Below are 288,358 nucleotides of genomic sequence, written 5' to 3' on the forward strand. Positions count from 1 at the left end.
TTGGATTTTCCAAATGGCAAAACCTCACAAACACAAAAAGTAAGCTTGTCCCCACTCTGTGCTTCGTGGCACACTTACGTTGCTTCTTATTCCTGCTCCCCTGGGAGTAAATCAATTGTAATGCTGAGTTGTTTTTTGTGTAGAGTCTATTCATAAATTCCTGGGTATAGATCAAGCCTAATGCTGACTTGGTTTTCATGCAGCTATATTTCGTAGCTATTTACAATAGGAATTTTTTTACCTTACTCAACTAATGCTGTTGAAAATAGCTTAATTCTCTGAATATAATTGTGCAATACACTCACTATTGCACAGTTTTCTCCCAAAAAAGCCAAAACCACCCTACGGTTGAATTACATCATTTTTTTAACGGAAAGAAAATGGTTTTGACGCCTTTTGTCACACAGTTTTATTTTTGTTATTTATAACGGCCCCTAGAAAAATAAGAGTAACATTGGGCAAGCTCTACACAAGAACATAACTAGAAAACAGCATCTTCCCCACATACTTATAATAAAAACAATGTAGTCAGCTTTTGATCATCTAGAATTACTAAATCAAGCAATGGTTGATTTGTTAGACAGGATTCAAATAATGTCACTTGAGTTGCAGGATTAGCTCACGTGGCATTCTGCTTCCACTACTACTGTTTTCTTAAAATAGGGATGTTCAAGTAGCACTCAAAATTGCATCCACTTACCCTTAATACGTCATATTGTTAAGCTACTGCAAAAAATATTTCATGACAAAAAATGTAGCAGATACAGCAATAAAAGATACAATCTATTCTTCTGAAATGTTAAGTTTGCTCAAAACAGAATCTCACTTAAGCAATGACTACAGCCTTAATTTGACCCCAGATGGTATTATGACTTGCTGATTTGTCAAAAGTTTAAACAATATTCTCATTTTGAGTAAAATCAAGATTTCTTTTTAATTTCTTTGTAAATACCACGATATTGACAAATGTAATTTTTTACAGTTTTCCTGCAGATTAGTTAAACTGTTGCAGATCAGTTAAACTGTTACAAGTTCACAAATTTTGCAGGATAAAAACCCTTCTTTGTTTCATTGGTCTATTCCTGGGGGAAGTTCATGGATTTTTCTTCCTGCACTTCAGATTCAGAGGGTAAGGTAATAATTACCCGGTGCCACCACACTTGTGTTAACATGAAATAAAAAACTAGCTCTACAAAAAATAGGATCCCATAGTATTTTTGTCACGTATTTTTCATTAAGAGATGTTCTGCCACTAACAAATGGACCCGTTCATTGATTATTAATTTGGACTGTGATTTTAGCTAGATATGTTATTTGAAATACGGTTTTCATCAAATCTGAAAGCAGTCATTTGAAAACCCTTTGACAGCCATAAGATTTTTCTTTATGTATTTAATCTCCTCAGGGCAGGGGGGGAATCTTTTCTACTAGAACAGGAAAGAGAAAGAAAGGTAGGGAGGGAAGTGGGAATAAAGAAGAGAAGAGAAAAAGATCTCCCTGTAGTAGTTTTCATAGCCAAAGCTGATGGTGGTTTTTTAATATATTTTATATTTGATCCTCTCTCATTATTAGCCTGTCAGATACTGTTTGTAACAGGAAACACTTCAGCCCTTAAGAGTCTGAAGGGATTGCTGTTTCTCAGATGCGTGGTAGCTTAGATTGTGCGGTGACTTACATGTGCTCCTCAGGGAAGCGTTCAGGGAATACACTTTGCAGCATCCACTTTCTCAAACTCTAGGTATGTTAGATAAGGGGAGGGTCCCTCTAGGTACCCCATAGCCAGTAGAAAAAGAGAGAGATGCCCTTCCACAAAGTAGTTCAGAGCAGAAGCCTAACTTGGGCATTCCTGGGGACTGAGTCTCTTTAGAGGAAACTAATATAAGGCTTTCATCCAAGATTAATATTAATGGAGGTATTCCACAGTTCTCCTTCCATAGGTCAAACATGTATGTTGACAGAAGTAGGCTGGTGTTGATATGTTCTACATAGATACCAACAGAATTTTCTATTTAATCCTAGAGATTTGATGACCTTCCTGTTTTCATGAGGTGGTTATTTTTTAGGGCAAATACTAGTGCTCTGATGACTGCGACTTTTGCTGGAAGACCTACAAGAAAGTTTCATCCCTATAAGACTTGATTCTGCCCCATTTGAGGGTTGTGACTCAGAAATCTTTAGCTACAGCATTTTGCACTCCCAGAAATTGAGTCAACTAATTTCCCCCTACGCATAGCTTGCAGTTCTTGGCCTTGAGCACACACAGTTTCCCTCACAGGAAAGCTTTTGGTTCCTGTTATGATTTCATTTTTCTTTAGTTCTTCTTTTTCAAAATGCCAGCACTCAGAATAATGAGTCTCCAAGGGGTAGATCACATAGAGGGTTTATGTGTTCGATTCATTTAATCAGTATAGCCAATGGCATACAGGATCCAATTGGTCTAATGTTAAAATAAAAACACAAGAAAAAATCAGGAAAAAAAAGACACTTAAGCATGTCTGCTTTTCTTCTTTCATTACAAATAAAGCTATGGCATGAGAAGCTCAGCTGTACGTATCTACAACATAAAAGCTTAAAGAAGGTGAGAAGAACCTCATACTTTCTAGGATCAGGGACAAATTCATCACCTAGGAATGGTGGCTGAATATATATCAGAGTTCTGTCTTTGTATTTATTGCTATTTAGATATTTTGCATTATTTTTCTAATAACCGGTCGTTAAAAAAAGTCAATGTGTTTACATGCTACAATCTTGTTCTGTGTGTAATTCTTAGCTAATCAAAAGGTAATCAATTCTTAGCTAATCATCCTCCTAGATGGCTCTTCTTTACGCTGTCCTATGACTATGAAGAAATTGGCCAACTCATCAAACTCGTACATAAGGTGTTTGTGTCACACCTATGTATCACCTTCCTTACATTGTTCCTCCCAGAAGTGATGCTTCTTCTAGACATTAAAAACTTTTGTGAATATATTTGCACTCTTATCATCTCCTGAAAACACATGGGTGTGTTTGTCTGAGTTAGTTGGCTGAGTAGTAGCAGCACACACATTTGCTGTAATGCTTACTGTGTTCCTCTCGCTTCATCCACAGGCTTTGAAGGATGTAGTAATTCTGCATCTAGTTCGGTCTCTATTGACTCTTTGCCCTCACTTCTAACAGTGTCAGGTTAGGAAGGCATTTTCTTCAGAGAAGGGCTATCTGCATGGCATGAAAACAAGATAATAAGGAGGGCCAGGAATAGACAGAAGCATTGGTGTATTCGTGGCATCTATGTTGTTTCATTGTTAGCATATTACCCGGCATGGTTTGGCCTAGCACTCTTCTTGATCATGTCTGGGCACAGCTCAGGTGATAGCACAGTCCAGAGACTGTTTCTAATGGATGGTGAGGATGAGGCTGGGCTCTTTCTGGGGGAAAGAGAAGCTGGCCATATGGACAGGAACTGTCTCTAACACTTGCTCTTGCAGCCACAGAATGGGCCCTTGCCCATTTTGATTTGCTAGAGCAGACGTAAGCTTTGGACCTGATCCAACTCTCAGAAAGCCCTTCCCATGGGTTTGGGGTTTGGTTTGAACTGAGCACGATATGATATTTCCACAAAGCTGAGGGACTAGGAAGAGACACTAAGAAGATCATGTTGAATGACAGGAAGAACTGGAACACATCAAGAACTTTGTTGTTTAGAAAAATTAGTGGTGGAAAGACAGTCTTCTATTCATTGTTCAGAGAAAAGTTTGTCTCTCGGTGTATATCCATGACAGAGCTGACCACATTTCCTTACATTTAATGTGAAGAGTAACACAGGAAGGCACAGCAACAACTATTCTACCATAATTTTTGACAGCAGAGCACTCTGGCTTGCCACTGCCAGAAATGTTGTGTAGATCCCACAGATCTCCTGACACAGCTCTTGTGACAGATCTGCCCTCCTTATCATCTGCCCTTCCAAAGCTTGTTTCAAATAGCCTTAATGTATTGTGCTAGCACTGGGATCATTAGAAGTATGCAGTAATATCTCCCATTGAAAGAACGGAAATGAATGACACCAACAACACTTATTCAACCACTAGTGTTTCTATTAACATCCATCTCTAAAATCTCCACAGAAACTGCATCCTATTATGAGTGGGTATTTTACCACATCTAGGAAGCTGAAGAAGAAAATGAACTTTGGGACCCTTTACGTGTTCTCAGCTCTTTAGTGAAGGGACTAGCACTGTGCTCATAAAGTCATGGACATCATCCCTTTCTTATTGGGAGTCCAACTGTGAATAGTACAAAATTTAGTTATGTAGTTCCCTGTAATATGCAGAAATACAACACGCAAGAAACAAAAATCTAATTATAATGTCCCCTCAGCAAAAGAGCATATATATTTTTTAGGTGAGATTGAAGGGACTGCTTTAAATAAAGGAACTGAAATCATCGATGAAGCGTAGTATAACCAGATAATGCAAGAATGCAAGAAGCTTAGCGTCCTAAGGAGAAACAGTTTGTGATGGTGTGAAAAACAGGTTTGGGTAAAGGAGTGCAGCTAGGCCTTGTTGTAATTGAAAGCGTCTTTGAGAAACACATAGCATGGGATTCATCTTACCGAAGATGAATGTTAAAAGTCAACCATTTAGGTTGACTAGCCAAATGTCTAGTCTGGCTGGGATTTATTTATTTGATTTCAGGGCTTGATTCATTTGCTCGCACACAGGAATCTAGGTACATTTACACAGGTAGCCTCAACCTGCCGTGCCTTCTGTGCCCATGTTTCATATCTGCCAGCCTCCTGTGAATGTTAAATATACTAAGGCATCTCAGTTGCCACTAGTCACCTATTATTGGACAACTTAATTGAGCCCTGAAGTGTATAAAGTTATATGGGATCTTAGCCAATACAGTCAATGGAGTGTAAAGAACCATTCAACAGGCTACATGAAGGTCCCATTTTAGATGATTATTGACCCCAATGGAAGCTTAAACATCCAACCTGCATCTAGACACCTACATGTTGATATCTAAATTTCTCAATGTCTTTAACAAACTCCACCTCTCATCTCCCTTTGAAGTCACTTAAAAGAGGCAGAATGGCTTAGGACTCTGTACGTCCCACCACTATATAGTACAAATGAGTTTCTAACAGGAACTTTCTATGTTGTTCCCATAACTGTAAAGGAAGCCTAGCTAATTAGTTTAGACTGGCTATTAACCACAGCAGGAGCTCACTTTTCCACCTTACCCACCCAGATAGATGCCTACATTAGGTATCCATACCAGTGTGTGGAATTTCACGCCTAAAGTAAACATCTACATCTGAGTGATCATCCTATCCTCTTTTTAGAGATGGTGGAGAGGAGTGCACCCTGAGGAACTGATTATCTTGTCCTCTGCAAACACCTAAATTATGTCAAGCAAATTGCATTCAAAGGTGTCTGTGACTGTGAAAACAACCTGGAATAATCAGTTCACATTTACACTCTTAATGTCTGAAATGAGATGAGACAAGTACTACTACAAAGGTGTGAGATAAGCTACCTGTCTGAGCCCCCTCTATAGTCAGTGGTGAAATCAGAATAATCAAAGAGAAAAGTCTGGACAAAAGATGCCCTTCTCTCTGTTAAACATAAAAGAAGCAGACACCAGTATACACCAGTAATTGATCTTCTATGATGTTTTTAAAAATAAGTTACTCATGTTTACTTATCTTCTATTTGTAGGCTCAACCTATGCCTAGGAGAAACATGGATCTTTTCTTGGCCCTTAGAAGGGAAGCAAGCTTAGTCTTAAAACCGCATTTTAGCAAATAAAAAAATCAGTGTTCTACTTACCTTGAAAAACAAACAGAAATTAGTCTGAATTGAAATGGCCAGAGGAAAGCAAGAAAACAAATGAATAATATAATGCATAAAACTATTTCTGAGGACAGGAACAGCTGGTTTGTCAACTCTTTAGAGACTATTAATAGGAATGAAGATTGCATTGTGTGTCACTGGAAAAAGTAACTTCCCTTAGGTTTCAAAAAATGACTTTCTTATTCAACAAATAAGATACAATAGAAATAGAGAAGGGATCACTGACAGACTTTTTTTTTTTAAGTAGAAATACTGAAAAGATTAAGGGAGTTTATTTTTAGAAGGATCTAAATAGTATGTTTGTGGTAGATAAGTACAGACAAGATATATTTTTCAAATTCAGAAAGCATCTTACATGCTTGGGTGGAATTAAGTTGACAGATGAAAACATGTGGGACAGAATCCACACGAGTCAAGTGTCCATGATTGCATGGCAAAAATCTGCCTGTATTTCTGTGGTGTTCCTGGAGTCAGGCCAGGTAGCAGTAACAGAATATGGGTACTTACGGAGTCAGAACCCCAGGACAGAGCAGAAGCCAATTCTACCCAAGAAAAAACAGTAAGTAGATAACACAGCTAGTGTATACAAAGAAAATGAATTGGACAAATTATACTCATGCAGGTCTAAGTACTTGTTTTCTGACATTTAGTGCCTTACCACTTTAGTATCTCAACAACAACCCATTTCTTCAGTTGTTTTATCTTCCTGCTTTCACCCCCCTCCCTCAAACATCACACAGAGGTCACTCTCGAGAATAAAACTTCCATCCTTTTTATATACCCTCCATTTTTTAGATACAGTGAAGCTTTGTTTTTAATTATATTTGCAATATGTTACTCAGTAATGTCATGTTCTCTCTAACCACTGGATTATGTGCTTTCTGTAATTAAAGCCTTCTTCCCATACTTCCAGGGCTTTTTGTTTTGCATCTTTGGTCAGATTTATCAAAAGATTGTTTAAAAATGTCAATAGATTCACCTTTATTCTCTGGCTGATGGCTCATATCGTAATGTGGTGCTGGTGCACTATACTTTTGTTGTCTAAGGAGGTGCTTGTACATGCACACAGAGGAAATGCAGTTGCATTTCAGAAAGAATTTTGTTATGGAAAAGCCTTACTCGGGTAGCATATGGTATCGAAAAAACATTCTCCAGCTTCTACAAAGGTTCTAAGCAGCTCAGTAAATGTCAAGTCATTTTCATTAAATGGCATCAATTGATTCAGAATATCCATGATGGGGATTAGGAAGAATCTCAGGTCTATTGCTTCATTGATTAAGTTTCATGCCAACCTGATGGCTAGGTTGCTTGTTGATGCCAACAAGAGGACATTTTTATGCACACCAGAGTAATATTCTGAGCCCAGCTTGGTGGTGTAGAGCAGTAGGAAAACAGAGCTGGTCCTTAGCTTAGCTTAGTTATCCTATAATTGCTGAAGAGAAAAAGAAAATTGCTTAGTTATAGCCAGCTTATCTGGCAAGGAACTATTCTGTGATAAGAAGCAGCAAAATGCATCAGAGCATACAAGAGATTATGAGAAGTATGGTTACTTTCCTGCATTATTTCATTATTGGATCTTCTTTGGGTACATGCAGAGAAATAACAAAGGGTAGAATGAATGAAGTGAATGAATATGATAAACAGAAATTAGATTTTAGCCTAAATAAGTTTTTAGCCTATAAAAGATCTGTTTAAAGTAATGAAGGAATATAAGTAGACTAAGGAATTCAGAGACTTTAATGTAGGTGAGATTTATAACATTAACTACACTGAGATGTTACAAAAACCCAACAAGAGCAGGTTTTGTTTTCTTTATTAGCATGAACAAAAACTCTTACAAGAGGAGTTTCCAGCTAATTAATTTAAAGCTTAAGGATTGGAATGTGGCCTGGTTTTTAGATCAGCTGGAGATCAGATAGGAAAAGCAGATGGAGGAGAGAAAATACATAAGGAAGAAAGCACTGAGAGACCACTTCTGCTCGAGGAAGCAATGCCTTCTCCTAAGGACTGCTTATGACCCCCATATCAAGAAACTACCCAAAAAACTACCCAAAAAAAATGGTTCTCACTCGGTTTTGCTCCAAACTAGGAGACTGGTTATGATGACCTAAAAGACTTCATCAAAGTTACCTGAGAGGTCTTAAATAATGGAATCCAGTTAAAATATTTTAGACTGCAATGTCATGTGGATATTCATTTAATTGCATCTTTGTGTTTACAGTCTGACTCCTGAGAGCAATTTTTTTTTTCTTTTTGAAACACAGCAACCAAATCCCTGAGCAACATGACCTGACTTTGGAATTTGACCTATTTTGAGGGGAGGAGATGGTTGGGGCCAGATCTCCATAGGTCTCTTCTGACCTAAATTATTCTGTTATTCTGTGATCTTGTACACTCAATTTGGTTGAATACTGTTCAGCAGGAATTATAATCTGTTCTTATCCTGGGGGTATTTGATAGGCCTCTACTTTGCATTCTCCTTTGCATTAAAATCAGGAACTGCCTGATACCGTGTGGTGCCTGCCTTGTGGTGGGATCCTAAAAATTACTTACAGTGTGACAAGAATGACCTTATTGACTAGTGAGAGTTGGCCACAGCTTTAACTCATCCATTATAGATGGGGGAAAACAGTCAAAATCAGACTTCAAATGATTTTTTTAGGTTTTAATCTATTTATTTTATAACAAACTTGATTTTTGGAGTAGCATTTGAGGCTTATCTGTGCAGGTAAGTGATCAGATGCCATTATGCACTAATGAAAGACAAACATATAGGAAAGAGAATGTAAATAAGAATTAGGTTACAAATGTTATCCCACAAATCTATCCCTTTGCCTCTCTCTTTATTCTGCACAGGTTGTAGAACCGACTGTCTCTCTAGCATGAGCCTGGGGATGATATTTGATTTTAGACCCAGATTCCTTTGATTTGCAAGACTAAGGCGGGGTACATCCTGATACAAAACACTCACATTTCAGCTTTTTAATGCAGCTGTCCACACATATGTAGGTTGTTTAGATTCCCATTACAACAGAGTGATTTGGTCAGGACTATCAGGGTTCAAAGAGAGAAATTAAGGGATACCACTGACATGACTCAGTTTCTTAACCATAACTAAGGAATGCCACTCAAGGTGCCCTTGTATATCTGAAATATCTAGGTGGAGCTGTCAAACATGATATAAGACTTATAGGAGGGCTATACACTTATGAAAAAAAGCTGCAAAAATATATATTTCCTCAAATGGCATTAGATGCCTATTTTGAGGTAACTTAGGTGAGCCTTGGATCTCCTCTGATTATACAGAACTCTTGTGTTTAACACCATTGGGAAATAATGAATGATAAAGAGGAGATGAAATACCACTTAAATCTTATCAAGAAAAAAATGCTTTTGTCATGTCCACAGTTCCTGCTCTCTCAGGCCCTGAAAATAGCTTGGTGCAATATTGACTGTGGCAAAACCCAGTACTGGTGTCTAGGTCCTATGAACCCTGACATTTAAAAAATCACTATTTTTTTTTCTTTTTTTTTTCCCCCACAAAATCCAAGCCATAGGCAAGAAGGGCTTTAGCTTCTACCTATTGCACCAAGAAATAAAGCTACATTTGAGGCATCTTTGTAACACAAGGGCCAGAAAGACGTTATGTAGCTTGTGGAGGAAATCCTTTGCCACTGCTCAAAATTTTCCACCTGAGAAGAGGGGGATGCCAAACCCCAGAAACTCCATCTCTGAGAGTCCCTAGGGAACACCACGCTGTCAGACCCACTGAAACCCCAGACCCTTTGAAAACCTGCTGCCACCGGCCACAAGCATGGGCCCATCAGCAGCAGGAGGGTTAAATCCAGCATCTCTTCTTGCACGGAGAGCATCTGCCTCCAAACACACCCTGAGAGACCAGCCTGCGCTCCAGCTCCCCGCAGTTTTGCAGGTGGGCGACCAGAGGAGAGGTTCACAGAGGTGAGTCCAAAATCCCAGGGGGATGCTGGAGAATCTCCTTCCCTCCCCTGCAAGCCTGGTCCTGCGGGGCTCGAAGGAGCCGGGCTCCCCCAGGAGGGACCCGGGTGTCCGGGAAGGGAGGTGCAAGGCTCTCCGGGGCGGGTCTTGGGTAGGTGGGGGCGGGCTGAGCCTCGGCTTTTGGCAGCTTCACCACAGGCGGAGGGAGCGGGGAGGACCCGGCGGCTGCTGCGGAGGATGCTAAGTTTGGGCTGGCTGCTGCTCCCGCTGGTGAGTGCCCGGCGGTGGTGCCTCTGGGTTCGGGGGGGTGGGGGGGGGGGGCACCGCACATCTGGCTCCTGACACTGTTGGCCACAGCTGGATGGCTCTGCCGCTGCCCCGCTGGATCCGGGGGGGATGTCCACAGAGGTAGGGTAACTTTTCTCGTAACAGGTAGAAAGAAAGAAAAATAAGGAAAGGAATAAAAAAAGGGGACAGGGATGTAGGGGGGGGAGACAAGGAAAAATATTCCTGAGTTAGAGGTTTGACCCAGCTCTTTTCTTTAAAATTTTCCAGCCCTAAGATGCTATTAATAAATGTCTTTTCATTTCCATTCATTAGAATTGCAGTTTCCAAAGGACAGAAAAGCATCCCTAAATCAGAATAGCTGTAGTATGGCTTCAGAGGGACAGAAGGGAACAGCTTGCTGTCCCAGTTGTCCTGAGAAAGGCAACTTTGCTGAAGAAGGAAGATAACTAAAAACGAATAATTCCTCCTGATGGATTTGGGACATTTACTTCTTTGAGAGGGCACTGATGTTTTTACTGCTGAAGGCATCTGCTTATAACATCACCAAACAGGAGCGTGAACCGTCTTATGCCTGCTACACACTGGAGGCAGCAGGTGAGATTGTAATGTTAAACATCAGAGAAGATATATGAGCACAGAGACACAATTCAAGCACGCATATCCCTCCCTAAGACCCTGCTCTACTGCTGGTGTTGCCTGGGCTGGTTAGCAAAAGCTAGTGTAAGTACAAGCACGGTCATATATCCTCTTTCCCCTCAATCTTCAGCCTCACAGAAGTATTTGGAAACCTTCCTATGGGCGTGAGTCCCAGGGACTCATTAATTCTAACTTTACCATTTCATAGTTAAATGTTTAGCGTAGGCTGGGATTCAGACTCTTGCTGTAGTCAAGAGGGAGACAGCCGCCTTACAGGGAAGCATTTCATCTTGTCCTGAGAAAGACAGATGGGGTGAGTGTTCCTCTAGGGCTTGTTTTCTTCCACTGATAATAGTGAGAACCTAGATGGTTACAGACTGGTCTTGACCCTTCAGTTTTAAAAGATGAAAGACGGCATGTAAATTTGCACACCTGTACCTTACATCCTCTGGAACTCGTTTTTTCCTCTGTATTTACACACCTTTATGTCCAAGTGATAGGATATAGGTCCTTGCTATATAAACCTTGTCACGTATAGTTCTTATCACATGTAATACCCTTCTTTCAGGGAAAACGAGTCAGTCTGAAGTGTTAAACTGCTATAGGTAGAGTGACTTTGGCATCTGGACTAGCCTTTTTATGCATAATAGAGGCAGAACTTATTCTTGCAGCTGTCAGCAGAGTGGAGCTAACCTGAAGTGATGTATCGTGCACATCTGTGGGCTGCCATGAATCATTTTAATGTTTTAGCATATTGCAGCAGACTGTGCCCATAATAAAAAAAAAATCTACAAACTGCACGCTCTGCGTAGCTTTTGGGCTCAAACTATTGCTCATATATGAACTCCAACTACATGTCTGGTAAAAGACAGTGCTCTAAATATCAGTGGGTTTTGTGTCTCAAACTAGGTCTTGTGGGAAGCTTTGCACCCTAAGTTAAACAGTCAGGGAAGGCCAGAGACCCATAGGATGTATTGAGTAAAGAGTCCTCTCATACTTCAAAGGATCATGTCAGAGCAGAGAAATAATTCTAGTGTGGATTCTGCAAATAATTCACTATTCAGATATGAAAATTAACCAGAAGGGTAATCCTGAAAACTTCCTTTGTGAAACTGGGTACTTTTACCTCCTATCAGCTCCACTGGGAGCTGTATGTTGCAGGATGTACTTTGTGCCTCGCAGAACAGAGTCCTTGACATTAAAAATTGCCTTTTGCTTGTAAGTGACAAGGAACAGAGAGCAGTGGGTGCTGAAATGTATAAAAATTACTTTTCCTGTCTTTAAGAGCTCAGAGTCTCAGGAAAGAGAGGATGTGGAACAGAAAAGACTGCATTCTCTGTCCTTCTTGCTGAGCTAAACTGTTCTCTTCTTCAAACACGTAACAGCTTTTCACATTTCTGGGGAAGGGGTTCAGTCTGATCTAATGAATGGAGCTGAGAATGGAAACATAGATGAGTTATCGTCGAGCTGTACATTTGCATTAACAAAGCGTTTCTTGTGGTAATAGGCACACGGATCCAAATCCGTGGCAAGATGCTGAGCTCCCAACAAAACAGAGCTGGGTGCCTAAACTTCTGATATAGCTATTATTGGCTAATTTGTGTTGGAGGGACATACACGCTTCTTCTTGGGATCCGGTCCTTGCAGACCTTAAATTCCCCTCCACAGGGCACTGGAGGTATGGAAGAATCAGACTGTTTAAGCGTTTCGTTAACCTGGAGGGAGTTAATGGAGGGAGACAGGCTCCTGTACAGTGAGTCACTCTGTCCTCAAATAGGTGTCTGAGAGAGGTGGGAGGAATCCTTCCCTGGAACTGCTTGTCTGCCTTCATTGATCGTTAAAGGAGGCTTGATGGGGGTGTTTAGATTAATCGCCTAAAATTATCTATCTAAAATTAGGAATCTTGTCATTTAGCCTCCTTCAATACTACAGGGAAGAGATGGGAACACTCCAACTACAATGGCTATGGTTTCAGTTGAGTGAACTTGCTGATGGACTTTGACATTCAGGTTTCAGTTCTTTGGGATTAGGTGACATGAACCCCACCTTTAGGCAAACATGCTACACATGCAGAAAGGGAGAAATTTCTTTTTAATTTGGAGGAATACTTGCAATAGCAGAAAAATGAGGATCCTCAGTTATTAGCGTTCTGTTATTCTTTAAGTGTTAGTGGTAATTAAACGCTCTACAAAATTTCTTTACTGAGAGAGTGGTGAGACACTGGAATAAGCTGCCCAGGGAAGTGGTGGAGTCACCCTCACTGGAGGTGTTCAAGGAACGTGTGGACGAAGCATTGTGGGACATGGTTTAGTGGGCATGGTGGTGTTGGTTGATGGTTGGACTTGATGATCTTACAGGTCTTTTCCAACCTTAGGGATTCTGTGATTCTGTGTGATTCTGTGATTTAGCATAGAGGTCATAAATTAATTTTCATTTTTCTCAAGATAATACTAATTACGTAGGGTTTATAATCAAAATAAATTAGTATGGCTGCATTGTCACATATAGAATACCTATGAGTAAATATATATATTGATATATATGGACATGTATGTATAGCAAGTACTGTTCTGTATAAGGCTATGCAGTTAAATACAATCAGATAACTACAATCCAATACACAGAGGAGCATTCAAGCATTACTCCAATGTCTTAAAAACAATCTTGAAACGATATTCCTCTAAATGACTGTAAGGCAATCAGTGTCTCAGCTTCTCTTGTTCCATAGGTAATCGAGTTAGAAAGAGAAAACAAACACTGAAAATGTCCTCTAGGTAGTCATTTTCAGTGAAAAAGACTCCTGAAATAATCTATTTAACTGGCTGAAGAGAAAGATTGGAAATAGGTCCTTACATTTGGGGTTGAAAGCTTCTGGGATCAAGACCGTGTCAGAGCTTGCAAATTGAGAGCAGGACTTTCTATGATAACTAAATATGTTGCTGGTGACTGGAGTCATGTCACTGCTGTGGTGACCTCATGCTTTCCAGTCAGTCAAAATCAAGAGTGGTAAACATGGCTTGGATATGGTAGAAACAAAGTGGATTCTCTTCTATATTTACAAGCGCATTTAAGCAGTGGACTTTTTTGCTATGTAATAAATCTTTGGTTATTTTTTATAGTTTCTTGTAGTTTTCTGACAGAACATGATGCTACATATATTACATTACAAATATCCCAGAACTACTTACAGGCCACAGTGGATAGGAAGATCCTTAGCGTGGTGATTGTGAATATAGTTGCACTGAAATGGAGAAGGGCTTGTGGAGCTCGAGGCTGGTCCCGGCTCCTTTCAAAGCACATGTGAAAACTGGCCCTGCCTTCAGGGACCTGTACTTCCCAGTCTCGAAGCTTTCTAAATAGCGTTTGGCTTTTTGAGAAAGGGGTTAAACAGATGGAAAGAGACAGATCTTACGGAAGACTTCGATGAAATACATTCAACAGTCTGGGAAGTTTATGAAAAAGGCTGAGGATTTCTTTGTCTTCTTCAGTTATTTGACTTGTTCAACATTTTTCTTGAGCCTCCTTCCATCCTATAAGACTTTCCTGTTCATCAAAATTTCAGTTGAAAAAAATGTATGCATTTCAGAACACATCCTGGTTCTCCAGACTGTGTCTTTGGCATCATTGGCCAACTTTCAGGACTGACTGAACACTTCATTGCACAGTTAAAGATGGGCAGAGGATGGAGGAGTTTTGAATGTCTTTGCTGTGCCTTTCTGTACCCTAAAATACCAGGTGAGTTTTAATACTCCAAGCTGGGAGTCAGTGTGTGTGACGCAAATGGCAGACAACTCTGGCTTTGCATAAGGGAAAGCTAAAATATTTAAGAATCAGGAGAAGCAGAGACAGGGAGAAGAGGGAGTACAGAGATGATTTCAGAGGAGATCTGAGATGAGATCTGAGACATGAATGCAAGCTATAGAGACAGAGGCAAAAAGAACAGTGATGAATATTCTTAGTAAATGATTTATGCACTTGACGCAGAACCTATTCGTGAAGGTTTCAGGATTGCACTGCATTGGAAACTAAACCAGATCACTGGAAAGACCCTTCAAGTTCTTGAAACCTTCCCATCTTGCCAATGAATTCAGCCATTTCTTTGATTTTTTATTAATTTTTGAAAAGACTAATTTATTTCTGGCTGTTTGATCCCATTGAATTGCTTTTTCAAAAGTGACTAATGTATTTGGTGCCCAGCTTTGAAGCACTTCCCTTGTTTTCAGAGAGCGTAGAAAATGTCCCTACTTTCCCCAAGTGTGCTAATGGACTTCTTAATGAGTGAAGATCTGTCTTTTATGTGACATCTAAATTACCATTTTTCTACCACCACAACAGCCTAGGGGCACCATCTTTGGATGGGCTCTCAGGAAAGATTGCTTTTAACTAAGTTGCACTAAGTATGGCATGAAGATCTTGCTAGAAAAACTCTCTTCCCAGTGCTTGCTAAGTCTGATGTCCAACATGAACAAATCAAAGCCCAAAGTGCCATTAGATTGATTTTTCTGTTCAGATTTGGGCAAATAAATAAACTGTCATGTCACAGAGGAAATACAAAACAATGTTATACTTACTATCAGTGAGTACGTCGCTTAAGGTTTCAATGCAATAACCTTACAGATGTTAAGAAAAGGAAGTCCAAAAGTAAGTGCAAGCCCAAAGTCTGGCTCTCCAAACTGTCTCAGGTTTTCAGCATGCCCACGCCTGTCATAGGTAGCTTTTTAATGTTCACTATGTGATTGCTTTGTTCCAGGCAAGATTGTTTCAGTGGTTAGGACTTAAGAGTTAAGATGCCCCTGTGAATTTTGGCTGGTCACTAATGTTCAAGCCAGCAAAAAGGTCTTTGTGTTGTGATTCTCAGCAATGCAAAACCCTGTTCCTTGAGTGCTGTCTACAACACTGCATGAAACCTCTAAGTTTTCTGTATAAGCCTTGGGGTGAAGGCACCCCACTGTGATTTTCAGTAAGGTTCATGCCAGGTTACTGCCTAGCTACTAGGAAATGTTGATCCAAGAAGTAGCATCTTAAATCAGCCTCTTAGTTATTACTGTGGCATGGAAGACTGTGTCAGATTGGACACCCCTGACTCAGATACCTCAGTTTTGTTTTGTCTTTTCCTACAAGAGCTCAGTCATTACAGCAGATGCCTCCCAAATTGCACTATGTCCCTGCAACAAATGCAGAGCCCCTGCTTTCTAGAAAGCCCCATCAGCTAACCATTGTAGGCAGATTAGAGCAACAACATGCACTTTTCTCTCAAGGCACTGTGAGATTAATAACAAAAAATAAGTAAGCCATACCCAAGAAATCACAAGTAATGTTCTGCCCAGAAGGCTTTTCTTTAACTATAAAATGGTTTAATGTCTTTCTTTTTCTTAAAGCCTGAGGAAAACCAACAAATTGAAGCATCATCACTGTTCTGAATTTCTTGTATATGTGTCATCTTTTCTTTTTTTTTTTTTCTTTTTTTTTTTTGTCACAGTGGGATTATTTCCAGTAAGTCTACAAGATTATTAGTTAACACCAGCCTCATTTTTGCTTCTTACGGGATCATCTGTAGGTTACATCTGCAGTTGCACTTGATGTTGATTTTTGAACACTGAAGTGTCAGTAATATTTAACCTATGCACTGGCCTATAACAAAAACTCTGGGCTCTGGTGCCTATAGCCACCCCCAGCCCAAATCCAGTAACCCAGAAGAAAACAAAATGTGAGCACGCTGATTAATTGCTTCGCTATCGGTGGTAGTGTGGTTGACTACAATCTCACCATTGGTGAGTATCACCAGCAGTAGGTCAGGATTCCTAGAAGAAATTGTAAAATCATGTTTTCTGTTGAGTCATCACTGCTTTCAGAGGCAGGAGTCTGGAGTACATGATCTAGGGATCTGATCTGTTACGGCAACTCCTCTGTCATGTGTAAAACCAACGCAGAACAACTTCCCTGCGGGTAGGGTATGGGCTTCCCCAGCCACTGTAAAGGAAGAGCACTCCACTGATTTCAGTGCAGTTCTGCTGAATTATGGTGACTGAGGGTCTGGTTCAACAGGTGGAGATTTACCAAAGGAGAGAAAAAAAGGACATGCAGCCTGCTTCGAGCAGCAGGCAGTCTGGCACACATATTCAATGTTCAACGTACCATTTGGGAGAGCTCAGCTGCTTAGTCTCTCATTTATGTTCCACCTGCATCTGCTGCATGTGTTGCTTAAGTTGGCTTTTGGATAAAGATAACCCTTCCTTCTCTGAAACTTTTCATAACTAAGTACGTGTCTGTTTCCACCATTCCCAGCACCTCTGGCATGAGGAGGGAGTTGAGTTAACTCAACTCTCCCAAGTGCTTGTTTCTCAAAGACATTTCAAATCTCCTTTCATGGTTTTGATTTACTTTTGGGTTATGACTAGCCATTGCTTTCAAGCCTTTTGCCAGAGGACACAGTATAGATGGTAAGTTGTATAGCATCATGTCAAGTTGTCTTGACTTTTAAACTTGAAGCCGAAGAATATTCCAAATACAAAGTTTCTCAGCAATAACAGAGTCCAGAAATTCCAGAAAGTGAAGAAATTACTTCTTTCCTATCCAGCTGAATTCATCTTTATAAACTGAAAAAGTGAGAGATTTATGTAGCAATCATTTTGTTACTACTACTCAAATAATTTTTTTGTTATGTAGGCCAAATGCAAAGTGAAATGTATGTTAAAAGATAAAGCGATGAGGAGGGAACCTATTAATACCTGAAAAATTGCATTTCGGAATTGTGTTACTATAGTTGAACAGCAAGAAGTACTATTTTAAGAGTCACTCATGCTGATTTATAAAATGCATTTTGAATTACCCACTGGAGGAATATAATGCATGAAAAAAGCCGTGTCTTAATTTTCTTTTCAAACAGTGTCCTTAATCCTTTTTCTGTTCTAATATTAGGATGCATGAACCATCTCTAGGGCCTCATAATTAAAAGCAGCCTGTCTATGCTACTTTAAAACCCAAATGTAGGCAGAATTTTTAAAGGTTTTTAAAGATAAAATTGTGTTCTATTTTTTTTTCCCCTAGGCAAATATCATTGCTAAGATGTAATAGTCTACATGACTTCCAGTAAAGTTTCTATGGAGGCTAAAAGAAGTCCTGGTTGCACCGCTCACTGAAAACATTCTGAAGGCCAATAAATCAACTTCCTGAGACTGAAAAGGCAATATAGCAGTGATGCTTTCATCTGTACTGTGTTTTCAAAGTCATTAGAGGTTTAGCATGGCCTACAGTCTTCCTCAGAAATGTCTCAGAAAGCCTTCAATCCATCATTTCCGTTAAAATCACTACCCCCTGAGCCTCTGGCTTTGCCTTGAATAGCATAGCTTGCAAAGGAGCAAACCCTCTGCTCTATTCCATGTAGGACTCCCTATGTCTTGGAGATCCAAATATCCCAATGGAGGCTTTGGTGCAGTATTCAGTTGTCTGAATACAGTTCAGTCGCTTTCTACACTATTTTGACTCTGTTGACTCTATTGATTCTGGGTTTAACTCAGTTACCTGAACATGGGTGAGTAGAATTATTTGAGACATCAAATAATGTGCTTAAGATTTTTACATAGGGCTGGAAAAATTAATGCAGAATCTACACAAGAGGGCTGAGATATCCTATAGCATCCCAAACAGCACTAACCATTCCTGGGTGAGTGAAGTATCCTTTAAATTTTCATAGACTGCAAAAGAAGCTCAGATAACAAGGTCACATGTAGGCACTGTCATTGTAGATACTTTCTCAGAATTTAGTTGCCTCTCCAGAAGCGATCATTTTGGGATGTTCTAGGGTATTAAGAACATCTTCACAGTCACAGCAGATGTGATGCAGGACTACAGGGGACATGAAACTTTCTGGAGTGGGAGATGGAGGCCAAGCAAAATACATGACAGCATCTAAATGACACTAATTATCTGTGCTTAAGAAGGTGAATCTAGACCATATTCAACAACTGATGTCTAGAAATCCATTTAGCTGTTTAAATGTAGGTGTCTTAACCTGTGAGATAAATATCATTCCTTAAGCTCTCAAAACAAGTAATTATTTTTTTTTTATTTCTTCATCTGGTAAAATGGAAACAGTGCCTCTGTCTAACAAGTGTGGAGCATCCTCAGATAATATGTTGATAAAATTTTGTAATCAGATTAAACTATAGCCAAGACTAACATTTTTCTAATTTCTGTAAATTCTTGGGCTTCAGTATTTCTTATTTAAGCCCAAATGGACATAAAACTTCTGCTCCTATTTATTGCTTCTATTTTTATAATTATACCAACTGCATTCAGAAGGGAAGAGCTTACACTGTGCTCTCTCAATAGGGTGATTTGTATGGCACTATAATCTCAAGATCCCAAAGAAGACCAGGAGCCCATTCTGTTAGTATCAGCATCAAAGCGGAGTAAGCACGCCCTCCTGAAGAGTAATTAAGACTTTGTTGTCACACTTAGGGCTAATTCCTCCAATAAAGAAGACTTGATTCTTGGGAGCTCCCAAGAATCAAAATGTGAATATTGTGCCAATAGGTACTTCTGAATGCCTGAAATAATTAACTAAAAAAACCCCCCAACATGTATATTTAAATAAATTTATTCATTCTTATTTGTTTCAAGGGGAAGAAATATGTATATGGTCAAACTGCATGTATGTGGGGGGGACTCAGTCTGAATATTCCCATAGCTGATGGATTCATCCAATTTTGGTCAGTTGACAAAGAGGTGGAGATCCAAAAATTGTGAAATCCATTCAAGTTTTGTGAAAAACATAGGTGTCAAGGAGAGGTGGTATAAATGTCCAGATTGGAGAAGAGGTGCTACATGTGCTTGACTATTATGACGCACAGAAGAATCCGTATGAGTATGCATATCCAGATGTGTACACAAATTGGTAAACATATGAAATCACAGCCTGCTTTTATCTTTGTCCTTCTGCCATTTACATGTCTTACTTGCAGAAAAATCTTCAGCTGGAATTTTCACATTCTTGGACCCAAAAAGTATCAGCCATGAGGTACAAACTGGAAAGAAACCTGGATGTTCTCATTCCTATAATCACAAAACTTCCTGGTTTGTTTTGTCTTTCTCTCACCAAGGTTGAGGGAATCCATCCAGAATGCAAGATATTCCAGCAGGTGGTGAAAGAAGAGGCTCTCTGCTTAGAGAAGAATGAATCTGTTTCAGCTGATCTTAAAGGTAATGATCGTGATTGTCAAGCTCTGATATGAATACCTCTTGTATTACTTCAGGGGCACATCATGAAGACACCATTCTTTCTCCTGAATCAAGATTTGATTCCTATTTTTATTTAGTTTCATAATAGCTTGAAGTGCTTCGCCTTTTATAGGCTGGGGCTTTACATCATCTGATTTTAGACATCTTTAAAATCTCAATATCTAAGCCAGGACTTGTCTTCTTAGATTCCCTTAAAGTAAATGGAGAAAGATGGGTGTCCCTAGAATACATTCCATAGTCTCTGGTTTAGGTGCTTACTTTAGGATGAGATGAATCATTCTCTGGAGTTGTATTTCTCTTTACTAACTACAAATGAGACTAAGATGATTAGTTCAGACCCTGACAAGTTTAGATGTTTACTTAGGGCAGGAAAACCCGACTTGGAATGTCTTACATTGCTAAAGTATTTGGTGTGTTCTTAACTTATATCCAAAACTCCAAAGAATCACAGAATCACTAAGGTTGGAAAAGACCTGTAAGATCACCAAGTCCAACCATCAACCCAACACCACCATGCCCACTAAACCATGTCCCACAATGCCATGTCTAGACATTTTTTGAACACCTCCAGTGATGGTGACTCCACCACTTCCTTGGGCAGCCTGTTCCAGTGCTTCACCACTCTCTCTGTAAAGAAAATTTTTCCTAATATCCAGCCTGAACCTCCCCTGGTGCAACTTGAGGCCATTTCCTCTTGTCCTGTCGCTAGTCACTTGGGAGAAGAGACCAACACCCACCTCTCTGCAACCCCCTTTCAGGTAATTGTAGAGAGCGATGAGGTCTCCCCTCAGCCTCCTCTTCTCCAGACTGAACAACCCCAGTTCCCTCAGCCGCTCCTCATAAGACTTGTGCTCCAGACCCCTCACCAGCTTCGTCGCCCTTCTCTGGACACATTCCAGCACCTCAATGTCCTTCTTGGAGTGAGGGGCCCAAACCTGAACACAGCATTCGAGGTGCGGCCTCACCAGCGCTGAGTACAGGGGCACGATCACCTCCCTGCTCCTGCTGCCTCTACACTCAGCGGTTTCTCTGATATAAACTGTAGAAGTCACTGGAAATGAAGCCAGATCTAAGATTTAAAACATACCGGTTCCACTCCCACATAAGGTCACCTGATTCTTGTTTTTAACCCCACATTGCTAAATATGATAGATTTTTAGACCGAGCTCCTCAAAGGTACTATAGTCCTTCTAAGGGGGACCCTTTAAGTCCCTAAGTCTAAGTGTGTGGGCCACTGCATGTCATATTACCTGACTTTATTAATTTGAAAATTAGCAGCCTAGTTTAGGCTATAATCATCAGAGAGACCTAGGTATTTGCAGCGAGTGATTCATTCTGTCCTCAGAAAGGAGCCACCAATATATGGGATGAATCATGCACTGGAAGTCCCTGTCTCTTTCTACTGATTACAGAGGGAACATAGCTAAGATTAGGTAACATATTTCAGATAATTAAAATTAGAGATAATGAATGAGGGCTTCTATTTTGCCATCTGGCAAACTGGGGATACCAGGAATTTCATCCTCCCAAGGGTGACATGAGGATGATGCTGCGGGAGATTCTCAGGACTATCCTTTCGGAAACCGGAGAGTAACTTCTCTCAGCTACAGGCAAGTAATATTGCTTCCACATTTCAGCTCTTGACAATTTTAGATTTGCCTTGTCATCAGTCACAGAGGAAACAGAAAAGAATCAGTGAAAGAAAATAACACCTCCCAAATGAAACTCATGCACTGCTTTATATCCACCTTACGACTACCTAGAGATTAGTTTCAGTTACAGCCCCGTGCTTTTTTTATTGGTTCAGGCACCTTTACAAGCTGATAATTTTTCTGTGCTGCACCCACACCTACTTGCCAACAGACGCTGCGTGACCACAGGTTGAGACTCAATGTGATGCATCCATGACAAAGCTCTGATTAAGTGTAACTCCTGAAAACCGTTTTTATTGGACTCATAACTAGTAACATGCCCTGTGTCATAAGCTAGCAACTTCTGGTTTAAGGAACCTTGTGAATGACAATCAGTCAGACCTACTCCTGGTGATGGTTATTGGATATGATGCTGAGAGATGTTCTTCTAGCTTGGGATTAATCTAATCCTTGTTCAATTTGATTGTAAAAATGCCATTGATTGCCTAAGACCAGGACTTCAGCCCTTATTTCCTTTAAGTCAGGTGAAATTGGGAGACTTTCAGCATGGAATCAAGAGACTAAAGCTCTTAAGTCTGCTGTTGTTCAGTTAGACTCTGAAACCAGTAATGAGAAATCTCAAGTGCTAGTAATTATTCAATATTTTGATTTTTGGTGACTTTTTTTTTGACAATACAAAGAGCTCTAATTGATTTGACTTTCAGATTGTGTCTGCTTGAATTTCAGGTACATTCTCTCATGAGGTAAGGTGGGGGAAGGTCCAGCTGGAATGTCAAGTGCATGTGTGAGCGACCATGCATTCAAGGAGAAGAGGAAAACAATACAATCCTTCATTTGCAGGGCTGCATGTCCTGTTGTGGCTTTTCCTCACACATGTGAATTAGTGGGAAAGCCACAGACAATCTCATTACGGAAGAACAACTGTGTGATGTTCTCTGTGTGTTTCTTTATTTAGAGGCACTTCTTTTTCAGGATGTGCCAGAGATTGGGATGGCCTGACCTGCTGGCCCAGAGCCACTTTTGGGGAAGTCGTTAAAGTTCCCTGTCCAAGATTTTTTGAAGAAATCACCAATATCCATGGCAAGACTTTTTTCCTATTCTTTTTCTCCCTGGATATTTTGAAAATAAATTCTAATAGTTAAAGACTCAGTAACTTTCATATCTTCCTGATTCACAATGCTGTTTTATGTCAGCCGGCATAAGAGTAATTATCCAGATACACATCTTGGCTTATGGTCAATATCTGCCACTATTCTGTTTTGTGTTATTCTGCACTAATTGTCTAGTCTCTATGGTGCGCTAAAAAAATTGGGTAATTGCACTACGTTGCTAAGGTTATAAAGGAATATAAGCATGTCATAGAATCACTGATTTATAAAGTCATAGAATAATTAATGTTAGAAAGATCATCTTGTCCAATCCTGCAGTCAGAGCAGGACCAAGTTCAAAAATTGTATCTAACTTCAAAGCTACATGAGGTGGCTCAGGACTTTGTCCACAAGCACGATTTATGTTGTAAAAGCAGGATAGACTGCATAATTTGATTTCCCCTGTGCAAAGATTGAATTTGCAGAATGAATTTTCTATATGAAATGTAGACGTTCCACTGCATCTTGAAATGAATGGGAACATCTGTCTCAACTTTTCAAATGGTAGATATATAGAATATTATGACTTTATAGATAATCTTGCTGAACATGACTAGACCTGTAAGTGCCTAACTTAAGAATCGAAGTAGGAAGAAAAATTTGCTGTTTCTTGTCAAAACTTAAAGAACACCCCACCCCCCCACCCCCATTAATTCTCTGTTATATTTTACCATTAAAGGCTTCCTTCAGAGAAACTGTACACAAGAGGCATATTGGTCAGAACCATTCCCACCATACACCATTGCCTGTGGATTTGATGAAGGTTCCAGTAAAGGGCCTGAGGATCAGGTGAGTTTTTGATTTCTTGTTTGTGGACATGTTCAGAGCATCCTCTTTTAAGTGCGCTGAGTAGTTGGATGCTCCCACACATCTGAGCCTTGTCAGAACTCAGTAATTACCCATTTTGGGTGCTAAGCTGAAACCTTTTAGGTATATTTAGAGCCTGTTTAACAAATTCGGCTTAATATAAAGCAAAGGAGTAGCAGGTAGCACTTTCCTCTCCATCTAATTGTCTCCTCTTGGTGTTAATGAGTAGACTCATGATTAGTTCACTTGTCCTGTCTATCAAAGACTTTGGTTCTCTGACAGAGGTGATTTGAATCCTCATCATGCACCCGTCTCCCAGGGAAGCCCTACCAACCTGTCTGGGGGAATTTTTCAGGGAAAATTCCTTTGGATACTTTCTGTTGATTTTTTCCAGATTTTCTTTGAGTCAGAGAAAAAGATTCCATAACTTTATAGCATGGTGATCAATGCACATCTTTAGGAGGGAACACCTGGATGCCATTGAGTATTTCCACACTTTATCTTAGGTATTCAGTGGAGTAGGAAATGAACTTCTAGTTTTCCTATCTGATAATCATCCATGTTACTGAATTAGGCTCCAGCAGTATTTCTTTTCCACCCACATCTTCATATGATTTAAATTTCCATGTTCCTCACCATTGTACTTGGCCCCGGGACAGGAATGCCTCACACTTCATTGGTGGTGATAGTCCTCAGTGGTGAAGTTTGCCTTGTGACTGAATGCTGTTGATTACCATAGACGTGCTCCCTGCCTCTGCCTTTGGGTTTTGACCTTTGCTAAATGGGACAGTTCCAGCAAGAGAGAATAGGGGTGCCTCCATCCTCTCATCTCCAGTCTGTATTGGACAAGACTCATAAGTCTTGCACAAACGCAAGATGGGGTACATCACTGCCTCCTCCTCCTATTGTGGTATTTTGATAGAAGCAATGGACTCCCTCAAATCTGCGAAAGAAAAGACTAACTCATATAGCTCATTGTGAGTGTGTAGTCATGACTCAACAGTGGAAGAAGGTCATGTGTCACAAGCCAAAGCAAGGCACAGAAAGGTGAGAAGGATTCTCATCACTAACACTCTGGGTGTTATATGGAGTAAACCATCTGGTTCTCCAGGCATGCAAGCTCAAGCACAGGAGTACTAGTTCAGGTATCTGAATCTTCAGGAAGTGTAGACACTATTGGCTTCAGTCATTTGGCTCCAGGAACTTAGAAATTCAAGCATAGCTGTAACAGGCAGTATAGATATCTGGAGCTCAATTCCCCACCTGTAAACTAAGAAATTTTGTACTTCTTTACACTGTGGGGAAGCTAGAAAGATAAATGCTTAAAAAACTTCTGGAAGGATGCTAGACACCATGCAAACAGTTCAGAAGGGATGTAAAACTCATAAGGTGGCATGTATTCTGGAGCACAGTTCTCCAGCCCTGGGGCCAGCTGCCATGGCATGGCTCTCACCCACAGAGCTAAAATCTCTTACTCTCCAGGGTCGCTTTCTCCAAACAGTCCCTGGCTTGTGTTAAGCCAGGCATAGTTTGTAGCTGGCCTAGGCTGAAATCAAGCAAGGGACTACATTTACATTTTAATATTATGGAAGATGTCAGGGCAGAGCTCATGTCCGTGCTGCGGCTGTGTTTAGTTTGTTATTCCAGTCAAACCCACAAAGTCTGTAAAAGGAAGATGAGATCAGTAAGCTCTACTCCATTGTAAACATAGGGAATTAAGTAAGAAGAATCCCACTTCTAAGAGAAACATTTGTTTTGTGTTTTGTATCTGCAGTGAGGTCTTACGATGAAGTATTTCAATGCTTTTTATTTGGTTTTGTAGGGTGGCTAAAACCCTTACCAAATAAAAAGCATTGAAATACTTCTTTGTTCAATTGAAGAACTTATTTTCTAATTTTCACTTGTGTTTTGAAAATACTGTATAAAAGAGTAGGACTATTTCAGAAACACCAGTATGATTCCTAGGTTGTCAGTGTTGCATGATTTATTTATGGTTCTACTTAAAATTGCTAATCGGTTGTCTCAACCTAGAACTGTTGCCTTTTGGATAAACAGAGTTTGGATCAATTAGAGAACAAAGTGTCCATTGCATTTGCAAGGAGGAAATTTGCCTTGATTCAGAGAATTTAGTTTCTTGGGATTTTGAATAATTAGGTGATCTTGTAGTGAATCAGAATAAAATTAGCATAGCTAAAAGGAAGTAAACATGCTTTATTTTTCTTGGGACATAGGATATTTGAATGCAAAACAAAGAAAGAAGTGAATTATAAAGAATTTACAGTGTTACAGTGTATGGCAACTGAATGAACTCTTTGTCCAAAGAATTAAAGACTGAGAGGTTATTTTCTTGGCTTTAACTTTCTTACCTCCACAATACGATGTGACTGTTTCACAGTGTTTCAGTTTCCTCACCTGCAAAATGCAAGTGTTATGTCTCTTTTAGCTATAGCTGTTTATGAAAAGCAATACTTATCAACTCTGGCCCAGGTCTAAAGTGACGGATTCACAAATCGCCCATCAGCAGGTTTCAGTGCCCCAGAGTCTTTATGTACCTATAGGAAAAATGTAGTTACTTAACCAAGTTAACATTTTCCTGTTGAACATGCTCAAAGGGGTCACTGTTGCAGGTAAGCCTGTGGGCTGTGAAACCTGTCTCATGTAAGGTTAAATAAGATTCAAAAGAAAAAAATGTGGTTTAGCAATGGAGGGAAAAACCTGAAGGAGATCTAAAGCACGCAAAGCAATGCATAGGTGATGGGGCAGACTAGTAAGGGAAAATGTATCTCAGTGAAATAAGCACACCAGCATGCATGCTGCATAACCACCAGCATTGGTCTGTGTTCTCTTTTTCTCATAGAAATCATATTATTCTGCATTTTGGCGTGTCTACACTGCTGGCTATGCAGCATCAGTGACTTCACTCATTACAGCTCTAATTGTCTTTGCTGCCTTCAGGTAAAAAAAAAAAATGGTCTCTTTTTCAGGATGTCTTAAGACAGTCTCATCCTAATTCCTCTCAAACCCTCTGTGTTTTTGTTTTGTGGGATTTTTTTATTATTATTATTTTCAAATCCTTCGCAAACATAGCACTGTTGATGGCAATGGGTCCTTCTCTATTAATGTTGTAGCATTTCCCAGCAGATGTTAAAACAATAAAGCTGGCTGGGCAGTCTGTCTGAATCTCTTTAATGACACCATGCAGTGGAAAAGCTCCAACCTGTTCTCACTATTAACATAAGATAACTATTCCTCCAGTGCATAGCAGAACATACTCTGCAGAAACTGAGTGTCTCATGCCCCTGAACAGGCAGTAATTCTCCACTGTCCATTCCCTCTGTGAATGACCATTGCTTCCATAATTGGGAGCTATAAAAAGAGATCTAAAGAAATTTAAATGCCATGTTTGAAGATGTTGGATATGAGGAAATGGATCCCAGTTTTGATTGGTTCCAATGCACTTGGACAAAAGCCTTAACTTACCCTGCAGACAGGAGTGCAGAGCACAGAAGCAGTTTCCTAACCGGAATGGATTGGCAGTCTCAAAGGTCACATCACTTTTAATGGGAGCCAGGACCAAAAGGCTGCTTTGTCCCAACCTTGAAGGACATTCCTTCAGGTCAAGGTAAAACTGTGGTCAGGGCAATCTAGGGAAACAGAATTATAGAATAATTTAGGTTGGAAAAGACCTTTAAGATCATCGAGGCCAACCGTTAACCTAACACTGCCAAGTCCACCACTAAACAGTGTCCCTAAGTGCCACATCCACATGTCTTTTAAATACTTCCAGGGGTGGTGACTCAACCACCTCCCTGGGCAGCCCCTTCCAATGCTTGACAACCCTTTCGGTGAAGAAATTTTTCCTAATATCCAACTTAAACCTCCCCCGGCACAACTTGAGGCCATTTCCTCTCATCCTATTGCTTGTTACTTGGGAAAAGAGACGGACACCCACCTCTCTACAGCTTCCTTTCAGGTAGCTGTAGAGAGTGATAAGGTCTCCCCTCAGCCTTCTCTTTTCCAGGCTAAAGAACCCCAGTTCCCTCAGCTGCTCCTCATCAGACTAATGGAGTCTAGGGTAAGGCAGCTATTTCTCTGGCAGCCATCCCACAGTATGCGACTGACACCCATTCAATACTCTCTTCTCCTCTGGCCAGAAAGGGGCTGAAGAGCCTTTTGCAAGCTTGTTCAACAAAAAATGCTACTTAGAATAATTAAAAGGCATTATTGTAATACAGCCCGAGTCCCAGAGTTACTCTCTGCTTCTGGCATCCCTTTTAAAAGTGCGGTGAATCAAGACAATTATACTAGCACTTTTATTAGCTTAAACAGATTATAACTGCTCTGCTCCCTTATGTCTAGCTCCCTTTCAAATAGTGACAGATCATTTGTTTGGTTTGGAAGTTGTCTGCAGTCACCCTGTATTCCTGTTTGAGTTTTGATGAGACCATGAGAAATTTCTCTTGAAGAACAATTTTCTTTTTCTCTTTCCATGTCAGAAAATTCCACTGTACAAGGAATTACATCCATATGCACCTATTTGTCTCCTTTATCCTGAGAGCAATTGCTGTTTTCACCAAAGATGCTGTTTTGTTTGCAGATGAAACTATGGACCACTGCCTAATGTCAACGGTATTAAAATTCCCCTCTCTCTTATCCTTGATTTAACATTTAATTCTTTGCCTGAAGAGAACATGGAGATTTCTTAATCCCATTTCTCTTTAGTTTGCTGCAACTGAAATCTTAAAACAAACAGTACTACGCAAACCCAAAGACCAAGTGCTATGGCTACATTCAACTTTGATATATAAGGTACGGGTCTGTTGACTCTAATGAAGCTGTAACCATTTCTGTCAATAAAGAATTTCATCTATAAGAGAGGGCCAATGTTTCCCTCTCAAAAAACTGAAGCAAAGTCAGTTGAAATGATGGAAACCCAAACCTACTGAAATCTTGTAACAATTTCTTCATTCTTGTGTGGTAACATTGAATTTTGCCTATACTTGTAGAGAAACCAGACACAATGGAGAGTAGACCTAATAGTTTTTTCTTCTTCTGCATTTCCAGGTTGCTTGTAAGGCTGCTGTGGCATTCTTCCAGTTCAGTATTTTAGCCAATTTCTTCTGGCTTCTTATAGAAGGGATATACTTGCAAACACTGCTTTTGCTGACCTTTGTTTCGGACAAGCAGTATGTATGGTGGTTCATATTTATTGGCTGGGGTTAGTACTCTTTTCCTCTTTTTGTTATTTAGTATCTCCATTTGCTTTCAGAAGTAGATAAAATACTTGTTCTGAGATAAAAAGTGCCTATCAAAAGTGTCACCTTTCTGATGAAAGTTGCCCCTTCATCCAGCACTACTACATCAAAACCGTACCATTATATTGTCTTTCTTCTTATTTCTTGTTAGATATTTATACTGTTCAAAACTTTGAAGGAGAGGATAGGATGGATTACTAGAAGCACTACGATACGCCTACTCGAAAGACTGCAGCACTCATCTTTATGATTGGAATTAATTATTTCATGCAACTACAGTAATTTAAAATTTGGCCATCTAATCTAAACTATCTCTCCAGGTTTCTCACGCAGTCAGTAGAGTGAGGTATGCATGCTGTGGTGGTGATTAATTCAGTCCTCAAGAAGATGAGTAATGTGGCTGGATAACACCCTGGAACATGTTGCCTTTCTCCACTGACTAAAGAAGTTTGGGTGCTAACTTTAAGTTGACAGTTTGCTTTTAGTAAGCAGACTTAGATAGATTAATCTTAAATCATGTGAGTTTAGGCCTAGGAATCAAAGAATTCTATTTTTTTTCAGACCTTCTGGTTTTAAGGAATCTTTTGAGTTTATACAGCAATTAAAATTATCTCTGATTGGCAGAATATGTGCCCGTAATACATAAAATTTCTTTCACTGCAGAGAATTGTTTATTGAGACTCTCAGATATTCTCGTACCTTGTCTTGGCTATTCTAAAATAGAGGCACCCAAATTGAGTGGTTACATTGGCATTTTCTGCTCAGGAGTGAAATAAAAATTCTCCTGAATTAAATAGTAATTTATCCTTCATCTTGAGATTCTCAGGGTTTTTTTTCTGTCATTAATTTAAAAAGTCTGAATTTTATAAAGTGGGTGTTGATTTGGAGCTATTCCAATTATGATTGTCTGAAACTAGATGCTTAGACCTTGATTAATCACAGCTAAATTGAAATAACAAAGGACAAATCTCAGTTAATAATGTAGTAATCCTCATCTCTTCCTATAATCAATGGAAAGCGAGAGACATCTCGGGGCAACTCAGATCTTAGGTGATAGGGATGTAAATTTTTCTCTTCATTAATGAAAGAGACAACTTGAACTGAATATAGTCCCAGCTTAAAGGCCTTCAACAAACATCTAAAATTAGGAAAGACAGCTTCTGGGCCTTTCCTACAGATCTCAAATGATATTTAGAAAGATATTACCTGTATTTCTACATATTGATCAGTGAAAATGCCACCTGCTTCAGATTAGAGTCCCTTTTATGGCAGCTTTGAAAGTCATCTAGTCTTTGGAAATTCAATTCCACAGAAGGAGAGCAAAAGCAATTGTTAGTTTATAGGTCTGCTTAAAAAAAAAAAAAGAAATAATTATTCAGTCATAAATGTAGAAGAATAAGCAGTGACAAAGTGAGGCTAGAAATCACCATTTCCTGGATTTAGCTGAATTTTCATGGAATGCTAATCAGTTGATGGTTCCTCAGGACAAAAACGTGAACTCTTCCAGCTAGTGTACAAAGTGTTGTATGCTGGCCACAATTCACAAGATAAAAGAGCTCTAGCTAAATAAGTGATTCCTCCAGCTTCACAAGTGCTCGTAATTCATATCCAAACCTTCAAGTAATTCTTAGCTGTTATTTTTGAAAACGTAGTTCCACAGCACCCCCTATTCTCCTCTGTTTTGATTTCCTTCTCCTATCTTTTTTTTTCCTTTTTTTTCTTTCCCTGAACTGCAAGCTACTTTCTTTCATAAAGTTACTTAAAATTGTCTGGCCCATTGTCTGAACTTTAATGTGCATCCAGCCTGCTGCACTGTGAACCTTCTTGTAATAAAGTTTCCATGGGGCATAGTATTCAAAACAATTATATTGTGTTCCATGTTGATTTTTCCAGGAGCTCCCACTGCTGTGATGTTTGCTTGGATCCTCACAAGAATCCATCGACAAAATACCGGGTAAGTCAGAGCTTGGGTAAGGAAATCAAGGACATCCTATTTTGTATTATATTTTGATTTGCTGTCAGGGAAAAAAATAGATATTAAAAACACATCAGAAAAAAAATTTGTTCCAAAGTTGTGCTTCCAACCTTTAAACTTCATATGCAAGTAAGTGAGAAAATAATTTTTAGTCTTCCGATTTTGATGGAGTAATAAAAACTGGAAATGTCATACTAAGTATTGAAATTTAATTTAGTTTCCTAATGCCCAGTCCTTGAAATAATTATATTTTAAGAAAATCACTGTTTCTGTTTAAAATCAGCCATAAATTACTAACTCTAATCTCTTCAAATAAGTACTTCCCAAACAAACACATTGTTATGTCCTGATAAGTAGTTTCTTGTTTCACTCCCATTCAGTTCTTTGATTCTTTTTTTAAATTTTATTTTATTTTTTTCTTTTAATATAGGAGCCTGGTATAAAGTAGATGATTGATTACTAAAAGCTGCCCCGAAGACCTTCAGGTCATTTCACGTGGGTGATAGATATTATTTTACACCTACCTGCTCAGGACTCAGATTAATGATGTAGAAGCAGTAAGTTCTATAGTCCACCACATTTGGCACATCCTCTTTTCCTTTCTCCTTCTTTCAGGAAGAGGGAACATGATATAACCTAGCATGTATAACACTTGGCTGGAAGGAGCTAAAACTAGACTCTTTTTGATGTTAAATACACACAGAGCCTCAAAATAAGGATTAAAAGCCCACTCTGTTCTCTCCCTTCAGGGTACCTTTACGAGGGGTCTGGATTTTTCTTGCCTACTTTCCTCATGACCCCAAAGTGATTACATTTCTGGATGCACTGTAGTTTAGTGTCTGATCTGTACCTTGTAAACCAGTCACTTTTTCAACAGAAGAGCAGGAAAGAAGCCTGTAAATATAAATGTACATTTCTTGACTTCACTTTGGTTCTTCAAGCCTTGCTTCTTACCAAACAAACTTCCTTTAGATTGGGCTGCACAGAAACTTTTAGGGAGGTATCAGTACTGGCAGAGGCCTTTGAATAAAACTTAGCATCCATCACTTTCCTATTCTCTGACAGAAATACTTTCATGTGTTGTGAAAAGCTCACATAGGACTGTGGTGAGACACTGGAATAAGCTGCCCAGGGAAGTGGTGGAGTCACCATCACTGGAGGTGTTCAAGGAACGTGTGGACAAGGCATTGTGGGACATGGTTTAGTGGGCATGGTGGTGTTGGGTTGATGGTTGGACTTGATGATCTTACAGGTCTTTTCCAACCTTAGTGATTCTGTGATTCTGTGACAGATAACATGACTGGTTTTGTTTTCAGGTGTTGGGATGATGATGAAAATGGAGTGGTGCTATGGATCATCAAAGGCCCCATTGTGCTAACTGTATTAGTATGTTTTTTTCATTTTGTCCTGAGTATCTTTTAAAATGCGAAAGCTAAGTTAGTGTCTCCTTTCAGTAAGCTGGGAGGAAAGCAATAACACATGCTATGGTATTGAATCTCAAATAGCTGGAAATTATGCACACATTTATTCCGTCTAAATTTAGGTAGGAAACAGTATGTTGTTTAGGACTGTATCTGTTATAACCCCTGTCATAAACAATGAAGGGAACAAGGGGGGCCATTTAGACCATGTAAGATCTGATAAGTGCTGACAAGTACAAGGAGACATAAAACGATGCTGAGATATGTAGGTTTATATTAATTCAACATAACTTTCAGCATACCTTTATGTATAACTATATATTGGTGGGAAAAATGAATGCTATTTCTAATGCTATTACTGTGATCTGAGAGCAGATCTACGCTGGTTTATAGTAGTGCAATTCCTATGACTGGGGATTTTTAGTTAGTTTGTATCAACTGAAGATATGTTCTGATTTGTACTAAGTTTAAAGATTTTGTCTTGTCTTTTCAGATTAACTTTATTATATTTATTAATGTGATCAGAATTCTAATCCATAAATTGAAATCTCAAGAGGGAGGAGGGAGCCATTCAAGCCATTTTGTGTAAGTATTTCTGGGTCACTTAATATCGGCCTGTTCTAGCTGCTATAAGAGACATTTTATCAGCAGGAGCACAAAATGTTCTACTTCTTACTAATAGAAAGACAAATCCCCAGAAGAAATAACAAGGTAAACTTTCCTTTTCATCCCAAATACTTTTTCTTCAGGGGGAGGAGGGTGGGGTGGATGTGTTAGGCACAACAAGAAAAGGAAAATATAAAGTATTACAACTCCAACAGGACCTAGCTTGAAAGTGTAAATATTAAATGTTAAGTAATGCACCCGTCTTGCTTCCAGTCCTTTCCACACAAATGGCCACACACAGAAAGATGCAGATAATTTACTTTGAATTATTTCTTTGAACAGTAACATGTTGCTGATGTTCTGGTAACTGAACGTAGTCCTTCTGTTTATGATCCCCTTCACAATCAATGGGGATCTCATCAGTGCAGTCAGAAGACTCTAGCGAGCTATTTGACTCATCCTAAGATATGTAGGTATGGCTGTTAGTTATGGCGCAGGACCTAGCGTAAACCTGTGCCCTTCTGAAGTGATCTGAAGGCCAAATAGAATACCCTAGGACATCACCAGTGGCTCTCACACCACTGTTTAATCAACTGAATCAAGTCCCATGGACAGTGATGATTAGATCTCCACTGACAGTTTTGGAAATTGTGACACTTACATGGGGGATACCTACATATGATGGAGATTAGTCTCAGAAGAGTAGATCAGAGTACTTAGTTTGGTGCCCCTGTTTTTGCATGTATAGCAGGGAGAAGAACCCTTAAAGGTCAATCCAGAAAACTTGTATTGTTCTTTAATTCTTGGTTTTGACAGGAGACTTGCTAAATCCACGTTACTCTTGATTCCCCTCTTTGGAGTGCACTACATTGTATTTGCATTCTTCCCAGAAACCACTGGTCTGGAAGCTCGCCTTTATATTGAGTTGGGTTTGGGTTCTTTTCAGGTAAGCTGGACACAATGTTTATCAGTCCTAAGAGGCTTGGGCTGAAACACCACATTCTCAGGAGTTTTATATTTTAGGTTGGTTATCAGAGCAGGTGTTAATAATGTGTCTAAATTCAACACACACATTCCATCTTACTCTTTCACAAGCTCTTTCTGTTGTTTGTTCCCTTATCTTATTACTTGAAATCTCACACTAGTTTTGAGTTCTGACTCAGGCTTCATATTAATAATCACAAAAAAAAAATAGATCTACCTTTATTGAATAACAATCACTGAGTACCATGTACACCAGTCTATGGATTAAGGTGAACTGATTGAAACTAATTCCACGTATAATAAAGGTGATGATAAGAGGATTGAAAAAGTAAGGATAATGTATAACAACCTGTTCTGCCCTTACTCTTTAGCAGTAATGAATCCATCATATTAATACCTCTTCGTTTCTTTTGTTTTGCTATACCACTGTTCAGAACCATATCTTGGATTTGAGAGGGCCAGGGCCTGGGTATGGTGCACATTGTAATAAATAGTGGAGGTCTTTTTCCTTCCCCTTTCCCCTGTAGCCCACAACAGCTTGTCGACGTTGACATGTGTTGAGAATGATCCCTCTTCCACACTGACCTCTTAACCATGGCCAGACTGTGGGAAAATACTTGCTGGCCTAAGCCAAAGCAGTGTCATGGACCCTGTTGACATTTTAACAACATAGAGAAGCAAAGGGCAGCATTCAGGGCTGTGCTTTGTTCAGTTTACTAATACAGATGTAGTCTAGCACTGCCCAGGGTTTGCCTGTGCTAGCACAGCCTGTGAAATGGCTTGGCTCCCGGCTGACTAACCTCCCCCAAACAATGCCTGACTGTAGTTCTGGGTGAATATGAACCCAAGACCTTTCCCAATAGGTTGTACACAGCCATCATCTTGTGAGAGAAAGAAGATAGTTTAGTAATAAAGATGTAAAGCAAGAACAGGGTCTCACCCAGTTTATTCACGACTGTAAATATAGACTAGAACAAGACAGAGGTCCCTACTACCTTATCTGAGGAAGAACTTGTAGGATACAGTAAACAGCAAGTTAGTCCTTAGTGTCTCCATACAATGGCAATAATATACACACAGCGTTGCCAGTCCATTTAGGAATTTAATCCTGTTATGAAAAACCCAATAAATAATGCTATATCAGTCAAATTCCAATGGAACAATGGAAAATACGTATTTTTGCTGTCTTACTCAAATTTTGAATGAAACTTGATGTCTTTGATTCTATGCTTTAAATCCTAATGGTTGACTTTTCTCCCTACCCTCCCTGTCCTAGGGTTTTGTTGTCGCTCTTCTATATTGCTTCTCAAATGCAGAGGTAAGGCAAGTACATAAGATTATCAGAACCTTTTAAACTCATGGCCCTCTCTTGTTTTTAATTTTTTCCCTATTTCCAGCACAGATCTGTGCTTTGATCTGTTCCTGAAAGCATGAAATACCCCTATATTTTTTTTCCCTTTGTACTTTTGTTGATTTATTTGTATTCATACAGTTCTTACAGAAGGGCACAAAATAAGCTTTGAAGCATTAACCCTTTACAAATGGCTGGTGACTTTTCTGTCAGGGGACTTTTTTTCTGCTTTATGTCTGATAGCTATCATGATGATGTCTCAATGGAAAGCTTGTAACACTCCTTACTTTCTTTAGGTTTATTTTCTCCTAGTGAGTTTCTTCCCTTTCCCTTTCCCTTTCCCTTTCCCTTTCCCTTTCCCTTTCCCTTTCCCTTTCCCTTTCCCTTTCCCTTTCCCTTTCCCTTTCCCTTTCCCTTTCCCTTTCCCTCTCCCTCTCCCTCTCCCTCTCCCTCTCCCTTTCCCTCTCCCTCTCCCTCTCCCTCTCCCTCTCCCTCTCCCTCTCCCTTTCCCTTTCCCTTTCCCTCTCCCTCTCCCTCTCCCTCTCCCTCTCCCTCTCCCTTTCCCTTTCCATTTCCCTTTCCCTTTCCCTTTCCCTTTTACAGGCAAGCCTGTGCCTTTTAAGTTCATTTTGTTCGAACACTTTCTTTCCTGTTTTTATAACTGTTAGAATTTGGATAAATTCCCTGGAGTACATTTTAGAGAGCCTATCATTTTAAAACCTAACTAAATTTGCTTGCACTTTCCCCAAAAGAGCAGAATGAAACAAAAGCCATGAGAAAATGTAAAAACACATCTCATGCTCAGAAAATTGTGTAGGTTGAAGAAGGACCCAGTAACAGTGACTCAGTCTCCTCACCAGCTTAGACTGGACACTTCTCATAGACATGGCTAAACATGGGCGAAATTAATCCTACCCAAGGATGAATGATGCCTAAAATACATTTGTTACTTAGGAAAACAATTTATAATGGCCATTCTAGTGCTGTTCTGAGAGAGTGCCTTCAGGACTAACTGTAAATACAGAGTGCTCTACTGTCTGCCTTCTGTCTGCATAGACTCCTTGCCAAGAGCCTTTAAATAGCTTGCATATTCTATCTCCCACCACACAAGTCTACTAGGTGTTAAAAAAGGCAGAGGCAGAGAGTGATCTCTGGCCCCAAGATTAAGTGGTATGGGTTGGCTTGCGTCCATGCTGCTTAGGGATAACTGCTTCTGGAGCAGATTGTCCACTCGTTACAGCTTGGCAGTGGATCCTTCCTGCATCCATTATGGTTCCCTGCAATCATAAAAAATAATTAGGATTTTCTGTGTGTGTGTGTTTCTTCAGTTTTAAGTATCTGCAACAACATGAGAGACTGTGCTGCTGTCAAAGAGGGTGGTATCTGTATGGGATGAAACTGAGGGCTGGTATTGTATGTCTTGTTTTTTGGAATAAGGTACACAGGAGTGTTGAAGGGCCTCGAGCTTGCTGGGATAGTACTGGAGTACTGGGTTGGTGGAGGAAGCCCCCTTTTATTTACTAGAGTCTTGAAAGCTCCAGAGGGCATGTTCTGTCCATACTTGAAGTTGCACACAGGGTCTGGCATGTCTGTGTAGTTAACAGAGAGAATAAAGGCAGAAGAGGGGCCACCTCAATGATAAATATTGCCAGTGACTTTCAGGGAATCCTGATGTTCAAGGTGTATTTTTGCATGCCCTACCCTCCTTTCTGTACGTCACTGTAGAGCCTATACCTAGTAGAGGATTAGATAACAGAATTGCTAGATGAATTCCTAAGTTCAAAGTACTTAAATCATATTTTTCCGTACATTCATCCCCTGTAAGAATTGATAGTTTCATTTAATATTTTATTTCTGCATTTAATTTGGAGTGGTTTCATGCTAATGGTGCTACAACTATAACACTGTCATAGCTTTTCAGTACTAATGACAGCCAAAGAAGATGCAGCTATGTGGTTAGAAGCATTTGACACATCTTCTTAGTTTAGGATGGCACTTGTAAATTACTTTGTAGACATTCAGGAGAGCCACCCCTCTTGCAGGAGAACCAGATGGAGATGAAGCTGAACGTGAACAGATGTAACAGGGCACAGCGAGCAATTAATCCGCAGGAGCAGACTGCTCACGTGAACAGTGGCAAGGACTGGGTGTTTCCTGCTCTCCCTCTGCTACGGCTTGAGCTGCTTTACGTAGGGCAACAGAGCCTACTTTCCCGCTATCCCGTCACCCTGGACCCAGTAATGTCAATAGCAGGCCGTGATCTCCAGCATTGTTCAAGCTACATGTTAGTTGTCCGTCAGATGGTTAAAAAAGTCAGTTTTGCCTATTGCTTTTGAGGATGCCTGAGACCTCTCTCAAATGTAATTTGTATTCAAGTTGATTCAGTATCTTTCAGAGTCAGTAAGGGATCTTTGTGAGGGATTTCAATCTGGGTGAACTGAAAGCCTGGAGAAAGACCCTTATTGTACGTAGCAGGTCACAGCAAGGAGGCACAGAAGATTCAGTGTGAGGAAAAATAGAAATTATCCAAAAAGTTAGAAATATTTATGAAACAGACCTACAGCAATAAACAAAGAAACTGCAGTCAAAAACTTCCCTGTCATGCTCTGAATTTTGGAAATTAAGTCTGGTTATATTGAAAAGTGAATAGGGACATATTTTAAGTTCTAAAAATATGTTAAGGCTTAATCCTGATTGATTTGGGTGCCTTTGTGCCTCTGGGCTAAGTAGTAAGGCAGATATTTTGGCATATGTTACCTTCAATTCTCACTAAGTCTTAATTTTCTGATTCTTTGTTTTGAAATTCCTTTTCTATAGGTTCAAAGTGAACTGAAGAAACAACTGTGCAAATGGCAGTATCAAGAATACCTGAACTTCACACACAAACACGGGACTTTGTCCAGAGAAAACAGCCCAGTCAACTATGTCACTCAGTTATCACTACTTGAAAAAATCAGTCCAAACAGGAAAACATCTGTGTACCAGAATGGTGTAACCTCGGTCTGAGCTTTTCTAGCAGGATGAGTTGCTGTGACATTGTAACATACTACTTAAAAGATGGCCAGTTTGGTACCTTCATGGTTTTCCATAGTGTCAAGGGCCTTCTGCAAATTTCTTGCCCTGAATGTGAGCTGCTTTTCTTACGAGGTACCGATCAGTCTCACAACCCTGGTTTTCGCCCTCCTTAAGTATATAAATTCCACTTGGTTTCCTGTGAAAAGCCAGACCTTGAGGTTTTTTTTTTTACCCCCCAAAAAAAAAGGAACTACATTTATTTCTCCCAGGCCCAGCATGTTAGTCACATCTTTATTAGTGTTTCCCAAAATTTATGGTTTTCAGGAACACTACTCCTAATCTTCATTTGAAAGAGTTATGTGGTGGCAAAGGTTTGCCATAATGATTAATGATGTTTTACTAGTTGTTTTGAGACAACTTGAGCCCACGTAATGGGAATTACACACAGAAACCTCATAAGCAACTACCTATGGAGCAGCAACCTCCTTTAAAAGGAATCTCAAGCTGTCTCAAGAGTGACACAAAAAAAGAACGAGTTACATTATCAGCTTGGGTTTTTTCTTCCCTGCCTGTTGAACAGAGAGGTTAAATTAGGCCAGAGGACCCCAAGCCCTTTCCTGTCTGTGGGAAAATATGGAATGGCTAAACATTAGGTAGATTATGTGTGTATGAAGGAAGAATGTAGAGCAAACCCAATGCAATATGTCAGCTGGGCTACCTTGAGCTACCTTGAGCTCCGAATAACTTACAGACCTAGTCATAGTGCCCAGATGTTGGTCCTCGTGTAGGCGGAACAGACCTTCTGCCACCATAACCTTGAAGGCTGGCTGGATCTGTCAATGAAATACACAATGAAACTTTACTTTTGTGCTTTTTTTGGGACCTCCCTTTGAGGACTAATCTGCTGTAATTGCTGTGATTATCTCAGTCCTGCCCATCATTTCCCATCTCGTTATCACTCCTCTCAGTGATGTTTCTGGGGTCAGAATTATCAACACAGCAGTGTGGTCTAGTGAAGCATATGGTCTAGTAAAACAGGGCGAACCAATGTTGTACTTGCATCACTTCTTTTGGTGGCCTTCCTCTTTTTTCAGGACTGAGTTGGACTCTACCTCAAACTCTCAAAAGTAAAGAAAGGGCACACAAGATGCACCAGACACAGCTATAGTTCCTTTCAAGATATGACCATTCCCAGGAGAACCTGCTTTCAGACTTGAAAGCACTGCTAGAGACCATGGCGATTCAAGCACATACTGGCTTTCTATGAACTGCAGTATCAGTTCAGCTTTAAAAAGTAGTGCTCCAGTCCCTTATTCTGCTTTACTCTTGGTTAATTATTTAGGCCAGGAGACATTTGACTTCATGGAAACCTCTTTGTTGATTTTAGGTGCTTCATTTCTAGTTCCACTATTAGAGCAGAGATTAATTGTCCAGATCTCTATAAATATGATTCAGATCAGTCCTTTATTAATTAGGCATTTAGCCCATCTGTCCCAATGAATCAGATGTCCTCTGTAAGATGTCATTTTGTCTATTCTGGCCTCCTTATCAGTTTTCCTTGTAAAAGTAACCTTTGCTCCTGTGTTGTTGAAGTTTGTTGCCTAGCATAGTGATATGAACACAATTGTATGATGTACATCTATAAACTGCAAGTCATAATTAAAGCTGTTGTGAGTTTGTAAATTTTAATTGTTTCAGTTTGGATATTTCATTTGAGACTTTATAAAAATAGGACAGTCTTATAATTGTGCTTACTATGGATACAGTTTTGAAGCCGATGAATATGTACAATTTTGACCTTTTCATCCAAGAAAAGATTTACTTTACATGATTCTGCAGCCTGAGTTAATGCCCCACGCCTCTTCCAAGACACTGTCACTAAGACATAGGTCTGTGGTACACTGCTTCTACCCATTTTTGAGAGAAGACCATTAGTTCAGGTATCTGACTACTTCTGAATGTTTTCTTGAGGAAGTAGTTGTGGTAAATATTAGTGAGTTGTTTGTATGAAGGAATTGACCCATATCTCTTCATCCGCCTTTGGGGAGGAATGAAGTTGGAGTGAATTATGCTTCTGCTTTTGGCTGACCTGGGAACATTTCTTCCGAAAAAACCTGGCCTGAGGCTTTATGTTATGGAGACTTCTCCCAGTACAATCTCCCCTTTACTTTCTCTCCCACCTAACTTCATCGTTTCTTTGGTACATGTATCAGCCATCTTGTATCACACAGCAATTCCCACTTCCCAGCTGAGCTCCCAGGATGGCCTGCATTTGACTTTAAGACCACCCGTCTCACTATATGTCCTCTTCCTTTATTACTGGGAAGCTTCTTTACTGGACCAAGGATGCAGAGGAAGCAGAAATGATAATAAAGAAAGGTGGTAGGTCCCAGTACACCTTGAAGGATCATCAGTTATTCAGTGTTCAGTTTCTTTCCCCATAAAAATTTAACAGCTCTAGCAACCCCACCAAACCTACCAGACCTCGCAACCTAGTTTGTACCTGTATACCATCACCATGCACATTCAGCTTGCATTAACTCACCAGATATCTCCTGTTGCCTCAAGCTCTTTCCAGTCACCCTTACAACTCATCTCACAGAGATCCAACCCAATGCCTCAGAAGTTCTCCAGCAACCTCAGCAATATGCTGGACACCTGCTCTGCCTGTCCTTTGTCCAAAATGTCCCTGTGTCCCTCCCAATGCTATTAACATTTCCAAGCCTTTTACTTTTCAAACATTTTGGATCAGGATGTGTAAGCCATAAGCTGGAATTGAGGGCTGTATGAAGATATTCTGCATATATACAAAGCCACTATTTACATAATTTGTGTAAAGGGCACACTCGGAAGTACCTGGTGATGGTTGGGCTTGATGATCTTACAGGTCTTTTCCAACCTTAGTGATTCTGTGTGTTTCTGTGTATGAGGTTAGTCATGCTGGGGAGTGCAAAAGTTTCTTGGATAAAGGTTTTTCTTGGCTATGAAAAGGCTGCTGAACCCTTCTCGATGGCACAGCTGGGGACATGCTGTAGCGTGTCGGGGTGGGGAACGCTTCAGGGATGTATTGCTTCACAGCAGGCCTGCGAAGGCAGCGAAGGGGTTGTCACCAGCAGCGTCTAGAAGTGCCGTGCGGTCTGCGTGGAGGCACTGCCATCTCGTGGTGCGTGGGGTGTGCTGGGCACGCTGCTGGCCTGGCTGGATGTGTGCAGTCCGGCAAGCCAGGCAGTGCACCGAAACATTGCCCCTGCTCGCAGCCATTACGAACCTGAGCTATACCCTCTCCCAAGTGAGATTTACAGGATTCCCAAAGAGCAGCTGCAATATATCGTTAAGTTATATCAGCTAGGAAAAGCTGCTTTCTCCTCCTGTAATCCCCCGGCATCTTTTACACAGTTTAGCTCCTCAAGCATTATTTTTAAATCCCTTTACAAACTACATGGCAACCTGGAAAGATTAAAAACAACTGTTTCAGCTGTTTTTCCTGGTGTTGCAGCGAAGATAGGTTGTTAAGGTAACTGAAATTTCTTGCCAAGAATAGATTTTTAACTCTTACAGTGTCAGCATATTTTTTCAGAAAGCTTGATTGTGTGGACTCCAGATTAAAAGACATCCTTCCAGCAGGCAGCTTTACCTGCTTTGCCAATGCTGAGCTTCCCCAGTGTTGCCTAATCCACCCAGAGCTGGATTTTCAGAGCAGTGCAGAGGGATGGTAGGAGCTGAACAACATGAAAGCTTTCAGTGCATCTCAAACTAAGGAAAGAAATAATTAATCAATTTAAAAGTGCATTGCATGACCGAGAATGATCTTCAGCAAAAATTAAATGCTGTGATAAGAAACACCCAATGCGATACTTTCTGTAAAGCAAAGGTGGTGTTCAGCTCACGGGTTATAATAGCTAAATTAAGGCATCTATATGTTGCAGCCTATATATTATTTGGGTGTCTAAGCCAGTGGAAGTATCAGCAATACAGTTAGTGAAATCCATGAGTCACTCAGCTCTCCCTAAAGTAAACAACTACATTTGGCCAACTGTATAGCTGTCTAGACATGACTGGCTATTGTTCTGCAGTTGGGTTCTGTTGCATAAACATAGCTACCAAATGCCATTTGAGATGTCTTGGGCATCCAAGACATTTGCGCTGTCCTGGAGATATGATTCAGATTTTTGGACACTTACACTTTTCTGGAAGAGCAGCTGGAGGCCAGGCAGGACACCACACAGCTCCCAAAATCACATAGCTACTTGCATTTAAGCATCCAATTCCTGCTCTTGGTGTCTATTATCTGTAATGAAAGCTTGTGCACCTAGTCCACATGTACATGCCTTCCTGTTCCCTCAGTCCTACTCCGTGAGATAAACTCCACTCTATAACTAAAGCTTATTAAAGGACAGTCATAACTTGATTTCTTTGTATTCAGTCTACCTGTGTGGTTGCATCACAAGCACGTTATGACTTTCTTGTCGTCTACTAAACTGCTGTGCAAAAATGATTCCTCTCCAGCAAACTCAATCTCAAGTCAAGTTGTATTGAGTGGGCAAAGTTGATTGAATCCACACCCAGGATTAAAAACAGGCATTAAAAGAGCCTAGCTGAACAATGGATGAGTGACTAAATCATGCAATGCAGAGATGGGTCCAACTTTTTTGGAAATCCAATGGTTACTGATTGCTCAGCTACTGGAATAGGCTACAGAAACTGCCAGATACAGCTTGATGGCTATGCCCCACTAGATAGAAGTTGCCAGAAATAGCTTTTGGTAAAGTCAGAGACCAGCCTACAAGAAAGATGGAGAGGGACTTTTTTTTACAAGGGTATGTAGTGAAGGACAAGGGGTAATGGCTTTAAGCTGAAAGAGAATAGATTTAAATTAGATATAAGGAAGAAATTCTTCACCATGAGGGTGGTGAAGCACTGGAACAGGTTGCCCAGAGAAGTTGTGGATGCCCCAGTGCTGGAAGTGTTCAAGGCCAGGTTGGACGGGGCTTTGAGCAACCTGGTCTAGTGGAAGGTGTCCCTGCCCATGGCAGGGGGGTTGGAACTAGATGATCTTTAAGGTCCCTTCCAACCCAAACCATTCTATGACTGTATGATTTCAGCCCAGGCCCTGCCTCAGCAAGGCTGTAGGATGCTGATCTCCAGCTTTGCAACAGCCCTGTCCCACCAAGGACTCCGCTGATCTGGGACGGATCCATAGGCTGATGTCCTGTCCTGGCCGCGGATATGTCTTGGACCTGCCTTGCCACCATGAACTTGCATGATGATCTGGACTCTTGGTTGAACCGGATGTCTGTCTCCAGGCCTTCCTTGCTTCCTCACTGGGGCTGTGAGTGCCCCTACTGCCCTTGTCTCCCAGCCCCCATCCCTCAGGATCGGCTGTCCCTGGCTGGTCCCTAACACATCTCTAACCTCAGTTTCAATAGATATATGTCCACTTCTCCATGAAAGGACAAGGCTCCAAATACCTGTAGTTTGGCTAAACAATGAGGGAGAATAGCAACTGAAAGATGTGGCCTTTGTGGAGGATTCACAGATCCATGAGGGCTGGACAAAGACTTATGGTAGCTGAAGCTGAGGAGAAAGACAGAAGAAATATCAGAAATAGGTCATCTACTGTGGAGTCCTCTGCTTCAGTAGGGTGAATGCACCTGATCTTTTGAAAATGAACCTGATGATAACACTCTTGAGGTTTGCTTTGACTAGAAAAGAAATGAAGCCTTGAAGCACATCAGATGTTATAGAGACCTATCTTTTTCCACCTTTGCCAACTGGCAGTGCCTTTGTTTGAGGGCAACAAACTTTCTTTTCCTGTTTAGACACCTTAGAAATAATATGTAGGGCCCAAAGGACCTGTGGATCAAAGCTCAGAGCCACAGGGGCTATTAGTTGCGATGGAGAGTGTGTTGCATTTGTATTGGCGGTATTGGACCATAGTCATGCTTGATACTGATGCAGTGTGCTAAACACCTTCCTCATGTAACTCCTCTGATTGGTGGTGAAGGAAGAGTGTGCATGGCCCACTAATGACAAAGACTTCATGCCTGATTGGTCCAGGACTGACTTTGCCCAGAAGAATCCCGGGGCTCTTTCCCATGAGGAGGGAAGCTAACTCTTTTAGCCCAAACAACTTCATCCCGCTGCTCCAGGAAGAAATACACTACCCTGTAACTTCACAGACAAAATTTCTCTTTGGTGCAATTTTATATCAGAACAGACTTATACAAAATGATAATACATTTATTGTGTCATCTACAGCAGTATACATGTTAAAAACAATTCCTCAAAACACAAAAAAGGTTAGAAAGCAGCAATTGATATCTGTGTTTCCACCTCATAACAAAGCTGAATAACCTCAGATCCCATTACCAATTAAACCAATTTTGACCAAAAAAGGTCAGTATTAGACCCAACAGGCCAGTAAGTTTGTACCTTGACACAGTCAAAAGCCAAAATACAGCTTTCCATCCAATAACTTGGTACTTCTCAGAGCTATAGCATGTTACATTGCCACTAAATTGACAAGAAGAAGGGAAGGAGAATGAACACACCAAATATTTGTTTTACAGATTATACCGGTACACAAAGGCCCCTTGAGACTTCTCTGCAAGCACAAAGTCCATTGGAAAAGGCATATCCAGCAGCCTAAGTCATTTCAGACACTGAAGAGTGTCATATCACACAGTGTCATATCACACAGTAATTCCTTACATGGATGAATTCCCCAAAAGAAAGCCGACGGGAAATTGCAATTTTAATCATAAGAAGGTGAAAGACCACGAGGTTCAAAACATTGTTCAAGCTCTGCTGGTGTGTTTTCATACACAAAGTACAATGTGTATATTTAGCTGAACTTAGCCTTTTAGTACAGATACGCATGGAGCTTAACATCAGAGCATCATTAGCTACTACTGCATACTCCATATCTTCCTGATGTTACTCTTAAATGCAATTCTGAACTGGTTGCATGTGCCTGACTGCTAAAAGCAGAGGGTAAATCCTAACTTTTTTTCACTGCATGTGCACTATATACCATGATTTGTTTATGGACACAGAAGTGCTGGTCATATGGACACAATCTGACAGAGAGAACAAGACTTCCTGAAAACTACTCTCGGTGAGAGCCACTAAGCCTTTATCAAGCATGCACCTCCCCCAAATCTGGTTGGTAATACCCAACAGAAGCCACCCCCAAGCTTTTCAAGACCATTATTTCCCAGCATGCATAAAACAGAACAATAGTGACTGGGCAAAGCTGCCAGAGGAAAAGTCATCTACATGTAGACTTCCACAGTGTCAACATCTGTCTCTCATCTGGTCAGCTGGACTTCCTGGTGGAGAGAAACAGATACCTGCAAAGTATAAATCATCTCACCCTTGAGTAGACATCAAAAATATGTTTGACACTTATACTCTAAATTCGCTCATTTCTCTCTTGTGACTACAAAGGCAAAGTGGAGAAACTAGATCAAAGGAAGATATCTTCACTGGTGATGTCTAAAGTTAAGTGTTGTGGATATCTCCTTAGCTGCCTGCTCAGTGACACGGGATGTTTCCCAAGACTTTGCCTATGAGCCAGAATGCCTAATGCTGAAAGTGCCGGATGTTGAAAGGGACACGTATTTAATATAGCCCTTGATATTTAACTCTCTAAGAAAGAATCAGGTAAAACCAGATATTTGGTTGTATCTTTGCATTATGTACATTTCTACAGTTGTAGACTCCGGAGTCTGACAGACGCTGCCTTCACATAGGTATCGAAGTCTGCTATCCGAGTTTGGAGCTGAATTCCATTCAGTGAGTTTATCTCTGTTGCCTAGATATCCACACAGAGCTCATATGATGTAGGAACTGTAGGAGACATTAATTTTGTCTGGATTACCTTTGGCATTTGGATCCCATACTTTGTCATGTAAGAAGGCTTCACATATCTTCACGGCAGCTGTGAAATCACAGCTTGCATGTTTCTACAGGTGTTGAGAACACAGAGGGGTAAGTACAGTAGCTTCATCCAGGGTGCAACGTCTTTTCTACCTGTATCTTCTCAAACCAGTCACTCACTGTGAAAAGTCTACAAAGAGACTTGGTCACACTGCTCTTTCATCCTGGCCCTTCTGTAATATTGTGGTTATAGCTCGCTAACAGTGATCATGCTTTCCTCACCATCTGCTCTCTATCTTTATTTGTCAAAGTGGATATTGGATGGGAGGGAGGCATTGAGATGTTCATCAGAAACTGGAGGACACTATGTGCAGAAATTTGAAAAACCAGACAGTCGTCTAGATTGTCCTGGGCAAATAACTTGTAGTAACTCATCCTCAGCTGTTTGCAACTCTACTTTTCAACCTTTTTTTGATCTGTGAGAGCCTTCACATAATTACAGGCAAGACAAAAGCCCTTCAGGAGCCTTACAAGCATATATTTCCATATACAATCTTCCATGGGCACTTCAGAAGTAGTCTATGGGCTCTGAAGTCTCCACAGACCACAGGTTGAAAACCTCTGCCATGAGCAATTGTTTCTGAAACACTATTGAAAAATATTTTCAAATTACAAAGCAAATAAAGCCAATGAAATGAATGTTTTTTGTATTTCTTTTATTGCCACTCTTTACTAAAGTCACTCTGGACTTTTTTGCCTTTTTTTTTTTGCTATTCCCTCTGAAATTTTTGTATCTAATTTCTGGCAGGGCTGGGCTGGAAGGATAATGTGAAATTAGGTATCTGCATGGTTCACAGGCCAGATTTAGTAGGGATTTAGTAGCAGTGTCAGACACATGAACACTGAAAACTCACAAGCTGACACAATCAGTATATTTTTGCCCATTTGAATGTTGATTTCCTGCAGTACGTTGACTGAATGAGTGTCCTATCCCTTTGATTGAAAACAGCAGCAATACAGTTTATTGCAAGATTATAACTGAAACCAGAAAAGGAGAAGATTGCGATAATTTCCTCCTTTAGATCTGACTGAATGAAAGCTGCTCAAAACCCAAATCTCATTTACACACTTGCAAGAACTGGAAATCTTTCTCTTAATTTTTATTGTTACTTTTTTTTCCAGGGTGCTTGGCATGCTGTTCTCAGTGGCTATGCTTGTATTTGCTTCTTTGCATTCTTTTTGCTGCCCAAATTGTGATTACAGCTGAAACAAATGCAGCTTAATAGCATGATTATTTTTAGTCTTATCTTTCAGCTGCATGATCAAAGATAAACTGTAGACTTTGTCTGAAATAAAGCTGTTCATATTTCAGGAAGGGAGAAAGGAACTGGAGGCAAGATTAGTATGACAAGGAGCATAAGCAAGCCAGGAGTTATTTTAATTTGGAATTCAGAAAAAGGTTTCTAACTGCCAGAAGAGTAAAGTTTTACAATAACTTTCCAGTGGGAAGAGAAGATGAGAAAAAGAAAAGCCTACTGAATTTTAAAAAGGGAGTTGATCAGTTTAAGAGTGGGAGTAATATGCTGTGAAAATAATGGCAATTACAGAGTTTCCTTCAGATTAAGTGTCCTTACGGCAGTATGCTGCCCTGGAACACCTGAGGATCAGAGACTAACAGCTCTAGCTCTGCTAAATATGTTTTGTTCTTGATCATTTTGGCTTTGCATATTTTTAGTTACTGATTTCTTTTGTCCATTGGATTTATGGAAAAAAACCTGAATCTTTGAGCTAACCAGAGGTCCAGCATAGCCCTTCATATGCAAGCACAGAAGCTATCATGCTATGCAGGAGCAGAGTATCATCCATCATCGATATGACAATATTGTGAAAGCAACAATTTTACAAAATGACATGGACAAGGCAAATTATGGCAACTAATCCTTTTATCACTGCTGAAGAAGATCAGATTCTCCCAGGCCAGGTTTTGAGCAGGAGTCTAACAAACTCTATATCGTGTCCAGTTCTGGTCCCCACAATTCAAGAAAGTTGCAGACAAACTAGAGAGGGTCAAAAGGAGAGCTTTGAAGGTGATAAAATGGATGGACAACCTGCTCAATGAGGAAAGACTGAAGGATTTAGGTCTTTTCTTCCTGGAGAAGAGAAGGCTCAAGGGGGACCTCATCACAGTATTCCAGTACTAAAAGCGTGACTATAAAGAGGATGGAGGCTGTCTCTTCACAAGGACCCACATGGAGAAGACAAGGGTAACAGGTACAAGTTGTACCAGGAGAAGTTTCATCTCAGTATAAGAAAGAAATTTTTTACAGTGGGAGGAATCATTCACTGGAACTATGTCCCCAGGGATGTGGTAGAGTACTGGAGTTTTTCAAGATGCGATTGGACAGAGTGCTAGATAAGCTGATCTAGGCTCCCTTTCTCATGAAAGGTTGGACCAGATGACTGAGGTCCCTTCCAACCTGGGCTATTGAGTCTATGATTCTATGAACTGCTCTGCATTCCCTTCTGGAAAGTATCTCAAAGTCGCCATTGACGATGGAGAGAGTCTAGGGACAGTCATCTTTGCAAATGTAATCTCAAATTATCAGCAGACTCAGTTCCTGCCCACTTCTGGTCGTTATTTAGCCTTATAGTTGCAAGATACAGTTCTTTAATCACAATGATGGACAGCTGCTGAAAAGGAAGAGCTAGACACCGAATACAGCATCTGAATTTAACTTCCAAACTGTACCTTTTTTGCATTTCACTCTGGACTCGCCCACCTTCTCTCTCCCTTCTCCCACGAGCCCATTTCACCACCTGGTTTTCAAATACAAATACTTAAATAAGGCAGAGGAACTTGGGTATTTTTCCTCTATGAAATAATCACTCCCACAACTAAGCATTTAAGTTTCATTACCTGGGCTCTGAGTTCCAGATATACTAAATGCAGGTGAAGGTAAAAGGAGGTGAGGTCACCACGCAGCGATGAAACAAGCCTTGTCCTTTGAAATACAGGTTGAAGTTTTCAATTGGGGATGTTAATTGTCCTGTACTACCAGCACTCCACATCAAAAAGTCAATAATCAAACAGCGGTTAGATACAGTAAATAGTCACAAAAGCTGCAGCACAGAAACTTTTTGTACAATTTACAAAAGCAAAATAAGAATATTAGACACTAAATACATTATGGACATGGTAGAAAAAATGGCTCAAGGAGCACTGCACGCTTGTTTTTAATTATGTATTGTTTTTAATAAGATAGCCTTTCTAGCTCCAAAATATATTTCACAGTGAAAAATCAAACAAAGCACTGTTACACTCAATTGATATTTACACACGCTTAGAAGCAAACCACCTGTTGGTTTCTTCTATCCTGAAACAAATAGAAATGACAGCCACTGTGAATGGTGGCCATGCATGTCCAGCATCTTCAGCTTACATTCAACATAAAGATTTCTTGAGAGCCAATTTGTGCGATGGCATCAGAGTCTGGTTTAGGTAACTGTATACACCTGAAGTATGATCTTTCCAGTAACACTGAGAAAGTTCGAGTGACTAAGGAAAGCCACATTTGCAAGTGCATCAACATCGCCAATAAAAAAATCGTAATAGAAGGGCGTTGCTTGGATAATATATTGTGAATTAAATACGTCAAGAGATACCATTTCTTCTAGTAAATTCAGTGCTGGTGAAAGGTACTGAAGACTTCAATTTGTCCACTGAAGAAGAAACACAGGGACTGCAACAGCAGAAATTTCCCCTCCACTGCTCTCCAATTTGTCTTGCTCCTGAGCATTGGCTCTAGGAATCTAAGGGGCAAGTCCAAATTTTCATGACTAGTCAGTCCTTGGCCTCTCTTGTGAGACCACAAAAAAGTAATAATAATAGTAATGTGCTGAGGCCAAATCCCAAGCCAAAAAGTGAAGTGGCTTTGTTCTAACAGTAACAACAGTTTTCTCTACTGATTTTAATTTAGCTGAGGACCTGGTATCCAGCGTGCATGATTGGAGGGTGGTTTTGGTGATGTGGACATTTGCCCACGAGGCACTGGACTGAGATCCACCAACTCAAATTGCAGAGCACTGTAGGACAGCCAGGAAAACAACAGAATCCAAAAGTAAGCTCAGAAAAAGCCTCAACAACAACAACAAAAATAAAAAAAATATTTAAAAAAGATCCAAACACCTTCTTGCTCTGGACTGAAACATGACAAAAAGTCTCCAGCTAGAGGCAGTTACTCAACACCTTCTTCTCAAAAGTTCTAATTTATTAATGCTTGAAAATTGGCTACTAGCCATTCATGCAAAATATACTTTTTGATTTTTTAAATAATAAACTTACAGTATTGTCAATATAATACCTTGTGAAAGCCCATACTACCGAAAATACAAAACTAAATGTTATCTGTTCATCTAACATTAGATAGTCTCATTTAAAAAATGTCTAAGAATGCATTTACCTGATAGATCTGACTTTCCCCATCTTCCATGACTTTCTGGACTGCAAAATGCATGGTTCCTTAGGAAACTTTCTAAAATGGCTATTCGCATCGTCTAATGAGAGGGGAAGCTCCAATCTATCAGTTAAAAATACTTTAGTGACTTTTGCTGAGAGTCTGGTAGAGGGGGACAAATTCTGCTCTCGGAGCAGCAAGCCAGTGCTGAAGACTTGGAAAAAAGGTGTCTGGATCATTTAACTCCCACTTAAGATACTGGAGCATAATGTAAGTGATTTAAACCTTTTGCTGGTCCCCTTTGCAAGGATAAATTTCACCTGAGAGGGGTGTAAGCATCTCATAAGAGCATGATCCTGTACAGATATGAAGTCAACCTCAACATTTCTGTCTGTTTCAAATTATTTTTACATTCATTTACACTGCTACAAGTGAGAGCAGATTATGTCCCATAAAGCACTATATAAGTGTTAAGTATTATAATTAATATTTCTTTCACAACTTTCTGAGATCTCTTTTTTCTCCTTTTAAAAATAAGGAAACTAGCATTATTTTTAAAAACCTATGCTTAAAATGACATTAAAACTTTTTTTTACCTAAACTAACAAGAACCAGTGAAATTGAAAGCTCACACTCAGCTGACACTAAAATTCTGAGTCTTTCACTTTTTTTTTAGTTCATGATCATATCAACAAACACCAAAGAACAAGTCTGAATTTTGAATTTCCTGGTTACTATTAGTTTCAGTTCAAAACTTCACATTTAAAATGTCATTTTCATTTTTGTTTTTTAATATATGCATACACATACACACACATATATATATATTTTTATATATATATATATATCAGTTCATAAATCCAAAATGAAGTGAGCGCTAGGACGGTCCTCAAAGCCTTTATGCAATGTATAAAGACTTTTAAGTATTGACATCATCAACATTTGATTGAAGTAGATATGTACCAGTCGTGGCTTTAACTACAAGGCAAAGGTTGAAAGAACATTTTAGTTCCTCTCAAAGAAAAGCAGTAAGACCATTGGTGGTTAAACAAACAGAATATCCAAAGAGAGAAAAAACTGCCAGGTGTGGGAAGTCATCCAAAGTCTTTATCTTTTCCTTGCATACCATTTTATTGTTCAGTTTAGTTGCTCACCAAATGCAGATGAGTTTTACCTTCCAAGATGATCATGCCAGATCCCTCTTGTGCCTCTTGCTCTGGCAGGGAAGAGTCAACACACAGAAGTCAACCAGGTTGCAAAGGCACCACACTCTGTGTGACAGCACTACCCAAAAACATGCCATGTTTGGACATGGATGCAGAGGGTTCAAGGTTCTGGAGGGAAAGGCCATCCTGGAATTGACTTTTGCTCTTAAGGTGGGAGGGAGGGGACAGTTATTTTTATTATTCAAAGAATCCAATCAATCAATCTATCAATCAGTCAATGCCAAAAATATAGCTATTTCTCAACTGCATGGCCCTTTTAGAAAATTCACAGCTTAGCTAGAACATAAAGCATTCTCAGAAGTGTCCCTGGGTACAGAAAAAGACAGCTGATCCCATCTCTCTTGCCTGGAGTCCCCCCACTGATTGATGGTAGCTATGCAGCTTCACATTGGCACAGCAGTTTCTTTAAGTCCACTGGGAACATCTGACTAAATCCAGCCATGAGCATAATTTTCTGGAGTTCTTCCTCAATAGGCTGGTTTGATTAACCCAAGCATGTTAGCTCCATCCTAAGACTCAAAAGAGAAACACTGCAGAAATTCACATGCCAAAAGACAAGGACAGGCTAAGATATGTTTGACTAGGGAGAAAAAAAAGGCAAATCCAAACCGAAATGGAAACCAATTTAAAAAATAACAATGGTCATGTCCATTCACAGATTAGTATCAGTTTGGCAACCAAGGATCACAACTGCACAGCAATCACTTGTTACTTTTGACTGACAACGGATTACTTGCAGATGCTCTGAAATGTAAATCACTGAGTGGGTGGGCTTGGCCTGTTTTTTATCTTTTAAACATTTTTCCATTAATGGCCTTGAGTACAGTTGGGTATATACAGTGATTGTTAAAAAGATATATATACACATTTCCTTTGCTTTTTCACCTCTACAAACGTGAAGGAAATATTGGGGAGGAGAGGAGAGGAGAGGAGAGGAGAGGAGAGGAGAGGAGAGGAGAGGAGAGGAGAGGAGAGGAGAGGAGAGGAGAGGAGAGGAGAGGAGAGGAGAGGAGAGGAGAGGAAAAAGAAGGGAAAGGAAAGGAAAGGAAAGGAAAGGAAAGGAAAGGAAAGGAAAGGAAAGGAAAGGAAAGGAAAGGAAAGGAAAGGAAAGGAAAGGAAAGGAAAGGAAAGGAAAGGAAAGGAAAGGAAAGGAAAGGAAAGGAAAGGAAAGGAAAGGAAAGGAAAGGAGAAAGGAAAGGAAAGGAGAAAGGAAAGGAAAGGAAAAAGGAAAGGAAAAGAAAGGAAAGGAAAGGCCTACACCACCACCAAAACAATGATTTTTTTTTTTCTTTTTAAAGGGATGGTTTTTGGTTTGCTTGTGGATTGCTTTGTTTTCCTTAGCTGCTCATGTCGCTAGGTTCTCCGCATTTATGCTGGACATCCGAATCTGAGAGCTGCTCTTGCTCAGAATGGAGAGTTGTGTCCCCCCGTTCACTCCGCTGCTCGCTAGAGAAGGATGACGATGTTTGAAATCCACAGCAAAATACCGGTTGACTTTCCAGCTCCTCCATTTTCTCTTTATTTCTGATTGCACCTTTAGGGAGAAACTTCAAAAGGTCATTTTTTTATGTACTTAGCCGCTCGAGGACATGCTGACAAATTATCAAATTTAGAAAAAAACCCCACAATATGACAGAACAATACTTAAGACTATTATTAAACTCCTCACTTCAGCAAAATCTGAAGTAACTTCATGTCTGACAGGTCCAGGGATGCAGTGGGAACAGCCTGGGTTCTGTGTCTCTGACTTCAGATAATTTAGGATCAGCCCAGAGGTGCATAGAAGACCTGTTCAACACTAACTCCAACATGGTTCTTTAGCTAGCTTCTTGGAAAAAATATCCTATTTTCATCAATGGCCAGTACCAAATACATAACAAGAAGTCAAAGAAACCAGCAACCAAAAGGTACTAGACCGTAATGAAATAACCTGTCCACAAAGGCAGCTTGTCTCTCACCTGCCATTAATGGATGAACGTCTACTGAAAATTTTGCCTCCTGCTTTCAGATCACCTCTAAGCAGATGACAGCACTTGGATTCATATAGATCTATAAGAGCCTCCTTTCCCTTGAGCTTTTTTCATGGGCATCCACAGTAAATCACCAACAGTAAAACAATCCATGGTCAGAAGTCCAATTAGAAAGTAAGCAAATAATTCTATAGCTTTTCTACTTTTCATTCATCACCAATTTCCTGGCAATCTTGCTAGGTGTACATGTGTACATAAGATAGTAAGGATTTAATATGAGATCACATTTACTCAGTCTCTTACCCATTCCTGACAGTAGCATATTTCTGAATGAAATAGCATAAGAACAAGGAAATTTGTAGAGATATTTTCTCAATATATTTTTCCAGTCTCCAATGAATTGCTGCATCAAAGGTGTTCTTAATAGTCATTGCTAGATTTTCCTAGACTAGTACAATTGTCAAAATGGATCAGCAAATGCCAAAATGCTAAAGAAGTGCTTCAACTGTATGGACACTAACTACAGGGAGGACAAGTCCAACTGGAAATCTTACATTCTCCTTCTAGTACCTCTAAATTTCTGTTTTGGCTAGAGTATAGATAGGTATAGATTAGATAGAGCATGGAGGTATATTACCTCTGTAAAAGGAAAATAGCATTTGCATCTGTAACAGTGTAATATACCAAAGGTGACCCTTTTTTTACTGTAAGTAGTCTAGTGGAAGCACAAGTCATTCTCTAATGTCTTGAGAGGTAAAATGGTTTTAATTAAACTGGTTGTGTCAGTTTGGCTAAGAACAGTCCCCCCTCCCTTTAAGGGATTACAGGAAATCTGACACACTGTGCATGTTACCTTGGAAGGTGCTTATCTCCATGTTAGTTTTAGACGAGACCTTCTGGCTATTCTTTTTGCACTCATGGAAGATAATAGATGAAGCAACAATTGTAGGTGGGAGAGCTGGATATCCAGTAACGCCAGCTGGTGAAGTATGAACGCAGTCACTAATTCCAGCAAGGCATGATCCAGAATTCACCTTCTGAGCTACATGGGACTGAGCCACAAATAATGCTTTAACATTTACCTCTGAGCTCTTTAACAGTCACCTTGACTAAGCTCGTCAACAAAGATCACCTATAAGATTGTTTAATGAACTTGAAGAGATTGTTATCGTTATCTGAGAAGGAATCACTTGGATCAAGGAGTTAGAGACCTTTTGTACTAGAGACCAGCTATAGCATGCTGTATGTGAACAAGCATAGGACACCTACTACACTAAAACTGGTAGAAATAAATGGTCTCAGACTCCTTGAAAAGAAAAAAAGAAGGTGTCTTTAGGAGAAGTCTTCTCCTGTTGGACTGCACAATAGATGTATATCAGTGGAGGAGAAAAAGGATGAACTCTATATATTTTCTTAAGGCAGCCTTGAGGAGGCAGTCTTTTTCCATTAATTCAGAAAACAATTTTCTCAAGTATTCAGTCTGATAAACAAAGGCCAGGGAATTTCAATTTGCTGATCAGAACGTGTGAATCAGAAAAAAAAACATATGTGAGAATCTGACACCGGCTGCAGCAGCAGCAGTTGCCATGTGCTGAGAGGAGTGTGAAGCTTGCAAAGTACCCGGGGGGTGTCTGAGGGGGTTTCTGGGCATCCAACACCCTTGGGCTGTGTGTGTGGAGGGACTGACCTGCAGGAATCAGGTCTTACGAGAGGAGTGGGCAACAGTTGGGTGGTGCCAGCTGTCCCCATGGCCAGGTCAAACCTTGGGAAGCTGCATATAACCAGCTCCTGGGGAGTGCCAGACCGGGAGTGCAAACAGGGCACAGCATCTGTTGGGAGCAGCATCAGCAGTTTGTGCGACAGTTCATGCAGGAAGGGCTGCCTGCTCTGCCAGCTTTTGGGCTGCTACCTGCTCTGCTCACTTGCAGGCTTAGGCTGCAGCCCCGATGGTCACCCAGGCTAGCCTGGGAAGAGTGGAGACAGCCACCCAGAGTTTTCTATTAGGTTAGATGCTGTCCAGGTGGAGGGATGCAAAGACTGCAACCACACCTCCTGGGTGGAGGAGGGAGTAAGCTCCACCTGCTCAAGGTGGGCTCTGGTGGAGTCATTCAGGCAGCAGATCCAGGAGCTGCAGGAAGTTAGCAGGCTATGCTGTGTTAGGGAGGGTGAACAAGAAATAGATAATTACTTGAGACTTTGCAAGAAGAAATATTAGGACCCTGTGGCACTGACCTCCAAGCACTACCAGACAAAGAGTTGCAACAAAGAACAGACAGCACCTTGGAGAAGGAGGTGCCATGGTCTCTGGTGATCCCATGGAACAGCTTATCACTTCACTCCCCTTCTTCTTATGTACCACCCAGCAACAGATATTAAGCCTTGTCTGCAGACAAAACCAGTGAGCAATAGTCAAGGGAGAAACTGTACCAGCAGCACATAGTAAAAGCTGCAAAAGGAAGTGACAAGTGCTAGTAGTGTGTGACTCTCCACTGAGAGGCACTGAGGCACTCGTCTGTCTGCCTGATACACAGTCAAGTGAAGTTTGCTGCTTGTGAGGAGCCAAGATCCAGGATGTCACAGGGAGATTGCCGCAACTAGTTAAAAGCACAGAATACTACCCCCTATTTCTTTTCCATGTGGGCACCAATGACATAGTAAAGCAAAGCCTGGGCAAGGTCAAGCAGGACTTCAGAGCCCTGGAGGGCAAGTGAAAGGGACAGATGCCCAAGTGATCTTCTCCTCTGTCTTGCCAGTCAGAGATAGGGGTGCAGGCAGAATTCAAAGCATCACACAGATCTATACCTGGCTTCGTGGCTGGTGTCATTGCCAGGGTTTTGTTTTCTACAGTCGTAGGACATTCTTCAACGAATACAGCTTATTGGAGAGAGATGAGATACACCTACCAAGAAGAGGCAGGAGAATCTTCACTAGCGGGTTGGCTGACTTTGTGAATTGTGCTTTAAACTAATGAACTTGGGGAGTAGTGTCCAAAGCTGTGACATCTGCATATTCATAAGCAGCAAGTTGGATGTGTTCACCTACGAGAGTAGTAAGGAATGTTTCCCCAACCCACTCCAAAGGCAAGAACCCTAAGTCCAGTCACCTCAAATTTCTGTATACCAATACAAGTCTGGGCAGCAAACAGGAGAAACTGGAGCTTCGTGCCCAGTCAGAGAGTTATATTATAGAAAACACAGAAATTTGTGGCAAGAACTGTATGAAATTTAACGAAGACAAGTGCAAAGTTCTGCACCTGGGATGACATAACCAAAGAGCCCAGTATAGTCCCTACCTCTGTTAGGGTGTGTTAATCTGAGCCATCATCTCTGGCAAGGCCAATGTTTTGGTTTAATAAAGACATCACACATCCTCTTTTTTTTTGCTGAGACAATGTGAGATTCAGCCTAAGGTATTAGGGAATATGGTAAATGATGAGTTACAGTGAAGGATTAGAATAGCAGTTACTCCCATGAGGAAATGGGATGGGGATGGTGGGTGGGGGAGGTTAAATATTAAAAGTCTTACCTCCCCATTCAAGAAACAATAGAGAACAGCAACAACAAAACCCTAGGTAAATGGAAGAGAAAAAAATTATGTAATTCAAATCCTTCAGTAAATGCTAGAAAATAGCTGGAGTTAAAACAAACGAACAAACCAACCCCAAATCCTAGTATACAAAACATATACATAAATAAACACACAGTCTGAGAACTGTGCATGCAAAGTAGTTATAATGAATAGAGTTTTCTCTTTAACAAAAGCAGAATTCACTGTATAATCACCTGGAAAGATCCCAGTCCCAATTCAAACACTAGTCTCTCCCGCTTACTGACATTTTCAGGAGAAAAAGCAAACACCGTGTAGTGAATTCCAAACAAGGGGATAAGCAGTAGTGTAGAGCGAGCCAGTCTCCTGTTATAATAGAGTGAAAGAACTTTAATGCAGCCTTGTAATAAACAACTTGTGCTTTAATTAAAGAAGAAAACACAGAAAATATTTTGTTGCCTCCCTTTTGGGAAATACATACACTGTATAATTATACAAACAAATATACAACATTCCCATTTGTTCCCAAACAGTGATTTCACACACACTGTAGTTTGCTCCCACTTCTTCACACTGCTACAATAATAGCACATTAGTAATGCTTAATACTCTGTACTATTATTTTAATTTGCATTATTATAAGCAGGGATTTTTTCTACCGTGCCAGACATGAGGAGGGTAATCTTGCTAAGGGATTCAGACTGCTACCATAACACAATAATAAACCTCTCACCCAATTGCTTAATCCCAGTGGAGTGTTTGAAATCACTTTTTTGTGTGTGTGTGTGTGAATTTATTTCTGCATAGCAAAAAATTCCAAACCAGCAATACAAATAAAGCTAAAAAATCCCTGTATGTTCTTATACTCATGACTATTCCTCAAGGCCTTGATTTGGGTCTCGTTTATACTGTTGGAAACCTAAGTGTAATTCCATGGTGTAACTAATTTCCATTGCATCAGAATACAGAGGTTTTAGAAAGAAATTAAACTCGGTAGGTATAAACAAAATGGCTGGAAATGAATATGTGTGTACCTGTAAGCACTTAACTGAGTATGGATGAAATTCCCCGAAAGCAGGGGTCCAACCAAGACTTATGCATCAGTTTTGGTCAGTGTCATTTGCTGATTGAGCAGCAAAAAAGACCCAAGAGAAAGCAAATGTTGACCTGAAAGTAAGGCAAGTGCTTTATTATAAACAAAGTGGCCTAAAGTAACTTCCAGGACATTTTCAAAGGGGAAAAAATATGGTTGATTTCCTTCAAGTAAGTTAAGGAGGTAGATGGAGGACAAAAGAAGCTAAAAAGCAGTAAAGATTTTTGGAAAGGCTGCATACTTTTTCAGATTAAAATGTTCACTCTGTTTATATCTATATGGCATACTGCAGACACGTTTGAATTTGCTAATACTTGCTCAACAATATCCCCAAAATGATGTGTTTGTCTTACTGAAAGTGATGACTTAATACATCTCCAAGAACTCTGTGAACATACGCTGTTATATCCAGTACTAAACTGGAAACGGGACATTGGTTCATTGCTGGTGTAATAGACTAAAAGACCTTTCAAGGTCCCTTCTAGTCCGTTTTCTCTATGGCATGTAATCAGATTAATGAAAAGGAACAGAAACATTGTGGAAAAGATTGTAGAATAATGCTACCTCCATAAACAAAAAAGGATGTAAAGAACATAAGTGTCATAAACTAGACATGGAATAAAATAAATCAAACAAAGACAGTAAACTGGACAAAGAAGTATCATCTCTCAAAATCTGTTACCTTTTATACTCAGAATTAATGACTACAACAACAAAAGGATAAATGTTATTTTGATTTGAAAGTCAGACTAGAATTGTCTATTAGTATGTTGCATCTCACCACAGTCATAGGAGATTAATTTTGGGAAAGATGTGAAGGAAGACTTTTTTTATTGTCAGTTTTCTGGCATTAATTATATCTGATTAATCATACAATTAGTTTATAGGATCTTGAAATATAATGTCATCATCAACTTATTTGAGATACTGTCTTCAGTATTGTCATAAAAGTCAGGAAGAAAATATATGAAATGTGAAAAGTAACACATTCTGAAGTTTATAGATGATTAAGATCTATAAAGAGGAAAAGAAGATTTTAATTATAAGAAAAACTTGAGAGATTACTAATGACTGTGTGGATGATGATGAATTGTGTTTTTTCAAGAGCATTAGGAAGACAGAAGACTTAAAGCAGCACCTGTGAGACATGTAAGTTTATGTGCAATGATGAAATGAAGATGTTACAGTGAAATTCTCAGGATTGTAACAGCCAAAGTTATTAATCCTCTATTCTTCCCACACTCTTTCAGACAAGCAAAAAACTCAGGGGATGGATCCCAAAGTTTTGAGGACAATAATCACTCAGTTGTGCTTAAACTGGCTGTTTAGAAGAGATATGTTCTCGAAAACCTTGTTTACATTCCAACAGGTAGAGGAGTGTCTTAAGGTTACTTTATAAAAAAGCAAGTTGTATTTCAATTTTTCTGGAGGCTGATATTCTATTTGCAGCTGTTATTTTCCTTAAAACCAGTTTAAACATAAGATTTTCTCCAATAGCATGGTGATGAATGTGGCTTTTCCATAAAGTGTTAGTACAAAAAGACACAGGTAATGGTGTCCTCTGTTTTTCCTCACTCTTCTATTGAATTTTAGAAAGACATCTTTATAGTAAAGGAATAGCAAGTAGAAAGGTTGTCTAGCTTTGAGCAGTATCTGAAGGACCCATGTCTTTATTTTTCCATTGCACATCCACACTTATTAAGGAGAGTGCTGAAGTGTCTATGGATATTGCATAGGACATAACTGGGCAAGAACTGGAAATTAAAATGCATATCATTTTGCATTGCTAAGTAGAATTTCCAGTGATTTCTACTGAATGTTCCAGAGTGTTCCTACTCCGCATTTTAAAACAGGTTTCTAGAAGACAAAATAATGCTGTGATCTAAAGAAACACAGTAACTGTACATCAGATAAAAAAAAAATATTTTGAGCAACTGTGCAATAGAGAAGGACCAATGGGTTCTAAAAAGTCTAAAAGGGTTCTTCCAACTTCTGTGAATGGGATGTGACAAAGATATATCTCTAGCTTCAGAACCTGCAGATAGAACTGTAAGAACTGCTGAGCTGGATATGTAATGATGCCATTTGGAATGAATGAAGGAGGCCATCAGAAAACATGGGTCCTCTACATAGGGGACCTGCAGCTCCAGAAGCAATTGTGTAAGGAAATTTGTGGTTGTCATTCTTTTTTTCTGTCTCTGAGAGGTGAAAACTGTAGCTTAAAGCTTACTCTCCCATCAGTTCCAGGTATCTCCACTGCACTGAAGATGTGTCTTGTGCCATTTCTGCTGGGCCTGTAGCTGCTTCTGTTGGACTAATTGCAAAGTTGTGTAGCCCAAAAAAGCCGTTGTAACTAATCCGTAAGGTAAGGATAAAATACAGAATAACTTTTACTCTGGCAAAGAGTTTGTTGCCTTGGTCTTAGAAGTTCTCACCACCCAACTTCTTTGAGACAAAATATCACAGACTGTCAAAAGAAGCAAAGGATCTTCATACCATAGCCTTTGAAGAAAGACTATGTAGTTGTTTTGCTATTTAGGCCTGCCTCTTCAAAGTAAGAGAATTGTTCAGTTTAGATGCTGAGTCTTAAGTGAAATTAAATTAATCAAATATAAACTTTTACAGTGAAGACATCAAGGTCTGTGGTAGTCATGTAGAACAACATTTACCTCACCAAGGTTTGGACATACATACTGTAGATATTTGTATTGAAAGTAACAGAATGTCTCTAAAGCGGATGCAGAGAAAAATGCACTTTTAAGGCATAGTTCTTGCCTGATATAGATGCCTCTTTAAGAAGAGGTGAGTCCTGTTGTAAACCTTATGGGTATGTACTGAATACATCAGTTGATGTATATATATTGACTGGCTTAAAGTTATGAGATATCTGTAATGATGACATCTACTTTTAGTTAAATTAATTCCACACCTACATTCCCTTTATTTACTCAATAAAGAGTAACAGGCACTTACAGACAAGAATCACCTGTCCCTAAGGAAGGCCTTAGCACATCCCAAGTTTCTCCATTGACTACAAAAGCAATCTGGACTGAGTCTGTCATATAAATTGCTGCACTGTAGGCTTGTAAAGTTTAGATTAGAGGCATCCCATCTCTTTGGCTGTAACTCAGTGATGAATATGTACAAAAAATAATCATGACAATATTTCAAATAGAAGGCTAAAGAGCAAATCATGAAGATACAGGATGTCATTAGTGATGAAATGCTTAATATAGCTCATTTTTAATAAACCAAAGTATCTATTTTATCAAAAGGATGCTAAACATAGTTAACATGTCACTTTCAGGAACCTCAGTAACCTCCCCGACAGATACATGTCTTTTCCAAAAGCTTAATTAGGTCTGTAGGATCACTTTCAAAGACCTGAGGTAACACCTAAACACAGTAATTAATCACAGCTTTTTAATTTTCCCACGCATAAATCACATCTTCAGACCAAGGACTTGAAAAGCAGTGGAAGCTTACTGAGACTTTCATATTTTAACACAAAAAATAAGGTCCAATTATGTTTATTGGAAGTTTTTCTGGGCTCCTGTTTAGGCTGAACTCTTGCCATTGACCAGGTAGAGGATTTCACCTTAGAGAGTGTCAGTCTGCCATCTTTCTGAAACACTGCAGAAATTTGTTTCTCTGCAAAGGCCCAACATGAAGTCTATGGTGCATGAGGTTGTAGATTAAGTAGCGAACTTTATATTTAAACTATCTTCTCCTAAATGTAGGTCCTAGTTTTACCTAACTGTTCTTAGACTTCAAGCTTCTCTCAGTGTAGAATATGGACCTGCTGACCCTTCTTCTATTCTCTATTTCTTCTATCTGCTTTTGCAAACTGTCAGTTTGTTGACTGAATCTTTTGAGCATCTTCATTGGTCTATTTCTTAAATATCTTGAGGAGAAGTAAAATCACAGAGATAATTTATTTTCATGTTTTAAATGGGTTTTGTGTAGCTAACAAACATAACAAAACACAGAGCTATAAGTTACAAAACAATCTTTTTTCCTGAATGACGTCAAAGATAACTACTAAATATTCTTCAGCAAAATGCTGGACTGTTGGATCTGTGTGGCAGGACATCTCTGAGAGTGTTGATTTGCACTCATAAGACTGCTGTGAAATTCAGGGGAAAGTTCATCAGGAAACATATTGTGTAATAGATTTCTGAAAGGTATGCCTCATCTAAATGAATCCTGTGGGCTTCTTGTACAAGTAAGAGAGAGTGGGGTGCGCTATGAGAAAGTGATTAATTCACATGTCTCTAGAAATGTATTCACTTTTCTAGATGCCTCACTCTCCATAGGCAGATCTGTGACAAAGACTTCTGACTAGACACATAGTATTTTGATATTAGGTTAACCTTAGCCTTTCCTCACCCCGGGGTGTATACTAACACAACTTCACTCAGTTCAGTGGACTTAAGTTGTTTTACACCAGCTGAAAGTCTGATTCATTCAGTCCTGCCCTGCCCCTGTTGTTCTAAGGAACTTTCAGGTGAAACATTTACTGTCGGTATGACCAGCGCTCACCTCTTTGCTGTATAATAAAGAGTAACTATTAGTAGTTTCTATACAGACACTACCCAAAACCATAAATAGCATCAGTGATAATTACAATTTTTTTTAAAAAAATCACCTTAAAATCCTTGATCGTGCTGCATCAGCAAAAGCACAGAACAACAACAAAAAATTCTACATGCAACAAGAACTGAAGGAATGCTTGCTCTCTGGTTACTACCCCTCTGCTAATATCCATTCATTTACTTGCAACATGCGTCATACAAACACAGTAATGTCACAGGATTGCGTACACTTACAGGGTAATGGTTGATAGTTCTGACATCTTGCAAGAGTGCTGGTTAGCCCTCTTAGGCTTACAGTAGCATTTCTGAACGCAGCTGCTAAATATGACAAGATTAGCATTTTTTTCAGCATATTGTGAACAGGCCAAGGTAGGTCACTTTCAACACATTTCATGAGACACGGCACAAAGATGGAAAGCGGACATGACAGAATGAAATTACAGCACAAACCAGCTGCTTGACTGAAGCAAAACTAAACAAAAAAAATTAAAATGCACTGGCTGTCGCTGGCAATTGCGGTGTGTTGATTCACAGACAAACCGAAGATTGAACAACCTGGAGGCAGGCGGGCAGCGTTACGCATCCAAAATACACATGACCTTTGCAGTCTGGTATTGTACAGAGGGTAACAGAACAATATATTAAATGAAAGCTGACTGCACGCTTGCGGAGAACGATTAGATAGTAACACAAAATTGTAGGATGGAGATTAATCTAAGATGAAGTCGGACCAGATGTTCCTCATTTTCATGTGTAAGTGCCCGCGGTAGTGTGGATCCCTTCTTTTTAGTGAAGAGTACTAGTAAGGACACCAAAGCGGTTTTTGCCCAGGTTCCTTGATGCATGGGGAGGGAAGTTCAGTATGGAAACGACATGTCTGACTGGTAATTCAGGGGTACCGCTTATTTTTTGTCAGACACACTAAAACAGGTGTGGTCATGAAAGCAGCAGGAATATATACTATAGAGCAGCACTATGATCTCTACACGTTGTATTCTAGAAAAAGCTGCTATGGAGAATAGGTTGTTTACATTTATGACTAGCTAGAGAGGGGCTAATTCAAACCAGCTGTCCAGAAGGGTAATCTGAAACAACATGGGAAGGCATTTTGAGGGATCTGAGGGATAGGGATTTTGTATTGTTATGGTAGGCTGAAAAACATGAGAACTGAAAATAGTAATTTCTTGTCGACTTTCGAGGGGAGATTTTTTTCTTTGTTTTGTTTTGTTTTCAACACATGGTTGTTTTGGTGGGATTCAACTCAGGGAAGGTTGAATATTTACAGTATATAAGTCTAAGTAAACTGGACATCCTTGGTCCCTTCAGAATCAACAGAGAGAATAAGTAGCCAAGAGAGAAATACACACTTACTGGTCAGGGTATATCTGACCTATCTTAATGTCCACTTTAGGATGGGATGAACAGCACACCAAACTCCAGTGCCTACCCTGACTAAATCTCTGTTGACTGTAAAGGACAATATGGTGATTTTTTAAAGCAATTGTCTACAAGATAAACATCTAAATTTATTCAAAGAAATCAAGCTCTGTTTCTGTTGCTCTGCTAATACACACAGTCTATGATTTGTGTTCACTTAGCCATAGATAGAAGATGCAGTTTATAAGCTGAACAGTAAAATAGAATAAATATTTCTCCCTACTGTAAACTCCTTTAAGCCAGTCCCATTTACTAGAGTTTTGTTGTTTTGTTTTGTTTCTTTTTGGGTAATTAATATCTGACACCCGCATTGTTATTAAAGCTCTTATATTATTATATTATATTATATTATATTATATTATATTATATTATATTATATTATAGTATATTATATTATATCATATCATATCATATCATATCATATCATATCATATCATTTATATATTATTTATATATTTATAATTTATATATTCATTTTTATATATTTATATTATTATTACATTACATTACATTACATTACATTGCATTGCATTGCATTGCATTGCATTGCATTATATTATATTATATTATATTATATTATATTATATTATATTATTTCCAGCTCTTATAGCGTAAGAGCTGGAAAGAATACAGTACTGTGACATGCACACATCCAGCAAATAGAAATAGTAATCATGTTTCAACTTGCAAAATCAATCTCATTTCTTGGGTCATGCTAAGGAAGTAAATATGAAAATAACTGTTCCTTTTACGGTATCATTTTTGTGATAAAATTTTGCACCGCCTCTGCTCTTCACAGGGCTGAGTTGTGCATTAATTGTCAGCTAAGACTGATCAAAAACAAGTAGGGAAGTTTTAGAGATAGTTCCTTTTTACTACGGCTGAGACTTTCAGAAGTGACTATGGATTTTGAGTGTCTCCCTCATTTTTTCATTGCCTGATCTGAGACACATTTGATCAGACCCATTTTTACCACAAGAGGGCTGCTCAGCATGTGTTGTAAAGCAGTGCTTATGAAGGCGTTTTAAGGTACATAACCTGGAAATGAAACATCTAAAAACCAATAATCACTTGGAAAACTCATGGGGTTTTGTAAGGGATTGTGTCCTTCAATGACATGCTTAATGTTGCCGTAGTAATCTGGAAAAAAAAATCCCCTCCTGTGTTTCTTTTACTGCTTACGCCCTGTTTTATCTGGCAGGGATTGATTTTCATTAGAGGTTTTTTTCTAGTGAGTAGAACTAACATGACAGCACTTTGATATTTGCTAGAATTATCAAAAAGGACAGATGCAATTTTGAAAATATTATCTAAGAACTAACTACCACTCCCCACCCAATGAGGGAGTGTTTACACATGGGCTTGTGATGGAAAACTTTGTTAGCACTTTTTAGGAAAACATTAATATTTCAGTGCTGTCAGCATTTTTTCTGCCATCCTGCCTAATTTAGGTAGAATCATCTCTCTGATGTTAGATATTGTAAAGTGACCCAAAATCTTTAGAGTACCGAATTGGTAGTTTTCTTCTCTTTTTTCCTCCACTTTTTTTTTTTTTTAACTTTCTTTCTTTCTTTATTATCAAAATAGAAGCATTGGTGGAAGGAAAGGGAGAAAGAGAGAAGAGACAGAGGAGGCGGGAACCAGAAAGAAATGGGAAGGAGGAAAAAATAGCTAAATAAGAGAAAATGAATATAAATGAGATTATGGATATCAAAACATTACATTAATTAGAGCAGGATCCTCAGATCTCTGTAGGCACACACAGAATGGAATTGGTGACATCTAACTATATGTATCTAAGACAAACTTAAACTGAACTATCACCTTTAGCTCAGTCAATCATGGAAAGAAACAGGCACTTCCAGAGGCTGAGCTGACCTGTGTAACAGAGGCATCTAAGACATACGGGATGCATTGTCTTACGGAGGTGCCCTGGTCTCTCAGTTTGACCATAGACGATGACTAGACTGCTTAGATTAAATACGAGACTTTAGACAGCTAAAGGCAAACAAGCTGAGTCTCACCGCATGTGTCCTGTGCATGGACTGCAGCTGCATCTGGGAGGAAGAGGGAGGGTGCTAGGGTGGAAGGGGAAAGAAAAAGTTAAACATTCCCAGGATTAAATGAGTGATGTACAATGTGGCTGAAGACCATCTTGACATCTGGCAAGTTAATGCAAATGAGAGAGTACACAAATTTGAGGCAAAGGTAGTTGAAATTCAATTCTAAAGACTTTATAGATTTCTCAGAGGTGCTTAAGAGAAGTAAAATGAGCAAGCTGATTCAGGGGAATGAAGTTATGCTCTATTACCAAGGCCATGTAGATCCATAATGAAAAAGATCAGGGTTCTGGGTTTAGGTCACTAATAGCACACAGGGAATGACAGAGGTTGTGTGTTGTCTCTAAATATGCTGAAGGGGAATCCCTTGGGAAACACAATAAAGGTAGAATTTTATTCATGCAAATTAAAACTGTGCCTCATTAAGAATCTTTGTGCACCCTGCTCAAGTAATTCTATGTCACCTCACTACAAATAGGATTGACAATCATGTAGTAGTAGGAGAAGGAATGTAGAAGCAAATCAATGAAATAAAGTACTGAAAATGCAGTAAAAAGTTAACCAAAGTGAGAGTAGAAAGATTGTATGGGAGAGAGAGAAAAAAATTGAAAAACTGAGCCATACCAGCTATTATTTATGCTACATGCCTACTTAACTACAGCTGATATTGTTATAGGTTGGGGAATTTCTTTTCCTTGCTACTTGATAGCTAAGAATTTCCAGAAGCACGACTTGTTTCCTGGCCAAAACACCAACTACATTTACAAAAACCCTGGACTTACAGATCAGATGTAAACAGTTTGGAAAACTGAACTTGTTCTGTGAGCAGAAAACAGGCTATACAATCCCATCCTGCTGCAGTGACTGCAGGCCCTGATCCGCTGCGTGCAAGTAGACTCATTCACCCCTCTCATCCAGACGCAGAATAAGCATGGGTGCTTCTCAGCAAAGCTGTTATTTAATTCCATGTCATCTAATTTTCAAAGTTTACAATATAGGTGTATGCCTTTCACCTTGTCGACCCATGCTAGCTTTGCAATCAGTGGTGAGAAACAGGCCATAAAGTGAGATTTATCTTGTTTAGAAAGAAATAAGTTGTACCAAGAATTTTATTCTCTGGACTGGGTAGATCTCTGCTGACTGTGGAGGAGCCCAGCATGATTATCTTATTAAATCAGGTGGATCCCATCCCGTCTTGCTGTAAGTATAACCACTGTTGTGCTCTTCATAAAAAAAGGCAACTCTGTTCCTTTACTCTTCAACTGAGAACAACTCCAAAAGTCTTAGTCTAGTCACCTTTTGTCAAAGTCTTAGTCTTGTTACCTACAGCTCTACTTTTTACTGCTAACACCAAACCACTTTCCTCTGACCTCTCTAAGGGGTCTGAGGTATTCCAGGATCATCTTCTGATACCTGGGAATAATCCGAAAACAAGTTGGAAAAAAAAGAGAAAGTGTGAGGACTCTTTTACAGTCCTTGTCCAAAACACATTAAAATCAGTTGACTTTAATGGGTGGTAGTAGTAGTCTTTCATCTGACTTTTTGGTCTCTACCTGTTAGGGCTCCTGCATTGGTTTAAAATGTGAAAAGTCAGCTTTGTTTCTCTTTGCTGTTTTGAGTGGATGTGTCTTAACACAGCTCAGTGGATTGCTTTTCTTTTTCCAGTGATTTGGAGGAACATAAAGAAGTTTTGCATTTTTTGTGTCTATGTACCTGTAAAGTCAATGAACTTCAAGCTAAAAACTAGAATGTATGTAGGAAACCTCACGAGGGTCTTCTAAGGATTTCAAAATTCCCGCATTATAGAGAGCATTCAATGTCCTCTATACACTTTACATGAGTGTACTTTTAATTCCACCAAAGTTAGATTTAATCTACTGTAACTGAAGGCTAGCATGGTAATTACAACAATAATTTGACACAGAAACAGTATGTCTGTGAGGAAACCACTATCACCTCTCCATAGGCTGAAGTTGGATTACTGCTTGCAGGCTATAGCTGAGACTGAAAATGAATATTTAACAAATATGAATTTGAACTGGAACTTTTTGTCTAGAAATTCTGACCTTAGCACAGAACTGAGGCTTGAAGATGAAATAGAATGGTCAAAGAGAGCCAAAAATCATCTCTACACTGTTCATTCTTGGCTTTGCTAACTTCTATAAGGTGGACAGGCAAGGATGGAGAAAGCCATCAGAGATTAAATAATGAAGAGTAAAACTTAATATTTAACTGTGCTCTAGAGAAGAAAGTTGGTAGTAGAAAGCAGAATACTTCCATCAAAAACAGTCTTTAAATTCAGTGTAGCTTCAAGGTTACATGTCCTGATCCTTCCTCTGTATTAACTCTGGAGATCCTTTTTTATCAAGCTAGATTATTCTCACTGGCTCCAGAGCATTGACTAATGTCATGCATTATGGAATAATTCTGATGGAGGTGCAGTAACATAACTGTAGTGTAGAAGACAATAGCATGTTTAGTGAGAAAAACATACCACACCAAATGAGATTCTTAAATGGTTCTGAATATAGGTTTAGTGTTTGAAATGAAGGATATGTATGTCCAAATCCAGACATAAAATACCCGAGAATGTGATCCGCTCATTGTCCTTAAAAAAACAAATGAGAAAAACCCACAGAGTATTTATTGTTACAGCCTGCCACAAGAAGTGGATTTTCAAGCATTATAGACAGGTCTTAGTCCTGGCAGCTGGCAGAGCTCAGCACCGGTATAGCTACACTGAGTTTATATAGTTGGCAGCACTGAAGCTTCAGTTACATTGTTTTGTCTCACTTGCTTTACATGTTATACAACATCCCTGCAGACAACGATCCAAGTTTCATCCCATCTCTATAACCCTCCTTAATGAAAAAAGAGAACTCTGCCTTTCTTGAAAAGGCCTGGGCTTGCAGACATTTAATCAGCTGAACAACGCCAGTGTTTTCACTGGAAATATATAAGAGGTATTACAGTTTGGAAATCTCTCAGTAATGATACAGGTGCACAGCAAATGAGGTACAAAGACTATAACGTGAACCATATGCACAACTTTGGATTGGTCCAATCTTGAGGTAGTATACGTTTGTTTAAACCACCTTCACTGAGACTTAATTCAATATTAAGCCATTGTAACCTGGTGGCCTTTGAGTGTGTACTTGTACTCTCCAAGGCAGGAAGAATTTGTTCCTGGGCAATTAATCCATTACCCAGTTTGCACCACACAGTTCCTTTTATGCACAGTGTTAGTTACAAGACCTCATAAGAAGTTCACCCTTCCAGATCAAAAAACCTTCTGCAATGTGACAACACCATCTCTCCTGCCCCTTCCATATCTCAGGCTTTAAGGACTATATGCTTGCTTGGAGTACATCCTAATAATTCTTCAGACGTAAAACTAAAACCACTGGATGTGAAGCATGTTAGTTGCTGAAGTGAGACACAAGAAATCAATGGCAAGGAAAAGCAGAGACACTGAGGGGAAATTAAACTCCTTTTGTTCTCATGTGGTAGAGGAAAAATGTGAATGGTAGCAAAAAGTAAATGGAAGACCATGGATGTTGGTGTGCATCAAGCTTTGATGAAGTTGAAAGCACGTTCAGGATCAGAGATGTCAGAATTATTCCCCATTGTCTGCAGTCTTGCAATAACTGCTGCATGACCAGTTGCTTCAACTTCACGTTTATCTTTACACTAAGTAACCGATGCAAAGAAACAAAGGTGCAAACTGATTTCGGGACAAATAAAATTCCAGATCTATCCCTTTCAGCCTAACAATGCATTCAAAACAACATAGCTACGAGCAATGCGGGAGGAAAAAACCAGCCAGAATGGTCTAATTTGGATGCTCCCAAGTTCGCTCTCAGTTTGAGGTTTCTGAAAAATTATCTGAATCTCCAAAACCATTATCTTTCCCGGTAAGTAAGCTACCCTGATAAAAGATACAACCCTGCACCCAAATCCATGGGTAATTCGTAAAGATGCATGGCCTGAGGCACTGGACGTTCTCTATCCTGCTGACCTCCATGACAACTGAAGTTTATCAATACAGATCAAAATTAGGTTATTCACTTTGATGAAGTGCAGTGAGTTTGGAAACACATTTGAGGTCTGTACCCCATTTTCTTTAGGAAGGCTACCTTATTTTTGCTAATCAGTAAATTTGAATGTGTGGCAAAAGTTATAATATTGCAGAGAATTTAGTTAAGTGTAGTCAGTTCACATTAAAGTAAGAAGCTTTATATTGTGCACATTGCTAAAGTATTTATTATCTTTTAAAAAGTAAAGCTGGAACAATTTTAGATATATATAGCATTTCAGACAGTACATGTGTAGGCAAAGACCTACAGGTATACAAGCACAGACATGAACAGTTACATATAAATCACGCTGGCTTGAGTCTTCAGCTGTTATGAGTGCTGTTCCATACCAGCTATGCCAATCAAGTCACGATATTTTAGGTACTGGCTTTGAAAGACACTTAGGTCGGAAATATCCAGATATATGCTACTAACATTTCAATGGAATTCATAAGACACTATTTAGCCTTTTTTGTGTCTCAAACTTCTCTGAAAGAGGGCTGTTGTTAGGGTTAATCCAACCCTTGATAGAACTGTTGAGAGTGCATCAAGCTTTGCAGTACTGTTTCTTCTTAAAAAAAAGGAAGGAACATTTCTATAAAGAGAACGACACTGTTGAATATAACATGGCATTGCTCTCTCCTTCACTAATCTGCACACCTCCTTGATCTTTCTAGAGAAGGACCATCTATTAGTGGCTTCTCTTTTAATGCTAACACGCTCTTTTCCAGTTCGCGGCTTGCTCTTGTAACAGATGAGGAAAAAAGTCTGTGCTTTGCTCATTTAGGACACAATCTCATTCTCTAAGGCTGCCACAGAGCATGGAGTCAAGTGGAAATTGTTAAGCATGAAACTTAGGCAGTTTTAAAAAAAACCAGCTAGTTCATCAAACATATAAATCAGTGTTGTATCCTTTCCTCTGTCCATATGCCCACTAAAACCATCAAATTACCCATAAAAATACCTTACGGCAATGTGCACAAATAGTGTTTAAAGACAAAGTCATCCTATTTTTCATTACTACTTCAAAACAGAAAATATCAGGAGCCAACCTCCATCATACAGACATCACCTGTGCAGGCTAATGCACAATGGACTTGCACTCTAACCACCTTCTCAGGATTTCAAAATAACGGAAGCAGAGCACTTTTTAACATTGCTTTCATCACATATGATCTTCTAACCACAAGAAACAAGTTTTGTGGTCAATGACTTCAAAATCAGAGCCTGTCAAAGCTCCAGTAAAGCGCTTGTACATCATTGGAAATCGATGGAATTTCCTTTAAAAATATTGATTTGCTCTTCTAGAATATCCCTCTGGCAAGTGGCCCATGAAATAACAAAACCACTTTCAAGGTGGACATAGTTTTAGGTCTGATCCCACCATCACTGTAAGAATGTAAAAGATGCATACCAGATGAAAAGACAGCGTTTAGGTTAGGGAGCCAGATTTGACAACCAAAGATGTATGTTCACGTTCCTCTACCTGCCACAGGCACCAGGGGGGATTTGGAGTAGCCCCCTTTGTGCATCACACCCTCAGCTGTTCAACAGGAATAATGGCTCACAGGAACAATATAAACACACTAAATATTCTGTGCTCTTTGATTTCACAGTAGTTGAGATCACAGCAAATCTATAGACAGATAATCAAAGCAGAATAGGGTTTTCAATAACTTTATCTGAAAATAAATAAATCCCTGCGTAATTATATTCTTGCTAATTATGGTACATAGCCTACATGCATTCCTAAGGAGTACACTCAATTTTTTTCCAATCCCTACCTGAAAAGATCTGGCACAAATTAACAACACACTCCCCCCCCAAAAAAAAAAAAAAAAAACAGAACCCAAAAATTCCTCAAACCAACAACCAAAATAATAATTTGTCTTGGGAAATGTAAATGAAAATTATAGTAGTTGTGAATGAGAATATTTTCGCTAGAGCATTAAATAAATCCGTCAAGAATTAGTGTCAATCAAAGTAGCAAACATCTACTCTACTAACGTTTCTTAGAAATGAGAACTACGTCCTTGCTGATCATGCACTGACACCAAATGACCATCGTCTATGTTTTCCATTGTATTTTCTTGTGGTAGATAAGGATTAGCCCAGGGACACAAGTTCCTTTCATTGCTGGGTTAGTGGGCATTCCAGCACTCAACTGATAGTACCTGGGGTTAAGAAATTAAAGTGCCATGCTAAAGAATATACCGTTCATCAAACATCTGCCATTTTCTTGTCAAAAATGAGACTTTTGGCATGAAGACCCTGTCCATAGTTATTAATGCTGGCAGTCTGAGCACTTGCAGCAAGACAAAGCGGTAGCAGAATGAATCATTGAGTGTCCAGTGACTTTGTAGGTGAACTGTAGAGGAGTGTTGTTTACCAAAACATTTGTTTTACAACATTGCTTCTCCTGCCCTAACCCTCTAGGTTGCACCATATGTAAAATCATACCTACCTATGATACATGCCATGTTTCTCCTTTCTTTCCAGCAAGATGCTGATTGGAGGAATGACGTAGACCTGAATTAGCTAGATATATGTGGGGTTTATTTTCTTTTCATTGAATTTTCAACATGTGATACAAAATTTATGAAGAATCTGTTAAAGCAAAAGCAGAAACAAGCTTCCCCCTCCCAAATTATACTGTTCATGATGAACTGGAAATAAAATTAAAAAAAAAGAAGCTTTATCAGTTAAATGTGTTTGATCCTTGAAAATGAATGAATAAGCAAAGACTTGATGGAAATGTGTGGGCCTTTTTAACCTTAAGGGTTATTCCAGCATCCATCTATATCATGCATACTTATTTAATTACCGTAGTGATTTATGGTAGTGATACTGTTTGATGATCTTCTGTCTATAATGACTCTTTCAGCAATGCAACAATGCTCATGAAAATAATAGCGTGGATTTAACTGTGTGTAGGCATTTCTATAGGAATATGGCTTTTCTTGGAGGGTGAAGCTACTCTCCTTACAACAACTTGACCAAAACCAGGATGCCTCAAAGCAGATGCTGACATACCATGTTACACATTATTGTCTGGATTTCTCATGGGAAAAACAATGAAGCTTTGCCAGATCAATTCATTACCTATTTCCTAAAATTCCTGACATGGGACTGATGTATGAAAATCCATTAAAATAACGTGGGCCTGATGTGACACACTATGTGTTGAACCAGCCATAGTAGGGTTGTGAATACGTGTTTCCAGTCCCCAGAACTGTGAGTGCACATTGGATTCATGGACTTTTGATGTGGTGCTACTTGGTTTTCAGCAACAGTGCCCCTAAATAATCTACTACTTCAGAATATTTACAAACTGTGCAATCGGAGATAGCTAAAAATCAGGCAGTGCTTTCTGTTTGGAAGCACGTTAAGTAAAATCTAACTGGGTTGAATATACAGGTAGAAATAGAAGACACTGTCATTTGTACTGCAGGATTAAGTATGTCATGTCCATGACCATGGCACATTACAATTGTTTATGCAATTCGTTCACCAGATGGGGCAAGAAATCTGTCTGAACTATGCAGATAGTGGTCTTAATTACACTAGGAATACAATCAATATTATTTTATGCTTCCCCAGCACCTGAGGATCTCAGAACTTCTCACTCAAATAAAAATCTATAGCATTTGCATTACTGGACTTGCTTGGGTTTGATGCTTAATTTAGTGGAATTATTCAGGACTGACACAAGGTTAATGAAATCGAACACGATTCAAGAAAAAAAGTTATGTCTTTTTTATGCCTTCGGCAGTTCAGTCCTAACGCTAAAAAGTAAATAATGATTGTGATGAATACTGGGACAAAGTATGAAAGCTGCTTAAGGTTCTCAGAAAAAAAACAAAAAGAATCATAAAATTAAAATTAATATTAAAAAGGGTGGCTTCTATTTCCTTTTTAATTCCTACCTCAGCTGCTTAGATAGTTTTGATGAAACTAGCCCCCAATCATTTCAGCCATAGGGAGGAGTTTCTATCTAAAACGTCAGTAAAAGAAGGATGGAGTTATTGTTCTCGTAGAATCTGACGTGTTTTGAGCCATTCAGTCTGAAATGGGATCAGCAGCATGCAGGCAGCTTTGAGGGGGAACCAAACGTGTGAAGAAAGATTGAATAGGCATGAGGCTGGTAATGAATGACTGAACACACAAGTTGCTAAAATGGAAGTTTACAATCACTAAAGCATTTGGCTGCTGCAGAAAATTGTTAGGAATCAGCTACATGTTTCCAAGTTTTTGTCAGCCTAAAGGCAAAGGCTATTACATGTAATGATCTCAGGTTATTTAGAGAGCAAGTCTGATTTTTTATGGGAGGAAAGCACTCATTGTTGTGCTGTAAATTATACAAATTTTTGTTTGGATTTTTTAAAGCAAGTCGTACAATTTCTGGTGGCTACACTGTATTAATTAAGCATCAGTTCCCCAGTAGTGCACTCTTCTGTTGTGTTCCTGTCATAGCTCGCAGCTACCTTCAGTAGTGGGAATTTTTAATGATGAGTGCACAGTGGTAACAATATATAATTAATCTTTGAATTTAAGCACACCCCAAGGCTTTTGAAGCCAAATACAGGCTTAAGTGATTTGCAGAACCATGACCATACTATATATAAAATCGAACTGGAGGTAGATTTTCCTAACAAAAAAAATTATTAAAAGGGCCTGAATATAAACATGTATCATGCATATAAGAAGAAAATCATAACTAAATTTTTGTGGGGTCTTTTATTTTCTTTTTTGATGATGGAAGTCCTGGCTAAAGGGTTATTCCAAAAACTGGAAGATTGGTACCAGAGTAAACCTCAATCACTACTGTAGATACCGTGTGATATTACCTTCAGAAACAGGCTGAACATCCTTCCTCGACCTCAACTGATCTATCTCATGTACTAAAGGCAAAGTACTTAAATATGTTGTGGAATAAAGATCTGGACAGAGAATTTGGGCTGATGGGATGACGCTTAATAGTTGGAAACAGCAAAATAGGATATGGAAAATGTTTAATATGGACTACAGTCTAAATGCCACAGAGATTTCAATATGGTGACATAACCATAATACGATCTATCTTTTTTCTTTGCTATAGCAGCTCTCTTTTTACAGGATATGTGTGCACAAATATTGAATATGCCTGGTGTATATCTGCATAGACTTATTAATTTCATTTCTTTTTGTCATTTCTGTGTGACTTTTCTGTTGTCGAAACTGTTTGGATAAACAACACTCCACTTCATAACACATACATAAATGCAAGATCAATTAATACACACCCATTTATAAAGTTGCAAAAAAATATGAAAAATAATGGCAGCGAATGAAACAGAAAATATGATGTTTTCTCTTGGTTTTGGTGGCTAACTATACACATAGGAAAAACATCAGTAGAACCCAGTCACCATATTGATCAAAAATGACAAGGATGTTTTATAGTCTAGTTAAATCACTGGAGTCTATGGCATGCTTTGCTTCATATGTGAAATATGTGCAGCAGACACCAAACATGCACTTAGCAGGTCATAATCAGAACTAGCTCTGCACATCTTGGGTGTTAATTACGATCTAAGATTCAGTGGGTGACTTCCCAGCAGCACATACATGGGAAGTCTTCATGCAAACCCTAGGCAAACCGTGCATACAGTTAACCTATTCACTACACTGTCTTCTGAGTTTTTATTCTGAGAAATATCCACCTGCAGAATGAATTTAAAGCATTATTTTTGTCTGTGGAAACACAGTTCAGAGCAAGCTTCAAGGGCAGTACTTTCAGTAAGTGGATGTCTGACTACAGACATGAAAAAGTGATGCACAAAATATTATCATTTCATGTAAATGTAAACAAGACAATAGGAAAGAAGGGAAGAAAAATAGGCAGCTGGAGGACATATTTTTCCCTGGAAATTGTCGTTTAGATGGATGACATCATTATACTACGAGTGTGGTTACTTAGGGTGAAACTGATCACTGGATAATTTAAAAAAAAGTACTACAAGATAAGAATCTCCTAGTTTACCCGGACAGCTTTTATTTTTATTTAAGGTTTGTATGACTTGCCTTTTTTCACCAGGAATCCAGTGCTAAATCAAATAGTCTTAGTTATGTTTATGAGTGCTAGAAATCACTAGAGCTCAGACAAAATTGCAAAGCCAAAGTGCCTGATATTTAAGCTGAAAAGCCAAGAAAATACCAAATGTGCTGCCACATATCCTAGTTATTCAAAACGATTATATAATTTTTATATGAAGAATGACTGCATGCACTCAAAATGGGAATGATGACCATCTCACATGGCCAATCTCTGTCCTCTAATGAGGCGGAAACTAACAAAAAGGATGTTGGCTTTAAAAAAATGTAAAGCACAAACAAAGTTTCAAAACTTCTAAAGGAAAATTTGAGGATTTGTTGTGCATTTTTAGGCAATTCTAGGTGTGTGGATGAATTGTTTGGCTTAAGTGGAATGCATTCAAGGTTACAAGAAACAAAAACATAAGCAGCTTTAGGACATCTTCCTAAATTACAATTCAGTCCAAACTCAATGAAATCTTTTCACCAAATCTCATTGCTTTCAATGAACTTTGGACCATGCCCTTGAACGTATGAAGCACAGCAGACTTTCCCGCAGGTATAGTAATCTTTATGCCTGGTCAGTATGTTAATTTCCAGATAACTGACCTGTAAAGAAGTTTTTTGATTTTTTTTTAATCTTGTATTTATGCTTATTTCTAGGCCTTTTATAGAAAGGTGAAAGCTGGCATTAAAATTCACTTTAGTGGCTTTTGGATTTAAAAAAAAGTAAAAATTAACCAAAGCAATTTAATAGAACCTGTGACTCTTTTTGAAAATCAAATTAATTCAGCTGAGGTGTCTTTTTGACTTTGCTTTTTTCCTATGTGTATATTAGAAATCTAAATGGATTACTGCTTTATTTGTACTTACAAGTAAATGCTGGATTCATTGCCCCCGATATCAGGTGACTGGAGTTTCTGCACAAGTATCACAATTATGCCAATAAAAAGCACAAAGTTTATCTAGGGGGAAAAAGAAAGGAAAAAATTATGACAATGATACATTTTTTCAAGTATGAGAATGAGACATTCCCAGTGACTTGCTGGCTCTGTTGCCTTATTCTTCAATCTGCAGTCTAGAAGTTTTATAGGGTCAGGAGTAATAGCATAAGTTTACAAGGGTCTTATTGTCCCTTTTCCAGGCAAAAATATCCCCTCTTGCAGCAGCTAAAGTAAGGCAGAATTTCTTCAGTCCCAAGCACCAAATAAGACAAACATAAGTGAAAAGGTTTCAACATTTTTCATTATCAACCAGGTGCAAAGAATAAAAAGAAAGATCCCTGCACATCAAAACCATATAGCAAAGATCTCAACAGTAAAAACATCTTTAATGCCCATTCTCTGAACTAAGGCACTTACTCAGTTTAGCAATATCCATCAGTCACAATTTAGTGTCTCCCCTTTCCCGAAAATCCCAAGTTGTGTCACTTCCCTTCTGCTTGGCTGAATCTGGCCTAAGATGAGATGACCTCTAATGTTTTTGGGAGGGGAGATGTGTGTGCATGTGTGGGGGTGGGTGTTAATGTTAATCTTCATGTCTTTTAATTTTATGTGATTCTGGGTATCTTCTCTTTCATAGAACCATGTAATTACAGATACAGTTTTAAAAATTTGGAGATGAATAAAATCAGTTTATTTCGATGCTTTGGCTTCAGATTTGGCTGTCACCAATTCCATAGCTTCTTAACGCCAGAATAAAACAGTGGGAAATTTAAGTTGGTCCCTTATGCAACCTTTTACTCCTGTAAGGAGACCAAGAACTTAAACTAGATGTGAGCATCTCTTTCAGAAGAATTTGATATCTGATCTGAGGGCTACAAATGAATGGCGAAGTCTAGTCAACCCTTGCTAGTTGCTTGAATCTTTACTGCCTTCAATAGAAGTTAGGTATAACTGATTCCCCAAAGTGAGAATGTGATCCTTCATAGACTATGTCTGTAAAGCATGGAAATTCGCATACATCGATATCACAAAACCCCCAGACCATTGGACCCTCTCCGTCTCGATACCCTTCAGTGTTATTAACTTAATTACCTTTAATGTGTCTGAAGGTTACTGTACTTCAGAGAGCTGTCCAAATACTTAAAAAGAGAAGCACCAAACCTGATGAAAACACCTAAATGTAGGTAGTTACCTGTGAGCTGGATGTCTAAATCCCCACAACAGTCAATGAAGACCTGGCCAATGCTGTCACTGGAGTATGGAGTGCAACTTAGCATGCCCAGAATTAGACACCTACACGTGGTAAGTCACACAGCTTTCCAGGTGCCACTAACCGTATTGTCTAGGGACTCAATTTAATTTCCTAACTGGAGAAGCCCAACACCATTTTAAAATTCCCATATTTTTGGGGGCAGCAGCTGGAGCCCCAACAGGGTACTTTAGAACCTCTCAGTGATCCATACATAGGTATCTAGCATCATTTGAGTCAAATCCAAGACCTCCATCAACTAAAGAGAGCTTAGATACCTTGTTGACAATTGAGCATCTTGCACTATGTCCATAATACTATTATAAAGCTAATATTAGATAAATAAATGTAGCTGTGAAATTAATTCCATTCAACAGACACAGTCCATTTTCCTAGTCACTGGCATCTAGTATTGTTTTAGATGCCCTGGGTTGTCCCACTTGGCCTTCAGCTGCCACCCCAAATGGCATAGGATTCCCATACATCCTGTGTCGTATCTGTCAGCCCCCGGCAAATGCTCCATATGCTCTAGGGTCTTACTTATGGCACCTGGTATCTTTGTTTAAGAAACTGAATACCTCCTTGTCTACATAGTCTTTGCTTGCAGGCAGTGCACCGTCATTCAACTTGTACTAAACCTTCTTTATAACAACGGAATTACTTAGCATTCTGGATGGCAAACGGTGGACATTCAGACAAACTGTCCAGTAGTCCAGCACAGCTGCTGCAGCATGGTTTGTAAAGTCATTTGAAGCTATTTGCATCAGTTATTTGCCCTCAGCAATGTTAAGGAAGCGCCTTCTCCAAGTACTACATACCATGATTGATCCAACCACAGGACCCTTGATCACCCACCACAAGGCAGTGTTGTCATTCATGTCCCAGCAGCTGCAGTCATTAATGAAGGAATGGGGTTGGGAGAGAGAAGGAAAGAGAAAGATAAAAATGTAACAAGGAAGTTAATAAACTTAAAACCACTTTTAAGGGGTCAGAGAGTGGAAGATTTGTCTTGTAGCTAAATTATTTTCTTTGGGTTCCAAGGTACTAGTTCTTCACTCTGTCCCTGTTGTAGCTTTCTTTTACAGCCTTTATCCAACTTATCTGAAAGTAGAAGTATTTTTGTGGCAATTTCAATGGTACTTCTTACTAAACAGTTTAGCCATTTTGGAAAATGCCTTCATGTGTGTTTATCTGTGTACAGACAGTACAACTGTAAAATTGTCCCTTTAAGCTAACATCTCAGTAGAAGGGAAAAAAAGACAGGGATACCTTGAAGGGTAAGAGATGGTTATTCCAAAGTTTGATGTCTCAGTTACTTTTCCAGGGTAAACAGATATGAATGCCAGTTCCTGACCCTGACATGAGGATTGTTACACATATCTAGTACACGAGCTTGTACCAGAGACTGGTTGTATTCACATATAGGAATGATTTTCCAGTCATTGGGTTGCAAGTCCTACCACGGAGCAAGGATTCATCTAAGAAGGTTCAAGTACTGGACAAGAGTTGGGGTCAGCTCCTTTTTTAAGATGTTGTGAGTGAGTGATTATAAATAAAAAGGCATTTCTACCTCAGCATTTAAAATCTTCCTCCAGATTCACCATAGGATTCTGCTGAGGTTTATTCCATACAGATGCATTTGGACATTCATTTGTAGAGAAAGATAATTACAGGACCCATATATATACTCGTTTTTAACTTTAACATATATTTTTAAAGCTAGAAAAACAATAATAATGAAAAAAAATCTTATTTCCCCTGCCACACCACCCCCGCTACACTATTTCAAGTCATTAAGAAATTGATTGTCAGTTAAAAAATGTCTTTTATTTGTCTCCGCTTTCTTCCCTTCATGCTTCCTCTGGAAAATACAAAATCACAGAAAAATACCTACTTGGTACCTGCAGTTCTGAAAAGGAGGGTTTCCCTCCCACTGGGACAACAGCCAAAAGTCCCAGCAGTGGTTGTCATGGTGCATTTGTCAGATGCCAAGAAACAATTTGAAAGAGCATACAGGAATAAAACACTGCTGATCTTATTAGAGCTTAATGCAACTTCTGTGTCATTTAAATGGTAGTCTGGTAGCGTCTGGGGGAAGAGTGAAAATCTTTACTTAACAAAACTATATACATGTGTAAGTGGGAGGAGACAGAGCTAAAATTCCATCTTCAAAGTGCATGTGAGAGAAATCCCAAGCAGCTGAGTGATGTCTGGTTTAGCAATTTTGGTTGAACTTGTTCATGCAATATTTTACTGGTTTCCCATAAAACCAACAATAAGGGTGTGTGGAGCAGAGCTGGTGAGAAGAGAGAAAATTTAGAGCTGGGATGTCAAATTTGCACAAAACTACATATTTTTGCTTCTGTCTACAAAGCCTAGAAACTTAAAATCCCCTAAAATCTATGTGACTGATGGCTGAGATTTTCAAATATGAAGTAACATTTCTGAGTTACCTCACTTTGGATGCACAACTTAAAATATTTGAATGGGGACAAACGTTCAGAGGGAACTCCTTCTCACCCACAGTCTGAAAATCAGGCTCTTTTCAGTTATCAACAATTGTATACCATAAAACAAAAGCACTAATATCACCAATTATCTTTTTAATTCTTTGTATGCAGTTATAAATTAGATGCCCTCTTCTGAAAATTACTGACTGTTTGCAGAGCTCAGCCTCTCTAAGATGCACATTAAATCTACCCTGAAAGTTGTTAGTGAGTTGGCCAATGCTGGAAGAATCTGGGCAAATTCTAGTATTAATCTATCGGTACAAACAGGCATTGATGTATGGCAATTTGTCTGTGTAGAAATGAGAAATTACAGGGGACGGAATCTACCTGCCCTAGTTCCAGTCTTCTATATTGAAGATATCTACAACCCAGCTAATTATCCTGGACTCTAGTTGGGACAAATAGACCCTTGGAGGTTGTTGGGTATTTTGTTCCTCACTGATGTATTTTAAACGTGTACTCCGGGGTGATACATCATCCCCTACAAATGCCTATTCTTCTTAGACCTATTCCTCTCCTTTTACAGGATGTGTCCCCAGCAAGCTCAGTTGCCAACGTCTACCTTGTAGATGTCAACAATGAATCAGATCAAGCTCACACAAAGGTTTTTTCAAGGACTTTTTTGGTCCAGTTCCTGTGACATCTATAGGATGGATGTGGTGGAAGAAACACCATCTTCTCTTCAGGCGAACATGACCAGAAGGAAAAAAAAGAAACGCACAACAGAACAGCCTGTGATATCGGTCAACAAGCTGTACTACATAAACAGGGTCCCTAATTTCTTTCAAATGCATTGCTACAGTGGAGGTCAGACACACAGGACTCTTTTTCAGGATGGATGAAGGGAAAGGAGCCAGTAGGATGGGGGAGGGATGTGATTTCCATTTGAAAAGGCCATAGTCTGATCTCCGTTACATCTCTGGTGTATGTCTGGAATAACTCCATTTAATTCAGTAGCACAGCTCTGGATAAACAGACAGTTGCATTTATCTCCACAAACCTGTCACTTACAGTGATGTGAATCAGGAGCCGAAGTCAAGGGAGCTCTGCCAGTCTTGTAAGGAGCAAGGAGGAGGAGACTCAGACTCAGAGTCTGTATTTTAGTCCATGCCTTTGCGATTGTGGTTTCCCAGTTCAGTAATTTCTGCAATATTTTCAGGCTCATGCTGGCTTCTCCCCCACCCCCAGAACAATGCTTGCTGATTTTTAAAAAGTAACCACTGAGACGCTCAGCTAGAATCTGTCTAAATGTGTTGCATGCTAAAAAGCTTCTCTAACTAAAAGAAAGGAAAGGAAAGGGTTTTTTTTTTTTTGTTTTTGTTTTTTTTCTTCTTTTTCCTTCTGTGAGACATTCCCCCTACCCGCAAAATGCAAGGACTGTTTGGACTCCTAAGAGAAATTAATGCATTTAAGACCAATGTTGTGATCGTAATAATGACACAACAGGGGTTTCTGGCTTGTTTTGCATGGAAATAAATGATTTAATTTGTCTTAATGTCAAAATAGAACATTGGGTTAAAGCACTGGCATCCCCAGTGGAGGAAGAGCTTTATGTGCTTTCCAAAAAGAGCATGAAAGAACAAGGATGAAGAAAACCTGACAGAACAGTGTCTTGTGCAAATTTTGGATCCAGGTATCTCTAGTGTAAGGCAAAATTAAAACATAAGCCTAAGTCTCTCAGAAATGGGACTTGAGTACATAATGACACCTTTCACTCAGCTCAAGGTTTTCAAAGGACCACTGCTGGATTTTCCGAATTTTTGAATAGAACAGAGCATAACAGGATAGAACAGAATAAAATATTTCAGTTGGAAGGGACCTACAACGATCATCTAGTCCAACTTCAGTCTCCTTCATTCCTAGGATTTTTCATAACATTTCACCAATTTCAAACATAGCTGTCACAAAAAAACACATTCCTAAGTTTGTATTTTCAAGGTGTATATTCATGTCCATTCCTACCAGCTATGTCTGCTGCTCTATCAGACCAGTCAATCTACTGACTACCAAGCTGTGCAGGGTCATCTCTGGGAGCAGCCATTCCTTCTGGTCCTTTAGAAAAGGATACAGGACCTTTGCAGATTTTTTTTCCCCTACTGAAATAGACCATATGGGTGCAATCTACCCTCTTGAATTCTTTCTGAAATTATTCCATTTCCTCATTTTTTTTCACACAGAAGACAAGATGTGGATTTTTGTCTCACCTCTACTCATGTCCCCCACTAGATTTGTGGAAAAAATTCTCCAAGGGGAAGTTAAACTCCTAATTGCCTTTGTAAATCAAAGCTCAGCAACGCTTTGTGCAGATTTCACTCATCGCATCAGAGGTATCTGCAATAATTTCTACAGCTGAGCTCATCACCTTCATCTTCCTTCATAATCAGTCGGAGAGGAGAAGACAATCACAGGTGTGATTCACCTGACAGCTCTTTTAAGATGAGATAAACCGTATCCTGGACTCCACTAATTTAACTGAGCAGGGGATGGAGGGCCACTGGCGGAGCTGCATGTTTACAGGGTAGATGCTTACACCTTCTTTTATGAACTTACCAGAGCGATAGGGACATAAACATTGTACTATGGCTATTTATGCAGCTGAACAGGAAAGCGTTCTAGGTTAAACACCAGACCTAAACTACTTCCATACACAAATCAATGTCAGAAATGGAAGGACAAATCAGTCATGTCCTCTGATAATTATATTTCTGTTTCATCCTTGCCATCATGCTGAATGCATGTGAAATGATTTCCCGTGCGGTGATACCTACCCAGTATCATCAAAGTGAAGTCTTAGCACTGCCCAGACAGTGACACAAATTGTTGGGGTACCTGCAGAAGATAAGACGGCGATATCATTAGCAGTCCAGACACATTTAGTACTCAGCTATCAGCGCTTTTTGCAACCTTTCCACTGAGGTTTTCTTTCCTAATAGCACTTGTGCATGAAAAAATGCAACTCATTAAATTAATTCAGAGCTCTAGAAACACCTAGCTCAGTCAGAGGATGGGTTAGTCTTGGTGGGATTGCAGAAGAAAAACTGTTAACAGGAAAGAATGATGTTGTTTCAGGTCATTATTGCTCAAAGTTGTTGTACTGCATCTTGTTGCATGAACATTAAAACTTAGTCTGCACAAAATAAAAGCAGTGACATCGGCTTCCATGTCTAGAGCTACTGTAATTATGCAATAACTGGAGAGAGGCAGATGTTGAGCTGTAATGGCATTATTGTATTCTTTGTATTCTTATGTGGTTTTGTTGTAAATGATTTGCATATATTTTATTTTCTCTCTTACTGTGAAAATAATTGATTTTGCTTTACTTATTCAACCAAAAGAAATCAGTAAAGGATAGTATTCCATTACTCACAGGAATGTTCCTTTTTTTTCATGAAAAAACCCCCCAAAACAACCCCCTCAAAGAGAATACTGGGAGCAAGAATTTAATTTCTATTTCTTTACTGTTTAAAAATGTGTGTAAAATACAAATTAAATGAAAACAGTAAGAATCCACTGAGAAACCTGGATTTATTTTCCTTTCTGAAAGCACTAAAAGTGCGGTTTTTCAGTGGAAATATGTTTATAAAATAACACAGTCTTGCAAGAAAACTCTGGGTAAGTTGGATCTACATTTTATGGCAAATAAAATCTTTGACTAGGAAACTGCCTACATCTATTCAGGCACCACTGGAAAGATAAAGTGCTAAAAATCAAAAAAACCCAAGGACCTTGATAACCCCAGCTTGCAGCGGTGAACAAGACTGTCATAAGTTGACAGGAACAATTATGTTTCATACATTTTGCAAGGCCGTGTTGATGTCACATTAATTAGTCATTCGACCGAATCCACTTAAGTGAGTCTCTGTCAAATCTCATATTCCTCTTATCAGAAAGAAAAATATCCCTGTTAGACCTAGATGACTGATGAAGCCCTCCTCCTTTAAAAAAGCACACACAGAAATATTTGAAAAGAAAATGACAAAAAAGAAATAAAATGACAGGCTTAGGGGAGAAGAAATCATGCATATTTAATTTAAATTGAAGTCTGCTTTTCTCACATAAGAAAACCTAGAAAACATTGAGATCTTTGTGCGCTTAACAGATGCACAATAATAGAAGTAATCTTTAAATATCAATCATGGGTCTGACGTGCTATCTAGCTTGCGCTGATTTGCACTATATAAATTTTGATGGTATGAACAGAGTTCCAAGTCTGAAACACGGGCAGGAAGGCAGAATTAGACTAAATGTCTCATAAAAATATAGTTCACAAAGCACGTTTCAGATCAGCTTGGAGTTTTGAACCATCTGCTATATGAATATACATATACTCCCATTACTTTTCTTTACATCAAAAGATACATACATCTTCATCACCTTCTTTACAGCTTTTGAGTAACGTTAGAAAACAGATAGGCCTCAAAGGCTGAGAAGAGAGCTCTTCTTGCTGGCTGTATTTCTGCCCTGAGTAAGGAGCAGGCGTTAGGAGAGATCTCAGGAAGACAGCAGTCTAGCTGGAGAACTTACCAGCATATTGCATATCCAAGAGAAAAAAATTGTCTGGATAGACACAGCCATATGCAGTTCTCATTAATCAGATGAGGACACTGATGTGCTCAGCACATTTTAAGAAACAGATACAACATCCAGATGCTGCAAAATGCTGAGCTCTTGCTTACTGCTGCTTCAATGCAACTCTTTCCCTGTCAGCTCTGAGCTGAGGGGCTGCTTTTGCCCTACACGACTTGCATCTAGAAGTGCTCCTATTCTTGCAAAGTGCCAACTGCTCCTACCAGGTCAGGGGAACTGCTATTCAAGTTGAAATATGAAGGAGCTGAAAAAATATTGTATTTAAAAAACAAAAGAAAACCAAAACCATCCACATTGAGAGATTCTCTTAGTGTTATTAGTGGACCTTATTGATACTGCTTTGAATATGAAGTGATATCTATAAACTGAACAGCTAGGTATTATTTATGGTGTTCAACTCGAGACCAAATATTTTGAGGTTGCATTACAGAATGAATCCATCTGGGTAGCTCTTTCATCACAGAGACTGATTTAAAAAAAAAAAAAACAGTTAATATGCAGTGTTGGAATATTCTCACATTCAGACAAACCTAAAGACACGAAATTTGTGCAAACTTAATTAAAGGAACCCAACCTCTGATTTATGTTCAGATTGCAAAGATTTACACATTGTTTTCTTTTATAATTGTCACACTTTCATGTACATAACCCCCAAGTTATCTTTTAAAAGAGCCTTATATCTCAGCTATAATGTGATTATACATCTGTGGATAGTACAAGGGGAACTTTGAATATCCTTTTCCAATAGTGTCTCTTCCAATAGTCTTTTCCAATAGCCATCCTTTTCCAACAGCCTTTATATGCCACAGGTTATTTTTGATCACTTGTTCTCTTCTTTCTTCTCTATACCTTTGCTCCTATTGTAGGGAGTCTTTGCCAGGAGATGAGAATTTTTGTGTATATACAGCTGCTTCAAGAGGGTAAAACCAAAACCAGCTGTGGATTACTTGAAGGTCTAGGTTACATGAGGATAGTATTTTTTTAAAGGAGAATAATTTAAGGCATGTGGTTTGTATGTAGACTTTACATATAAATATACAGGATTATTTCCAGATTATTTTAGAAGTATGTTTGTTTAAGTATAAAAATCGAGTTTAATCTTCTTAGGCTACATTTAAAATTTCTGTATTCTTCCGCATTCACCATCTGACTTGTGCACAAAAACGTCAGCAAAGAAGTGTTTGAATCAACATGTTGCAGGAATCAATTTATCTTCAGAAGGCCAGAATGAAAAATAATTGTACTGGTTATCATCATACAACTGGCCTTTCTGAAACAAATCTTGTTTCTTCCCATTGCAAGTTACCATTTCCCATCCAGGCAGGATGAGCATATGTGGATACCCTTTGGATACATTTTCAATTTAGCTATTATCTGGAAGAAAAGTGCAAATGAACTCTTAGAAAATGGTCTAGACTTAGCATTGCAGATTTGATTAAGCTGAAGAGCTTGGCATTAAGATCATATCTCGTAGAAGACAATTCTCAGTTACGGACTACATCTCTGCAAGAGATGCGGTGTCCTCCAGATTTCAGTTCAACTCTATTCAGACAAAAAACCACAACAGAGTTCGGTCTGCAGTGGTACTTCTATACAAAGACTTAAACTATATTCTGAAACTGTATGTGGAAATATTAGACTGTTCGTGGATTCGTGTTGCACACTGAGACACATTTTAGGCAAGAAATGTCACGTACCCCAGCCAATAATAGTGTACCAGTAGAAGTATCTCCTCTCTGGGAAAAAGGTTTCTACCAATAACGTGAAAAGGTACAATCCCTCAATGAAAAGCCAGAAGTAGTTGGACATGACACAGTAGTGAAAAAACACCATCACTGCTTTGCATTCCACCTGCAGAAAATCAAGAAAAACAAAATTATTTCCATGTTGTTTCGGCCTAAGAGAGAGAGAAAATGCTTTCAACTTCTCCAAATCTCTTAGTGGAAAGGAACACAGCTGGGACTGGTATTACACAATTTTAATAGTAAAGTTTTAAAAGCATGAAAGGAATGTGAGGTGCCACTTAGAGAGCGAAGCTTGAAAGGGCAAGTAGCCAATTTTACCAGTGGGAGGTGGTCGACAAGCGTCTGCAGACAGCTTGAAAACGTCTTGAATTAGTGGGAGTTCACATCGTCAATGGACGCTAATTGCTAGATTTAAGCCCCCTTCCATGGATTAAGTGCAGGCAAGAAAAGAATCCATTTATGTATTGAGAAACCTAAGGAAGGATGTGAAATGGCAGGATGATTGAGGAAAGCCCTGAGAGTGGGATCAGAAAGGATGCACCCTCCTGTGTGCAGTTGAGAACTGTACTTCCTTGCCATTTGCGGGTGGTGTCACTCAGGAACAGAAAATGAAATTAAGCGTAAGTGTAAAGAAAGAATGATTTACTGCAAAAAATGATAGAATGTTTCATTCATTTACTGAGGTGAAAAGCAATGAACAAAAGAAAAAATTAAAAAAAGGAGGAACTGGAGTTGCTTAGTCTGGAGAAGAGGAGGGTGAGGGGAGACCCTATTGCTCTCTACAGCTACCTGAAAGGAGGTTGTAGCAAGGGTGGGTGTCTGACTCTTTTCCAGGTAACAAGTGACAGGGTGAAAGGAAACGGCCTCAAGTTGTGCCAGGGGAGGTTTAGATTAGAAATTAGGAAAACTTTCTTCACCGAAACGGTTGTCAGGCGTTGGAACGGACTGCCCAGGGAAGCGGTTAAGTCCCCATCCCTGGAGGTAGTTAAAAGACGTGTAGACGTGGTGCTTAGGGACACGGTTTAGTGGTGGACTCGGCACTGTTAGGTTAATGGTTGGACTCGATGATCTTAAAGATCTTTTCCTACCTAAATGATTCTATGATTCTATGATGAAAGCCTTAGGTGGAAACTGAGCTCTACACTGACTCTGTGAGAGTAGGACACACTTGTATTTCCAGTGTTGCATCCCAGTGAGACATCATTAGTCCTACAAAAGTAGGACTTTTCAAAAAATCCGAGCAGAATCACTGTATAAACTGGAAGCTTCTGCATGGGTCAGTGGGAGGCTAACAATTTTGACTGGTTCCCACTTGCACTCCATCCTCTGGGACAAATCTACAACCAGTATGTTTAAACCATCAGATCTTGAGTTTCTTCATGGAAACTCTACCAGCGCTAAAGATCTGGTCATTAGATGGCTGATTTTAACGTTTTGTGCTTCAAGTGTTTCAAAATAAAGAGGCAGATGCCACTATTAGAAGAGTGGTGTAAACAAACTACAGATCTAACATGGTTTCAGCTTTATCATGGAGAAGAATTAAAAGCAAAAACTAGTTTCAATGATAAAGAAAATGCTGACTAAGAAACTACACAGCTGCACTTTCCTTGTGGAAGTGACTCATAGCGAATTTAGCTCATAACTGGATGGATAAAGGAGATCTCAGTTTGGGAACTCACTGTAATTCCATCATAATTACACCTGGTGAGCTGATTTCTCAAATCAAAGACTAGCCTTAAATGTGAAAGGAATTGTGATTTACATGTAATATATAGCTAAGTGCATCTGTGAAAGAGAGTGCCTTCCATGAAACCACACACTTCAGAGACAAACACGTGGGTAATAGTAATGATTTTTTGAAAGTGTGACCATCAGGGATATTTTCTATGCCTGAATGGTCACCCTCTTTACACATGACTCTGCCTGTCATCCAGAACAAATAAGGCTCTGGAGAAAAACCAGACCTTCAGATGAAGGAAATTGCTTGTGTCTGCTCTCATGCCACTTATCAGTATGCAGATCTGTGAAATGGAGAAGCAAACTGAGTAGAGTCAGAAAGTGAAACTTGTGGGTTTGTCCTAAAGGACGGACCGCTGGCCACTGATGACATTGTGTGACAATACCATCCACAGTTTTGTTCTGAACCTGGAGGGAAGTTTACCACCAATTACCTTCTCTCCCAATAGCTTCTCAGCCTATGATACCCAACAGACTGCTGCCTGCCTTACTATTTTTTGTAATCTCATGCTTAAAAAAATAAAGAAAAAGGCTTTGGCTTTGGTTTTACTTACCGTTGAGATAAAACAGTGGTTGCCATCCTGTTCAGCATAAAGAACCCCATCTTTAATGAATACAGATATTGCACGTAGGATGAATGAAACAAAGAGATTCATGTGGATAAAATTTCGAGTGCAGTGAAGCTTCCTAGAGAGGAAAGAGCAAGGGAGAGGAAAAGAAGAAAAAGGAAAAAAAAAGACTTTTCTTTCATGGAAATAGCACACTAGGCCTATCTGCACACATGGCCAGAGCTCCTGGTGCCTTGGTGATAAGAATAGCAACATCTGAAAGTCAAGAGTGTGGATAATACTGACCCTAAACCTGAGCAAGAGGAGGATTTGGGGATTTTCCTCTAAAAGCATGCAGGGTAGCGTAAAATAGACCCAGTCCAATGCAGCTACTGCAGTTGCATAAAATAGACCCACAGCTTCTGCAGTTGCATCTACAGTCTACCAAAATGTGACTACTGGAGTGTGTCCAAGCTGGGGGAACAACTCCATTAAAGGGTTGTCTCCCTTTTATTCTACATCTGGTCAGAGAAAAGCTTAGACATTGTTTTGGGCCGATGAGGTCCAGCCTTTTTCCTCCAGTGACTGAACAGCTCACTGCTCATGTCCTGACTCACCTGAAACGACACAGGATAACCATGGCGGTGGTGAGGGAAACAAGAGAAGTGCTGTATCCCACCGTGTACAGAGCCTTCACAGACAGATAGTAATAATCCTTGGGAGAAAAACAACACACGGTTAAATGGTTCATCTGCAGTCACATCTTCTTTACCCTGTCAACGTGCAGGGACAACCATAGGCAGGATTTGTTTCTTGAACAGCCTGGTTGTTTTCTCCTCTTGGTTCCCCTGAGATCTCACTGTATATTAGAGCAATGCTCTATGTCTGGTGTACCCTTGGGTCTGAATACTGTGAAGCTTATTTGTCAGTGAGCTAGCAAAGGCTGTCTATATTTCTTTGACCACTATGCATATATCTGTAGACAACAAGTCATTGGCTAAGGTATTCTTTAGTCAATAGGGGAAGAATTGGGGGTTAACCCATGCTTCTCGAAGTTACAAGCCTTATCAACAGTAAACATTCATATTCTGGAAATATTCAGTACTGGGCTAGGAAGGATTTAAATCTTGCTTCTCACATTTTTATGCTCATAAATATCTGATTGTTTCATTCTAATCACCATCAAATCAGAACATGACCAGAGGCTGGACAAAAAGCAGCCTGCTGCTCCCCCCCTCCCTTTGTTTTTAATTATAAGATTAATTCCCACCTGGTTATCGGACTCTGTTTCATTTTCATCAAAGCCGCAGGCATCATAATAATGAGGAAAAGGTTCAGACCAGCCATCTTCAGTGCAATTTCTGCTGATGTCCCCTATGTCAAGTACAGTTGAGAATGTGACATTGCTGAAGCAAACCCCAGGACATACCCTTCCTCCCCTTGGTACATGACCAAAGAAAACCTCATAGTACCACTGGGGCTACTATTTATCTGGCTCTCCATAGAAGACTTTAATGGCATCTTGAAAGTTTAATGACATCTTTAATGACCCAATTCTACAGTAGGCATCTATGGATGTCTACTACTACAGCTGGTAACCAGAGAGCAAAAAAGATTTAACCAGTATAGTCCGTGCCTCCAGGCCACGGAAGATCTCATTCCCAAGTGGGTGCCTAAACCAGGAGTCAGCTAAATATCCGTTTCTCTCCATTGACTCTGAAAGGCATCTAGGGAACACAGCTTTGATGTAGACATCCACGCTTCAGAGGGCTAAAGGTTAAGTCCAGGGCTTAAATATAGGTAAGCAGTTTGTGGTATTTAAGATGATGTATCTCTGAGGCATCTGCATGGCACTGGCAAGAAAACACAAGGCTAACATGATTTTTTGAACCAGCTGTTGGAAGCCAGGCAGAATAATGTAGGATATGTAAAATAACCATTATATGTCTATGGTGAGGCAGCTGGATAGTTCTCCTACAGTCAGATAACGTGTATCCCACTCTTTTATCTTCAAGGCTCTAGATTTCCTAGTCTCTGATCTGAGAATGACTTTGTGAGAAGGGTCTGTAGGAAAACAAAGGAAAGATGGAGTGGGAATCTCTTCCCTGTCCCTGTCTTCATAGCAATATGTTCAACATGTCCAGATACCCAGTGTGGCTCCAGTCGACAATTTCAAACCTGTTTCAGAGCTTCGCACATTCCTCTGCCTATTATTTGTTCCAATCCCAGTCTATAACCTTACTGTAAAGCAAGTGTTTGCAAGAAGACTCAAAACTGGCTCAGAGAAAACCTCTTTCTCTTTTTCTCTCTTTTTACTCTAATTGCTTGTTTAATCTCATATATAAGGACTAGCTCCTAAATGGCTTTCATTGACACAATCAAAGGGCTTAAAACTTTTTTTGGAAACAAGAGCTGGGGGTAGAAGAGGAAAGTGTGTCTTGACACTCACTTTGTTACGGAGGCTGCCTAAGGTGGGATGGCCCCTGTGGTGCCCTTTTTAAGCACCATTACTCTTGCCAGAGCTCAGTGACCTGCTTGAAAAATCAAAGCTGGGCTGCTGGCTGCACTTATTCCTCTTCGGCACAATACAACAGTTTCCATTTATCGAACTATTACAGTTTTTGGAGTTTGAGCTGTACCTTGACCAAAATTGATGGAAATTTCCAAGTGATTCTTTTTTTTTTTTTATTAAGGCTGTGCTTCTTCGCATTCTTAGAGCAGTTTATCCAAGCAGCTCATAACACCAGCAGTGACCTTGTTTTTAGAGAATCTGTTTGCCATCCATGCGGCAGAATGTATCTATTTAATCACAGCATTCATTTAAGAACATTGCATTACTTCGAAAATTTTGGTAAATTACTCTTGCACATTCATCCCTAGTTTTCTGTGGAAAATAACCACTGAATCATGGTGTTGACTTTCCTTAACACCATTTAGTAATTAATGTTAAGCAGGTAGATATAATTTATAACAACATACTTGCTAGAGTGCAAGGCTCAATAGTGGAGGAATACATTTTCATAATACTGCTAAAAGTAATGCACCAGAAAATGTGTCACCATAATTAGAACTGATTAGAAAATAATACCTAAATGTCAGGAGAAAAAGCTTGGAGCTTCCTCTTTAACAGAGTTAAAATAAAAAGAGAAACATTCCATGGTTCTGTTTCTTACCTAGGGGAGACTGGGCTGTGCTTTCCAGCAGGTCATAATCACCTATGAAAGTGGAAATTTGGTATGAAATTATTTTGATTGTGTTTCCTATTAGGATCCAAACTGGTCTCTGTGGAAATCAGTGAATAGAATCCAATTGATTTTTATTTGTTTGGATCAGGCCCAAGGGCAATAAATACTTGATTCTATCTTTTCAGGAAGTAAACTTAGTTTTACTTGTGAGTTTAAATCAAAGCTGAACCTATAAAATTAAAAAATAGCTACTGCAAGCAGTGAGTACATAGCTAAAAACACATACAATCAAATTAGGACCAATTTGATTGTAAAAATATAAAAGTCAGTTATTATACCTTTAGAAATTTACATTTATAATCCATAGATATTTAAATATGGTCAGTTTTCACAGAATACATGAAAAATTATTTCCATCCATCAATGACAAAAAGCAATAAGTAATTGGTTTTAAGTGAGACAGTTCATTTTTGTGGTTTTAGGTTAGACCACATTGATTTCTAGAAAGTTATCAGGTTTGTACTTTCACTTTTTATCCCAGTGTTACAACGAACTACATGTATTCATTATTACAATGGTTGATACTCAAACAACTTTTCAATAATCTGATATTATCATGTGCTTTACATACAGTTTTTGAGAACAGAGGTAGGAGGTAGTGAACACAACTGGTTCTTACCTGCATGGGTTTGCCCCAAGTTATCTACTTCCCAACCTGAAATTAAAAGAATAAAAATAATCAATTTGATCTTGATAATAGCTTGCTTCCCATAAGAGGAGTGGATGTAGCAGTGCCCAGAGAAGAACTGCAAGAAAATTTTGTTTAAATCTTTTTTTTCAAGATCAGTACTATATATTTATGGGTGGAAAGTGCTTTTCAGAAGATGCTTGATTGCATTGTATTGTTAAATCTCTGGTTATCATGGAGTTTCATCAAACCCTAGGAAGGATATGAAAAAGAGATGAGGGAGATTTTTCGTCAGTTGTTGTTTTTCTTTTTTTCTTTTTTTTAGAGGGGGCATGATTCTGAAGTAAAAAAGACCCACACATTTCCAAATGCCCACACATTTCCTGTGCTGAAATCCATGCTGATTTGTATACTAAAAATACAAATTGTTACAGTGGGAAATGATAAAAGTTTCGATTTGCCTTAAAATTTTTCCTTTTCCTTTCTTTTGTCCTTCCAAAATAAAATGTTGGGATTATCTCAAACTAATCTCCCACTCACCCTACTAAATACTTAACCCAAATCGCGCTGAAGTCAGGCTTTCCCAAATCCTGAGTGGATTTTGGCTCAAGCTGGGTGTTGGGGGATGCATAAAGAGGAGCTGCCTTAAGCCGCCGAGCGGTGCTGCTGCATCGTGCACAGAGAGACACAGGGGAGCTGGCAAAGCTGTCTGCAAATAGCTCTGCCAGTGGCCCACCCACCAGTGAAAAAATGTTTCCACTGTTCCCTTGACCGCTACGGCAGGTTAAATGTTTAGATTAGCTGAGTTCTGTATCCCCTGGAGTAACCACAGGGCTTCAGGTTGTTCTTCTTTAACCCTGAACATACGGTCAACTCTTAACTAGGGATTGGAAAAGCCATTCACCAATTTGTATGAGAGGGTTTTTATTAAAAGTGAACTCCAAACAAAGACTGATTTTGATTCTGTGGGAAAGAAGAAAGCATCTAAGAAAACAAAATAGTAAAGGGAGTCTTTCCAGCACAGCAAGAAATGCATTTTACATTTCATAATTTTTCAAATTCCACACCACATAATAATTTTAAATTCATTGATCTCTCCTCTAAAATAAATCAGATGTGCCTTTTGTTCATCTAAGATAGAAAACAGAGGCTTTAGTGTGAAGATGATGGTCGGAATCTAAAAAACTAAGCTGAAATATCAGGTAGGCTGTACTGTGCCTTTGAAAGGATGTATTCAACACCAAACCTACACATTCAAACCACCAGTTACTCTGAAGGGTTAATCCTGAAAGCCACAATAAGAACACCCTTGGTCTCCTGGTTTCCCTGCCCAATTCCAGCTGCTTTCAGGATTTCATATATAAGAATTCTTGGATGTTTGCAAATATTGTCTAGGTGTACTAATTGTGAAGAGAATTCACCAATGCTCTGAGCAAGTATTTTCCAGCAAAGATCATTCAACCTGCTGCATCTGACTAAATTACCAGATACTGCAGAAGTGGCTGTGGTCCAGATTCTTGGCAGAATAACAGGGATGCCTCTGCAGAACATTTTGGACAGATCTGTTTCCCTCCTGAGTCTACCGAAACCCAGGTTTATGAACAGCGATATAGGTCAGATATAGATGACTATGTGGCTAAAAATCGGAATTCAGTATACCAACTTTAGGATATCCTGTGGGAATTTTTACCTGTGGTTTTATTAGCCAGAGGATCAAAGAGCAAGCCGCTGTTTCCTGACCACTGTCTTTCATAGTGTCTTTCATAGCCTCCTGCCAAATCAGTAGCTCATAATGGAGTTGGTTCCATACATGGTGTCACCTCACTCAATAGCCTCTGTCTGGCTAGGCACTTGCTTACAGTGACCCACAGAAGCAGGGTGAGAAGAAGCTGCAAAAAACCCCTCCAAAAAACTCCTTGACTCACAAAAGAAAAGTTTTTGTTTATTCATTGTATAGAGTGGCTTAAATCCTGAAATGTGATATATAAACTTTCCAGAATTCTTGTTGAAGAAAGACTGGGCCAATATTAAGTAGATTTAAGCCTGCTGTTCCCGGCATCCTGGCATGTTACACTGATTGATCAGAAAAATACCTTTTTTGAAACTCACATGTTTTAAATTTAGCTATGTTTCCATAATATATAAAGGAAGAAACTAAAATTACCATTATTTCACTCTAAATATGGGTGGTAGTTGGTCACATTGATGTCAAAATATTAGATTTTAGTTCATTTTGAATTTCGTGACATCAGTAATAACAGTTAAAATATTCTATTAATGTAGGTTTGTAAAATGAAGAGGATTTTTATATTAATAATTTTTTTTATTACCCAAACTCTTATTGCATTTTACTTGTGTTTGGACATTATGAAGGGCTTCACATTTTCAACAGTGTTAACTTTCTGATTGTTGTAGGAGCAAACTTGCTTTTTATAAACATATTTTTCTACATCTGAGTCCTTGCTGATGTACCGAAGAAAGTTCCAGTACAACCTTTTACTCTACAGGCTTTTAGGCTTGATCCATCAACATAATTTTCACTAATAAGTTAAGCTACTGGAAAGTCAATTATATTTACACTGAACTTTATGCCCTGAATTACAACTGAAAGTCAAAGTTTGTTTAATGAGTATTGGGATAACATACACACATATACAATTATATTTGAGTGTGTATGCATATATATATATTTTATATATATATAAAAAACCACACAATGAGGGAACACACAGCTACCATCTGACTTTAAATTCCTGCATGCTGCCTCTGCCCTTCTCTCTGACATCATATGTTTATGCATCCTGCACCAGAATCTGGATGTTTACATGAGAGATGACTGTGCCAATGGCTATGTTTACTCACATGCATGAGAGCGCGATGGAGTTCATTTGGATTATTTCTGTCTTTAACATTTAATCTGTCCACATATATAGGGACAATGCCTGAAGTTGCGTTTGAGCTGGGATTGTAGGAAGACCAGACATAGGGCAGTCCCTCTCATTTTTCAGACTATTACCCTGAAACCATATTTTTGTGGGTTTTTTTCACTTGAGTGCCTTTCTGACCTCAGCAAATTTTCTCTGGTGTCAGTGATGTAATGGGCAAAATTGTAGGGCACCTCGCTGCATGGGCTTTCACACGAGTCCTCTTGTTGCCTTACGCTTAGGACATAAACAATGGTGCATTAGACTTCACTGATGAAGCAGAGAAAGCCCATCAAGATGATTATACAACTGGCTAGATGAAATACATTCCACTCCCAGAAATGAAGAATAAAAAAAATATGCTTTTCATCTGCATTTTGACTGGAAACACATTTTTCAGGGGTTTAATTCAAGGATTACATTCATGACTTACATGAATGACACCTGTGCTCCACACTGTTAAATAACAGCACAGCCCAAACTACGGAAAGATGGAGTGAACTGTGACTATTAAACAGTGTCTTAGAACACCATTTATTAAATCAATAATTGCTCACATTAGTCAATAAACTCCTGAGGAAGCTAATGTTATTCTTGACAAAGGATGGTTTATCCAGTATATTGACAGTGTTATTCACTATTTGACCAGACGGAATAGGTAAGTGTCACTTTTTGGGAAGTAAAGCAAATCTTCCATTAGTGCTTTAACTGGCATTGTTAATTAGAAGTTGTTTGCAGTACTACTTAGAGACCCTAGAGAAGATCCTTTGGAATGCTGAATTGTCAGTTCCACAGACCAAACAGAGAAATCAAACACAGAAAATATTACTTATTTCTATATTCTACATGAAGAGGTGAAAGGGGCGGGGGGGGGGGGGGGGGGAGAAAGTCAAAGGACTTGCCAATGGCTTCCCATAGAGTTAGTGGCAGAGACCCAGATCTTTCATGTGCTTTTCTTGCACATTTATCAGACTTTCTTCCTTGGTTTTCATTTGCTGAGTCCCAGAAAACATAACTACCTCCTCACTACCCTCCAACAGATGAGAAAATTGATGCAAGCAACTGTTGCTTCTGATTTAAAGGGAGCAGGACTGGCAAAGCTAAAGCCAAGAAACAGCCTGTGTACGATGAGCCTTGGAGCTCAGTGCAGCCTTTTCGATTGTCTCCTTCATGCCAAATTTGTGCTGGCTGCTTTCGGTGTCAGCTGGCATGGCAACTGCTTGATCTCCCATAGATTTGTTTATCTGAACAAAACTTGCATTTAACCCTTTTGTTCCAGCATTTGTCCCTTATTAGTGGCGGGGGAGGAATGAAAGGCTTCCAGAACTATTCTGTCCTGAAATGGTTTGCTCACACTTTACCCTTATTCCTGTTGTTCCTCTCCCAGTATTATGGGTTGGAGGACTGGTCCACATGGGTAATCCTCCAAAAGGTTGGGTTTCGACAGCATTGAGATGAACATGCAAAGCTCGGGCTGTTTTTACTGCACGTTAATTCGGTCCCTTCAGAAAGTGCAAAGACTGGGGCAGAGAGAGGTTATGGAAAACGTTTCCTACAATCACTTGTTATCGTGCTGTCCGGTTATGTGGATAATGAGCTGGTTAGGCAGGAATTCCATTTTTCCCTGTTTTATACAGCACTGATTAGAAGCTTAACATTTAATTTATAGATACGAAATAAATCAGTGAGCTCTCACGCCCGACTCCCCAGCATCCACCACACTCTGCCTTTTCGCTCCCTTCCCTATTGCTGCATGCTGCTCTTATGCACCATCAATCTGTTCAGCCGGCTGGCAAAGCCGCAGTCGGGATCAGCAGCCTACTTAGCGGCTTTGCTGGGGCTTTCTGCGCTCCCCACACAGATACCGCTTGCACACTCTGCCCGCTGCTTCCAACGGCCGCTGCCCAGCCCTGTACCTGGGCACAAACGATCCCACAGGGTTCCTTTTTTACAGCTCTATTTTGTGGGGGGAAAAAGATCCAGAATCAGTTGCTAGGTCTTTACAATCTCATTAGAAATCTCTGTAGGAAGTGGCAGCCAGGCAAGGTTACAGAGTACATGGCTTTACAGATTCCCACACCTTTCCGTATGCTACGTGCTTCTCTCCACTGTTTCGAGGGGTTTGGTCTCTCCAGCCTCATGCCCCATAGGCAATACTTTAAACTACAGATCGTTAGCTCACTTAGCATTTACTGTATATTGCTGTTTGCCTGGTCAAAGGGATTTGCAAGCGTAGTGTTTGCACAGAGACAGTACAAAATTAAGCGGTATTGTTCATTGTATTCAGAAAACAGGGAAACTGAGGCAGAGGAAAAGTAAGAGTAAAATTAGGAAGCCTGGTTCATATTTGGATGTTTGAATAAGAACTGGTGCCTAAAGGACAGCTGAGGAACTGATCCTGTGGGGCAAATTCCTCCCATCCAATTCACCCGCCCGAAGATAAGTTCAGCTGGTTTTTAAGCCTCCTCCCATAAAGGGCAAAGAGACTGGCACTTCCAGAGGGTGATGCATTTTAGACAGCTACCATAGGGTGAGATGAACTAGCTTCTGCAACTTCTTTGTTACCCAGTGGTTTGTGCAAAACATTGCAGTAAAGGCACTGATGGAACTGATATACAAGTCCTTTCTTCCTATATCCCATACTAATTTCAGGGCACGTGGTTTCATGACATAGAGATAAGAAGACCGAGTGAATCACGCCTTGAGATCACAGGAGAATACCAGTGAGGTCCTATATGGAGAACATAAAAGCCATAGTACATAGGGCTGGCTGAGCAGGACTGATGTCCAGATATGGTCAATAACATGTAAGGGAAATTATGACTTTCTTCTCTTCTTCCTCTTTCCTATCAAAGGCTATGAAACTAGCAGTGGACTGAGGTCACCATAGCAACTGCTAGGCATCATCAAAACATTATGTGTATCATTCCTGTGAGGCTGGCTGTCACAGGAACATCCATCAGAGTGCAAGATCAACACAAATACTATTGAAGGTTCCCCTAGCTCTGAAGAGGGCAGGGGTCATATTTCAGAGAAAAGCAAATGTTTTTCAAACAAGAAACACAGAAAATAAGAAACATTGTCCAATGGAGTTTATCGGTTATGAAATAAGTCCCAGAGAAGAAAGCCTATTAACTCACTTGCTTAAAGGCAAGAATGAATGTGCGCCCACCACACCTAAAACCTTGCAATCAACTGGAACTCCTTCTCAGTTATTTGAGTCAAGAGGAGAAATAAGAATAGAGCGAAGACTGCTAGTAAGGTTTGAAGCATCTGCCCATGTTGCACCTATAGTGATAAGTCAACGTACTACCTTTGTTGTCCAAGTGTTCTCCGAACTGCTCAGCAGCTCTCAGCATGTTCCACTCCTGCATGCTTCCCAGAGGAGCATGATTTTTTTGTTTTCCAAGGCCAAATTAGCTTTGAGATCATATTGACAAAGGTCTTAAGCTGCGTTACAGCTTTTCCCTGGCCACTGCAGGATGTCATCTTGCAAAGGACCAAGTACTTGGTCTCTAGCTGAAATGCTCTTGGTCATATTGTATGTTTGAGTATCAGAGTCTCAGAGTCTTATGTCCCTGTAATTTGGTGGCAAAGGCCATAAAATGATGTTTTCCTGTAAAAAAACATCTATAAGGCCTTAAGTACTTGATTGGAAATGTAGATACTGTTGCTATTCTTTGATGGCAATATTTTCCTCCCATTTCCCTCTGCACTGCAGATAGACTTTGTGATGCTGTGACCGAGGAGGCGTGCTTAATTATAGCTTGTCCTCCTCGCATTGGAAAAGCTGAAGTAATCCCATGCCTTTACTGCCTGTGGAAAGCCTAAGGATGAAAAACAGCACGAAAAGACTTGTTATCTAGTAAGGACTATTATCTTGGTTATTGGCAAGGCTTATTATTTGTAACATCGACACTTGCTAGGTCTCTTGTACCCCTTCTTTATGTCATGATTCTTTCTAGGACTTGCTGAACACTAAACAACAATAAGACATACACAATCTGCAGACAACTTTGAAAGCTGTCCAAAATCTTTAGCTGTGGTTTTGGGGAAGGGAAGATACCCTTCCATTGAACTTGCTTCTGAATGCTAAATAGGAGCTCATATAAAGTGAAGGATGAAACTAAGGTCTTCACAGAGTCCCGGTTGCTTCAAAGACTAATTAAGTTCCGATGGCTCATTATTACTCCCATGATGGAAATGTTATGGGATGGATCATGTCTGTTTTTCAGCGACTATTCCTTGGTTCCGGTGTTTTTCTTCCCTTGGTTTTCATGCAGGATGTTGAAATACCCACCAGGAGTGAGATTTACTTGAATAGAAATATAAACCTTTGCATTGATCTTTTGCCTTGCCTATTTGACAGGCAAATGCAATTTCCAATTTCAGTCTGCTGTAATTCTGACCTTAATTTCAGCCTGCTGTAATGCTGACCTTAATTTCAGCTGGTAGCAAAGAAATCCTGCATCTTCTACTTCAGCAGAAAATAAGTGCACAATCTACCAGATATATTTTGCTGTTTAGAAGGTCCCTGATCTTTAAGAGTCACCTTTCCTTTCTGTCTCCATCAAAAAATATCAATACATAACCCAAAATAATAGAAACTGTAACTTGCAAATATTTTCAACAGCTTTCACCTTGGGAGGACAATGACTTTTATTGTCTTTTCACTCAGTTTGGGAGTTACGTACCGTTTTCAGAGTGGTACGTAGTCAGCACTTGAAGACTTTACCAGGATTATTTCCCCAGAAATGACACAGAAGGCCTTTCCGCATATTAACATGTAGTATCACTTCCCCTCTCATTAACTCTTCTGTTATTATCCTATTCTGTCTGATTAGGGATAACATCTAAACTCAGGCAGGAGAAAAAAGCCACAGATGGCTTCCCAAATCCAATTAACCCTGCATTCACAAACCCCTTTGTCCACTCATGATCTCTCTAGTGCAGTGTATATGAGGCTTGGTGTTCTTGCAACAAAGTACTTGTGTGTCTCCCAGTTTTTTAGTGGGATCAGTAATAGACTATTTTCAATCTCTTGTTCTTGGGGACAATAAAGCTTGTTGGCTGAGCACTGAAGTCATAGAATTTCCAGAGTAGCAGCAAGCCAAACATGTGAGCATAGGATATAATTCCCTCTAAAACTCTACAATACCTGGATACATTCTTTATTCTACTGGATTTTAATTAGGAGCCCTTAATTGTGGTATCAACACAGGATGCGTTTTATGTGTTTGGTAAAAATTATGTACATAATCTCTGTCTTACATAGTAAACCATGCTTTGTAGTAATGCTCTTTTGGGTGTAGTGGGCAGCATCCTAGACTGAGCACTAGATAAACATTCTGAATTGCTGGAAGATTCAGTAAAAGCTAATCATATTTATTATTTGGATTTGTGAATGAAAGTATTTTCTCAATATGGAGCATATGGCAATGCTCAGAAATTCGTATTAGTTTTTACTGCAAATGAAAGATCTAAAAATATGCTCATTTCTGATTTGGCTATTGGGTTTCTTTCAGTGGTCCATTTGAGTAATGTGGCTTTATAGGTTCCAGAATATCTCAGCTGAGCAGGACAAAGAAAGAGAAGCACAGACTTGGCTTCTGTAGATTTCCACTGCCAGGCAGTATCACCTCTGTCTGGAAAAAAAAAGGGAAAAAGAAGAAAACAGAGAAAATTTTCCAGCTGGGAGTGCAGATCACTATGTTGAGGCCATCTCTAGGTCTTGCTATGTCATACTGAAATGCAACATCACAGCTTGACACACTTTTTTTCTTCCTTTGCAAAGATACCGTAGAATGTTTGAAATATATTCCATTCTAGAGTGGTTTTGTCTGGAGTTGGTACTGGGAAGGCACTGGAGAAAGCATAATATACAACAGCAACAGCATGGAAGTTATAGCTCCCAGTGAAAATAAAATTGTGAATTGATGACTATCAATCAAAGAAATGAACGTTGAAGAGGAAAAGAATTACTGTTTAGGAACCCTCCAGAAGGAAAGCCACTGTAAATCCTTAACCTACTAGATTAGAAAAGACTCAGGAGTGAATATGGTTTTTTCATGTGGAGAGATTTTGAGAACGATCTTTTTTTCACAGTCTGCATCTGAAAGGAAATGAAAAATCCTGGTGATTTTGGAGGAGCAGAGAGGTGAAATGAAATTTTACAAGGAAGGGTCACCAATCACAGAGCATGGGTTTTAACATTAGGCTTTCTTTATGATGTTGATAGCAGTTCAAATGTTACTCCTTAGTTCAGTTGCAGTGAAGGTTAGAGCAGAGGATATTTTCAAATTAAAAACAGCAACAGCTGGTATTTTTAGCTAAATCCATAGATAATTTTTCAACAAAGCATCTCTCCAAATGACAGCTTAGTTGGTTAATTTTTATTTTGTAGTCTCTTTTTTTTTCCCCTTCATTTTACTGCATATGAAAATCAGAGATCCAAGTCAAGGCAGCCAAATTCCTTTCTGAAATTCATAAAACAAACAGCCCCCTCCAGTGACTTCATTCATCTCAAGAAAAGCATTTGAGATAGGTCGGAGGAAATGTCTTCTACAAGCACCCATTGCTTTCCATTTACTGAACCAGAAATCCATGTGGTCAGTTCAGACTTACACATGTAACTTTTAGCTATCCAAAGCCAAGAGAGATAACTCCTACCCCCTCTTTAAGATTAACACATCATATGGTTTGCCTGTTGTTACACAAGCAGCTCTACTTACAGGTGCTTCAGCACTTCATAGGACAAACTTTTTAAAAGTATAATTTAAAGTTATTGCTACTGTTTGTAAAAATTATTTATGAGAATATAAAAATTTTGCTGTATTAAGAATAAATATGCTATTAATAAATATTAGCGTCAGTGCCTAGCCTAGTTGCATATTCTATAAACATAGCAGCAGCCAGAGGATACTATAACAATCGATAAAATGTGATTAGCTGTGTCTTAGAAACATTTTAGTTATCTAATAACCCCTTATTTAAGGAACCGTCATAAAATGTGACTTTTTTCATTAAGCCTTCATTGAAACAAATATACTTGGCTAATTAAAATTAGCAGCAATGATAGTGAAACCTCATGCTGATTCACCCAGGAGAGTGATTATGGCTGTAGATATTTCCACCTTGGGGTCACTAGTGCAAATCCAGCCGGATCTGTAGAGAATTCAAACTACTCCAGATTAAATGTTTACTTGTTTATCTAATGAATTAGAATCTTGGGTTTGTTCCTACTGAACAGATGTCCAAAAACCCCTCAAACCCAGCACGGCAAGAGGTAACAGCTGTCACTTTTGTTAGTGATCCTTTAAGGAGATATAGCAAGCAGAACATATGTTTACACTGGACCGACTACTCCTCCCCTAGGGTCATACTATCACCCTGCTACAGGTCAAATGTGAAGTACAGTATGCGAACATCTCTGGAAATCCTAGGCAAATAATGTAAAAATGTTATTTCAGGCCTTTATTTTACATAGCTCTAGTTGTAATGGAGCTTTTCATTTTACATACTTTTTTAAAATTATTTTTCTAAAATGTATATTACTTTTTATTTAAAAAAATAAAATAGTCTTTCCCATTAATAGGTAACAGGTTAGTTAAGCACTGGAATAGATCGTATTGAGCTAACCTTGTCTTTGAGGAGGGAGATTGGTTAGATGATTTCTCAAGAGCCCTCCTAGCCTATTACTTCAGAAATGATAGCACCATGGAAAAGAAATTTCATCAGTAAAAGTGAAAAGGCACTGTATTTGTGTGGGATATAAATAGAAGCATCAGAGACATCCCTTGAAATAAAGAATAGTTAAAAGGTCCGTGGCAGAGGTGTGTGGACAGGTTGGCAGTGGGGAAGATTTCCCGTGCTGTAGATGCACATGGCACCACTCTCCAGAGTATCAAACGAACAGTATCTCTGAGCATTGCATCCAAACCAGGCAGGGAGAGAGAGGAAAGTGTTGTGTTATGTTACCATGTGTTAGCACGCTGTAGCTTGAGGGTATGTAGGGGGTGTAGATTACAAGGAGGGGTCCTAATGGAAATTCAGACAGGAGCTGTCTTGAGCAACAGCCCTCCTGCAGTTATATCAGGAGATAACAATATATCAGCCATCTGCTGATGCACAATAAATAACATAAAAGTATTTTGCCTGTAGGCTGCAAGCATCACTGTTAACTGAATAGCGAAAACTTTTGGTTGAGTGTATATCCTGTGCAAAGGATGACTAGAATTGGTTTGACAACCAGGCTGAATGATGAGTAGGCAACAAAAATTGGTTACAAAGTGATGGAGAATTAAAAAAAAAAAAAACAACCAAAAACACAACACCAAAAAAGCCTGAAAGAGGGAAGAATATTTGCTTCCATGTGCTGGATGCAAACCCTACTGGATGCTGATGTGTTGGCTTTTCTATTACCACTAAACGTGGATGGCTCGGTAAGTGCCATTGTACCCACTGAGCCAATACTGAACCAATATTACAGCAGTAAAGATTATGTTTAATTATACTGTCTATAATTAAAGCACATAGAATTACAGTAGTAATTATATTTTCATACCTGATAATTTAAAGAGGGACTTATCTTTTCCCTTTCAAAAATTAGGTGCCTAGTTTAAGTGAATTGGCCTTAGTACTTGCTGTATAAAGAGAGGTATCTCCAAGGTATGATTCAACTCATGTCTCTTGGAATAACACAAATTGCCTTCTGTGGGTCTCTTTCTCTCCACCGACTACAGATGGAGTCTAGAGGACTCATATAGAGAAAAATCTCGAGTTTCATATGGGTAAATTTAGGTGAGGTAATGATCACCCTTAAATTCCTTTCCATTTCAGAAGAGCATTGGCACTTGCTTCAGCGCCTGGATGAGTTCAAATGGATGTATTTAAAGGTGAGGATTTCAGCATTCCTGGAGCTGTGTATGAAACACTTACTGTCTCCCACAAATGGTGCTCCGCATGTGGCAACACAGAGGAGGTGGATTTTGAACTCAAGACTGTAAATGAATAATTCATTGGTAAAATAATCTTTGGGATAAAGGACCGTAGGGGACAATGATGAACTTTTTCCTCAATGGACAGTGCTAATTAAGTGATCTGCAGTAGCCTAGATGGGAGCTGGGAGGAGATGGACAAAACTCTGTTAATTATCAGCAAAGGCTTGTTGTTAGCTGACATTGATGGTATGACTTAGCCTCTCTCAGTCGTTCAGCTGGGAAGATAATTTCATGGAATCATGAAAGAAATAAAAAAGGAATTTCAAGAGAATGTCTAATCAATCTATACCTCTGCTGTGAACAACTTAATAGTTATTTCCTCCTGTTCCACATACTCTCATTTTTACATGGCAAATTTTCATGCATTTCAAAGGTTAAAAAAAATCAAGAAAGGACAAGGGTTTTTTTGTATCATGCAAACATTAGTTTGCACAAAGACTCTTCCCATTAAAAAGCACTGGGTAATACTAATAACTAGGTCAAATTGTTAGCATTACCGCTGCTAAGGTAGGTTCTCCTTGTAATAGCAACTCATTTGGGAGAAGCGGCTGGGTCATATAAGGATTGAAGCTGGGGTCTAACAGGATTTGGTTACCAAGCATGGTGAGTGCTTGGGACTTTTGGTCCAAGTTTAAAGTGGTAGCAGAAAGACAGAAAAGAGAAAATGCACCAGCCTCGCTGAGCATTTGCAGTATTTGTTGCAAGACAAGGGACAACTCTGTTAGGCAGCAAGGCATGCTGGAAGCAGAAACAGCCCAAATTTCTAATCTTTGATTTGCTTGCTTGGTTGGTGGTGCCAGCTGCAAGGGGCAGAAGGATGGTGTTGTCTCATTTCTACAGACCACAAAAAGGCACGATGGAGCTTCTGCATCTCTCCAAGAATTTTTAATTCCCACTGACTCTTCCCTGGACTCCCAACACGGGAGCTCCTCACATTGGTCATCTCATGCCTATGTTCTCCTTAGACATAAGCAGAACCCAGCTCTGAGATTTAATTATTTTCTAAAATAGGTTTGAATTGTGATGATTAGTTATCCAAGACCCAAGCACAGTTTCAGGTCTCATTGATTTCAGTGGGCATATCATCCCCTTTAGTAATTAAAGTGGGTGATATTTTCATGTTGTATAGTCTGTGAAGGCTTTTTTCACACACTCCTTCCCACCCTTGCACGCACACACACACACATATCTACACACAAACATCCCAGTTTTCTACAGTAGTTTTTTAAACTGAAGCCCAACTCCAGATCTCTCTGGAGTTTTTGATTTCCCTTTATACTGAGCATCTAAGTGAGGTTTTACACTCATGCTGGCCATGCAGTTTTACCAGAGGCAAAAAAAAAAAAGAGAAAATACTTTACCGTCTTCAGAAATGATAAATCTGAACAGTGCAGGACACTTGACAAAGACAATTTCACCCACACTTGCAGGTTTCCAGCATGTAATATTGTCCCACATTCCTGGGCAACCTACAGAAGAGAAGGAAGGATAAAATACATTATGGTGGTGGAAATCCATTCCTTTCTTCAAGCTGGTACTGGATTTTATAGTTAGTTCTTTCTTCTAGCCACAAAAATGCACTTGTTTAGAATAATAAACAGTATAATTTTCTAATAAGCTTTCCCTGGGATTAAATAATTGTCATTCACAGGAACAGCACAAAATATGTAATTGCAGGGCACAATAATGACCAGATTCTACCCTAGCAGAAGATGACATTTCTTAGTCCCAGTTAAATCACTCCAACATACACCAGAAAAAAAACTCCCTTCAGCATGAAATCTTCTGCCATGTACCTATCTTTCAGTATCATTTAGTTATCTTTCAGTATGGCCAAGTTAAATCTTTAGGCATCTTTGATTTAAATTCTATAAATTTCTGTTGGCTCTAATCCTTGTCACAGGTTGGGTATGGGCACATTTTGGAATTTGATTCAGGGAGATGACTGGAAACTGATTCTGCTTCATCCTGCAGCCAGTTTTGTGGATATGCGAGGGAAGCACACCTCTTTCATGTTGTTCATTTTCTTAAAAAATATTGGAAGTAGAAATGTCCTCCATTAGTAAAGAACTGTTGTAGTATCATTCACTACCTTCACTGCAGTTTGTGCTCTACAGAATATAAATTCACAATGTGAAAAGGATGATTTTGACCTCTAATGATTTCTTGGATAAGCTAAAGACAGAAACAGGCCATTAACAACTGTTCAGAGATTAGGCTTCAGGTAACAAGCTTTGAACTAGAGATCTGAGTGGTAAAGAACCAACTTTCTGTTACATGCATGCAGAAAGAAGAGGTGATGGCATTGTGGATGGGATTTGTCTTCTCTTAGGATATAGGAAAAATTCAGGTCCCATGTGCTATTGTAAATACAATAAAGGAGCCCAGCTCCTGCTTCTTTCTGGTCACCGTGTCAGAGACATAGAATCATAGAATCATAGAATCATTTAGGTTGGAAAAGACCCTTAAGATCATCGAGCCCAACCGTTAACCTATACCAAGTCCACCACTAAACCATGTAATCCAGCCTCCTGCTTCGGCATGGTCCAGCCTCCCAGGTTTGGCATGGTTTGAACACACTTTGTTGTCTGGGCTCCCCCTGAGCACACACTCCCAATAATGGGATACTCAATGAGCATAATTTTTATGAGTGTAATAAAAAACCTCCATAGCTGGAAAGTTACAAAGCTGAACATTTGCAGTGACTTCTATTAAGTTCTCATGACGTATTACAATTAAATAAAAAATATAAATCGCTAGTTACAAAAAAAACAAAACTGAGGAATACAAATAAATAAAACATTCCCCTAGACTGCTCTGTCCAGGATGTAATTTTTTAAGTGGATGTGTAAAGACTTCAAAAAACCTCTAAAATTTGCAAGAAATCAAATTAACCTAAATTGAACTAAGTTTTCATTATTTATGTTGACCCATATTTCAGTCAAATCTTCTGATTATATAGGTTCAGTGCCTGCCATCATTGTCCCAGTGGGTATGTTCCTGACAAGCCTTCCTCTTCCCTCTCAAACATGATACTGTAATAAAAAGCCTCTTCATATCTCAAGCAGCAGCTAGATGCTTGCTGGTAACTCTAAACCACCTTCTTTTACACACCAACAAGACATAATCTACTTCAGCTTCTCGAGTCCTCTGAATGTCATTCCCCTTTTTAATTTCTAACTTGCTCCATGGGCACAGATTTGAAAATAAGAATTCCCCTCCTGCAGCTTTAACCACAAGCGTATACAGCTCACATGACATGACAAACTATGACTGGCTTTTTAAACCCTCCTGTAGTTATGTAAACCATCACCTCACTAGCTCATAAACCTAAAAGACTTACCCAACATACAGAAAAACTCAGAGCAATCTCACTAATGTCTATGAAGATGACTTAGTGAAGGAATCTCAAATGGGGATCATCTTCTACCTCAGCAGGAAAGGAAACAAAAACTAAATCTAAATAACTCCACTGGTTATTTGCATTTGGTGTTGAGATCGAGCACATAATCTTATCAGCTGTTAAAAGCCGCAAGCTCCACGATTTTCTAAGTGGTTTTCCATTGATATACTCTCTCTTTGGCTATGTGCCAGAAAAAATAAGATCTTCCATAAAAGCAGATAACATTTCAAAGTGTCACACTTTCAGCCCGGCACAAGTACAAGTATAATAATGTTTGGGTGATCAACTTGCAAAAACAGTGTGGGCTTTATCAACTTTGGTGATAGAGTCAGATTTCCCTCAGTGGAGAATGTATGCTCACAGGACTGGACTCGGTGTTTTTCTTCCATCAGCTTCAGTGGCAGGGAATGAAGCCCTATGTTTTCTCACAAAATACAAGCCAGATACTACCACGTGTGGTGGATGGGGCAGTTCTGAGTGATGCAGTGTTTGAAGAATTAGGTCAGTCTCAAACAACGCTGTTACAATGTTATCATGATGGTGTATGATAAGCAGTTGATAATTATTCTTTCGAATTAAAGGACACAGCATCAGATCACATAATATAAATTAATAACCCTATAAAATCCTGACCATATTAGCTAAAAATCCCTCAGCTTTTCCTGACCCACCAGAATACAATATTACTGCAAAAATGCTCATTAAATCATTGCAGGCGCTGGAAAAAAGGAATCCATTATATTTCCCTCTCCTCCACTCTTTCTTCCACTCCTACCCCAGGTTGCTTCCTTTGCCAGATGAGGATGCCATTATATGGGTATTGCGATTCACTAGAGCATCTCCAAAAGGCTCAAAGACTGGGGTTTGAAAAGTTTTGTGATACAATCAGAGTACTAAAGACGGAAATCAAGATCACATTGAGCGCTATTAGATTTTATTTTCTTTGATACCTAGTGTCTGTCCACACAGTAGGAACTGTATTTACCATGTAAATCTGAAGGCATGCAGTAATAGGTTTATAGTTCACTGATGTATGGCACTCTGTATGAAAGTAAAGGATATGTAAATGTCCATGGTAATGAGACATTTGCTTACAAGAGGTGTTACAGACAATAAAAGAGGCAAATGAGATCTTCTGAGAACCACCTGCTAGCCTTGCTCGCTTAAATTAAATGGGCTTGATAGGAATAGGGAAAGTTTTCTTGTTATTACTTCAACATCAGTTCTCTTCCAAACACTGCGGTGGCAATAGATACTGCACACCAACCCAGAGAAATGCAAGGGAGTCCTCATACTGCAGAAAGGAAAGTGTAGACACGGAATAAATATTTCATAGCACCGTGTATCAAATTCAGTTATACCAGGTGGCTGGTTTTGTGGTAATACCATGCAGAGCTAAAAAATAGCCCCATTTAAAAAGACATTATAAGTTCATTGTGCTAGAAAGCACTGATGTGCTGACATTGGAAGAGAGGGATAAAGAAGCAGAGAGTCAAGTAATTTGCCATAGTTACTAAAATAGGTGAGTGATGGGAATTGGAAAGAATTCACTATCAATGAGAATATTGCCTGATCCTGCTTGGAAAAGCATACTGGAAACAAACAATTTAGAAGAGCAAAGAAAAGGATGACAAAAAAATTAAATGGAATAAAATCCAGCGTGCACAATCCCCTTACATTTGTAAACCATGATACAGCCAGCAACTCCTGCTGGGTGAAATCTGCCCATGGAAATCAATGTGACTTGAGCGTGAAACTGCACAGCGGGGTTCTCCTCTGGCACTGACGGTATGTCTCCATTGCCATGTGATGTAGGGATAACCAAGCTGGCTTTGAAAGAGGTAGCTCAGACACTGCAAGCAGCAGGGTGCAGCTTCAAGAGGGCAGATTTTCCTGGTTCTTAGCATGTTAGAAATCAGTAGTAACAACAGATAGATTTAAAGAGTAAGATTTCATGTGGGCCGGAGTGAAAAGTGGTGGTCTTGCTACTGGATGGTCTGGAAAACAAGGCACCTTGTGGAAAGCACAAACTCTGCATTCCCTTCCCACTGCAACCTGCAGACTGAAATTCATGTTTGGTAAACTTTGTGGGATTCATCTCAGCTAACAAAAGTGGTGTAAAGCCTGGCATCTGATCTTGGGTAAATACTTATGCCTTCTTCATAGCATGAGCAGAAGAGTACTTCATCTTATTCAGCTAGTCACCTCCTCTCCGATGGGATGGATGATCCTTTGGGAGCCCCCATCCCTTGTCACTGACTTTTGGGGAAACACAGTTGCCATTCAACTATAGGATTAGTCAGGATTCTTTTAACTTCAGATGGCTAAGACTTACCCTTTTGCCCTTATTCAGCTAAGTTTCTTCCATGGTTCATGGAGAGAGACTTCCCAGATAGGGATAATCCCATTTTAAGGCAGCAGTGGTGGTGAATCACCTTGTAAGTGTACTTCCATCTCTGCACTGACTACACTCAGTAGAATGAGCCTAAGAACCAGATTAGCCTAGACAGCTACCTATTAAATAGTTGAAGCTTGTATTCCCCATAGGGTCTATGTGGTCTTTTGGAGTAGACATGAACCAACTCTGCCCTCTGGGCAGAGGGCTGACCGGTGGCTATGCAACCTCCCTTAGCCACTTTCTGATCCGGAGCGAAGGAGTCCAGCTGAGGGTTAGGACATGTTACTGCAGGCTGTGAACGATGCCAACAGAGCTGTGCAGCTCCTGAGCAATTCAAACCACAGGAAAACCACAGTGGCTGCTTATGAAAAGCCACATGATCGATCCCTACATCTCTGCCTCAAGCTTCTTCTCATAAAAGTGGCATAAAACTGGTGTTTAGACTGCAGGCTCCCTGTGGCAGGATCCACCTTGTACTGTTCTTGTGAAATGTACGTTGGAAAACAGAGTCCTGATCTCAGCTGAAGCACAATATGGATTTTATATGAATTTCATATGAAGCCCCTGACACCTGAGTTTAAATTCAATATTGCTGAAGCTGAGGGGGGTGCCACATATACCTAAGGATGGATCTGACTTGGCAGCCACTGAAAAAGAACAGCATTTTCAGAGAAAGCCCAAATTTCTTAAAAAGGAGGAAACTATGGATATTTATCATTGCAGAACTTCTGATGTAATTGCAAAATTATACCTAGCACTAAAACTGTTCTAGTCATCCTCGCTCCGTGAGGTTCACACAAGCCTTGTTCCTGCCCTTTGCTTCAAATTAAGCCTCTCAGAGCAAAATGCTTTCTCTTTAACCTGCTACTCCTGGAAGCTGAAAGGCTCCCTTCTTACCTGAAATGTCTGGACAAGCACCAAGAGAAAAAAGAATAAAAACCCAACCAAGCAGCCATGCTGCCAGAGTAGCAGTGACAAACAGCTCTTCTGAAATTGTTTATGTTCCCTTATCTTCTTTTTGTCCTCTGTCTAGGGGTGTCTTGAGAGTCCCAGTTCTGATAGTGGCTAGGTATAAAACCAGATTTTAGGCTGCCCCATCGCTGAGGTTCACCAAGTTCAAAGAATGGACCTCAGTTTAACCCCTCTGAGAATACAGCCTGTTATCTTCCACCAACATGGAGTCACTATGTCACCAGGACTATGTACAAACTGTTCTTTTTCTATAGATTTTTGTCATATTTTCTCATGGTGTCTTTACTGCAATACCCTCATTTACACTTTCTGTGTTTAAATCCTCTTAACAGTATCCACAATATCCTCCCATGTCCTTATCCTGTCTCTTGTGCAACATGCCTCCTTCTGATCTCTGCTAATTTTTGACAAGAGATGGTGCAAAAGCAGAGGCGCGCTTTTTGGATGGCAAGACCTTGTGTAGTAATTCACCACTCACTCATTCACTCCTCTTAATAAAGTGGGTAAGTCCTATCTGTCCCCCTCTCCCTGAGAATAATTATTTTGACACCTTTCTTATACTCAGGACACCATTTTCACAAAACATTTAGGAATTTGCAGTTTTGACACTAGTGCACCTCTGTCAAAATTTGCTAACTTTATTCAGGGGACTCAAATTATTAGGTGAAGGGGGGAGTGAAAAAAGGAATGACAGCACAATGGACAAAGGGATTTATGGATCCGTACACAGACAAAAGGGAATAGACAAGAATTTGCATAGAATTTGTTTCCTTGGGAAATAAAGAAAAAATGTAAATACATAAATGTTATACTTCCATATTTTTAATTTATGGAAATAAAGGCTTGAGATGAAAATCCATCCTTTTGACTTACAGCATTCAGTTTCATTTTCAGTTTCCTTCCTCATTTATTAGTTTAAAATATCACCTTCAAGGTCATTCTGCCTTCAGGAGAGTAATATCAAAGGAAACGTAATGTTATAAGCCAGCATATTACACTGGATTATGCGATGCACAATAACTTTTAAAGGGCATGCTACATAGAAAGCCTTTCAGAGAGAGGGAAAATACAAGATAGGTGCTCTCTGTTCTTTCATAAATCTAGGTAAATACCAAAATAAATAAAGGCTTAAGCAAGGCCTGGATATGGGGCCTAGATTTTCAAAAGTAATTGACATTTCAAAGTAAAGGTATCTTATAGGAGCTCCTATTACAGAAATGGTCCTTCTGTAGGTGTTTCAAGCTAGGCAGCAAACTTCTAACACTGTCAGATTCAATAGACTCTTTTGAAAGTCCAGGCCATAAGAGAGTAGAAAAGAAAAATCAATCGAAATTCCAAAGTTATAAAAGAGGAGAAAAAACACAAAGGGGAGAAAAAACACTAAAGGAAGACATTCTGTGTTGGAAAAGAGACTACTTGATCAGGCACAAGGAAAAAAAGTAATTCCTTCCTTAAAATGTCTTATATACAAAGCAGGTATGAAAGACCGAGTACAAGGTGAAGCTGAGCAGAGAAAAAGGAAAGGTTTTTTCCTTCCCAGTTCTGCTCCCAATAGATTTTGGAATTATTTGAACAAAGTCTATTTATTCATCATATGTCATCTGGATCAGCTATTACAGTAAGAATTTGTTCCTCCATCCAAATTTTACTACTGCTGCACCGAGATGCACCTTGCATTGTCTAACACGGTATTCATTCACCTTAACAGTATAAACATTACGTACATAAATCTGAGCAAAGTTCTACATTTGTTTTACAGTGCATGAAGAAAAACAGACACTTCTGGAGGGCACTGATAGAGGGTTTCTAAGATAAATTATCCTCTGGAGATGCATATTTTCTTCCACTGATTAGAGAAGGCACCAAGAGAAAACCTAATCTTAGGCTTAAACCAACTGGAATTAGAGCAGAGGAATTCCACATGGATAGTCCAAGTGACTCGGCTAAAGCTGTATGTGAAGAAAAATACACGGTGGTCAAACTTACCAGCGGTTGGCCCACCTTAATATTTTCCATTACCTTTCTCTAGACAACTGCTGCCCCTGGTAAAAAGTTATGCAACACTATATTATGACTATTTAGAATCCATTGTTTATGTAATGATAATTATATAAACTATGATAGCATTTTCTACTGGTACATCATTAACAGTAAAGTGAGTTGTTTTATGGGATGACATTTTCAGAGATCTAAGACGTACTAAGTGCAGCACTGTTTTCAAAGAACTATTAAAAATATGAGCTTAATTTATGAAAGAGAACATTGAAAAAAATGATTTGACATATTTAAATTCTTATCTACCAAGTTAATCCCAGATTATCTTAAAAAACTAGAAGTGAAAGAAACAGAAACAGTGTTTTTTCTTTGAGTGGAACAGTGATTTTTATAGCATAACAGTAGAAAAAGTTGAGATGAAGACAGCAGGTTTTCACTCTAGAAAGATTAAGTGCATAAGCTTTGTATTTGCCAAGCATAAATTGTATATTTTTGAACCTGGAGCTCGTCTTTCTCACTGGGTTTGCATGTTCATTACTCAAACAGTTTGGTTCACCTTCTGATCACCTTAGGGGTGAGCCATACAAATTACAAATTAGAACTCTATCCTTATTCCTACTATTTTGGTGGGGAAAAAAGTAGATATAAATACACACGCAAGTCACTGTTTGACCATGATCTGTTTCAGAGGTGAAAAAAGAATGAAGATCTTCTCATTTGTGCAAAAATTCAACCATTAGAATTATTCTTCTCAAGAGGGTGAAAGGTTCTTGTCTATGTCTCATGTGAAATACTTACACCTCAAAAGGAAAAGCTAATACTAAATTATTATTTTTTCCTTGAACATTTTATACATGGCAAAGATCAGCTTTTAAATCACAGGAGCCGCTATATATAATTAGAGAGGTATAACTCTTTTTTCTTCTTTTAAAGCTGTTTAATTCTTTACGATCACAGGATATTTATTCTAAGCTCACACTTATTGCTGTTCTTGCATTGTTACCTGCCAAGAAAATCTCATCCAAGAAAATCTACAGAATCCTTTAAGTGCTGCCAACCAATTGGCCTTAGGTGAGCTTTGGAGAGTTTTAAGGGGAAACTTCAGTTTGGCACAATCTTTGGACCATTTCTTTGTCTAATTATACAGAAGAGTAAAAAGCCAATAATCTGGGAAATGGAAAGGTGGGGGGTTTTTTAAAACTTTCTTTAAATATAATAAAAAGAATTGGTTATTCACCTATGAGAAATTCACCACTTTGCTGTTCTGGAGGCAGAGACACTCTGTGAAATTAGTCAAAAAACTAGGAGATTTTATTCCAACACTGCTGGAGGACAGAATGACACTTACAAGCTGCCAGAAACTGAGCCAGTGCCAAGCTCACCAGCTGTGGATAATCTGGCATCACTCAGGACATGGGTTATGTGAGATCATGGGGTATTGCTGGAGGCAGTCTTGCCTGGCAGCAGCTGGTACCCCTCACTTGTTTATTGCTGGTGGCAGCAGAAACGACTGTCATTGTCCTACCCCACCACCACACCATTCTGACTCACTTCCCTCCCTTCTTAGGAGAAGAAGAGATCATGCATTTTTCTCTACCAACTCAATCTTCCATTAATTGTCCAGGCTGAGAGAGAGGGGAAAAGGGAGGCTATTCCACCAGTGCTTAGATGGCTTTGCATATACCACAGCGCTACAAATCTTAAGACTGTGATCAAAGTAATTTCTGGAAAGAGCATAGTAAAAATACTGGCTGAAGTTTGCAGAGTTAAGACAGAGCTAGAAAAAAAGGCAATGGAGTAAGGACCAAAAAGATGTGTTCCTCTTCCACACTTTCCTGTGTCAGATACTACCCAAACGGATCCTCCCCTTCACAGGCACAACCTACCCATAAAAAGTCATTGACTAAGGACAACAGGGTGGAGCACTGGTACTACCAGCAGCAGCTGGAACTACCTTTTTGAATAGTTTTAATTAACAATATAATCTAAGCCTGCAATTGCTGTGGTGATGGAAGAGCTGGATAGAAATAAATATATATTTATATATATAATACATATATTATATATACTTTTTCCCCACAATTATTAATGTGCCTCACAGCAAACCCTGGCTTTCAACTAGGGCTGTAGGTAAGGAATCTTTCCAAGTTGAGTAGCTGAACAGTTCATTGCCACTTTTGCCACCCATAAAGAGTAGTGATATTTGGCCCGTTATGAGATTTATGGCCCTGTGAAGAAGACATCTGTAAGGATCACTAGGATAACTACTCGCCATGGATACAGAGAAAGTAGAAATGTTTTCAGTGTGTCTTTTTGGTGGAGTCTGCATTCCTTTGAAAATGGAGAGAGGATTTGGTTGCATAGAAGAAGATGAGAGGATTTGGCTGCAAAGAATAAGATGAGAAGATTTGGTAGCAGGTGTCTTGAGCATTGAGGTTTCTCAGTAATAAATACAAGGCTTCAAATCTATTCTGTCACAAAAGAAAAAAATGATAACATATTCCTTTACTTTGTTAGTTTCTAACTAACCTCACAACAGCATTGAAGTGGGACTAAAATGGGACCCAAACTTTGAAACAATCTCTGGGTATGGGGATAAACTTCAGTCTTAAAAAATACCAAAGTAGTAGAACAGGATTTTCGATCGGACTTATTCAGGCAAAGCCTGAGGCCAATAGTTGCCTAGTCAATAACATTTCTCAGGAATTTTCACTTGTTTCTTAAAGGATAAATAGCTAAAACAAAACAAACAGACATTAAATAACTGAAAATAACAACTGACCTCAAGTCTATATGACTGATAATTTCAGAACTTATATTAAATTATGTTACACATATATTAAGCTCCCTCAAAGGAATTTACAAATTATGATTATTTAGGGCTCATAGTAGCTCTGGGGGTAAGATGATTTTCTGCTCTTTTTACAAAAGAAAAGGAAAGGAAAGGAAAGGAAAGGAAAGGAAAGGAAAGGAAAGGAAAGAAAAGAAAAGAAAAGAAAAGAAAAGAAAAGAAAAGAAAAGAAAAGAAAAGAAAAGAAAAGAAAAGAAAAGAAAAGAAAAGAAAAGAAAAGAAAAGAAAAGAAAAGAAAAGAAAAGAAAACCCAAAATAAATGGTGACACTGAAAGCTAAATACTCTCCAGAGCAAGAGTTGTAACAGAGCTCAGAAGCAAGCTGCCCCTTCATATTCAGACTACTGTCCTCCCCACTTTCTTGCTTTTCTATTGTTTATAAATAGAGTTATCTCAGTGGAAAAGGCATGTCTGTAGTAGAAGATAACTTATAACAGATCTTGGGCCAAAATCATTCCTGATGTAACCACAGTGACGCCAATGTGGATACTCTTGAGAGGCGTTTATTCCTTGTTTACTCCTTCAAATCTTCTGAGAATGAGAAATGACTGAATTAAATAACTTAATTTCTTCCAGTGTGCAAATTCCATAATCTCTCCTGGAAATTGTTCTAGTGGTGAGTCAAGCAATTCCTTATTAGAGCCCATGGGACCTTATGATCTAGTGGAGGAAACAAAGGAAATAAATACATTATAAAAAGACAGTTCATACTATGTTAAGAGGCATGTTCACAGAATCACAGAATCACTAAGGTTGGAAAAGACCTGTAAGATCATCAAGTCCAACCATCAACTAACACCACCATGCCTACTAAACCATGTCCCACAATGCCTCGTCCACATGTTCCTTGAACACCTCGAGGGATGGTGACTCCACCACTTCCCTCGGCAGCTTATTCCAGTGTTTCACCACTCTCTCAGTAAAGAAGTTATTCCTAATATCCAGCCTAATAATATCCAGTCATTGCAGGAAGTGGTATTTTGGGTAGAATGTGGGCTTTAACCATTTTTGGGAAAAAAGTGTCTGAAGATCCTCATTTTCCTTTTGTTTACTCCTGTAAGTAAGGAGTTAATTCTAACAAAGTCAAAGAGTTTCTCCATGTATAAAGCTGCTATAAGTTGGAGACTAATTGGTTTAGAGAATTTAGAGATGGGTTGAAAAAGAAATGTGAAAATGAATTAAGTATATTATTCCTTCTCCCTTTCTTTTTACTAGAAAAGGTTAAAGACCTAATAGGAAGAGAAATTCCTCTGTGGTGTTCCTCACAAATGTGTGTGGGCAGGTAATTACACTCCCATCTGAATTAATAAATAACTATGAAAATTTGCATACATATAATCAATATTATTTTACTTTTGGTATTTATTGGAATGTGGAATAATTATCCAAAAACAGAAAATAAGGCTAAAGGGACCTGTGGAGGTCATAAAGATTATTCCCTGCACCCAAGCAAAATAAACCATAACTAAAATATCTCAAAAGAAGTTTGGGAGTTCTCATTGTCTGTGATATTCTTATTACCTGGACAAAGGATGAGAAAAGTACGTTACAGGGCACAATTCTGCATGCTTGAGTTATAGAGTAAAGGTCCAGAAACTTACTCATTTGATAATTTTTGACTTGCAGGGACTGTGATAGCATCAGTCTTATTTATAAAGATGGTAACAAATTTCTTCATGATATTCTGAGAGTGAACAGATGTTGTGTCACTCAGAGATAAAAAATTAACCCCTACTGTAAAATCCAGTTAGATGTAGAAGTTACTTACAGGTATAGGTATGTATTTATACAAGTATAGAGTATGGGTGCATATTGACATATATCCTCAGATAGGTTACTCTGTCCATAGACTACCTGTTTAGGGTACATGTAGAAGGAAAATTAGGAAGTGCACAAGTAATGCTCCATTTGTAACCCAAGTGAGAAGTCTTATTCATGTGACCAGGTATGATCAGCTGTTGTAATCATACCATTTGACCTTTTCTTTATCAGTTTTCAATCCAGAAGAATAATGGGAAAGAAATAAGTGATTCTGGTATGTCCCATACGAAGGCAATTATGAAATAGTTCGACTGACTGGGAGTACTATATTTAATTTTGTTCTAGCTTATTCAGTTATAATAACAATGGCTTCTGTTTTAAGTAGTTTGCAGGTTAGCAGAGAAGGGTAGAATTATATTAGTCATTTGGCTGTATGACCAAAAACCTGGAGCAGATTCAAGTACTTTCATGTCTTGGGAACAAAGATGAGGCAGGTACTCAAAATGTATACAACAGTCCTTCAGCGCGTTTTAATTAATCGTTTGTGGTCATTATTTCAGTTTGGCTTTGCTCTTGTCACATGGTTTGGGCATGCTCTTGTTACACACTATAATAATCATTTTTCTCTTCTAAAGCGTTTTATTGTGCATTGACTTCTATTTCCAGTAATTTTTTTCACACAGGTCCAGGATAATCACTCAATTATGTTACCTGCAGCTTCTTCCTCACTCATAAATTAATAATTATTCTAACCTTGCCTGTTGTTTTGGTTGTAATTTCTAGTCGCTTTGTTTCACTGTGCTTGCTTTGATTTGTTTTTCTGTAAAGGAAACAAACCAATCAATTCTAGCAGCTGTGTGAGCATGAAATGTATGGCTTGATTATCAAAAGTGCAAGCTGCTTTGGAAAGGCAGGCATTCAGGAAGTCTGAAATGGCTTTTAGGGTAATCAGAAAGGCAAGGAAAAGTATCAATAAGAAGAGCATGTCCAGGTGGTTGCCCACAAGACTCAACTATCTGCTCTTGAAGGGTGAAAACTGCACCATCTAACTTCAGATTTGTGCCTTACCTGGCAAAGTTAGTTGGGTAGAGTTCCCACTTGGTTTACTCAAAAAAAAGCCAGAAGATAGAATAGTGTATGTGAATCACAGAATCACAGAATCACTACAGTTGGAAAAGACTTGTAAGATCAAGTCCACCCATCAACCCAACACCACCATGCCCATTAAACCATGTCCCACAATGCCACGTCCATACATTCCTTGAACACCTCCAGTGATGGTGACTCCACCACCTCCCTGGGCAGCCTGCTCCAGTGTTTCACCACTCTCTCAGTAAAGAAATTTTTCCTAATATCCAGCCTGAACCTCCCCTGGCACAACTTGAGGCCATTTCCTCTTGTCCTCTTGCTAGTCACTTACAGAGAAAGAGGAAATCCAGGACTGGGAAGTGAAATAGGCAGCTAAAATCTTTAGGATTATGGATACACCTTGAGTGGGACTCAGCTTGCATATTAAGACACCTTAATTTAGGTGTTTTAATATGCAAACTGAATGTAAATCTCAGTATCAACTGTACAAGGAGTCTTGGGAGACTAGCCAGCTAATTTAGCCAATAAATTAGATGTCTAACATCCAGTGATGCAGTTGTTCCCCAAGGAGGCCATTTTCCCCTAAATACAGAGCCCAGTACAGCTCTCTTTACTGAAACATGTGTTGAAAATGCCTGTTGAATTCAGTGGGAGTTGAGGTTGCAGATTGGCAGCAGCAGAATTGCATCTGGAGAAAAGCGAGAGCTGTTCCTGGTGCCGACTGCAGAACCCTCCCACCGCCAGCTGGTATTGGCTGCTCTTATTTTGGTAAAAGGTGTGTTTAGTTTAAGAATTATCAAAATCTTAAAAGTGTGATCCATTAGTGATCTCTTCAGAAAACAAGCTGGTGGTAGCTATAAATATATTATTAGCTGGGAGATGAGTCTCTTTGGATATTTCCGTATGGTTTGAGGCTTAAAATGACCCATGTTAAAAGCAAAAGTGCCTTTAAACTACATGTTTACAATATGGTGCAAGAGATGTGATTACTTTGATTTTTCTGTAAATCATTTATAAGACACTATGTATTTATCGAGCTGTCAAAATCATGAGTCTTCACGTCATCCAGGAGCAAAATTCAGAAATGAGAAGAGGAAGAAAGGACATTTATTTTAACTGAGATCAATCTGAAGTTTGGATGACAAGTTTTCTAAATTCTATTCCTTTCCAACTATCTTGCAGGAATAGTGCATCTATTTGAAAAAATAAACAAATGCAAAAGCTGGCTTAGAATTGGACTCTCACATTCAATGTTCCTGTAGATACGAAATGAGGGAAAACCAGATCACACATCAATAGGAGACAAGGTATACTATCTTACTGCTGAAGTGTCTGAAATTAAAAAATTGTCTTAAAATATCTCTAGAAGATAGACTGGTTGAATCAACTCTTCCCCTCCTTTTTTTTTTTTTTGCTATGGAGGTGCCTACTTGTCCAATTTGAGCTATCATTCTGCTTTCAGCCAGCTAACGTGAGATTAGTTTCACCTTTAGACTTCAGTGTGGTATTGCTAAAGTATTCCTGCACCACAGAATAACCTATTTCTGTGGTGAAATTCATATTAGAAAATGAAATCTCAAGCTGGGAAGCATAACAACACCACAGGCCAAGTTCATTTTTTTCCAGTATAACATGCAAAATTCTTGTCTCTAGAATGAAATATTTCAACACATTAAGCTTTATGACCCCCAAAACAAAACACATGAGAAGAGATCTTTACTTTATTTCTTTTACAAAAGGCTGGAAAACTGCATGAAATTGAGATCTCTCTCCATTTTCCCTTTCCTGCTCTTTCTCTTTCAAGGGAGGAATTTGGGGAAGGAATTGCACATTTTCTTGTCCTCCCTTTTGCCAGGAGCAAATTACCACGCACAGTCTGAGTCGGCAGTGCTGGCTAGCAGCTCATGGGCAAAGCCAAGGATCTGTCTTTCCCCACCCCATCCACTCTTGCCCAGAAACTAAAAAAAAGACAACGAATATTGGACATGCAGTTCCTGCTGCCTTGCTCTTCCAGTGATGGAAGAGGCCATGAAGTTCAGCAGATACTTCAGGGCTGTCTCCACCTTCTAAATCTCTTCAGCATCCTTCAGAGGAGATCAAGATCTGATCCAGTGTAATTTCCAACACAAGAAAGGGTATAGATTAAGTGTCTAATGAAGTAGAAATATGAAGAACTTTGTGGAAAAAAATAGGGCTTAGTAAGGGCTCAGGCAGTTGATATTTAAGGTGTTATTATGAATGTAAGTTACTTTGCACTTCTACTTTTTAAGGTAAGTAAAACTGAATTATCTCATTTTTGCCATGGTTAGAGGAGTATGTACAGATACTTTTTGACCGCTTAGCAGATGGAGTAGTTAATAACTTGTTATAGTACTGTAACCTGCTCGTCTGTCTGAAGATGATTTAACTTACTGTTCTTCAGTTTTATTTTGCTGAGGAAAAATCAATATGCACAATCTGTCAGGAGTCCAAATTATTACACTTATTCAACTGCATGTATTATTGAGTAGGCAGTTTCCTGTAATGAAGTTCTTGGCTTAAGTTTGTAAGGTGTATTAAGAAGTAGTGGATGTAGCTCAGAATAAGCTGAAACAAGAAATGAAATTGTACAGTTGGGCAATTTTAGTCATTGACCACCTATGTGAGAATATCAGTGCTTGGTGAAGTCTCATCAGAAAAAACATATCATGGTAAAGAACAGGCTAAGAAGACTCTCTTGAGTCTTCGGTCTAACAACACTTGATTCATGACTAGAGCTTTCCAAGTGATCCTATAATACATGCAGATACCAAAAGGAGTGATTCTAAATGTACAAAATGTGGTATGTCAGAATGTTCCTCCAGAAACCCATACACTGGTGAAAAGGAAGTGATTCTTAGGAGTGTACAGAAAATCTTCTAACTGAAGTTATTAAAGGAAAGCCATTGGAGTTGGTTCTAACCCCTTCTTGTTCCCATCGCATTTACTATTCTCCCACCAGTGGTCTAAGTACAGGCAACCATTCCCAGTAACAAAGCAAGGAGTAACTGGCAAATGTGCTTACCAGTGTGGGATTCAACTGACCAGTTCCCAACATCTACATTTGAATGGCCCCCAAAGTTTTTGTAGGAATAGATAGAAATAGGCACTCCTAGAGAACAATGTCTCTCATCTGAAAGCAGACATTTGAAATAGGTCTGATGAGTCATTCCCTCAAAAAGCCAACTTTTATTCATTGAACATGAAGGCAGCTTTGGGACAATAGCCTAGATAAAAATACCTATGGCATAGAAATCTCAAGTTCCATGAGAAAAACTCTGTCTCTCCGCACAAAAAAAAAAAAAAAAAAACCCTGATACCATTCTTATCTTCATATCAAGGTACAGAAGAATAACCAAGGAAGTTCAAACAATGCCACCTTCACAGCAGGCTCACAAAAGCCCCATTAGATCCCAGAAAATAAGGTCCAACCAGTTCACTTCCTGAGCTATGTCACTGCTAAGCCTGTTAAATCTACCTCTAATGAGAGACTGAATGAAGGATTGACTAGAAACAAGGCAGTAACAGAAGGACACTGCATGATGCTTGATGACTGTCATTGTCATCTCATGCAAATGACACACTGGGTGACCACAGTCTCCATGTGTAAGTAAAAGGGGGAGTCTGGTCATGCTTCTCTGCAGTAGGTCCGAGGCTGGAGCATTGTTCCCAGCTCACGCTTCTCTTGGAAAAGCTTTTTGTGTTCCACAAGTTCATAGCCCTGTCAGCTGATGAAAAACCAGTGTCACACAGTCTCTGTTCTAGTGTCTCTAGTCCCTTTTGTGCTTCTTCCCAACACAGAGCCAGAGAAGGAACAAGGATCCTGGTCGTCATTACCAACAACAAGAAACATTACATATGGGGAGCTATTGTAGGGTAGAATGGGAATCGGCAGGTATATTACAGATCTTTTGTCATACCAGGCTGATAAAACATATCCTTAACACAGCCAAGAATCCTACTTTCAGTCTGTATTGGTAGATCCTATTATATTCACTGGCCATATTTTACGAATTCATTAGCAACAGACGCCTAAACCTGAGGAATTATAGAAATGACCAACATTTGTATTTTGTCTTTATTAACTATTAGCATATGTACTAGTATCTTTTACATCCTTCTAGGCTTTTATAAGCTGAAGCAGAGATCATAAATTATTGCTGTATTGTCCTTTCCTTGCCTTTGGGTAATTCGACTAATACAACCAAACTCTGTGCATGTGTGCGTACAGTAATCCTGTAGTTTCTTTTTTAAAACCAACGAAACATGTCTCTGTTTGTCAGTGCTCAGTATACTTAACGTTAGTATTTTTCTTTTCTCTGTCTCTACAACCAAAGCAAAAAGATAGGCATTTTTTCATAGGTTGATGAACATCCTTCAGCAAACAAACCTTCCTTTATTTTTTTAGTGGACTCTCTTAGGAAACATGACTCTGCCTATCTCTTTACATTGAGATTCATAGAGTCATAGAAAGGTTCAGGTTGGAAGGGACCTGTAAAGGTCATCTAGTCTAACCATCCTGCAATGAGCAGGGACATCTTCAACTAGATCAGGTTGCTCAGAGCCCCGTCCAACCTGACCTTGAATGTTTCCAGGGATGGGGCATCTACAACCCTCTGGGCAACCTGTGCCAGTGTTTCACCACCCTGATTCAGTGAGTCCTTCAGGTTCAGACTAAGAAACCTAAATATATTTCTGTCTGTATGCAAACTGAGGCAGGCTTCAGCTGCCTCAGTGCATGTCACTAGGGCCACCTGAGCTGTTACCTGACCTCCTGCTTTTATTCTAATAATGTTACTCCAATAAGCCTGTGCCACATCCTCCAGCCCTGTGTGGGTGCCTCAGATACCCAGGACACCTCAAATAGCACCGGACATCTGTGTCTATACAATAAACCCCTTTCCCCAGTGTCTCAGCTTCCACTACAGTCCCCGAAGTCAATATATTTACTGAAGCCCTGAAAGTAAATCCGGTGATAAAATAAAAATGTCTGTGGGTCATGTTCTGCACTCAGAAGTCTTCTGTGTTTCATCATTGGTTATTGAGGGAGTCTGGGTGACTAACATAGGCTGAACATGGATTTTTTGGGTAGCTATGTCAGGTAATTCCGCTGTAAGAATTTAATTTATTTTCACAAAGATAGGTTTTTAATGCAATTTAAGATGCTTCAGGGGATCAAGTTGCCAGTCCAGATAGACATAGATCTTCTGTAGGCTCCATGTCAGAATGTCTTGATACCCTAAGGAATCTAGAGACACTTGCTGTTTATGTGCACCTGATTCTGGTCCCAAAAATCTCCAAACCAATTCCCTAATTTTTTTTCTTCAGGAACTTACTGGACACTAGAATGCAATTTACAGACAAAGTCTAGGGTTCATTTAGGATTCCTCTGAAATGCAGTCACTGCCAGTGCAGAGAAAGTCAAAGTCAATCAATGCTGTCTTAATCTATGTTCCATCACTAGAAATAAAGATCCTAGAAACCAGTCAGCTGTGCCATTGATTCCAGCAAGAATCGAATTCAGTCTCTTACTGCTGTGTTTTTCTCAGCAAGACTAACAATCTAAAGAAGCAATAAAGACTCACTTTTGTCAGAAGATACAGGAGACAGCCACCGAATATGCCATGGGACTAGCAACAAGAGAGCATTGCCACAGAATTACCTTTGAAAAGAATATCCAGTTGTCTGACACATGACTCATTCATTTTTACAGAAATAGAACATGGTTTTAGGACCTTCATGAAAATAGTTTGCATGCAAGGAAACACTTTAATTCAGCACTGAAATGTATCTGCTTCTGCAGAAGACTGCAGCAGCTGCCTGATGGGATACAGCACAAGCAACAGTTCAAAAAGAATTGCAAAGATCTAATGAAAATCATGCTAAAATCATAGCTGGTCACTCAGTTATAATTCAGATGACATGTTAATAGTCTTTTTGGTATTTTTTCTGCCATGGTTCTAAAGACATTAAAAAGCTAAATGATTGTAAATTGTCACAGCTTCCGGCTGTCCATGCCTCTGAAGATACAGACAGATCACAGCAGCTCATTTCATTGCATAAGTTTTACTGCTATTCATCGTTCATTTTTTAACTGCAGTGACCTGGTATATCATGCTTGCAATTACATGTAATGGTCACAATTGCAGCTTGGGGCAACATGCGTTAAAACAATCCCCCTGCCCCACAGGTAAAATCCATTGCAAATGCATCCGCTGCACTTTGCATTTGAAAATGGTCATCTAAAACAAAACAAACCAGAAACAAACCCCAAAAAAACAAAAGCAAGTAAATAAATACATGGGGCAAACCCTCTCTTCCTGATAGCTTCTGCTTATACTGTAAAGAAGCTGCCCCTCTTTACTCTAGAGCAGTTTCTCATTGCACATCATGTATGCCATGTAGCGGAAGGTAAGACTGGGCTTCTTGATACTATTTAACTCCAGACAAGAAAAGAAAGGTAGTGTGATTTAATGAACTAGCTGTCACCATAGAAACAAGGAACTCACAAGTGGAACTGCGTAAATAATTGATATTTTCTTTCAATGGTTAAACAAAAAAAAAAAGGGAAAAAAAACCCCATTCTGTTCAATTAAGTGAGATTTTTTCCTTCTTTCTGACTGACATGAAATACAGAGTTGGACAGGCAGATAGGAAATTTTATTTTTAGCTTTTTATTTTTAATTTTAACATTTCTTATTTTTAAATCCTAATTAAATTTGAGTAGCAATAATTCTGAAACAATGTTCTGGCATAAAATGTCAATACATTTTTATTTTCCAAATTTGTTAATGATCATTATTTTTTGGCCTAATTTATTTAAAAATTTAACCTGAACCTGCATTTTTCAATGACTAATCTGCTTGCAGAAAAATACTTTTATTCAGTCCTCCCCCTAGAAACTAATCTTATCCAAGTCAATATCTTACCCAGTTGCCTGGACAAATCCCATTCTACCTTTTATTTTCTTTTAACTTATGTTCCTCGGTTATTAAAGAAGGACTTCCTGCCAATTCTGGAGATTACAAAAGTAATAGCTTTGAAAGAACCAAGTAGGAATTATTACAATGAATATACTATGGGATGGGAACAGTAGCTCATACACATGCTTTGCAGTTAATGGTGTTTTTAGAGCTGTAGCCATTAAATTCCAGTACTTTTCCTTCCTTTCGTTTCCCGTCTGAATGGAAGTCCAGCAAATGCTGAGAAGATGACTAAACTTAGATTTATTAGCAGGGCTTGCAAAGGAGGCAGTCCTCATTTAAACCACCAAACCACTGCTGAATGTGTCGGCAGAACGTGTTCACGCTGCCCAAGGACATAATAGAAATTTCTGCTCCATTACAGTAATTTTTGCATCTTTTCTCTGAGTCATCTTAACCCACTGTTCCCAGGCTGATGATCACCTCACCTAAGTTTTAACTATCTTAGAGAGCCCATATAGCTTAACTTGCTCTCCAGCTTCCCTCTTGTGTCAGTAGAGAGAAAAAGGCCATTCCAGAGAACAATTTATCCCACAAATGTGAGGAACCCATGGCAGTTTGAAAGGAATAGCTCTAAGGAAGGACCCACAGCTTTTCAGTGGCCATTTAGACTTAGTTTAGGCTAGACGACTGAGGTGTTAGTTACTAAAATCAAGAGAGACAAATTGCATCCCTGGAGACTAAACAGTGAATAAGAACTAATAGGATTTGGGGTTAAGACTCTTAGGACAGAGACTAAAGTATCCATATCTATCATATGTGCTGTAGAAAATACATGGTGCAATACTGCTCCGGTACTGCGTGATGCACCCATGGACCTACACACTCCACCAATTTGCCATGGCTTAGCGCTATACTGTGGGTAGCACATGGCGCTGAAGAGAAAGGGATAGTATATTAAGGAAAGATTTGCTTGACACTGAGACACGTCATAGGATTACCAAAGACACTGTGAGCCCTAATGAAGAATGGTACAAAGATCCCCAGTCTCATGGCAACCCAGCTAGATCTGGAAGCAAAAGCTGTAGCATTGCACAAGCACAGCACTGCCCTGCAGCAAATTACCCAGGACCTTGATCTCAGCTGAGAGTTACAATGCCAAATGAATATCCCTACTCAACTGGCATTAGTATGTGCATCTTCGTATTATGTCTAGGGTACAATGTGGATGGGGTTTTAATCCCTGTAACCACGGATCCTTCACCAGTAAAATTATTGTTATTATACTATTTGTCTTCCCAGGCAGACCATATATATATAAGTATAGCTTGGCTGTATATTACAGAGTTATGAGAAAGAAATATGCTAGAGGCTTTTCCTAGAAATGGGAACATACCAGTGGTTCACCCAATGGAGTTTTGTCCTGTCTCCAGCCACGACTGGCAAGAAACTTTTCTGTAGATCATTCCCAAGCAGTCTGTCTGTGACACAGCACCCTTTCTTTCCCCTGCCACAGCTGATCCTGAACAATTTCAATGACAACGCTCTTCCAGACTTTCAGCTTCAGTAATGTGACTGAATTCACAGTAGGCTCTCAACATCCCTTTTAGCTTCTGCTGCTCCATTTGAGAACAAGATTCTTTATAGAGCCTGCAGCTTGCTTTATGCCTGGATTGTGAAGATTTTGTTCATTCCGGTACTGCTACATTATTATCAACAGAATTCATACCATCTAACTTCAGACCTCCGTAATGATTGCTTTAATAGGCAATGGAGAGAAATGGGCACTTGTCATGCAGTCTTCTCAACGTAAGATGGATGTGTAAAGTAAGATAAGTTTATGTCCTGTAAGTACTTCTAAGTGTAAGTGACTTCTAAGTACTTATTTTGATCTATTGACTATAAACACAGTCTAAATCACTAGCCTTAATAAAGGCCTCTGTACTTTACACAACCATATTTAGGTGACATGAATCCATCCATTGTATCTGATGAACAGACTTCTAAAAAGCATGTTGATAAACAAAGAAACATTCAGCAAAGAGCTGAAGAATGAGTCAATGCTTAGAAAACAGAGATCAGTGAAGGTCTTTTTCTCGTATTTGCCTGAGAAAGAATAAAGCTTGATCACAGCTTGGGTACTGAGGTTGTCTTGTTCAGATAGAGACCTCTGCAATACAGATGTCTGAAAGGAGCACAGATCCTAACTCTGGTATCGCATGATCCCTATCTTCTACCTTTAAATTCTTACATGTTTCTACCATCTCTAACATGAGGTTAGTAGAAGACATTTTATGCAGTGCCACATGGATAAATCCATCAGCACCAAAAAGCATCTTTGACCTAAGACAGATGTATTCAGGCAGATTAAACCTATCTAAGTCAGTATCCTGGCTCAAATAGGAGCCAAGAAGAAAACATTTAGGTGTAGAGACATATTCTTAGCTATAGCCTCCCAACTCCAGGAATTCAATAGCTTTTAAAAACTGAGTGTGAGAAGAACAATCCTAGTCCTACTGCTCTTGTGCACAGCTGCATCAATAACGGAGACACACGCGCACATACACAGACACACATGAAGTAATGTCTTCCCAGTTGTGCCAGGGGAAATAAGAGCAGATAATTAAAGGCTCGGAAAGAACAGGAGGCTGATGAGACACCCAATAAAAATCTAAACCTAAAAAACCCACTCCATCATCATATGAAGATGGAAAAACTTTTCAAAGTCTACTCTCTCCTTTCATTACCAACATTACCTTCTAATTACCACGTCCTACCCCCTTGGCACCCGTACCAGTTTCTTTCCTGTTGTTTTAGAGGGTAACTTGATGATAAGAGTCTTTTAACAAAGATCATTGTAGCCATTGCATCCCTGCAAATACTTACTTCTTTTGAATTTACTTCCCTGGCAATGCTACTGCCCTTCAATACTTTTCAGAGGAAGGACAGGAGGAGTGGGACTAGCTAACTAGGACAAGTGAAAGATTTACTTGACAGTGAGTCATGAACCACGTAATCACCAATAAGTCCTTATCACTCCTATTCCTGTTCAAATTCTTGCACTGTGTTCACTATTATCATAGCTTGGCTCATTCCAGATTAGTGCATTTTAGGCACTATAAACATTAAATCAGAGGCCCAAATCTGCAGATCACTCAAGGAACTCCCCCACCATATGAGAGAGAGCCACATTCAGGGGACAAGTCTGAGATATCAAGTTCCAACAGTGGAAAGCAAGACAGGTAACAGGCTGGGAAAAATCTGTCCTGCCTAGATTGGCAGGGTTCTACACTTCATCATCAGGGCTCTTTCCATCATGGGATTTCTCTGAGTGGCATATTTCCTGGCTGTGGTCCTGTGCCCCCATGGACAGTATCAGATACAACTGGTCAGTAGATCCCAGATCAAGCCAAAGAAATATGTAAGGCCTTTGGAGTTACAACTAGGTGAGATACAAGCCCACTAGGAAGGAGAAGACAGCTGGGAGATTCTCTCTGTCAGTGAATGCATGTGGCAAGCATGAATGTGCAGGCTGCTGAAAACCTGCCTGTCTTTTGAGGTCACCACTCAAGGAAGCATTGATTGCAAAACTTGCTCACACGAGTCTAAGTAGATCCACTACAGTTAAGTACATGGATGGCATGAAAAAGACACCTACAATTCAAAACATCCCGTGATAAAAATCACAGTCCAGATTTTTTGGGGGTATATCCAGACCTCTAGCATGATCTAGTCAGTATAATAGAGCCTTTTGCTAAAGGTAGGATTTGTCTGATAAAATGTAGACATCTACAGTGTAAATATTTGTAGCTGAGATGGTTACTCTTACTTCCATATATGTCTGTAGCGGAAAAAAGGCATCATCTAATCTACTTTGAGGATGAAATGAATTATGCCTCAGGCTCTACTTATTAGATATCCAGAGCTACAAAATGAGCAAAGTGACTGGCTCATTTGTAGTGTAGATGCATTTGCAGGCATCAACATTTAATTAGATGAATATCATGCCAAGTGTACATGACCCAGGAAACTCTCATTCAGCATCTGAGTAACTCCTGTGCCATTCTTTCCTAGCCCCAGGGTTGGGCACAGGTCAGCAGAGTCTGGAAAAAAAAAAAAAGAAAAAGGGTGCATATGGATCAGCAGTGAGCTTTATCAGTTCTTATCAGGCAGAAAGTCCCTTGAGGACTGCTGACAGCTAGAAGAAGGTCCAACAGGAACTGAGGGAGCTCTACACTAGAAGAGGGACAAAAACTCAAACAAGGGAGACTGGAAACACTAATGTAAGAAATAGCCTGGCTCCACTGCCTGGAGAAGTTGAGTATAAAGTAATCATTCCCCTCTCTCTTTTCTGTTTTGCCTTTGGCTTTCATTATTTCACTTTATCACTTCAATGCTGTCTCCAGAGCAAAGTAGTAAGATTCTGAGTCCTGCTGAGATTTCATTTTCTTCAAAATCTCTTTTTCATTCAGGCTGTAGGTAATGGTTGAACAGGGTTGGACATATAGGGTCAGCACTTGCTCCTTATTTCTCCTTATATAAAGACTTCTGAAGAATTTAAAGCATTTAAGAGGAAGAAGCCATCACAACACCCATGGCAAAAACCGAACAGAAAATCTAAAGGCAATCATTGTCTCTGAAGCATTATAGGCATCACACAACAGCAGAAGGAGGGAAAACAGTGCTGTGAAGAATAAAACAGTAATGAGCATAACATCTGGGCATGAAGGGTAGAGGGGGAAGGAAAGGGGAAAACACCAGAGCACTGACAAACCAGGGCTGGATGCTCTCCATAATATAGTGCCAGCCTTGCTCTTCAAGACCTGTGGTTGCAGTTGCTACATCAATGTTGTTCTTGTGTTGGACCTCACCCAGAGGAGCTCTGGGGAAGCATTTAGTTCATGTCTGTGTTCACAGATGCTGAACACAGCAAGGGGGCAAAACAAAGGCAGGAGAGTTGAATTATTGCAAAATATAAGAACCCATAAGATGTTCTTTTGACTTCAAAGTACATTGCTTTCCATGCAGTACTTTTAGGCAGGAGAAATACCAGTGCAGAAGACAAGGTCTCTAAACAGGAGCTGAGAACCTACTATTGCCATTATTATTTTTTGCACCATGTGGGCACCTTGGAGTAGGATTCATGATCTGTAACATTATTGTTCTAGATACTGCAGAAATACAGGTCCAAAGACTGTTCATGTCACATATTCAAGTTTTATAGGTGACTATTTGACTTTATGTCACCTGCAACAGAATATGGAGCTACCTTCCTTACAGAGGTTACTGTAGTTCAGCTGATTTGGAGGATTTTTTTAAGCCACATTAACTTGAACATGTGCCCAAGCTTCTACAGACTCTAAAAACTCACAGTCCCCTTTTATACACTGCAGCCCCTCTGAGGAGGAATAAATCCTCAGAAAATTTATATATTGAATTGTTCTATGGAAATTTGCATGCAGAAGTAGTCAAAAGAGGGAAGAGGTAGTTTTATGCTTCCCCTTGCTCTTAAATAAACAGACGTTTACTCACCAGCCAGGAGGGATTTCTTCCTTCTTTCAGCTGTTTCTGACAAGCAAGGGAGTTTTTTCCTATGTTTCTCTTTCTTTGAAGGGAAACATATTTCTCCACTACCTGCCATCATTAGTAAGTCTTACTGCTACAGATGAATAACAAAAACCAAATGTTGGGCAATTTTCACTTCTCCCAAGTGAAAAATAAGTTGTCTGCAGCAGGTGAAAATTGGGAGGAATCAACACACTGCAAATATGACTGCTTAATTTATGGGCAGTGACTACTTCTTCAGGGAGTTTCGTAATGAAACTCCTCCAGCAATGCTTGATAACTGTGCTGGTTTTGGCAGCATCCCAGTGGGGCAGGGGGGCTGTGAACGAGCGGCTGTGTGGTGCTTAGTTGCCGGATGGGGTTAAACGACGACAATAATTTAACCTAAAAGCCAGGTTCAACTGTGGTGAATAGTGCTCCATTCCAGTAACAGACAAGGGGCAAAAGTGTTTTTAGAGAAAACAGATACTTGTGGTATTTTCCCAAATACTGCAGCATCAATTCACCATGTGTGGAGTATCCTATTTTGTACATTTCTTGTTAGCAGGCAGCAATAAGGTGTAATTCAAAACACAATAAGAAGTATCTCAATGACATCGTGCAAACAGTAAGAAGGTAGTAGAGCTCTGTTGATGTCCCATCCTTTAACTGTGGAAATAAGGCTTTGTTGGGAACGAAGGTGGCAGGATCTGGCTTGAAAAATGTACCATGTAATGAAAGGTGAGTCTAGAAGGTCAGGACTTAAAGGGGATAGAGTGGAATGCTATAGTCCCAGAGGTGAAATGAAATATATGTAAAACATGTCTACAATGATTTAAAAAAGGTAGAGAGAAAGGGCAGCAAACAGGATCCAAGGAATGAAATGGCTTTCAAACAAGAAATATGTCAGGATTCTTCACTTGAAAATAAATGTCTTTGAAGGGGATGTGGCTTCTTTACACAAAGCCACGTAAACATGGAACTTGTTGCCACAGGATGTGGTGAACAACTAAAAGATGTACAATGAGCCTGGGAAAATCTTTACAGTGATTCAGTCCAAAGATACTGGGGGAACAGAATAAAGAGCAGCTGGGTTCTGCTGCTGAGCTAGTGCTTGAAAGGATTCAGTCCCTTCCTGCCTGTGTGGGTGACACATTTTCATCACATTGAGATGCAAAAGCCTTTCCAATGGCTCTGGACCTGTATCTCTGAGCTGTGCTCTTTGAATTTGAAACAGGCAGGGGGGAGGAGTTCAGTCTGAATAGTCTGTCCCCCACCTACCAAACAGCACAGGGTTATTCTGGATTTGAGTGATAAAGAACAAACTAGCTGGTGAAATGGTTTCTTTTGACCTTGGAAAATCTATTAATTCTTGAATCCAAATAATAGTCATTGCATAGTCTTAAGAAGTAGGGCTCATGGTCAGCTTTTGACATTGCTCTGGGGGCAGAGGGGGAGAAACAGTTTTTTCCCTTTTGTCCTTGCTTATGCCACTCTGGACGAGGGAAGAATTGGGAAGCTCTTCTGTAATGCACAAAGAGGGTCTCCAAACCACATCCCTGGGGCTGAAATGAGCTGCCTGAAGACCATGCTTTCCTCAGTTCCACCAAACCACACAGTTCATTTGCCCAAAGCTGGGAAGCAGAACAAAAATGAGCTTATGTGTGAAATGAATAGCGAACACTAATAGAAATACTCCTAGGAGCTAAAATGCAGGAATGCCTTGCTTCAAAGGATGTTCTGGTAACACAGAGATCTGCATCCTGCCCTCCCTTGTTTCTGGGCTAAAATACATGGCAAGGAAAAGGGGAGAGAAATCGCCCCTCTTTTATCACACATGCAATGTGTTTTATCTGCTTTTCTCTGCAGTTTTACCAATTCTAGTCACAGTAGAAGCAGTTTGGACAGGGCTCAGTAAAAAAGACCCTGATTTCCAATTAGTTTCTTTGTCATTCTTTGCCCTTCTCTCATTGATGCTGGCCATAGGCAGCTCCTGCTACAGTCAGTGGGAGATGAGACAGGATATTAAACTATTAAATTCTTTGCTTGCTGCCTCAGTTTCTTATCTCAGCAACAGCACAAGCATTCTTTATCAAGATTACCGTCATCGCAATGTTAATGCCTGTAAAGGTCTTCAGATCATGTGAGAGAGAGGCACAAATTATTACCGAGCTGATGAGGGGGAACGAGCTGTTACAGAACAGTCCCCAATAGCTGTTGCCACCTGCACTAGCAGAAGACATAAACACTATCAAGGCCTTTCCAGCCACACTATTTCTTTTTTATTTCCTTTTTTTTGGTTTGTTCTTGGATTAATTTTGTAGATATATGTCACTGCATCACCTAAAGTACAGAGGCAAATTCCTGACCTCTGATAATAACTAGCAAGTGTTCTGGTACATCCCCATCGATTGATTTTTTGTCCTTATAATATTTCTCTAAGCTCATTCAGCTGCAGTGACCGCACCTCTTACAGTAAGATGTTTGCATTGACATTGCTGGAAACCCCTGCAGACATGACAGGAAAGGTTTAGAAACCATCGGTTCAATGTACGCAGTCGATCCCAAGCTGAAACCCACCTGGAGAAGAGTCATTGAGAGGGTTCAGGGCAGCCGCCCTCCGTATCTTCTCCAGACAAGTCTCTTGCTCCTTTTTAATGATGCAGTTGGAATGGGTTGCTGTAACCTGAAAAGTGGAGAAAGAGCAATTACAAACTTAATATAGCTAGTGAGTTTATGAGGAAACATCTGTAAGTTTTGAGGTTCCATTCCAAAAAGGAAAAGAAATAAAAACATCCGTAGAAGATGAAACTGCAAAAACCTTCTTTTTTCTTTTTTTTCTTTTTTTTCTTTTTTTTCTTTTTTTTCTTTTTTCTTCCCCCCCCCCCCCCCGCCCCGAAAGCTTAAGGCCAAATTATGGAATTATAATGTTCATAAATTGTTTGGGGTTTTCATGTTGATCTCCCTGTCAAAGTGTAATTTCTAATGTGTTTGCTTTGTTTCATTGTACTCCTTCCTCATATAAGGCTGAAGCAAAGGTACCTCTAAGTAGAGAAAGAATTTAAAGAGGAATCAGAAATCCGTTGAGGCTCAGTTTGATCTTCCACCAGTTTCTTATGAGTCTTGCACAATCCATTAACCTCATTCAAGACTCAAAACCAAATTAAAAGCTCTTTCTCTCAGTCTTTCACTCTGTCCATTCCTTAATGTTTCCTTCTTCCTTTATTCCCAGTGAATACAAGGCAACCTTCTTGCCAAAAGAGAATGCAATGCCAATTAAACTAAGATGACTTGATCCAAATCTTTTCTTTTTCTTTTTTTTTTTTAAAGCTCTAAGGCAGCCCACTACAAGGAAAAAAGTGGGGGATAAAAAAATAAATAATAAAAAAAAAAGATAAATGAGCTTGTAACTGGAACATTGCAGCCAACAGAACGCAGGCAATCCCAAAGCAGCAACAAAATAAGAACGGGACACATTCCCAGAAATCAATACAAGATTTCATTCCTATTGTAGAAAGTGGCCAGGGGATATCAATGCAGGGGAAATACAATCTCAGGTTTCATTAGATCATTTTATAGGGGCAGTGCTAAGGTTCAAACACACCCTGTGGAAAGCACCATGAAAATCAGTGCACTGGTTTAAGATGGGATAGGTCACCCCGGTTCTCTGCAAGCAATTTTGCTGTTTCATATTTCCCATCCCATTTCCTTCACTCTCGATGATGGAGAACTACAGAGGAAGTAGAGTGTACCGGCCAAGTGGTCTGTTTTCCCTTAGCTGCTAAGTAAGAACAAGCAAAGAGGGAAAGCAGTAACTGAATTCAATCTGCTTAAGTTTATTTTTGGAGCCCTATCTGCAGAGGTCAACTTTACTTCCCTCACATCCCAACAGAGGGAATGGAGTGAACAGTTTGGGTGACTAATGCATCGAACTGCCACCACACACTCAATACACACTTACAGTGAATCCCGAGGCAGCCGTAGGTTGGTGGTGCTTGTGTTGTGCTTTTGTGTGTGCTAGGAAGCAGGGAGCCATTTGCACACTTTTGACATTGTGATAGTTACAAGACACCACCCCTATTTCAAAGACTGAGAGGGTTTTCTAATGAACCTCTACTTTACTAGCTTTACTCACCATTTTTAGGAACTGATTTTTAGGAACTACAGTTTCATCTCCAAGATCCCCGTAATAAATTTCAGCTATTTTCCCCGTGGAATATACCTGGCATAACCATATCAGATTTGGGTTTTTTCAAAACAGTCTTCTGTTCTAAGGGCTCTCAAGGGCCTGGAAAATATATATTATCACCTATCTCTGGGATTTCTTAAAAACATAAGGGCTTTTGCTACATCAGCCCCTAAACCTCGCCAAAGATTGGGAAAATTGCATTGGCTGACATTCAAGTTCTTAGAATATCTTTTAAAAAGATAAAAGAGAAATAGCAAGGAAATCAGGCTGCTAGTACTGGTTCACTCTCCACAGTTGCCTAGGTCTGAAAGGAGTGTCCAGGGGTGGTCTCAGTACAGGAACACGGCATTTTCTATACTGTTCAATATGTGTAAATTAGAAAAGCTGTCATTTTTTAATGATAATGATAATAATAATAATAATAATATAATATAATATAATATAATATAATTACACAAGCAGGATATGAATAAACAAATGGAAATATTTTACACATTGTTAACTCGCAGAACTCTTTTCAGCTTGATATTGTGGATGTTAAATGTTACAGGAGTTCTAAACATATATATATATGTACGTATGTATGCAAAATCCATCAAATTATTCTGAACACTAAGAAACCCACCATGCCCAACTTTTGATGTCCTATGGGGTAACCCTAGACCTTTGAGAAGAAGGTCTAGATTCAATCTATAGTCAAAGGACAAAAGAGTGTGATTTATCCTTCCTATATTTGGTGTCTTCTTTAGTAGAGCTAAATCAAAGCCAGGACTTGATGGATTATAAAGAAAGCCTGAGGTTAAAAGCTCAGATTTTATTGTTTTCCTTGCAGATAGGCACATGTAGTCAGATGTATCTGACTAAACAGACTAAATTTAGTCAATTGTATCTGAGTAAGTCTGGCTCAGGAGCTATTTGAAATGCAGACTACTGGGCACAGAGAGAGCACTAGAGCGATGTGCTTCACCCATCCCTGCAGCCTTCCTTAAGCTTTCACTATTGGCAGGGTATTTTGATGTGACTCCCTACAACCATCTTTATGCCGTTACGTAGCACTCTTCATCAATAGACTTAAAAAAAAATAATATTGGGGAATACGGAAACTGAGACAGAAAACAAAGAAAGGGAGAAAATGGTAAACTCAGAGGAGAGAATAGCAGCTCACTGACATCTCCACTGACTAGCAATGCCTTATCTGAGAAAATAAAACCAGGCTGGGATTGTTTATAACAGAAGGTTTCTCTGTTGGATGCAGAGATGCATTAATGTTACCATGTTTTCCTGAAAGGATCCACATGTTTCATGTTTCTCTCCTAACTATGTGCTGGTAGAGCCTTTAGTCTGTCCAGTCGGTCTTAAACAACTGAACAGCAGAGCACAATTCAAATGGAAGTGTAAGCTTCAACTTCATGGCCTCCTGATTTCATTTCTTTTGCCTTAAGGACATCTGCAATTTCCTGAGTTCAGTAGAGACAGTCTGGTTTCAGTTTCCCAGAAGATATCAGTGATATGTGCAGTTAAAGAATATTTTGACACATACTAGAAAAATCAAGAAACCAAGTGGATAGTGCATGAAATTCACACTTTTTAAAAAAAATATTACTCTCAAAAGAGTGAAGGAGTTAGACTCACACCATTTTGAAAAGGCATATATTTGTACAGATACAAATCCAGTAAATACAATCAATGTCTGTTCAGTTCTGAGAGAACACAAAAAGACAAAGGCAGCTAGCTAAGACACTATAGATGTGCAACAAATTGAGAGCTTTCATTTTTCTTCATTTATTTTTATTAAGGTGGCCACTGCAGAGATAAAGAGGCATGTGCTGTGCTTAACTTGTAGTACTTAACTCTTTGTTGTTCCCTTGACATTATGGTAATATTAATAACAATCATTTTATTATGTTACAACCTACATATATTCTCACACATACTTTCAAGATGCTGCTTTATGGTGAACTGTTCCATTAAGAAAACCATTGTTAATACATAAACCTGAGCAGAGATCCAGGTGAACACATCTGTACTGCTTCTGGACCTGCCCTAGCTGTATGTGTATATCAGGTTATCAAATTTTAGAGTCATGTGTTTAAGCAAGGCATTGCTAAAACATACGGATGCTCCAGGGAAGGAACCACATGGAAGAAGTTGTACAGATCAGAAGGGTACCATACACTTCCCTGCTCATGGAAATAAATACTTGTGGCCGGGTTATTCCAGATGGTAATTTAAATAAGCTCTCTTTCTTCTTGTTTTGGTTCAAGTATATCAAACGCTGGAAGCAAGGTAGGTGAAGGCAATTTCAAGAGCAACTTTTTCCTTTCCCCAAGATTTCTATACTAGAAAGGCAACACAGCACAAAGCAAGGCTGTGAGTAGGCAGCTGGGAGAGCAGGACTGGACCGCACTAAGAAGATGCTCCCTAACCACTTCTACTAGGATATGGGATATGAAGGGATATGAACCTAAACTGAACACCATGTTTAGGTAGCTGTCCGGACTTGTGCGCTGTGTATATGACACTAACATACAGCTATACCCAATGTGAGCAGGTCAGAAGTGTAAGCACAGATGTCTAGACCATTTGATGTGCCTTACAGTATCTCACGTGCCCTCCAGCTGCTGCTGGCTGCGTAAGCCTTTATGTTTGCCCTGTGTCAGGATATTTTGGACACTGTAGGTTACCTCTAATGGGAAAAGACATTTATGTTTTGGCACTTGAATAATTTCCTCAGTTATATCAAGTGGATTCTCAGGGGAAAAACAGGACATTCTCTATGAATGGGACATTGTCCTTGTGCCATGTTCATAGGCACTGATAAAGACTTGTGCATGGGAGAGGAGGTTGGGTGGCTGGAAGGATTTGGAAATTTTTTAATACATCAAAGCTGGGCATTGAAAGAGATCTCACTGTTATCCAAACTAATCATCCTGTGGGCCAACAGTGCAGAACAGTCTAGCCAAGAAACCTGAACTGTCTTTGACTACATACAGTCATTCAAAAAATACTGTTCTGCTCATTTTACCCTCTGTAAGAATATTTGCAATTGCTTTAAAACATGATTTCACTACACAAGTTAATTCAGTGGATCTACAGAAGTGAGAAAAGTCACCAATATTCTTAAGAAACTCCGGGATAAGAAAAAATGCTTTGAAGTCATAGTAAAGATGTGATAGCAAACTCTGCAATTCGCTTGGCATTGTCATTTCTACAAAGACCTGATCACATATATAGCAATTTAGTACTATTAGCTGTTCTTTCCTCTTCTGCATTTCTGTATTATGCCTGTAAAGCCCTGATTCTTTTTTTGCAAAGTGAATGAGAATATTTCCACCCCATTCAGGATATGTCATATCAAACACCATGACAATAAGGAGAGGGGTAAAGAAATACAGATAAGAAAAAGCAAAGAAGCAACAACAAAATCCCCCTTCATTAAATCCCTCAGGGACAGTATTTTACATCAACACAGAGATGAAATAGAATCTGATTCACCTTTTGTTTGAGTGTTGTCTCTAAAGCAATGCAAGAGAGGAGTTTAATCCACTCTGTATATTAGATCACTCACTTCATACTGAATTACACTTTTTACTAATTCTATTATGACTTTCAATTTTAAAAAGTTAGCTTAAAAATTATTATGTGAGCATTGCTGAAAGAAGCTTACTTTGTCATGGAAAGTAACATGTCTATGGAACATGGAACAAACAACATTACTAGATTTAATCCCTGTTCTTATCAAGCAATGATTCAACTGGTCAAACCAGGGCCAAGGTTTGCAAAGCATTGTGTTAAAAATAGGTGTTTGGGAAGGAGTTCTGATTATCTGGATTTTTTCAGAACTGTTTTACATCATTACTGGTACCCACAACACTGGCTTGGCAGTAGAACAAATTGTTGTCTCCAGAAAGGCCTTACATTGTTACTTGATTGCGTTTTTGTCTGCCTGTGTAAATGGCACCCGAACTACTGTAATTTCAAAACACTTCAGACTAAGTGAAAGGGTAAAGCGCTTAGAAACTTATTCAAACCAAGGCACAATTGTACAATCTGCAGCATAGTTTTGACACCATGCTTCAAGCAAATTGTGCAGAAAAAAAAACCCCACAAACAGAGCACATTGCCAAAAAAAGGTATTGATCCCTTTCAGATGTTGGCTTACATGAATTTAAGATATGGTTACCTTCTAACACTGATGATTCCTGGAGAGAGGCATGTCTCCCTGCAGATTAGAAAACAGCAGCAGCATAATCAACAGTTCCCTTTACTCAATGGATACCTTCTGAAGTGGTAACTCTGGACAAAACTTGTTATGCATCATGGGGTAAACCTGTTTTTGAGTTTGCCTTAACTGGCTTTTTATCTTGGAGATCAGTTGAAAAACATCTCTTTGAGCATGGTGAGGCATTCTCAGTATAATTGATGACTTCCCTAGGAACTGACATCTTGAGTTAAACCAAAGTATACCTTTATCCTATCTCTAATAGCAGGCAATACCATGCGAAGTTTTTCGAAGCCTTGTACTGGCAGGATGCAACCGCTCATCGGAAAAGTGTTTAAAAATCTTGCTAGACATAATGTCACAGAATCACAGAATCACTACGGTTGGAAAAGACCTGTAAGATCATCAAGTCCAACCATCAACCAAAAAAAACCACCACCATGCCCATTAAGCCACGTCCTTGAGGTGAAACTCAAGGTTCAATAGCCCTTTCTGTTTGCTGATTGTATTACATAAAATGGCTTTCTCCCATTGTTCCTGAGACTTTCTCCTCCAAAGATAAAACTCCTTGAAGTACAACTCCCAAAAACACATGCTAGATATCTTCCTCCTTCATTCCTCAGAGGTCAACCTAAGCCTGAAAAGTTAACAGTCTCAACATCGCAATTCCCACTTATTTTCAAAAGTATTCAAGAGAAATGGGATTTAAGTGTCCAAATCAGGGCCTAACCCCCTACAAATCTGACTGAAACTTCATGGGAAGATTCTCACCCCTCCAAGAGCTTTTAGTTTTGAGCAAAATTGGGTTGTGTGGCCTCACTATAGGACAGTGAGGTGCAGGACTTGCAGAGTTCACCACCAATTGCTTCCAAAGACTCTCCAATTCTTGACACAGGCTGTGGCACAGCAGTCCTTGAACATGGATGAGCCGTTGGCACCAGAGCAACCCAGTGTAGATCCAAGCTTTAGCCAAACCTCGGTAAGTGACTATCTCAGCAAGCAAAAATTCATTGAACAGGGGTTGCAGGCAAGTAATGCATATGTTAATTGGTGGATTTTGTAATTGTCAAAGGAGGATAAATAATGAGTATTGTATTCCTCTGGGCTGTGTGGTCAGAGCCTCAGGTGACTATATTTTATATGGATTCGGCACATTAATTAATAAGTGGAAATGACTGGATGGGAAATTGGAGGGTAGGATCTACCTTTATTAACACATTGTGTTTGGCTGAGGAATGAGGATTTATATCTACAGAATTTGGGGATATGGTGTTCAGATTCAGCTGAACACCTGCAATGAAGGAACTGAAAGAGGAACTCTAATTTCTGACCATTCCGGGACACACTGTTCATCTGATCTAGGGAACTGCTGATCCAATGGGGTAAGCTTGTAGGTGACAATTATTTTGCTTGTCCATCTCCCAGATTTTCTCTGTTAAATCTGTCCCCTGTCTTGGCAAAAAGACTGATCTACTCTGAAGCCTAAAATTCCCACCTAAACTCTGAATAGGGGGTTACGTTACTTCCAGCTGATCCCTAAGAAGGTCCTTGACCATCATCCTTAGAGTTGCCCCATACTTAGAGCTGCCTTTTCTGAGAGCAATAGCAACAGATGGAGAGGCTTGTTCCCCTCTCCTATGACCTCCAGAGGATTTTTGGGAAAGACACGCCTTTTTTTCACTCTTCAGGCAGCAGTAGTAATACAGTTCCCTGTTTAAAGTAGCCCTGGAAGGCTGTATCAGGTGTCAGAGCAATCCAAAACCAATACAATATAAAAGATAGTCTAAAGATGTCTTAACCTTTTTTTACTGGTCTACAGATTTTGTGTTTAGAGCTTCAGTCCCTCATACAGCTTTGCCTTCATCCAGACATCCTCGTCTCTGGTGGCTGCAAGACCATGGCAACTATCTATGACATGTGTCTTTCAGGTAGAATTATGGAATCACAGGATAATTCAGGTTGGGATGGACCTCCAAAAGTCTCCAGTTCGCTCAAAGCAGGGTCAGCAATGGGATCAGGCCAGGTTTCTCAGGTTCTTCCATCTGGGTTTTGGAAACTTCCAAGAATGGAGACTACACAATGTCTCTGTGCATCTTACTCCAATGCTTAAGTATCCTCAGGGTAAAAAGGCATCTTTATATATCCAGTATGAACCTTCCTTGTTTCAACTTATGCCCATAGTCCACTGTTCTCCTGCCATGTGCCGTGATGGAGAGCCTGGCTCTTTCTTCTTGATGATCTCTTCGTAGATGCTGTAAGGCTGCTACTAGGTTGCCCCAAAAGCCTCTCACCTTCCACCAGCTAAACAAGCCCATTTTCCTCATCCTCTTCTCACAGGTCATTTTGGTGGCCCTCCTCTGAACTTGCTCCAGTTGATTGACATCTTTAGTATGTTGAGGAGCCTAAAACTGCATGTAATATTCTAGAAGAGGTCCAGTAAGTGCTGAGTAGAGGGGTGTAATTACTTCCCTGGATCTACTGGCTGTGGTCTTGTCAATACAGCCCAGGACACTGCTGGCCTCAATCTGCTTTCCTCAGGACATATGTAAAGTGTGCAGAGTCAAGGCTACCAAATATCCTTGAATGGTTTATCACACTGAAAAAAACTCTTGATGAGTTTCACTGAGCAAAGGCTGAGGGAATCTGTGCTAACGTAAGACTTCTCTCATTGTGGGGACGTTGGGAAACAGAGAAGCTTTTAAGAGTTCTGCATTTGCCGTGCTGCTGGATGCCACATTCATTTGCCAAGGCAAGTTCTTGTTATTACTCGTTATTATTTGCCCATTTATACTTCATTACATTTAAACAAAACCCTGAAGAGAAAAGATCTTAGGCAGGAAATTTGTTTTGTGCAAGCTCCCAGCAAGTTCAATAGAAACCCCATCTGAGTCACACTTGGAACAGAAATGCGTGATGAACAGCTACACGAGGCTGCAGAAACACTTTCTACACACACACACATATACCCTACCCAAGGGAGAAAGCTTTAATTAATCTACTAATTAAATTAAAGCTATTTGCCCTCAACTAGCACACACATTCCTCCCTTTCACTCCTCCCCACAGGCGGCTCCAGCAAGTGCGTCGTGCTACAGCTCTCACTCTAATATTCCCCAAAGGGGCTTTGGGACTGGGGAGAATACTGAAGAAGAGAGGCAGAGCTCATTACAACAGTGGTAATGGTAAGTCCTCAAGCTCATTCTCAATTTCCCTCCTCCTTTCAGTGCTAAGAGACATTGGGCTAGATATTGTGCCAAAGTGGAGGGGGAAAAGAAAAACACAACCAAAAAACCCACTCAAATCCCACAAGGAATCAAATCTTTGCACAAAAGACTGTGCCTACAGTAACTTTCTCAACAAACCCTTCTTTCTCCTTCCTGTCTCTGGGGGGTTTTGCCACTATTTCACTGTAAAAACTCAAGGAGGGGAATAAAGTACATATTCATGAAGGAAAGAAGGGAGCAGACTGAATGGTGTGTCATATGGGCTATGGACACTGCCTGGGAGGAAAGTACAGCAGTGGCTGGAAGGAGATTGCTGGCAGAGCCATGGTGCATGAGCTGCCTTGTTCCTCTGATGTCCCAAGTTATGACTGTGAAGTGTATGATGTAACTGTGTTTTCCCATGTGTTGGCCACATTCACAGCCATTTAACATTGATACAAATACAAAATACGATATAAAATGTTGCATTGATCAGCTGAGGAACTGAGGTGTCGTTCCAGTAATCCAATTCAGGGGTAAGGAAAGTTTCTACTCTGCTTAAAGATGTCAGTGTGAAATATTTCACTATTTTGGAACCAAAATTTTAAAAGGTGATGCAATCTGCTCTGTGGGGAAAAAAAAAAAAAATGAAAAAAAGAAGTCTAGATATATGAACATATTCCTGCAGGATGACAAAAGATATTGAAACAACTGAGGTTTCTACATAATAGAAAATTCCAAAATTTTCCCGTATAAAGTTATTAACCACTGTAATCCTTCAGTCTGGGTTTATACGACGGAGAATGATAGTAAATGCTACTTTTATTAGGTGATCTAATAAAATAGTGTTCCTTTTCCTATGATTGTCTGCCTAATGATGGGTACCTTATCTCTGTATTTAGGACTGCACCAATGCCATGCTGCTGAGAAGCATCAGCAGACACTCCTCTTGCAGCCAGTTCATGTTTTGGACACTCAGTGTTGGTCAATATTTATGGTCTAAGTTATCTGGGTGAAAAACATGGTATGGAGAGAGGCTTGTAGTGTCAGTATTTGTTTCTTGCTAGAAACAAAAAAGAGAGCCCAAGATGACTTGTGCAGCTGTAGATATTGCACTAACAAATCCCATCCACACCCTACTTCTTGGAAACTGTTGTCTGGGCATTGTTTTTCCACCTTAAGCACCCCAGATTTTATAGGCCAGCGGAAGCATTGCACTGTTATTGGGCCCATGATTTAATCATGGCTGATCACCAGTATTTAAATATCTGGCAAGAGCTCTTTTTAACAGCAACATTTAAATGTAATTCTCAGAAAACATAATATCTGATGATATGCAGTTATATCATGACAGTCAATAACTAAGTTCTGGGTAGACAAATCATTGCCAAAGGGGTGATCAGTTCCACCAACACATTTCCCTCCACTGATGCAGCAGACGGTATTTGGTACGTTTGTGATTCATAGCAATTTAGCCACATGCAACATTTCCGTCTTGGGCATTTGTAAACTTAAAAATTATATCTTTTTAAAGATGCCCTAGATATCACCAAATGTAAGAAGCCACATTACCTGTTGTATAGTATTTATCTTGTTAAAGTAGAGGTGTCAACTTCTCAACTAATGTATATTGACAAATAATGACTTATAAGGCAAGATTTGGCCTTTGCCTTTAAACTTATAACCTGTATTTTCAGAATCTGAGAACACGCAGCTCTGAACTAGGGTCATGCCTTGTGATTTGAATGCAGTGCAAACGTGCCCCACTCAAGAACAAGCAGTGAACAGGTGATGGAGTACAATTTTGGACGTCAGTTCCCCATTCCTGATATTTCAAAGGAACAATAAAAACATGTTGCTTTCATATATGCCATAAGAGAAGCACATGCCCAGACTCGCTATCAGCATATATTAGCCACAATAAAAACACAATAGGCAGACAGCAATAATTGACATTTTCACAGGAGCTTGAGAGATATGGAAACACAATCACACCCAATTCCTTTCTTTAATCACAAGAGTTGAACTCTAAAACATCTTAGATGAGGTGTGACATGAAGTGGGATTTCTTCTTACACACTATAAAAAAATCCAGACCCACCAATCTAAATCCATTTTCTGAGGAGTTCAGAGCAGCAGCTACACGGAAGGAGAGCAGAGATAGGAACCAGCAATGCTCGATGAAATCTCCAGTCCACATCATGGACTGGGCAGGATATTCAGCAATGCTATATATTAACAGTGGGCCAGCTATAGCCTTCTTACACCCCAGTAAATCTTCCCTGTTAGAAACCAACCCTGAACACTCCTGCTTTTTAATTTTTTTTTTTTTTTTCCACATTGCTGTTGGATAGGATCCCCAAAAGTAGAGATGGTGTTTTGGAAGGGTAACATGCTGTATAAAATGTTTGGGCTGGCATGGAACACGTATTTGAGACCAGTTCTAGCTACAGATGTATTAGACATACAGTTCCCTCTTTATCCTTCCCAAAGCTTCCTCTTTTTTTTTCCTTTCCTAACATTTTATGTGCTAATATTATTACTAGTTGCTGTATCAAGAATACTCTGCCATTACAAACTCTAACTCAAAGTCCTCATGAACCACGATGTAAGAATGCTACCATCTCCTGCAAAAAGTGGTATTCCTATCCCTGCGTGACTCCTTACCTGGATGCTTTGCTTCACGTGGCATGAGGATAGGTAAGCTGCACAGAAACTGCCCATAAGACCATCATGTGGATAGGAGATAGGTGGGACCCATCCCCTGCTCTGCTAACTGCTCCATTAACAGCATAAAATGCATGCAACAATGAATTTATCAGATATGCACTGCTCATGAGGTGTTCTTAGAAAATCCTACCAGTAACTACACTATATTTCATAAGCTGAACCTCAAGCAGGTTTCAGGAAGATCAGAAATACTATGTGTTGCAAAATAACATTGCAAAATTACTAGAAAACAAAACAAACCAACAAAACAGTGCCAGATTGCATACCCTATCTCAAATTCCTATTTTACTCTTATATCACTGCAGGGTATGATTTGATTTAAGGAGGGACAACGTGCAGTGGTAGAGATGGTCTTCTTCTAAGAACAGATCTCCCCCTTAAAGGGTGACTTCATTCCAAATAAACCAGCAGGACTTGGATGCATTTCAGACCCTGACAGATAAGCCACAGGTCTCACTTTCAGAGTCTTGTCATGACCCAGATTCTGCTCCAGCATTTTTTGCTCTACTGCTATACAGAAATTTGCTCAGATAAGGGATATCTTACTGAATAAGGACAGATTCAGGATGCATTTTATTATCCTCATGGTACATCTCCTGTTGTTTGCAGCTCCAACAAAGTGCAGCAGGCATCTAAAGTGTTAAGACGTCACCTTGGTTGGCAGGTACAAGGGCATTCTTGATGCAGAACTCAGTGGCATAGGGGCTCTCTCCAAAGGTAACAGATGCTTCAGCTGTGCTGTTTGCAGCTGACTGCAATGCGCAGACATTTAGGACTCAGAATCTTTTGCATATTTAAACAAGAAACAATTTTTCAGTGTCACAAAAAGAGAAAATGAAAAAAAAAAAAAAGGCTTTAAAGCCCAAGCATACATGGTTATTGCTCTACACTAAAGATAACAAATGCTGGCCAATACTTTCAAGCCTCTCTTCCCAAATTTAATTTGCTAACTAGGTGGAAACATCAATAAATTGGCATCCTGGAGAAAGGGTTCTGCTGGGGTATTTATACATGCCGTATTTAATAGGGTCCTTGTATGTTGACTGCGATAGCTTAACATTATGTATTTGGGCTTGAAAATGCTGAATCCTACTTCATCAGTGACAATGATCACATCATAGCCTCACTGATACCTGGTTCTGAAATCTTCAGCCATCCCAGATTCCCACACATCTTGATGCATCTTGACATAGTATGCAACCCAGCAGTACAAGCCAAATTTTGTCTCTACAGTTAACAGTGGTGGCTGGTGAGAGCCACGCAATACATGCAACATGACCTCAGAAAACATGCCTTGCTTTGCATGATAGCCATGAGGTCATGCCTGGGTCTTTCCCTTGACTGTTGTTCTTAGCAAGCCAAAAACCTCAGAAAAGGTTGTTGCTCAGGTTCAGATGAATTTCCCCACATGAATGCCTGTACAGGACCTGAAGTGGTCAGAATTTCTGATGTTAACTTTCACTGCTTCATTTTCAGCTCCTTACTCATATCCTTTCCTTCCAAGAAATTAATTTCTCTTCTGCTAATGTATTCCCAGTTACAGAGAGAAAACTCATTTCCACAATGTATTTTATTTTTACTTCTCAGGGAGTTCAGGCCCTTATTGCCCATCCTACAGCCATATATGTGCAATGGAATAAAGATGTAAAAAGCATTTCCTCTAAGGTAAATGGTCTAAATTTTCATAACTCCACTTTTTTCTTAATTGTAGTGTGACTTATACAACAAGAAGAGGTATAGCTCTGAAGCCCTTGAAATTGTAACATTAATTTCCAGTAATCTTTTAATTTGGTTCAGATTGAAGTTCACAGAAGGTTTCATTTTCGATGGAGAATGGTAGGGTCAGAAATGGGGGCAGGTATTTTGGACTGCTTTGGTTTTCCTGCTATCGGAAGAAAACATTAACTCATGTAAATACTGTATGTCTAATACATACTGAAGAGAGAGAAAGAGATTCTTCTGGTACGAGAGCAAATTGCTGTCATACTTAAGGACTTGAAAGCAAAATTGGTGGAACCTATTTTATATTGTCCCTTGTGGGTTATTCCAGGTGACTCAGATATATGTTAACTGTCATTTATTTGATCCTCAAGATTACTGCATTCAGAATTTCTACATTATACCTTTGACAACAGATATAAATATTTCACATTTTCACTTATGAAAAAAATAAACTGAATAAAAACCACTGCCCCAAAATGCAAGTAATCAGTACTGAAAACAGAATTTTCTCTAGACTAATGTTATTCATGCATATCCCTGTCACTTTTCTTTTATTTTTTGTTACATTACATTAAACTCAGGATTTCATTCCTCCACAATTTTAACAGTGTTATTTCACAATGGCTTCTGCCAGCTTCTGCAGCTGTTTGGTGTTTGGTTTTTTCCCAAAGCTATGAACACAGCTGGAAGATTGCCACTTCACATTGCTCCACATCCAAAAGCCTCCCTTGGTAAGCAGTGCCATGTAGTGGGAGCTGACCTCAGTACAAGATGGCCTGCCCTTCGAATATTAATTGTCATCCACAAGGTGTTATTTTGGAATTCATTAACAGCGATATAGGAGAAATCCATGGACACAAATGGGAAAAGAAGTTGAATTTCCATCTTTGTGTCCTGTAATTAAATATCTGCAGAATTAATGCTGTAACCAACAGGTTATAGTGTGAAAAGCAAAGCAAAATAAACTTTATCATTTCTAGTCGCTGTCTACTGCTTTAATTCACAGAAAAATCCCTAGAAGATTAAAATGCAACTAGTAAACAGCTGGAGAAATAGAAGAAATAAGCTCCTGTGAAGTGGAGAAGGAGCAAGTATGTCAATGCAAACATGAAGGCATTCATCAGATGAAGATTTACGTGGGACTTCACACCAGTGTTAGAAAATCAGAAGGCAAGTGCCGTGCCCTCACCACCCCCATCTGCCTTTTCCAGAGCACCCAGGGGTGCCCCCCAGCTGCTATGCCATGTACTATCTGTACATGTACATGGAGTTTATGGGTGAGAATAAGTTCGATACCAGGTCGAAGAAATGTAAGAGAAAAGTCATAAAAAGAGGGATGCTTGATCATCAGTTCAGTACAATGAACTGATGAAATAATGCTGTGTTTCACTCAGATACGACTGATGATTTTCTTTATGGTTTGATCTGCAAAATAGACGCAATACCGAACCCAACATTTTTTTTCAGGTTAGTTGAAGATACGGATCTCAGAACGTCTGAAAGCCAGGTGTCTCACAGAGCTCCTTAACCCTGCACAGATCTCCAGGCAGCTCACCGGCACGTGCTTCTCCGTAGCGCAGCGCTGAGGTTAACCAAACTTCTCATATCTCATACATCTGTCTTTGGCAGCATCACTCTAATACTTCAGCCTACCTTAGCATTAGATGGATTTATCTTTTCCACACCTTTTAGAGACAGGGTGGTGCAGCTGCTCTCATTTGACACAGAGAGAACTGAGAAACAAGAAGCTGCAGCATTGCTCAAATCAAGCACTAATCTGGGACAATAAGAACATTTGATCTTCAAGCTCTCATGCCTTAAGTTACTGCTCTAATTGCCAGTGATCCTGAATTGTCAGATACCTGAATTAGCTGTTAGATTTAAAAAAAAAAAAGCTGATGAGTTTTGTGAGCAGTAGCACAAGGCTTTAGCCATTGATCGCATGGATTAGTGTCTCCTAGATGAGCTCCTGTTTGGATACCCTGCTGTCTAATGAGGCTTGAGCTTATGTTGAAGTTTATTTTTCTATAGGGAATTAACAAAATATCTGTCTTTGCCTAAACATTTGTATGAAACTGTTAGAAAATTAGTCTGAGAACGTGGTCCTTCTGTCAAATTTAGTTGAAACTGCCCATAGCATTCAGGATTTAAGGGGGAGATTGATGACCTAGAGGAGTGGAAAAATAAATACATATGCATAGATGTGATCATATTAGTCTGCTTTCCTTAGGGTATCAAAGGTCCTTCAGCATCTTACAGCCCAAAGACGTAACATTAGGCTCTCTCAGTCAACATACAAGGACCCTATTAAAATGCTGTGAGATTCAATAGTTATTTTAAATTAGCACGCAGAGTTTCTTCACCTGGTCTTTTTGCATTAGTTCAGACATAATAGACAACACACGATGGCCAAAAAGGTTTAGATTTTGCACATCTACATTGCTGGAAGAGGTGCTAAAATGGACTAGCTTAACCTGTAATTGCATGAGAGCTTAGTTTCTATTGCAATGCAAACATGTCATGTATTTTGTTATGATTTTAAGTAATGGAGCAAAATATCATAAAACTGGCTAACAGAGCTGTAATAACTAAAAACAGCTCAGCCAGAGGGCAGCAAGAAAAAAGAACATTTTAATATTTGTGAGGAAGTAAACACAAATTTATACCCTTGAGCTTTACCATATCTCTAATCTTATCTAATATGCATTTGCATTATCAGTTATCTGGCAAGCCCTTAGCAAACAAGAAAGCCAAAATAAAGGTCCAAAACAGTTTTATGCCAAAATATGCAACATGCTCAGATGTGGCTATCAGGTAAGAAAAATTAAACAAAAAAAAATTCTGCAGATTTGGGAAGGCCCAAATCTGCAAATACCGGTAGCTCAAATTATTGACAAACTGTTTCAGGAGTCTTCAAACAACCAAATCAACAGCCTGTATTTAGCCTAAATAACACGAGACTGTGGGACCGAAAGCATTTGAAAAGAGTACACAGAAGCTAAAGTGTTTTCTTTTTCTGTCTACAGCTCTTAGAGAATTACTAAGAATTTTACAGTCCAAAAGAAGCCTACTGAGCAATGTTTGACAGAAAAGGACACTGCATGAATGTGTTATCGGGAAGGCCAGGAAGCATAAAAAACTTTATCACTTTGCAATCCCCAACACAATTTTTCAGCATAAGTGTACTACTTATATAAATTATCTTGGAACAGTGAGCACAGCCACTGAGCGCATACAAAGGTTGGGAAACCATTAAACCCACCAACGGACACAAATGAAATTTCGCTGAAAGACATTCATTGAGACTATTTTGCCTCAAGAAACATGTTGATTAAGTTTACAGTCTAAACCGTATTGATAGCAAAAAAAAAAAAAGCTGTCATTTGTTCCTTTTTTAAAAAGGGGAGGAGAGTCATAAAGTGCTCCCTTTCCACATTATATGTGTCTTGTTTGAATACAATATTTATTTAGAAATTTTATTTTGTACAGAAAAAGGGGGAAAAGTGATTGAAATTGAGATTAAATTCTTTAAACTTTATTAGAAAGAATAATTCTCTCAAAGTACTACAAAATATTTTTAAAATGTTATTGTGTGGGGAAAATATTTTTCCTGTTCTCTCTAAAATATCTTTCATTTTTTTAAAGATCCTGAATTATTTAATGGTATGCATTTTTTATTTTTCTTTACTACAGACACAGTGATCCATTGGCATCTGCCCTCACCCATACAAGAACACACATTCAATACTTGATTTTAAAAACGTATTCCAGGAAAGGTAGTAAGCAGCATTTGTGATAACCTTACAAACCACCCTGCGAAGATGAGTCCCAAGATGTTGATAATGCAAGACAATCAATTGGGCACCTGTGACTTACTGTCATCTATTCATCCTCCACATGACATGTATAAAATGTAACATACTGCTCAATAAAGATGAGGTTTTAAAAACTAAAGAAACCAAAGTCTAGCCTAAGCTAATTTTTGATGAACCTGCAGTAAGGCGAGCACTAGGGGGTGTTAGGATGGGTTATACTAATATCTAGAGGTGTCTGTCCCTTGCCACTGATCTATATAAATACAGGTAAATATCTTAATCTAGGCATCCAGCATTTAGGTGGCTAAATATTGGCCTAAATACATTTTCTGACATTAGTTAGGTACACAACTCAGCTCTAACATGCACAGGGAAGTACAGAGGAAGGTCCCATTCATTAGGAAGGAGATGCTCTCCACTTTGGGCACAACTAGCATTATATGGCATGGAATAAATACAACACAGAGATCACTGTATTTTAGTACAGAAGGGGACCCAGATCTCCAAAATCCTCGCTTCCAAGTGATTTCCACATGGGACAAAAGAAATCTGAGAGAAACGCAATTTTCTTTTCAGGAGCATGAGCACAAGCTAGCTGGGAGCGAGCTATTCACCCCTTGCCCAAAGAAACAAAGAGGGGTTTGTTGAGTTGTGTTCTGTGCCCTTGGGGACTGCAATGACAGCAACACTTAGGCTTTATGGTTGGCAGTGCTTTTTAATGGGCCTCATAGCTTTTGATTAAATAGCCATGTTGCTATTGCTTTGAAAAAGAAGCCCTGGAAGCAGCCTTAAACACTGTACACTCTGCCTTGCATCTACTTCCTAACCCTACGGCTCCTGCATAGGCAACCTCTGGACGGTTCATCTGGAGGGCCTCGTGGTATGTAACCCAGGGGCAAGCACTGATCCTGTATGCTCCCCTAGGCAGGCTTACAGCATAGCTACTCGATCCTCAGGAAGGCCTCAATTCTTGCCGTAGGACATACATTCACTCTGAGAAGCAGAGGAGTGTTTGCTTCCAAGATCGGAAGCAAAGGTGAAGAACAGCTATTTATTACAAGCTATGGTGAGAGGGGCAGGAGGACATATAAAAGACAAAATCCTTAACAGTGCAGTGATGCAAATGTGGGTTTCTTCATAGTCTTTTCTTCTCTTCTTCTTGCTCTTTTGCTTCTATTTCCTCTTCCTTTTAATGTAGCTTTGGTTCTGCATCGCCGCAATCTCTTCAAGCTGACTCCACAGTAAATCTTAGGCTGCTGACTCAGCAAACCCAAGGAAGAGCAGGCCAGCAGCACACTTGCTGGAGATTTGAATAATACCCCTCCAGGTGCTGGATATTAATAGTTGAGCAACATGAAAAATCACTGATTCTGATTTTTGATTTTTTTTTACAGGCTCCTTTTCTAAGACATCTTTTTCTTTTTATTTCCCAGTTTGTTATTTGACTGTTCATCCAACGCTCCTCCAAGCTCATGAATACAAAACCAGCAGGGAAAAGAAATATATTAAAGTTCTTAAATCAGTGTTGTCATCATATTATTTGCCTGTCACAGAAACTATTACTACTACCAGAGGGCAAAAAAGTGAACACATTAATGTAGAGCAACCATTTTCTGCTTTGTAACCTGCTGCCACGCATTTCTAAGACCTAGATATCTTGCCTGCCTAAAGAAGGAAAGTTGCATGTAGATACCTGTGTTTGTGCACAGCGTTGTGAACCATGCATATTTCTAGACTTTCTTTTTATGGTTGTCATCCATGTTTTGTGCAAATAAGCTTAATAAGCTTAAAAACATTTTAACCAAGTGTGTCTTTGTTCAGCTTCTGCAATAGCCATAACTGACACCTGATGTGCCCCGTGTGACATTACAAGTGCCAGTGTAATCAGACAGATTACCAGACAGAGCACCAACACAACATTGAGGTCTCCCACCAGCTTCAGGCATCTTAGACAGGAGTGTCAACATGACAGGCTTTCTCACAAAAACCCGGGGACTTATGGATATCTCAGGTGGAGATATCACCCTGCAATATCCATCACTCTGTCACTCTCTGTAAGTACCTATCCCACTTAGCTGACAGGCTAAGGACCATCTGGAATCTAGGATCCTAATTTTTGTGCCTCTGAAAGGTGCTTCAAGTTGGTTGGTATCAAGGGCACTGTCATTGTTTTGCAACACTGATATTCTCAGATGCTTTTTGTCATACACCTTACAAGAAATTCTGAACCTTCTCTTTGAAACTACCTTACACAATATTACACATCCTGAGACTTTTTTTTCCTTTTTTAAACAAGGCATAGGCTTTTAAGAGGTTGTTGTATTCTGCTGATTGTCCCCAGCACCATCTCCTTAGATTAAAAAGGAAAAGCTATAGCAGCAGTAATGTCTTAGCTGAGATTTTTCTCCTCTAGAGAACATTCCCAGAAGTCCCTGGCTATATTTGTACAGATTTGTATTTGCATTACATAAGTAACAGGAAAGTCCCATGTAACTGTGCATTACGTTAGAGACGGTTGCAATCCTACAGAGAATTTGACTTCTCTAATAGGGTTATGAGATATTACAAAACATAAGGCAGATAAACTCATTAAAAGCTGTCTCATTAAGACCTGCATGGAAAAAAATGTTGCTTAAAGAGCAGGGACCAACAGAACTATCTATGTTTGTGCCTGAGGAACCTCACATTTTGGCTGCAGCAGAAAATGGATGCTCTAACAAACATAGCAGGGTTGGAGAGAAACTAGCAGAATAGTGTGTCTGAATACACTGCCTCTCATCTTTAAAAAATGACAGAGACTGAAATGTAGATGATCCTGTTTGAATGTAGCCTGGGACTGGAAGTGACAGCTACAGATGAATAATGGAGGATACAGACAGTTCTCTGCTCTGTAGACTATACACACCCTTAAAAGATTGAGAAATATTACCCCCTTCAGTAAACAGGGTCTGAGCAAACAGATCTAGTTTCTCTCTCCATCTCTTAATGAATTGCTTAAACATAATCAGATTGAGGTTTCGTTCTCTGATCTGTGAGATGCTGTCTGCGCATACAAATCTGTATTTGCCCATCTGACCCGCATACAATGATCGCACTTCAATGTTGGTATACAAGAGGCACCACTTACACCTTTCTTTTTCATCTCTCTTTTTTTTTTTTTAAAAGGAATTCAGTGAACATATGTTTGCCAGCTATGAACCACTATGAAGGATATCTTACCATTTGAAACATTTAAGCTTGGCAATATTAAAAATGCATCCACAAGAAATTCCAAGTATTAGCTGAAGAAATACATCTGATTGAGTTATTACAGACAGTTAGAGTACCTGCATTGCAGTTACATTTAAAATTCAGTTCATATACTAAGCCAACTTTGTGAGTCATGAATTTCATTGTTTCTCAAGTACATTTGGAACCAGACAAAGGAATGATGCTTTAGGATCCTATCTCCTCAATAATTTTATGGTGACTTTTGTTAATATTTCCAATAAAAAACCAAGCCCACTGCTATCATAGATGAATGGAATCAGAAATCAATCAAAATGGCAGTGAAAGTGAATTCAGAAGCAAAAAATAGGTAGGACAAAGAAAAATGATGTGAAAATGAAAAGAGATGTTCAGACAAAACAAAGAAAAGAATCAGAATGACTGAAAAGAAGCAGGCTAGCTAACAAAAAATGGATTAAAACCAGCTAAAATAGCAACACAGACATTTAAAGCTAGGAAAGCATTTAAAATGGGGAAAAAAATAAAGCTCAAGAATTCCTCTAAAAGGCCTAGCAAGATTCACGCTTCCTAGATCTTGCCTTCAGTCCTAAGTGATTAATAAGAAGGTGGAATACCTTTATGATCGGCAAGTACAGAATAGCCTGTTAAACACATGAAAAACCTAATTACGCTAGTCTCTGACAATTAGAATTGGCTTAACATGCCCATGTCTAATTATTTATCAGCATATTATTTTCTCATTATTATACTTGAGGCCACCTAGAATTTTCCATTAATACACTTCGTCCACTTTTTGCCTTTTCTTAACCTGTTTATGAATGCAGACATTAGTCCGGGCGCATTGGTTTTCTGTGGGTAAAATGGGTCTGTCTATTGTTGAAGCCAAAACCTGCACATCCAAGCAGATGTAAAGATTCAGGAGCTAGTGCAGCCACGCTGACTGCGAGGGTTGGAGGCACGTGCCACAAAATGGGGATCAATCCCGACTGCCGAGAACAGGAGCTTGCCTTGAGAGTAATTGAAAATTTCTTGAACAGCACCAGGTGTGTTAAGAGGAAAGCAATGTAAAAGAAGATTTTTTTCAGGAACTTCTTGGAGGCCAGGATGACATTCAAATTCACTCTACATTTTTTAAAAGTCACATCCACTCCCTTGGTAGAAAATCGGAAAAACTGCATGACAGAAAAGTACCAATTTGAGGACATCAGCACAGCACGTTAGAAGTGGTTTGAAGAGAAAGTGTGTGTCCTAGTGGAGAGAAAATGTGTCACCACAAGCATTACAAAAAAGTCCCAGCAAGGCAAGAACCATAAATTACGTTATATCATTCCTGAACTTCAGTCTGTGAAAAGAAACTTAGCAATGTAATAGGGAATGAATACCATACACGAATAACGGTACAATCTCGGTCATAGGTATGTCTCTTCACTGACCGAAGAAGTGTGAGTGCAAATACGCAAGTTCATGTGTGTAAAAGCGTTAACTTTAGTACCCGGGTTCATGCGAAAGGCTATAATAAAACCTTGCACTCATAAACAAGACCATAAGCATTGCAGAAACAGCATGCATAACATATTTGTTCTTATTAGCTCTTGTTTGCTTCATAGTATTTCATTAGAGAGCTGTTCTTTCCAGAAGCTGGAGCTGATCACTAATTACCCAGCTCAGCGATCACAGTTACGTCCTGAAATGCTAGGAATTGGAAACTTGCTGTCCTTCTACATTTGCCAGGAAGGTCATCCATCTGAAAGCTCAAGCTCAGTCACATTTATTTCCCTTAATTAAAAATTGTTCACCTCTAAATAAGAAGACACCTTTTGGCTGTCTCAAGCTGAACACCAAAAATCTTGAAACATTGGAGATCGCTGGTCATTTAAAAAAGCATCTTTTGCCTTTGCATTCATATGATCATTTAATTAATTTTGTTCCAGTCTGAAAAATATGCTTGCCTACCCAGGAATTCAGCAGCTCTACCAATCTGCTTTCCAGTTTCACCCGCTGTAGGATGCATCTCACCAACAATTATAGGTGAGGAAACATGGAGGCTGTCCTAGGCTTAGCTGTAAGATGGGAGCTCCTAAGAGACTGAGACATGACAGTTGTCATTTCTGGGTCTCAAACTAGAAGCAACAAGGTGTGTTTATGTAATCTAATATATGTCCAAAAAACCCAGCATCTGAATTTGAGCTAACCTCCTTTTGTAGTCAAGAAGACAGGAATCTCATACTAACATAAGCATCTAAAACAGGTTAAATGTGGAGTTTTTTTCCCTTCCCCATTAGCTTAGAGGAAGTCTAGTGTGACTACTTCAGAGATACAGTATAAAAATTAAACATACTCACTTTGTTAATAAGTAGTACTTTCTACCTGACCAGGAAAGCTAGGCAGTAGTCAGAGGATTCATGCACTAGAAAGTTCAAAGACCAGATATTTGTATCGTAAGGGACTATATTGTTTGGATGAACAGAAGTATACTACCAGTTCCAATCCTATTCTACAGAATTTTGCTGAATAATGCTGCATGTCAGATCTGAACTTAATTGAAGTGGTCTCTAAATAAGACCTAAGAGGAAAGAATGTGTATTTTTGTGTGCCAAAATAAAGACGAGCCCTGTATGCTGACCGCTATGCATTGTAAAAGATAGGTCACACAATCACTACACATGAGCAAGAAATTCTGTAAAAACTGCTGAAAGTTGCTTTGGTCACATCACTACCATATTAAATATTTCATATTTAAAAAAAAAAACCCAAACAAAATATGTGTCAAGAATGCTTTCAAATACCTGGTTATTAAAGTGCAGTAACATGAGAATATCTGTATATTAAGCAATTGTAAAGCATTTGCACTGAAGTTATGGAAGTCTATTAACGAGAATGAGATGGAGGACATAAATACCAGTGCTAGTTGTCACAGTATCCCTCTGTGCAATGATTCCTGAGAAGTGATGAAAAGCACAGTTATGATCAGTGGTCTAGCAAAGAACTGAGTTGAAATGCAAGATGAGTTCATTATAGGGGTTGTATACTGCTCCTCACAGTTAGAAAGTGAAAAAGCATGCTTTATTCAGTGGTCTTATGGCTGTTATGTGAGGCTAGATACAGCCACAATGCGTAGGCAGGAATAAAGTTACAATCCCCAGACATGTTAAGACCGAGTGATTCATGGCAGAGCATGTTACTCAGTAAGTAAAGACTTATGGTGAAAATAAATCCCTGTGATCTTCATAAAGAGTTGAAGATCTTCAGAAAAGTGATGAAAGAGTTTGACTGTCTGTGTCTTTAAAGGCCCACTTGTATGGTTTCTTAAAATTGGCCCTCTGAAAATGGAGGCATCCGAAATCACTGACTGAAATATCTTGAGCCTTAGGTTTCACAGGGCTGATGAGAATCTCTAATTTTAGCCCCTCTGCCTGGAAAAAATAACCTTAAGCCAATGGATTTGAAACAGGAGCCCCACTACTTTTTTTAATTATTACTTTATTTTATATTCTTTTTAATCTCAGATAGAAACAGTGAACAAATCCCCGCAAGGAATTCACTCGCCCTTCTACAAGATGAGCAGTGATCACAGTTCTATTGCATCCACAAAGAAGGTTGGAAAAGTCTTAACATAACCTATAGGGCCGCACAGAAAAAAACAGAATCAGTGTGAGCAACAGATCCTTCACTCTTAGCAAATGCTGGCCTTGAGAACATGTATTTATATCAGTACAAAATAAATAAAAACATCTTTCCTTACCGTGGGAAGCAATATGAAAGTGAGGAAACAGATCTTCCAATGGATGGCCATCTTCTCTCTTAATTTTGAACTTCAGTCAAGTTTTGCTTGTTAACACTGTTATTAGGGCTGAAGCACACGCTCTCTGCAGATCTTTTGGTTAAGGTCTTCACGTCAAGGCACAGATCTCTGCAGTGAAAGAGGAAAATTATTATAAATATGGAAAATAGGAAGAGAATGAAAAAGAAATGGACAGAAAACAGAGAACCCAACACTTGAAATGTGAATTGTACATATTAGAGATCAACCATACTTGTCTGGATTGCAGCTATTATAGATGGTCTTGGATACTTAATTTAAAGCCAAAGGACATGTCTATATGATGAGTAACTTGTGTCATAGAAACCAGTGAAACAGGTTCTGTGGCTGCAAAGACCTAAATTGCACCCAAATGAAAGGGTAGGATGGATTATTTCGAACCAGAAAAATGACCGAACTCTCTGCTTCATTTCTGAAGTCGTGATTTGACCTTCATGATTTTCAGTAGTGTCTCAAAAACACAACTGTCTGGGGGCTTTTTAGGAGACTGTATGACACAATGATTTACTCCCAGAGATCACTTGTCCAGATAACAAAATCCATGACCAGAGCTGTTAATAATCTGATAGCTTTTTGATAGCTCAGCAACAGAGGTGTAAAGGAATGAATTGTACTGTCAGGCTAAAGATTCTTCCACGACATAAGACAGGATTGATTTATATGGACAACAGTGTCACGCATATCTGTGACTTCCAATGCTTAGTGTCTGCCAAGGAGCTAGACAGGTGATCAGGACATCAACAGAATTGCATACCTGACATTAGCTCCATCCTGGCATCTCCTGCCATAACCCAGAGTTTAAAAATTCCCACACGCTCCAAATCATGATGATTCCTCAAACAGTTTTTTATTCAAGAGAATCTCTCTGTCTCAACCTCTGGCTGGATCCAATCCTCATTACCTTTTAAAACACAATCCTGCCTCAGATCTTTATACCTTGGTGACACAGAGGTCTTATTTGATGCCCTACATACAGTCAGGTTTTTAGCATGGAGATATATTTTCATATTCATTAGTTTTCTTTCCCCACTTGTCTCTCACCTGAGATGGATCCCCTTGTATTGGGTTTGCATGGCAAGCTTTTGGTAGCGAGGGGGCTACAGGGGTGGCTTCTGTGAGAAGCTGCTAGAAGCTTCTCCTATGTCTGATAGAGCCAATGCCAGCCAGCTCCAAGTGGACCTGCTGCTGGCCAAGGCTGAGCCCATCAGTGCATCTGGGATAACATATTTAAGAAGGGGGAAAAACAACTGCACAACAGCAGCTGTAAGAGAGGAGAGAGAATATGTGAGAGAAACAGCTCTGCAGACACCCAGGTCAGTGAAGAAGGAGGGGGAGGAGGTGCTCCAGTGCCAGAGCAGAGATTCCCCTGCAGCCCTTGGTGAAGACCATGGTGAAGCAGGCTGTCCTCCTGCAGCCATAGAGGTCCATGGTGGAGCAGATATCCACCTGCAGCCCGTGGAGGACCCCACGCCGGAGCAGGTGGATGCCCAAGGGAGGCTGTGACCCCAGGGAGAGCCCACACTGTAGCAGGCTCCTGGCAGGAGCTGTGGACCCGTGGAGAGAGGAGCCCACGCTGGAGCAGGTTTGCTGGCAGGACTTGTGACCCTGTGGGGAACCCACGCTGGAGCAGTCTGTTCCTGAAGGACTGCACCCCGTGGAAAGGACCCATGCTGGAGCAGTTCGTGAAGAACTGCAGCCCATGGGAAGGACTCACACTGGAGAAGTTCATGGAGAACTGTCTCCCGTGGGAGGGACCCCACGCTGGAGCTGGGGAAGAGAGTGAGAAGGAAGGAGCAGCAGAGACAACGTGTGATGAACTGACCGCAACCCCCATTCCCCGTCCCCCTGTGCTGCTTGGGGGGAGGAGGTAGAGAATTAGGGAGTGAAGTTGAGCCTGGGAAGAAGGGAGGGGTGGGGGGAAGGTGTTTTTAAGACTTGGTTTTATTTCTCATTATCCTATTCTGATTTGATTGGTAATAAATTAAATTAATTTCCCCAAGTCAAGTCTGCTTTGCCTGTGAAAGTAATTGCTGAGTGATCTCCCTGTCCTTATCTTGACCCATGAGCCTTTCGCCATATTTTCTCTCCCCTGTCCGGTTGAGGAGGGGGAGTGATAGAGTGGCTTGGTGGGCACCTCGCATCCAGCCAAGGTTAACACACCACACCCCTTCAGTGTATCTCTACCCTACAGACCTAATTCCTCTAAGATAAGCTCAGCCAGAGGTCCTTCGGCAATGTCTACAGTAGTTCAGGTGCAACCTCTCTGCTTAGGAAGGTGTGAGAGTTTAGCCCCATGGGCATGAGCTGTGCCACACCAGTTTTGTCTCAGAGCCAGAGAACTGCCTCTCATCTTTTTTATTTCCAAGTGTAAATGAAGCCTTTGAATGCTGAGACCCCTTTTAAAATCTTCTTGTCTGACACAGGTTTCCTACATGCCACCACCTATCACGTCTGTGGGCATTAACACAACTGACATACATCTTCACAACTAGAGAAATGTTTAAACAGATAAGTAAATGTTCGAGAGAAGAAAAGAAGGGGATCATAGATAATAACAAGTCAGGGATACAGGACACACAAACAATTAGAGAAAGAATAAAGCAAGGGTATATTGGAAAAACATTTAAAATATCAGAGGGAATGTGAGGAAATGTAACAAAGGAGAAAAGACTGAAAAGAAAACAGACAAAAGACAGAAAGTAAATAGAGGAATGACAAAGCAAATGTAAAAGAACTTTTATGATCAGGGGACACTGAATTTTTATACTGACTAGAATGTACTGCCAAGACATCAGAATTTAGAAAGGAGTCTTTCAATTAAAAAATAAAAAAAGGAAATTAAGCTCTTTCTAAATTTTTGTCTTCTCTACCCAGACCCTGACTAAATGGAGAACAGTGATTCATAAAATTCTCTCTAAACTGATCTGCTTTCTTCCGTCCTCACTCGATCAGTCACTCTTGCTCTGCTCTGGTACTGAATTTAATTACTTAACTGTATTTCTGATGGTTTATCAAATAATGAGGGACTGATAAGATCTCAGCTGAGGAGGACAGTAAACATCCGTGGTGACATTCAGCAGTGAGGAGTTGGAAAAAGAAAGTCACTCCATTAAGAGAAGCAACAGAAAACCAGACAGATGCATTAGCAGGCATTGGATTTGAAATTATTTCTCGATCATTTGTACTCCTGTGTGCAGACCAGTCCAGAAAGGCCAGAGAGTGGTGTGGAGATTGAGTTCTATCCTTGGGTTCTGCCACTGTAATATATCAGAAATACAATTTAAATACAGTGGAAGGGTGGAGATGCCTGACTAAAGAGGTGGACAGATACCCTGTGGGAAAGTGGTAACGTGTAGAACACACTTTTTCCAGTATTTGAAGACCCAGTTTTACTTTAACCTGGCATTCACTAGGTTTGAAAAGTGGAGGATGGATGTTTTCTGGTTTACCTTAATTTTAAAGGAACTTCTAAACAGACGACAAGAATTTCTGCAAACCACTTCATTGCCTTTCTTTCACATTTTGCAGAGAAAGTAAAAGAATCGACTTCATTTTTGTCTTTAAGGTAGTCATGGAAACCGGCATCAAAAACTGGGCTGAGGCCTTCATATCGTCCACAGAGACGCTGGTGTTTATTAGGTAATAACGACTACCATTTCCTTGAACTTATGCCCCAGACCTGCAGCAGAACCTGTATATGTTGTTTAGCAGCTCCTAGCATGTATGATATATATAGGTGCAGAGTCCACCTATTACCAATAAAAGGCTAGTTATCTCACAAACAGGTACTATCAGCTACGTTTTACTAGAAAAATGAACTTTTTAAAAATACGGGCAATGTTTATAAAGCATTTCCATTTCCATTCAGTACTGGGAAAAGAAATAAATATATGAATATAGGATTTGGAAGGGAAGCTTGAATTATCATATTGTCTTCTGGTGTCACTGGTAGCAAAATCCTGTAATATCATTAGTAAATTAGAGATACTGGTGCTTTATGTTGTTGTTTTATCTGCATCTGCTGCCGTAATTAGAAATAGTGAAGTCAGAATAACCAATAGCATGGGGGTTGCACCTTTCAGTTACGCACATGCAGTTTCCCAATATAAAAAAATCTTCAGTTATCTCTGGAGAAACAGAAGGGCTGTTGAAGTGTCTGAGAATCTGAAAATCAGTTGACTGTCACTAAAATGGAATGGGCTTCAGGGGATTATTTCAAGCATGGCTGAAATACAGGAAGAAAAAAAAAAGACTTGTTTTGGTCAGCTAAGGACTTAAGAAATAATTAATCCTCCAGGAAGGCGCATTCATTTGTCCACTGTAGACACTTTCAGTGCCACAGCAGATTCTTTGTGTTAGTGGTGAATTATAGGTACTTCGAGGGCAGGTTGGAAAAGCTCTGGCAAAACGGCAAAACGTGTTCTGCCGCAAGTGCCCATTTCTTTCCCTTATCTAAAATGGGACTTAGCTCATATGTGGATGATGTTACAGAAGCCTAAAGGCTGGTGAGGAGAATTGCACTGTGAGAAGTCCATAAGTGCCAAGTGAACAGTATGATGTCAGTAACCAACAAAAACAGATAATGAGTCCTTTCCAAAGGGTGTGTGCCTACTCCCAGGGAGGCATAAAAAAATCACTGCTTTAAAGAATGAAGCTTCACCCTATCAAGTAATGGGTGGAATTGTTATACAGCATCTCAGACAGAGCGTACCCATCTAGGATAAATGAAAGAGAATTTTTAGTCACTTTATAAGGCAGCTATGAGCTGTTACTGAGATCTCACCCAAAAGAAAGAAACAACCTGATCTGCTAGGCTGCTTGTTATGGTCCTCCGGGATGTGTGCCAGTGGTTTGAAAGGAAAACAATAAATTTCAAAGCCGACACACAATAGCTTAGACCAGTGATCAAATGTGAGTTCATTACTTAACTAATGTTAATTCAGTGTTCAGTCAGGGCTGCCCACCACATCCTTCTCCTGCACCATGACCGAGCTACTACACAAGTGTGGAAATCTGAAAGCTTCTGACAACATGCAGGATCAAGTGAGCTTTTGCAGACTGAATACTCTACATTGCAGCAGTGACCCACTCCATGCACAGTTATCCCCGTACTTCCTAGTGACTTGAAGAATATTTCCCTATGCAGAATAAACATGGGTGAAGAATGATGGGGTGCAAAAGAAAGAATACTCCAGCTGTCACTAGTCAGTCTGTCTCACAGACCACTCCCTTGGCATTTCCAAGTTCTCCCTAGGGAAGGGAACTCCACAGCTCTTTACAGCACAAAGTTTGCTAGATGGACATCTTACATATGAACAGGTAATTATGTAATTGATGTTCTATCTGTCTTCTTTAGGCTCTCAATTCAAGGTGTGGAATTCAGTGTGTTTTATTATTTCCCTCCTAAAACTTCCCAAATGTAGTACGCCAGCTTCACAATTTATATTAAAGGGCATGGTAAACCTTCCTCATGTCAACCAAGACGCTTGCTAGCAAGAAATAAGCAGAGTTGGGGAAGCAACCCTTCAGTGACCTAGGACATGTCACCTAATTTTAGAACCCTAGAAGATGCATACTCACATATGAGCTCATTGTCAAGTCTCTTTTTATATAGTCAACAGAGAGAAGTAGACATATGAAGAAAGCAATTTGTCTGACCTATTTTAGCTGTCTACTTTAAACTTTCTACTTCTCACCCATGAGTATAAAGGAATTCTTAACAGCTAGCTTATATGTTGACATCTACGTTGTGGCTATCTAATTTTGGACAGAATAACCCCACCTCCAGCCTCTTCTGAAGTATATGGATCAGCAATACGAAACCCAAAATAACAACGCTTGACCTACTGCAAAGGCTTGAGAAGGAATTAGACTGTTTAGGGTATCAATAAGTTGATGCTGAAATATTAAAGGTAACAGAAAAACTAAAAGAAAATTTAACCGAATACCAGTCAGCAAGAGCTCTAAAGTTTCCCATAGAAAGTAATCTGTAAAAAGCAATCCTATTAAGGCAAACAAAAAGAACAACATCTTGGCCTTTCTACTATCTTTAACATACCACTTATTATTTCTTGGAGTTTAAATATTTTGGGTTCTTTTCATTTACGTTCATTAATCTTTGTAAATTCACTGAAATTAAAGTATTTGCATGGATCACAGCAGCTGAGAATCTGGATGTGTCTTTCTTTTAAAAACCAAGAAGACATTTATTCACTTTTCTCCCCTTGCGTGCTTAACTCAAAAAGTCCCTAGTGTCCTTATTTCCACTCACCATATCTGCTGTCAATGACAAAACAGGATTTGAAGGGTAATTGCATCAGAAGGTTTAAGAGGTGGATTTTCAGAAAAGATTTCCTGCTACAAGGGACAAGTCAGCCCTTTTCAGCTATACATGAATGTCTTGAGGGCCTCAGGCAGAAATGCCACACCTTTGCCTGAAACAGTTGGCAACCAGCAACCTGGATTTTGTCACAGGATTGTCCACAAAGAAGGATGCAGTCTGTAGGGCATCCAACCATCGTTCTAACACATGAACTGATGTGGGGGTCATGTGCTGCAAAATGTCCATTAATGACAGATGCAATCACATTTTCTTTTCTAATATCCAGTGTTTTCACTGTTCAGGAAAATTGTTGCTTTTGACTTCAGGAAACAAAATTTTAAAAAGGAGCTGATACAATGCTAGCAGTAATTTTGCATGGAAATAGTTGAAAGAAATATATTCAACTTGCTGCCTGGCTTAGGAATTTCAGTGTTAAAGAATAACCAAGTCTGTCAGCAATACTCAGTAATAGTTCTTTTTCTACCTGGAGGAATAGGGTTTTTTTTGGTTTGTTTTTTTTTTTTCCCCCCCGGCATAGCATGCAGAAAAGACCTATCAATTTTATTAGAACTCCCTTTTTAAAAATGAAGATAAAGATGTGATTACAAAACCAGGAAATGGTAAATTGGAGATGCTATGACTCCCATATGCAAACGAGAGTCCAGGTGTTCAAATGTTTCTACATGAATTAGGATTATCAATTTCATTGACTTCCACAAGGACTTATGTAGGAAAGAAATCAGAGCAATGCAGTTCTACAAGAAGGAAGAAAAACTGATAAGGGGGATTCACAGAATTGGGGGTTCGCAGGGATCTCTGGAGATCGTCTAGTGCAACTCCCCTGCTCAAAGCAGGGTCAGCTAGAGCAGGTAACTTAGGTTATTCAAAACCTATTTCCAATCAGGTTCTGAATATCTCCAAGTATTGAGACTCCACAACTTCCCTCGGCAACCTGTTCCAGTATTTGACCATTCTAACAATAAAAAAGTGTTTTCTTATCTTTAAGTTGAATTTCCTATATTTCTATGCACAAATACACGTTGTCTCCTGTCCCATTGCTGGTCACCACTGGGAAGAGCCTGGCCCCATCTCCTTTACACCCTCCCATCAGATATTTCTACATATTGATAAGATCCCCCTGAATCTTCTCTTCTGCAGGCTAAACAGCCCCAGGTCTCTCAGTCTTTCCTCATAATTCCTTAATCACCTTTGTGTCTCTTCACAGGACTCACTGCAGTGTGTTCACGTCTCTCTTGTACTCAGCAGCCCAGCATTGGACCCAGCACTCCAGATGTATCTCACCAGCGCTGAGTGAGAGGGAATATCACCTCCCTTGACATGCTGCCAATGCTTTTCCTCATGCAGCTGACGATGCTTTTGGCCTTTGCCACAATGGCACATTGCTGGCTCAGGATCAACTTCGTGTCCACCAGGAGCCTTAGGTCTTTCTCTACAAAACTGCTTTCCAGCCAGCTGGTCCCCAGCCTGTCCTAGTCTATAGGGTTATTCCTCTCCAGGTGCAGGAGTTTGCATTTCTCTTTCCTGAACTTGATGATGTTCCTCTCTGCCTATTTCTTCAGCCTGTCCAGTTCCCTCTGAATAACAGCACAACCAACCACTTGGTCTATCGAACACTCCTCCCAAATTTGTGTAATCTTCAAACTTTCTGAAGGTGCAACTCTACTCCATCATCCGGGTCATTAATGAAAACATTAAACAGTGTTGGTCGCAGGCAAAGGTTAGACCTTTATAGTTCAGCCCAGTCTACCCAGGCTCTCTTTACAGTCAATGGAGAAGAGGTATGAATCCTTAGGGAGCAATTTCTCTACCTTAATACTAGATGCCTAATTTTGGACAAAGTGAGTTACTGCTTTGAAAGAGTCTATTTTATTTTCCTTTGCTTACTCAGGCTGATGAGGGCGAACAAAGAAAATTCCATCTCCAAAGTTTAAGACACCAAAGCACTACTGGTAAGCAAAACAGAGCACTGACTTCTGTCTGTGTCATGGCCTTTTCTTGCTTTCAGTACTATCTTTATTCCTTTTATTAACACAGCCTAATAACTTCCGTGCATGTTTTATTTCAGCTGTCCCTGATTATAATTTTGGTGGAGTTTTTTTTCCTTTTCCTTTGAGTGGTTTCAATTAAATTGAAATTCCCTGAAGATGTAAGAGTATTATAATTTGTCCTTACAAAGTACATTCCTTATCATTTCTGCATAACCTGACAGCTCTTGTATTTCCTAGTCCTCTAGCTTTATAGAATTTTCCTAACATTTCAAAAAAACCTCTCAAAAATATTCTAGAACAGTTTTTAAAAGTGTTGCTCAGCCAATTCAAAAAAGATATCCCAATTTACACTTTCTGAAGATCTGATTCATTTCTTGATCATCTGCAAATTTTGCTAACATATTGTTCACTTTCAGACCTTACATCAGATTAGGCTAGCATAGCTCCTTGTCATACTCACCATTAATTTTGAGAAAGAATCGTATACTGCTGCTTTGTTTTCTTTCTGTTTAGGGGTCAGACACACAGTACAATTTTTACAGCTTACAAAGTTGTTACGTCTCGGCTGATACACAGTAAGTATATATGTCCCTCTTGGTTCACACCAAATTCAAGACAGTATAATTGAGGTTTGGTTCTCTTTCACTGTCAGTAAGCTAAGTTTCATTGCCCTGCGTTCACCGTAGGCAAAGAGCACACACAAGAAGTTACCATAGGCCAGCAGAGGTGTGGAAACCCATTAAATTAAGGTAAATCAGTCATGTCTGAGCCACTCAGCTCTTCTGGTCTCTAATGATGCCTGCTTTCCTTCAAAGTAGAATCCTTCTTCAGTAAGGACATTATTAAAAACTTTTTGAAAATACAAATCCACTATATCCTATCCATTCATATGTGTGATCATAAAGCCCAGTCTTTCTTGAGCTTTGAATGTTTATGCCCTTCCAGGACATCATGTATAAAACTAACATACACTTGATTTTTTTAAACAAACTCCAGTTAAAATGCCTGGCTTTTATAAGTAATAAAAAGTTTTGTGATACAAGAATTCTTCTCCTTCATATTATGCTGCTTCACCCATACAGGTATGATAAAACATTGAAGGTTACTGACATCTAAAGGATTGTTCTGGACATCTGAGTATTTTGACATTATAATGAATTTGGAAGTCTTTTTGTTGCTTCAGGCTCTCTGAAAATTCAGATGGACATGAGTGGATTATCCATCTACAGGTCAAGAGTTTCTAGCCTATCTTTGCAACTACAGCAGCTATAGGCTTACGAAAGCAGAGACTATTGAATACAATTCATAACTGCCTGTGCACAGGATTGCTATTCTTGGCAGATTTCCCACGTAACATCACCCATAAAATTCAACCAGCAATTCTTGCCTTGATTGGCATTATTTCCCCTATTGTATTATCAATCAGATTTATTGTGCCCTTACGTTGTTGACGTCACCAGAGACCTAGTGAAATGGCATGACTTCTTTAACTAAAGACCATGGACACTCAGCTTCAGGGAAATATTTATAAACCACCATGCATTTAAGAAGCATTAGTAGGCGAAGTAAAAACTGATATGAGAAGTTTTTATCTTCACAGGCAGGTCAATTACCCTTTTGAAGCATCTGTGATGTATGCGGTACTTCATAGCTAATATGCAACTAATATGGGTTCATAAAGGTAACTACATGCTGCTCCATTCCAGCAGAGCTTTAAGTGCTGCTTGGCAAGGTCCTTCAAAATCATTATTCCACACCCAGTAAAATGTGTTATCTATCTGGCATATCAAAGTTTTGCAAGAGATACTTGATTAATTTGCTTTCCTTGACTGGTGGTCTGTATTTCCTTCCGTGGCTATAGATGTAACTATTGTTTTTCAGTGTTACATAGGAGCTCATAAAGACTCTGTTACCTATCCATCAATATTGCCATCAGTCTCTGCTTGGGACCCATCTGTCTGGTTATATGTCTGCTCAACAGCATCACTGTTGAGCAGACATCTATCACAGCCAAAGGAAAGAGTAAGAGCAAAAAAATGCAGCTCTGGACCGGAGCCCTTTATTCCCATTGTTTCTGAAGATCATCCCAAGTGCAGTACTTGTACAATACCTTCAAACCAACCCCTTAACCCAAAATAATATATTTACTGGCATGTGATGCCACTCTTAACACCCTTAATCAGCTCTGTTGATGTGCTGATTTATCTTGAGATAAATCTGTCTGATTTATCTTGAGATAAATCTGTCATTATGAAGCTATTGTTGCTTCTCAGACCCAAGCTAGTCTCTGTGCAAGATGCTGCATGCTCTCAGATGAAAGAAAATACCAGGGGTATCTTTAACTAGGCATTCCACTATTTACTACAGGCAGACTCCAGAGGACTGGTCCTGCAGTTGGTGATGGACCCATAGGCAAGACACAGTCTCTGAACTCCAGCAACAGCACACCAACCTCATATTGGCTCTAGGAAAACAAGTCTACCCTTCCCATCTGAAAGCAGAATGGAAGTAATAAAATAAGCAATGAAAGGGAGTTATCTGTTGCTTCAGTAGGTGGTAAATACAATGAGAAATTGCCTGATGCCAAAGGAATACGTATGTGATGTTGCTGTGCAGAAAACAGTCTGATATAACTTCAGCATTGACAGAAGGATGCTTGGAAGTGTGTAAAAATTGCCAAGGTGTTCAGAGAGGATGACCAAATGATCTTTCTCTGCCTTATATGTGCAATCCCTTGTTATTTTCCAATGCAAATGACAGAGCCATTCTGAGTATAACAGCTTGTACTTCACTGAGCACTTTGACTTGGCAATCTGTGGTGGTGTCCCAGATGAATATCCATTGGCCTCCTCGACACTTCTAAACAACAACATAGAAGGCTTTCATGAGCCAAAGTTCAGACCATCTTGATGAAAAAAAGAACAGATATAATATGTTTCCTGATTCCTTGCTGGGTAGAGAAATTTATTCCCCTACTTTTGTGATTCCTCTATTGCATACTGTTCTGTTCTCAGAGAAATGTATCCCAGAACAGGTCTGGGACTACAACCCTGTCTCTTCTGTGCTTAGGGAGATGAAAACCCTCTTTGTTTTTGCACAGTTTAATTCCTGCGCTGAAATAAATAGTGCATAAGCACTAGCAAGTTGCGGAATTCCTTTTTTTTCCACCCACATTTCCTATTGTCCTCCTGTTCTATTGCACCTCAAACAGTCTAAGTTCACCCAGCTGTATCCCATCTTGTGGTTAATGAACTCATTACATTTGGACAGTATTAGGACCTTCCACAGCACGTGTTCTTGCAACACAAGGGATGGAATTCATGTCACATAAATTTAGCTGTCTAAAAGTGAAACATCTATATCCAAGCTAGTTTCCCTCAGCTCCCTCTGCAATGAACAAAAGATGAGCAATTCACCTCAGCAGCACAGGGGTTTGCCTTGCTCTGGACAATGTGCTACTCATCTTGGTAAACAGAGAGCCAAGAAAGCAGAAAACCAGTTTGATTAGCTCAGAAGAATCTGTGTTGAGTAGGGACAGCCCTGAGCATAGTAGAAGTATAAACAAAAGAGGAAGAAAAGGAATTGAAATTAAAGTCTGTTGGGACCAGAAGATGTTGAGCTGGGAATTAGAAGAAAGCCTTCCAGAAAGAGGAGGAGAGTAAAAAAAGGTTACAATTTTAAGAGGACTCTATAGAATGTGAATATTTTCTAAACCACTTTCTCTGACACGTGGGTTATTGCAGTGCTAATAGACATAGGTTCCCAATCACATGGCCTCTGACTCAGCGCTGGCTCCCATCCAGCCACCTTAAAGCACAGAGTGAACTCGTCTCTCAGGAGAAAACTGCAACGAGAAAACTGCAACGTGTTCTTGGCCTTTCCTGCTCCCACTAATCCAGAGGCAGTGAAGGCTGCAGAGCTTTTCTTGGTGGTGTGTGGTGAGGGTGGTTGCAGCTTAAACACATGGACAGACAAGAGGAGTTCAGGCCTCAGCAGAAAAGCTCCTACTTACACAAAAGGCAGTCCAAGTCTCCTTCCTTTGGTCTGACATAAAAAGAAATGAGTCTAGAGAAAATGCTGTGGGATTCTTCTTTTTTCTCTTTATTTCAGCAGGTTACAGAGGCCTTTGCACTCTGTCTCATGAAGCAAGGACACATCAGATGACACGATGATGAGAATGTTGCAGGTAATCCCAACCCTTTTAGCCTTTTCTCTTAGCTTGTCTCTAGTTTGCCTTTAGAAAAAGCTGGAAAACCTAATAACTTGGGTCGTATTGCAAAATTATTCCACACTATAAAACTGATTTCCCAAGCCATGGTTCGGAACACTTACGAAGTCTTAGCTGAGGTCCCATTTCAGGGTTCCCAATGCCTTAAAAATATGTGAATATCCATGACTTACAGCAGTGAAAGTTCCTAGGGGGATTACTTTTTAAAAACAAAAATCTAGAGAATGTAAATATTCAGCTTAATTCACACACCACTGCTTCACTATTATTTTGAATAAAGCAGCACTACCGCTTCTAGAAAAAAAGTAAATATAAATTAATGGAAGTGATTCATCTCCGTGCAATCACCTTCTCAGCCTGTGATTAAACTGATGATTTCTATATTCATCTTCATAATCTGCTCATGGATGTCCATATGGCAATTCTAGAAGATAAGGTGGCCCTATGGTGCACTATTAGGTGGCCCTGTAGTGGCCCTACAGGGTGGCAGTATATGGCCCTAACTGAATACCTGGGAAGGTTTGAACAATGCAGGATCAAACCAGTTTAATATAAACACACATACACATACAAACATACATGTACATGCAAAATTTGCTGGCTGAGATATGATATATTCTCTTCTTTTATTAATTCAAGAGGTGTCAAAAAACAAAACAAAACAAAACAAAAACCCACCAAAACACAACTAGAAGAGATTGGTTGTATCCATTATAACATTGGTTTTATTTGTGTGGAACTCCGATTTACTATATCAGAATTCTTCTGATATACAGAAGCTCTGTGAAGAGAAGTGAATGGGATCTATAAAAAAAGTGGGTTAATGTGCTATATTGAATGTGGCTGTTGGGTGAACACTGAAAACCCTGATTATGGATGTTAAGATGTGTGATGATGAAGTTTATAAATTGGCAGGATGACCATGAAATCAGATGCAACTGAACTTGGTACAATTCACATTATCCTTTAGAAACCATGTGGAACTGGAATATTCCATGTGGTCCAGAAGACAACAGAAATGTTATTCATTTCCATTGAATAGCTTTGACTTTTTATTGTCATGCATACCAGCAGAACCTAGGGTATAAGGATGTAAATTCAATTAGGCTGAAATCCCCCTTGTCTCCAAAATGCCCACTGCTCAGTTTTAAATAGGTTGACTCATGTTTCAAAGACACAGTGAAAATGCCTCTTCCCCATGGGTGGTCTTTCAGGGCCTTGGGTGAGAGTCAATTCATTAAAATGTGTACCTCTAAAACTGAGCTATTTTCCACAAATTCCTTGTATAGTCACTGAGACATAACCAGCACAGCCAGTGGAGTTCAGGGCACAAGTTAGGTCATCCTAAACTATGTATCTCAAAGCACCAGATTAATTGTGCCCTATTTCTCTGTATTTTCTATCAGGAAGGAGGGAGGGAGCAAGGGAAAGGAAGAGAGAGATCTGAGAGATTCACACAGCATAAAAAAATTCCACCCAAACAGCAAAACTTTGCCAAAGCTACATTCAGCTGATTAGTAGCTTCTTATATTGGGAAAAAATTATAGCCAAATAACATGAAGTGTCCAGTAACAGAAGCTTTTTCTTGTTGCTCCAACCTCATCCCTTTACTTTCCTCACATTAGATCAAATTCTGTTCACGTCTTCATTTGCACCCACCTTGAGTTTAATATGTAATTTAAGCTCAGTAGAAATGGCACCAAAAAAAAGGTGTCTTGAGAAGCAGGTGGAGCAGTCACGTAAAGCAAAGATTATTTAGGTTAGCTTCTCAAAAAACAAACTAAAATCCATGGCCTTATAAGTGCTGGTATGGTTCTACCCATGTTGGTCATCATCAGGTGCCTTTCAAGCACTTTGGGGATGAAACTTTGACCCTTTGGAAACTCATTAGGTCAAAGGATTTTGGCCAAAGACTTCACAATTTCAGCATAGTATAGTACAGCAGTTCTCCATTATCCCCCTATTTCCTTGTATGCTCTGTGGAGAGGATTTCTTCTAATTTCTTAAAATAGCTACAATAACATTGCTGTAGGCAGGCATAGCTTCACAGGTTGGTTTCTCACAGAAACACACTACCTGCCCATCCTAGTCAGCGTTTGACAAAAACGTTTTAAAAAGAAAAGCAACCTAAGACAGAGAAAGCTTTATTGATCTCCAGCACTGGGACATCCATTTCAGCAGCCTCCAAAGGATGCAATTTATTAAGATGAGAAATAAAAGATGTCCCTAAGCCCTCATTTCTGCGGGCTGCATTATTAATGACCCTCATGCCTGCAGATAGCAGAGAGCTACGTGCAAGTAGCCTTCTTGGGTTTTCTTATCCCCAGTAAGGTAGAGAATGAAAGGTGGACCAGGACAACAAAGTAAAGGAGAGACCACCAGTGGTATGTGAGAGTCAGCTAGCAAAACATAAGCCAGAGTTTAATGGTTCATCTGTGCATTGTCTAATAGCCTGATAACCTCTGGGACATCCTTGCTTTTAAACATGAAAGCAATCCTAGGAACTAAGTGGTGGTAGCACAGAATAACTCTGTGCTTACACTTATTTTCTGGCTCAGCCCAGTCTGGGGAACTGGCAGGTCCGGGTCTTTTGTTGTTGTCCCTTGAGAGCGTATTCTGCAGCAAAGACCAGCATTTCGTTTGAGGCACCAGGCAAAAAAGCAACACCAAAAAAAAAAAAAAAAAATTAAAAAAAAATCCTCCACATGCAGTAGAAAAGGTGAGTTCACATTTTATGGTATTTCTTTCATCACGTTCCAGAGTTCACTTCCGTCCCTAGGGTTTGTTGCCAGCTGGAGTAAATGAAGCATGGAATGAGTTTGTATGTTGTTCTGAAATGTGTAACTCACTGGGGAGACCAGAGTAAGGACACATAAGGGAAAGGAAGAGAATGATCCTCACTCGGCAAATAAAGCAAAATGTCTGATAACCTGAAGTTAGCACAGCGTGAGGCTGTTTTGGACAAGCAGAATAAATTTTGTGGTGGAGTCTGGATAGGACGGTACACAGTCACTGTGCAATGAACTAGAGGACTCTCCAGGGCACAGCTTGGCTGCCATTAGACATGCCCAAAGAATTGGATATTTTATTGAAACTGCCTTATTCAGAAACAGCCGTGAAATGAGAACACTGTGTGAAGGAAGAGAGTAATTTTTCCAATAACATTTTGCACATTTTGGGTGTGTGCATGTCTCCCACTTAGATGATACCAAAATTTTGTGACATGGATTTAAATGTCCTTTGGATTGTTTAATTTAATTCAGAATTGCTAGGTGCTAATTGCTCACAAAATCTTCCTTGATGTGTAATAATCACAGGTTTTAGAGAAATAATTCCGGCTCATGTTCTGCGAAGGAGTGGTTGTATTCTGTGTTATCTGCAAGCCAGTAATGAAAATAATCATAATTAAAAAAAATAATAAATGCAGGATTACATTAAAACAACTTTGCCAAAAGAACCCAAGCCAAACCAGGACATTAGGACTTACAGGTCATAAAGATGTAGGTGAATAAACCCTAAGTATAGTAATATGCTATTCAGTGTCAGTCATCCAGCTCCAATCCAAAAGGCCAGCATCCTCCTTGTCTTCTGAAACAAATCATGATGTATGTCTCTAAAATGGAAATTAATGTGGGTTTTTTTCCTCTGTCTTTTCAATCTGTTTTCCAAAGCAAATCAAACCCCCCAGTTTGCTCACACATGTAAACACACCCTAAGGCAATCTTAGTCTTTTAGGGTTATTTCACCTACAAAGAAATATACCCTGTTTTTGAAGATATAATAAATATTTGCGCTAGGGTTACCACTCCTATTTTGCCTATCAATGAAGCCATAAAGCAAATGAAAGGCCCACGTTTCTGAAGACATACGTAGCAACTTCTGCTCTGAGTGACTTGCTTGAGAAATGAGGGCATTCAGTACTTCATGTCTAGATAGCTTCAGTATTACAGATATACATAGGATTAATTTAGGTCTGAGTACCAGCTGTACCTCCTCTGATCACCAATATAGGGAATAACACAAAATTCTCTTTATTATTCTTTCACAACGTTTTCCTTTTTAAATATTTTCCAGCAAGTTAATAGAACTTGCTTCCATTAGCTGAAAGGTAGTTGAGATTTCTTCATGAAAACATGTCAATTCTTTCCTTCTGCTGACCCGCTATAGAAACGAGATGCCCACCATTGTGTCTAAATCCCATAGGAGTGCTCCAAACAACTGCCAGCTCTTGACACCTGCACTGGGCTGTGGACATCTCTCTCTCCAGCTGTAGCCAAGCTGAAAGAACATTACTCCCAGTCAGCTTAGTGACGCTAATCCGTGCTGCACTGCCTCCAATCTGCCTGCTGAGCTGATCGTATCAGCATTGCCTAACCCAATTTATTTGGAGTAAATTGGGTTAGCCTAAATAACAAGGCTTTGCTAACCAAGGTCAATGTGATACAATCAGGTTAGGGAGCGGCCTCGCGAGCAGCTCAGCTGGCAGATTCAAGAGACGGCGACAAGATGGTGGAGTTGGCTGGCGGTGGTGGTGTCTTCAGACAGCTACGGGACTTCACAGCAGCTGCATAGACTTCAGATGACAGAACTCATAAACCCAAAGTCTTCTTATGACACAACTGCTTTTTTTTTTTTTTTTTTTTTTCTTTTTCTTGTATGTACTATTCATCACTCATTTTATCTATTACCTGGTAGATTCATTCTGCCACTCTTGACAGAGCAGGTGAAAATTGATCTTGGTAATGCATATATTCTAATTTTATGATGAGAAACATTTTTCAGTAAGAAAATATGCAGGAAATTCTCCTGCTATTTCATTTGCCATTTAATCAATGTATTCTTATCATGCACATTAAATGGTGCATTGTCAGTTTAATCTGTTAAACTCTTATTGTGGTACTTTTTTCATCCCCCTTACTTCCCCCTTCCTCAATACATAACCAACATATCATTTTGCATCCCATGTGGGATTTCTCTGATTTAACCTAGCAAATCTTTTAATTCCTAATTTGGTATTCTGCTCTAATACATTCACCCATGAAAGAGCCCAGAAGGCTGAAGCTAAGAAAATTCACTTTCATTTTCTTAGATACTACTGAGTGGTTTAATGTAAAATACACATGCAGTGCACAGTTTGTGATCTCAGATTTTATCATCCATGCGTTTCAGAGCTCAGTCAATCCTGATCAGCTTTTTGATGAAAGGATAAAGATTCAAGTCCAGGTTGGAACCACTTAACAATGGTGAGTTACTGAAAAAAGTAGTTACGTAAGAGCAAGGAACAGTTCACTAGAGACTGAAATTTGGCTCCAAACCACAGATGGGAAATGTGGATACCAGCACAAGTAGCCCAAAGCAGGACTTCGAGTTTAATTAACCTTGCTGCTTAGTTATCAGGGATTTCAATTTAAATTAATGGTTCGAATCAAAGTGTTAAAATAGGAAACGGGCAATCTATATTTCAATCATACGTATTATTTCCATTTGCCATTTACATTTTTAGCTTTTTTTTTTTCCCAAAAGAAAGGTTGATGATAACTCATTTGGGACACACAGTTTGGAAATTCTTTTTGATAACTGGGGAAGGTATTTCAGGAAGATTTTAAGTGGATGTATATTTTAATTACTATTTTAAAATCCTTTTTGCTATATTAGACCATGCCATATGATGCATTCTGATTTACTTTATAACAATTCGTAATTTAATCATCATTTACTGTGTCAGAATTGGACAGAAATTAACAACATTTGGGAATGCATACACACACAATGTTTTAAGCCCCACTGCCCTAACTGAGGAAGGAAAAATAAAGTTCCTCATTACATTTAATTTTATTTATAATTATCTGATGTCCTGAACAAAGAAAGTATCACGTGGTGTTAGTGAACTGACTGTACTGCTCCTGGTGACCAGGGCTTGAGTTCTCCCCAGTTAATTATTAGCATTTAAATTATAAGCAGAGATATTTTAAACTCTTTCTACTGTTAATAAAAAGAGCCAGACACCTCCATTACATGAATTATATTTTGACTTCAGTCACTCTTTGCAGATGCCTAGCTCTCTTCTTTGGTTAAAGAGGAAGCCTGTACTGACTGCACTCTTAATTCAGATATGATAATAGAGTTTGCTTTTTAGTACCATCATTATGGTTTCATTCCTTAGGACTTCATTCTGTCATAGCTCATGTCACTTTTTTCCTTGTTATACCTCTATTTCACTAGCACCTTGTGACCTCTAAAAGTTCTCCCAGCTTCCAAACTACACATTTTTGTCCCAGTTTCAGTCAGTCTTGTTTTCTTGGAAATCAAAGACAAATTCCTCTGATTGTGCTCAGGGTCTTTAATTGTCAGGAGGCAGAGTGGGTGTTCATCCTACATGGTTTCTTCAGCAAACACTAAACCAAAAAATTAGTCTTGTTGCTAGAGCACTCCCATTCTGCAGCTAATTTCCTTTTTTCCCCTAAATCAGGTTCCAAAATTTGTTTTCAAAATCTACTGTGTATAGTGGCAAACATGGTGGTTGCTAGCTTATGTCAAGATTTGGTTCTTAAACACAATTTTCTGTTGTTTTTTTCTATTTCACTTTCCTACTCTTTCCTGTTACAAGCCTAGTTTTGAGGGTTGGTGAGTACCTTCTCATTGGAGTTGGGTAGGCTTTAAGGTGTGTCTACCCTACATGGCCCACAGCACTCACATCGCAGAGATAACCTCCCAACTTGCTAACATTTACAAGACACATTAAAAATCCTGCAAGATCTGTTCCTTCAGCTCCCATGGTGTCTGTGGATTTAAAATGCCAACAGTATTAAGACTATTATAAACAAGAATTCCTGTATGCCAGTGTGAGCTACAAAAGAGAAAAGAAAAACAACCCAAAAAAACCCTTTCTGCAAAGAAATGCCAGTTATACTCTTTGACTTCTGAACATATCTAAACCACTAAAAACAGACAGGATGAAAATACTCTAAAATTGTTCTTGTTGATATTGTCACTAAGGAAACAACTTCCTAGGAATCTGCAAGTTGAGTATACAGATTCTTTGATGTGCAGCCAACTCTCTCTTCCAACACACTTCCCAACTCTCTGGAAAATCAGGTCTGCCCACCGAGAGCTCTGTCTCAGCTGAGTCCTTACTTCATGTGGAGATTGAACTCTGATGCTTCAGAAAAGCCGTAGTCCAGACTTGCCACAACATGAGATACCAAAGCATAGAGTCATGAATAAACCAAGGGATTTTGCCGTAAGATACTCCCCTCTGCAGTCCAACAGCACTGCCAGGAGACCTAGAATAGCACAGGAGCTAGGGAGTGTGGGAGGCACAAGACAGAATTTTTTCTGTCTGTTCACTTGTGCTGTTGTTTTCAGCCATACTTCACCTCCCCCCAGCCCTGCAATAATTTAGATGTATGCTTTTTTTGCATTGAGGCCAACAGGACACGTATAGGTTGTTTAACCTCTTCAGCACTTCAAATAGAGTGACCGTCTGCAAACTGCCATATTCCCATATTGGGAATGATGTATGAAATTTGATAATCACTGACCTGTGCTCAGGCATTATAAAGAAGATTCCTAGTTGACCTGTCTGCAAACCCATTCAACATGCCATGCAAATGATTTAACATTAATTTAATAATAATTTAATAACAGTTTAGTAGCCAGATTCCAGAGGTCCAGGATGTTCTCTAGCAGTCTTTAATTTCTGAACATTGGCACAGCCAATGTATTCCACAGTCATAGAGTCAAAGAACTTGATAAACCATGTATTCTGCTGAAATACATTCAAACAGGAACATGCATGCAGATATCCCCTGTCACCAGTTCTGCTGCAGACTAAGAAGCAAATAGTGACTAAATTAATTGAAAAGAGACATAACTTATAACAGGCAGCAACTAAGGAACAGAATTATTTGGTTTAATTACCGGGGACTCAGCCAACACTTACAAACAATAGCCCAAGTAGAATACGTGGAAAGATTTCACTAATATAAAATCATTTCAGGGCATCTGAGCTTTGAAAATACTTTCTCATTACCACTGACAGGTGTCCATGTCAGATCCTACTTCCTAAGCTTCCTTGTCAGTGTCAGGGATGGCTTAGGTACTGTTTCATTTATCCAAGAACCAGAACATCTCCCCATAGACAAGTTTACTTCTGGTGTGTCCCTAGCTCCTTGCAGTCTCTATTCTTCTATTTCCCTTCCCCTTGTGTAAAAGCATAATCTGGGTCTCTGTAACTCTCCTTTGTGTGGTCTCTAGACCAAAAATGCTTAAAAGGTCTGAGAGTAAAACTGTTCTGTCCAAGTAAACAGCTGGACCACAGTGAATCCATCTGTCAATGGCAACAATTCAATAACCACTGAGCAATCCTCTACCACGGTAAAAATCTATCTGTCCAGCCAGCCAGGAGCCTTTGCTTTTATGTTAAATTCATCACCCGCCTTTGCATCAGAAGTGTTTTGTCAGCTACTTGTTTGTGACTAAGAAGAAGCTCAAGGAAGTGAACTGAGTAGCCAACAACCCCCAATGGTGGTTTTATAGCAGGGGCAAGGAGAATAAATGGACTTCAATGTTACATCTACATTGCTAAATACATCAGGTCTGGGACCCTTCCTTGACCTTGAGGTCAAGTAACATGTCATCACTTTTACCCACTCTGCTAAACCGCTTTGTCACAAATTAGAATGACCTCATCCAAACTGCCTATGAGAACAGTCTCTGGGCCATGATTTTGCCTGACCATTGTTTGTAATTGTGGTGTTGGCCTTTATTTGTTAAATTTCTTATTTATTAAACATTGCATAGAGAGCAACTCATTTGCAAATCGGCTTCTCCCAGGTTACTGCAGATTCTTCCTGTTTTCCTCCCATTACAGCAGTGTAAATGATTATCTGTTTTTCTAAGCATTTCCAGTCTAATTGGTATTCATGCCAGCGCTGAGTCAAGCAAATGCACCATTGCTGAACAGATCTTACTGAAAGCAGTTTCTTCCACATCAAGGGAAATTTATTTTATCTTGAAAAGACGACAGAAATTTCTGTCTTTGCATAGCATAAAAATAAAAAGACACATCGCAAAACCTAAGCAATTGATAAATGTTTGATGATGAGTCTGTGCTTCTCTGAGCACATAAGAGCTCTGAGGTTGTGAGTTTTCCACAGATCACTCCTTATTAACTACCAATTTAGGATAATGACAGTGATACTTTTAAGAAATCCTTTGGGAGAAGAAGAGTAGGTATTCACTTTTAAAGTCTATAAATCTATGAAGGAAATATTTTGATTTTTCTTTTACTTTAAATCTATTAACCCTAGTGTCCCATCCTTGACATGGAAGGCCTTCGTTTTATAAACCCATGAGGAGAGTTAAGAGAGTGTTTTGATAGCAACAGTATATGAAACCTCAGAGCAATTGTACTCAGCTGTTAGCTTTTCTTCAAATTTTCTATATATTTTTATGCAAATCAAAGTGGATTTCCCTCCAGTAACTTCAGACATACACTTTGATATTTAGAGATAACCAAGTCATCCCAGACTCCCTTAATGGACAGGGGGGAAAAAAGGCCATTTTGGGGAATAAGTCCTCTGATTTATTTTAAATTAGTGCTTCAGGAAAAAAGGAATTGAACTCTATATTCTTACGCTTCTTAGATGTATCTCAGATATATATATATTGTAGAAATCTGTTTAAACTCTAAGGCCTCCAGGTTTCTCATGTGCAGGATGTTGTGCTTTTGCAATGGAGCTTCATTGTTATTGGAGCAACATGTTATAGAAATGACCAAATGAACAAACAAATTTCAATATATGGACGGATTCCTTGAAATTATTTATTTTAAAAGAATTCAAAGAACATTGGTAGAATATTTGCTGAGAGACATATTGAGAAATCAGAGTCATCTCTCATTGATTCAATGGTATTGTAGTAAGGCCAAGTTGCAACAAGCAGGAAGAATATATATGACAAACAATTCAACATCACTGACATTAGTAACAGCGGTTCCTTCCCTTAGCTCTTTGCAAAACATTGTGTAGGAGCTCCTCCAAAACTGCTCACGGGAAACTAAGAGGGGAAAACTCAAAAAAACAGGTGGAGCCACGTATAAGTCACACTGTACTTCGGCTGCTTTGTACTGTTATTTATGGATCACTAAAGACAGCAGTCTACTGATATAGATGATAAAGAATAAGGTGTGGAGTCATACAGAACATTTTGTAAAGCCAGGCATGAAAATATAGAGCTGCCAGCCATGGATCTCATCTTAATGTTGGCTGAAGTCATGGCATTGGTAAGAAGAACCTGAATCCCAGTTGAACAAAGAGAGCACATAGCAAGAAGGGTACTGAACAAGCATGGCACATAGGGGACCGGAAAGTACTTGGAGGAATGTGCATTTGTTTACTCTTTTGCTCATTTGATTATTAAATGAACTGGAAAATCAGTACGGTTCATTTCGCTGAGCATGGAGAAGTTTATATCTTTTTAGAGACCAGCTCTTTGTTAAAGACAGAGGTCAGCTTCAGATGATGTCACTACTACCAGTTCAATTTAGAGCACATTAGATTTTTTTCTTTCTTCGTGTTCCCTTACATCAGTCATTTTTCTTAGCCTTCTTGATCTTAAAGGAGAAAAAATTACCACAAAGGTTAATACAATGTTTAGAAGTGCTGAAAGTCAAGGCAGGAGGATGACGGGACAACATTATGATCTAAGTTGCTCCACCAGCCAAGGAAGCTAAGTGTTGAGATGCATTTTGAGGAAAGATGGAGATTATGATATGTTGAGGGCAGTTGCAGAGATGTGAAACAGCAAGATAGGTTCAACCATCTTCAAGTCTGTCGTCTCCATCTATGTCATTCCTGATACCGATGCATATTGTTTTCTGTAGTACAGGTTATGATCTCTGGCCTGATCTTTTACCTGTTGCAGGCTAAATGTAAATATCGAGGCACTAAAGCTGGTGATTTTTCAGAGTCACACAGAAGTAGTAGCACACTAGGGTGATGCATTTTAGAAATAGCAAGGACACAGGAGAAAGCGTAGAAAAATTTTGCAGGTTGGAACCAGCCCGTGAATCACAAGCTGTAACATTTTGGGTTAAAGCTCTCAAAGCTTATTTATAAAATGCAGGTTTGAACATGCTGCTGAAGAGAGTGATATGGATTAGCCTGGACATGCAGTTAGACACACCTGCATATTCTTTTCAATCTGGCCAGTTTAGATGAAATGGGTAGACCTCATTTAACTTTTTTAGATGGTCTTGTCTGGCTTACCTGGCACTTCCACAGCACTCACTGCCCAGTATCCCCACATAGTTAATGGAGGTTAAAAAGGTGTCCAATTCACATGAATTGTTTTAGAAACCTACTTTGGAATCAAAAGAATTAAAATCTGACTCCACTGCCTATAAAGGCAGCATATAATAAACAGCCATTTAGTCCCACCAAGAAATCTGCAAACACAAAAACATTATATGTTTAGAGCAAGTACTTATAAGAGAAGCAAAAGGGAAATTATGTAAAATTACATATGATTGTCTGAAAATTCAGACAACCTCTGATTTAAATGAAAGGATTTTTAAATTTTGACATTTCAGTATATGACATACAGTATAGAATAGCCTGTCAGTTCATTAAGCAGAATATCAGGTGAGAGTTTTTCTGGTCAGCGAAGAAATGAATGGCATGTTAATGTTCAGGCGAGCTTCCTTTTCACCTTTTAAGAAAAGAGCCATGTGTTACAAATTATCTGATCTAAGCTGTGTGTTCGAGCTATCACTTTGTTGCTTTCATACCCATATTTTTAATGACATTTCACACACTAAACTTTTTGTGGCTATGAATAGATTCGACAATGGGTCACATCCATTGTACTGCATAATGCAGTAGTGGTGTACACATACAAAAACATACATAATATACAGAAATATACAAAATATACATAATCTACTTATTAAGGTTTGTCTCAGTAGCTCTTCAGGAAGAGTAGAGTAGCTAAATTATGCCCTTGTTGTTCTAATTCAGTAGGGACAGTGGGAAGGAAAGCAAGAGGTCAACTTAATGAGCTATCAGAAGAAGAAAATAAAAATCAAGACAACTGAGTCAAAAGGGAGACTGTTAGTTTGGAGAATCCTTTATTGTTCCTGCTAGGAAGATGTGAGGCTTATTTTGCCGTATCAGGAAGCTACAGATCTTGAAAAGTTAAAAAACCCTTTTTCTTTCAGGGAGAGATACATCAGAGGTTTTCCAAACTGACACACACACAGCTCCCCAGAAGAGCTTGAAGAAGCTGGGCCTATCAGAATAATATTAAAGCCTAGTGCTTTGAAGAGTTTTGATTTAAATAGCTCGTGTTTTGCTTTAATCACCTTGGACCCAGCTCCATGTTTTCTGGAGATGGAGAACATGCCAGAAAGAAAAAAAAAGCAAAGAAAAACAATATAAACCTTCACCAAAGAAGGTGTGTAGCTGACATTCTTCATTCCAAACACGAGAGTTTGGAGAAACTGAGACAATCAGGTAGTAAAGCCAACAGCACTAGGGAACTTGGACAGAGAGGTCTTTTTGCATTAAAGATGTAAAAACTTCAGGGAACCTACATCCCAAGGAAGCTGGGAAAAGAAGTCAAAAGGAAAAACTCCAGACTGAAGCTGGTGAATCACAAACATTCAAAGAACCCAAAAGTAACAGGGGAGAGAAAACCGGGCAACAAAAGAGCTGTGTCTTGGACACCCAAAAATGTCGGGATAAAGTGAGAATATTCAGTCAGGCTGTCGTAAGGCAAGTAAAGCAAGATCATAGGTATGACCCCAGCACATCTCCTGTGGATTGACCTTTTCCTCTGCTTGAGATTAGGACAGTGATGGTGCATGGATGAAGGGTGAACGGCTAAGGTCACAGGACAGAGTCAGCATGGGCTAGTGAGCTGTACCAGGCAACACACTGAAGGGTGAAGCACAGGCTGGGAATACTTCAGCCGTAAATTATACAGGGAGAAAAACACCTTCTAGATTGTTCAGTCACAGGATGACCAGGAGCTGCCTGTGGTAGTCGAATCTGGAGAAAACGAATGTAGTCTCAAGGTTGTCTCAGGGAAAATAATTCCAGGAAAGATTTGGAGCTAAGTAGATACACCTGCAATGTAGCAATTCTTTTGTGGCCCAGTATCTTAACTGTGATATCCCAAGACAGCAACTCCAAAGGATATTTCCAAGCCCTGCATAAGAGTATATGAAAATCAACTGAACTCTTTGTGTGTGTGGTAAGAGCACTGAGGCCAGACCTGATCAGTCTCATTCTAAACCATCAGGAGGGATCAGAAACCCAGGACAGGATTCAGACTGCAGATTAAACCATCTCAGTGGCATTTATTGAAGCCTTTTGAGGCTAAAGAGTTACAGAGCTCACTCTACAGTAGATACCTATATATATGTAGCCTGACCAGGCATTGGCCTGGGGCCAGAATCAGTAGCCTAAACACTGGTGTTGGGTGGCACCAATACCCCAGGGTATTTTACCTGCCCTCATATGGAGGGTAAAAGATGTGGTGTAGATAAGCATCATACTTACAGATCGGTAGTGGATGTTAGATATCCCAGGGGATCTCAGATGGCACTTAACACCTATGTTTAAGTGACTGAACTGTGTCCTAAATCTCCTTTGACTATGACAGGAGCTTATGTACTTAGATACAGGTAGACACTTCCAAATACACACCTATCCTTAGGTGTCTTAATCTGCAAGCTGAATCCCATTTCTGGTCAGCATGATAGAAACTATCTTAGCAAAAGAGATATGCAAGTCTTCCATACAGAGGAAGAGGAATGAGTAGAATACCAGAGGTGAAAATCTGTCAGGGGTTCACTTGCTGGGGGAACCAAAAAGGTTGTGACATTCATTTCTTCTCATCTTCTGAATAACAATCAGACTTTGGTAGTCTCTGAAGGCTCTTTTCCATGACCATCATTACTACATCCAGCTGTGGTACAAAGAGCAAGTCAGAGAACAAAAAGCTAGAGAATATAAAACAGCGTCCAGAGACTGGAATGCTGCAGAGAAGCAACTTCAACATGGCTAATAATGGCTTTTCATGCTGCTCTCTCCTCTGCAGTCACCAAGTACTATTCTCTAATGAAGTTTGTACCAGCTGTTCGCCCACTGTACATAATCATCTCAGCTAACTAACCCATTCACTAGCACAAAACCACCATCCAAGCTGTCAAACTTCATGCAACTGGAATGAATGAGTGTGGATTGTGGAATCCAAGCCTCCAGTGACAGCTGTGACACATTCACAGCCTTAGTCATGAAGAGCTTAAGCCTCTGCTGTATTTCTGATGCTCTCTCATCTCCTCTGCATCTTAAGTTAGAGCACAAAACTCCTGGAAGGAATCCAAAGATCCAGCTCTCTAAAACACAGGAAATGAGTAACTTTACTAACTTTAACTTGGGCCTTTATATAATGCACTTGTGCTGGCTTCTTTATACAATTTGTTTCTAGGCCAACTCTGCGAGGGAAAGTTCTGTTGCGTGTCCAACATCTCAGCTATGTACTAAGCCCAATCTCGTATTTGGCTTTTGGTACTAGTTACATCAATTTAGGAATTTAGATGCATATATAAATGTTATTACGACAAAAATTGCTTTTTAAAAGGAAATGGTTTTTACTGCTGACCATGAATGTGCCATTTTGTATTTTTGCTAGAAATAAAAAAAACTTCTATAAACCTAGTTCAAAGATGTGACAGAAAGAACAGAAACAGAAATGTTATGACTTAATAAAGTCTTACCATTCCAGGAAAATTAATTAATAGTTAAGGATATCTTAGCTATTTTAAACTCCCTTTCCAAATAAATATAACTTCTCTCCGCTGTGGAGAAGTGTATCTCTTACTACTGCAACTTCAATTCCGGTCTACATATCAATGTGTTCTGAGAGGTTCATGTATTTATTTTTTTTCGTTATCTGGATTTCAGTAAATATTTTTAAAGGCCATAGTTAAGGAGGAAGGTGTTAGTTAAATCCATTTATCAACTGACTGGGGGATTTTGTTAGCTCAGGGCAGAGGGTGGATGCGTTATAATCAGAAAGCATTGAGCTATTGATTTATGGCAAAAAGCTGGCTTTTAGGTCACCTAATTCTAAGCATGCCAAGCGCTCCAAGCTGGTCAAAATGTATTTCACAAGGTGCCAACCCTAAGCTAATGAGGTCTGGTCAGCATTCATCTCCATCTTCTTGCAACTTACAGTGTAGCTATTCACAAGTAGGGTATACTAGATAAGGCTTGGAGCATTGCACAGCTTCTGGCTGGCTCAGAGAACAAGCAGAACAAGCTTGCATCTGCCCGCAGAAAATCATGTAGCCAACCTAGATGTGTCCCTGTGTTAATGTATCCCCACCTGTTCACAAAATTACATACAAGCTTCAGTTGGCAAATCCCTCTTAGTGATTGGACATGTTCTGAAGACAGAAAGTGTCGATGCACCGATGAAGCTTCTGAGATTTAAAATAATCAATTAATAATTAAAAAAAAAAAAGCCACAAATAGATAGGATGTTGCCTGGGACATGTGGCATGAATTCTCCCTGTAAGGGATAGGCTGAGTCTGCCATTAGTTGAATAAAGGGAATATGTGGGTGAGGAAGATGTGGGGGCCACCACAGCAGGCTTGGGCTTTTCAGAAAACTTATCATCTATTACAATTTGCTATTGCTATGAGCTAGCAAAAAAGTACCAGTCTCCACCCGAGAAAAGATGGGAGCGGAAGAGGAATTACACTTCATGGGGATATCTCTGAGATACCATGGAAGGATTCGTCTCACTGGTTTTGGATGTGTATCTCTGAGCCAGCTGCTGCAAGAACCTCCATAGGGTGATTCATCTGACCCACTTCAGGATGAAGTGAACCATCTCCCCACTTATAATATAATGAATTGGAGTGATTAGCTTGGATGTGAACATCTAGTTTTCAGATGCTTGAGTGAGAGTAGATGAACGTCATCCAGGCTGCCGAACACTTCTCCTGAGTGAGAAAGCCTTCCTCCACATGAAATGAATTATAGTTTTGTCAGGGGATCATTTGGGGCCAAGTTTTCAACTTGAGAAAGAGGACATTTATACCTCCTCCACTCCTTGGAGATGGACTTAATGATACATCTACCCCCCACAAAAGAAGAACTTGATTCTGTCACATTTCCCTTCAATAAGTCATTCTTCCTTAAGAATCCCACCTAATCAGATAGGACAATATACTATCCCTTGAAGGAAAAGAAAGTAGCAAAACTTTCCACATTCTGAGAAACTGAAGAATAAAAATAAAAAATCTAGGCTATTAACCCATCATGCAGATTAAAAGGGCTTTTCCTGCCCTAACCCTCAGCTCCATTTAGCAGGCCCAACAAATCATAGATAACAGACTATAATTATCCTTCCATTTGCAGCTCCTGAGCAATTGTGACCCAATCATCTCTAATGGATTGCAAAAGCCGCTGTGATTGAGGCTTTTTGTGAAATGCCTCAACGTTGGATAGACAAACCTGCAAACATATGTGGCAGAAGTTTAATGTTGTATGTTCAGTAAGGAGCTCTTAGACTTCAATATTCCCAACATGCTATAAAATAAATTATTATTATTATTGCTGTTGCCATAACTATTATTAAGAAGAAGAAGAAGAATTAGACCATATAAATATTTATCCCCTTTTCTGTCAGAGTTAGAGTGAATTATGAGTTACGCTAACAACATCTAGAATTATTGAGTTAGTTTGTTGGGGGGAGGGGGGGGGTTAAACAGCGGTATTAAGCAGAGGTTTTCACACCTTTTAAAACTTTTTTTAAAAAGAATCTGTCAAATAAGTAGATTGGAGGAGTTTCAGAACATAGTCCTACCTTAAGCCATCCAAGAGTAAAATGCGACACCTGAATGCGCAGAAATGAGACTGCTGGGATGACTCCAAGGCAGATAAACTCTAATGTCAAATGCAAATCAGCTCATTTCATGGGATGATTATCTCTGAAGAATTTGGATTCAGCAGTAGCATAGAATCAGAGCAGCAAACAAGAGTCCCTGCAACTGCGTCTGTATATTTTTGCAGGAACCTTTCCAAGGGAAACAACAGCCACAACAGCCACCTTAGCTTGAAATGCTCTGTGTGACGATGCTTCTACCTTTTCTTCAGGAGGTGGAAGGATTTAGCGCCTCCTAAGAAGTTCTACCCTGAAATTATTAATCTGGCTACTCTACAGATCAGCCCATCAGCTTGCATGGGGATACAATCAATGAACTGCAGTGAATTACACAAACAAGACCTGAACAATCTGGCTTCTTTTAGATGAGTTCCTAGTTTGTCTTGTGGAGATAAAAGTTCAAGCCTAAGAAGACAGATCAATAAATTGAGAAAGCAAAAGGCGGTCAGAGAATAAAACACAAGCAAAGCAATGGTGTGAGGACTGGACATTCTGCCGTGAAGCATTCTGCAAAAAAGTCTGCCTTTCTTCCCATATATTTGTGCCCACTCAATTACAAACCAAACAGCGTTTCAACAGCCACCACAGACACATGAATTCTAGGACTTGTTAGCGTTGTGGAAAACTACCAAATACCTTTTTGTATGCAAAGCATTTCTTAAGAACAGAACCAGCTCGGCAGCGAGGGAACTGGAAAAGTATCTCGTCAAGGGATGCTGTATATATCGGGTAGCAGGAGTACTCTGAAACAGAGTGGTGTTACGGCTATTCCTGACGATATGTTATCAGCAAAGGTGACTTTAAAGTTGTGGATAGGAAAAAAGAGGGAGTTCCTCACTGGTGCATTTACATCCCTTTCGATAGAGTGGTTCCACTTCTGCATTGGTGCGGAAAACTCACTCCAAAATCCTGTCGACTGCAGTGTGTACTGAATCCCACCCCCGCTGTCTTCACAGGTGATATGGGATGGCTGGATGTGAAAGGAGAACAGGGAATGGAAACAAAGGGAGATGAACCAACACAAAAATGCACTTTGCTGACTTAAAGTTTGAGGCTGCAATCTCTGGGCCAAGTAGTGGGGTGAAACAGAATTCAGTATCTCCACTGACTTCCAGATCCTGACACCAGTTTACCTCTCCTGAGAACTGTAGCGAATAAATAACTCCTCTGTTAAATCAGGACTAACTGTAAGACCTGACATTTCTGCAAGTCTTTCCACCAGATATGAGTTACAACATGATCCTGTCCTGAGTTTACTTTTTCTCAGTGCTTCTTAACTCAAATACTCCGGTTTCATTAAAAGATAAGCTAGGCTAATTTGGGAATTAGACTGTTTGTACTAAGTGTGCTCAGAAGGAAGGAAAGGAAAACAAAATCTGCTACATTGAAATGAATCAGCTCGGGGACATGGGCCTCAACTTATCAAAGGCGTAGGCACATATGGAACTCAACCCCAGAAAAAATATCTCCAGGATGCCGGCTCAGTCAGCCAAATGAAGAGAGATGTGATGAACAAAGGTCTGAACGTGATCAACAGCACAGCCCACAGTCTCAGAAATATCTGTTTTTCTCTCCCTGGTAGCATCCCACAACAAAGCTTCTGCCTTCGTGTTTATCAGCTTCACATATACACCGACAACAGCAGATCTACAAAGCTACATGCGGCTCTGGCACCACCATGCAAACTGCAGACATCTTAAATCTACAGGGAGGAAGGAACCCTCCTGCTTTCTTGCAGGGACCCCAATGAATGGTGGAAAGCTAAAGCCAAGGAGCGATCACAGAACTAGTTCCCTGTTTAAAGACAAGAATATGTATTTATCACCCATAAAGCCCCGCATGACCTTGGAGTCTGTTCAGTGCCAATGGTTATCTTTCCAGTCACTGCACACATGCCTTCGACTGGAGAAAACAAAACAACAGAAACCTTCCACTCTGCAATGTCCGAGATAGATTGCTGGTACGATAACAGATCAATTGTAGCTCTCCTGAATGAACAACAAAGCAGCAACCATTGCCCTCAGCACATAGAAACAGGGAAAAAAAAGGTAGAAGACCATAACCCAGAACTGTAACCAAGACACAAGCAGAGACATCAACTTTAATCCAACTCCCATTATTGCACTGAATAGCATTCCTTAATTATTCATCAAATTGGAGCAGTGAATGTTGCCTTACCCATCCTATAGGACAACTTCTTTCAAGACAGCTCCAGTGTGTTTTGCATTAGCCAAGTACAGACGCTTGTATAATGCGTTCTTTCTCTGTAGCTATACCAACATCACTTTAAGGAGTTTGCCTTCATGTATCATTGACAGTAACCTTAAGTAATCATACATTCCCTTTGACTAGCGTGTGCCAGCCATGAAAATGTTTCCCCGCTGTACCTGACCAGTGTTGCATAGGCTGAATAGAGAAGTGAGATGGCTGTGTATCCAAATAACATCAAATGAAAATCCGTTTGTTTTTTGTTGACTTCAACTGATTAAAAAAACCCACCCGAAGAGCTACTTCAGTTACGTTGCATATTGCCTTATCGGTCCGACACTTGCACGGTAATTAACATACACGAGACAGATAGTAATCCGTAATACCCTAGGAAAGAATCAGGTCCCTTCGCTGCCTTATTCACTTTGGTTAATATTTTGTATCATTATTGCAATTACCTCCAGTGCTACTCCAATATATTCTTCAAGCTAAAGGCCTGATTCTGTTTACTAGCAGACTAGATGCAGAGGAAAACCACTGACTTCCAGGGAGTTCTTCCAGACCTGCTTCTATGTAAGCGGGATGATCGCCCAGCCATAAACACGGGTATGGCACTAAACAAATCTCTTTCTTTTTTTTCATGCATTTTCCAGTCCTGAACAGCATGCTACATTATCTTTCTCTCCCTGGCTGTAAACTCTTCAGATTCCAATACATACCTGAACTGTTCACATGTTAAATTCACAGCATCGCGGCAAAGAGTCTGTCCTGTACGCTATCCCTCTGACTTAAGATGTGCTTTGCATAAAGATGGTATTATTAGAACCAGCTGTTCAGATACCGATAAGGAGAAGTGCACAGAGGCATGCAAGCAGAGGTCAAAGGCACGTTAACAGCAATTTTTACGACTACCCTACAGTAAAAATAAAGAAGTCCTGGTGCACTGCTTAAAGGGTGAATCAGAGTTTCTGCGGCAGGTGAAGATGCAGAACTGCAAAGGGAACCTTGAGCTCAAAAATGCCAACAGCAGCACCGGGTCTGTTAGCAATCAGGTTTTATTTACCAGCCATATTGTGTTAAAAACAGACGTGATTCCCATACCAAGCACGTTAACCTGTCACCACTTGCAAAGGGAGATTTATTTGCTTGAAAAGAACCAAGTCTATCTCGCGGATGCATCCTCTGAGCCTGCAGTGGTGGCTGAAGGCAGAAAGCCTGCATGCAATTCCCCCAAAAGAAGTATTCCCAGGACCTGATGAGGAAAGAGCCGGTAAACCAATGTCACCCTAAGACAAGCCGGCGGTTCCTTTCCCCTCGCCGGCTGCAGCAGCGGGGCTTTGGCACGGCCGGGGCCGGGCCGAGCGGGGCAGAGCCCGGCTGCCGCTGCCCTCCGCCCGCAGCCCGGCGGGGAGCCGGAGCGGGGGCCTCCCCGGTGCCGGGGGGGGGGAAGCCGGAGGAAAGGACTTACCATTGCCGCAGGGATCCGTCCCGGCGCTGGAGATGCTGCATCCCCGCCGTGCCGGGGCGGGGCGGGAGCCAGCGGCGGGGGGAGCGGGAGCGCTTCCCCGGCAGAACCTGTCCAGCTCCGGCTGCCCGGGGTGGAAGTGAGCGGCCGGGGCCGGGCTCCCCCCGCCTGGCTCGCACCGGGCGGAGGAGGGGTCGGCGCCTCCGAAGGGAATCCAAATTCCTCCTCCCTCGCCTGCCGCTCATGTCCAGGCTGCCTGTGCTCAGGGGATGGGCCAGGTCCTGGCCGTGAAGGAATTTGCCATCGCTAAATCAAAAAAAAAAACCAAACCCCAAAACCAAAACCCCCCAAAAACAAGAAGGGAGGCAGGAGATTTGCAAACTTTTTTTTTCCTCTCTTTTTTTCCCTCTGCCTTTTTTTTTTTCTTATGGGGGGATTATTCGTGCTCGGGGAGCAGGGGGTGGAGTGGGGGAAGAGGAGGGTATTCAGGCTGGATCAGCTCTGCCTGCGAGTCAGGGCTGTGGTGTGCTCGCCCCTCTGGTGCTGAGCCTGTGTGATTCTCATAGCCAGACAATGCTCTGCAAAGCGAGCTGGTCCTGCGGAGAAATGCAAACACCTCCTCCCCCGAGGGCCTGAGGAGAGGAACGGGGATATGGAACCAATAGCTTTTCCTTGGCTAGTCTCATTAATATGGAGGAAGAGAAGGAAACCAATGAGGACGAGCGGGAGGAGGCGTTTATTCAAATTAAGTTTCTTAAATCGAGCACTTTTTTTTTCCCCTTTTTCTTTCCTCCTCCTACCTCCCCCAAATCCTCCTTCTCCCAGTCACTTAAGCACCGTTTCTGCTATCCCAGAGCTTTTATTTCTTTTTTCATTAGTGTGACGGGGTCAGCAAACCACGGTGATGGGAGGGAGGATGGCATCGCTGCGGGAAGGGGGGTGGGGGGTGGAAGGGAGGGTGAAGGGAGGCAATTCCTCCCTGAACTGCAGAAGAGTTGATTGCAAAGAAAAGCGATAAAGTAGCTGGAGTTGGCAGGGAGGGGACCTGAGGGGAAGTGGAGCAGGAATTACACCTAGAAGCAGCATTTTGCAGATGGTATTTGCAGATGGGAAGGTGGCCCGTGTCCAGGATGAGCCCTCTGAGGTTGTGGAAAGGATCTCCTCCCCTCCCGCAGCAGACACATGCAGACCCAGGAAGGGAAGTGACTGCCGAGGAACAGCAGCATCTGCACTGTCCTGCATTGCCCCAGAGCTACACAGCAACAGGATCCCTGCAACAGCAGTGCAGGAGTGGTACCTGTTGCTGCGTGACCAGCAGATTGAAGGAGGTGATTCTCCCCCTCTCCTACGCTCTCGTGAGACCCCACCTGGAGTACTGCGTTCAGCTCTGGGGCCCCCAACAGAAGAAGGACATGGACCTGTTGGAGTGCGTCCAGAGGAGGGCCACGAAGATGATCAGAGGGCTGGAGCACCTCTCCTATGAAGACAGGCTGAGAGAGTTGTGGTTGTTCAGCCTGGAGAAGACAAGGCTCCGGGGAGACCTTACAGCAGCCTTCCAGTACCTGAAGGGGCCTACAAGGAAGGTGGAGAGGGACTTTTTACAAGGGTGTGTAGTGATAGGACAGGGGGTAATGGCTTTAAGCTGAAAGAGGATAGATTTAGATTAGATGTTAGGAAGAAATTCTTCACCATGAGGGTGGTGAGGCACTGGAACAGGTTGCCCAGAGAAGTTGTGGATGCCCCAGTGCTGGAAGTGTTCAAGGCCAGGTTGGACGGGGCTTTGAGCAACCTGGTCTAGTGGAAGGTGTCCCTGCCCATGGCAGGGGGGTTGGAACTAGATGATTTTTAAGGTCCCTTCCAACCCAAACCATTCTATGATTCTATGATTCTATGAGGATTATATGAAAACCATTGGAGTGGAGCTATAGAGAGGGCTGAGATGGTTGGTGAGAAGGGAAGGGATGTCCAGCTGGTTCCTTTGACTTGTATCTCGAAAAGAACAGTGTGGCACATGTCCCCTGTAATGTAAGTGCACAAAAGCATCCAGTCACTGCTCCCTTCTGCAGAGAGTAGCACTCAAGGGAAAGCTCTCCGGACCTGAAGAATGATCACTAAAGGAGTCTGAACATCTATAGCAGGCCTAGAGGAGCCCTCTGCCAGGGCATCCCATGGACATACTTGGTACCACGCTGCTTTTGCTGCTGCCAACCATGCTGCTCTCAGGCCCCACAGGACAATGTCAAGAATCTGAGATGCTGAACGCCCACATCCTTACCCAAATTCTCTGAGACCCATGCTGTAAGAACAGCTGCCTGCTGATGAGGTTCTTCTAATTCCCCAGAAATTTCACAACACCTGGGATACCGATACTGTTGCTCTTCCTCTGCTTATCTTTTATCACTTCCCTTTCATTGTCTGCGTCTCCCACCTTCCATTTCCCTTAGCATGTAAATTCATTTCAAATCCTCCTTGCCTTTACCCTGCTCCCAGATTAAACAAAGGAGAAAAAAGGCAATTTTATCATAAAAGCAACTAAATCCATTACCTGTCCAATGTGAAAATCCCTGACCCAATTACTTACTTGGATGCTATAGTCCCTGTGGCTCTCAGTCCAGGTGCAGGAGCCTGAGGGGCCATAGCTCCACAACAGAAGCACTAGACCAGACAGCCCTGCTCCCAGTCCCTTGGCACAGTAACAGCCCCATGACTGCATAGATGTCTTCCCTACATTGTTAGTTAGATGTATCTCAGCAAGCTTTATTTTCTTGCATTCCCATGAAAAAGCATCTATGTTCACTCTCCAGATTTAAAGAATCTCTTCCCCCTCAAAAAAAAAACCCCACAACAAAACAAAACCCCAGCTGTGTCCCCTCAAAACTTCCAGAATTTATGGCAGTCCTACCTCAAAAACCAGAAGCCCCACTATGAAATGTTGTCTTGGGTTGCTAAGCATGGAAGAAGGCTCACAGCTGTTCAATTATTATGTGCTGCTCCAACATCTGCTCCCTATCTTTCCCAGGAGAAGGGCAATGGGCCAAGAGAATCATCTAGTGGCCCATATCCAGCTGCAGTTGGACTGCCTTAGAAGATCTTAGCTGATATTTGTATCAGGTTTCTTATTGAAGTAGTCAGGAGGGTCCATCTAAGAACTTCATTCTCCGAAGCAGAGAATTTTCTTTAGCAGAAAACAATTGAGCCATTTTCAGGCAAAGGATGCTTTATTGTTGTCCTCATGAGCAGTCTATTAAATAGGTCTTCATCATTTAAGGGTGTGTAAAGCATAATAGCCATTATCATGGCTAGCATGAGAGACTGACGGGGCGGGAGAAGTCTTCCTGAGAGAAAAGTGTAAGTTACTGCTAAATGACCTAGACAGCCATTCATCTGTCATCCTACATAGGGGCAAGACACTGGCAAGCTGGCTGCAAGAGTGTTTGTTGAGATTGCTTTAAAGGTATTTTGTCGGAAGGTCCTTGTCCTCTTATTGTGACACCTCAGGTGTGATTTAGTTGACCAAACAGCTAGGTGTGAGCTGGCCAACCATCTCTCCCTTCATATTAAGGTCAGATCTTACCAGTGCAGTTGCTGGCATATAAGGCATGATCCATCTCAGCCCAAAGAGATATTGAAAACAGCTCGGAGGAGCTGTGTCCTAAATGTGCCTGTTTCTCTCCACTGACATTAGACACACTGGGAACACTAACCCAGCTTGTCAACACCCACAATGTAGACCTCTAAGGTTTAATGAGATGAATCCCCTTTCACTATCAAGTTTGACAAGCCTGAAATATTGAGACTCACCCAGTTGGTCTGTTCTCCTCTGCCAGGACAAGAACTACCCCCAGGTAGTGCCACAGCCTCCCACCAACACTGAGATCCCACCTGTCAGACCCTGTTGGCCTGCAGATCCTCTGATGTGATGATCAGCTGTGCTGGGGATCAAAAAGAGACCCAGAGGAAAGGAAACCTCTCCTGTGCTGCAGCTGAGATGTGAGGTTGAGAAATACCTCATGCCAGATGGGACCCTCTGGTCCACAGTCACTTCCTACCAACCAGTAGATTCTACCAGTCAGAAAGAGATCTCTCCTGGTTCCTGAGGGCAAGATCTGCTGGAGGTAGAGAGTGGGAGAAAACAGCTATTCATGCAGACAATGAGAGTAATTTGTTTCCTTTCTAGCTATGTAAATGAGCTGTATGGTTTTAAGACATTTCTTCTGTGTCCACAGCCAGGGAGAATGCAGTATGATAAACACCCCATCTGTTATGATTAACTGGCACATACTTGGTGTGTAGGCAAAGGGCTACACCACTATGTTAAAAGGCGGTAACTCAAACTGTGGACTTAAAGAGCAGTAGGTATCCTGTTGTGTGCCTGCTCTTACCATTTAGTAAATACAAGGTAGATTAGCCCACAGAGTTGTGTACCTCAGGATGCTGGAAGGTGGCATAGCAGCCATCAGCGAGAAGCTGAAGTGCTGTAAATTTGCTCCCAGCTGACTGGACAGGAGGCTGTTGATCTGGCTATCCCCAAAGGGAATTTAATTGAATCAACCCCCTCGATTGCTCTATCCAGCCTTTCTTTGCCTCCCCCAGCACTGTAATGAGGTTTATTGGAGAACAACTGCACTTTCCCTCATCAACTCCCCTCTCTTATCTCACACATGCTCTGCTGCAGAAGATGCTGTAGTTGACTACTCTGAAAAATGAAGGGGGGAGGACACACATTAAGCTTGGTTTGCAGTGCATGCAGGTAAGGCTTACCTGCTTCTGACTCAGGCTTTTGCAAATGCAGAGATCAACCAACAGAAGTCAGGCATGACAAGAAGGCATGCTCTGCTAGCCAGCTTGCAGGCCAGCTATAAAGAAGGGCACGCTTATCCAAATGGTCATAGCCATACCTTCCCTTCATCAAGCTGCACAGACTGCGATGTAACAAGGTGTATCGTGCCACGGAGTCAGTTTGCAGATTGACAGGTGAATGTAGGTATCTGCATGTGAGTTAGGTGTTATGCTCCCACTATAGTTAATGGAGTCATTATATGTAGTCATATATATTATATATAGTCATATATATTATATATAATCATTATAGTTAGTGAAAACTAGGGATATGGTGAGCTCACTCCAACATAGATACCTGCATGTGACCAACCAAAGAGCTCCCTGGACTCTGTTGGCTCTTTTAACATCTATACCTTCGGTAACATTCAGGTAGCGATGAATTGCCTAGAGAGAGGTGTCCAGTGCCTTTTGAGATGCCCTAGAGGACCTTTTCTTGTACCAGCTGCTGGTCCACAGGACCATGGGTCTCCTGCAGCTCCTGTATTGTATCTGTCAGTCTCAAGGGAATGTTTTAGATCAACATGGTCTACTAACAAAGTGTATAGTTCAGGTGACGAGTGCAAGGCTCCAGTAATCTACCTTTCTGGAAGTCAAGAGTACAGTTACCAATAGACTCAGAGTTATTTTCCCTATCTGACCCACCTCTTCTTTCTGGAGCCCCAGCCCCACTTGGCATGAGGGCAGAATTTGTTCTTTCCTCAGGTAAATAAGCTAAAGACGCTCTCTGACAAACTTTTGTGATTCATGATCAGCTGTTTAAAGAAATTACATTGTGTGAATCATCCTTCCAGTGGAAGTTACATCTCCACTAAAGGCCGTCAACAGAAGGGAATGTGTGTGAGCTTCTCTGATAGAGAGAAAATGGGCAAAGTAGTAATGAACAAGATACAGCAGGAGGTCAGCAAGGGGATTAAATGTATAGGATGAACTACCTATAAGCACTGGCTAGATTAGGATTCTTCAGCTTTCAATAGAGACTACTGAGAGGGAAAATGGTGGAGGTTTATAAAAAATGACACTGAGAAGGTGAATAAGGAAAAAATGTCCATTGTACTTCCTAATGCAAAAATGAAAAGATGCCAAACAAAAATCAGGGACGCCTGGTTCAAAACAACTTAAAATCTTAACCTCAAATGTTATGGCGGATGCTAGAAGCTTCCAAGGGTTCAAAGCAAATCCATGGAGAAAAAGTCCATAAAGGGAATTAAATACTATGAGACCAATTCTGCCTCAGAAAGTGTCTGAGACACTTTTCAATAGATGCTGGCAGACAATTTAGGGCACTTATACCTTAATGCTTGCCTTTTGCTTATATACTTTCTAGGGTCTTGCAAGGCTACATGCTGATTTCTGGTCTAACTCAGTGCAGACATTATCACATTTTCTGTTGTCGCACTTTGTCACCCAATCCATTAGCCAAAAACACTGATTTTTTGAGTCTGGTCACTAGACTGTGATACACACAGCTCACACAGCTACACTGGCATCTGGGAAGCTGAAACTTATTTGTTTCTGCCAACTCTGCTTGGAGAACAGTTACTTCTAACAGAAGGTTCAGGTACACATTCACAAGGTAGTAACATCTTACCACTCCTGAGTATGAATAAGCAGAAACTACCAAGCGATGATTTAGGTATTAGACATCTCTGGTTTTAGAGACTTAGGTATCTAAAGCAAAGGTTTCATTTGACATCCTTCAGAAATACATATGTTATTGATGTCCTCACCTTAACCTACCTCAACATTTAACTTTTCAGCCCTAAGCTCTGTAATCAGGACAACAAGTAATTGTGATAAAATAGGACAAAATTATAATTTTAGAACAAAATGCAGTTTTAAGGAACTAAATTATTGTGTAATCAGGACGTGCTTGATGAATAAGAAAAAAAAAAGATGGAGAGGTTTTACTTCTAAATGAAATGTTTTGACAGTTTGGTCTCCATTTTGACGTGTTTAGCAAAATACTTGAATCGATCTGGAAAGAAATTTTGTACTTATATCAGACTGTGTGGGCAAAAAGATGCTTTGGACAGATATGAAATGATAGATATCATAGAAACAGAATAGTTTTGCTTGGAAGGGACCTTTAAAGGTCATCTAGTCCAAGCCCCTGCCACGAGCAGGGTCATCTTCAACTGGATCAGGTTGCTCAGAGCCCCGTCCAACCCGACCTTGAATGTTTCCAGAGATGGGGTATCTACCACCTCTCTGGGCAACTTGTGCCAGTGTTTCACCACCCTCATTGTAAAAAATTTCTTCCTCATATCTAGTCTAATCTACCCTCTTTTAGTTTAAAACCATTACCCCTTGTCCTATCACAACAGGCCTTGCTAAAAAGTCTGTCCCCATCTTTCTTATAAGCCCCCTTTAAGTATTGAAATGCCACAATAAGTTTTCCCTGGAGCCTTCTCTTCTCCAGGCTGAACAACCCCAACTCTCTCAGCCTTTCTTCATAGGAGAGGTGTTCCAGCCCTCTGATCATCATCATCATGAGGAATGAAGTGATAAGAACCATAAGTAGCATAAATAAAAACAATCAGATGTGGATGCATATTTGGTTTAGATGGTAAGAGCTGTCTAGTCATGCTGATGTGAGAAGGAACACTGCATCAGGTGGTGCTGAAGGGGAAAGGACACAAATATCAAAATGAACAATCTCGGGAGATAATGTCCACCTTCTACCACTCAGCTCTATGCTGCTGTCCAGGAGGAAGTTTTCCCATGTCCTTGATGAAACATCTGGGAGTTTGTCTCCTTCCCAAACCTGAATAAAATGGGAATTGGAAGAGAGAACAACACTGGTTACACTGTGTCTCCATACTTGGCACTCACTAAAGGAAACGTATTTTATCTTCTGACAGCACCATTTTCTTTATCAGAGGGCAGGAGGAATAGATATGCAATGCCTCAAAGAGCACAGGGCACAAAAAGATGCATTACTTCTTACAGAAAAAAAAGCTTATGAGAACCTCCAATACAAGTGTAGAAAGAGTCTGTTGTTCAAACTGCACTTTAAGCCCAGGATGGGGCTCTGGATTTTGTCATGATGAGACTATAAACCTTGTGTTGTCATATCCAACGTAATACTCAAGTTTCACATGGAAGACAACAGCTGCTATTACCACCGCTTAGTTGAGATGAGAGCCAGTCTACTGATTTCTCTTCATTTTCTTTGTTCATGGAAGTCTGGCTCTTGGACCATTTGCGTCCAAGAGCAAATAATCACAGATGAATTAAGTTTTCTGCCTTCTAGGAAGGCGGGGAAGAAGATGCACTGGGTATTCCTAGCTCTGGTCAGAAATGGAAAGCAGCAACAAAGTGCTGAGAAGCTCTTAGGGACAGCCTCTGAGCTGTGACTTACATCCTGCTCAAGCACATCACAGAGCAAATAGGCAGGCAGGGTTGCATCACGAGAAGTTCTGTGTGGAGACAGGGAAGGGATCACCACGGCTATCGAGGCTCTGAGAACACTTACTCATATCCTTCACTTTGCTATCATGAGCCTTCTCACTGATTTAGTGAGTTTGCTCAGAGCTATGCATAATCCATAAGTCTCAGCAGGAGGTTTAGGAGACAAAATTGCAATTTTCAGTGAAATATTATTTTCTTCTTCTTGACTTGTTTTGTTTGTTGGGGAGGTGGCGGTTGCAGGAGGAGTGGTGGGATGGTATGATGAGGTGGTTGTCTTTAAGTAGCACCAGAAGTCAATGATTTGGTCAGGGTTCTTTTCAATTTCCAAAACAGATATAAGAAAAAATGTAACAATGTATTTGTTATTTCTCAAAACAGAAATTCAAAAACATTTCTCACTAAAAGGGTTACTACAACAGATTTATTTCTCAACCAAAGATTTTGACTGTCTGTAAAAAGAATTGGACAAAGAAGCATTAGTAGAGCAAGACATATACATCTATGCCTTCTCTCGTAATCCAGAAATCAGTAGATAGTGGTCTGCAAAAAGATTAATTGGTAACTCTCTCTGAATTTCCACCTGCAAATGTAAGCAGCTCAATATGCACAAAGCTTTTGCACATAGTATTTTAATAAGAATTTGTGATTGTTTCAAAAGAAACCATGCAACCATAAACAAATACAAGTGTAAGGAGTATTCCTTCTCCATACAGTGGATATCGTAGCGAGATAAAGAGCCTAAGCAAAAAATGTTAGAAGAAATGGGTGTTCTCCGAAGGCTGAAAGTTGTCTGTAGTTTCTGCTTGCCAAGAAGTATGGAAAGAACCCTCCACAAGCATATTAACCTTCATGGGCATTTATCAGAATGTGACTGATAAGCAGAAGTCTCCTTTCAGGGGTTCTGATTCTATGCGAAGTGTGGATACCTATCAGAATTTATTAAATCTTTTCTTAAAACCAAAGCCACTTGAGAAAATTTTCGTTTTGACCTTCAAACCTAGAAGGTGGTTGAAGGTGAGTCCACATGAGAATTTTTGCACTGCAGATTGATGGCTCAAGGATTTGTGGCCTAAACTCTGACCCACACAGCTTCTCATTAATTAAAGCATAATAAAGACACCAGTGAAACAGATTAGAGGAAGAAGTCACTGATCTATCCAGCTTCCATCTTCAGCTGACACATACCTTCCTCCTTCTTTCAGACAGTCGTCTTTTGCAGCAGCTGAAAGATGCATTACAACCTCCTTAGACAGTTCTTACTAGAGTTATTAATGACCAACATGTGGCTAAATTCAAAGGTCACACTTCCCATCTGAACTGTCTTGATTTATAAGCTGGTTTTGTCACTTTGGATGATTCTGCCTTCCTTTGTCTCCAGGCATAGACAGATGGTTCCCCTAACCCTGCAGTCAAATAGTTTTCTTCTCATTTCTCTGACAGGATGTCTTGAGTTAAATTCCTTGCAGCACTCCTCCTTGTGAGGTGAGGATCACCCAACTGGGGTCATTGTCTTTGATTCTGGCACTCAAAATTACTGAAGTCTGTTATCTGGTGTTCTCTTCTTGCATGAAATACCTTTGGAGGGAGATTCTTCTCTAATGCTGAGGGAGCAACTGGAAAAATATCCAGCTACAGAAGATGACCAGCAAATCTCTTTTCCTTCAAAAGAGGAGGAGATGGAAGCAAATAACACTCTAGTGTGGGCTACAGAAGGTGTATGATTAGCCTGATTAGCAAATCTGTGTTAGCTAAGCCATAATGAAAAGGTTTGAATGGAAGGAGCTTATTGCTACATCTGTAAATGCCACACATGGAGTTTTCTCATGTGGGACTGATGCCTGCTGGCTGTTTTATCTGATGCAATTCTTTATATGGAATTAGGAAATTACCTTTTATCTAGAGGATGAAATTTGTTTCATTTATATTTCTTTCAGAACTTCTTCACTGCCTCAATTTCTTAGTCCTTTTATTACATATATTCATTTTTCTTAATACGCTGTCTTGGGTCCTAGGTGCTACACAGCATTTATTATGTGAAATAGTACCTTCCAATATGAGTCATTAACAGTGAACAAGGATGCGACTTTAACCATTACAAAATATCTCCTACTTGCACTTGCATCAAAGGAAGAGCTGTGACTGTTGCTAGTAGTAGTTTGTCATCATTTAGTAAACCAGACTCTGTAACAATGAATGTGCTTTGTCACTGGAACATAACTGGTAATTACATTCAGATATGTTCTTTTTTCCCCTGCTTTTTTCCTTTATAAGTATTTTTTCTTTTCTGTTTAAATTGTCTTCCTCTACTTTTGGCTGAAAGCCAATTGTCTTAAATCAAATAAGACAAAGCTAAAAATCTTTTTCCTTTGACTTTTAGTAGATATCTTTTCTGGTGTTCCCATGTTTCATGACACTGTTTGCAGTCTAGTGTACATGGGTATGAAATCTGATCTCCTACAGGAGACTGTAGCCTCCCTGACAATCCACTTCCCTTCTCTGAGCATGAAAATACTATGCAAACAGCCAAAGGCAGGTTCAATCAAAATTTCTGTCTTCATCTCCTGTAACATGAACGTATAAAAACATTAGATTAGATTAAATATTCACAACATGAGTAAACTTGTTCCTTGGGTCTGTCAAATCTAGCAGAGAAAAGAAAAAGAAAAGCTAGTGATTGGAAGCAAAAGCCAGACAAATACATTTCAGAAATAAAAAAATGCTTTCTTAAATAAGTAGGAAAAGTAACCACTGGAATAATGTACCAGAGGAAGTGGAAGCTTCTTAATCTCTAAGGGATTAATCTAATCAAAGGTTAGATGTAGCTGCAATGTAGATGCCTGTAGCTGAACTAATCCTTGTTTCCCTTTCTAGTCAAAAGAAATCTAGTTCATACAGTCACCAGAAATCAGTGCATGAATCACCTCAAGCTAAGGGAGGCATATAAAATAAATGAGAAAAACCACATGCTAAAAATGTTATTTCTCTCTGCTAAGTATAAAGGAACCTAGGGTCAGAAATAGGTACCTATGTTGTCAACATCTGAAGATGGGTGAGATGAATCCTGCTCTAGATGTCTTCAAGACAAGTCCATTTGTCACTTTAAGGAGATGCTTTAACCAAACATAAATCATTGACTTCAATAACTGAATAAAATTTAGTGGCTTATGATGGCCAGATAAATGAAAAGGTGGGGAACTCAACCCTGATAAAAGGAAATACTTTGTAAGACAAGCTTTCAGTGGTGGAACAAATTTCCATAAAAAAATTATAGAGACCAACAGTACAATTCAGAATGGAAGGAATTGGAAAATAAGAAAAATAACAAGATTATCCAGAGAAAAGATTAATAGTGATGAAATAAATTTAGTAGCATATGTTAAAGCTTGAAAGCTTTAATCAGTCCCTAATTACTAAAGGCCAGGGCAAAAATAACACAGAAAACATACAACCCTAGGTGTTAGATTCTTACACTTTCATCTAACATATTTGTCTTGGGCAAAGTGAAGACTGGATTAGACAGGCAAAGGATTTGATGGAATCAGGGGATGCCTATATTCTCAAAACTTCCTGGAAAAGAAAACCTGTTCATCTTATTTTCTGATGTAAATAATAATAACTAAACAAACAAACAAACAAACAAACCACCCCCTGTTCTTATTTGTATGTGGATTTCTATCCTATGCTGGGATTTTTCACTTCACTTTTTGAAATTCTTATGATTCCTTTAAATAGGTTATAGGTTTCTTGATTTTTTCAGTTCTCTTTCAACAGTAACAAGGATTGTTAGTAGAGTTACACAGAGAAATACATGTTGCAGAAAGCAAAGAAGAAAGTGAGTTAATTACTAAAATCAAAGTCATGCAGAACAAAAGAGTTCATGCTTCACACCCTAGCATGGCAGAAACAAGACATGGTAGAGTGTCACTTCAGGGAAAAGCTCCCGAAAATGATTCTTTAGCACTCCCTTTTCTCTTTGAACTGCCTAACTTCCATTTTTATTAATCATTTATACTTATTTTACATAATCTTACAATAAACAGTGCATAAAGTCAATAGGTTTAATATAATTTCTTTTGTATTTTTGTCACAGCAATACTATCTCAGAATTTAGCTTACCTCTACACATATTCTACATCCGAAATAAAGATTTCCTCACATGTTGCTTATTTTAAATACCGGCTTTGTTTCTGCTTTCTGTTCAATCAAAGCACAGTCTGATCCTAGCAGGTTGACACAACATAAGGTAGATATAACACATTCTCATCCTAAAAAATTGGTGGTTTATGAGGGTTTTTTTGCCCTACAATAGAAAGATTAGCAAGAATCAAATACTACCTATGTCCAGGGCAAATAATTATTTTTCTTTTTTTTTTAATCAACATATCATTAATTCACCAAATGCCTGCCTTACAGCCTAATTCCTTTCTTACTCATTTTAGTCTAAAACCTTGTATAAAGTTTACAACATCCTCTCTTCAATCAGTTCTGATCTTTGCACTTTATCCAGTTCTAGCTCTTTGCATCTTTCGTCTATTTTTCATTCCTCTGGCTTCTGTCCACCCGTGCTGCTGTTTTAAGGATGCTGGTTTCATCTGCCTGTGTATTGTCTTTCACTTCTTTCTGTCATCTTCTCATTCTTCTGTGGACCTTTCCAAAGAAGATGCTCAGTCAAATGTTCATCTGATTCACTCACATTATTTCAGAAGCTTCTGCAGCCCCCTGCAGTGCCATATCTGAGTCTCTCACAACCTTCAGGAGCAAATTTACCACCATCCTTACAAGACGTGGTGAATGAAAGGTTTTAGAAATACTGGCATAGATAAAAATCTAGGATTCAACCCATTTCCTCCTAGTGAAGAGATTCTTAATATAGTTTGTCTGCACTCAAAGGGAAAACATAAGATGTGTTTGTTCCACTAAGTGAAGATGTCTGCAGTGTAAATGTTTACATATATGAACGTGGAGGGACTATCACTACAGCCTCCTTTTCCATATGTACACCTACTCAGTACAACTAAGGTCAATAATTTCTGTTATAATACACATTGCTCATGCTGCTTTTAAGTGCATTTAACAGCCAGAGTTAAAATACATCCCTCAGATGTCTCCCATGATATCCTTGGCTTTTCCCCAAGTACATGCACACTTAATACGATTAGATCTATATGCAGTATAAATTTACATATTACAAAATTGCTATAGTACCATTTAATCTTCTGAAACAATTTCTCCATGTATTTTTTAAGTCAAAAATATACATCCTGCAAGTGCATTAAGAAACAAGCCAATGTTATTCTTTTTCTAAAGTGATGGCTATGTTTGATGTATCAAAGACCTGAGCTGAAGTGGTGATAGTGGCCCGAGTGACCGTATTGTCTTATTTCTCCTTCTTCTCCTCAGTTTCCCCATTAAAAAAATGGCAATTATTGTACTGGTCTCCCCTGGAAAACACCAACAAAACAGCTATGAAATATAGAGTATTTTTTCTCCATCATTTCGTGGAAACACATGATCACACAGAAATTATAACTGTACAACCCCTGGACACAGCTGTTCTCTCAGGGACTAGAAACTGACACTTCAGCCCGGGGTAAACCATATTCCATTAAGATTTTGTCATCAGCATGGAAAGGCCAAAATGAAAACTGGTTCTCTATATATTTGTGACTATCACAGATAATCCTGAAGCATCTATTTTGCTAATAAATATTTCAGTGAACCATGGAGGCAATAACATTGTAGCATTATGCAGTTTTCTGCAATAAGAATGAAAACACACTCCAGCTGCAGTGCCTCTGAACACTAAGTGTTCCTTTTATTCATTTCCAGTTCTTTTTTTATGAGCAATAAAGCACATCATTCTATCAATTCTGCTCTTTTACACTTAGGACCATAATGAAATGCTCTGAATGAACATGGATTGGAAATCTAAAAAAAAAAAAACCAAACCCAAAATGTCATCACCAGCAATAAAGACTTTATAAGCCGTGGAGCTGCAATTTTTGTGGACATCTCTTTCAGGTTTTTTTCAAAGAGCTTCCCAAATCATGACAGGCAAGCAGACAGGCTTAACACAATCATTTCACATTGCACAGAATTGTCGCCAAGTAAAATTGCCAGTGATCATTCTCATTTGAAGTACTTCATAGCATCTATGAGGGAATCATAGGCAGAAATTTGCCATATGAATCGGAATTAACTCTATGGAGGAACCGAACAGCCTGGGGATTCCTGAATAACAAAGTGTTGGTGAAATAAGAAGATAATCATTATTTCTCTGGGCTTGCAACATGGTTCATCACAGAGCCCTGCAATGCCCTCAGGCAATCAGTACAGGGTTCGTATTCTGCGTCACTGAAAAGCTGTGTCTCTGAAGAGAAGCACAGTACCTGCTAACAGCACGTCAGCCCCTGGATAATTAAGTTTTATAGAAGGGATAGACGTTCACAGTGATGCTTAGACAGCTTCATGCCCTCTTCCTTTTGTATTTAGATTCTTTCCAAACATAAAAGTACTTTTCCTGCACAGGTGAACATAGATGTTGACATGGCAGGGAAAAAAAAAAGCAGGAAAGGGGAGTGTTTTATGGATTTGAGACTGCTGACAAACAGACAAGGATTTTAAAGGCATTTAGGTACCTAGCAATTCCTACAGGGAGCTACCTAAGTAGCCTTGCCTGAGAAACTAGAAGTAGCATTGCCTATGGAGACTTTTCATCACGAATTAGTCCAGAAAACGAAAGCAAGCTGTTTGCCAATTTTCTTGTTTCCTTCAGTGTAAATCTAAAGCAGTGATTTTCAATATCTGCTCACCTGTGAACCCCTCTTTTTTTCTCTCTCCAGTGCTTTATAACAAATTTAAGCCTACAAACATCTCAGCTGTGTTAGTTACCACAAGCCATCAGGGAAAATGGGTCAAATGACGTTCTAGAGTAATCCAAAATTATTACTTTCCAAGACACTGAAAAACTGAATAGTCAGGAAAGGAAGAGTGCAATGACATCAGCCCCACCTTCAGGCCAGGAAGGCTTTGGGTGCCGATGAAGCAGAGATGGATTTAACCCTGTTCAAAAATAAAGTCACATTTTGGGTTGGAACTTGGTAACTCTATTCATGGCTGTGTGATAGCACAGCACAGAGTGTGGAAGAAGTAGTAATTTGATAAGTGGAAAATTTGGAAGAGATGAAGACCAGAAAATTATGGTGTCAGCCCCTGAGCCAGCCCCTTGGAAGATATCTCAGGTCCATGTGCATGGCAATCACACCTTCAGCTGGAGAATTGTGGTGAGATCTGCTTGATGCAGAGAGACATCTGTGACATCTACTGCAGCTTGTCTGTAAAAAAAGACACCTTTGGTTCTTGTGATGCTCTTGGGACTTTCACCTTTAGAGGTTTGTACAGTACCTTGCACAATGTTGCTTTGCTCTTATTTTCTCAGCACAGTGCTGTTCTCCCTTAATCTTACATGGTTGACCACAATTTTTTTTCAAGGAAAAAGAAGGGAGGAAAGGACAGGAAAGGAGGGAGGAAGACTGCCTGTTTTGTTTGTTTGTTTGTTTGTTTTCTCCAGATAACAGAAAGATAGTATTTATCAAGAGACTTGGTGTAGAGTCACCCCACTTGGTTTTCAGGAGTCAGACATGGTTTACAGCACTGAACTGGAGTTAGCAATCTCAGCAAGCCCCAAGTGGCTACTTGCAGAGCTGCTGAGAAAAGGGGGTCTCTGTATCAGGCTTGTAGTGCTCTGCGTGAAGCCAGCTTTGATCCTCAAAATGTATATGCTTGGGCTCCATGCTGTGTGAACACCAATAATCTCTTCCCGGACCAGAGGTGACCCTGAAGGCAATATCACCACATTCATGCTGGGTCTATGCTAACAAATCCACTGGGTTCACATAGTCTATGGTCAGGGTTTCCAGGGGAGAATTAAGCTGCAATCCCAAATAAATCACACTCAGACTGTGAGGAAGGAGTAACATAATCAGAACATTAGCTAATTAAAGGGGTGAGGGTGGGAAGAAAACCCCACAACCCAAGACATTGAGGGGATCTGACGTAAAGTTTGAGAAAGCTTTTGAACATAGCAGACTTGCTGTGGGAAACAAACATCTTATCATGCAAGATTTGGTCAGTAGTGTAACTTAGGGTCCCAACTTTATCTCTTTATCATCTCTTCATCAATAAGCCAGCTACTTCCTATCGTATTTTGTCACAGACTCTTCTTTCTGAGGTCTGGTTAACACTTTCAGTATGTCTAGAACACCTCTGATCTCAAGAAAATGTCAATCAAATTTTCTTAATTTCCTAGCATGTAAATAAACTTCTTCTCACTCTGGCAGGTGTCTTTTCAAGGAATAGGTGTTTGTTTCTTAGCCAAGGTCTTCCAGTCATGGCCTGAGAATCTCCCCCTCTTCCCAGTAAGATTTTATTTTACAGAATCACTCATTACATCCAGCCATGTCTTGCTAGGCAATAATTACTCATTCATAGATAGACCCATCATGAGGTGGGTAGTGGTGAGACTATGAGTCAACGATGTACATGTGTACCTGCATATGCTTCAAGAGAAAATAAAAAATATCCAGTTGTCCTCCATCAGCCTTGTAACGTGCCCCATATCATGAGAGTCTCTTTTACCTCAGGCAGTGAATGGCTGGAGAAAGAATCATAGAATGTTTTGGGCTGGAAGGGACCTTTAAAGGTCATGTAGTCCAACCCCCCTGCAATGAGCAGGGATGTCTTCAACTAGATCAGGTTGCTCAGAGCCCCGTCCAACCTGACCTGAAATGTTTCTAGGGGTGGGGCAACCACCTCTTTGGGAAACCTGTGCCAGTCTTTCACCACCCTCAATGTAAAAAATATCTTCCTTAGAATCAGGGAATTATCCCTGTGATCGCTCTGGAACAGCAAACAATTATGACACACAGCAAATCGAAGCTGGACTGCCCCTGAGTCCCTTGGATTTGTTACAGGGTGTTTTGCTAGTCTGGCAGGTTTATAGCTGGGCTTGTTATCTCTACCTTGTTGTGTCCCTGAGCTGCATATCGTGTGCCTGTGCAGAGCAACACGGGGCAGAGCAGAGCAGTGATGGCACAGAAGTGCTGCCTGGGACCCCTAAGCCCCAAACAGGTTTGGTTTTGGTTGTTCTGTTCACAACACTCATGAGCAGTAGCAGGATTTACTTGCTGTGTACAGTGGTTCAACGATGTAAGGGTGAGGTCTGGAAGGAATCAAAGACATCGTTCCCATTAAAGCAAAATGTGGAGGTTTCCTAAATATAATAAAGGGTAAAAATAAAATATTGCACTGTCTATCCTAACTGGCAATAGACAGTCTTAAAAATCTATTAAAGGAGATTAAAGATGTGGAAAGCATTTTAGTTCATAAGCCAACAAATATAAGAGCTTTAAGAGGGAAGGTTAGAAGCTGACTCTAAGATTCCTATCCAGCTTACTGATGATAAATGTAAATACAACTTCATACAGTGCAGAGCCAACCTTTTCAGTCTCACGCAAAGGGATTGATCAGGGCGGGAGCTCAGGACTGTAATAAAAAATGCAGACTCTTCACTTGTAAAGAGAATTGTTTTCTGATGGCCAAATTTTTGAATCACCACTAAAGGTATCACATGAGCCAGCACTTCTAGGTCTATTTTTCCTTGCTGATAATAAGGCTAATTGACAACTGCAGCATCCTGATAAGGCCGAGATGGAAGATGAACTGTAGGCGCAGAGTTAGATAGAGCAAGATTGCTCTAATGACCAGCATTAACAAGGATGCTGACAATTACTCAATCTGTGCTTTCATGGTAAGACAAAAAAAGTTACTTCTATATGTGGTTTATTTTGCAGCAAATAATGTAATGTCAGCAAATGAGGCACTTAAATCCAAGAGGACCAGTGCAATGATTTCTAGAGATTTGGAGAATTACACACCTGGCAATTAAGAATGAAAGATGCAACAGGGAGTGTGTTCTGACAAGCAGATATTTCAAAAAGGTTTCAGAGAGAGAGAAGATAAGATTGGCTGTGATCCTCTTTGTCTGTCTATGCAAAAAAGAGTGGAAGCAGTTATTGGGTGTATGAAAGGGAGAATAATGTGTCATTTTTGCTCTCTGTACTGTTTCGGTGGAATTCATCCAACAAAACTGCATACCCTTGTGCACTGCTGCTGAAAAAAAAAAGTACTAAAGTTTACAGAAAATGTTTGACTCTATTTGTCTGCAAAACAGACATCTGCTGCTGAGCAGGCCATACCAGGCTCATTTTACAGTCAGTGGAAAGAAATAGGCACTTTTCAGGTGCGAGTCATATAGCATATTTCAGATATTTATTTTAGGGTGAGATAAATCGTGTACTGGTTTCCATTGACTGGTTTCACCAGCTCTCCAGTGACTGCCAAGACTCAAGAGGGAATAACTCCAGTAGACATATTTCTATTGCATATATTTAATTGTATAAATCATAGACTGAAAGACAGAAGAAAGTCTGTTTTGATTATTATAAAGATGACTTTGAGATGACTGATAATGGTCTAATATGAATATACCATATGGGAAGGAAATAAGGCCTTTTGATAAGCTCTTTAACCTAATGGTAAAAGGCATAGGTGGAATGGCTGGAAGTTAAAGTCAGATTACTTCATATTAGAAATAAAGCATGTTTTTAGTACTTAAGATAGTAAACAACTCTAAGCCAAGCCATAAATTCTTCCTTTCTGATGTCTTCAAATCAAAATTAATGTCTTTCTGGAGGAAATGCTTTAGCCAGACACAACTCATTGAGCACAGACTCAGCATAGGTTGAATTTCATAGAATCATAGAATGATTTAGCTTAGAAAAGAGTCTTAAAATCAAGTCGTCGTAAATCTAACACTGCCAAGTCCTACACTAAACCATGTCCCTAAGTGCCACATCTACATGTCTTCTAAATACCTCCAGGGATGGTGACTCCACCACCTCCCTGGGCAGCCTGTTCCAATGCTTGACAACCCTTTCCATGAAGAAATTTTTCATAATGTCCTATCTAAACCTCCCCTGGTGCAACCTGAGGCCGTTCCCTCTCATCCTATCACTTGTTACTTGGGAGAAGAGACCGACACCCACCTCGCAACAACCTCCTTTCAGGTAACTGTAGAGAGCGATAAGGTCTCCCCTCAGCCTCCTCTTCTCCAGGCTAAACAACCCCAGTTCCTTCAGCTGCTCCTCATAAGACTTGTTCTCTAGACCTTTCACCAGCTTCATTGCTCTTTGGACGTCAAATGCAGTCCTGAGAGCCAACTATGATACTTTTCAACTTTCCTTGTAATGTTATTAATAAAGATACAGCATACCTGGCCTGTCAACCATATTTGAATTCTAGTATTATTAAGGTGGGCTTTGGCATGCGGTGGTTCATAAAAAACATGAAAACATGAAAAATCATGTTACGTTATGATTTTTTACCTTAAACTCTATGAGTTTAAGCACTCCTTATGAAAACCCTATATTGCCCTACTCCATATATAATAGGATGTACATTCTGATAGAAGAGCAGCACAATTATCATGATCTACTGCCATCGTCGCTCTCCTGTAGTCAAGGTTAAAAATCAAAGTGTTACATTTCCTATTTATTTAATCTCTAACTTTGTCAAATACTGTAATCTGAACTAAAGGTAATTGATTCTTTCTTTTCTTCTTTTCTTTCTTTCTTTCATTCTTTCTTTCTTTCTTTTGTTCTTTCTTTCACCTTCCTTCCTTCTTTCTTTCCTTCTTTCCATATTTCCTTCTTTCCTTCTTTCTTACTCTGTTTCTCTCTTTCTCTCTTTCTTTCTTAATATAGTGCGTAACAGAAGTGGGTCCATTCATTTTGCTTGTTCACAGAAAATATTTTTCCCTGATTTACAAGAAGTTGTCCTGAATAGTTGTTTTGTTTATTGGTTTTGTTTATTGGTTTTGTTTATTGGTTATATATATTTTTTTAATATATATATTAAACTGTGATGTGTAACAATGCTCAGAAGTAATTGAAACCAAATAAAAGACTTTGTAGTGTAGGTTTAGAGAGAAATCAATTTATTCACTTCAGCAGTTTGATTCAGACTCAAACATTTTGAAAAGATGATACACAATATGAACTTCATATATCATGTATTTGGCAGGTATGGCAATTACCACAAGTTCTGGTAAAACTTTATAGATTTTTGCTCTGATGAGGACCAATGTCTTCACTGGACATTTGGCCAATGCAGGCTGGCCTGCACAGAAGAGTCATGTTCCTTTTCTCAGCAAACTACACAAGATCTTACCTAGATCTGCTTGTACTTTAAGGCAAGGTCTCATACCAAAATCTGTGGCTTTTACGTTCCAGATATTCAAGCAATGTGGTAAAATCAAAGCAGACAGGTCCATCATAGCCCTCTTAACATCAGCCATGGGCTACTGATTAAGAAATCTTCCCAGGGCTGGTGGATCCAAGTCCTCTCCATCCAAGAGAGCAAAGAACCGAATCCTTACTTGCTAGTGTGGGTGGTATGATAACATGGCTACTATATGAAAAAAAGGAAGATAGTAGAGGAGCTCTGTTCAACCTAACATTTTCCCTCAGAAGATTTCCAAGTCTGGGTCTGGAGAAGAAGCTCATATTCAATGTCATCCCTGAGCTTAAAAGGAAAGGAACTTAGATGCTGCACATAAATCAACATTGCCCATTTATCCTCAGAGACTCTATAAAGAGAGTCACAAAGTATTTTAGGCTAATTAAATCATCCTGTTTGGGTCATACACATTCTTCTTACGTATGTCTTGACATCTCAGCTAAACACCTAGTGCCTGTAGCCTGGCTTCTGCCTTCTGTCACTCCCTGGTGACAGATAGGTTAAATCTCCTATAATTGGCTACATCTGAATTTTTATCATTGACTTATGAATTATTTATAGCAAAGGACCTTGGCTATGATCTAAACATGGGATTATAATTATGTTATAAATCATTAATTAGGAAAACAACCTCATGTTTGACAAGACTGTTTTTGCCATTTTGTCAAACACATTAACCTTGTTAGAGGTATGCGCTTGTTTCGTCCCGTTACCCACCAAACAACTGCAACATCAGTATACGAAAAACTTACCTGTCTTTTGCCTGCAGGAATATTTTACGTTTTTTTTCACTGTTGATAGCTGAGCCTTTCCTAAAAGTCTTATGAAAACAAGCAATGCAGATATTGGCTGTCTGTGCCTGGTCTTCTCTATTCCCATGACACTGCTGTTTCAGGTCCCTTAGATCACTCAAAACCTGACCTGTCCACAGATCACACAGAGCAGTAACAACTGTTCAGTTTTGGGCCCCTCACTACAAGAAGGACATTGAGGTGCTGGAGCGTGTCCAGAGAAGGGCGATGAAGCTGGTGAGGGGTCTGGAGCACAAGTCTGATGAGGAGCAGCTGAGGGAGCTGGGGTTGTTCAGTCTGGAGAAGAGGAGGCTGAGGGGAGACCTCATCGCTCTCCACAATGACCTGAAAGGGGGTTGCAGAGAGGTGGGTGTTGGTCTCTTCTCCCAAGTGACGAGTGACAGGACAAGAGGAAATGGCCTTAAGTTGCGCCAGGGGAGGTTCAGGCTGGATATTAGGAAAAATGTCTTTACTGAGAGAGTGGTGAAACACTGGAATAAGCTGCCCAGGGAGGTGGTGGAGTCACCCTCCCTGGAGGTGTTCAAGGAACATGTGGGCGAGGCATTGTGGGACATGGTTTAATGGGCATGGTGGTGTTCGGGTGATGGTTGGACTTGATGATCTTATAGGTCATTTCCAGCCGTAGCGATTCTGTCATTCTGTGAACTGGTGCTGGTTTGTGATAGACTAACAACTATTTTAGCTGATTTTAATCCTTCCTTTTTTTTTAATTATCTATCCTTTGACTGAAATGTTCTTCTGAACAAAACAAACTTTTATTTTATGTGCCTAACCTGTGGAATATACCTGCAAGGAGAGAGACCTCATGGTGCAAACAGTAAAACAGAGAGAAAATCTTATTTGTAGATTATTTAATTTCTAAAGAAATTTCTAAAGAAAATATTGGTCAATCTTACTACTCAGTAGCATAGCTCATGATCTCCAGCTGACTAGATTAACAATATATTTGCAGGTATGTAAGAAAAGAACATTTACAGCTAGATAATGAGATCCTGTGGGTCCTTATGGGAACTTCTTTCCAAGAACAAGGGAGACACCAAGCAAAAGATTACAGGGGAAGATCACTGTAAAGCTTTGTGAATCTTCATCACTTCCGGATGATGGTCTCCGCATGTGGACTTTGGAGATTAGGACAGTTCTTTTTCTCCAAAGGCCAGACTTTTGACTCCCTTTAGAGGACAGATTGACAGATCTTATGACCTTACAGTGCTAGAGTTTTGATTTGTAATTATGATCATATAATAAGAGCTCCTGCTCACATTCTTTCTCCTATTCTTCCTCTTCCTTTCTTCCCCTGTTTTGGCTAGTCCAGAAAAAAAATTTTTTGGTCATACCTTTATGGAACATTTTTAATTTTTCATAAATTTTGCTTTCATGAAAAATTCAGATTGTAGCTGTCAACTCCATTTCCCTCTGAAACAAAAACATACCCCAAAATATTTTCTGGTATTTAAGTTTCTCTTCTTCACAAAAATGTGAGTTTTCAACCAGAGAAGGTTGTAAACCTCATCCAGAAGTGAGTGGTTTTATTCCGTCCATGTTGGACATAAAATTTTTATTTGGAACACATGGCTGCAGAATAGGATAGCAAAAGATGTTGTTATGCAAAAAATACCCTTGATTTAAGCAGTCTTTGAACTTTTAAGCCCCTTAGCAAACACATGCACAAGGGAAGAACTTGCTGTACACCAAATGATGCTGTATACAACCTTAGGGGGAACTTGATCTTCCTGGGCACACCTTGAATTTAGCAGCCCATTAACACTGCAGATGTCAGGTCAAGCTCTTGTTTTTGCCTAGAAATGGTCTTGCAGCTTTCTACTTCTGTGCAGTCAAATAGTCACTACTGTCAAATCAATGAGTGCTGAGACGGACCTGATGGCTGAACTTTCAGCAGCAATAGATCCCAAGTCTTGGCTGGCAGGGACTCTTGCATACATTTGTAACTGCTTTTCTACCCCTGGAAGCAAAACATCTGACAGGGAGACAGAACAGTAATAAGAAAGAAAAAAGTCCACAGATATACACTGAAACAAATGAGCTGCAACAGTTTTTTGAAAGGAAATGGCTTCTTCTGTGGTTTTCAAACCTCCTTTGTTCTATAAAATATCAATAAGTTGACAGCACAGTACTTAGTTATGGTCAGTACTCTAGACACCTCTGTGCTCTGTAAATAACATTTATATTGCCAATTTTTTCACATGCACAGGAAGTTTTTTATTGTCATCATCATGACTCCCTTGTGTGTCATCTCTACCTTCTGGCAGGTTGTCATTTTTATTGCTTTCCCTTGAAGAACTTCCTCTTATTTCTCTCTTTCCAAACTGAAGTCCTGTTCTGGAGGAAAATAAGATTTTCAGAAAGTCTGGATAATACACAGAGGCCTTAGTCACAGCCTCTTTGATTTTAGTTTTCCATTCTTCCTTAATTTTGATTTTTAAATTTTCCATAATTTTAGTTTTTATTTACATTTTTCTTAATCCCTTCCAACTGAGCTCACAATTAGACAATCAATCAGAACAATCTTTGCTTTTAATCCATGTCATTCAATTCTCAGGGCTTTGTTCCTAATGCAAGCTTCTAATGCTTTTTCAGCCATCCTAGGTCACATGGGACATCCACATGGGACTGGTAGATACTACACAGCACCTACAGGAGACCAATGCCTTCTAGATCAGCAGTTGGAGGACATTAGAATACCCCTTAGGACACTAAGAAGACAGCAAGGGGAGAATTAGTTGCTTAAAATATGACATTTATGGTCTTCTGCTTGGCCCTCACCTCCCAGAACATAAAGGTACAGGTTTCCTATAGGTCCTGCAGCAAGAGCAGCTTCACTGCACAAGTATTTTAGATGTCCAAGATGACGGTGTTTAGGCAACTGTCTCCTATCCTGTCGCTGGTGTCTTATGGCTAACTGTCCAGCCTCAAGCAAACCACCTTAGAGTCCTTTCCCACTTAACAGAGAGTGATAGACTTTCCGAAGGGATGTTCATACAGGCTATTTAGATACAGCACAACACAAACTTGCATAAGCAATGGTGATAGGACATAGTGCAGGACAACTAGCTGACATCAAAGACTAAATTTTTCATAAGCAGCCTGCAGTTAGAGCCGCATAATCTGACTGTGAAATTGCAGCCTTGTTGAGATCCGCAACTCCCAGCTGAGATGGGAAAAGAGGTAACTTCTTACACAACCCTGTCTTCAAAGACTGCCTAACCATGCTTTTCAGGTCCTTTTCTCCTCTATTAATGGTGTATCTTAAGAAGAATAAAAATTAAAAAAAAAAATCATGACACTTCTTGAAATAATTGCAGGAAAAAAGAATGACAGTCTGGCCATTGTTTGGTAAAATCTAGAGGATTCTCATGCAAAGAGTGAATTTCACTGTTGTTTGTGCTTGTTTTGCTGCTTATGAGGGATAGCTTCATCTAAACTACTAGGAAGGTCATCACCCTGGTCATCCTGGAGCAGTCAGGACAGATCAGTCAGTCATCCTGAATCAATCAGACATCCTGACCATCCTGACTTCCTGAAGTTCCTTAAGACCCTTTTTTTTCCCATGTGCATGCCTGGGCTTCCATCCAAAAGAAGCCAAGGTGCATAATGGGATAGTTTTGTCCTAGCATGTAGTTGAGGGGCATTAAGGTGCATCTCTACATCACACCTGCATCTTCTGGCACAGCCAGTGTGGTAGACAGGCTCTAGTCACATAATGAGATCCGCAGGATCAAAATTAATACAGATAAATCCACTACACTGTATGTAGTGATTCTCAAGCAAAAAACTGCATAGGTTCTACTCTTTCTACAGAGGAGTTGTTTTAATTAATTGCTTAATTTAATCTGCTTGTGAGATTGCCCTAAGATGTTCACTAAAGTATATAGTTTCTGTCTCTTAAGGTGTGGGTTGCAGGGTTGTTTCATGAAATAGGCTGAATACCACCTTTCCATGAGAAGGACATAATTCATTGTGGTAGGGTGATTTAACAATATGAAGTGATGACCTAGAAAGGCAAACAAACAAGTAATTCATCCCTTCCCCCATTTTTGGGGGAAAAAAGTGTTTCCAGGAAGGAAAAGGAAGCTGGTTAGAATTATAGCTCTGACTATTTATCACCAAAAATATATTTTAAAATGCATTCCATTATTTGGATGAGAAAGCCTTTTCACTAGAAAAATAAAATTACCAGCTCTTCCAACATATTAATCACATTTGTCATTGTTAAAATTTCAGCTTGTTTCCCATGTCATTTAGGGAACCCTTTGAGAATGGAATAAAATAACATCTTAATCAAAGAGCAATTATTTTTTTTTTCCCCTCTGACAAAACAGGAGTCTTATTCTAACCATGTGGGGACCAATTAAAGACACAGCCAGGAATGGGAATGAATTAGCCCAATTGGGTAAGATTTACCATGCCAAACTTCAGGGGAGAGATTCATTTACCTAAATGGAAGTGCCCATTGGCATTAGGGATGCTCTCATGTTGAGGGTGCCAGCCATCCACATAGGCCTACAAACATGGCAGAATGTATAGAAGGTTTGTGCCCTTCTGGAGCACAGCTGTGAAGCTGGCAGGACATCAGAAAGCAGTTTTGTTTAGGAATCAGAATCTTACCCTACATCTCCATTGACTCTAAAAGGAGCAGTCGATGGTTAAATGTCTAGAATGTCAGTGTCTACTTTTAGTGAGCTGGATCCCACTCATCCTCTCCTTACACCTGTATATAATATCAGCTAAGATAACAGACCAGATTCCTTTTTAGCGTTGGCCCTTTCAACCTGTAACATTGGCACAACGAGGCCCAAACTGAAGAAAGCCAGTTCATCTGTGAATTCTTCATTGCAGGTAACATTGATCTAGTGTAAAACAAATGTGTTGTGCTCCTATGCCTCTATCTCTCTCCATCTCAGGCAAGAATTGTTACTTTCTCCTTGGTCTTCCAAGCCAGAAAGGAGGTGATTTCAGCCCAAGCTGCACTTTAAGTCTTTACTTGGGTGTCCACCAGCCTTTGAGAGTTATATGCCAGATGGGAGAAGAGAGAACATTCCAGGAAAGGCTCTACTCTTCATTGACAACTGTATCCACAGCCCTTACTGGTTTCAGGCAAATATGTGGACCATGGAAGATGGGCTAAACAACCTGCTACATTGTCAGACAAAGCCAGTTCTCACTATAAGCCACCTTCTGTCAAGCACAGGTTCAGCTGCTCAGTGGGGACTAAACAGACAAGTAAAATTAGCTTCTGTTGTGCTATGTGCAATGTCAATCCATTTTACATGCCTCACTATGGTGACCTGAAAGAGACGTATGGTTTGCTGCACACAATTTTTCTTCCATCTGGCTTGTTTTAATATTGGGAGGGGGAAAAGGAGAATGGGTGGAAGGGCAGAGTGAATACATGCAGCCCTAAATGTTTTCAGTAGAGCATTAATTGAAATGTTGTGAATACTGTTCGCCTCAGCTGTGGCTGTTCATAATAATTAGGTTGACGGATTCAGAGAGGAACAAAAAAATATCTCTCTTCTCAGAGAGAAAGAAATTCAAGCACTGGGCTGGGGATTTGGGAGTCTACTAAACTCCTGAACCTGGTAAATTGGACATGTACAAGTCCTGGAGCCAGATGGGATGTATCCAGCAGGGAGCTGGCTGACAAAATAGTGCCACTCTCCATTGTCTTTGAAAGTTTGTAGTGATTAAGAAAGGTTGCCAATGTTAAAATAATAAAAAAAAACCCCTATGTTAATCCTTAAAAAAAGACAAGGAGGAGCGTACAGAGAACTACATGACAATTAGCTTACCTCAGTCCCTGGGAATGAAGCAAAGCCCCAGACAAGGCATTTTTAAGGCACACGAAGGAGAAGCTTAGTTGAATTCTGCCCAGGCTATCATAATGTAAAAGTTCATTCTTTTTTAGTCCAGGGGAAAAAGTATCAAAGACAAGCAAAGTATGTTTTAACCCTGTGACTAACAGGAATGAGGACCTGGTCCCCAGGACAGGTATTGGGGAACCTGGGCTCCTCAGCATTGCTTGGGATGGGTGATTTGTCGTCATCCTACTTTTAGCACAGCTCTGACCACAAAGGACACTGAAGTATACTTTGTGCAGAATGCAAGATCTGATACCCAACATAAAGGACAGAAAGCTGTTTTTCAAGGTACTTTGAAGACATTATGCATTACGCATAAATAAGTCAGTGTATATGCATTTAAAAAACACCACTTGCCACTTTTGAGTATATTCAGATCTCAGACTGTGGCATCTGAGATGGTCTCCAGGTAGTTACTAACTGACCTCTAAGAATAGGATCTTAAAGAGTAATGTAAAAGTGCGATGCAGATACATGACTGGGAACAGGGGGAGAAAAGTATCTAAAATGGCTAAACTTCCATGCAAGGGTTGTCTCCTTTGACATTAGAGGGAACCAATAATCCTAAATTATGTACTTCCAAAGTCATGATGAAACCATACACCTAACTCCCACAGAAATAAAAAAACAGAAGACAAATTTATGTGTGATTTAAGTACCTATCCATCTTGAAAAATATTCTCTCAAGCTCTCTTGTTGGCAGCTATAAGGCAGGGATCTCCTTTGTGAACTGGTGTCTGTGTTATTTTAGGTGGATCCTAACGGCAGGTAGACAGAGATCCAAGACAAGATTCATACTTTGAATGGCCTTTCCACTCCACGTGGTCACATGCTTTCCATTTCAGTTCTGCCTAGTGTTCTTTTTTTTTTCCATGAGACCCTTCAGTGCAGAGTTTATTATTAGTAGGGGCAGGGAAGCAGAGAAAGGAGAAATAGCAAGATTCCCTCTTATAGCTAAGTCAAATAAATGTTTAATCTTGTCCTTAGTTGAAAATTTTAAATTCTTAATCTTAATTTGCATCTGGATCTAATTAGTTCTTCACTGAATCTTTCTTTTTTAACACTGAAAAAAAGGGGACTTGAGAGTTTCCATTTCCTGGAGTTTCAGAGTCTCAGAAAGACTGTTGATGCCTATGCAAATGTACAGAATAATTATTCATTTTTCATTCAGCATCAGGCAGACTTGCTGCTCTGAAATCTCCAAATTTGCCACTCTAACAAGGTCTATGTCCAACCTGATTTACCCCTTTGCTCCTGGGAAATGCTTGTTTCTGTGAGTTTTCTGTCTTAAAACATGCATAGACTACAAAACCCACACCCTTTGTGATCAAAGGAGACACAGCCTGCCCACCTGATCTATGCTTTCTTGCACCGGACAATCCCACTGCTGATTGGACCTGTTTCTGTTTCTCAACTTTCTTGACTTCATTTTCCTTGACTTGACTCTATTGAAGCTTTTGAGCATTTCGTGTTTTAACTACATCTTGCTTTCATTCTGCCAGACTTACTAAAGCAACTCAGGACGGTGGTGGGATTCCCAAAGGTCCTTCGCCCTCTCTGTCAATGTCATGAAGTTGTCTTGGTAATAACATGGATGGAAAGCGTGGAAGCTGAGAAACAGGTACATCCCATTCTTGCAGGAGTGTCTGAGATGTGGTCCCTGGTCACAGACCCACAGAAAATCTGGGCTGATGACACTATTCATAACTGGTGAGATATGATTACGGACAATGTGTACACATTTAGTTTCTGGCAATTCAAAGGAAAATGGGGCGTCGTCAGTCCTGACATGACTGATTTTGCCTGCAGGCCAGTGGAGTAACAGTAAACACATAGTCGGCTGTGACACTGTGGCAAAAAAACATAGTAATATCTTTAAACGTAATCACTCGTGATTCTCTGGCTGTGACTTAAAGCAGTCATTTCACTAGAGGATTTACAGCTTGTTAGGCTGCCCTTTCCTTTTACACCAACACAGATGATACAAGCTCACTGTATATCCAATTTCATCTTGGGCAAATCCTCAGGAAAGCTGCATCTCAGTAGTTGTCTGTTTAATTTGCCAATGCCGTGACCACAACTATATGAGAATAGGTAATTGCTTTTCCTGGCAAGATAGGTGACCACTATGACCCTTACCTGATACATCACTTGTTTCTCCAGCCAGGTCACCACGCTGTCCGCTGAATAGGAAATTACCCTGGCAAATTTCTGATCTCCCTGTGAGAAGTCTGACAAAACTGCAGTTGAAAGAGTGCCTGGGTCAAAAGTAGGGTAAGGTCCATCAGCCACCACGGGTGTAGGACGTCTCCATCCAGCTGCACCACCAATACCCTGTGCTATATACGGAGCTGATCACTCAGACCTGCTGTAATAGGGGCACTTCAGTTAAGCACTTGGAGTCTGAATACAGTCAGTACTTTCTAACTCAGACACCTAAACATGTTGGTATGGTTGCCTGGGTCTCAAAGATTGACTCGTGAGGTCTGGAAGGGAAGTGATGGCTCCAGCATGGCTTGATCCAGAGAACTGCCAGTCAACGTGCCAAGGTTCCACCTTACAGTCTTGTGAGGTATCATTGTAAAATGTGACCTGGATGGAGAGTCACATTTTTCCGTTGAAGGAATGCTTACTTAGCAGTTGCACCCAAAGATCTTGAAATGATAACAAACTTTTATAGGAACACCCTCACCCAAAGGCACCACTGAAATAGGTAATAATGCTTCTAAAGTAATAAATACCATAGTTCCTTTTATTTTTGCTTCTTGATTTCTGTAGAGACATTGTGACACATTTGAAAGCCTTTCCATGCCAATCAGGAAAGGTGGATACTATTTTTTTTCCTTTTCAATTATAGCTAAGTTTTTTTTCTCCATTCATACTCACACAGGAACCGGGGCTTTAAGAAAAAAAGATAAAAATTTGGGGTTTAGTTTAAATTTAGTCCTTCATCTTGCAGGGTAATTTTATATTAGATACAAGGTGTCCAGGCAAAATAACACACTGGAGATATCAGTCTGGATACCAGAGGGAGCTGAGACAGGTAGTTTGGATGCTTTTATATAGGTGAAATTAGTTTCACCCTCCTTTCTGACTTACAATAAATATTATGACAATTGGGAACACTCTGGTTCCTTCATACATGGCAAGTATTACTTTTTCCTTCATTGTCATTCTGATGAAAGGTTAGAATGATATTTTTTCCATTCCTGGACAACAAATGTTAGGCACCAGCTTCAAAACTTACCCCTTCCTGACTGTATCAGAAAATAAACTGTTTTTAAACAATTCCGTATCAATGGTGGACTATCTCTAGGTTTTTTGCTCATTTGAGCAAGAAGTTCAGATTTAAGTTTCAAGTTAATATTTTGGGATTCAAGAGCTTTTTTCCAGTGTCTACTGAATTAATGATTTTTAGTAGCAAGAATATGTAAGAAAAAGGGCTATGCTCTCAGGCTGACATTGGAGTCACATCTTTTGAATAAAACAGGACAAGGGATGTTCAAAATCTCTGAAAAGCAGACCAGACAGTACATCTGCTGCTGCAGTCATGTATGTGCTTCTGCTGCTTATTTTTCAACTGAAATAACAAGCCTTTGTTTGAGAATCCCCATTAGTTGCTGTGGAGATAATTATGAGTCCAGGGGAAAAAAATGGCAATTCTAGGTGAGGATATGAAAAGAGGATCTGTGTGCAGATTTATTAATAATTAAAAAAAAAAAAAGAAAAAAGAAGCAAACAGAAGGTTCTGGGCTAAAAAGCTCTAGGCATCTGTGTGAAATAAAAGGGGACAGGATCTATCACAAAGGAAAGGAAAGGATTTACCTTTACTATTCACAAGCACCTGCAAAGTAGGCATTTCTGCCTGAGCTAGTCTCCTGGGGCTCCTTCAGGAGATTTAGTCAATTCAGGCAATGGACAGGAAAAGACCTGTGAGATCATCAAGTCCAACCATCAACTAACACCAGGATGCCCATTAAACCATGTCCCACAGTGCCACGTCCACACGTTCCTTGAACACCTCCAGTGATGGTGACTCCACCACCTCCCTGGGCAGCCTGTTCCAGTGTTTCATGACAAGATCTGTGCAAAGGTAATAGACAGTGGCCTTATGTAGCAGCCACAAAACAGACACTACTTTGCAGGGCTTTGTGCTTACAGGAGCCATCTAAAATGCACAGCAGCGTTACACTCTCACATAATCCAGTTCATGTATTAATTCAGGTAGAAACTGAGCAGCACAGTCAAAGGTTGCAGAAAGGCCACCATCAGGACCAACCATCTGGGAACCAAGCTGAGCAGTGCTCAACGTAAAACCACAAATAATAATGCACCTTGACCTGCAAAACCAAACGCCTCCAGCAAGGGAGTAGAACAACTTTTTTCTCCTCTAAACTGAGCAGAAAGAGAATCTTTTGTTGTGTCTGCATAACAGAAACATAGTCTCCGGCCAATAAAAGCATGCTGGAATTCACATCTTGGGGTATATCTTATGTATAGAAATATGTCTTAATATATAGCTTGAATGAAGAAAAAAAATGGTCCTGCACAGCCACCTGAAGATTTGAGAATGACCAGGAAATACGCTGTCATACAATTGACTAATTTTGAACATTGCTCCCACACAGAGAAGTTGGCCCAAGGAAAAAATGTTTTTGTTCCAGGGCCTTTGGGCTATCGGGTGCTAAACTCCTGAGCAGTTCTCAGCTCTAGGAAAGGGAAAGGGAAAGGGAAAGGGAAAGGGAAAGGGAAAGGGAAAGGGAAAGGGAAAGGGAAAGGGAAAGGGAAAGGGAAAGGGAAAGGGAAAGGGAAAAGGAAAGAAGGACTATTCCCTCCCAGGACAAGACTGTCTCCTTCCCTCTTTCCTCTCTCCCTCAAAAAAGATCCTTTGATGTTTTCTGCTTGAGTCAGGCTTTGTGATAGATCCCTCTTGGATTTATTTTCACATTTTACCAGCTTCCCCTCTAGAAATCTCTCTTTCTTGTAAAAACAAAATTAAAAAGAGTCATTGAGGTTGGTTATACACAGATTAGCAAATGATTCTGCACATTCCCAACTCTTTACCAGCTTAGCTGCCCTTTTGCAGGTTAGGTGGGAGCGGAGAGGATAAGGACAATTTATAGATAAGGGTATTCCAGGAAAAAGGTCAAGACATCTCTGGACAATTGAAATTGTGCTGCATTTGTCAACTTCAGATTTTCATGCACTTTTGTATGAAATACTTGATTCTGAACATTACAGCACACACCAAGCTGATCAGACAGGGTACAACTATGGACTGCTATGTTCTTTCTATTGTAGAGAGTGTGTTCTGTTTTTTACCAGCCATTGGGAGTTTAGTTGGTACATATTGGTTGAACTCTTCTAAAGTCATTAGTTTTCTCACAGATTCCAATGAGCGATTTGTAGCTCTGTAAAGTCATTCCCTGGTGGCCTCAGTCAAGCCTAAACGCTTATATCAGGAAGCAAAACCTGACACGTTAACCTTTGTTGCATTGACTGTCTGCAAACAACAGGGTTTAATAAGCTGTGAAAGAACATATTTAATTAAAAAAAAACAAAAACAAAAACAAAACAAACCAAGACAACAAGAGATTAGGGAAACTGCTATAGTAAGAAGAAGAAATCAGTGCAGGCTCAATTCTCAAATATAGTAAACTGGTGTGATTCCACTAAAATCAATGGTGCTGGGTCAAATTATACTGGTTGTGGATCTGTACCCAAGAGGATAAGTACATGTTAGCACTACTGAATCAAAGACAGATGAAAACACTCCTAAACTGAACTAAGTATTCCCATCTCCTTCCAGAATAAAGAAGAAAGGGAAAAAGAGGTCATGTCTCTGCTGTCTTTCCACAGCTAATATAGACTGCTGTATTCTAGTACTACGTACTGCTGTATTTACGCATGCACACACACACACGCATGCACCCAGAACCATTTTTATCCACGTTTTTGTTTTCTTTCCATTATCACAAATTAAATTATAGCCTTGATGACTCTGGATAATGCACAATGAAAATACTCTCCTTGAGTTATGATTCTAAATACCCAAATGTATTTGTATAAATAAAATGCTGAGGTATCATTCCTCTGTCATTTGATATATCAGAAATTAGAATATATTTTTTCCTGTGTGCTCCTCTGAAGCAGGAAATAATTTTCTTTTTCCTTAGCTGTACCACAATCAAAGTTCGTAGGCATCCATTCGGTAGTTTAGCTTAATCATACTTACGCAATTACTGTCAGAGTATGATATTTTCCTTTCACCTTTACTATTCCCTAGAAATTAAGCTATCAACCCTTCAAGATCATCACAGTTGTTTACATGCAGGTAGCAAAAGGAGTCTCAAACAGCTAGAAATCTTTATCTCTGGTTGTAGCATGAACCAAACTCTCTGTACTTCTGGGGTTTTTTATTTTGTAGCATGGAAGCTGTAACCGTACCTGAGAAATGGACTAACTAGGGGAATGCAAATATTTCTCTCTAAGAAGTTTATAACAATAATGTAGAAATTTTAATGGAAGGATACTGGGAAAGATGTTCAATTTTATGTAACTGTGGTAGTAACATACATGCTGAATTTAAGGCCAGGAAATACCATTATGGTCATTTATTATGGAATACATAAACACCAAAGTTTTACTTTGTGGTTCTCTCATACAGCGCACAGTGGGCCTAATTCTCTGCTGATCTATTTCTTCAGGTCATCATTATTTATTTCCCGCAAATGAAAAATAAATGGGTTTAAAGAAGCAAGGCAGGATGACAGCAGCTCAGGATGGAGCATGGCTAGGATTGTGAGAGTTGTGGATGGGAAGGAGAGTAAATGCCAAAACCACCCCAGAGTTGCAAACCTGTTTTGATTTAATGCAGTGGCAGTTTTGCAATGGAAAGTAGATGGAGCTCAGCAAAGGCTGAAGATACTAAGTTGTGCACCTAGCCTGCACCAGAATAAACAACAACTTCTATTATTCACAATTCCTTGAAGGTGCTTGCCCACCATGTACATAGGTGCTGTATTCCAGCCATGCATTCGGCAATCACGAGACTACCTTAACAAGTCACGATGTTTCAAAAAAGTTAAAAGAATTTCAATGAAATAAGTTTGAACAAATATATCCACCTCCCCAAACCACCTCTTAGCTACATCTGCCTGGGACAGGATCTGATGCCTGATTTTTAGCATGTGTTTCTGATTCATTAGGTAGCTCCTCAAAGCTAAGGGTAGCTTTCCGTGTTCTCTTTTGCAGACATGAGAAGAGGGAAGGGAAGGGAAGGGAAGGGAAGGGAAGGGAAGGGAAGGGAAGGGAAGGGAAGGGAAGGGAAGGGAAGGGAAGGGAAGGGAAGGGAAGGGAAGGGAAGGGAAGGGAAGGGAAGGGAAGGGAAGGGAAGGGAAGGGAAGGGAAGGGAAGGGAAGGGAAGGTCAAAAGGAAAAACCCAGTTCTCACTTAGATGCCTTCAATAGCTCTCCAACTTAGGAGTTGTAGTATCTCCAGAGGAAATTTTTCTCACTGAAGAAGATGTGTTTAAGATGAAAAGGAATATTCTGGATATACCTTTTGCTCTCCATGAACTATAGAAGCCAAATCAGCTAGATTAAACTCAGTGCTCCTCCTGTTTTAAAGGGTAAACACACACACACTCCGCCTACCCTGACAAATTATTGCAAGGATCACAAGCCAGCCTTAGCTAGCCAGGAAAGATGAAAATGTGGATTTTTTTCTTTGCAAACAAGAATTGATGTAGCAGGCAGACAAAGCTATAGGGAAGCAATCTCTTTGGAACAGAAATATCTGTACTTGTTGGCTGTTAGTCCAGACATTAATCTGCAGTAAAGTCCCAACTTTCTGGTTTTGAACAGAATTATATTCCCCTAATACCTAATCTTCTTAAAGTTACCATCCCACTTCTTTAGTATCAGAAGAGATTGGAAGTTTCTTAAGACTAAATCAAGATCATTGAGAGCTTTTGGAACAGCTACAGGGAGAGCAGGGTAAAAGCTGTTTGATCCCCAAGTAATGTCATGTCATAGACATGCACATTAGAGATAAAACCTCCCTTTCTGCTCTTAAAAATACAAGCCAGCCACAGTATTTGGATGTCATCAACACAGCATCAACACGTTAAAGTATCTGAGATGAAGTAGTACTTTGTGTTATTTGGCTTTACACAATTTTTCTTCCTGCTCCTCTATCAACAGCTTAAGATAGCAGAGACATCTGTAAATTGTGGATTTTACTCCGTACCTCTTAGATCAGCTGGCCCAATTAGGAAGGTAAAGATGATACAATCCAAATGGAAAAGCTTTATCCTTTTCCTTTATTCTTCTGGAAGCTTCTGTGCTGCCTTACGGAAGTACAGTAGTGTGAAACTCCACACTTGCAACATAAGATACCAAAGTAAGTGCCAAAAAAAAAAAGCAGTATAATGTTGATCCATGCCATATAGCCACTTCTAGCCAAAAGCATCCTCATGCTATTACACCACAAGAAGCATTGTTTCACGAATATCCCAGGATGTGTGTTTACCTGCTAAAAAGATGGGAACCATCTGGATATCAGATAATACTTTACTTTAAGCCTGTCTTCCCCTATTAAGTTGGCATGCCTATGCTGACATGTTTGTTGCACTGAAAGAAAATTTTGCAGAAGTGATGAGTAGCTGAGGAGGAAGAAGGAGCAGCAGATGAGGTTGACAGGTTTTGATTCTCCTCTTTTGTTTTTATACCAATTAAACAGTACCTTCTGCAGGTATTTCTGCCCCCGGGGAGGTTGGGCAGAGCAGTTGCTCTGAAACTGCCCAGCAGTGAGGCTGTGCGGGGTTCTGAAATGTCAGGTTTCGAAAACAGCAGCTGTTTTTGCAAAGCTCACATGGCTGAAAGGAGTTGGCAGAGACTTACAAAATCTGTCTTGTTTCTCAGCTGTCCTCTCACTTGGCCTTTCGAAACCAGTTCTTGCTCAGGTGAGATATTCTTACAGACAGACTGACACACACACACACACACTCTCTAGCAAGTCCCTGGACTTCCACATGTATATTTGCTTATAAAGATCTGCTTAGAAGTAGAGCCGTATAATATCATCCTATTTATACACCTCTTCTCTCTTAGTTGCCCTAATAAAATATGCTCTCAGTTCCATTTTGACCTGCCCAACACCAATAACTTACAAAATGCAAGACCCAAAAGAAGTCTTCATCATTTTTTAATTAGTTTCCTAAGGAAGCTTCTGCAATCCTGCTGTATATCTGTCAGTTCCCACTATTCATTAAATATGTTGGCCAGCTTCAACCATCATTAGACAAGAGGTTAATGTTTCAAGGATATTAAGTCTGCTAACAATAGTTAGGAAGAAAGAGGAGATGGACTACAGCTGGTGTTGCAACTATAAGAATAGGATGTTCAGGATCTCAGTCATAATGTTTGGCACCAGACAATCTGCAGAATGGAAAAGAAACCAGATTTTGTGAAGCCTCCTGCTAATGAAGATCCTTATTCTTTCCTTTATAAATCCCTTCGGCAACCAGCACAGCCTGGTGAACATTTATATAGCTAATGTTAGTGGTGTTGTTCATGCTGTGTAAATATGAAGATTATTTGTTTAATTACTCCACTCCCTCCAGTTGTTAAAACTACATAAAGATACTTTTAATTTCTCAGTATATTACATTCTGCGTTTCATTAAACTGAAGTGGCTACTTAGTGCTTGCAATGTTCACGTTCATGTCTTGATCTTCAGCTGGGGTAAAATGACTCCAGCAGAGGCATAGAAATCAAAATTACCTGAAGAGCTCTCCCTCTTTCTATCACTATATAATCTTCTGTTTCTTTACAATGTAGGATTAAGTAAGTCTTCTATTATTGTTATGGAATATTTAAAACCCATCCAAAAAGCTATCAAGCTTTTTTTTCTGAGACATTTGGAATGAAAATCATTAAGAAAGGCATTTTCAGAAAATTTCATGAACTCTATTTCTTCCCTGAATTTCTATTTTAGTTTGAAAGGTCAATTGTGTGGTCAATTAAGTAAAAATTACCATAAATTTAATGAACTGCATTGCATAACATAATAGAAAAATGTATCTGTTAAGCAAGGGATTTCTTCATTTAAAAAGAGAGAAGGTGATAGTACATTTCTTAAACTGCTCTTTCCAGTGACAAGAATGCAGCAAACATTTCATTTGGCTGAATCAAGAAATTAAATGACGAAGGCATTTCTTTCTACCCATGATTCAGCAGACTACCACAACCTGTGTGCAGCTTCAAGCATATGCATAACTAGACTTTAAGCATATGCTCAACAGATTTTTTTGAAGTAGAGCCACATATACTGCTCTGTGCAGTTTTCACCCTCTTCTAGCAGCTGAGCTTCAAGCACAACACAGTTCCCACTTAAAAATCCAACTAGATAATTAGTGTCTTATAGGCTTTCATTATGAAACCCTTTATATGTCAATGGTGGATAGGATTTCAAGATTTGATACATCACATATGGAGATACAGGAGGTTAATGGACAAAAATAATGCTTTCCAAGCTCAAATTAATAGCTGTGCTAACTGGGATGCATAATAGATAACTGTAGCAGCAATTTGCTCACTCTTTGATTAGAATAGGTTCACCATGTCAAAGAACAGGGAGACAGACAGAGATAACAATGCTCTATTAGTATTTACCATGAACTGTCTTGTTAAATGCCTGCGATTCTTCAGATTCTTTGCACACACATTATTTCTTCCCTTTGATTGCAAGGACTACAATGTTCAGGTTGCATTTCTCCCCTTGCTGTGCAATACCTTGTAAAGATTGAAGATATCCACTGTCAGCATTAAAACAGCATGAATATCAATGACATTCCTAGCAGAAGCAGTTCGTTTAAGGGTCTTTAATTAAAGGTAGGAATCAGGACCTGCCTGTCTTATAAACTTCCAGGAGTGCCATACTCTGAGTCTCTGGAAGTCATGATAGCAAGAGCTTTTGCAATACTCAAGACATGAATCTTTGGGCTTATTTCTTAAAAATCTTAGGTAAAAGTTTTCTAAATAAGTGTACTCATTTCCTGTTTAATTACTGCTTTTTTGGCTTCTGGCTCTGTACATTAATAGGTTAAAGAATTTGTCCTGAGGACCAAGAACTGTTTTACAAAGAGATTAAAAAGCGTGGGCAAAATCATCATGAGCAATGTGTTCTGTGGACTGAGTCCAGTTCCCAAAGGACTATAACACTGCATTAGGCAAAATATTTGTACAACTTACAAAGCACTGAGCAGAAACAGAAATAACATGAACTTCCTTTGATCTTTCCTAAGGGCAAAGATAAAAGGATACGTATAAAGGTATGGGAAATCTCACTTTACTGTTGCCAATACCTTGTAAGTCACAGGTTGTAGCTCCATCTTTCATGCTAGGCCTTGTCCTCTATATTTCCTGAGCACTCATTTGTAATAGATTTTCTCAAGATAATTTTTAATTATTTTTTCTTAAAACACAGCTAACAGAAAACAGATGGTATCTACGTAATGCTTCCTCCAAAGTAAACAAGACAAATATTGAAACAGAATAATAACTCAATGATTTGCCTAGGTCAAGTTATTTAAGGTTGCTACTTTGGTATTAATTAGTACTTTAATTACACTGACAGTAAGTGTAGTTTGTAAATGAGACTCTGTAGGGTGATTCAGAAAAATGTCAAATTGGCTCTTGGTTCTGCCTTTAACTTCCCGTGTCAGGTGCATCAAGTCATCTGAGCTCGTTGTCCCATATTTCAGCTGCAAAGTGGCTAACACTTCGCATCCCTTTATTTGTATTCTGTGTATCTGTCTGCTCCTTCGCCTCAGACCTGGCACCATCCACATCTTAGATCAACAAGGGATAGGACTCATCTGGCTAAATGCAGACACGTGCAATGCAGGTGTCTGCCTTTGATCTAGTGACTCCTGGGTCCCTCTATAATTGAAGGAAAGCAAAAGGCAGTTTGGCGACACATCAAATCTATAATAGGGCATATGAATTATTCCCCCAAAGTGCATCTGTTGGTTAAAAGGAGAGCCTGGCATGACTGGTGCAGATCTGAATGTCAGCGTGTCAGGTATCAAAAACTGTGTGACAGCAATCCCATCTAAGCTAATAAATAATCTTTTACTTTCACATCTGTAAGAGACTGATTTGACATGTAACTACTTTGAAGAGTGAGTGAAAGCAAAAATATGAAGTCTACCTATGTATGTATAAAAATATATGCATACATACACAAATAGATACAGAACACATTTATCACACAGAATCACTAAGGTTGGAAAAGACCTGTAAGATCATCAAGTCCAACCATCAACCCAACACCACCATGCCCATTAAACCATGTCCCACAGTGCCTCGTCCACACGTTCCTTGAACACCTCCAGTGATGGTGACTCCACCACTTCCCTGGGCAGCCTGTTCCAGTGCTTCACCACTCTCTCAGTAAAGAAATTTTTCCTAACATCCAGCCTAAAACTCTCCTGGTGCAACTTGAGGCCATTTCCTCTTGTGCTGTTGCTAGTCACTTGGGAGAAGAGACCAACACCCACCTCTCTGCAACCCCCTTTCAGGTACTTGTAGAGAGCGATAAGGTCTCCCCTCAGCCTCCTCTTCTCCAGACTGAACAACCCCAGTTCCCTCAGCCACTCCTCATCAGACTTGTGTTCCAGACCCCTCACCAGCTTTGTTGCCCTTCTCTGGACACGCTCCAGCACCTCAATGTCCTTCTTGTAGTGAGGGGCCCAAAACTGAACACAGGATTCGAGGTGCAGCCTCACCAGTGCCAAGTGTATATATCTTATATATACATTTTCAGGACATGTTAAAGGTTTTGTTTTCTTACCATGCCTACTACCTGAGAGACTGGCAGTGAAAAATCATTAATATTCTGTTGTAGATGGTACATGTAGATATATCATATATCATGTAGATATATGAGAGCTGAGGTCATCTCCTAATCATCAGACTCAAAATATTCAGTCACACGTTGTCTTCATAAGCTGTCCAAGATGTACAGTCTGACTCTTCCATTCAATGCAAATTGATAACGTAAGAATTGAGTAGCTTTATCCAAGTTGCACAGAGAGTAAAGTTACTTTCCTAAGATCCCATGAAGTAGAATCAAATAGCTGAATTCATTTGATCAGGCACAATCTAATTTTATGCAACAAGAGCACTCTTACTCTCCAAGCATCAGAGCTAAAGTGGGCTATCCACACCACATATTTGCAGGTACACTGTACTCAGCCAGCCTGTAAATTATCCTTTCATATCCTTAAGTAAAATTGTAGAGGTCCTTGCTTTAAAAATATGCAAGGAGGCACAAATGTGATGGGCATTTTAAGCAGAGATAACCTCCTGTGCTTAGTTTCTGAAAATGAACAGCTAGACTGCTGGCAATTATCTCTAATTACAGCTGGTATAAAAGGGTTTTCATAATGCACTTTTGTACAATGTGCAACCTTGAAATGAGCTCCCAAGGCTGAAACATTTGTTCCCCTTTTCCATTAAGTGCATTTTAAAAGATAATAATTAGAAGATTATTCAGGAGGAAAGATAACACTCTGACATGGTCACTTAGTAAATACATAAGACTTATTATTTGCCTCTCAAGAGGCCTGATCCTGTCCCAGTGATTTAATATTAACCATCATATAATCCATTTTATTATCAGAGCTGAAAGAGGAGGGAGAAGAAAGGTATCATTAAACCCATTTTCCAGATAAGGAAACTGCCACAAAAGTTTCTTTGCCTACGTTCAGCATCAAAACTTAGAAACTTGCCAGTCTGCAAACTCCTAGCCCAAGGGTGAGCTGTAGGACCCCAACAACTTTGAATTTGTCAAAAAAGTTCTCTCCATATATCCGCCTCAGTTGTAGATTTTTGATTTTTTTTTGGCTTAGGATTTTGCCCTGTCCACATTGTGGTGATTAACTGTAAAGCAGAGATCAAGACCTCTTGATAAGATATCAAAGGGATAATCTTCCTTCAGTACTTGGAACACAGATATTAGACTGGTCTTGTCAAACACATCCTACTATGAGACCTTGACAGATGCTTATAATTTTGTCAATCCATTAATCATTCCAACCAGAACTTTCTTACTTGGACCACGTTCCCAAGATGAGCTCTGTTGGTAAACTGTTCCTGACAAAACCTTGGGATTAAAAAATCTGCTTTTTCTTAAACACTATTGATAGGGCCATAAAAAGAGCTGAAAATGAAAAATAAGCCCTTATTTACGTACTGCGTAAAATCTGAGATCTTCAGTGCCTGTCTCCTCACGTGCTCCTTATGTTACCATAGGTACCATGAAACCCTCAATATTTACTGAATCATAACATTTACCTGACCCACTGTATGTACTGTGTTTAGAAGCAAGATTGCTTTAAGTGCTCTGCTAAATGTAATTACTGGGAACAGTGAATATCAAGATTTTAATGGCACTCCCTGTATCTTTCTCTTCTTAGAAATTAGTTCCAATGTACATTTGATTAGCCAAAATAAAAGAGAAATAGAAGAATAAAAATGTTGCTTTTCTATAAGTTCTTTCATCTCAGGATTCTGTCTCGGTACTTTCCAAATGATAAAACTCATGAAAATCCCTCTGAAGCAAATGAGCTTCAGCATATCAATCTTAGATAGTTACATAATTTGAAAGGTCTGATTCTGTGGAGAGCTGGTTGTGCTTTCTTGCCTTCAAAATCAAAAGAAATTAGTGTCCCTTCTCACCTTCAAAAGATTCTCTTGAGCCATTATGTTAATTAGTCTCACAGACAGCACTGAATTAAAATGGAATACTTCATACTTGCAAAAGGCCTTGAGATCTGCAGATGAAGGTACCTATATTATCACCCCCATTTTACAGATGGGATATTCAAAATAATCGAGGAATAAACCCAGAAGCAGGTCTTTCAAGTCTCAGTTCAGTGCTCTAGGCATAGCTAGGCAACTTTGCTTCAAAGCACCATTCCTTAATCAGGAGAAGATACACTCTCTGTTGCAGTTTTTAAGTTGACATGTTAATTATTTTGCAACAAATTTGTGTCCTAGAAGAGAACTGGTCACTCCAAACTTCATGACACCAGCCATTAAGACTAAAAGGGTATTTAAAATTAATTTGATTATTTATACAAGAACAAAACTATATCATGCAAGACTGAGCTGAAGGAGAATAGCTTGAAGCAATGCTGGAAAATGTGACCTGCAACTGAACTGAACATGGTAATTTCAGATAATAGGTTATTTAGGTTACCCCAGAGAGCTCGTATAGCTGTGCAACAGAGCACTGTGTTTGCTTTGCTATTCGTTGTCACATTTTCAAACCAATGAGCACTAGGATATCTTGGGTCTGATCTTCAGCTTTTGTCAACTGCAGCTCTGACACTGTAGGTAGGCTGAACCTGGATAGTTTGCTAAGTTTTATGGACAAAAACAATGAATAAGACACAATTAGAAAGAACATTTTTTTACATATAACTTATTTTAGACAACTCTGAGATTGCCCTTAAGGCCCAAAACAGAAAACCTTTTTAAACAGAAAATTTTGTGGAACAGGAGGAGGTGTGTGCCTCATGTCTTGCCTCAGCATCAGACATGTTGCCCTAGAAACAGCAAAGAATATGTTTGATAAAGACAGTGTCTCTGCTGTGCAAAAAGATTAGCTGTCTCCATTGTGGTCCTACTTGGTGTAGTGACGATACCAACAAATTTTGGGAATCTCCTACTCATCCCAGGTTAGGAAGCTTGGAAATGTTCAAGTATGTGCTTTTCAAACACATCAGGGATCAGTTCTTCTGAAGATTGGAGGAGGTCCAGTCTGTCACTGAGCCCATGATTCTCAAAGAGGAACCCCGTCCCCAAACAGATGGTCGAAAGATGGATTTGTGCAAGTGACTGTGGTATCAGTAGATAAGGTACTGATGACGAGCATGCTGCTATCTCTGTGATTACTCTGAAAAGAACCAGCTCTAAGTAGAAGTCTTGGAAGCTGGCTTTCACAACAGCATCTTCCAGTAGCATCTGCTACTTTTCAAACCTACAAATAAAAGTTGGAGGAGTCGTTGGTCAGGCAGCTGCTATGTTCATCAATTTGTAAGGGAAGTTGCAGGTTCCACAAGTTGTGGTTAGAGAATATTAAGGAAGAAACTATTCTCGCTTGGCTGGAGAGAGTGAGTTTTGCAAGCTCTCTTTTCTCAAAATAACGAGTGTAATTTTGCAAATGCAGTATCACCAGCAAAACTTAAGTGTGGGTTCACAGGAAGACAACATGTCACACTGTTCTGAAGTTTCCCAAAGAGTGGACAGAGCCCTAACAGAGCTTCCCTGAATCAGCAACCAACTATTATCCTGGTTCCTGATGAACAGGATTCTTTTTTTTTTTCCCCCAAGTTCCTTGGGTGTACCCAGACCGTAGGACAGTAATGACTCACCCTTCTTGGGTGCAAACTCCCCCCTTCTGTTTCTCCACAGAACAAAAGTCCCTCTCTCTCATCTCCAAAAGTTCTGTTGGAGATACATAAAGGATATGCACTCAGAGGACTTCACACTTCATTCCATGCCTATTTATCTTCCATTTAAGTAGCATAATACATTAGTTCATTCCAGGAACAGGCATTTTCCTGCCTTACGTTCCTCACTCATATGGGCAGTTCTTCCAGCAAATTTCAATTTGCTTTCTTCTCTGAACCAGCCTTCCTCTTATACCCCCCCTCCTCTTTTTCCGTGATTCAAGTCAATTTTGTTTGATTTTTTGCTCCGCTTGCCTTAAAAAATTCTCTTTTAAGGCCCTTTTTTGCTTAATGCTATCTGCACAGTGACTGACAAGAAACTTTTCCTTTTATAATCTCCAACCATACACTCAGGTGACTCCCTTATTAGCCACCTTAGGTGGTCAAAGTGCCCTTTTAATTATGCGTTGCTAAGTTACCCAAGGTGAGATCTAGCTATTGTAACGTGGACTCCTAAGAGGTGGATATCTAATTTGGAGCTGATCATTCTTGTCATCCTTTTAATCAATAAAAGAAGATATGTAAAACTCTAGTGGTGTCTATCTTGGATACTTAGGTTAGCATGACCTGAATTATCCTCTGTTGGTGATTATTTAACTCTAAGATGAGCCTATCATACTAACTCAAACATTTAACTTTTATACAAATTTATAATAATCCTACCCCAGTATTATGACTCAGTTGGGGGAATGTATCTCCAGGACATGAGCCCGTGTCCTGTTTTAAGTCTTTCAGTGCAATGATTTTGATTATGGTTTCTAGCACCAGTATTGCAAAAAAGTAATATGGAATGGTTACTAAACATTTCTTCACACTACACTTTTATTAGAAATTCTGAAAGAACAAAGTGTCTGTTGAATCACAGTGATAATGCTAATAAATGTATAATGAAAATAACTATGTTTCTATGATAACCAACTACTGACAGGCTTAGTTATTAACTTGTTTTGCAGGGAAAAAAATCGACAGTAGATATTTGACATTAGAATTTTCTTTGATTCTTTGGCTTCCTGATAGTTTCAAGACACAGGCAAAGGGAAATTATATTCTCTTCTCTGAAAATGCATTTTCAGAGTATAGACATGGGAGAGTCACTTAGCCTCTGAAATGCAGAATTCAAACAATACACAATTGCTTTCCTTGTATAAAAAGACATACCAACTTCTCTAAAAGGCTGATTGACAAAGCAAACTTTGTCAGAGTCATGGAGTTAGGATGAGATATGACTATCATGGCGGTCAAAAATTCTATAAAAGTCTTCACTTCTACATTTTCTACCGATAGATTTTTCACTCCCCTCTTCTAAGGCTATTACAGAGAAACATTATTGCTAAGAGTTAAGGGCATACACAAGAGAATGACAACGGCTTTATGGCATCTTTAAATATCACATATCACATATAATACAATGCAATGCAATGCAATGCAATACAATATAATATAATACAATATAATATAATATAATATAATATAAAACTTTTCATAGGGATTTAAGTTTGGTGAACGAAAAATAAACCTCTCTGGTTAGTAACAAAGTAACAATATACATCCCTTGTCATAATTTTTTATGATCTAATAGACAAAATGGATAAAGGTCTGAAGTAAGACCGTACCATGTCATTATTTGCCAGTGCTTCAAAATTTTACCAAAGATGTTATTGTTTTTTAGCCAAACATAGTATTTTTTATTTTCACCTGTGGTAAGATTCTGCTGGCTGTAAATGCTCTGTGAAGTACAGTGGGATTACAATTTTTCTTGTGCAGTTTTTTCAGAATTGCACAGAAACAAAGAAAAAACCCAAGATTTCAGCACCAGATGTTCAACGGTTAAAAAGCACCTATCATGGACTTGACAGGTTGCAGACACCTAATATTTTTCAGAATGTGAATCTCCTTCAGTCACCACCATAAGACTGACAGATACTAAAGAGGAATGACAATCCTAAAGCAGGCAGTGGCATTTGGTCAGCTGAACCACTCTCTAGACTCTTCTAATCGGGGTGTACGTTTACTTATACAGTCAGGCAACAGCCTTTGAGACCAGGATAGCTGAGATATCCACACAGAGCTGGCAGATATGACATCGCAGCTATGGAAGATCCATGTCCTCTTGAAACTGAAGTGAAGTTCAGGCAAGATAAGCTATGGTATTGCAAACAGACACAAAGGTGTGAGCATCTAAAACAGATCTAGACATCTACTGAGCACAGAGAGAACTGAAACACACACCTCATGTGTGAATATCTGAATGTTTAGTTAAATTTAGTTGTTTTAATCTTTGGCTGAATCCCACTCCTCCTGTCGTACCTGTAGGTAGAGTCAAGCAGGCAGATCCAAGCGTAACACAATCTATAGCTCCCAAGGCTGGATTTTTTTTTTGCACAGAACCACTTTGTTATTTCAGTGACATGCATAGCAAATAAGAAAGGCAATATTTGTGCCTCCCAAAGAAGCCTGTGTGAATATTGCCCATTTTCTACAGCATTACTAAGAGACATTCATCTATTGTGGAGGTGGCTATGTATGGTGACTGGGGCAAACAAACACAAAAACAGTCCCTGCCTTGCAGCAGAGAGGCGACATGGACAGAATTGCAATCAAACAGAGCAGCTGTAGTAGAGATCTTACCACAGAAAACCCAGCAAAGCCACGGGGAGGGTGGTGGAGCAAAGTTAATCCTATTCTAAATTAGCTTGTGCTTCCTGCTCTGAATGCTTGGGCTGCCCTCTTTGTTTCTAGAAAACATGATTTGGGAAGCTTAGCCCGCACAATCAACTGAGTCAATAAGTCCTGTGGCTGCAGGAAAGAAACAAGACAGCTCTGGTTTGTACTGATTCATGGCTATTTATTCAAGGTTTAAAGGTATGGTCATAGATCACCAGAATCTAAATTCCTCTTTGAAAAGATAAACCTTGAATTAGTTGGTTGATTAAGTTGTTCCTCTTTAGCATCTGTCACTGAACCATGGCTTAGTAGGTTAGCTATATGTAAAACATACATCAGGACCACCGACTCCAGTCTAATAAGAAAATAGGTCCTGATGCTCACAGATCTTACTCATACGTATCATCTGGTTAAAAGGTTCATCCAACTACCTAACTCGTAGTAAAAGCAAATAAACCCTAAAAATAAGTGAGGATAGTTTATCACATCTGGGATTGGCTAGAAAATTAAGGTACAAAGTCTGCATCCTATTTATGCTAATGATTATATTTGGCTTTTTTTTAAAGTATGTTCACTTGAACTCTCTGACACATGTAGCTGACTTTAAAAAGAACACATTACCTGTTTCACAGAAATCTTTGGGTGCTTAATAGATATCAGTGAAATTCTGAAACACTCAGCTCAAAGACCTGGCCCACATACATATAGCTGTATAAACATTATACATGCGCTTAGGTAATAAAGAGACAGTCTACAGCTTAACCCATATGCAACAGACACAAATGCTTAGCCATGAGCAAATGTGTAATCCTGATTTAAAGACCAGACAATTTTAGGTTTCAAAGCAAGTGCAAATGTACTTGTTAAAGTAGAACACAGTGGTAACTGCCAGGAAACCTAAAACAGGAGGGCAAGATATGAGACATGAGCACTCTTATTCACAGTGCGCTTTTGTTTGCCTGTAGATCTTCTGGCATAAAGCCCCCGAAACAGAGCATAATGAATTCTGGTCATCACTTGAGCATTTGATGCCCCAAAGATATTTAGGGGCTTTGGTGTCTTTTACTTTTCATAGTAGGCACTAGTCTTCCAGGGATAAATGACTGCAAATTTATATTACTTAGCTGCTTTCCTACATTTCCCTCTGCTCCTACGGAGACTTAAAGGCATCTTTTAGGCACAGCCTGCAGGATGATTTGAAGGTGCAAAGACATCAGATATTGATCTGTGGATCAGCAGAGGAGAAATGGTGATCAGCTTTATTTTTGACCGATCCCCTACATTACCTCCTATATTAGGAGCCTGCCTCACCAAATGTGAATTCCATTTGAGATGGTTCATCTTATTCAGGTGATTATTAGGAAAATTGTTGCTTACTCTCTGCGCTCCTTATATCAGTGGAAAATCCCTTCAGAGAGGAATTTTTGAAGGCATCAAAGGGCAAAGAGTTGGTCACCTCCTTGTCTCTGAATGGTGGTGGATATGTTTCAATCCTATGGCTGGAAGACCATACAACACACACACTTTGTAAATGGGTGGGGAGATACTGAGATCACTTTAGTCAGCCCCAGCATCAATAAACGCACGTCACATGCATTTTCTTGAGAAAACACAAGCTAAATTATCATAGCTAAAGACTGGGTGCTTTATACACGTCTGACAATTCTAGTCTTCCCTTACAAAGTTGTGAACATTTGAAAATAAAAGGCCTTTGCTGTTCAGCATAGATTTAATAAGACAGTTTTACATTAGGTGAATATTAAGTAATTGCTAAATGAGATCTTCAGGCATGATAAGTAAATAAGAGCTTAATATACTTGCTATATAATTATCTTAAAATTATACATGCAGCAATATGTGATTAAAACTATTCTTACAGTGTAAAAATAGAAATTCAAACATGAGAGCCACAGTTCTCCTTAGAAAAAAAATTATTCACTGTTAACCTGGTTTATGTGTTCATTTCTACAGACATTAATGTATTTAAGTGAAGGCTTAAACACTGAATGAGAAAAGGAAATATTTCTGCGTCTTGACCTAAAATCTATTGGGGAAAACTCCCTCAGGCCAGATTTTAAAGTATTAAATGAATTACTGAATTAAGTGAACTGTAGGCATCTACACGCCTACTGTCTTGGGGTACACTCAACACCCAACAGAAGGAGAAACATGTCTCCTGAAGTGATTCAGTGTACCTATTCAGGTACCTAACCCACACTGTAGAGTACAAAAGGACCTGGGAAGAATGTAAACAGTTAATGTCAACAACCCTTTTCAATGTCCAGTATTGGCTGGACTATCTGTAGGCTTAACTGACCATCTATCGACTGCAAATAATTAAGGAAGCCACACTTAAAAGCGCTGTCTGCAAATATCTGAGCATCTGAGATGAACATTTTAATTCTGCAGAGGTTTAGTATTTTTGAATTTTATTCTAGAACCATGCCTGAATTCAGAAAGGAATTTCTAGATCACAAACTCTAGATCTGAAAGAAAAAACATTTCAAATATGCACCAGGACCCGCCAGAATGAGTTCTGTTTTGATTTTTTTTTGACAAAATATCTGTTATTTCTACAAATATCTGTGATCTCTTTTGCATTATGTTCTATATGTGATTCATGAGTTTTATTGACATATGTGTCAGGATTTCATGCTCCAGTTCTGCACTAGTTTTGAACAATTAGAAATGATCAGAAAGTATCTCAAAGGAAACAGTGGATAAGACCAACTTTTTGTCTATAAAACTGGCATCAAAACCATTGATTTTTTACAAAGTGTGAAATATATCAGATTCAGCTGATTCTTCATGTAGCGAGGAGATTGGATATACAGAGAATGACATAGAATGGTTGAAGTTGTCAGGGACTTCTGGAGAACATCCAGTCCAACCCATCTGCTCAAAGAAAGGACAACTACAGCAGGCTGCCCAGGACTGTGTCCAGTTGGATTTTGAATATCTCCAAGGATGAAGACTACATAACTTCTCTGGGCAGCCTGTTCCAGTGCTTGAACACTCTGAGAGTAAAAATGTTATGGAAAAAAGTTCAAATGGGATTTCCTCTACTTCACACTGCACCCACTACCTCTTGTCCTTTCACTCAGTGCTGCTGAAAGTACACTGGGTATGTCTTCTTTACTCCACCCCAGTGAGGTTTTTACACACATTAATGAGATCCATCCCCCCGCAAACCTTCTCTTCTTCATGCCCAACTGTCCCAGCTCTCTCAGCTTCTCCTTGTGAGAGACAGATGCTTTAATCGTCTTTGTGGAACTGCAGTGGACTCACTCTAGTATGTCCATGCCTCTCTTGCACTGGGTAGCCCAGCACTGGACACATCCCTCCAGATATATCTCACTGGGGCTGAGTAGAGGGGAAGGATCACCTCCCTCAATCTGCTGCTGATGTTATTCATAATGCAGCCCAAGATGCTTTTAATTTTCTTTGCTCTGAGGACACACCGCTGTTTCATGGTCAACTTGGTGTCCACTAGGACCCTTAGGGTCTTCTCTGCAAAGCTGCTTTCCAGCCCATCAGTCCCCAGCCTGTGTTCATGCATTGGGTTATTTCTCCCCAGATGCAGGATTAGCATTTCCCTTTGCTGACCTTCGTGAGATTCCTCTCTGCCCATTTTCCCAGACCAACAGGGTCCCTCTGAATGGCAGAATAACCATCTGGTCAAACAATCCTCCCGAATTTTTACCATCTCCAAACTTGCAGAGGGTGCACCCTGTCCCATCATCTATGTCATTAATAAAAACACTACATGGTATCAGTCCCAATATCGACACCTGTGGTACAGCATTATTGACTTGCCTCCTGCTGAACTTCATGCTACTGATCACAATCTTTTGATCTCAGTAGTTCAGCCAGCTTTTAATCCACCTCACTACTCATTTATTGTACCTGTTCATATGATTATACTCCATGCATCATTGTTTCCTGATTTGTTTGTGGATCTGCTTAGCTGCCCCAACTGTTACGTATAGAGAAAATATGGTAATGCAAACTTTGCAGGGCTAAAGATGCACACAGTGATTCCAGGGCCAGAAATATACTGGTTCCTGTTGAGCATTTAAAGTACCATAGCTAGCTGTGACTTACTCTGAGTCAGTCTGCCAGTCACAGTAGTGCAGCTGATGCTAGGATTCATCTAATCTAATTTTAGCTGCCAAAAAGTTAGCTGTCTATTCTAAACCAGTCATTTAGGCTGATTTTGTTGTCAACACACAGAGACAAGTACCCCCAGAGGGCGATTCATCCAACCTCTCTCTTTGCATCGACTCCAGAGACAACATAATGAATGGCTTAGATGAGATACCTAATTATTAGATGGTGAAGGTTAGGGAAGATGAATCCCATCAGAAAAAACAGGTTGTAGGAAACATTATGCTGGCCCTGTGCCAGCTAAAGACTCCTCTGTGCAGTGACACTTGGCAAAGTTCCAGCTCATTTTCTTTTCCAAACAGCGTGCAAGGGAAGAAGCAAAGAAAGGGAACAACTTGACTTCTATATTCCTGGGGCAGTGGTTTTTTTCTGCTTGTTCCTATGGTGAATTGAGAAGAAGGAAGTACTCTTTGGAGTGGCATGGAGTGAGAAAGCTGCGGTCAGTCTGCCCAGGCTTACTTGGTCTTCTCCATGCTGTTTTTATCTTCCATTGCCTGTTCTGCTAGTTTCTTGCATGGAGACAGATTACATTCTCCTGCTCTAATACTAACAAAGCATTTGTGGTGTTGAAATAGCATGCAGAGGATATCCATAGAGCAAAGTCAATGTAAGTCCAGTTTCTGTACGAACAGCACAAGCAGGCTGACTTAGGTTTCGAGGGTAAATAAAGCCTCGATCTTCTTGCATGGCCCTGCTGTGTTAAAATACAAGTAATCAGAGCACTGAGCCATTGAGACCAGTATCTGAAGTATGGACCGTGCCGTGATTACTATGTGAACAGATTCTTTCCATCAACTTTGGTTTCGCTCTCCAAATTAAAGCCTTTTAGTTTTGTTTTCAGATCCACAAGCATTCTTTGTGATGTCCAAAGTGAACAAGGGATTCAATTCCTTTTTCAGCATAGTATCTTAGTCTTTGTATGATGCGTTTATTTAATTTTTTCCTTCATTGTAACAGTGATAATACAAAAAGAAATTCCTACTGCAGCTACTGTTGTGAGGCATTATAGAGAAATTTACCTAAGGGATGACAAATCAGAGTAGACTAGGGGAAGAAACACTTGATGTGCTAGCATGCCCTGAAGATATGTTAAGTTTTGTCACCAGGTGTCCATCGGTCTTGTCTTCTGTTGCCCACAGCAAGACCAGCCTTCACACAGATAATGAGAAAGTGGAAACAAAAAATGAGATTTTAGGATCTGCTATTAGGCCCAAAAGCCACTGAGCCAGAGATCAAGGCATGGATGAAGCCACAGAGCAAGAGATCAAAAAAGTGGGCCTTGGAGCTTCCATCTTTTCTTCCAAATTTGTCCTCTTGAAAGACTTCGTTGAGCTGAAGGACTTTGTTGAAGCAGTAGTGGTCACGCTCCATAATCCTGATGCTCCATGATTCCTACAGTCCCTTCTGGCCCTCTTTTCTCTGATCACAAGTATCATCCATGATTTTTTACTACCACAATGTAAGTACATGGGTAACCAGGCTTTGTTTCAGAGTTACTAGAGAGTTACTGATAGGCAAAAATTTATGTATACTATACACATGTATAATAAGGGACCATGCCCATCCTGAAGAGTTTTGAGTTTACATTATGTATTTCTTGTTTAAACCTGTCACCTTCCAGTTTGTAAAGCATTTCAGCATTGCTTTCACCCAGAGGTGTCGGCTTTTGTTCAACTGTTTAATATATAAAAAATATATGCTCACTAATGTCCTTTGAAGTGGAAAACTTCAGATGTTTGAAAATTAGATATGTAAGTCTAAAGCAGTAACCTAGGCTTCCTTCACAAGGAGAGGAGAGATAGAAGGGGCAGGATTAATTTGCCTAAACGTGGGATTCCTTTCACCATTGGAGACATCTTGTGTCAACGACTTCCATGCAGAGCTGGCAACTATGACTGAGAACTTCGGGAATACATAGGCTGTTTTGAAATGGCACCTGAAAAATAGAAAGGATATCCCACAATGCCTAAAATTACTCTGGTTCCCTCCTCAGAAGATTTATACCTATGATGGTGGTTCACGAAAGGAGGCTTTTTGAAGCCACTACAAAATCTTGTTAAGCCTTCACAGAATTCTTTGTGCTGAGCCTTGTCAGGTGGGTGTATTAGGTGTATATACCTCCATAGCTGGTAAGAAAACCAGTTTTCATAATATAGAAAGTTATAGCATTTCAAACGTATAATTCAGTTGAGAAAAAAAGTGTTGATCTTCCAGGAAGGTGAAGGGTTTTTTGGGGGGAAAAAAACCCTCAGACTTACATTTTTTGTTTGTTTGCATTTTTGGAAAAAGTGGAAAAGTGGCAGGGAAGGGTCTGACAGCTTCACTCGTTATTCTGAGATTAATTCTAAGAGTGGGCCATGTGGGCTGTGGGTTGAACAGTCTATCAAAGTTCAGCGGTTTCTACCTTTTTTGAGGCTGACTCAGCTTCAGTCATCTCCTCTAAAAGAGTAGATCTCGGAGACCTGGTTATCTCCCTCCCTTTCAGATCCCTGCAGTTTTATGGAGATGCCTTTTACGGGCCTCCCCTGAATACACTTCAGCAAATGGGTGACTTATCCAGTAATTTTGTTATTTGGTTTCCTGCTGGATGTAATGTGTTTCTTCACACACTCGTTTGTAGAAGTCATTCCGAAATAATATGTAGTAGTTCTCAGTGATAACTTGGGCGGTCTTTTTGAAGCCCTTGTTCTGCATATTTCCCATATGGCCTGCAACCAGATGAAGAATCCTGTCATAATGTTGGTTTAGATTGTAGCACTTCTTTAGTAGTATCACATATCAAACATTTATAACCATGTTTACAATGCTAATTTCTTTGCAAGACAAAATTATCTTTCACAATTATCAAAAGACATTTCCCCAGAGGAATTTTTATTTAGCTTACAATGCATGTTTGGATGAGAAAAGCAAATCCGCTAAGCCTTTTTCAATGAAGTTAGATAAACACATACCCAAAGATGTACAAAGAGAAGGAAACCTCTTAACTTTCAGTATACATGCCTTTGCTTTGAAGAGTACTTAAATGATATTGAGGCAATTCCCAGCAATGGTTTGATGCATTAATCACAGTAAGATATGTGATTGCAAACAAATCTATTATTTCAGTCCCTTGACATTTTGGAAAGTGGGTGTCAGACACAGAACCTTCAGTTTTCAAATGACTTTGAAATTACTTTAAATCAGAGAGGTGGGAAAGGAGAGAAAGCAAGTATATTTATGGTATGTTTCAGTAAGTGGACTTAAAAAATTAAATTCAGTGGAAAAAATACCAGAAAATGGCACCGAGAAATACTGTCAATTTTACATGCTCAGATGAAGTCCTGCTTCTACTGAAGTCTATAAGAGTTTAAAAACTGGTCTTCCAAATTTTCCTCTTGTTTTCTGCTTATCCCAGTCTTAACTGCCCAGAGCACAGAGGCATAGACAAAGTAATGCTCCGCACGTTATTCTCCTCTAGTCTTGCCTTCGGATAGAAGAATGTCTCAACAGTCATATGTGATACTAAAACATACGTGCAAAAAAATATTTCTTTGTCTTAGAATCACAGAATCACAGAATAATTTAGGTCAGAAAAGACCTCTGGAGGTCAACTAGTCCAACCCCCTGCTCAGAGGAGGACTAATCATACCAGGTTACTCAGGGACATACCCAGATGAGTCTTGAACACCTCCAAGGATGTAGATTCCACAGTCTCTCTATGGATGCTGTGTTTGACCATTCTCATATTTAAAAAAAAAAAAAAAAAAAGAAAAGAAAAAACTAACCCCTCCACCTAACTTCCTAATATCCAGTTGGAATTTCCCATGCTCCAATGTCTATCCATTGCATCTTTTCCTTTGCTATTCACCTCCAAGAAGAGCCTGGTTCTGTCTTCTCTGTAGCCTCCAATCAGGTAGCTGTAGACAGCCATAAGTCCCCCCCCAAAGCCTTCACTCTTCCAGGCTCCCATTTCCAGTTCTAGGAAACTCTAGAAGCAGCTGATCACTGCTGGGGTACAAGGTGGTCTTCTTTGCTGAGGAACCTTCCTGCTCACTATTTGTGGGGTAAATGTGATGTCCAGAAACCATTTCTGTTGATCTTGATTAGTCCTTCTGTATGGTTATTGGGCAGATGTGCCAAATAACTTAAAATGCCCTTACATGCTACCCAGTTCTTGGACGGTCAAAGAAAATTGATGTTTTGCAGTGATAATAATTCTGTCTGAAACTGTAGTATAATCCCATTGGTTTCATATTTGAAACTGTCTCACCTAGCCAAACTAACATAGACATTAATGATAATCCTTCTTCCTTTGGCACCATCTACAGTGAGTATTTAAACCTTACTTCACAGTTTCACATGAAAAAGAACTGCCATAAACAGTGTGAAGGAAACAACCTTTCCTGACTTGCTTAAGAGCTCCTTCAGCAGCTCAAAAGGAGTAAAAATTCCCAAGATCCCTATAAAAACATGAATGAATACATCAAAACTTTTTCAGAAGCAGTAATGCTCACTCCAAACTTCTTTTGACAGTAGGCTGATCATCAGTCTAATCTTAGCTGGTTATACAAAAACATCTGTGGTCAAAGCATAAATTAGAAATCAACAGTGATTTAAAAATATTTAGCATTCTTTATATATATTTTGGTCTAGCACTGGCATCATTGCCTCATACTCTGCTATGACTGCATGGAAAGACTAATTGTTCTAACTGCCCAAGACAAGATAACACCATCTCGGGCTTGCTCTTAGTTAGTTTATGAGTCAGAATCAACAGACGGGATAGTTACACATAAGTTTCGCTGCCAGTTTAAGTGCTGTGCACTTAAACACTTACTGTGTCTGGCTGCCACTGCAGAAGTTTGTGGCTATCCCCTAAATCCTGTACCATATATACCGGCAGCAGGTAAATGCCTTGTATATCCCAAGGTATTTCAAATGACCGAGGATACTTATGTTTAGGTAGGTGCACCCCACCTAGTTAATCTGTCCTGAACAAACTGAGGGGGTTTCATCTTGTGCACATATATGCATTTAGCATTCTAGGTTACAAAACCAGGATGGAAGCTGGCATTTTTAAGGTAGGATTCATCCGACATTTCAGCAGTGGGGTTCAGCTACAGATTAGGACACTTAGATTTATTTTTTTTCTGCATGTACATACCTGCCCATGAGCTGTCCATTATACACGGACAACAGAGCTTAGAAAGCTATACCACTCTCCTGCACTAGATATTTAGGTATCTGTAACAGGCTGTACAAACCCCATACTGTTAGGAGTCAGAGGAGTGAAACAAGCATTTTGGGAGAGCAGCTCATCTGATCTGTCTTAGGTGACAGCTCTGAAATGAGCTGACCGACCGTCTGGAGGGTATCTGTTTCTCTCTACTGCCCGTAAATGGTGGACCAGTTAAGAAACAGATAAGCAATTTTTGGACATCTAAAATGAGATTAATTCAATTTCTAGAGCAATTCAGTTAAATTAAGCAGTGCAGGAAATAGGCCTTAGGGCTACATCTATGACCATTTTTTTGACTCCTTAAAGGAGAAGAAAATCTCTAATAATAATACTTTGGAGTATGCCAGCTTAAGTGAGCACTTGAAATGGTGGCCAAATATGCATTAAAAGCCATGTCACATGAGACCTATGAAAGTGCAAGAAACAGGTTGCAGAGAGGTGGGTGTTGGTCTCTTCTCCCAAGTGACTAGCGACAAGACAAGACGAAATGGCCTCAAGTTGCGCCAGGGGAGGAGATATTAGGAAAAACTTCTTTCCTGACAGAGTGGTGAAGCACTGGAACAGGCTGCCCAGGGAGGTGGTGGAGTCACCATCACTGGAGGTGTTCAAGGAATGTGTCAACGTGGCACTGTGGGACATGGTTTAGTGGGCATGGTGGTGTTGGGGTGATGGTTGGACTTGATGATCTTACAGGTCTTTTCCAACCTTAGTGATTCTGTGATTTTGTGATTTTGTGGTCGATAACCACACAAAAACCTGTGATACAACAATTCATTAGTGAACATGACCCTAACGGGCTTTTAAAGTCATACTGACATGATAGTAAGCAGCAACATTAATGACTTCTTCTTGTCAAGTGATTCATTCTTACCTGGTCATATGAACATATATGCATTAAGAATGACTATATTCAAATTTGTACCAATTTTAATTTATTGTCTAAATAGAGTAGAAACCCAAGCCTCCAGTTTCCTTATGCATTGTTTCCTTTGAAAGGCATAGCTCAGTCACTATCTTAAATAAACTGATTTGCTTGTGTTTAATATTTGTAAGTTTGAGCTAAACAACACTTCAGTGGCTTGACTTAAACCGGTGTTTAATGAGTTGTAAAGCAGAACTGTGTAAAAATATAAAGACTGGATGTCATCCTTGGTTACCCAGACTCCCTGTGCACTCATTGATAAAAACCAAACCAAACCAAAACAAAGTACCTACAGAAGGTAATCCACTTCATGCTTTCCTAACTAATTAAATCATTTTAGATGAGTGAACAACTGCAGATGTCTATTTCTCTGTATGGACCAAAACAATCTGAGGGTAGCTAACATAGAAATTTAAATACAGGTGTCTAAAGTTGAGTGAGATATTCCCATCTTAACAGATCTACATAAGGTCTCACAGACTCAGAGAAAATAATTACCATAGTAACTTCCCTCTGAAATAGGGAAGAATTATACTGAGGAAGGGTTCAGCTACAAATATAAAACAGAAAGAAGTCCAAGTTCAGATTCACACATTTGGCTCGCCTCTGGAAAGATCCCTGGCCCAGCTCTGCGAGAAACACGGCAGCACTGCAAGGACGGAGAGAGGACCTTGGGACAGAGCAGTTTAGACTGTCACCAGTTGAGGTGGGAGGTACGTGCATGAGCCAGAAAATTCTCCGCTTTCATGCCGTAAGACCCACCTTCAACATGGAACTGAGGACAGACTTGTGACTTTCTTCACTAGCTGCAGGGTAAGTCTAATAATTGTCTAAAACCAGAATCTGCCAACCATTAATGCAGCTGAGATGAGGCAAAACAAAACCTTCCTTAGTCCTGTCTCAGGCACAGAATCATAGGATCAGAATTGTTTGGGTCATAAGGGACCTGTAACGGTCATCTAGTCCAACTCCCCTGCCATAGTCAGGGACATCTTTCACTAGCTCAGGTTGTTTGTTAGCTCAGGGTCGCATCTCAGACATGCTCTTGCCTTCTCAAAGTGGTGAGAGAAAATAATTTTTGTCTGGACTTTCTTACTACCCCAGTCTGTGCTTTCAAACTCCTGTCATACAGCCCAACTGGGTTTTTGAGTTTGCAGAAGACCTTTCTGTAAAAGAAGTTGAGCCCATGTAGTAACATTTCCACAAGATCAGATCCTTCAGCATGCAGAAATCAGCATGCCTTCTCTTTGACAGAAAAAAGCCATTTTACTCCAGCTGTGTAAGATCAGACCCAAAATGCCCACCTAACTCAGAACATTAATGTCCAACAACAGAATGATTAATTCATAACGGTTTCTCAAATGCTGCGAGAACTTCAGGTGGAACGTAGGGAGAAATGCAGTGCATTAGTCTTCTATAAATAAGCTCAAGAGTCCTTCAGATGTTTGCAAATGTTTCTGAACTGTAACTAAACTGCAGTGAATTTCAAGTATTCAACAAGTACTCAAAGCAAGGCACATTTTTACATAGGTTTCAAGTTTAGTGGAAATACGTTGATTATCTCTGTGCGATGCTGTGTGAATGCACAGTGTTGAAACATTCATTCTTCACCTCCTTTATCAGTACATTAAATGTGACTGTCACCTTAAAAAAAGCTCTTAAGTTTTCAATTAATCTATTCAGGAGATAAAAATCTGAAGTGTCTATTAAGTTAATCAATTTTCCTAAGCAATCTTTTACCAGTGATCATTAGCAAAAGCTAATAATCAGAAAATACCATCTCAGTCCTTCACCTACTTCCTTCTTCATGATAAAGTTTTGGATTCTCCTCTATCCCTGTCATACGATACATAGTCGTATTTATGTAAAGCATTTATTTCTTTTGCAAGTTTGAATTGCTTACCTCACCTTATTGCCATTGCCAAATGAACACCTTGGAAAGATGTGGGACACAAAATTAATAATACCAGAGGACAGCAGTGTGGAACGGTCAGGCTGTAGATTTCTCTGGATAATGCTTCAACTTAGCTTGCAGTCTGCCAATCAGAAAAAAATGAAATTTGAAAACTTGAAAAAAGCTTTTCATGAAGTGATACAGTTTGTAGTCACTTGTCACTATAATAACATGAATAATAGTTGTGTCCTGAAAAGGTAAATTTTCTGTTCTTAAAGAGCGTGAGTTGCCATTTAACTTCCATTCAAAATAAGACAAATTTATGCAATTATATAGCAAGATGCCAGGAACCGTGTGTACAGTTGCAAGGAACGTTCAAGTCTTCTCTGAACATGTCTGTTGTCGTCTCATTCTCCAACATCCTCTTTGCTGCATCAGGGAAGGATACACGTCAAGGTGTTTTGTTTGTTCACGTACAAGGCAAGTAGATAAAGAAGAGTGAAAGGGAAGAACTATTATTTTCCACAAATGTGAAGTCTTTAGAGCTCTTGGTTGAGGTTTTTATCTGTGATGAAGGGAGTTTGGGGGGGAGTGGCTCAGAGTTAGGTGCCTAATGTTGGCCAAGACTATTCTCATCCTTTGTGAGATATATGTGAAGGACCTGAGCCCACAGCTGCCTGGACCATACAACCACAACTTCATCAATTTGTGGAAGAAGCACCATTGTGATTTTTTCCAGAAATAAACAGATTCTGTGCATTTACAAGAAAAGTACCCCAAAGCTGTGGAGATTGGTATTGACACATGCTACCAGTGGTGCTGGGAACATTACAAGGTATCTATGAGCTCAGTAAGGAACAGCAAACAGAAGCAAATGTGACCGAGGGGGTGAATAATAGCAGATTATAGCTGACACTGCCCCCAGTCATGGAATCATAGAATCATTGAATCATTAGATTGGAAAAGACCTTTAAGACCATGGAGTCCAACCGTTAACCTAACACTACCAAGTCCACCACTAAGCCATGTCCCTAAGCACCTCATCCACACGTCTTTTAAATACCTCCTGGGATGGTGACTCAACCACCTCCCTGGGCAGCCTGTTCCAGTGATTTACAACCCTTTCAGTGAAGAATTTTTTCCTAATATCCAATCTAAACCTCCCCTGGCGCAACTTGAGGCCATTTCCTCTTGTCCTATGACTTGTTACTTGGGAGAAGAGACCAGCACCCACCTCACCACAACCCCCTTTCAGGTAATTGTAGAGAGCGATGAGGTCTCCCCTCAGCCTCCTCTTCTCCAGGCTAAACAACCCCAGCTCCTTCAGCTGCTCCTCATCAGATTTGTGCTCCAGACCCCTCACCAGCTTCGTCACCCTTCTCTGGACACGCTCCAGCACCTCAATGTCCTTCTTGTAGTGAGGGGCCCAAAACTGAACACAGGATTCGAGGTGTGGCCTCACCAGTGCCGAGTACAGGGGTCAACAGCAGCTCTGAAGGCTTAAGCCCCTCAACTGACAACCGAAATAAGATTGTTAAGATGATTAGCTGGAGGATACTGATATTCAGGTATGCTCTTTTACCCTAGTTTTTTTCTCCTCATAAATCTCTGAGTGACTATTCAGTTGCACTGGGGAAACTGAGGCATGAACACATATGAGTAACTCACAGGAGTTCTGCTGAGGTGCTCCACCCCTGCTTGCCATTTGTAAACTTTCCTGCATGCCCCGCACAGACCAGAATCTACCCTGGCATCTAATTCCTCAGAAAGCTTTTGTCAGTACAGCTCCTTCTCACTTTTTTTCTTTCCTTGCAGTTTCTTAGCATCCCTGGAGGCAGTGATACAGCTGGCTGCTAAGAAGGCCAAACTGAAGGGACAAGATATGAGCAAGAAAATCCCAGAAACCCTTTACAATTATGTTAGTAAGAATCAAATTTTGGAAAGCCAACAAGAAGACTTAATTTGTAAGAGTCATTATGTTAAAGAGCCAACATAGCAGCAAACAACATCAACCACAGAATAGGTGGACTGATTACTGACATTAAGAGCTAAATTGTAATTTTTCCAATTTCTCATACATTCACCTTTGTCCCCACGTGTAATTAATCCCTAACCTACTTTACCTCTCTTCGTCTGGATCATAATCATTCTTTGGCTTGCTGTCTAGCCGAGGGACACATGTAGATGTCCATTTATCCCAACTCCTCTGCAGTAAACATGCATGCTGCTAGCTCTTCTTTCACAGCATGTTGAGCAGCTAACTGGGCAGCTAGTGAGTTTACAGTGAAACATTTAGAGAGTGATTTTGTTCATCAGTTTTCTACATCTACACTAAGACGAGAAAAATCACACCCTAGAAATCACTGATGATGCTGATCAATCCTTTACCGACTGTTAAGGACCCCACTGAGATAGGGACCTCTATGTTCAGTCAGGTGAATCCCAGTCTTCATGTGGTCCCATAGAAGCAATGAGTAAGCTGGATCTTCAACAATAAACACTGGTACAGGCACCTGGAGCAGACTTTCAGCAGACACATAGTAGAAAGCTGGTACATGCTTCAGAATACCATGGATGGTATTCAGCCTTGTGAAGATGTGAAGAGTGGCAGTGTTCTCAGTACATTGGCAAAATAAAAGCAACCTTCTACAGGCTCAAAAAAAATTGTTATGGATAGCTGTATTCTCAAGTTTGAAGTCATACATTTCCCTGGTCTTGCTTGCACATCCTTTGGGCACGGTTCCTAGCTTTAAGAGCATGGCAGTGTTTAGTCGGATGGTGGATGGGCAATCCTTTCAGTCAGATGCTTCATTTATTTAGAGAGCATCTTCATCTTCTTATTTGTGTCACATGCAAAGAGATAAGCCTTTTTTCTCTAAGAAAATTAGGAAGCGTGTGTGCACCATGCTCATTGCCACAACTCATTGTACAACTAACCAACACTTGCCTGTGTTAGTTATCTCTGATGAGTAAAATTATTAATAGTAAATCAGGAATAACATTTAAAGCATACATATCAGCATCTTCAACAGCCTGATAAGTTGGCACAGCAACATGACTATGTGAAAGCTATTGTTCCACAGTACCTTTAAAAATAAATATACTGTTTGCAACTGTTGATATTTTATAATTTATTTTGTATTTATTTTTGTTGATTTATTTTAAAATTGTATTTTAGTTTTTAATTTTTAAATTAATTTTTGTGTTTAATTTTTAATTTATAATTTTGTTGATGTATTTTTATCTTTCATCTTGAACAGCTCCTAGCCATAAACAAACAATGAAGCAGCAAGCTACTGAGTATCACTACTGGAAGAGAAAGTTTGAGAGCATCATTAGAGCTTGTAGATCTTATTCCATGTTCATAGACAGAGAGGACAGAAAGTGGTCAAATCTACTACCTTCCCCTACTATGCTATTCCCTATACAGATGGTGAGACAGGGTCTTGGTCTGCAGAAGGAATAGCTAAAACTCTGGCTGCCTTTGGTGTGGGAAAAGGGGATGAACAAAAGGCACACATATCTCCATTGCCTACCAAGTAGGGTTTAAACAAAAAAGTTATTCATCCACAGGCTGAGCTTCTTCCATGTGCCTTTCCTGAAGGATTCAGAAACGACCAACAAGGAAAAATAACAACAAAGCTGATTTATTAATTTTTATTAAATTGTTCACTACAGACTGCTTTTATAGTCACTGGAAAAAACAATTACCTCTAGAGCTGATTTGTTTGATTTCTCCAAAATTACCTGTCATAGAATAAGAGAAACTGTCCTCTCAAAAAAAAGTATTTGCTTCCCTGACTCTAAAGTGAGCTTAAAAATTGGCATTTACCTTTTAAGATCCTAAATTCAGGATAAATGGATTTCACCCTACACGTCCCATATTCAGGACACTGAGGTAAAGAGTTGTTACAACTTCCAGGCAGCTTCTAAGTGAAAAAAGAACATAGTAGGTGTTGTAACACAGCATTGAATTTTCAGTTAAGAAAGTAATTGACTTTCCTCCGCCCGGCAGTCAGGCAGGAAGTCATTAGTCAGTGCCTAGAAAGCTGTTCACTAATTCAGCCCAACATCAACAGGCACCTTGTAGAAGCAGAAGTGTGAACAACAGCAGTGAGAAGGGCCAGTTTACAAGCCTGAGTTCAAGATTTTGCCTTTCACAGGGTTTCAGATGAATGTTTCACCTCTCTGTTGTTTGACTTATCAGCCTAGTGGTAGTGTCTCAAGGTAAAAATAGAAATGGTGGTGTTGTCACCAGAGACCTGAAGCTGCCCACATCATTGACTGATAATAAATAAGTCCTGCCTACTACCATGACAAATCCTTTGGGAGAAGCAGAGGACAGGTCTCTATTCATTAGATACATGAAACCTTAATTCTTCTTTAAGTAGAGCATCACCTCAAAACCAGTGAATTTCTTGCGGGTATATCTCCTTTCTGGGACAGCCTTTACAAGGATTTTCCACAGAAATCCCTGTCCCAGAGCCAGTCCCAGTCTTATCCACCTCATCTGGCAAACAAATAAGGATCTAAACCCTAGTGTCAACCACTTGTGCCAGTGAGAAAAAGAAGTTTCTAGCGGATCTTAAAAGACTTTTGGACTGATCTACTAACTGCAAGCACATGCAGATTTGTTTATTTCTTGCCTTGTCAGACAGCAATGAAAAGAATGGAAAGTCAAACAAAGAAAGGGGATGGAATCTGATTCTTTTACTAGTTGTTCAAGCATGAACACGAGCAATAGAAATAATGTCAATGATTGCCTCTCCCAGTTGTGGAAGCAAAGGTTAAAAATAAGAAGGTCTAGTACTTATTTAGTGCATAGGGTAGAGCTTCCAAGACTCGCCAAGGAAGATCGACACAGAGACTAGCATTGCAGCACCCTCATGCTTCAGAAAACAAAGAAGGTAACTTTCAAAATCAACATTCTGGATTATTAGAGGTAAAAATTGTAATTTTCAGGCCCTGGTCCTGAAATTACGTTCCCACAGCTAAGAGCAGAAACATTCTCTTTCTATTTCTTTAGGAGGATATAGCATACGAGTCACTTTGATGTAGTACTTCTGTATAAATCCCATTACCTTCCTGCTGAACACAATGAGTAGTCTTGAAACAGATGGAAGGAAAAGCCATCTTTGCATTTGCATTTTCCCATCAACTACCCTGATGGAGGAAAAGTCTTTAAGTACTGCTCCTCTGCGTGATTCTTTTCAGATCAGTAAAGATTCTCCTTAAATGTGAATTCACATGAAAAATACAAGGAAATATATAGTAGCAAAAGAGCAATAACTTAAAAACTCCTCCCTGGCAACTGTATTTTGGGGTGGGGATTATTGTGGTGTTACCCCAACCTCTTGTTTGGCAAGTAAACTACGCTTCAGAGGAATAAGTACCTCTGTCTCAAGATCAGTTAAAACATTCAGTTGCAGCTTACAGGCAATTAAGAAACTCTGTTTTTTCTCTACAGTTCCCATGTTTGCTGGTTTTCCAGTTGGCAGCTGCAACCTATAAATAGCTGGATAGATGATTAGTCTGAACGATGAGACTAAATGATTCACAAATGAAAGAATTACACTGCATCTGTGCAGAGCCCTCCAACCAAACTCGTAACACTACTCACTGTGCTTGTTAGGCACAGAAGGGGAAGCGCCAAAGATAAGATCAAGACCTGTTTTACACCGCTGTTCCTAGAACGCTAAAGAAGTCGTTCATACTCCATGGTTACTGTTTTTCAGGATCTGATCCAAAGCCCATTGTCTTCTAAAAAGCTCAGGTCTTGTTTCTGCATTCTGCTACCAGCATGTCCTTTTCATGTGTGTTTGTAGAAATTCAGCTGCAGGCAGCAACAGCGCAATTTGGTTTCATTAGGTGGAAAATCCAATCTCTTCATGCACCATTCATACAGCATCCTGTCTTTCAAATAATATTATTGTTGGCCTTGCTTAGATAGCTGAGTCAGAAAAAAATTGTTGTTGGTTTTGCACACTGACTCCTGTTGTATCGATTTCTCTCTGGTGGTTTGTAAAACATGCTCCTTTTCACTGGCTCCCAGGATTACTTCACTGCAGGAAGCAATGCCCTATTGCAAAGGCCTCTCTGTGCTGCTGTAGAATGACTCCACTTGGCATTGTCTTTTCAACATCTTTTCTCTCCACTTTCTGAAGTTCTATATCAAGTTTTAATTTCAATTACACACTCACAAAGTTCTCTTACAGAAAAAAAAAAAAAAAGGAAAAGCAGAGCTGATTTTACAAGATCAAGATCACCTTGCTTGAAAAGCTTGTAAGAGCCAAGTGTGCATTGAAGCGGACTTATTTGGCTGCCTTATAAATAAAGACAGAGAAGCTCTGGTGTTGTGAGACGAGGCAATGTTCATCAAACTCAGAATCATTCAGAATTGCCATCAGAGGTTATTAAATTCCTCTATGCACTATTAAATTCTACTACCACTCCATGTGGTCTTACCTCAGTGAGTTTTTAGATGTTTATAGCACATCTAAACTCAAGACAAAATCACAGTTCAGCTACAGCAGAAGTATCAAGTAGCAACATGTGAAAATCTGTATCATTGCGCTGCTTTCCTTCTCCCATCTATCGCTGGTACTATAAACAAGTTGTGAATCTATGAAGGGCCAAGTATCCGTGTGTGTCAGTCCTTTGGGCAGCTGCTGACACAACTCTCCATTGTTTAAAATATGTGCCAGAAGAATAAAAAAACAATGACAAACTCCCATAGCATTATTTGCCATCTCATTCTTCATCAAGACTGTTAGGGAACAGAGGGACACACTGCAGGAAAAGTGGCGATGACAATAGATTGAGTAGCAGGTAGCAAGTATGGCCTGGATGAGAACAAAAGGGCCATGCACCCATCCGAGTCAGGAGGACAGAGGCTGAGTACTCCATACCTTCCACAGCCAAGATACCATCTCTATATGTCTGAATCAAAGTTTATGGGTCTTCCATTGCTATTATAGGCATTTGGGTGCATATAAAACAGGGTTCACCTCCTATTATTTTAGCCATTTAAAAGTCCAGTTTGAGCTAATTCTCTGCACTTTTTTTATAATAAAAAAGTTTTAGAGAGCAAATCATCATACATATTTTGGCACTTAAAATACAGAAAGTCCATGAATGTGAGTATTTAGAAGACTGGGTACTTAGTCGTCTTTATTTTCGGGGAAGTACTATCCCAAGAAAAGCTTGAGTCTTACAATTAACTCTGTAGGACAACAAGGAATTTTAGTTGAAATAAATCCTACACACAGATCTCATAGTTCGACAGCAAAGAAGTCAGATATTGTATGCCAGCCAGCCCTTAATTACACTGGCATTGAGTAAGGTCATTCCTAAGACAGCACTCAGAATAGTCTCTTAACACTATCTGACAGCTGTAATTGTGAGATGAAGCCATCTCCATCCTAAATATTTCAAGTTGATTTGAGACAATACCTCTGCATCGTGACTGCTGGCTAATGTTCAGTTCTTTACCATGTCTGTTTTTTCCCTTTTGGACGTGCCCAAAATAGCAGATCTGATCCACTGAAAGGATAAGTGAGGCAGCCTGTGTGGATCATGTTCTTACATATAAAACATAAAAAAACCCAAACCAAACAAACAAACAACTCAATTGAGCTGCTTGGAAATCAGTCTATAAAGAAGAGTGAAATGCTCAAAAATCAGGGCTGCAGTTACTTATTGAGCTTTCCCTCCTTTGTGGTGTCATTACCCTGAAACACTTCTCTGTATGATCTAGACACTGCTGAAAATGTTACTCAGAATACAAAAAGTCCTTCCCCTTAGCAGTGACCAAAGGTAAAGGAGCTAGACGCTTCTACTCCTAAGCACTCCAACTTCTTATTTAAAGTCCAACTCAAAACTGTTATGGTAGAAGTTTTTGAAATAGAAACAGGTCTGGGAGCATCACCGATACAGGATAATATGTAGAAAAAAACATCAATCATTTATACAGAAGGTATAGGAAACATGCATATCATGAAACAGGCCATTAACATTCTCTTTATCTCGCAGTGCTTTGCAACGTGGCTGTGTGAACTGTTTCCATATTAAGGAGCCTCCTATCAGGAAAAACGACAATAGCACACGTGGAATTATTCTGCAACATGGCATCTACCTCTAATGATTAGTGATTTCCATGCAGAAAGGAAAAGTGGTCCCTCCACTATCCCATTTTCAGGGAGCAACAGTAGTGGGGAAGCCCTACAAAGGAAGGTGAGCCAGGAGCTGAGGGTGACAGAAAGGCAGGCAAGGCACTGCCCTCACCAACAAGGGCACAGTCCCTCATTGTCTGAGCAAGAAGAGCAAAGCAGGTCCAATAACAGCAGCCATCATCATCCAAGAACCTAGATAACCAGGGAAATCTGCAGTGATGTGGCAGAGCCAAGACCAAGCCAGGAAGATGTCGGAAGGTCAGGATCAGCAGGGTACAAGGCTGGGCACAAGCTTACTTATCTCAGGCAAGGACATAGGACAAGGGCCTGACCTTAAATGCAGCTCCTACACATCCCTAGGGAGGTGTCTCATAAACATATATATTGTTTTCTGGTAACCTCATAACTGCCTCTTTCCGAAGGGTAAATCTCACCTTCCTAGAGAAAGTGCCTTAAGAGAAAGGAAATCTGATCCTGAAGCATATCAGGTTGGATTTATTAGTGGATTGCTACAGTGTGTTAAAAGGAAACCTAAAATTGGTCTTGCTTTCCGACTAAATCTGTTAGAGAAATCCATCAGGCTTGTATCATGCTTGTTCAGCACAGTGAGAATTGCAGATCTGCAGATATGTAGAACTGCAGAGCTGCAGAATTGTCAGCTGTGGTCATGGAGCTGAAAGAAATTATCGTCATTCACAGCATTACTTTTCTCTTGCTGTCTATCTGGGCTTGCCAGACAGACCCTAGTGGCCTGACCTCGTTGTGGGGAAAATACAAACATGGTAGGCATGGATGGGAAAAAGCTCAAACAGCATCTTCCTGTGTGTTATGACACTAAGGCAGCTACAAACTAGAAAAAAACCCAAAAACCAAACAGCAGAGTGGAGACCAAAATTCAAAATCAGAAAAGTGACTGCCGCTGGCACGGAATGGTAACTGACAAAAAGAAGCAGTGTTGATTAACAATATATATTAAAAATTAAGAGTGAGATCAGTAAAACACTCCACAATGCACAGAACGTAGGCAGATGTGTTTGCAAGAAATCAGTGCAGCATTGAAACAGATCTAAGAAATTTCTCTGGAGGAAGCGATGCAGCTAACCAACTAGAATTAAAAGGAACAAAGGAAATCGGAGCTTATAAAGCTTGTCTGGGTGTGTGGAACATGAGCTAATGACACCCGAAGATGACAGAGGGGCACATCGAGGAATAGGTGAATGAATAATGACTTGGTCTGGTGGAAAGGCAGCCTGAGTAAGGCAATGCTACTAAAGCTAAAACATCTCATGTGTGTCTGTAAAACAGGTATTACCATAAAAAGGCAGCGGATTGTAGAACCCAGTTCAGTACCATAGGAGAGTTGTCACAAATGTCAGGAGAATAGAAAAAATAAGTTAGTAATGGAAGACTGCACATATATTCTGCTCGTATAGCCATATGCATCTTCTTGTGGCTATCAAGTCAGGGAATCTGTTAAACATGTTGGCAGACATTTCAACAAAATTGGGAATTACTGAATAGCCATTAAATACCACAGCCAGAACAAATAAAATGGGACAGAAAGGGGATCACCTTTAGCAGGCAGGTGGGACAGTCCTCACTTCTCTGCAGACAAAGCACATGCAACCAAACGCACCTGAGAAAGATGACGTCTCATTCTCCCGGCATCAGGATGTACAATCAATTTAAGACCAACAAAGATTGTATGAAGACAGGTCCTCCCTTGAGCCAAACTGGTTTCTATTTCCATTTACAATACACAGGAAGGGTTAGGGCTTCCAGCAGCGAGAGTTACTTGGAGATCCTCTAGTCAAAAATACCATGTAAGCCTCAATTTGGAATGGTATGGAATAAATTCAAGGCAGAGGAACAAAGAGTCTAGAACATAGCACAGAGTTAGGAAAAAGTTCACAAGGAAAAGGAAAGAAATTAAATAAGAAAGAAACTAATTTTTTTTCTATGTTCCTGAAGTTCTCTGCTTGCTACCCACCTGCAGAGTACACTGCCCAAGAGACAAAGGAAAGAATCAACTCTTGCAACTAAATGCAATGCCTCATAGGTGAGGCAAAATCATGGTTCTGTGAGAAAATGCACAAGTCTTCCAAAGCTATTAGATATGCTAATAGCTTAATAGAACTTTAGAGAAAAATGATGTACAAACTTGTTAATTTGTCAGTGAGTTACCTGTCTTTATGATCTCATTTGTCCGTGCTCTGTGTCACCACTAAACTCGTATTTGTTTACACATGCACCTTTTGGACAATTCATCACTAGTTAAAGCCTAATTCACAATTTCCAAAAGTACATGCATACTAAATCACTGTGGAATTCTCTCCTCACAAACTGCTGACATAAAAAAACAACACATAAGCTTAATCTTTAATTTACTGTCTGAGACTATACTGCATAGTTACAGAAAGCTCTCACATCAGTGGCCACATTATGCCACATATCACGTTGTTGGCAGCGTCAGTCTCAGCTCAAGACTCAACACTGACAACAGTAACTATGAGACGTAAAGCCCATCCAAGCACTACAATAAGCAAGAAGGCACAAACCTCATGAGAAATTTCTCCAGCTAAATTGAAAGTGAACAGATGTTAATAATTCACTCGCATTCGTGAGCCACTTTCAAGAACCGGCTGGAAAACGGAGAACAAATACCACAATACAGCAGCCCACATTTTGTCTGATTGAAAAGAAATACGTTCAGCAGTAAATGTCAATGATGTGAAGTCTTGCCTATTACAGTGCCTATGACAAGCTCATGCAAACATTCAGGCTAATGGTTCTTGACTAGCAAGCAAGGCTGTTAAGTTTGCCAAGCAATTCTGCAGCCTGGATTTTCACCGAAAAAAAAATTGGTATTTTGCTGAAGCCTGAAGCATGGAAGGAATAGCAACCTCTGGGGACATTCACCTACTGAAAAATGTGGCATTATTTCAGAGTCTTGAAAGCAGATCAAGTCATTTTCATACCTTCTTCCATTAGAGCACACAACTACCAACAAGCAGTGTTCTGATTAAAATTTTCATGGGTAACCATCTTTACTTCCTGAAAAACAAAATCTGCCAGGCATATTCTGACTCCCATTCAGCTCATAAATTGAGTGTGCAGTCTGGTGCACCAGGACATGCAAACTTGGGGATGATAAAGTCCATTACCTGTGCAAGACGTCAGTGTGTAATACCAAGTAGTCAATGTACCTTCTGTGCCTGCAGGTTCATTCTGTGGGACTTCAGAGCCACTATTTAAAATGAGATACACATTGTAAAAAACACACAATAATGTTAAAATAGGAAGTGCAGACTTTATGGCATGTTCAGAGAATCACAGAATAGTTGGGGTTGGCAGGGTGCCCTGGTAATCATCTCGTCCAACCACTCTGCTCAAGCAGGGTGAGCTACCGCAGGTGTCCCAGGACTGTGTCCAGTAAGGTTTTGAGTATCTCCAAGGATGGAGGACTCAACTACCTCTCTGGGCTACCTGTTATGGTCTTAGACCATAGTAAGAAAGATTTTCTTATATTTCACAGAATCACAGAATCACTAAGGTTGGAAAAGACCTGTAAGATCATCAAGTCCAACAACAAAAAAAAAAAAAAAAACCACAAAAAACCAAACAAACCCAGAAACAACCCCCACAAAAAAAAAAACAAACCCAAAAACAAACACCCAAAAAACACAAACCACAAAACACACCACAACCCACACCACACAGCACCATGCCCATCAAGCCACATCCCACAATGCCATATCCACACGCTCCTTGAATACCTCCAGGGAGGGTGACTCCACCACCTCCCTGGGCAGCCTGTTCCAGTGTTTCACCACTCTCTCAGTAAAGAACTTTTTCCTAATATCCAGCCTGAACCTCCCCTGGCACAACTTGAGGCCATTTCCTCTTGTCCTGTCACTAGTCACTTGGGAGAAAAGACCAACACCCACCTCTCTGCAACCCCCTTTCAGGTAGTTGTAGAGAGCGATAAGGTCTCCCCTCAGCCTCCTCTTCTCCAAACTGAACAACCCCAGTTCCCTCAGCCGCTCCTCAGAAGACTTGTGCTCCAGACCCCTCACCAGCTTCGTCGCCCTTCTCCGGACACGCTCCAGCACCTCAGTGTCCTTCTTGTAGTGAGGGGCCCAAAACTGAACACAGCATTCGAGGTGCGGCCTCACCAGCCCCGAGTACAGGGGCACGATCCCCTCCCTACTCCTGCTGGCCACACTGTCTCTGACACAAGCCAGGATGCCGTTGGCCTTCTTGGCCACCTGGGCACACTGCTGGCTCATATTCAGCTGGCTGTCAATCAACACCCCAGGTCCTTTTCTGCGGGGGAGCTTTCCAGCCACTCGTCCCCAAGCCTGTAGCATTGTCTGGGGTTGTTGTGGCCAAAGTGTAGAACCCGGCACTTGGCCTTATTGAACCTCATACAGTTGCCCTTGGCCCATCGATCCAGCCTGTCCAGATCCCTCTGCAGAGCCTTCCTGCCCTCCAGCAGATCAACACTCCCACCCAACTTGGTGTCGTCTGCAAACTTGCTGAGGGAGCACTCAATCCCCTCATCCAGATCATCAATAAAGATATTAAACAAGACCGGCCCTAAAACTTTAAAGACATTTCCAGTATTTCTGTTTGTGCCCATTGCATCGTGTCCTGTCACTGGCCACCACTGAGAAGAGCCTGGCTCCAACTTCTTCCTCCCACCAGGAGTGAGTACACATTCAAACCGATAGGTAATTTCAGAACAAATATTAAAACATGTTGTACCAACATTTCTACTTTAAGGGGTTGATTGAGTACACAGGCCTGCAAACAGACACTGCCAGCATGGGAATTCGAATTTGTAGAGTAATACATTGATATTACATTGAAACATAGTATTTTGTTTATATACACACAACCAATATAAATGGTAACAAGCCCTGAATTTGTTGCAGCACCTCACCATGCGTTTGCTGGTTGGGGGTTTTTTTTTGTGTTTTTTTTTTGCTAATGAACAGGACAAATGGCAAGGCTTACCAGAAAAACACACAGAAGCTTTAGAGCGTAATTGGCTTCTACATTTGGGTCAGCAAAAGTTCCTGTTACAAAGCCAGCAAAGGATTCTTGCAGCCTCTTCATGTTTCTCACCAGCGCAACAGCAGCTAAAAAGATAGGCAACCATGGCTACCGTCGTGGGATCAGCAACTTCTTTTCACAGCTGTAAATATTTGTAGTGGAGCCAATTAGAGGCGGTATGCTTTTGTCAGCATTACCTAGGAAACATTGATACCTCCTCCAAAGCATCCCCCACTTCTCCTTATCCCGCTGGCATTTATTGAACAGTAGTGTCAGCTCTGGTGGCTAATGTTGCCTTCTACACACACAGTGTTAGAAGCTCTGTTTGCACTACATGAGAAACCAGTTGTAACAAGGCACAAAGATGCTTCTGGAGACACCAAGAACCTGGGTTCTTGCTCCTCAACACTCTGGTGGGCCTAGAAAACCAGTAGAGAGGCAGCTGTGAAACATCCCAGGCAGTGAGTTTCGTTTTAAACTAACGGAAGGATTTCAGGATTCTTTTATATAGCTATTTGTATGCAAAATCCCTGTTCTGAGCAAATACCTTTCAAGGAAATTTGGGGACTGATGCATCTGCTCACAGGGTAATTTCATAAGCAAGAGCCATATGTATAGAAGTCATAGATAAAATACCGTTTTGTTTCACTCAGACTGTAAAAGCAAATATAACCTCAAATCTGGGAAACATTCAGAGAACAATTCCCTTACATCTTTCTGTGAAAGGCAACCCAAAACACAAGGTACCCACATGCAACATACCTCAGCTGTAGATTTTTCAAAATACAGGGGTCAGTTTATCCCATCAGTTTTACACAGTTATTACCATGTATAAACATCCTCAGCTTGCACTTGTCAAGCACTTCACTGATGTTCAGGACAAAATCTAGTTCATGTTAAGAAAAGGTAAAGTTGTAGCACATGGAGTAGGTCAGATGGTAATCCCAAACTTGGTTATGCACTTATATGCCATGCAGACAACAGGCCATTTGAAAAACTTCCCATTAGCTACACACTAACATCTCCCCTCTGATTTTTAGAAGTTTTCCAGCTCATCCCCAAGATCTATAACATAGTATTTCACGGCAAACCACTTTAATATGGAGTAAGGCTATAAGCATGTGCAGTTATGTTCAATAGCTATCTCTGTGCTTCATCTCAGTTCTTCTCAGTATTTTCTCCGGTTTCCGAATTTAAGGAAAACTTCATTCATACAACTGCCAGGTGACCAGAGAAACAGTTTCCACAGAGCAACCACATTATGGTGGATGCATTATGAGAATTTGTGGATGTATTATGAGAATTTGTGTACCATTCTTGCCCAAGCAAATGGCATCAGAACCCACGGTGAATACAGGGCAAAGGCTGAGATGGCTCTGCCCCACTACAGTAAGTTTTAATGCAAGGCATTTTCCACTGCTCTAAGCAGCCATGCAGTCAGCAATATTGCAGCCGCTCAGCAGACACTGAAGCAGGTAACACATGTATGGCATGAAAGAAAGCGAGCAGGAAAAGCTGAGGTAAAAAAAATAAAAATCGTTAAAACAGCCCTAAAGCCTTTCCTACTTTTAAGTGAAGAGAGACAAATGGACGGAAGTTTTCAAGTGGATCTATTTCTTCTGCAAGCATTTTGGAAGCTGGTTAGTGTCTCTTCCTGCCCTTTCTACCGATGCACTTATTGAAACTTCACAGTTTTCCAGCCAGAACCAACTGGCAACAACCACAACTGCAGCAAAAATGCTAAACTATCAATGTCAGAGGGTGAAGGAGCAGGCGTCACCGGCACCCTGCTAACATATATGAATGTGTCTGGTTTTACAGAGAAGTGGTGCAGTTGTTTACCTTCAGATGGGATAACAAGATCATTGCTCGGGCACTCCAGGATGCAAACATCATCGACTTCCATGAGCAGGAAGGTGACAGCTCATACTGTGATAACTACTATGGTACCTCATTTCTCATGCTGCTATATAAATCCTCACGAGAATACTGGTCAACAGGCTTGCTCAAAAGACTAAAAAAAAATTCTGGGATGTCAATGCATCAAGATTAGGTTAATATAGTTCTGTAGCCAGGCAGATTCAGATAGAATTGCAAGAAATATACCTCCAGATTTACCAGCCTAACCAAATGCTCGATGCTATTAGAAATTGCCTGGCCATATATGGCTGCCCAGGTAATCTGGGACCTGCCATTCACTCGGTTCATTGTCACAGAACAGCAAGTGTTTTGGATAAAGATGGAACACAAGTTCCTGTAGCTGCCAAAGAAGCTTGACATGTAGGGTGATAATCCCTTTGAGGATCACCACAAGATTTTCCCTTGTGCCACAAGGGTTACTCCCAAATATCCACTGGGATTTACATATTTCCTTTACTGTACTCCCATCTCTTCCCTATTGCCATAGACTGGCCCATCAGCATGGGCTAATGTTTCTCCTTTCAGCAGAGTCCATGATCACAGCACTAACAATGCAAGGAGCTCTTGGGAATGTGAGTCATGTCAAAGGAGTGGCTCTATCAGTCTGTGTGACCCAATCCGCACTGTAGCTTTCTTTACCTTGTAACCCTAATAAATACCACTGCCTTATTCTAGTCAGATTTTTCCACAAAGCTCAGTATGCTTATATTACCAGTCCAAGTACTTCCTATTCAGCCTGCACTTCTCCAGTGCTTAATGCTCTGAGCACGTATCCTCACCCACCTCACCAACCTCTACAGGACAGACAGACGGGAGAAAGGTCATTTTCCACTCCTTCTAATAGCATTTTGCTTATATATTGTACAGCAATTTAGTCATACATATATGAGACTGTAGCCTGACCTGACACTTCTCACCACAAGGCAGTCCATCCCTACGGAACACGGTAGGCCAGGCAAACTCTCGGGATTAGAGCTTCTTCGCAGATTATGTTCCCCCGGGAATCATCTCTTCAGTCACGCTGTTTTGACACATCAGGTCTGACTTGTCAGGGTACAAAGATCATTGCAAAAACTGGAAGAAGATTCCATTTCATCCTACTGGTCCACCTGAATGCACCATAATAAATTTCTGCTAGGCTGGAGAGTCGGTGCTAACGATCTGAAAGTCCAGCATCCCAGAGAGGTGAATCTTCACATAAATGTATGAAAAGCTGAAAGAATTCTAAACATTCACTTAATGTTTCTCTCACACACGCAGGACCATCAAAACTAGGAGACCAAACATAGTATCAATGCTCAGTGAGTACAGGATTATTTCATTTGTTTCTTTCAAAGGTATTTATTTTTCAATCAGGGATTCCACAATTCCTATTACCCCATCTTCAACACCTCTAACTTACAAAAGAAAAAAAACATATCAACCTTTCACTCTGCTGCTCGGTAGATTGCACTGGTAATACTTGGATGTCTCAGCTTTCATATCATCCAGTTTTGCCTTACTGAAGAAAAATACCAATCTGCCTTTTACAAACTCAGACTTCTCAGAGAATGGGCAGCCAGCCTGTGGATCACAGCAGGATCCAGCTGGATCTGGGGAAAATACTCTGCAGAATATGAATTCAACCATAACATGAACAAACCACTGAGACGCTATCACTGCAGAACTGAAGCCACTGGGGATGTGAAGATTTGACAAGCAGTGTAAAGAGGGATGAAGAGAGAGAAAGAACAGATAAATTAAGAAAGAGCTATAAGTTTGCATAGAATGAGTTTAAAAGCTTGATATTATGTGATGTTCAGGCTAGCTCCTACCACCTACAGGGGACTTGGGCAAGTGCACAGGTCACACAAAATATTGCTGGCTCTCTTTCTAGGCTATGTTCAGTACAGGCTCTCTGTGCCCAGCCTCTCCTAAAGGCCATTCAGCCAGTTTTATTTCTATTGCTTATAAATTGGAGTTTAGTTCATCTTTGAATCTGCCTAACAGTCATGCTTGTGTAATAATGCAAGATCTAATGCTTCCTACGTCGTGGTCTTCTCTTTTTGTGCTTCATGGAGAAACCGGGCTGGAAGGGGTGAGGGAGAAGGGGAGGTCAGCGTGCAGTGGGAATGACTCTGTGACAACTTGACTGCTAAGCACAGCACAGAGTGTCTATGAATCTTGTCTTGTATTGACAAGCACAGTTTGACAAGCACAGCACAGCTTGTACCTTAGGCAAACCCGATTTCCATAGTGCTCCTCCTCAGCTAGCCCAGCCCTGCACCCTCCTGAAGCTGGGTGCAATGACAGGTGCCACCACGTCAGGAATCAGATGCTTTACCAAATGAACTCACTGTCGCCTTCTCCTTCACCTACAGAAACTGTGTGCTGTGCCCAGACCATAAACACACCACTGAATTATGTTGTCACCAGCAAGACGTACTTCTTGTCCTTCCTCCCTCCCTCTCTTCTTTTCCTTCCTCATCCTTTTGACCTTTTCACCTTGACCCAACCAAGGGTTAAGAGAACATTCCCATTCCTTGGTCACTTTCACAGTGAACCTGCACATCACACCAATGCATGCATTTCAAAAGAATCCAGCTCCTGTCACAGAATCACAGAATCATTCAGGTTGAAAAAGATCTATAAGATCATCAAGTCCAACCATCAACCCAACACCACCATGCCCACTAAACCATGTCCCACAGTGCCTCGTCCACACATTCCTTGAACACCTCCAGGGATGGTGACTCCACCCCCTCCCTGGGCAGCCTGTTCCAGTGCTTCACCACTCTCTCAGTAAACAAATTTTTCCTAATATCCAGCCTAAACCTCCCCTGGTGCAACTTGAGGCCATTTTCTCTTGTCCTGTCACTCGTCACTTGGAGAAGAGACCAACACTGTCAGTTAATGACACCAACTATTCTAGGTTATTTTATGTAAAATGTACCTCTTACTTCACCCATTTCCTGTGCATTACTGAGAAGGAAAGAAGAAAAGAGATAGAAAAGTACGGTTAGTACTGTAACAGCAGTGCCCTTTGGAAAAGTACTTTCCACCTACGGCTGTGACTGGCTGCTGTGTCATTATACCAGGAGTCTGTGACACAACAAATTCCCCCCAAGTCCACTTTCTTGTCTTTCAGTGCTAAAGGCTCCATTTCCAAACCTGACAGTTTCCTCATCCTCAAGAACCCCTCTGCTATATTCGGTCCATTTGCAGACTTTCATTTTCTTAAAGTAATAGGCAGAAATGTCATAGATGCTCTTACAAGCATTTTTTCCTTGTAATTTTGAAATCTGAGTTTCATTTTTCAAATCCTTATAAAAATTCCTAGCACTGAGTAAAATGATGTGACCGACTTTATACAAGGGAACAGACTAGAAGCCCCCCTCAAGCCTTAAAAACATTGAAGACCAGGAGTAACCTTTAAGAACTATAAGAATGAAGGCTGCTCTGGACACATGACATCTTGCTGATTCCTGCCGTAGTTTGCGTTCTTTGCTTAATGCATGTGCCATTGTTCTTCCAGCAGTTGCCCTTGTGCCAGTTGTCCTTGTGCACAAGCCCTTCATATAACCAAGCCCGTATAGCAAGTTGCCTCTTTCTTGTTTCAAGAGTAAGCAAAATGTTATATGCCTCATCTCCTCATATGCATCCCTACCTGGGACCTGTCCCATGGTATCTAGACCATTCACACAACTTGTGGATACAGGGTGCATGATCTCATCCTCATTCAGCACAAGAAAGTACAGGCTGAAAGCAATCACACTCTTTCGAAGTAATTTTTTCCATAAATGATATCCCAACAGGTAGTTTCTGAAAGATCATCTTCAAATAGGGGGATAATACACCTTCTTTCCACAGCACATGGTCACCAAATTTCTACTACCAATGGCTTTATCTATCCATACCAATGTAGGTATAATATCATGGGTCCTGCAAAAAAGCAGTAACTAATGATACAAAATTTATCTCCCAAATTCTCTCTCTCATTCAACAACTTTGTCCTCCAAGGTATGCCTTGGTTCTCTCCTATAAACCTTTTCCAGAACTGGAATATACAGATAAATGCACAATTCAGTTATAAGTTGTAAGTGTAACCTCTTCTCCTCCCTGAATGAAGCTGTGGTTTCTCTTGGCTGTCAGTAAAAATATTGTTTCAGAAGCCACTTATGAGAGTGATGGGACCCACCCTTCACATCCCTCAGGAGGTATTGAAACCAAGTTATAAGCTGCTGTTCTTCACTCAGCTTTGCTAGGAAAGTAGTTTGATTCATATACTGGTCCATAGCCTTCAACCGTGGGAGTTCACATCTCTGTGGATGAGGTATATCAGCTTTCACATGGTAATAGAGCGAGTCCAAGCATTACTACATCTGCCTGGATCCATTCTTCCTAGCAAAGTAACCAGCGAAAGAAAAATCTACTTTTTTTTCCCAGGGTACTATATATACATAAGTACATAGGAGACAGTGAACCAAAGAGACCAGGTTCTTAAAAGTTGGAGGATGATTCTCCCATGAATCTGCGTTTCAAGTTCTCTGGTCACCAGGCACTATTTAGCCATGGCTGCAGATCTATAAAAGGCTTGTCTCCTTCATGAAATCCTCTTCTTAACTTGTGAGAAAGATTTGAGGACAACCTTGCAGAAAGCCACAAGTCATCTCCTGTAAAAATACACTGCAGATTTTCTTCCAGTACTTTTATTTTTCATCAGCTCCTTTTGAGTCTTTCCAATGTGCTGTAATGGTTTTCATGGTTCGTTGTTCAATCCAGTTGTACAGCACACTGAATCCGATAACAGCAACTCGCAGCATTTTTAACTTGTTCTCCCTGTCATGTCTGATAGCTTTTTTAGATTACTAATTAATAATAGTCCTAGGCAGTAGTACAAAGCTTCTCACACACACGCACAAAAAAAGAAATAATAAAACCAGCATGTTTTTACTCCATGCTCAGTTTTCAGGCTGTGCACCCTTCCTTCCCCCTGTGAATTCAAGGCACTTGAAGTTTACTGACCCTGTTAGCACAACTCTGTTGGGAGCCACACTTTAAAACTGAAAATATCTAACTGCATATATCGATTCAACAGCCCACTGGTGTTCTGAGAAACTGAACTGCCTTTGGGAAAAAGTTAACCTTGTCATTGCATACTGACAAAGCAAAAAGCTCACTGGTTAAGCTTAGCACAGGCTCTGCCATCCTCCTGTAACAGGGAAAGTTAGAGACTGTCTGTTTGGAAATTGGAAGAAAAATACCCTGGCAAGGAAGAGGAGAAGCTGAATGACAACCAAACAGCTGAACAGTGAAAAACGACCATGGATGAAAAGAAAATGGGAAAGATTTAAAGTGAGTTTTAGTGAGAAGAACTGGAATAAGCAATGCAAAGAGGCTCATTTAGATCCTGGCCAAAAACCTGTGAACTCTTATGCTAAGAACTGCATGGTGATGGAGTTTGGACTTTGCAGAGAGCGATCAATAACAAACATCTGAGATGATCCTTGCTAGATACAAGCCCCTGAAAAGAGCAAGTGTCGCAGACGCCGGCACCAGACTTTCCTCTGCATATGTTGCTTTGTGCTGGCTGAGGTTACCAGCTCAAGAGGAGGTCTGTGAGATGAAGCTTTCTCTTCTGTCCTCACCTTAGAGACAAGGGAAGAAACTGTGGAAAATTCCTTGGGGCACAAAAATGGCCATGGTCAAAGTTAGAATTAGCATTACTGCCCACCTTGCTCTCACCCCCCCAGTTCTGCCTCATTCTTTCTCTCATGCTGCATCCCACATATCTACAGACTTGCCCAAAGCACCCAGTCACTGTTGCCACAGAAATAACCTACACTCGACCCAGGCTGATCTGGAAGAATGGCATTTATAAGGTACTGACTATAACATTGATCCACTGGTTCAATGAGCCAAAGGAAGAAAAAGGAAGAAGAAAATGATCATTTGGAAAAGCTGTTTTCTGAAAGACAATAAATAAATAAAATAAAAATAAAAATAAAAATATTATCATAAAATAAATAATATAATATAATAAAAATAAGATAAAAATTAAATCAAATCAAGAAATCAAGTCACTCAAACACAAAAATGCTAATGTCAAATGGAGAGTGCATCTTCAGAGCCAGCTTTGACTCCTAGGGCTGCATTTCTGCCTTTGAAGTACCTTTGGGCTGATAATGAAACTGCTCTCAGCAGGAAAAAGGAAAAAAATCAGCGTTTCTCAAAGAAATGAAAAAGCTTTCTACTATCTGGCTGGTAACCAGAGTCCATGGCAAACTGGATGTAAGGCAGAATGAAAGTCTATTACGTTTTCTTAGTGAGAGGCTCCTTGCTGATACTTCAAAGACAAGAGATGACACGACTTTCTCCCCGAGATCATCCACGTCTCTCCAGCAATGTCCCCTCTTGAGAAGGCACATCAGTGCCTACATCCTGAAAAAATATTGGGAACAGAGGGAACAGCTTCTATCAAACACCCTGCACTTCGCCTGTGTAACTTCTGGCCCTCCATCACAGACATATGAGCTGATTGCTGCCAGGATAACAAGCTACATCTGAGAAGGCGTTTGTTCCCGGTAAAAGCAGCTCAATGTTCATTGAGGAGCAGTTCACTGTGCGGGATAGGCAGTGTGGCGGGACAGAAACTGGCTGAGGACTCATGGGGGAAGGGGAAGGGCTTTGTGCAGCCCACAGCAGAGCTGCAGAAAGTGAGGATTCTCCCTCCCTTCTAGCTCTTGTTGCTAGCTGCAACAGTGATGCTTTCTCCAGGTGTCACCCTATGCAGGGTCAGACCTAACTACAACAAGGTGTGGGCAACCAGGTTCATTGGCTTTTTTTCCATCTTGGCTTGTAAGAGGAAGGAAGTGAAAGACCAAAGATAAATATGGAAGCACCTGCAGGAAGAGTGTCTTACATGGCAGGAGAAAACCACAGCTCCAACCTTTTACCTTTTCCACAAGCACAGCAAACAGCATTTGACTTAAAAAAATAAGATATTTTAAGAGGAAAACCTTCTTCTTTTGCACCTTTTTGAAGAATAGGATGTTCACACCTGAATATCCCTCCCTAGAAGTCCTCATTGCCAGGAATGTCAGTTAACATACATTTAACTCTGTGTCTCATTTTTTATCCAGCTCAACATGCTATTGAGGAAACAATTTTGTTAAACGATAGTACACTTTCTATGGAAGGTGCCTGTGTTGCAAATTATTTTATTTATTAGCTGTCCTCTGTAGCAGAGCAAAATTTAAATGTAAATGAATAAATACAAAAGCCTTTACAGTTTCTTCTTCTGATTCTCACTGAATTTACATTCACCAGGGCCTTGATCACCAGGTGGGCGATATTACAGAATTATAATGCAGGCTTGCAGCTGCAAACACCAAACTTTGCTTGTGGAGACTAGCTGTTAAGCATTTCAGCTTCTGAAAATGTCTCCTGTGGAAGGTGAAATAGCTGGACAATGACACCTGGAGAAATCATGTTGAGTGCAGAAAAAAAGCTAGACTCAATCTTGACAGAGGACAACACGTTAATACTTATGAATAAACTACACTCTTCTGCTAATACCTACAGATACTGTTCACCTTTCTTTAATTGCCATCTCAGTGCTGGATAAGCAGTGTCAGACATTTGCGCTAAATATCTTGCCTTATTGATTGGTGCACCCTGCTGAGGGCATCCAGGCATCTCTCCGTAATTCTGTGCAACAAACTCTTGAAGGACAATGGGTACCATATTTCTGTTAAGGACATCCAATAGCAGGGGAAGAAATGAAAGCTGAGAATGAGAAAAGAATGCATAATTTTAAGTATAGCAGCCATTACATACTTTACAGTTTTGCCTTTGGCCTAATGAATTCAGACCTGAACTCAGTATTCAAAATGACATAAACAAGTGCGTCTTTTTTTTAAGTAAATAACTGCATTAAGACAAATGATTAGTGGTTATGGCAGCATACAGCAGGCAATAATCCATCTTGGTCTGTACCAATATTACTTCATCTTTATAGAATCTATTAAAAAGATGTATCTTTATCTAATCTTGACGCATGTAGATAGAGTGGACCAACCAATCTGATTTAGCCAACTATGTAACATCATTTTGGTACTTCTGCTGCAGAATTTGATGTCTTATTTCAGCCATATTCAGCAATTCATAAGCAAACTAGTCTTCTGTGTGAAAGTTTCCTTGTTTCCATGATCTGCTATTCACTTCATCTCAGGAGATGTGATCCTGTGAGTCTGGCACATGGGAAAAAGCTGACGTTGCTTAAAAGCATTAAAAGAAAGGCAGCAATAGCCAGACATGACGAAGATATAAAACATGTTTTATTGTGTGCTTGGATGGAACAGATTTTGTATGTGGACCACAGTTTCATTCCCTGCAGGGCAGAAAGTGAAAATGTTACTGTAAATTATAATTGAAGTGACAGCTGTAGTTAAACCGTAAGGTCGTGTATTAGCAGGTGTGAAAAATACAGAAACCAATACTCACACCAGGTTTGCGACCAATACAAAGCAAAAACCAACATAGTAATATGCAAATTATGTAGCATAAGTTGTCCATATGTAACAGCAGCATACATGCATTATCTTCAAAGGTGCTGAATATTATATGAATATGTATGGCAGCAGAGAAGAGGCAGCTTTTCAAGCAGTTCAAGAACTGAAGACAGATTTCCTTCATTTCTCTGACTCATTGCCACTCCCCTGAATAAACGGTGAGTCTGTACCGAATGAGGAAAGGACAGAGGAGTCACTGAAGTCTCTGACTTGCAGATCTGACAGCAGACTCCCAAGGACAGCCAAAGCTCTCTCAGCGTCAGAGAAGTTCAAAGTTCTTGAAGTCAGAATAATGTGCCCTAAAAACATTATTAGGCCGAATGCCTCTTCAAGCTTCAGAAATATCAGGTGGTGCGTGAACTGTCACACCTTGCACCAATGCCCCCTCAGCCTCCTTCTGCTGAAAGTTGAGGTAATCACCTTGAACTTAATTCTCAAAGGCTCACCATTATAAGGAGATGATGATCTTTGGAGTCTAAGGACCAGTATGAGGAATTGCTTTTATATTGTGACTGTTCTTATTTTCTATAAAGTCCTAAAGCTCCATTACATTTCTTAACCATGTATATGGAAATGTGTATGAGTGAAGCAATAAAAATTTTCAAAGGGACAGAGAGGTACGTAAATACCAGTTAGTCAACAGCTGTGATGCACAGAATCTTTTATTATGCCTATACGCCCTTAAGGACTGTTTTCTGGCCAAGTGGAACAGCACAGCCCAGCTCCACACTGTTAAACTCATTTCCTACTCTGGGAACTAGGTGGCCATATGTGCAATCTGCCTGTTGAGACTAGACTTTGCACGGGCTAGCGCTAAATTGTGCCTAGCCATTGTCAGGGGGAGAGCTAGTCAACATAGATAAAACCATGCCAGGGATCATGCTAAAAATTTAATAGTATGGATTAGTGCCCGCATCGCCTGTTTTCCACCGCTGTTTAGTTTTGATAATGCACATGTAGCCCTGGAGGACAAATAACAACTAGAAAAATGCTTTCTTTTCCAGGGTTGTTTTCCTGTCCAATGATAATGTAGGAGAACTGCTGTCTTTTGTGACTACTGTCCACCAACAGCCTGGCTGCTGTTTTTCGGACACAAGACATGTCGCTATGTAGCCTATGTTGCTACTAGAGTGAAGGAAAACAGCTCAGACACCTTGCAGATTATGCTGTCTGATTTTCATGGCATACTTCCCTTTGCAATCAAAAGAAAATACACAGGCACTGTGTAAGATCTTTTATAAGATCTTTATGTTTTTCGGGGGGAAAAGCAATTGAGGCAATAATGTGAATATGCAGGCAAACTTCTGCATCAGGCTAGTAACCTAGCAACAACGGCAACCCAACCTTGAAAAGACTTTTATCCAACGTGCTGGTTAATACGGCGAGTCAGACACCAGGGAAAAGTGTGTGGCTGGTGTCAGCTAAGTTTTTCTGTAAATTAGTTTTGATAACATCTTTTATAGCCTAAGTCCATGAAGTAGGAGAACAGCCTCCCACAAAGCTGGAAGGAGGTTTAGTAATTATCACTACACTGCTGCATTGCTGGCATAAAGACATGGAGGAGGACTTTTTGCTGACAACTCTTTGCTCTTGGAGCAGTATCTCTATTGCTGGAAACTCCAGATTGGAACGAGAAACTCCCCAAAAATTTTGGCAGAGAATTTCTGGTGGCAGAACATTGGCTTCTAAGAACAAAGTGCACAAGGCTGAAGAAAATTAGCCCCTTTCCTTTTTGTACTCCTCCAGATTTAAGTACATGGGAAACAACTGTTAGCTTAAATAAGGACCAGAACAGAGAAGATCTACTTGCATGCATGAGGTAAGTGATCTCTTTTTTCTTCCACAGTGTCCTTCTAATCAAATTGGGGAGTCATGGACTGGATGGACTTCTAGGTGGCTGAAAAAGTGGCCAGGTCAGCAAGCTGAAAATGCAGCCGTCAATAGCTCAGAGTCTAACTGGTAACTGGTTATGAGCAGTGTTCCTCAGGGGGGGCACATGTCCCACTGGAGTCAAATTGTAGCTAGACAGCCCCCAACATAGTTGGAGCTTTGGAAATGACCTGGTTTTAACAAACCATGACTCTAAGGAGGCTTTAGCTCTCAGGATTGAAAACAGCAGGATAAGAAGATCCCATTTCTGTGAAAAGACATCAGGAGGGTTAGGCCCAAGAGGCGTAGCACAGGAATCAAGAGTCAACACCGTTGAGTACTTTGACCATCAAAGTTTAAGACCGTGTTTGGCCTGTGTGTTGCAACCCAACAAAAGCAGCTGGTCAGTGTCTTGCCAAAGAGCACTTTGCGAGTAGACACCAGAAACTGAAGCAAGCAAGCAGAACAAATACTTTTCACCGATTTTATTTCAATTGGTTAAACTGTAAGGAAGAGATTGAACAAACATGTTAGTGCTTTCTCACCAGCACACTCTGCCTTTGATGGGGAAAGAAAGACATGTGGAGAGTAACCTCCTAGTTCCCTTAGCGAGCGTACTAGATGAGACCACAGGTTCTTAAACAGGATTTTGACAATATCAGACACAGGTAGTAATGTCAATATAAACAGTACATGTTACTCTTGATTCAGAGGAGCATAGCGATATCTCATGAATTCTAATGGTGGACAAATCACTGTCCTGTCTCTTCCCTCCCTGCTCTGCAGGGCCTATCTCACCAGCAAAGCTCCACTGGCAATCACATAAATTAACAGATCAGGAAACTTCTGTCCATGGTTGTTTGTTGCTATTTGTTTTCCCATCAGGTAGCTTCTCCATTCTTGCTATGACATGGTGGTTTTGGTATTACCTGCAGCTGTTTAAATGATGAGACATCCAAAGGAAAGATGGGATTGTGTCATCACTGTAAATGAACTCTTATTTCATGAGCCATATAAACCACCTTTGTGTTAGGCTGATTTAGTACAAGACTTATCACAAACCAATTATCACAGGAAAAGTAGGCAACTGTGCACATGAATATCTGCTGCCTCGCATTCAGATAGAGCGTTAAAATCTACATAGAGAACTACCCAAGAGATGGACAACAGCAGTTCCATGCAATTACTACAACTTAGGAAAAAGCAAGACCCAGATGCAGACATCTGTTAACAATAAAAGCTGACACAATGCATTTATGTACTGCACAAAACATAATCAAGATTCAATCTGCTAGGTTTTATTCTCAGTGTTGTTAAGAATTCAAAATGCATTTTCATGTACATGATCATTTTACTTAAAAAGCATCTGTCTTTCAAGCATTTGTACTCAAACGGACATATTTCACATCAGATGAGAGATTCTGTTACTGTTACTGTTGTCACCCTTTATGGATGTAAAAAGATCAGCTGAATAAACTGACATTTTGAAATATTGGCAACTACTCTTTGGATCATGGACTATTCCTACTTTCTCTTCATTGACTTCTCAACACTAGAAACTGGAGGACCAATGTAAATCCCTCTTTTGTTAATGCAAGAAGAGTTTTTGAAAGATGCAATGCCAAAAGAAATACCAATAAAAAACATTTGCTTTTAGGAATTTTAGTCTGAGGGATTTAGTTACGCTAAAGACAGCTTGAGAATCCTTTTGTTACACTAACTGATCAGAATGCATATTAAGAGTAGGAGGAAAGAAAAATAAGAGAAACAATATTTTCTAGGCCATGCAAGCAAACAACATGTAGCTGAAATTAAAAGAAAAATCAAGATCATATTCTGTGCATTTGATATGCCTTGAAATAAACAATAACTTTAATAAACCTTAGGAATAATGAAGGAATTATAAAAATTTAAAAAGAAAGCAAAATTTATAAATGGGATAATTGCTCAATCTTACGCCTATTATTTCTTAAAATGCTTAAAAATTCTGCAGGCAGCAGTCTACCCTGACTGCAGGAACCAAAGAAATTAGTCCAATACCTAAAACTGTCCTGTGATTTCATGAGTTTAGCTGAAGAATCAGGAACAGTGAGTACAGCATCAGATACCATAACCTCTAGCACATATGCATATTTTTCTATATGTACCTAAAAAGAACAATGAACATACCACATGAGAAAACATCTGACTTTCGTGATCTTCCCCATGGGAGAGGTCTGCCACTGAATTTGACAGTGATAAAATGCACACTGAATTTGACAGTGATAAAATGAATGGTAGAGCATGGGAAGCTGTATCCCCACTGTAAATTATATCAGATATGCGGTGGATGGGGTCACTGTTGAACATTCCTGGTCAAGACCTGCAGAAGAGTTTACAGGTTTGTGCAGGAGCCCACTCCAGGTGCTTAAATCTCTGGTTTATCTTCAGTGAAATGCTGCTTAGAGGCTGCATATCTGCCTTACTCCTGCCTATAGACTGTAAAGGGTGTGGGGAAACCACCCATGAGATGCACCCTAAACTACTTCCCATGCACTGGGAGAAGGAATCTCTGACCTGTCTCCATGAATGAGTCAGCTTGTTGTGCTTACATGTCAGTCGCCTATGGTAAAGAAACTGTGCAAAGAAAGGATCATTCCAAAAGCGTGGGATCCCCATGGCAAAGCAGTGAAAAGGCACAGGGGCTACAGAATCTGAATGGTACAAAGCAATGAACATTGTCTTGATGACACCACTGAAAGATGTCTCCACAGGTAAAATGTGACGGTGCATCAGTACTTCAGGGGAAGCAAAACCCATGCCCTGGAGTCCTCCTTGCATATCCCGTATTAGCCTGAGCATTCTGGGGCAAAGTCTAATGCTCATGGATGTTGCTGATATTTCAGTGATGACTGAAATTGTGTGATGTCTTTTCAATGTTTGTTCATGCAAAAATACCTGTAGAGGTAAGTGAAATAATGCCGTCTGTCCAGACTTTGGACTCAGAGACCTCCTTGACTTTCTTTCCATTGGCTTTCGTTTGACCTTTCATGTGGTACTTTATCTTCAGACAAACCCATGGGCTCTCCATCCACAGCTTCTGCCTCCCTCAGATTTTTGTCGAACTAAAAATCTATTCCTATCCTTCAGAGACAGCAATATAACCATGGCCAGTAAAGTTAATTGCTTTTAACGGGTACCACAGCATCAAAGAAATGATTCCCCCCCCCGTCCCCTCAGCTTCAGCAAGTCCCTATGAAACAAACTATACATGCGTGGAACGAAGGCAAAGCCTCCCTGTTTTCCATGTTCTGTACAATTTGTACCCTTGTTGACAATGTTGCTGTGAGCAACAGAAGAAGGAGGACCTTAATAAGGAGTATTTATTGCAAATGAAAGGAAGTAGCCTCAGGACTTCAAAGATAATTTTTCAGCAGAATGGATGATAGAAGCTCTACTTGGGGAGGCACAGGATGGAAAGCTTCTTCTTCCTGAGCCCTTCAAACAAACAGATAGGGAAAAAGAAAAGTAACAGAAGAGAAAAGAACATGATAATAGGGCCCAAAAATGCATTAAGAGACTTAATCAAGGAGAAGAAAACATGTTTTCATCAGAAATGAGCACGTTTATTGTTGGAAAAAAGGAGCTTTCACACTGACAAAGAACAAAGGCAACTCCATGTACCCAAAAAGACAATATGCAATGGGTAATCTCAGAATCTAATTGACTGAAATTACCAAAGATTAGACAAAATTCCAAAATGGCACTTTGAATCAGCAAGTACGTAACATCTGGTGATTCCAGAGATTAAAGATGTCCTCCAGGGTACATCGTGAACATCATAAAAGATACTCAGGAGTTCAGAGTGAAGACCGAAATGTTGTCAATAAAAAGCTGTTGGTGTTTAATGGTCGCTATGTTGAAGAAAATTATAAGTATTTAAAACATTAAACTAGCATTTTCCTTGTGGCCAGGACGTTCATATATAGAGGCTCAAACTCAAGAGCATAATAACTATGTTTGTTACTTCCTTCTACATTTCCCTCTTCCCAGCATGATGTCTTCAAAATTTCCTTGTGCTTGTGTCTGAACTCCTGGCTGCTTTCTAAGGAGCCTTCGTTTTAAATTATCTTTGACTTTCACACAGTTTCTATGTTTCAAACTGTTTTCTTTTTCTTTACTTCTCACTAAAAATTACTATCTGACAAAAACTATCTTTTTTATATATTATCTGGATATTTTATGGAGAAAAGTATTAAAATAGGAAGTGGCTGGGACCACAATAAAATATTTTACTGAAAAGTACAGATATACATTAATTAAATAACTAGGGAATCCATATGAATAATGTTGTGAAGCTGTTAAAAGCAGTGCGAAATTTTGTACCCTTAGACCTAACTTCATCATGGAAAGCAAACATGTTCCTTCCTCTAGAAAGAAAACAATGACACTAATTGTAATACACGGAAGAGTCACCAAACAATGCACTGCATATGAGTCTGTTTGTTAATCAACGTTAAAGATTTTAGGAAAAGCAATGGCAGTTTAACTAAAGTGGATACCTAGAAGGTATATAACCATAGATCAATAGGGGTTTTTTTCCCTGAAAACTAGAAATAATGTGGGAGGACGGTAGGGACTGATTTCATACTATTTTATTAATGTTGTACACACACACAGAGATGATGTTTTCACATACATAAAAGCTCTAGGCATAATTTATTATATCTTTTGGATACAAATAAATTCACTTCTCTAAAAAGAAAAGGAATTTCTATGGGTGCCATTTTGGGAGCAAAACTGGCTTTGTTGTTAATTTCAGGATGTAAACGTTCATTTTTCATAAAGATCCTTCAGTTTCCATAGCCATTAAGTGAACTTCCTCAGATTAGCAGTAGTGATCACTGTGGATGCTGATGACTGTCTCAGCCATGAAACCCCTGGCTGTTTTCATTATTCTCAGATACGAAGGAAAACAAACTAATCAGTAAATGAACATAAGGAGGTGTTCATTCAGCTGGCAATGCTGCTTTTGTCCTATACCCTGCCTGAAAGCACTATTTCTAAATATGTAGATAATGTTCCATCTCCAGATATCAAATCAGTCAGAAAATAATAATTACCAAGAAGTGTTAGCAATTCTGAGAGGGTTAAGTAGGGTTTATATGCATATGCAATTTAAGTGGGTTAAAAGGCATGCATTGTACTGGAGAAGCAGTGGAGGCAAGGACTTAATTTTCCATAAACAGTGGTTATAAAAAAAGGTTGAAATACTCTCAACTGAGAGGATCAAAATAAATAGGCTTGTGAAGGCTGGCTGTGACATTTCCAAGATCTAGAAAACCTAATGTTTCAGATATTGGCTTCCAACTTCCCACCCTACTGTGACCCCAGATTTTTCCTAAATGGCTCTCAGATTCAGTTTTCTGATTAAACATTCAGTTCATCCTATCTTTGGGCTTTTCCTTTGTATGAGCTGTTCAGAGGCTGCACTGTAAGGCTTCATTTTGCACAGACTGGCTGACAACAACCCACTGGACATCATTTCTTTGGAAAGCCATAGTAGCACCTACCTCATGCAGTTCTTGTGTATTTCACAATTTAGAGGGATTTTGATAATTTTTTAATTTTTTGAATGCAATATTAGCTACAGAATATTAACAAAATGGAATACAGTTATACAGATTTTTTTAAAAAATACAAAAGTTTTATGATCTTTTTTCAGGGATGAAGAATTAGACAGAAACTATAATTATTCTGGAAAAAGATTCAATCTATGGACACCCTCTGTTGTCATATTGCATTTTGCTGTGGGTATTTATCCACACAGATGTCACATCTCCAAAATTGGAAGCTTTTTTTTCTCCTGAGTAGGAAAAAGAAGGGAATAGTAGGGAAAGTACAAGACCATCATTTATATATTATTTCTTAACATAAAACAAATTTACCTCCATCCCATTATGTGCTGGAGACGGATGGAGCTCAAGGGACTAAACATACAGATATTTTAGACCAAGCTTGAACCAAATTTGAAGGTAAAGCTGCAAGCAGATGAGAAGCGTCTTGTAATAATGTGGAAGAAAAACTACAAACATGCAGAAGCTTGTGTTTACCACTGCAAGTAGTAGAATAGTCTAACCTACACAAGACAGGCAGTGTCTAAACCTAACAGTGACCACTTCTCTGGGCACAAACACCGTCTTCAGGTACAGAAATTGTCAGAGTAGCAAAAGTTGTGAAGTAAGCTCAGGGGGTAAAACTGTGGTTTAATTGTGGCTATGCACAACAGGATGAACAAGGGAAGTATTAGGGCAGCTGAGATGATGTGGCGTCTCGAGGAATTACTCTCAACAGTATAGTGTATATACCCATTAAGCAAAGAAGGATAACAGAAAGATGGAAGTTAACAGGTTTGGATTTGCTAGCACTGGAAAGAAGAAAGCAGCATCACCCATGGTCTCTGACCACCTGAAGAGAAACTGGTCACTTATTTCAAGATACGTTGACTGACATGGGCAATGATGACAGCAGTCACTAGTAAATTTTACAGTTCTATTACTAAAACTCCCAGAATTATCAGTCAGCTGCAACTGCCTCAGAACTTTACACCAAAAAAGGTATTCAAACGCTTGTCCCTCCCATTAGAAGAAAAGCGGGTCAAGAACGTAATATATCCTATGATAAAGTCACAGGCAACAGAAAGGAGAACTCTGTTTTTTGCGGTGTTTGTTACATCCGCCTAACGTTTTCTCAGCACTGCTGTAAAGGGATCCCATCAATGAATTCAGGACCTATCTTTTGTTTCTCTCACATCCGCTGGATGCCTAAAAGGTTGCTAAGGGATGAATCTAAGTCATGTTCAGGGAAAAGAGCAAACACAGAGCTCCCACGCCACGGACTAAGAATGTCTTTCCAGTACATGTTCATTATCATATTCATGTCATTTTTGTTTCAATTACCTTTTTGGGAGAAAGAGAGACATTAGGAAGACACACATTGTAACATACTCAAACTGCACTGTGTCACATTTTTTTCCAATGCTCAGGAGAAAGAGAACATTTTCTTAGATTGACTTTGGTTTAATAATGTTATCTTGTCTCTATTCATTTTCACAAGGTCAGCAAGGCAGGTAGGTAGATAAAACTTTCCCACCATAAGGAACTGGAAATTATTGGCTCAGACATCCTACCTATCACACTCACTGCTCATTTCCCAGCCACTCTGAGTACTTCAAACCAAGACCTAGGCCACTTCTTTCACCTACACCATGACTGGAAAGTTCACACCAATGTCCAGAAGCTCAGTTTTTAATGCTGGGATATCCCCTCACACGAACAAGAGAAGCTGGATGTTGGTTTCAGAACTGATCAGTGACCCAGGTCCTTGCACCTTGTTTGCATCTCTGTTCAGAAATGTAATGGGTCTTTTTTCCAGATCCTGCAAAAGTCCTGCTTAAGTTAAGGTGAAGGTAATATCTCTGCCCAGTGCTCTGTGTCCAAGATATATTTGGAATTAAGGCTTCCTACGTGGCAGTGACAATACCTAAGATCCTAACAGCAGCTAGTCCGCCCTGCTCTCGATGCTGAGGTTTGCTAACTCAGTTATGCCACACAGAGGCAGCCTTTCTCCCAGTTTCAGAAGAAGGTACCAAGGTACAGAAGATGTGCACATCTTGAAAAGCAAAGGATGTTTCCTCTCTTACAAAATGCAGCCTACACAAGCCTTCCGTTACTCAAGAACTCAGCTATAGTGGCTGCGACTTCTTAGCACCATTTTTCTGGAAGACTAGAAAGACACAGAGCTCTGTGTGTTGCATATTTAGTTAGACTTAGCCTCGTGTCCCCATGTCATTGCAGAAAACAAATAGCAGAAGACATCATAGAACAAGAGAAATATAATAAAACATTTGGAGATTTGCTCCATCTGAGCTAAGTTTATAGCTTATGTTGAACACAAGCTGCTTCTTAGTGTTTCTGTGCCTATACAACACAGTGCTTATACTACACAAAAAGAATACTGATTGCATAGCTTTCCAAAGGTTAAGCTAATAATGACAGCAAATGCAGGCAATTTTACATGAAACTCTTCCACCTTCTCCCTTTCAATTTTAAAAAACCCAACAAAACCAAAAACGTAAACCCCCCAAACCTTCTGACATTCACTTCCTTTGAAAATAGTTAAGTTATATATTTGAAAACTTTTGTTCACTCCAATACTTCTGTTTACATTGGCTGTTTTTTTACTCCAGCATAGGAAATGTAAGATAACATCCAGACTGTCAGCATACTTTTCATACTGTCAGACCAGATCAGAGGAGTTTGTATCACACAGGTTTGCTATTACACCTCAAATGCTGCATCTGCTACTGCAATCATCTAAGGAATTAGAAAGATAATTCTTCTGCTCATGCACAAATCCCCAGCAGACACAATGCTCAGCAGTGCCCTTCAGGGTTTGGGGAATGGATGCAGAATCATCCTATTGTAGCCTCAAAGCAGCAGCAGAATAACCCTTGGGCCATACATTTGCATTAAGGATGAGGCTGAACTCTGCCACCCTCGCAAGAGCAAACAGCAGCTTTACGCTTCAGATAACCTGATACCTCTCATGGTAGCCCGAGTAACACTATGCATTTGCCTCCAAATGAATCCCTTCTGAGGTGCATCATATGCTCAGTCGTCTCCAGAGTGTTTGACCATGCGCAAAACACAAAGAGAATACTTTGCACCAACACCCTCACACAGCAATAACGCAACGCCCAAGAGCAATCTGCTTCGCTGACATGAAGAGGAACAATGCGTCAGACATTCACACATATATTAGCACACACCATTACAGGTTCTTACATTACTCATGACAGTTAAGCATAGCTGAAAATTGCCAACAAGGAAATTAAAATTACTGGAATTTGGGGAAAAGACTTCCACTGTAATTAACACTTGCCTTAAAATTTCCGTCATGAAATATTTCAGTATTTTGAATGAAGCTACAAATTTGACCATTTGTATAATCTCTGGATAACAAATAAAACTCAGATAACTGAGGCACATGTCCCAAAAATTGTGTTTCTGGGTTTGGTGTTTTTTTTTTGTCCCCAAAGCTATTTTTAAATGTTGTGTGGGACAGAAAAGAGAAAGATCTAAATTTGCTTCTGCTTTGGAAACTGAGGCCTTAAGGTCATTGAAAGTCTACTGGAAACACAGTGGTAAGTAAAACACCTTTATTTATGTATTTGTATATATACAGAATAGACATATATTTTTATGTGTGCAGAAGAAATCATTCCCATCTGGCTTCCCTGCAGGCTAAAATTGGAAAAATTTGAAGCCTTTCACTCTAGTTGGAATGAAAAATCTTTCTGAACAAGTTGCCAAATGTGACCAAAGCCAAGGGCTCCTTCAAGCCCTATACATACTTATTACCACATTGACAGACATGTCCCATTGACAGTCATCCTCCCTGAAGCTCAGGTTCCCTCTTTCTCCAACATCCTCCATGTTAAGCACTTCTCCATGTATTAACAGCTCAACATGATTTATTTACAATATTATCAGTGTCCTTAAAACATTTCTCATCATTTTTTTCAAAGAAGCCAGAAGTCAAGGCAATGAATAACAAAAGATTATGTTTAAAAAAAACCCCACATTAAAACCAAAACTTCCAGGCTCGATACAGTTTATTGTGAGTCTGATCAGGCTCTCTGTGAAGGCAAAATACACAAGCACCAGGTTCTCTTGAGATAATTGCTCTAGTGGCCCTAGAGAAGAGGTATTGCTCTCCATGCCCACCAACAGACCAAAGGACAAGGCTGTCACCTCAGGGACAGCACCTGGAAGATGTTGTTCCTCTTGGGCAGCTATACTCATCAAAGAGGATGCGAGACGTGTGCCTGGCAGGGATAGACTTTACCACCCTTTCATCTCATGCCATTATTGAAGGTCCTGACTACCGTTAGCAGGAGCTTACTGAGCACAACACATCTTTGCACCCTAAATCCCAGACATATAATGTAGTTTCACAAGAACCTGGCCTGGGGAAAATAAAATCCTGCAGACAAAAAAATGTGTCTGAGCAGATGCAATAGCTTCAGCAGCCAGAGTGTTAAAACTAATTTAAAGAAAAAGAAAGTAACCAGTTAAGAACAAATTAAGTCCACCTCAACTCAGACACTGTTCCTACTTATCTGAACTGAAAACAAAGGATGACAAAAATATACTGTTACTCTGAGTATTTACTCAGTAAGATTTTAATTATGGATGGAATCTAGCAAGAAAACCAGCCTCCTTCAGGCTCCTGGCTTCAAAGTTAACACACTGTCTTGTGTTCAACAAAACCAGTGCCCCAGGTTGTGTTCAACACACCAGTATAAGTACAGACAGATAGGATTATCTGTACTGATCCTAACAGATGCTGCAATGACTTGTGGAATCTATTGCAACATTTATGGGAGAAAAGGATGAGCTGACAAATAGACAATGGATGTTCAAAATACACTGAAAATCCAACTAGTCTTTGCAATTCAAATCTCTTAACTGGAGGGCAAAATCTTTGAAAATACTGATGAAAATATTCACAGGTTGATTTGCATCAAGAAAGCCAATATACCCTAAGACTGATGGCCTGAAATCTAGTCCCCAAACAGTCCCTCAGCAGGAAAAAAGACCCAAATGCTCATTTATTTGCAGAAAAGTATATTTTTTGGGTTTGGGAATAGTTACAGATATAAATATTATTCTATTCCTTTCCCATTCCTCTTCTCCTCCCTCCTCTAATAAAATACTGTTTACTAAGTCAAATTAAGTAATTTTTTAAAATGACAATTTAAATTAAATTGACATAAAAATTGAATAATTACAAGCACTGAAAAGCATACAACACATCACAGTTACCTGCTTAGCAGTGACTCTTGTTTATCAAGTGTCCCATAGCACGGAAGTCAGGACAGTGAATACTCTGCATGCAACCAAGAAACATAAAATTTTTGCGCTGCACTTATTTCTGCTCAATTTCTAACCACAGTTCTGCCGAATCTCAGTACTTCACAACATTTCTCTCTTTTTCTTAATCAGATTATTAAAATCAGAATGCTTTAATTTTTCTGAAGCAGACTTCTCCTCTTACTTTGTCCTTAGCTTGAAACTGAAGCGGTAAATACAGCTAGATCAGGTTTTTGGCTGTTCAAAAGCACAGTTTGACTTGCAGATATCAGTAATACCATAAAAAGATTAACAGGACCATGGATAGGGCTTGAGCGAAATAAGGGGCAAACACCGAGTTGCTGAAGACTCGCATTCTGCTCGAGTATGACTTTCTTACAAAATTAATTAGAGACACCATATCCTGT

General features: G+C 39.8%; 2 protein-coding genes across 2 annotated transcripts; one reads left to right on the forward strand and one right to left on the reverse strand.

The window, feature by feature from the left end:
- Positions 1-9,654: 9,654 nt before the first annotated feature.
- Positions 9,655-38,166, forward strand: LOC104262365 (vasoactive intestinal polypeptide receptor 1). The gene is made up of 14 exons (XM_059818772.1): positions 9,655-9,800; positions 9,953-10,067; positions 19,823-19,922; positions 22,586-22,693; positions 23,441-23,550; positions 26,426-26,523; positions 28,065-28,197; positions 28,633-28,786; positions 30,717-30,777; positions 32,115-32,184; positions 32,713-32,804; positions 33,642-33,771; positions 35,086-35,127; positions 37,978-38,166. Exons 1-14 carry the CDS (start codon positions 9,655-9,657, stop codon positions 38,164-38,166), a joined length of 1,548 nt encoding a protein of 515 aa, XP_059674755.1.
- Positions 38,167-53,073: 14,907 nt separating this feature from the next.
- Positions 53,074-237,833, reverse strand: ADCYAP1R1 (ADCYAP receptor type I). Its single transcript, XM_059818773.1, has 18 exons — positions 237,759-237,833; positions 136,790-136,876; positions 135,235-135,340; positions 107,063-107,170; positions 93,770-93,805; positions 93,079-93,120; positions 91,176-91,279; positions 90,523-90,620; positions 89,912-90,044; positions 87,573-87,726; positions 84,057-84,117; positions 79,597-79,666; positions 77,459-77,550; positions 66,402-66,455; positions 63,175-63,258; positions 57,489-57,618; positions 57,232-57,273; positions 53,074-53,283 (listed from the first exon to the last, which is right to left on the reverse strand). The coding sequence occupies exons 1-18, from the start codon at positions 237,831-237,833 to the stop codon at positions 53,074-53,076; spliced, it is 1,686 nt and encodes a 561-aa protein (XP_059674756.1).
- Positions 237,834-288,358: the final 50,525 nt, after the last annotated feature.

Source organism: Gavia stellata, chromosome 6 (assembly GCF_030936135.1).
Source record: "Gavia stellata isolate bGavSte3 chromosome 6, bGavSte3.hap2, whole genome shotgun sequence".
Classification (NCBI taxonomy): Eukaryota; Metazoa; Chordata; class Aves; order Gaviiformes; family Gaviidae; genus Gavia; species Gavia stellata.

Coding starts and splice junctions, on each gene's coding strand:
- LOC104262365 (XM_059818772.1), top strand. CDS start 9,655: ATGGGCCCATCAGCAGCAGGAGGGTTAAATCCAGCATCTCTTCTTGCA. Junction 22,694..23,440: donor AGAAATCACCAATATCCATG/GCAAGACTTTTT, acceptor TTACCATTAAAG/GCTTCCTTCAGAGAAACTGT. Junction 30,778..32,114: donor ATCCATCGACAAAATACCGG/GTAAGTCAGAGC, acceptor TTTTGTTTTCAG/GTGTTGGGATGATGATGAAA.
- ADCYAP1R1 (XM_059818773.1), bottom strand. CDS start 237,833: ATGATAGTCATATCTCATCCTAACTCCATGACTCTGACAAAGTTTGCT. Junction 136,877..237,758: donor TCAGCCTTTTAGAGAAGTTG/GTATGTCTTTTT, acceptor TGGTTATGCCAG/GTATATTCCACGGGGAAAAT. Junction 87,727..89,911: donor ACCACTGTTTTATCTCAACG/GTAAGTAAAACC, acceptor GATTTTCTGCAG/GTGGAATGCAAAGCAGTGAT.